At 38.0% G+C, this 217,405-nt stretch overlaps 10 protein-coding genes and 47 non-coding genes across 65 annotated transcripts; 13 read left to right on the top strand and 44 right to left on the bottom strand.

Annotated features, from left to right (window-relative positions):
* Positions 1-17,092: 17,092 nt before the first annotated feature.
* LOC139951369 (tubulin-specific chaperone cofactor E-like protein) lies at positions 17,093-135,309 on the bottom strand. Of its 2 annotated transcripts, XR_011787761.1 has the most exons (7): positions 135,094-135,309; positions 133,655-133,845; positions 132,017-132,168; positions 131,009-131,193; positions 129,803-130,288; positions 127,581-128,978; positions 17,093-17,124 (listed from the first exon to the last, which is right to left on the bottom strand). XR_011787761.1 is itself a non-coding variant. In XM_071950237.1 (6 exons), the coding sequence occupies exons 1-6, from the start codon at positions 135,099-135,101 to the stop codon at positions 128,663-128,665; spliced, it is 1,338 nt and encodes a 445-aa protein (XP_071806338.1). In that variant the 5' UTR covers positions 135,102-135,309; the 3' UTR covers positions 124,655-128,662. The 2 variants fall into 2 exon arrangements, 1 of the variants encoding a protein (XP_071806338.1); XM_071950237.1 differs by lacking the exon at positions 17,093-17,124 and having other exon boundaries at positions 124,655-128,978.
* Positions 22,190-42,079, top strand: LOC139951247 (uncharacterized). Its single transcript, XM_071950031.1, has 6 exons — positions 22,190-22,297; positions 26,454-26,507; positions 30,443-30,583; positions 40,154-40,333; positions 40,797-40,933; positions 41,933-42,079. The coding sequence occupies exons 1-6, from the start codon at positions 22,294-22,296 to the stop codon at positions 42,077-42,079; spliced, it is 663 nt and encodes a 220-aa protein (XP_071806132.1). The 5' UTR covers positions 22,190-22,293.
* Trnai-aau (transfer RNA isoleucine (anticodon AAU)) lies at positions 31,085-31,157 on the bottom strand. Its single transcript has one exon. It is a non-coding gene; the product is annotated as a tRNA-Ile (tRNA).
* Trnai-aau (transfer RNA isoleucine (anticodon AAU)) lies at positions 31,289-31,361 on the bottom strand. Its single transcript has one exon. It is a non-coding gene; the product is annotated as a tRNA-Ile (tRNA).
* On the bottom strand, positions 31,494-31,566 carry Trnai-aau (transfer RNA isoleucine (anticodon AAU)). Its single transcript has one exon. It is a non-coding gene; the product is annotated as a tRNA-Ile (tRNA).
* On the bottom strand, positions 31,699-31,771 carry Trnai-aau (transfer RNA isoleucine (anticodon AAU)). Its single transcript has one exon. It is a non-coding gene; the product is annotated as a tRNA-Ile (tRNA).
* On the bottom strand, positions 31,897-31,969 carry Trnai-aau (transfer RNA isoleucine (anticodon AAU)). Its single transcript has one exon. It is a non-coding gene; the product is annotated as a tRNA-Ile (tRNA).
* Trnai-aau (transfer RNA isoleucine (anticodon AAU)) lies at positions 32,102-32,174 on the bottom strand. The gene has a single exon. It is a non-coding gene; the product is annotated as a tRNA-Ile (tRNA).
* Positions 32,305-32,377, bottom strand: Trnai-aau (transfer RNA isoleucine (anticodon AAU)). Its single transcript has one exon. It is a non-coding gene; the product is annotated as a tRNA-Ile (tRNA).
* On the bottom strand, positions 32,508-32,580 carry Trnai-aau (transfer RNA isoleucine (anticodon AAU)). The gene has a single exon. It is a non-coding gene; the product is annotated as a tRNA-Ile (tRNA).
* Positions 32,714-32,786, bottom strand: Trnai-aau (transfer RNA isoleucine (anticodon AAU)). Its single transcript has one exon. It is a non-coding gene; the product is annotated as a tRNA-Ile (tRNA).
* On the bottom strand, positions 32,920-32,992 carry Trnai-aau (transfer RNA isoleucine (anticodon AAU)). The gene has a single exon. It is a non-coding gene; the product is annotated as a tRNA-Ile (tRNA).
* Trnai-aau (transfer RNA isoleucine (anticodon AAU)) lies at positions 33,123-33,195 on the bottom strand. The gene has a single exon. It is a non-coding gene; the product is annotated as a tRNA-Ile (tRNA).
* On the bottom strand, positions 33,329-33,401 carry Trnai-aau (transfer RNA isoleucine (anticodon AAU)). The gene has a single exon. It is a non-coding gene; the product is annotated as a tRNA-Ile (tRNA).
* Trnai-aau (transfer RNA isoleucine (anticodon AAU)) lies at positions 33,536-33,608 on the bottom strand. Its single transcript has one exon. It is a non-coding gene; the product is annotated as a tRNA-Ile (tRNA).
* Positions 33,732-33,804, bottom strand: Trnai-aau (transfer RNA isoleucine (anticodon AAU)). Its single transcript has one exon. It is a non-coding gene; the product is annotated as a tRNA-Ile (tRNA).
* On the bottom strand, positions 34,130-34,202 carry Trnai-aau (transfer RNA isoleucine (anticodon AAU)). The gene has a single exon. It is a non-coding gene; the product is annotated as a tRNA-Ile (tRNA).
* Trnai-aau (transfer RNA isoleucine (anticodon AAU)) lies at positions 34,334-34,406 on the bottom strand. Its single transcript has one exon. It is a non-coding gene; the product is annotated as a tRNA-Ile (tRNA).
* Trnai-aau (transfer RNA isoleucine (anticodon AAU)) lies at positions 34,531-34,603 on the bottom strand. Its single transcript has one exon. It is a non-coding gene; the product is annotated as a tRNA-Ile (tRNA).
* Positions 34,738-34,810, bottom strand: Trnai-aau (transfer RNA isoleucine (anticodon AAU)). Its single transcript has one exon. It is a non-coding gene; the product is annotated as a tRNA-Ile (tRNA).
* Trnai-aau (transfer RNA isoleucine (anticodon AAU)) lies at positions 34,943-35,015 on the bottom strand. Its single transcript has one exon. It is a non-coding gene; the product is annotated as a tRNA-Ile (tRNA).
* Positions 35,141-35,213, bottom strand: Trnai-aau (transfer RNA isoleucine (anticodon AAU)). The gene has a single exon. It is a non-coding gene; the product is annotated as a tRNA-Ile (tRNA).
* On the bottom strand, positions 35,346-35,418 carry Trnai-aau (transfer RNA isoleucine (anticodon AAU)). The gene has a single exon. It is a non-coding gene; the product is annotated as a tRNA-Ile (tRNA).
* On the bottom strand, positions 35,549-35,621 carry Trnai-aau (transfer RNA isoleucine (anticodon AAU)). Its single transcript has one exon. It is a non-coding gene; the product is annotated as a tRNA-Ile (tRNA).
* Positions 35,752-35,824, bottom strand: Trnai-aau (transfer RNA isoleucine (anticodon AAU)). Its single transcript has one exon. It is a non-coding gene; the product is annotated as a tRNA-Ile (tRNA).
* Trnai-aau (transfer RNA isoleucine (anticodon AAU)) lies at positions 35,958-36,030 on the bottom strand. Its single transcript has one exon. It is a non-coding gene; the product is annotated as a tRNA-Ile (tRNA).
* Positions 36,164-36,236, bottom strand: Trnai-aau (transfer RNA isoleucine (anticodon AAU)). Its single transcript has one exon. It is a non-coding gene; the product is annotated as a tRNA-Ile (tRNA).
* Positions 36,367-36,439, bottom strand: Trnai-aau (transfer RNA isoleucine (anticodon AAU)). The gene has a single exon. It is a non-coding gene; the product is annotated as a tRNA-Ile (tRNA).
* On the bottom strand, positions 36,573-36,645 carry Trnai-aau (transfer RNA isoleucine (anticodon AAU)). Its single transcript has one exon. It is a non-coding gene; the product is annotated as a tRNA-Ile (tRNA).
* Positions 36,780-36,852, bottom strand: Trnai-aau (transfer RNA isoleucine (anticodon AAU)). The gene has a single exon. It is a non-coding gene; the product is annotated as a tRNA-Ile (tRNA).
* Trnai-aau (transfer RNA isoleucine (anticodon AAU)) lies at positions 36,976-37,048 on the bottom strand. Its single transcript has one exon. It is a non-coding gene; the product is annotated as a tRNA-Ile (tRNA).
* On the bottom strand, positions 37,374-37,446 carry Trnai-aau (transfer RNA isoleucine (anticodon AAU)). Its single transcript has one exon. It is a non-coding gene; the product is annotated as a tRNA-Ile (tRNA).
* Trnai-aau (transfer RNA isoleucine (anticodon AAU)) lies at positions 37,578-37,650 on the bottom strand. Its single transcript has one exon. It is a non-coding gene; the product is annotated as a tRNA-Ile (tRNA).
* Trnai-aau (transfer RNA isoleucine (anticodon AAU)) lies at positions 37,775-37,847 on the bottom strand. The gene has a single exon. It is a non-coding gene; the product is annotated as a tRNA-Ile (tRNA).
* Trnai-aau (transfer RNA isoleucine (anticodon AAU)) lies at positions 37,982-38,054 on the bottom strand. The gene has a single exon. It is a non-coding gene; the product is annotated as a tRNA-Ile (tRNA).
* Trnai-aau (transfer RNA isoleucine (anticodon AAU)) lies at positions 38,189-38,261 on the bottom strand. The gene has a single exon. It is a non-coding gene; the product is annotated as a tRNA-Ile (tRNA).
* Positions 38,395-38,467, bottom strand: Trnai-aau (transfer RNA isoleucine (anticodon AAU)). Its single transcript has one exon. It is a non-coding gene; the product is annotated as a tRNA-Ile (tRNA).
* Positions 38,602-38,674, bottom strand: Trnai-aau (transfer RNA isoleucine (anticodon AAU)). Its single transcript has one exon. It is a non-coding gene; the product is annotated as a tRNA-Ile (tRNA).
* On the bottom strand, positions 38,808-38,880 carry Trnai-uau (transfer RNA isoleucine (anticodon UAU)). The gene has a single exon. It is a non-coding gene; the product is annotated as a tRNA-Ile (tRNA).
* Trnai-aau (transfer RNA isoleucine (anticodon AAU)) lies at positions 39,413-39,485 on the bottom strand. Its single transcript has one exon. It is a non-coding gene; the product is annotated as a tRNA-Ile (tRNA).
* Trnai-aau (transfer RNA isoleucine (anticodon AAU)) lies at positions 39,799-39,871 on the bottom strand. The gene has a single exon. It is a non-coding gene; the product is annotated as a tRNA-Ile (tRNA).
* On the top strand, positions 44,053-44,125 carry Trnai-aau (transfer RNA isoleucine (anticodon AAU)). The gene has a single exon. It is a non-coding gene; the product is annotated as a tRNA-Ile (tRNA).
* On the top strand, positions 44,219-44,291 carry Trnai-aau (transfer RNA isoleucine (anticodon AAU)). The gene has a single exon. It is a non-coding gene; the product is annotated as a tRNA-Ile (tRNA).
* Positions 44,389-44,461, top strand: Trnai-aau (transfer RNA isoleucine (anticodon AAU)). The gene has a single exon. It is a non-coding gene; the product is annotated as a tRNA-Ile (tRNA).
* Trnai-aau (transfer RNA isoleucine (anticodon AAU)) lies at positions 44,557-44,629 on the top strand. The gene has a single exon. It is a non-coding gene; the product is annotated as a tRNA-Ile (tRNA).
* Trnai-aau (transfer RNA isoleucine (anticodon AAU)) lies at positions 44,725-44,797 on the top strand. The gene has a single exon. It is a non-coding gene; the product is annotated as a tRNA-Ile (tRNA).
* Positions 44,891-44,963, top strand: Trnai-aau (transfer RNA isoleucine (anticodon AAU)). The gene has a single exon. It is a non-coding gene; the product is annotated as a tRNA-Ile (tRNA).
* On the top strand, positions 45,057-45,129 carry Trnai-aau (transfer RNA isoleucine (anticodon AAU)). Its single transcript has one exon. It is a non-coding gene; the product is annotated as a tRNA-Ile (tRNA).
* On the top strand, positions 49,077-55,409 carry LOC139951553 (uncharacterized). The gene is made up of 5 exons (XM_071950494.1): positions 49,077-49,198; positions 50,168-50,221; positions 51,145-51,348; positions 51,842-52,023; positions 53,716-55,409. The coding sequence occupies exons 1-5, from the start codon at positions 49,195-49,197 to the stop codon at positions 53,818-53,820; spliced, it is 549 nt and encodes a 182-aa protein (XP_071806595.1). The 5' UTR covers positions 49,077-49,194; the 3' UTR covers positions 53,821-55,409.
* LOC139951466 (potassium channel, subfamily K, member 16-like) lies at positions 59,031-63,550 on the bottom strand. The gene is made up of 2 exons (XM_071950375.1): positions 63,328-63,550; positions 59,031-61,300 (listed from the first exon to the last, which is right to left on the bottom strand). The coding sequence occupies exon 2, from the start codon at positions 61,290-61,292 to the stop codon at positions 60,177-60,179; it is 1,116 nt and encodes a 371-aa protein (XP_071806476.1). The 5' UTR covers positions 61,293-61,300; positions 63,328-63,550; the 3' UTR covers positions 59,031-60,176.
* Positions 70,505-82,889, top strand: LOC139951539 (uncharacterized). The gene is made up of 5 exons (XM_071950469.1): positions 70,505-70,602; positions 77,094-77,144; positions 78,494-78,700; positions 79,682-79,857; positions 81,310-82,889. The coding sequence occupies exons 1-5, from the start codon at positions 70,599-70,601 to the stop codon at positions 81,421-81,423; spliced, it is 552 nt and encodes a 183-aa protein (XP_071806570.1). The 5' UTR covers positions 70,505-70,598; the 3' UTR covers positions 81,424-82,889.
* Trnas-aga (transfer RNA serine (anticodon AGA)) lies at positions 90,913-90,985 on the top strand. Its single transcript has one exon. It is a non-coding gene; the product is annotated as a tRNA-Ser (tRNA).
* LOC139951445 (prenylated Rab acceptor protein 1-like) lies at positions 105,906-122,823 on the bottom strand. Of its 2 annotated transcripts, none has more exons than XM_071950351.1 (6): positions 122,730-122,823; positions 119,503-119,709; positions 116,816-116,913; positions 114,412-114,513; positions 111,101-111,233; positions 105,906-110,118 (listed from the first exon to the last, which is right to left on the bottom strand). In XM_071950351.1, exons 1-5 carry the CDS (start codon positions 122,786-122,788, stop codon positions 111,142-111,144), a joined length of 558 nt encoding a protein of 185 aa, XP_071806452.1. In that variant the 5' UTR covers positions 122,789-122,823; the 3' UTR covers positions 105,906-110,118; positions 111,101-111,141. The 2 variants fall into 2 exon arrangements, with proteins under 2 accessions (XP_071806452.1, XP_071806451.1); XM_071950350.1 differs by having other exon boundaries at positions 111,146-111,233.
* A 1,669-nt stretch (positions 135,310-136,978) lies between the features above and the next one.
* LOC139951612 (sodium/potassium-transporting ATPase subunit alpha-3-like) lies at positions 136,979-185,807 on the bottom strand. Its single transcript, XM_071950578.1, has 22 exons — positions 185,639-185,807; positions 160,905-161,045; positions 160,026-160,085; positions 158,910-159,113; positions 158,085-158,198; positions 157,142-157,276; positions 156,276-156,393; positions 155,164-155,432; positions 154,425-154,623; positions 151,566-151,677; positions 151,116-151,248; positions 150,155-150,341; positions 149,158-149,333; positions 148,475-148,611; positions 147,743-147,960; positions 147,097-147,198; positions 146,401-146,555; positions 145,718-145,812; positions 144,738-144,912; positions 143,338-143,468; positions 142,802-142,903; positions 136,979-141,840 (listed from the first exon to the last, which is right to left on the bottom strand). The coding sequence occupies exons 1-22, from the start codon at positions 185,666-185,668 to the stop codon at positions 141,720-141,722; spliced, it is 3,114 nt and encodes a 1,037-aa protein (XP_071806679.1). The 5' UTR covers positions 185,669-185,807; the 3' UTR covers positions 136,979-141,719.
* Positions 185,808-186,938: 1,131 nt separating this feature from the next.
* Positions 186,939-202,942, top strand: LOC139951613 (solute carrier family 22 member 15-like). 3 transcript variants are annotated; one of them, XM_071950579.1, is made up of 13 exons: positions 186,939-187,069; positions 188,412-188,612; positions 192,258-192,595; positions 193,864-194,069; positions 194,600-194,729; positions 195,148-195,239; positions 197,246-197,357; positions 197,962-198,074; positions 198,936-199,070; positions 199,637-199,716; positions 200,550-200,664; positions 201,649-201,721; positions 202,174-202,942. In XM_071950579.1, exons 3-13 carry the CDS (start codon positions 192,347-192,349, stop codon positions 202,399-202,401), a joined length of 1,533 nt encoding a protein of 510 aa, XP_071806680.1. In that variant the 5' UTR covers positions 186,939-187,069; positions 188,412-188,612; positions 192,258-192,346; the 3' UTR covers positions 202,402-202,942. The 3 variants fall into 3 exon arrangements, with proteins under 3 accessions (XP_071806680.1, XP_071806683.1, XP_071806681.1); XM_071950580.1 differs by lacking the exon at positions 186,939-187,069 and adding an exon at positions 187,394-187,420 and having other exon boundaries at positions 188,380-188,612; XM_071950582.1 differs by lacking the exon at positions 188,412-188,612.
* Positions 202,943-203,077: 135 nt separating this feature from the next.
* On the bottom strand, positions 203,078-206,683 carry LOC139951614 (uncharacterized). Of its 3 annotated transcripts, XR_011787810.1 has the most exons (4): positions 206,294-206,683; positions 205,738-206,027; positions 203,272-203,566; positions 203,078-203,222 (listed from the first exon to the last, which is right to left on the bottom strand). XR_011787810.1 is itself a non-coding variant. In XM_071950583.1 (3 exons), exons 1-3 carry the CDS (start codon positions 206,471-206,473, stop codon positions 203,527-203,529), a joined length of 510 nt encoding a protein of 169 aa, XP_071806684.1. In that variant the 5' UTR covers positions 206,474-206,683; the 3' UTR covers positions 203,078-203,526. The 3 variants fall into 3 exon arrangements, 2 of the variants coding, with proteins under 2 accessions (XP_071806684.1, XP_071806685.1); XM_071950583.1 differs by having other exon boundaries at positions 203,078-203,566; XM_071950584.1 differs by having other exon boundaries at positions 203,078-203,566; positions 205,723-206,027; positions 206,294-206,682.
* A 402-nt stretch (positions 206,684-207,085) lies between these two features.
* On the top strand, positions 207,086-217,103 carry LOC139951291 (uncharacterized). Of its 3 annotated transcripts, none has more exons than XM_071950107.1 (6): positions 207,086-207,413; positions 210,162-210,340; positions 212,429-212,572; positions 213,304-213,405; positions 214,479-214,637; positions 215,448-217,103. In XM_071950107.1, exons 2-6 carry the CDS (start codon positions 210,187-210,189, stop codon positions 215,486-215,488), a joined length of 600 nt encoding a protein of 199 aa, XP_071806208.1. In that variant the 5' UTR covers positions 207,086-207,413; positions 210,162-210,186; the 3' UTR covers positions 215,489-217,103. The 3 variants fall into 3 exon arrangements, with proteins under 3 accessions (XP_071806208.1, XP_071806210.1, XP_071806207.1); XM_071950109.1 differs by having other exon boundaries at positions 207,086-207,417; positions 214,482-214,637; XM_071950106.1 differs by having other exon boundaries at positions 207,086-207,417.
* Positions 217,104-217,405: the final 302 nt, after the last annotated feature.

Here is a 217,405-nt window from a genome sequence, read left to right as displayed (position 1 = left end):
ACTGTTATCTTTGTTTTGTCAATCAGGTCGAGGCCCTTTGATGTACTGGAGCGCTCTACGCGGCTAAGCGAAACGATCGGCTCTAGTTAGGGGGGCATTAAATATCTTTTATACTATTACTTATTTTATCTAGGCCTATAGTAACATTAACAAAACTTTATTCCCAAAACAGGTTGTCAAGATCCGAAGTTCCCTCATTACTAACTGTTATCTTTGTTTTGTCAATCAGGTCGAGGCCCTTTGATGTACGGAGCGCTCTACGCGGCTAAGCGAAACGATCGGCTCTAGTTAGGGGGGCATTTAATATCTCTTATACTATTACCTATTTTATCTTGGGCCTCTAGTAATGTAAACAAAACTTTATTCCCAAAACGGGTTGCCATGATCCAAAGTTCCCTGATACTAACTTTTTCCTTTGTTTTGTCAATCAGGACGAGGCCCTTTGATGTATGGAGTACTCTCCGGCTGCGGCAGTGAAGTTAATAGCGAGAAATCCACACGATCCTCTAAGAGATCCTACTCTGCGGTAGTAGGAAGACTGGCACTCTACCTTACAAAACCCTATGATAGCAAGGGCTTGAGAACATGGGAAAATCATGAAGGAATAAAAACTCACTCCGCGGCAGTGAATTTAATAGCGTGAAGTCCACACCATCCCCTGAGAGATCCTACTCTGCGGTAGTAGGAAGACTGGCACTCTACCTAACAAAACCCTATGATAGCAAGGGCTTGAGAACATGGGAAAATTATGAAGGAATAAAAACTCACTCTGCGGCAGTAAAGTTAATAGCGAGAAGTCCACACGATCCTCTAAGAGATCCTACTCTGCGGTAGTAGGAAGACTGGCACTCTACCTTACAAAACCCTATAATAGCAAGGGCTTGAGAACATGGGAAAATTATGAAGGAATAAAAACTCACTCCGCGGCAGTGAAGTTAATAGCGAGAAGTCCACACGATCCTCTAAGAGATCCTACTCTGCGGTAGTAGGAAGACTGGCACTCTACCTTACAAAACCCTATGATAGCAAGGGCTTGAGAACATGGGAAAATCATGAAGGAATAAAAACTCACTCCGCGGCAGTGAATTTAATAGCGTGAAGTCCACACCATCCCCTGAGAGATCCTACTCTGCGGTAGTAGGAAGACTGGCACTCTACCTAACAAAACCCTATGATAGCAAGGGCTTGAGAACATGGGAAAATTATGAAGGAATAAAAACTCACTCTGCGGCAGTAAAGTTAATAGCGAGAAGTCCACACGATCCTCTAAGAGATCCTACTCTGCGGTAGTAGGAAGACTGGCACTCTACCTTACAAAACCCTATAATAGCAAGGGCTTGAGAACATGGGAAAATTATGAAGGAATAAAAACTCACTCCGCGGCAGTGAAGTTAATAGCGAGAAGTCCACACGATCCTCTAAGAGATCCTACTCTGCGGTAGTAGGAAGACTGGCACTCTACCTTACAAAACCCTATGATAGCAAGGGCTTGAGAACATGGGAAAATCATGAAGGAATAAAAACTCACTCCGCGGCAGTGAATTTAATAGCGTGAAGTCCACACCATCCCCTGAGAGATCCTACTCTGCGGTAGTAGGAAGACTGGCACTCTACCTAACAAAACCCTATGATAGCAAGGGCTTGAGAACATGGGAAAATCATGAAGGAATAAAAACTCACTCCGCGGCAGTGAAGTTAATAGCGAGAAGTCCACACGATCCTCTAAGAGATCCTACTCTGCGGTAGTAGGAAGACTGGCACTCTACCTTACAAAACCCTATAATAGCAAGGGCTTGAGAACATGGGAAAATCGTGAAGGAATAAAAACTCACTCCGCGGCAGTGAAGTTAATAGCGAGAAGTCCACACGATCCTCTAAGAGATCCTACTCTGCGGTAGTAGGAAGACTGGCACTCTACCTTACAAAACCCTATGATAGCAAGGGCTTGAGAACATGGGAAAATCGTGAAGGAATAAAAACTCACTCCGCGGCAGTGAAGTTAATAGCGAGAAGTCCACACGATCCTCTAAGAGATCCTACTCTGCGGTAGTAGGAAGACTGGCACTCTACCTTACAAAACCCTATAATAGCAAGGGCTTGAGAATATGGGAAAATTATGAAGGAATAAAAACTCACTCCGCGGCAGTGAAGTTAATAGCGAGAAGTCCACACGATCCTCTAAGAGATCCTACTCTGCGGTAGTAGGAAGACTGGCACTCTACCTTACAAAACCCTATGATAGCAAGGGCTTGAGAACATGGGAAAATTATGAAGGAATAAAAACTCACTCCGCGGCAGTGAAGTTTATAGCGAGAAGTCCACACGATCCTCTAAGAGATCCTACTCTGCGGTAGTAGGAAGACTGGCACTCTACCTTACAAAACCCTATGATAGCAAGGGCTTGAGAACATGGGAAAATTATGAAGGAATAAAAACTCACTCTGCGGCAGTGAAGTTAATAGCGAGAAGTCCACACGATCCTCTAAGAGATCTTACTCTGCGGTAGTAGGAAGACTGGCACTCTACCTTACGAAACCCTATGATAGCAAGGGCTTGAAAACATGGGAAAATCATGAAGGAATAAAAACTCACTCTGCGGCAGTGAAGTTAATAGCGAGAAGTCCACACGATCCTCTAAGAGATCCTACTCTGCGGTAGTAGGAAGACTGGCACTCTACCTTACAAAACCCTATGATAGCAAGGGCTTGAGAACATGGGAAAATTATGAAGGAATAAAAACTCACTCCGCGGCAGTGAAGTTAATAGCGAGAAGTCCACACCATCCCCTGAGAGATCCTACTCTGCGGTAGTAGGAAGACTGGCACTTTACCTTACAAAACCCTATAATAGCAAGGGCTTGAGAACATGGGAAAATCATGAAGGAATAAAAACTCACTCTGCGGCAGTGAAGTTAATAGCGTGAAGTCCCCACGATCCTCTAAGAGATCCTACTCTGCGGTAGTAGGAAGACTGGCACTCTACCTTACAAAACCCTATGATAGCAAGGGCTTGAGAACATGGGAAAATTATGAAGGAATAAAAACTCACTCCGCGGCAGTGAATTTAATAGCGTGAAGTCCACACCATCCCCTGAGAGATCCTACTCTGCGGTAGTAGGAAGACTGGCACTCTACCTTACAAAACCCTATGATAGCAAGGGCTTGAGAACATGGGAAAATTATGAAGGAATAAAAACTCACTCCGCGGCAGTGAAGTTAATAGCGAGAAGTCCACACGATCCTCTAAGAGATCCTACTCTGCGGTAGTAGGAAGACTGGCACTCTACCTTACAAAACCCTATGATAGCAAGGGCTTGAGAACATGGGAAAATTATGAAGGAATAAAAACTCACTCCGCGGCAGTGAAGTTAATAGCGAGAAGTCCACACCATCCTCTAAGAGATCCTACTCTGCGGTAGTAGGTATAGACTGGCACTCTACCTTACAAAACCCTATGATAGCAAGGGCTTGAGAACATGGGAAAATCATGAAGGAATAAAAACTCACTCTGCGGCAGTGAAGTTAATAGCGAGAAGTCCCCACGATCCTCTAAGAGATCCTACTCTGCGGTAGTAGGAAGACTGGCACTCTACCTTACAAAACCCTATGATAGCAAGGGCTTGAGAACATGGGAAAATTATGAAGGAATAAAAACTCACTCCGCGGCAGTGAAGTTAATAGCGAGAAGTCCACACGATCCTCTAAGAGATCCTACTCTGCGGTAGTAGGTAGACTGGCACTCTACATTTGCCTGTTTTTTTTTTCTTGCTTTACAATTTCTTTCCCCGTTTATTGTTATTTCTTTTTTCTTAACTCTGTAACACTTTTCTTAACTCTGTAACACTTTTCTTAACTCTGTAACACTTTGTAAGTTTGAATGTTGTCAAACTTTTGGTTGTGGAAATATAATAAGGGATTAGCAAACTCACCCTGAGGCAGTGAAGTTAATAGCAGGAAGTCCACTCGATCCTCTAAGAGATCCCACCCTGCGGTAGTAGGTAGATTGGCACACTACCTAACAAAACCCTATGATAGCAAGGGCTTGAGAACATGGGAATTTAATAAAGGAAGGAAAACTCACTTGGTGGCAGTGAAGTTAATAGCGAGAAGCTAGTCCTGATCGATCCTGTGTGATATTGGCAAATAGTTCTCAAAGAACCAATCTTGACTAAATTCGGCTAGTCAAACATTAATTGATACCAAAACTAAACATTTTTCTGTTTAGTCATTCTTTTGATACCTCATTAGAATACCGTGAATGATGCAAACCACGTTTACTTTTATCGAGGGGGTCAAAGGGCTAGGAACGGCCAGGAATGTGTGAAGTATTGAGCAACTAACTTCTCACCCATGAAACATTCTATACGGCCAGCGTCTCAAATAGCCTCTCCTAGTCAAACTCCTACTGCCCGGCTTCCCGTGCCGATCCCTGTTTTGAACAGTGGGCAGAGGTGTGTCATGTGGAATTCTGGCGCCCTCAAAACCAGATTGCTCTCTGTTGGCAGGTGGGGCTCATCAGCCGTGTGATTCAGCCCACCTATATGAGAAGGCACTCGTTCTCAAAACCCGGGCAAAAAATGGTGTCTTAAGTTAAAGGCAAGCTCCAAAACAGCAGTTTGAAACTTCAACTTTGCACACAATATTTTCAGAAAACACACAGCTTTGGGGGCATGAGCGATATTTTGTATGTTTGAAGTTGACGTTACTTGCCAAAATAAAACATTGACCAAATCAGCAGAGTTTGTCACTAACCAGAGGGTTCTTAATGAGAAGTATTGTTTCTTTGTTACTTTCAGGTCACATTTCATCATCGAATTAACCAGAAAGGAAGAAGACAACGGGAAAAGGATTCTTTTGTATCTCTGTTTGGATATTCCTGCTGTTCATCTGCTCATGTTTGGATATTCCTGCTGTTCATCTGCGCATAGAGAAAATAGAGGTGAGACAACATTCTCATGTAACTTTAAAACATTACTGATCTTATGAAAAGCGATTGTAACTGTTAATAAAATGCATATGGTTTCCGTTAAGGAACACGTTGACTTGAATCGAACGAGTTGGTCTATAAAAAAAAGCTTTTTTAACAGTTTGTTATAAATCGCATTATGATTGGAAAGATATGATCAGAGGTAGAATCAGTGATCCACACAAATTTGCCTCAAAATTGCATGGTTATTACTTTGTGAAAATGGCCGACAGTGTTGATTGACAAGGTAAAGGAAAAACCGTGCAATTTCAAGGCATGTTTATGTTGAGTAGTGTTCCACTTTTACATCTTCTTTCTCTCCATTTGCATTTTGTAACAAACGGTTACTAACACTGACCGATCCAAGGCAACGTGTTCCTTTAATGTTCTTTCTTGTGCTAGTGTAACTTTGAATGTTTGTATTGGTCGAATTAATAATAAAAATAATGAAAAATTATGTTTGAAAGTAGAATAACAATATACACTAAAATGCCTGGAGTTTGCACAGTTTTTCCTATGTCTTCAACTAACACGCTTGTGGAGTCAAATTTGTTACTCCACAAAATGGTTGACTATGACTATGTTAGTTTGCGAAGTAAAAAGATTTGCAGATCACAGATTTGCATATAACTTACACGGTCTAATGATGATGATAGTAGAAAACATCCCTTGAAATATTTCTGTCTGAAATGTCATATTTGATGAGAAATAAATAATCTAACTTCGGTGGAGTTAATCGCTCAGTGAAAGTTTTATTCATTTTTATTTTGGCATCAATTCAAAATGCAAAATTTGTAAACAAAACGTACTTAGTTTGCTAGTTGTTTTTACTCGCTGTTTTGTAACTATACAAAGCACTTCAGATTGACACACAGTTCTCTTGGTGTAGCGGCAATTTCTTGTTCTACTATACCATGAGAGCAGATGTGAGTGGTTTGATTCCACTGGTGCTTAGTTCGGGACTTGTGAGTTACTAATTGGCATTGTGATGAAAAGAAAAGAAATTGGTATATGACGACTGAAGCGTTGGGTTTCGTGTTAGACTTATGTTCAATTTTTAAGACCTGTTTTTGTTCTTTCTAAATTAAGGATTGCTTGTATTTTCTTTTGTTTTTAACATTTTGCAGTTTCATTTAAAACACTTTTTGGCGCTCTTTGATTTCCACACCTTGAAGCTGTTGGCAAGTTATTTCAGTAACCATTTATTTATTTGTGTGGGGTGTGGGGGGGGGGGCTGGATGATACGGCAACATCTATCACTTCATTTCACTTCAGACCCTGTTGGTTGGCAAACGCCATAGAGTTGTGCACTAAGCAGACGCGTTTGCGTCACGCACCCATTACCCGTGTGCAAAACGGTGCGATGTTCCCTCATTTACCAACCAAAACGTTAGTGCGCACGCGCTATATGCAAATTGCATGGGAGCTATTTCATAGAGCTGCTTATAAGCAAAAACAATGCTTAAAGGCAGTGGACACTATTGGTAATTACTCAAAATAATTATTACCATACATGTAAAACCTTACTTGATTACGAGTAATTGGGAGAGGTTGGTAGTACCACATTGTGAGAAACAGCTCCCTCTGAAGTGATGTAGTTTTCGAGAAAGAAGTAACTTTCCACGAATTTGATTTTGAGACCTCGGACTTGAGGTCTCGAAATCAACCTTTTGAAAGCACACAACTTTGTGTGACAAGGGTGTGTTTTTCTTTCATTAATATCTCGCAATTTGGACAACCGATTAACCTCAAATTTTCACAGGTTTGTCATTTTATACATTTATGTGGAGATACACCAACTATGAAGACTAGTCTTTTGACAATTACCAATAGTGTCCCAGTAGCTTTAAGCACGATCGAAAATAGCTCGCTTATTTAACACATTATTACTGGCCAAAATTTCATGCCATGCACATTACTTGTGACTCGTTAGAGTCTTGGCCGGTAATCTGATTAATCTAATTTGACTAAGCAAGTATTTTGTTGCTAACTCAAAAATTTGTGCTTACGTAGCTCTATGAAACCGGGCCAGACTGCAGCCCTAGTACTATCAATTTCATGGCACTGCTTATCATTAGCAAAACATTGTACTTTCAGCAGCAGAGAAATTCGCTAAGTGGTTTACAGGTTAGCAAAGAATTGTTGTTAATGCACAACACGCATATTTCATCTGGGGTCGATTTCACAAAGAGTTAGGACTAGTTCTAACTTAGGACTAGTCCTAGGAGATATACAAATTGCATGGATAGTCCTAAGTTAGGACGAGTAACTGGTCCTAAATCGAGATAAGACTAGTCCTAACTCTTTGTAAAATCCACCCCAGGTTTGGTTGCCACTTCATTATGCTTTGAAGTAGACAACACATAATGTAACACCCCAACAGTTAAAGGAACACGTTGCCTTGGATCGGTCGAGTTGGTCTTTGAAAAGCGTTTGTAACCGTTTTTTATAAAATGCATATAGGTAGAAAGATGATCCACACAAACATGCCTCGAAATTGCGTGGTTTTCCTTTTACCTCGTCGACTAACACGTCGGCCATTTATGGGGGTCAAAATTTTGACTCCCATAAATGGCCGACCATGTTAGTTCGCACAGTAGAAGGAAAACCACGCAATTTCGAGGCAAACTTGTGTGGATCATTGTATTCTACTTTTAAAACATCTTTCCAACCATATGCATTTTATAAAAAACAGTTACAAACGCTTTTGTTTTGACCAACTCGTCCGATCCAAGGCAACGTGTTCCTTTAAACATGGATCTGACTTCCAAAATGTCCTAACGGTGCGGTATACCGCACTGAACAAAATTAGGTAATTACAAACAAATTCTTATATAGAGCATTTTACAATAACCGTATCAATGCACTTTACATTAGTGCCCTGGTCATAGGGCCAATAACACCCCTTTTTAATGTTTCTCAGCTCCCTTGGGAGTATACAGCCCTGAGCTGCCTGTAAGGCGCTTGTGGCTTGTTTTTTTCATACACAATATCAACCTCTACCCTCGCAGATACCCATTTACCCCTGGGTGAAGAGAAGCAATTATAGTAAACTATCTTGTTCAAGGACACAAGTGTCACGACTGGGATTCGAACCCGTAGTAACTCAAATAAAGCATAAAAACAATTACTTGTGACTGAGCAATATTGGAGAGCGGACGACTAGGATTTGAACCCGAAATAACTCAAATAAAGCATAAAAGCAATTAATTGTGACTAAGCAATATGGGAGAGCCGTTGATAATATAAAATATTGTGAGAAATGGATCCCTCTGAAGTAACATAGTTTTTTAGAAACAGTTAATTTTCACTACAATTCTTGAATCTGAGGAAGACTTCAGGCTTGAAGGCTTTATCATAAGGCATCTGAAAGCACACTGTGCAACAAAGATGTATTCTCTTTTGCCTGCAACTTAAATAACCAATTGAGCCAAAATTTGTAATATTAGTTTTACCAAATCTGTCCCGTGCTTTTAATAGACACACTTTCCCTCACATCGCCACAAGTAAAACAGTAAAACAAGGAACGACCGTAAACAGTTGAACATTCTGGAGATATGGAGAGGTGGGTTCATTATCAAATTTAAAGTGCTTTGAGCAAGACTCTTTTGTAATGTAGGTAGCTTATTGAAGTAAAAAGCGCAATACTAAAGAGCTGCCTTTTAAAGCACAATAATTTACTATGACTCGTATTGGAAAAGTATCTTGTAACGTGCCCGTTTTGTGATTCAGATTTTTACAAAACTTTAACCACCTGTTTCTGCTTACCAGCAGTGTGATATTGGGCCCAAGTTAAGGTGTTTTTTGGTGTATCACTGAGCAGAACAATTTGTAATGCTTCAAAAAGGGACAAGTTCTGATAAAGAAGAAATCCCTTGGTATTATGTCTGAGTAAATGATTGGGCATACGATCGGGCTAAATAGCGCCCTCTTGTGGATTAATCCCCGTCAGCGACTCAAGTTGTACTATTGACCAATCAAAAGACACAAAAAGCTGACGTCATAACATTATCCAATGAAACTATCGGATTTGTAGGACTGGTGCCTGGTATCCTTCATACGGATAAGAACAAGGCAACAAGAGACCAGTCTATAATTGTAGAAAATCGTGAATGTCGTGCGTGAGAAAATAAAATAATTTGCAAAGTTTTCGTCGAAGGAACAACTAACTTCACCCATTAGAACTCATTCAACGAAGAATAAGGAAAATTTCAACCAAGGATTATGTAAATTGCAGCACACTCTAAACACAGGTGAGCATTGAGGATACACATAATTGTTACAATGATTCAGTTCTGTTAATCTGTTGTTTGTGATACAGACAGCGGTGTGAGTCACACTGTACTGTGACCATGAAACACAACACAAAAACAATGACAATCATTCGTCTCGACAATCCATGCAGAGCACAGGCTCAAAAAAGAAGAATGACAATGTTTGCTTTGTTGTTTCTTTGGTTTGTTGTTATTGTTGTTGTCCCTGTTCTGTTGTTGCCCCTATTGTTGTTTTCACTGTCACAAGTGTCAGTAGTCCCTATTCTATTAGTTGTTGTAACTGTTTTGGGAGTAACTTAGAATGCAGGCCCACTTACTTAGTGTTTTGGCGACAGGTTATTTAATGCAGTTTGATGCGATGTGACGAGTTGGAAATATGGCAAAGTAACAAGCCATACATTACAACTACTTCCATTATTAGAGGGCGGTATTTCCAATGGGGAATAATATAATAGAGGCTTACCTGACTACATAGTACTAGCTACTACTAGTAGTTGTAGTACTACTTCTACTCTAGTACACTATAGTTGCGATAACGTAACCCTCCTGCCGACGGTGGAGCCGGAGGGTTACGAGTCGCTTCAATCGAAAAACGGCGAAATGGTCAAACACGTACAATTTCAACAGCTAGTCAACAGAGTTGCTCAATTTTTTCCCCTTTCGAAAATCATGACTTAAATTCTAAGAACACGACCTTAATCCTCAATATCTAATGAATAACATTCAAAACACTATTGAGAAAGTATTTTGAACTAAAGTACAAAAACTTACCAGTTCCCGGAGCGAAACAGTCACAAATTTCCCAGGTTCTATTTTGAACCTGTCGCTTCACCATTTTGTGACTTCCCGATGTTCATTGCTGTTAGACTAAACCATTCTGTAAAAGGAGTGTTATAAAGCAGCGCGGCAGTGCTTGTGCGCTGTCCGTTTACTATGCTCGCTGTTCACTCACTTAAAGCACTGCCGCACTGCAACACCCCTTTTACAGAATGGTTTAGTCAAACTCGGCTGCGACTCGTTCGGCTGGTACCTGCGGTTGGGTTCAGCGCTTGGGGCTGCGCATGGTAACCAGCAACAGGTTCAAAAATAGAACCTGGGGAATTTTTGACTGTTTCGCTCCCGGAATCTGGTACGTTTTTGTCCTTTTTTTCAAAATATTTTCTCAATTGTGTTTTTGGATGTTATTCATTAGACATTGAGGATTAAGTTCGTGTTAATAGAATTTGTGTCATTATTTTTTAAAGTGGTAAAAAATGAGCAAATCTGTTGACTAAAATATTTTGCTGTTTTTTGATTGAAGCGACTCGTAACCCCCTGGCTACGCCGTCGGCAGGAGGGTTACGTTATCGCAACTAGTACTACTAGTACTAATAAAAAAGTAGTAGTAGGTCCCCTACTAACCCCTACCTAAAGCTGAGCTACATGTGTAAGTATATTGCTAGGTTAGGCATCATACATGAAGTGTGTAGTACTATAGTAGAGGGCGCTTTTATATAGAGGTAATGGGCGGGATGAGCAGTGAGAAGAGATGGATGTGGGAGCCTGGATGCGCGGATGCGAAGTGGGCAGCCGAAGAAGGGAATTTGGGCTTTATTTCCCTTTTTAAAATAATCCTTGAATGTGGAACATTTGCATAGCGGCAATAAATGTTAAGTATTAATGGAATTCAGGCTTTCTTTCCCTTTTTAAAATAATTCTTGAATGAGGTACATTTGCAGAGTAGCAATATATATTAAGTAATTGAAATTCAAGCTTTCTTTCCCTTTTAAAAATAATCCTTGAATGGGGAACCTTTGCAGAGCAACATTAAGTATTAATGGAATTCAGGCTTTATTTCCCTTTTTAAAATAATCCTTGAATGTGGAACATTTGCATAGCGGCAATAAATATTAAGTATTAATGGAATTCAGGCTTTCTTTCCCTTTTTAAAATAATCCTTGAATGGGGAACATTTGCAGAGCAGCAATATATATTAAGTAATCGGAATTCAGGCTTTCTTTTCCTTTACAAAACAATCCTTGAATAGGGAACATTTGCATAAATGGGGAATATATATAGAGGTATTGGTGGGGAGTAGTGAGAAATGGGAGTCTGGATGACTGGATGCGAAGTTGGTAGGCCAGTCCATTGTGGCTGACTGGGCATCCATGCAGCCTTGGATGCGTTGACGTATAGTGGAATGGCCCTGGATTCCATAGTTGTACCCTGCTTTGTTTTTTCCCCGTTGTCTTGCTTGGTTGCCCAACAAAAACAAAGAGGTTTTCAACTAGTGATTTAATCCCAACGAGGCCTGGTTTTTGATAATTTTACCAAGTTGAAGTCGAGGTAAACTATCAATTCAGGCCTCTGCGGGTTTATTTTAAACCACTAGTTGAAAACCGATTCAACACACTTTGATTCCCATTCACCTTTTTGGTTAAAAAGCGTAATAAAGTAAGAAACTCTAGCAAACTCATCCGTTTCTGAGTTGAATGTACATACGTACGCTGTCCGTACGCCTGTGTTTTTTCGCTTCTGTTTGTGCGCATGCGCGTATAGTCTTGGTACATATTCGCTGGTTTTCCTTTCACTCACAGCGCGGCCAAATCACCAACAGCGCTTGCATTGCCTATAACAAGAAACGTCTTGCATCAAGACTAGCGTGGACAACCGGTTATAAACACTGTTTATTATCAACGGTTTAAACAACCCCATGTGATGCGCTCTCCACCAATAGGAATAGCGAAACTGTCTGAGGTATTTATGAATATAATATTGTTTGTATCTTTCTCAATCGTGGACTTGGTCGAATAAATAAAACATAGTAGGCCTAAGCCTAATCCCTAAATCTAACTAAGAAAGAAGAAAAAGATGTCCATACCGTAACCTTCCATGTGTTCTTTGACTTTATAAAGTACTTTATTCCGTAACTTCATAAAAAAAATAAAATTTGAAGGTCCGGCAATGTGGTTTCAAATACAAATGTGTAAGCGCAAAGGTGGATTAGACACGGCAATTGGAGGTGGCCATTTCCGGTTTCGCTTTGAATAACGCGCTTTTCTGTTCGCCAAATATTATTTTGTGAGCGTCTTTGTTGTTCTGATGTCATGCACAATGCACATGGACTGCAGACTCTGCGTGTGTGAAACGTTTTGTTGTTTTCAGTGCTCTAAAATACATATTGCTACATTCGGAGCTTGCCTTTTGCATTGCTGCATTGGTAAAAGTTGCTGTCTATTCGTCCTCCATTGTCATTGTTGTCTGAAACATTTACACGTTTTGTGAGTAAATTAAATGACTTTCGAGACAGAACTTTTCAAAATATCTCAACAATCTTGACAACTATAGCTCATTTGAGTTGCACACACGTTCTCACATTGCTTTCAAGGTTGGGTGTGAAGACTAGGTTTTTCCGGGTTCCCTCAATAATAGTGCTGGGCGAATAGTGAAATTTTGTTATTCGGATACCGCCGGCCAACTTTCCGAAATTAACCGGATATTCGAATAGTTTTATTTGCCGCTAGAGGGCGCTATTTAAAAAAAAATAAAAAATTAAAATATTTTGTTTTGCCACTAGAGGGCGCTGTTTATTTGTGAATAAGATCTTATATGGGCGGATTGATATTAGTTCAGGTTAGATTAGTTCAGGTTATATTAGAAACGGTTATTCATAAATACCTAAGACAGTTATCAATTTTAATTGGTCGACAGGGCATCGCGTGGGGGTGTTTAAACGGATGATATAACACCAGCAAAAAGTGTTTAAACATGGGCGTGACACACGAGCTAGCACCTGTGCTTATAAGACAGTTTATTCATTCATATAGGTCGAGAGCAACGGCTGTAACACCTGTGCCGCATGACGCGATAAGGAGTTTTCACCAGAGGGCCTTACCATTTCATAGCTAGAGGAATGTTGTGTTGAAAGAAATCATTGAACAATTATAATTTTTGCATGTTTGCAACTTTTGGACCAAAAAGTGTTGATGTTTTTTTGACCGAAAAGGTTTTTATGAATGGGAATCAAAATGTGTTGAATCGGTTTATATACTAGTGGTTTTAAACCCGCCAAGGCCTGGTTCTTGATAATTTACCTTGACTGCGTCTCGGTAAAATTTTCAAGAACCAGGCCTTGGCGGGTTTAAACCACTAAAGCAAGACAGTTCTCTAAAGAACAAAATCTACCTGGCAAGTACATGTATATACACACATGTTGTTACCCCAAACCATTATTCATGTTTTTTTTGTCTTTTATCTTTAGTCTGTCACTCAGAAATCCATCAAATATGGGGTGACTCCAGCTCTGGCGTTTGGCCTCGCCTGTGGAGTCCTCGCTGTAGCGACCGTTATGGTCGTCGCCGTCGTGCTTGTCCGTAGGAAGACAAGACGGGTACCAGTTAACCACGGATTCACCGAGATCGACCCTAACATGACAGTGGAGCAAAGACACATTGCCGCCATGCAAGCCAACGGTTACGAGAACCCAACATATAAGTACTTTGAAATGCAGTAAGAACTCATTTGGACATCGGCGGAGACAAAAAAATCAGCTTTTTAAATTGTAAAATCTTTTTTTTTTATTATAAATATATATTCTTATGTTGGACAGGTAAAGTTTATTTGGTAACATTTGTTTTTTTTAGATTATTGATTTGACTCAAATTGACTCAAAAGAAATTGTTTTAGCAGAGAAAAGTTACAGCTCATGTATAACTCATATCGAACGCAATTTGTGACTTTATTTTACCCACACCAATTTAGTCGATCACATTTGGAGAACGAAACAACGTCGTAACAGTGAAGTCGACACAAGTTTGTAGCGCAGTACATATTCAAAGTATATAGAAATCTAAAAAAAATGTAAAGTTGCCGCACGTGACTTTATTGGACCGAATGGACTCCAAGCACTTAGGTTAAAAGGTTAATGGGTGGTTTGAGTTTGGATTAGGACCGGGGCTTAATTTCATAGAGCTGCTTAAGCTCAACATGTTTTGCTAAGCACATAAAATTATGCTCACCAGAACAAGGTTACCAGTGCAATACAATGTCACATGGACAATTTGTGACTGGTATCCTGCTACTTTTTGCTAAGCTATACAAAATTGGTAAGTAAAATCATATGCTTGAGCAGCTCTATGGAATTTGGTAGTGTTTGGTAATTGACGGCTTGTTTCCTTTGGGAGATTTCCACTTAAGAATGAGATTGGGGAGACATTCTGCCTGAACGAGTCACTTTGAATTTTGTAATGTAAGCTGGTACTCTTAGCGTCAGTGTTGTGATATTATACAGGGTAGCGTTGTTTGTTGTTATTTATACAAGGGCGTTGGATAGCCGTTCACAGAGTACAAAAATGCCAGCCGGACTTTGGAAATGACTTTGGGGGGAATGCGATTGAAAGCTCGAGAAGAAAACGTGTCCCCTATTTAAAAAAATAAATACAGAAAATGTGTCCTGACGTTTGGACCCTACTAGCAGGGTATGTCTTGTTACACTATGAATGGTACAATTTTGCCTGGTTTTATCAGGTACCAGCGAAGCATGCATCAAAATCGACGCATAGTTAATCCATTTTAATCACTGCGCTGATAAGCATAATCCCAGATCATTGTAGTTAATCGATAGTATATCTGTGTAGTGTATTGTGAAGTTTGAAGCTGTGTGCGCTGTGTTGATATGATAACATAGAATCTCCAATAATTCCCTTGACTACATGAGGACCATAGTGTTAATAATAATGATTAAACAAAATTACCAAAATAGCGTGGTTGTTTAAAAGCTCGGCAGTAATGTAAAACTTCTCAGTGTAATTTTGAAATATTTATTCAAATGTTTTTCTTAATAAAAAATATAATATTGTATTTGTGTACTTAAAATTAACAGGACTTTGACTATTAGTTCAACCTTCCGATGACTGACGACATTACAGGAACACCGTGCAATTTCCAGGCATGTTTGTGTGGATCATTATAGGCCTAGTCTACTTTTAAATTATCTATCTAACACATGCACTTCATAACAAATGGTTTCAAACGCTTTTCAAAGACCAACTCGTCCGATCCAGGACAACGTGTTCCTTTAAAGGCAGTGGACACTATTGGTAATTACCCCAAATATTTATCATCATAAAACCTTTCTTGATTATAAGTAATGGGGAGAGATTGATATTTTAAGTGATGTAGTTTTCAAGGATTTTTGTTTAGAATTTGAGGTCTTGAAATCAAGCATCAAAACCACACAACTTCGTGTGACAAGGGTGTTTTTCTTTCGTTATTATTTCGCAACTTTGATGTCCGATTGAGCTCAAATTTTCACAGGTTTGTGATTTTATGCATTTGAGATACACCAAGTGTAAAGACTGGTCTTTGACAATCACCAATAGTGTCCATTGTCTTTAACCCTCTTGACAATGGTTGGACAGTGTTATAGAATAACTTTCATGAAATGTGACCTGCTTCAATTTTGTTTTGAAGTATAATGTGTTAAAGGAAGGGTATAAAATTGGTAATTATGACCATAAAACCTATTTGAATAAGAGCACTGGAAAGCTGTTGTTAGTACATGTATGTATATATTGTAAAACAGTACAAACATGGAGCAATCTAGTTTATTGCTCCATGGTACAAATGACCCCTTTGAAGTGATGCAGATTTAGAGGAAGTGCTTTTTTTTCATCAAAGACATTTGGATCTTTCTCGGGCATCTGAAAGCACACATTCTATGCAACAAGGGTGCTTTTTCTTTCTTTCATTATTTTCGTGGTCCACATACCACTTATGTGTATGTTTGGATGCTGTAGTTCACTGACAAAGAACGCACGAGAAGGGAAAGTTTGTGTCTTCATGTCTTCATGTCGTCAGGTTCATGGATGATAGCGCCCTCTCTTGGGGGAAATTGTGACAGATTAACAGGTAGACTGGGCCCCTGTCTTTATCCTTTATGACAGGGACCTGACATTCAGACCCATTGATTCCATTGGATACGATTATATCATTGGATGAATGCAATGACATGACATGAGCTTTCCATATGTCCAAACAGTACACTCCTTTCACGTCATGGAAGTGATCTCGTTCATAAAAAATTATTGTTAACACTTAAGGCATTCTTGAATTAAATGTAAATTATCTTCAACTTTGAAAATGCATGATTGGTCTTTCTTTATGTTTTGTACTGAAATTGGTGTGGTTTTAAATCATTACTATTATAATGATTGTCTTAACACTTAGTTATGATTTTTGCACTGGACAATAGTGGTACTTAACATAACTGTTAGCATAAAATCTTACTTGGTAACGAGCATTGTACATTGTGAGAAACGGCTTCCTGAAGTAGCGTAATTTTTTAGAAAGGGGTAATTTCTTACTTAAATAATCAAAGACTTCAGCTGAAGCTTTTTATTATGCATCTGAAAGCACTCAATGGTGTTATTTCTTCAAATTCTTCTCTTGCAAATCATGACCAATTGAGCCCAATTTTAACATTTGTTATTTTATGCGTATGTTGGGATACACCAAGTGAGAATACTGGGCCCAATTGCATAGAGCTGCTATAAAAATAAGCCCTCAAATTTGCTTAGCATGAATTTTTTTCCTTGATAAAAACAGGATTACCAACCAAATTTCCATTTGTTACAAGTTGCTTGTAACTGGTATTCAGCTGTTGTTTGCTTATCCTGAAAATCACATGAAAATTTGGTTGGTAATCTTGTTTTTGTCAAGGAAGAACTTTCATGTGAAGCAAATTTTTGTGCTAAGCAGCTCTATGAACTTGGGCCCTGGTCTTCGGACAATTACTTGTTGTTTGAAGTATATGATTGATCACACAAACATGAATTTGTCTGCCTCTTTTTTCTTAAAGGCAGTGGACACTTTTGGTAATTACTCAAAATAATTATTAGCATAAAACCTTACTTCGGTAACGAGTATAATGGGGAGAGGTTGATAATATAAAACATTGTGAGAAACGGCTCCCTCTGATGTGATTTAGTTTTCGAGAAAGAAGTAATTTTTCACGAATTTGATTTCGAGACCTCAAGTTTAGAATTTCAGGTCTCGAAATCAAGCATCAGAAAGCACACAACGCCGTGTGACACGGGTGTTTTTTCTTTCATTATTATCTCGCAAACTCTACAGCTGGTTTGCTCAAATTATCACAGGTTTGTTATTTTATGCATATGTTGAGATACACCAAGTGAGAACACTGGTCTTTGACAAATTACCAATAATGTCCACTGTCTTTAAGCTGTAACATTCAAGTCCTGCATAATTCCTTTAAGTTTTTGAGGCCAGGTCTAAATTTACGGTTAAAATGATATATTGATGTTGATAAAGGTGTCCACAGACAACACCGCTTCATTCAAACGAGGGGAGTCGAACCAGGGGGCTCTGACAATAACAGTGAGAAGTAAACAAGCCGTGGAAAATTTAATTTACGCAAATTTATTTCATCGTATTAAGGATCATCCGTGCAGTTGCATGCGTGCAACCACCCCCCACCTCCCTCAATATTCCAAGGTGAAAAACCAATTTGAATTTAATTAAGGCTTCCATGGAGCGAGCAGCAATTAGTTTTAAATGACTACCCGTTCCTTCCTTTTTCAGAAAATCCTCTTTACATCACGTAGTTTGACCGAGTTTATTGGGGCCAATAACGTGTTTAAAGGTGTTTGGTAATTGTCAAAAACCAGTCTTCTCACTTGGTGTATGCCAATATATGCACAAAATAACAAACCTGTGACAATTTGGGCTCATATGGAGAATAATGAATAAGAGAATAATGAAAGAAAAATGCCCTTGTTGCGATACTGTGTGTGCTTTCAGATGCATAATGAAAGACTGGAGCTGGAGTGAAAAAATCACCTCTTTCTCAAAAACTACGTTTCGCAATTGAATGGGTACAGCTACCGATTTTTAAATCACTTTGTGTGTTCACGTACGTGAACCATATCCGCGGAATATCGTATTTTGCACGGTACCTCATACTCATACACGTCGTACACAAACACGTATACTGTTTTGCAGACTTAAGTTTTAGTTGTATTTTTGTCCCAGATCAAAAAGAATTCCCATGGAATTATTCTCACTTATATCGTGCTTGATATAGATAGAAAACTGCAGTCATTTGCAAGCAAAACGATGAGAAAATGCAGTGTAGAAAACACGGGGTCTATATCGGTCATGTTTGTCAGAAAAACACTCATGATAAATGCGAGCGCACTCAAAGTGAAACATACCTATACAGTGTAGTTTGCTAATCAAATCCAACTGTGACGCGGCTGACGTGAATCGATTAAGTTATCATATCTGTATCTGTATCCGCACGCTTGCGAAACCTCTCTAATATCAACAGCTCCCAAATACTCATTACCAAGTCAGGTTTTATGCAAGCAATTATTTTGAGTAATTACCAATAGTTTCCAGTGCCTTTAATAGGAATATTGATTGTAACAGGTTGTGCTGTTTAGTTATACTCGCCAGTCATCCTTGCGTCCTTTTCTGAATTGAACTTTAAAGGAACACGTTGCCTTGGATCGGTCGAGTTGGTCTTTCAAAAGCATTTGTAACCGTTTGCTATAAAATGCATATGGTTAGAAAGATGTTTAAAATGTATAATACAATGATCCGCACAAGTTTGCCTCGAAATTGCGTGGTTTTCCTTTTTACTTTGCGAACTAACACGGTTGGCCATTTATGGGAGTCAAAATCTTGACTCCCATAAAATGGCCGACCGTGTTTGTCGACGAGGTAAAAGGAAAACCACACAATTTCGAGTGATACTTGTGTGGATCATTATATTTTACTTTTAAAACAACTTGACCGATCCAAGGCAACGTGTTCCTTTAACCCCCTTCGACTTTGGCAACGACGAAATGCGAGTCTTGATTCAATCAATAGTTGATCTTCATTGCAGACGTCTTGAACGAAGACTAGGTTTGAAATCTGGCCAGGTGGGGTTCGAACCAACGACATTCGAATCCCAAACTCGAGTTGTTCATACTATGTTGAGGTGGGGTTTATTTGACCCTATAGTAGTCCTCTTAAAACGCTTAATTCAATTAAATTCATTACAATTCAATTTATTTATTTATTTCATAACAGATTACAAGTAAAAAGTGAAAATTGTTTCACTGTGTGCACTAAAAAGGTTCAAATTTGATACTTATAGAAAAAAGAAGAAAAAAAACATAACATTTTAAAAACACAGAATTAATTACAAAAATTTAGTATAAGCACTAAATAGGCTAGTTCAAATTTTAAAAAGAGAGAAACGTTAACAAAATCTCACCATCACTGATTTAAATGGAAAAACAACAACTAAGTTACCTTATGAACAGTGAGTTAAAAAGATGAATAGCACTGGGTAAGAAAGATAGTCTGAACCGGTTTGTGCGAGTAGAGAGAGAACGGTACCTTCCTGATGGGAGAATGTGAATAAATGAGTGAAGTGGGTGAGTTGGGTCCTGGGTTCTTCGAAATATCATTAACTTTTAGAGAGAAACGAAATAATATTTTTAAGGAACGATATTAATTGAGGGAACGAAATATTTTCAACATATTTACCTTTTCAATATTTGTAATCCGTCCCTTGGGGTTCTGTTTATATCCTATTGCTCTTGAAAGTATTTGAAAAAATGTGATAATAAAAGGGCATGAAAAGTCCATTATAAGGCCGTAATCATTCATCATTAGTCAAAGGTATACCTATTACTCCCGAGTGAAGAGAATCAATTAGTAAAGTGTCTTGCTCAAGCACTATATGAAACTTTATTACCCCTGGTTCTGGTCCAATGTCATTCCTAATTAGACCATATCGGCTCCCCTGTCAGTATGATAACGCCTGTGCTGCCAAATATGTAGCGCATCAAGCCATAAATAAAACACCAATGTCATTCCTAATTAGACCATATCGGCTCCCCTGTCAGTATGATAATGCCTGTGCTGCCAAATATGTACCGCATCAAGCTATAAATAAAACACCAATGTCATTCCTAATTAGACCATATCGGCTCCCCTGTCAGTATGATACAGCCTGTGCTGCCAAATATGTAGCGCATGCTATAAATCAAACACCAGCATATTCTTTGCTCACCATATCCACTCATGTGTGAAGAGAAGCAATTATGGTTTGTCTTGCTCAAGGACATAAAATAATATCATGAGCATAGATTCGATGATCCCTGGATAACATCTGCGTTGGTAAAGGGTTTGAGTACCTTTTGTTTCTCAAGTTGTTGGGAATGACTTTAATCCATACTCGCGGTGAAAAAAATATGTAACTAGAAATGTAGTGTTTGTAAATTACAAACAGTAGGTGTTCAGGTTCGAATGGATGACATTATGACGTAACAACTTACGGTTTCCTTTCCTAATGAATACCTTACTATGTGTAAAAAAAAAAATTGACAAAACTCGGCGTGAACAAACGCATTTATACGAAGTATACCTCATTACGCAACTATAAAGGTCATCAATAAAACGCAAAATTGTGCCGACACAATTCTTAGTACGGTGACATAACAAAATACTACGGCGATATAACACCGTTGAAAAAAATTAGGAATTGGCACATACGAGCCATCTTAGAATCCAAATGACGCATCTTATGTACGTCCGTGCCCCCCCCCCCCCCCCTTCATTGTCCTTCATCACGCATTAGCATTCTGAAAAAAAAACCTTGGGCGGTAGCTAAATTTTACGGCAACGGAATATGCATTTTATTTTTAACAAATTGCGAAATAATTGCGTCCCTTCCAAAAATCAATATTTTCCCCGCTCGCCATTTCTCAAGCTTGCAATCATGGTGGTGGAATTAAAGGCTCTGGTTTGAAAACTAAACTGAAAAAAATAAGACCACAGTCATAAGCAAAAGGCAGGATAAAGTGCTTGAAATAACAAACCTCCTGTGTAAATTTGGGCTGAAATGGTCATCAAAGTTGCAAGAAAATAATAAAAGAAAGACCCTATAGAATGTGTGTTTTCAGATGCCTGATAAAAATGCTTCATGTCTTATGCCTTCCTCAGATTTAAATTGTGTGGTGAAAACTACTCTTTCTCTAAAAATACATAACTTCAAAAGGTGTCAGTTCTAACAATGGTTTATAATATCAACAGCTCCCCAGTACTGTTTAACAAGGTATCAATTTGTTGAGTTTACGAAGTTTAAACCCTCCCTTTAAAGATGTATTTAAATTTTCGGTAAGCCATTGGACACCTTTGGTATTTGTCAAATGGTCACAACGTTGCAAGAAAATAAAGACAAAAAAGCACACTTGTTGCACAGTGGTATGCTACATGCATGGAAAGAAGCTGCAGGATAAAGTCTTCTTCAAATTCAAATATTTTAGTGCGAAACTACCTCAAAAACTACATTACTTCAGATGGAGCTGTTTCTCACAATGTTGTATACTATCAACAGCTCTCCTTTGCTTGTACCAAGTAAGTTTGATGCTAATATTTTGAGTAATTACCAGAAGTTTTCAGTGCCTTAATCATTTGTTCGGTGGACTTAAGCTGTGGAACGTTATCTTTCTGATATAATTGTCTTCTTATACACCTGGCAGAGAAGGTCTGCGCTCCTCCTCTGATAAATCCCTTCTCTGTCAGCAAAGGCCTTCTCGATCTAGGTAAAAAGAGAGGGGCGATTTTTCAAAACTTAAATAAGCTCAGTGACTTATGGTCGGATCATTATTTGAAAACAAGCTTTTCGTAAAACTAAATCTCAACTTCAATTGAACCTCAAGGCGTCCTTGGTGCACAAACCACCGATTAGTCCCCACTTGTTTTCCTTGGTTACCAATCTGTAACTAAGGTCAACAACGCACATCGCCATGGCAACCTGCTTCTCGATTTAGAAACGAGGTAGCTCCACTGGTCGCTGATGAAGTTTCATTGTCAGACATTATCGACCTGTTACTCCAAGGTTGTTTTGGTTTTATACAAGTGGGTTGGTTTCGTACAAGGCGAGAATTGAAGTAAAGCTGACCTGTGAAAACGCTCGGCATTACGGTTCCTGGTCTCGTTACGAAAGCAAGCTTTATAAGAGTGTCCGGAAATCTTCGTGACCGCTGCCATCAAAATGGGTGAGTGGCCGCTATGTATCTTTTAGGTTTCATAATCGTAGGGCGTGGTCCCTTATTCTTTCTAGCCCATTTCACTCCACTGCGGGAGGAAAGCCTCTTCACCAATTCTCCATTTCACTCTATCCTGCGCTGTCTGTTGCTAAGCCACTCCCCCTTTAATATGTACTTGGCTCATCTTTCCATCTCTGTTTTGTCTGCCTCTTTTTCTAGTCCAGTTTCTTGAAGTCCAGTTGGCTGTTATGCCCACCTCATTGCTAGAGGTGACCTGCCCATCTCAACTTCTTATTAGATAAAATGGTCTTAATAATATTCTGCACTCTTCATAAATCTTTCTTCGGTCCTCTTTCTTCGTCACCCTGTTTATTTGTTACTCATATCATCATTCTGTCCACAGCCCTCTCCTAGTTTTTGTTTCTCAAATAGTTTCTCAAATAGTTCTCAAAGATACTGGACGCTATTGGTAATTCCTCAAAATAATTATTAGAATACAAAAGTTAGTTGGTAACGAGCAACGGAGAGCTGTTGATATTATAAAACATCGCGAGAAACGGCTCCTTCTGAAGTAACATGGTTTTGGAGAAAGAGATAATTTTTTACTAAAATATTTGAACATGAGAAAACTTTAATCATGACGAATCTTTCACAGGCATCTGAAAGCACACAATTTGAGAATACTGGTCTTTGACAATTACCAACCTGTTCAGTGTTATTTCTTATAAGTTAAATCTTACTTAGCTCTCTATGGTTGAGTTCCGTTTGTTTGCGTTACCGTCTTGATGTGAGGCACTGAACAATATTGGTAATTATTCAAAATGATTGTTAGGATAAAAGTATACTTGGTTTATCCCAACATATGCATAAAATAATAAATCTGTGAAAATTTGAGTTGACTCAATTTATAGGTTTTCTCGGTCAAATTCGGCAAATGAGCAGCCAATTTAATTTTCATGCGTTCGAATTAAAGCTATTTTGCCTCTCCGGTTTTTACTGCATTTCAAATTCAGAATTCGGTCATTCAATTTCGTTTTGAGGCATTCAAGTTCCTAGCACACTCATTCTTTTTCATGGCACACAATCATCATTCAATTTAGCAAAGCTGGTTCGACTAGAGATTTTGCTGATTTAGTCATTTTCAATTTCGTAAAGAGGCAATAAATTTCGCTCACCGAGGATTCAAATAAGTACGACTAAAGAAATACCAATACACAACAGATAAACTGTATAAGGCAAACCGTTTCGTACCTTCACTTTTAAATCGAGCGAACCTTATTTTCTTTATTTTATGTTTCCAGTAGACTTTACCTTGGGCCCCATTAGGATTGTTTTCTTCTTTATTTTTTCGGGAGACCTTCAATGGTTAACTGACCAAAACCTGACATTTGAATGTGTTTGAATGTTGTTGTTGTTGTTGTTGTCTTTTTGGTTTTTTAAAATGTTTTTCCAGTTGTTGGTTTTTGTAAATATTCACCAACCATCTGTTGGCGGGGCAGACATCTAGGCATATTATGTTCAAGAGTGCCAACAAATTAACCGCATGGCTTTAACATTCGTATAAGGAAACAACAAGTTAACCAAGCGTTTTTAAGACTGCACAAATATCAGAATTGACTGCCTCAAAATGAAATTGAATGACTAAACACACGCTTCAAAAACACTCCTGCGAATTTGAATTCAGCTTCGATGAATTGTTAAATTGAATGATTATTTTGTTAAATCGAATGACGTAAAAGTAGATTTGACTATAGTCTTAAAATGGAATCGAATGACCCTTTTTAGTAGCATTCGATTTCGTGCGAAATAGAATAGGCTGGTGGTTAAATTGGTTGCTCATTTTCCGAAATTGATCGAGAAAACCTATATTATAGGTTTTCTCGGTCAAATTCGGCAAATGAGCAGCCAATTTCATTTCCATGAGTTCGAATTAAAGCTGTTTTGCCTCTCCAGTTGTTACTGCGTTTCAAATTGAAAATTCGGCCATTCAATTTCGTTTTGAGTCGAGTCAAATTCCTTTAGCACTATGTTCAATTTAGTGTATCGTCATTCTTTTTCGAGACACACACGCCCAAAGAAGCGACTCACGAATTTGAATGCTGCTTTAACGAATTGTTAAATTGAATGGTTATTTTGTTAAATCGAATGACGCAACATTACATTTGACTAATCACAAAACGAAATCGAATGACCCTTTTCAGTAGAATTCGATTTCGCGCGAAATAGAATAGCTTGATGGTTAAATTGGCTGCTCTTTTTCCGAAATTGGCAGAGAAAACTTGTATTGAAGTTGCAAGAAAATAATGAAAGAAAAAACCTTGTTGCATAAAATTGTGTGCTTTCAGATGCTTGAGAAAGGCTTCGTCAGGTCTTTCTTAGACTCATATATTTTAGTGTAAGAAATTACCTCTTTCTCAAAAACTACGTTACTTCAGAGGGAGCCGTTTCCCACAATGTTTTATATAGGTTTTCTCGGTCGAATTCGGCAAATGAGCAGTCAGTTTCATTTTCATGCGTTCGAATTAAAGCTGTTTTGCCTTTCCGGTTATTACTGCGTTTCAAATTCAGAATTCGGCCATTCAATTTCGTTTTGATTCGAGTCAAATTCCTTTAGCACTCTGTTCAACTTAGCGTATCGTCATTCTTTTTCGTGACACACACGCCTCAAGAAGCGTCTGCGAATTTGAATGCTGCTTTGATGAATTGTTAAATTGAATGATTATTTTGTTAAATCGAATGACGCAACATTACATTTGAATAATCATAAAACGAAATCGAATGACCCTTTTCAGTTGCTTTCGATTTCGCGCGAAATAGAATAGCTTGGAGGTTAAATTGGCTGCTCATTTTCCGAAATTGACCGAGAAAACCTATACTACCACTCGTTAACAAACAAGTTTCTATGCTAACAATTAGTTTGAGTAATCACAAATAGTGTATTGTGGGTGTCTTTAAAGCATTCTCCACGCTAATAATTTCCACTGGATCGCGTTGCCTTGTGTTTAAAAAAAAAAAAAAAATTCTTTTTAGCTTTTAATGCACTCATTTTCGGAGTTCGTGTACAGGTGATTTCATGTTCTTATTCAGATTTGTTTCGGTCATTCTATTTTATTAACAGGACTTAAAGCCTACACTTTCACAATTCCTAAGTTGAATTTCTATTACCTTTATACTCTTATTATTCTTATTGTTATTTATTCTGCCATTATTTGACATATTTTTACGAACTTCAATTATTGACCAGCTCTTGCTGCTGGCTCTGGCGAAATCGAATGAGACTTGCGGCCTTATTACATTGATTGATTTTTTTGACCATTGAATGCTTTACTATAGTGAAATTAAATTACTCTTTTTGACTGTTGAATGCTGATCCAACGGAGCAATCATTTTCTAATGAAATTGAAAACGAGCTGGGTGATGACCCATTTCTGAGTTGTTAAAAAAGATACTCAGGAACAGGCAAAAACACTAGCGCAGAATCCCAGAGGCCCATTTTCAGCCCGTTTCGGGGTCAACCTAACCCAGAAATGGGTATGGCCTAATGAGACTGGGAGTAAGGTTCAATTTAGTTGAGACCTCATAACGATTGCTTGAAGACACTGGACACTATTGGTAATTGTCAAAGACCAGTCTTCTCACTTGATGTATCTCAACGTATGCATAAAATAACAAACATGTGTAAATTTAAGCTCGATTGGTCGTCGGAGTTGCGAGCTAACTATAAAAGTAGAAAAAAAACTACTTGTTAAACGAAGTGTGTGCTTTCAGATGCTTGATTTCGAGACCTTCGATTCTAAATCTGAGGTCTCGAAGTCAAATTCGTGAAAACTACTCCTTTCTCGAAAACTACGTCGCTTCAGAGGGAGCCGTTTCGCAAAAACTTGTACTATCAGCTCTCCCCATTACTCGTTACCAAGTAAGGTTTTATGGCAATGATTATTTTGAGTATAAACCAATAGTGTCCACTGCCTTTAAGGCACTGGACACATTTGGTAAAATTGTGTCAAAGACCAGTCTTCTGGCTTGGTGTATCCCAACATGCATGAAATCACAAACCTGTGGAGTTTATGACTAATATGAGTGAATTAATTACCAATATAGTGTCCACCGTACCTCTAATTGATAGTTTTAATGTTAATTCTTTATTTTATCATTTTGTTCGTAGACTTTGGAGAAAATGTGTTCTTGTTACTGGTTCTGGTCTGCTTCGCCAATATAGGTAAGTCACTTTGATTTTTGGTGAGTGTAGTTCTAGCGGTCTCCCGACGATGATTAGAGCATGCTTTATAAGTCGAAATGTTTGAGCCCATTTACTCACTCAGGCGTTAGTGAAGTTAAAAACGAGAATTCCCCTCAATCCACTTAAACAAAAGTAGTATTCTCGGCTGATTTTCTACCTTCCGCCCAGGTTGTATATTAAAAAGGCAGGACAGTTCTTTTCAGAACTGAGAAGTCTCCCGAATTACAAAAATCTACTCCGCGGTAGTAGAATATAAAGCAAGACAGTCCTCGAAAAACAAAATCTACCTTGCAAGTGGGGTATAAATGGGTACCTGTGAGGCTAGAGGTTGATATTGTGTATGAAAAAAGCCGATATTGAGTGCCAGGCCAGCTCAGGCTGTATATACTTCCCAGGGAGTTGAGAAAGATAAAAGGATGTTATTGGCCCAATCACCAGGGCCAAATTTCATAGAGCTGCTTAAAGCCATTGGACCCTTTCGGTACAGAAAAAAAAAAAGTTCACAGATTTACAAATAACTTACAGGGTTTACAGAAGGTAATGGTGAAAGACTTCTCTTGAAATATTAGTCCATGTAATGCTTTACTTTTTGAGAAAACGGTAAAACAATATAAATTCTCGTTAGCGAGAATTACGGATTTGTTATAAACACATGTCATGACACGGCGAAACGCGCGAAAACAGGAGTGGGTTTTCCCGTTATTTTCTCCCGACTCCGATGTCCGATTGAGCCTAAATTTCCACAGGATTGTTATTTTATATATAAGTTGTGATACACGAAGTGTGGGACTTGGACAATACTGTTTACCGAAAGTGTATAATGGCTTTAAGCACAAAATGTTGCTAACTATAACAAAGGTACGCTTACCAGAATAAGGTTACCATCCAAACTACCATATCACAAGTAAATTTCGTGACTGGTATCCTGCTCATATCTGCTTAGCAGAGAAATGTTAAGCATATTTTCTGCTTAAGCAGCTGTATAAAATTTGGCCCAGGGCATTAGTGTAAAGCGCATTAATACGGCTATGGTGCAATTTGATACACAAGAACTGGTTATCAGTAGTATAGGTTTTCTCGGCCAATTTCAGAAAAAGAGCAGCCAATTTAACATTTTTAAGCTATTGCATTTCGCACGAAATCGAATGCTACTGTAAAGGGTCATTCAATTTCGTTTTATGATTAGTCAAATGTATTTACGTTGCGTCATTCGATTTAACAAAATGATCATTCAATTTAACAAATCATCAAAGCAGCATTCAAATTCACAGACGCTTCTTTATAGGCGTCAGTGTCACGAAAAAGATTGACGATACGCTAAATTGAACAGAGTGCTAAAAGAATTTGACTCGACTCAAAACGAAACTGAATGTTCGAATGTGAACGAGAAAATTCGGCAAATAAGCAGTCAATTTTAGAACTCGGTCTTTCAATTTCGTTTTGAGTCGAGTCGAATTCCTTCAGCACTCTGTTCAATTTAGTGTTTCGTCATTCTTTTTCGTGAAACACGCCTCAAGAAGCGTCTGCAAATTTGAATGCTGCTTTGATGAATTGCTAAATTGAATGAATATTTTGTCAAATCGAGTGACGCAACATTACATTTGACTAATCATAAACAAAATCGAATGACCCTTTTCAGTAGCATTTGATTTCTCGCGAAATAGAATAACTTGGTGGTTAAATTGGCTGCTCATTTGCCGAAATTGACCGAGAAAACTTATATTATTATCTGATTGGATTGAGGATTAAACCGAAACTATGTCATGTGAGAGGAGGACGGGGTAACATCAAAACAGTCTTCACATGTCACTTCCCAACCTCCGTATTGAAAAGTATTGATTTTGTTCCTCAAAGACTATGGCCTATTGTTCGGCATCATCAAAAGTAAAGCTCTTTGATGACGTGCCGAACCTAACGCGTTGTTGACCCAGATTTATTTGTAATTTTGACTGAATAATCCTTACACTGCCGAGCGGTTACTATAGAAACCATTTGAGGGAGTAATTTGGGTGTTTCACGTTGGCATGAGAAACGGGGTAGTACTGCGTATGTCCATCGATCTGCAAAATCGACTCGACTGTACAATGTCATTCAGTTCAATATGTGCCAACATTTTTTGATGTAAGTTTTCGTAACTCCTTTTTAATTTTTACCCGTGAAATTTTGCGCTTAATCCTTTGTGTGAATCAGGATTTATAAACTATACACAATGATCAGCATGTTAACAAACGTCCTTAATTTGATACAGTTTTTGTGAGGAAAACAGAGGAAAACAAGTTTGTTTAGGCCTATAGTAGGGACTTCTTAAGAAGTAAGCCTTCGGACAAAAATAAATTATACTGTTTTATAATCCTAACCAATCTCTCCTAAAACCTTAAACTTAAAAAGGCATCGGACACTAGTGAATGTACTCGAAATAGTTGTTAGCAAAAAAACTAAACATTTGAGAGCTGTTGATAGTATAAAATATTGTGAGAAACGGCTCCCTCTGAAGTAACATAGTTTTTGAGAAATAAGTAATTTCTCACGCAAATTTTTGAATTGAATTCGAGACCTTGTTGAGGTTTCGAATTGAGTTCAAATGTTCACAGGTTTGTTATTTTATGCATATGTTGGGATACACCAAGTGAGGAGACTGGTAATTGACAATTACCAAAGGTGTCCAGTGCCTTTAAAGTGTGTCGACAATTTAAAATCTCAAAAGATCGCCTAAATTTTTAGAGGCGACTTATTGGAGTTTCAAACTTCCGTGGTGTGCGTTTGTGTATGCTGCGGCCAGAGATGCAGTTGGTACCCGCTATCACAATTAACATGGGTAAAAACAAACTAGTCCAGATAGACAATTCGTGGATAGAATGTACGAGCAGAAGGCGAGTACATTGTATGAACGAATCCACAATTTAGAGTTTACTCTCTGACTTAACGTTTTTCCCCAATACTTTATACTTTGTCAAATGACGTTTGGTCATTTATTGATAATTTAAGCATATTTAGCCCACAGTGCTTGCAAATACAATGTTTTGATCAGTTTACAATTGAGTTTTTACTCAGGTAATTTTTCTTAATTGGAAAATGTTTTTGGATATTGAAATACAGGTAAAATGTTTCAAGCTGTGTTTAACACATCATGGTATCTTCCAATTTGGAAAAACAGTCATTTTCAATTCGAACTACCACTTAAGTTTGTAATTATTTCTTCTTCTGTTATTCTTTATTTATTTATTTTAGGGGGGGGGGGGTAAACAGGAAATGGGATTCTTAACGATCTCAGCAAAAACATTTGTTGTATATTTGAATAGTATACAAAAATGGATATTTGAAATTTTAACATGAATGGCGGCCATCTTAAAGACACTGGGCACTATTGGTAATTGTCAAAGACTAGCCTTCACAGTTGATGTATCTCAACATATGCATAAAATAACAAACCTGTGAACATTTGAGCTCAATCTGTCGTCGAAGTTGCGAGATAATAATGAAAGAAAAAAATACTCTTGTCACACGATATTGTGTACTTTTAGATGCTTGATTTCGAGACCTCAAATTCTAAATCCGAGGTCTCGAAATCAAATTCGTGGAAAACTAATTCTTTCTCGAAAACTATCATTACTTCAGAGGGAGCCGTTTCTCCTATACTATCAACCTCTCCCCATTGCTCGTTACCAAGAAACGTTTTATGCTAATAATTATTTTGAGTAATAACCAATAGTGTTCACTGCCTTTAAAAATTACAAATGAAAAAATAAAAAGCCCCTTCTGCTTCCCTTTTAGTGTAGAAGCGTATGATTTTATTATTACATTTTCATCAATAGAGTGACGTCACAGAAATAGTATAACGCAACCTAGATGCAAGGCCTCAAATATGCACTCTTTTGTTGCAAAATCAATTTACTCGTTGTTTGCTCATCTTGCAGCTGAAGTGGCATCCCAGATTGATCTGGGTGACTTTGATCTGGGTGACATTGGCGATATCCTTGGCGATACTGACGGGATTTTCGACGGTGGAGCGGTCGACCAGATTCTTACATCTGCCCCTGGGGACGGGGGAAGCATGTGTAAGTAGCCTTAATTTAACCTTTCAAAAAAAAAATGTCAGCATTTTCTTTGCAGAGCAAGAGATCTCAGCAGCAACAACAGACCTAGTCTTTTGTCAAGGCCCTCGTGGTTGGGAGAGCCGTGATCCCAAGCGACTGGGGGGAGAGACCAAGCACGCCACCTTGACTCGCGCGATGGTGAGGTATTGCGGACGTGATAGGAGGGTACTGTTTGGTTTGGGTGTATTCACACAAATTTACCCAAACCGTTTATAGTGCTGTGGCATTGTGCCCGCCATATCTCAAAAAGGCTATGAAGCCTTGTTGAGATATGGCAGACACAATGCTACAAGTTTGTTCGGTTTTGGTGAATTTGTGTGTATAAACCCAAACCAAACAGTACCCTCCTATCACGTCCGCCATACCTTAAAAAGGCTTATTTCAGCCACCCACTGTTTACGCTACGAAGGTCATTTCAAGCATGTTTTTTGTAATGTGTTAAAATTCAAGTAATCAAAAGTATGGTCAGTGTGGGGCTCGAACCCACGACCCTCGCGTTATTAGCACGATGCTCTGCCGACTGAGCTAACCGACCAATTAATTAGAAAGCTTTCATGTTGAAATATCAATCCTGACACAAAGATAGATATGTATTTTTTTAAGATTTCCATTTCAAGCAGGGTTTTTTGTAACACTGTTAAAATTTAAGTTTTGAAATCAAAAGTATGGTCAGTGTGGGGCTCGAACCCACGACCCTCGCGTTATTAGCACGATGCTCTGCCGACTGAGCTAACCGACCAATTGATTAGAGAGCTTTGATGTTGAAATATCAATCCAAACGTAAATTTTGCTATTTTTTTAAGACAGCAGTTTGCATTTCAAGCAGGTTTTTTGTAACACTTTTAAAGTTTATGTTTTGAAATCAAAAGTATGGTCAGTGTGGGGCTCGAACCCACGACCCTCGCGTTATTAGCACGATGCTCTGCCGACTGAGCTAACCGACCAATTGATTAGAGAGCTTTGATGTTGAAATATCAATCCAAACGTACATTTTGCTATTTTTTTAAGACAGCAGTTTGCATTTCAAGCAGGTTTTTTGTAACACTTTTAAAGTTTATGTTTTGAAATCAAAAGTATGGTCAGTGTGGGGCTCGAACCCACGACCCTCGCGTTATTAGCACGATGCTCTGCCGACTGAGCTAACCGACCAATTGATTAGAGAGCTTTGATGTTAAAATATCAATTCTAACACAAAGTATGTTTTTTTTTAAAGATTCCTTTTCAAGCATGTTTTTTGTATCCCTGTACAGATTTAAGTTTTGAAATCAAAAGTATGGTCAGTGTGGGGCTCGAACCCACGACCCTCGCGTTATTAGCACGATGCTCTGCCGACTGAGCTAACTGACCAATTGATTAGAAAGCTTTCATGTTGAAATATCAATCCAAACGTAAATTTTGCTATTTTTTAAGACAGCAGTTTGCATTTCAAGCAGGTTTTTTTGTAACACTTTTAAAATTTATGTTTTGAAATCAAAAGTATGGTCAGTGTGGGGCTCGAACCCACGACCCTCGCGTTATTAGCACGATGCTCTGCCGACTGAGCTCACCGACCAATCGATTAGAAAGCTTTGATGTTGAAATATCAATCCTGACACAAAGTTAGATATGTATTTTTTAAGATTTCCATTTCAAGCAGGGTTTTTTGTAACACTTTTAAAATTTATGTTTTGAAATCAAAAGTATGGTCAGTGTGGGGCTCGAACCCACGACCCTCGCGTTATTAGCACGATGCTCTGCCGACTGAGCTAACCGACCAATTGATTAGAAAGCTTTGATGTTGAAATATCAATCCTGACACAAAGTTAGATATGTATTTTTTAAGATTTCCATTTCAACCAGGGTTTTTTGTAACACTGTTAAAATTTAAGTTTTGAAATCAAAAGTATGGTCAGTGTGGGGCTCGAACCCACGACCCTCGCGTTATTAGCACGATGCTCTGCCGACTGAGCTAACCGACCAATTGATTAGAGAGCTTTGATGTTGAAATATCAATCCAAACGTAAATTTTGCTATTTTTTTATGACAGCAGTTTGCATTTCCAGCAGGTTTTTTGTGAACACTGTTAAAATTTATGTTTTGAAATCAAAAGTATGGTCAGTGTGGGGCTCGAACCCACGACCCTCGCGTTATTAGCACGATGCTCTGCCGACTGAGCTAACCGACCAATTGATTAGAAAGCTTTCATGTTGAAATATCAATCCAAACGTAAATTTTGCTATTTTTTTAAGACAGCAGTTTGCATTTCAAGCAGGTTTTTTTGTAACACTTTTAAAATTTATGTTTTGAAATCAAAAGTATGGTCAGTGTGGGGCTCGAACCCACGACCCTCGCGTTATTAGCACGATGCTCTGCCGACTGAGCTAACCGACCAATTGATTAGAAAGCTTTGATGTTGAAATATCAATCCTGACACAAAGTTAGATATGTATTTTTTAAGATTTCCATTTCAAGCAGGGTTTTTTGTAACACTGTTAAAATTTAAGTTTTGAAATCAAAAGTATGGTCAGTGTGGGGCTCGAACCCACGACCCTCGCGTTATTAGCACGATGCTCTGCCGACTGAGCTAACCGACCAATTGATTAGAGAGCTTTGATGTTGAAATATCAATCCAAACGTAAATTTTGCTATTTTTTTAAGACAGCAGTTTGCATTTCCAGCAGGTTTTTTGTGAACACTGTAAAAATTTATGTTTTGAAATCAAAAGTATGGTCAGTGTGGGGCTCGAACCCACGACCCTCGCGTTATTAGCACGATGCTCTGCCGACTGAGCTAACCGACCAATTGATTAGAGAGCTTTGATGTTGAAATATCAATCCAAACGTAAATTTTGCTATTTTTTTAAGACAGCAAGTTGCATTTCAAGCAGGTTTTTTTTGTAGCACTTTTAAAATTTATGTTTTGAAATCAAAAGTATGGTCAGTGTGGGGCTCGAACCCACGACCCTCTCGTTATTAGCACGATGCTCTGCCGACTGAGCTAACCGACCAACTGATTAGAGAGCTTTGATGTTGAAATATCAATTCTAACACAAAGTATGTTTTTTTTAAGATTCCTTTTCAAGCATGTTTTTTGTAACCCTGTACAGATTTAAGTTTTGAAATCAAAAGTATGGTCAGTGTGGGGCTCGAACCCACGACCCTCGCTTTATTAGCACGATGCTCTGCCGACTGAGCTAACCGACCAATTGATTAGAAAGCTTTCATGTTGAAATATCAACCCTAACACAAAGTTACGTGTGGATTTTTTTTAAGATTTCCATTTCAAGCTCGTTTTTTTGTAACCCTGTTAAAATTTAAGGTTTGAAATCAAAAGTATGGTCAGTGTGGGGCTCGAACCCACGACTCTCGATGCTCTGCCGACTGAGCTAACCGATGAATTGATTAGAAAGCTTTCATGTTGAAATATCAACCCTAACACAAAGTTACGTGTGAATTTTTTTTTAAGATTTCCATTTCAAGCAGGTTTTCTTGTAACACTGTTAAAATTTAAGGTTTGAAACCAAAAGCATGGTCAGTGTTGGGCTCGAACCCACGACCCTCGCGTTATTAGCACGATGCTCTGCCGACTGAGCTAACCGACCAACTGAATAGAAAGCTTTCATGTTGAAATATCAACCCTAACACAAAGTTAAGTATGTATTTTTTTTAAGATTTCCATTTCATGCATGTTTTTTTGTAACATTGTTAAAATTTAAAGTTTAAATCAAAAGTATGGTCAGTGTGGGGCTCGAACCCACGACCCTCACGTTATTAGCACGATGCTCTGCTGACTGAGCTAACCGACCAAATGATTAGAGAGCTTTGATGTTGAAATATCAATTCTAACACAAATGATGTTTTTTTATTTAGATTCCTTTCAAACATGTTTTTTGTAACCCTGTACAGATTTAAGTTTTGAATTCAAAAGTATGGTCAGCGTGGGGCTCGAACCCACGACCCTCGCGTTATTAGCACGATGCTCTGCCGACTGAGCTAACCGACCAATTGATTAGAGAGCTTTGATGTTGAAATATCAACCCTAACACAAAGTTACGTGTGAATTTTGTTTTTAAGATTTCCATTTCAAGCAGGTTTTTTTGTAACACTGTTAAAATTTAAGGTTTGAAATCAAAAGTATGGTCAGTGTGGGGCTCGAACCCACGACCCTCGCGTTATTAGCACGATGCTCTGCCGACTGAGCTAACCGACCAACTGATTAGAAAGCTTTGATGTTGAAATATCAATCCAAACGTACATTTTGCTATTTTTTTAAGACAGCAGTTTGCATTTCAAGCAGGGTTTTTGTAACACTTTTAAAGTTTATGTTTTGAAATCAAAAGTATGGTCAGTGTGGGGCTCGAACCCACGACCCTCGCGTTATTAGCACGATGCTCTGCCGACTGAGCTAACCGACCAATTGATTAGAGAGCTTTGATGTTAAAATATCAATTCTAACACAAAGTATGTTTTTTTTTAAAGATTCCTTTTCAAGCATGTTTTTTGTATCCCTGTACAGATTTAAGTTTTGAAATCAAAAGTATGGTCAGTGTGGGGCTCGAACCCACGACCCTCGCGTTATTAGCACGATGCTCTGCCGACTGAGCTAACTGACCAATTGATTAGAAAGCTTTCATGTTGAAATATCAATCCAAACGTAAATTTTGCTATTTTTTAAGACAGCAGTTTGCATTTCAAGCAGGTTTTTTTGTAACACTTTTAAAATTTATGTTTTGAAATCAAAAGTATGGTCAGTGTGGGGCTCGAACCCACGACCCTCGCGTTATTAGCACGATGCTCTGCCGACTGAGCTCACCGACCAATCGATTAGAAAGCTTTGATGTTGAAATATCAATCCTGACACAAAGTTAGATATGTATTTTTTAAGATTTCCATTTCAAGCAGGGTTTTTTGTAACACTTTTAAAATTTATGTTTTGAAATCAAAAGTATGGTCAGTGTGGGGCTCGAACCCACGACCCTCGCGTTATTAGCACGATGCTCTGCCGACTGAGCTAACCGACCAATTGATTAGAAAGCTTTGATGTTGAAATATCAATCCTGACACAAAGTTAGATATGTATTTTTTAAGATTTCCATTTCAACCAGGGTTTTTTGTAACACTGTTAAAATTTAAGTTTTGAAATCAAAAGTATGGTCAGTGTGGGGCTCGAACCCACGACCCTCGCGTTATTAGCACGATGCTCTGCCGACTGAGCTAACCGACCAATTGATTAGAGAGCTTTGATGTTGAAATATCAATCCAAACGTAAATTTTGCTATTTTTTTATGACAGCAGTTTGCATTTCCAGCAGGTTTTTTGTGAACACTGTTAAAATTTATGTTTTGAAATCAAAAGTATGGTCAGTGTGGGGCTCGAACCCACGACCCTCGCGTTATTAGCACGATGCTCTGCCGACTGAGCTAACCGACCAATTGATTAGAAAGCTTTCATGTTGAAATATCAATCCAAACGTAAATTTTGCTATTTTTTTAAGACAGCAGTTTGCATTTCAAGCAGGTTTTTTTGTAACACTTTTAAAATTTATGTTTTGAAATCAAAAGTATGGTCAGTGTGGGGCTCGAACCCACGACCCTCGCGTTATTAGCACGATGCTCTGCCGACTGAGCTAACCGACCAATTGATTAGAAAGCTTTGATGTTGAAATATCAATCCTGACACAAAGTTAGATATGTATTTTTTAAGATTTCCATTTCAAGCAGGGTTTTTTGTAACACTGTTAAAATTTAAGTTTTGAAATCAAAAGTATGGTCAGTGTGGGGCTCGAACCCACGACCCTCGCGTTATTAGCACGATGCTCTGCCGACTGAGCTAACCGACCAATTGATTAGAGAGCTTTGATGTTGAAATATCAATCCAAACGTAAATTTTGCTATTTTTTTAAGACAGCAGTTTGCATTTCCAGCAGGTTTTTTGTGAACACTGTAAAAATTTATGTTTTGAAATCAAAAGTATGGTCAGTGTGGGGCTCGAACCCACGACCCTCGCGTTATTAGCACGATGCTCTGCCGACTGAGCTAACCGACCAATTGATTAGAGAGCTTTGATGTTGAAATATCAATCCAAACGTAAATTTTGCTATTTTTTTAAGACAGCAAGTTGCATTTCAAGCAGGTTTTTTTTGTAGCACTTTTAAAATTTATGTTTTGAAATCAAAAGTATGGTCAGTGTGGGGCTCGAACCCACGACCCTCTCGTTATTAGCACGATGCTCTGCCGACTGAGCTAACCGACCAACTGATTAGAGAGCTTTGATGTTGAAATATCAATTCTAACACAAAGTATGTTTTTTTTAAGATTCCTTTTCAAGCATGTTTTTTGTAACCCTGTACAGATTTAAGTTTTGAAATCAAAAGTATGGTCAGTGTGGGGCTCGAACCCACGACCCTCGCTTTATTAGCACGATGCTCTGCCGACTGAGCTAACCGACCAATTGATTAGAAAGCTTTCATGTTGAAATATCAACCCTAACACAAAGTTACGTGTGGATTTTTTTTAAGATTTCCATTTCAAGCTCGTTTTTTTGTAACCCTGTTAAAATTTAAGGTTTGAAATCAAAAGTATGGTCAGTGTGGGGCTCGAACCCACGACTCTCGATGCTCTGCCGACTGAGCTAACCGATGAATTGATTAGAAAGCTTTCATGTTGAAATATCAACCCTAACACAAAGTTACGTGTGAATTTTTTTTTAAGATTTCCATTTCAAGCAGGTTTTCTTGTAACACTGTTAAAATTTAAGGTTTGAAACCAAAAGCATGGTCAGTGTTGGGCTCGAACCCACGACCCTCGCGTTATTAGCACGATGCTCTGCCGACTGAGCTAACCGACCAACTGAATAGAAAGCTTTCATGTTGAAATATCAACCCTAACACAAAGTTAAGTATGTATTTTTTTTAAGATTTCCATTTCATGCATGTTTTTTTGTAACATTGTTAAAATTTAAAGTTTAAATCAAAAGTATGGTCAGTGTGGGGCTCGAACCCACGACCCTCACGTTATTAGCACGATGCTCTGCTGACTGAGCTAACCGACCAAATGATTAGAGAGCTTTGATGTTGAAATATCAATTCTAACACAAATGATGTTTTTTTATTTAGATTCCTTTCAAACATGTTTTTTGTAACCCTGTACAGATTTAAGTTTTGAATTCAAAAGTATGGTCAGCGTGGGGCTCGAACCCACGACCCTCGCGTTATTAGCACGATGCTCTGCCGACTGAGCTAACCGACCAATTGATTAGAGAGCTTTGATGTTGAAATATCAACCCTAACACAAAGTTACGTGTGAATTTTGTTTTTAAGATTTCCATTTCAAGCAGGTTTTTTTGTAACACTGTTAAAATTTAAGGTTTGAAATCAAAAGTATGGTCAGTGTGGGGCTCGAACCCACGACCCTCGCGTTATTAGCACGATGCTCTGCCGACTGAGCTAACCGACCAACTGATTAGAAAGCTTTCATGTTGAAATATCAATCCAAACGTAAATTTTGCTATTTTTTTTAAGACAGCAGTTTGCATTTCAAGCAGGTTTTTTTGTAACACTTTTAAAATTTATGTTTTGAAATCAAAAGCATGGTCAGTGTTGGGCTCGAACCCACGACCCTCGCGTTATTAGCACGATGCTCTGCCGACTGAGCTAACCGACCAACTGATTAGAAAGCTTTCATGTTGAAATATCAACCCTAACACAAAGTTAAGTATGTATTTTTTTTTAAGATTTCCATTTCATGCATGTTTTTTTTGTAACATTGTTAAAATTTAAAGTTTAAATCAAAAGTATGGTCAGCGTGGGGCTCGAACCCACGACCCTCGCGTTATTAGCACGATGCTCTGCCGACTGAGCTAACCGACCAATTGATTAGAGAGCTTTGATGTTGAAATATCAACCCTAACACAAAGTTACGTGTGAATTTTGTTTTTAAGATTTCCATTTCAAGCAGGTTTTTTTGTAACACTGTTAAAATTTAAGGTTTGAAATCAAAAGTATGGTCAGTGTGGGGCTCGAACCCACGACCCTCGCGTTATTAGCACGATGCTCTGCCGACTGAGCTAACCGACCAACTGATTAGAAAGCTTTCATGTTGAAATATCAATCCAAACGTAAATTTTGCTATTTTTTTAAGACAGCAGTTTGCATTTCAAGCAGGTTTTTTTGTAACACTTTTAAAATTTATGTTTTGAAATCAAAATCATGGTCAGTGTTGGGCTCGAACCCACGACCCTCGCGTTATAAGCACGATGCTCTGCCGACTGAGCTAACCGACCAATTGATTAGAAAGCTTTCATGTTGAAATATCAACCCTAACACAAAGTTACGTGTGTAATTTTTTTTAAGATTTCCTTAATAAGCTTGTTTTTTGGTAACCCTGTTAAAATTTAAGGTTTGAAATCAAAAGTATGGTCAGTGTGGGGCTCGAACCCACGACCCTCGATGCTCTGCCGACTGAGCTAACCGATGAATTGATTAGAAATCTTTCATGTTGAAATATGAACCCTAACACAAAGTTACGTGTGAATTTTGTTTTTAAGATTCCCATTTCAAGCAGGTTTTTTTGTAACACTGTTAAAATTTAAGGTTTGAAACCAAAAGCATAGTCAGTGTTAGGCTCGAACCCACGACCCTCGCGTTATTAGCACGATGCTCTGCCGACTGAGCTAAACGACCAACTGATTAGAAAGCTTTCGTGTTGAAATATCAACCCTAACACAAAGTTAAGTATGTATTTTTTTTTAAGATTTCCATTTCATGCATGTTTTTTTGTAACATTGTTAAAATTTAAAGTTTAAATCAAAAGTATGGTCAGTGTGGGGCTCGAACCCACGACCCTAGCGTTATTAGCACGATGCTCTGCCGACTGAGCTAACCGACCAATTGATTAGAGAGCTTTGATGTTAAAATATCAATTCTAACACAAAGTATGTTTTTTTTTTAAGATTCCTTTTCAAGCATGTTTTTTCGTAACCCTGTTAAAATTTAAGGTTTGAAATAAAAAGTGTGGTCAGTGTGGGGCTCGATACGACCCTCGATGCTCTGCCGACTGAGCTAACCGACCAATTGATTAGAAAGCTTTCATGTTGAAATATCAACCCTAACATAAAGTTAAGTATGTATTTGTTTTAAGATTATTTCAAGCAGGTTTTTTTAGTAACACTGTACAAATTTAAGCTTTGAAACCAAAAGTATGGTCAGTGTGGGGCTCGAACCCACGACCCTCGCGTTATTAGCACGATGCTCTGCCGACTGAGCTAACCGACCAATTGATAAGAAAGTTTTGATGTTGAAATATTTAATCAATCCAAACACAAAGTAATTCTTTTTAAAGCGAGGGTCGTGGGTTCGACTCCCACCGTGACCATACCTTTGCTTAATACCTTACTTTTTATCATTGCTTCTTTAGCAAACTTTGTTTTTAGACTAATACATCAAAGCTTACTCATCAAAGGATCGGTTAGCTCAGTCGGCAGAGCATCGCGCTACTTTTGTATTTGATTGTATTGTATATTGCAGGCAAATAGAGAATTATGCTTTTCTTTTTAGCGTCCGAGCTGACCTGCTTTACATGTGCAACCCAGGACACTCAAGAGCATCATTCGAACTGTTTAGCCCCAACTCCGGACACCGTGTCTGTGGTAACATGCAGTGGGGAGCAGGCTGGACATACCCCTCACTGTGGCGCTCTAAAGGCCACGGTCTCAAATGCAATTGCCGGTAACCAAGGTACGACACATCATGCACATTGGGGCGTTCGTTTAGCTACCCTGGTTCGACCCCGGCCTGCCCCCGGTACATTCGAATAGCTTTGATTCCAGGGGCTCACCCGGGTCAGCCCCCTGTGCTCTGCTTGTGGAGTGGGTCACTTAGGGGTGACCCGAGGTGCATGACGTCACAGGGAGCATGTGATCGTTCGATTAGCGCATGGCAGGGGCTCACCCGAATGAGCACCGCGGGGTGACCCAGGGAAGCTAATCGAACGCACCCGATAAATGACTTAGGGTGTGCCCCCCCCCCTTCCCATGCAAATTACACTGATTTTCTTTCTTTCTTTCTTTTTTTTTTTGGGGGGGGTCGTTTTATCACATACATCTTCGTTCATATAGAGTAGGGATTCATGCCATGGCAAAAAAAAAATGATCTACAAAAAGGTATCAAATCCTTCTTTACTTTTCTCCATTGAATGCAGAAGAGACGTCTGTGATCGAATGGTACTACCGTGGATGTGTACCCATACCCAACCATAGGGAGTACGGTGACAAATGCTTCGTAAACACAGACCTGGACACCAAAATCAGCGAGCTGATGGGCACAACTGTCAAACAGGTAAACAAACAAACAATCGGGTTAATAATCAATCATGTAAACAAACAAACAAACAATCAGGTTAACAATCAATCACGTAAACAAAAAACAAACAAACAAATGGGTAAACAAACAGTCACTTAAACACACAAACAAACAAACAATCAGGTTAACAATCAATCATGTAAACAAACAAACAAACAAACAAACAAACAAACAAACAAACAAACAAACAAACAAACAAACAAACAAACAAACGGGTAAACAATCAATCACGTAAACAAACAAACAAACAAACGAACAAACAAACAAACAGGTAAACAATCAATCATCAATAGAAAACAAACAAACAATCAAACAAACAAACAGGTAAATAATTAATCTGGGTTATACTGACCCAAATATGGGTCAGAACCCCCATGACGTGGAACTGGGTCAGTTCTTATTCGTTTTTTTTTTTGTTTTTTTTTTTCTATGGAAACGTCATTTCAGCACTCTCTCAAAAAACTTCTTGCTGTTCCATTTGTGCCGAATGTCTTAAAGGCACTGGGGCTGATTTCACAAAGATCTAGTTATCGTAAATGAAAATCAATCGTAGTTGCTAAGTAAAGTGTGATACTGAACATTTGTCTTGCAATGAATTTTATTGCTTTGAGAAATCGGCCCCCACACGTTTCGTTTGTTAGATGTCAAAGATCAGTCTTCTCACTTGGTGTATCTCAACAATGCATAAAATAACAAACCTCTAACAAATTCAGTTCAGTCGGTCGTCGAAGTTGCGAGATAATAATGAAGAAGAAGAAAACACTAAAATGTTGCACAATTTAAAATGCACAAAAAATGCTTTTAATATTTACCGAGTGAGAAATTACCTCTTTCTCAAAAACTACTTCTGAGGGAGCCGTGTTTTATACTATCAACAGCTCTCAATTTCCAAGTAGTTTTGTATGCTAACAATTAATTTGAGTAATATAGTGTGAGGTACCTGTAATCAATAAATATTTGTTTTCGTTTGTACAGCTCTTGGGTACCGCTGAAGATGCCACCGTTGAAAGTGAAGGTTGTTTCTGTACTCAGAATCTCTGTAATGGGGCTCCCTCATCGTTCAAGTTTACATCTCTGATCGCTCTGCCTCTTTCACTGGCTGTGAATGCTCTCCTTACTTAGACCGAACCGACAACAACCAATCTATGACCCTACCTTAAAGGGTGTGGGTGCAATTTGTAAAACAAAACACAATATCCACAGATTTACATTAAAATTACACAGTTTGAAGATGATGATGGTAGAAAGCTTCCCCTAAAATATTAATTGCTGGGGTACTGCAGTTTTAGGAAGTAAAACAATGTCACGAAAATAATTTTTTTTCACAGTTTTAGCAGATAAATACCAAGGGCCAGACTGATAAATACGTTTAAAATATGCTCTGTCCGATTTTTGGCCGATTTGACCCAAACATTTTGATTCAAAATTCAATAGGTATTTTGGTAGGGGTTGAGAAAGTTACAAGCTTTCATTTGAGCCATTGCTCGAAAAAATCCGCACGGGTCATATATATTTTGTTAATTCTTTATTCATTTATATATATTTTTTGTATTATTATTATCCGGGTTTTTTTCCCCCGTTCTTTTTAAGGGGGGGGGGGGGGGGGGTATTGTTTATAATGACTTTTATTTTGTTTGTTTATTTAAACTTGTAAGTATATATATTTTAAATTCAGGATTTCTTTCATGGGGTGGTTAAAGGAACACGTTGCCTTGGATCGGTCGAGTTGGTCTTTGAAAAGCGTTTGTAACCGTTTTTTATAAAATGCATATGGGTAGAAAGATGTTGTAAAAGTAGAATACAATAATCCACACAAACATGCCTCGAAATTGCGTGATTTTCCTTTTACCTTGTCGACTAACACGTCGGCCATTTATGGGGGTCAAAATTTTGACTCCCATAAATGGCCGACCATGTTAGTTCGCACAGTAGAAGGAAAACCACGCAATTTCGAGGCAAACTTGTGTGGATCATTGTATTCTACTTGTAAAACATCTTTCCAACCATATGCATTTTATAAAAAACGGTTACAAACGCTTTTGTTTTGACCAACTCGTCCGATCCAAGGCAACGTGTTCCTTTTATCTTTATTCTTCTGGTGATATTGCAAGGGATTGTTTTTATGTTTTATTATATTGTTACTTTATTTTAAAACTCCCTGTTTTTCCTCTATTTTTTTCTGTTATTTTTTTTTTTACTTATGTTTTTTTCTTCTCTCAATTTTATCAATTTTTCGTCTTTAAAACTTGTATTGCCTTATTAATTTTCCTTTTTGACCTTATATGTTTTTATTTATGTTTTAACAAATATTTTCCTCTTTCATTTATTTATTGATTTATCGTGTTTATGTAAAACAAAAACAAAACAAAACATTAGGAACAAAACAATTACATTTCTTGCACAGTTTCTTTGAAAGTAATTTATTTTTAAGGACTGCTCTACCTTTCATTTCAATCCTTTCTCCCCTTCGATCGTATGTTTTGCAGACAAATACTATTGCATTAAATATATATATTTTGTTTATATTTACCATAATTATGTATTTATTTCCTGTAGAAGAATCAGGAGCTCTACTTTACTCATACAGTTTCTTAACAAGTGTTTTCTTCATGTTTTTGTTCTTTCTTTTTTTAAACTACTCTGCCGAAGTGCCTTTAATATTTATGTAGTTTTAGAATTTGCTAATTATAGCATCTCCGATAGTACAGTTAATAATCCGGGTTCTTGGTGACCTTTGACCTGATTTTCCTGAAATATTACACTAACAACGTAAATCAGTTTAAAGGAAAGGTATACCTTTGGTAATCGGTCTGAAAATTAACGGCATTTTTTGTCAGATAGAAGCCAATATCAGCCTTTGATATTATAAAGCATTCCCCACAATTTGAATCCGAGAAGCGTTGGTGTCAGTAATGTTTCTCAGTTTGTGTATTCCAGTTCAGGTAATTTACTTTTGGGGCAAGTTGGTCCGGATTTTTGGTGATATCTCAAAAGTGTGCCCAACTTTTGAAATGAGATAGTTATGTTTTGTACACATCCACATTGATATTAAAACTATAGGCATATTTCTGATTGCTAACCGACGCTTATCAACTGGTCGCTTAGCTCAGTCGGCAGAGCATCGTGCTAATAACGCGAGGGTCGTGGGTTCGAGCCCCACACTGACCATACTTTTTGGTTAATATCTTACTTTTGTCCATTCTAATTTAGCAAACTTTTTGTTTGGACTGATTTGTCAACATCAAAGCGCTCTTATCAATTGGTCGGTTAGCTCAGTCGGCAGAGCATCGTGCTAATAACGCGAGGGTCGTGGGTTCGAGCCCCACACTGACCATACTTTTTGGTAAATACTTTACACTTTTGACCATTCTAATTTAGCAAACTTTTTGTTTGGACTGATTTTTGTCAACATCAAAGTTTTCTAATCAATTGGTCGGTTAGCTCAGTCGGCAGAGCATCGTGCTAATAACGCGAGGGTCGTGGGTTCGAGCCCCACACTGACCATACTTTTTGGTTAATACCTTACACTTTTGACCATTCTAATTTAGCAAACTTTTTGTTTGGACTGATTTTTCAACATCAAAGCTTTCTTATCAATTGGTCGGTTAGCTCAGTCGGCAGAGCATCGTGCTAATAACGCGAGGGTCGTGGGTTCGAGCCCCACACTGACCATACTTTTTGGTTAATACCTTACTTTTGACCATTCTAATTTAGCAAACTTTTTGTTTGGACTGATTTTTGTCAACATCAAAGTTTTCTAATCAATTGGTCGGTTAGCTCAGTCGGCAGAGCATCGTGCTAATAACGCGAGGGTCGTGGGTTCGAGCCCCACACTGACCATACCTTTTGGTTAATACCTTACTTTTGTCCATTCTAATTTAGCAAACTTTTTGTTTGGACTGATTTGTCAACATCAAAGCTTTCTTATCAATTGGTCGGTTAGCTCAGTCGGCAGAGCATCGTGCTAATAACGCGAGGGTCGTGGGTTCGAGCCCCACACTGACCATACTTTTTGGTTAATACCTAACTTTTGACCATTCTAATTTAGTCAAGTTTTTGTTTGGACTGATTTTTCAACATCAAAGCCTTCTTATCAATTGGTCGGTTAGCTCAGTCGGCAGAGCATCGTGCTAATAACGCGAGGGTCGTGGGTTCGAGCCCCACACTGACCATATTTTTTGGTTAATACCTTACACTTTTGACCATTCTAATTAAGCAAACATTTTGTTTGGATTGACATTTCAACATTAAAGCTCTCTTATCAATTGGTCGGTTAGCTCAGTCGGCAATTTTTTTGCATTTCGTATCTAGTTCTGTAATCGATGGTTGAATCATTGTAAAACAATCACGTAAAGGAATTGATGGTAGACACTTGTTACTCGTCACTTGATTTATCAGTAAATATCATGTTAATATAGTCAAGCCCGTAGCCAGAATTTGTTTATTTGTTTATTTTATTTACTTATTTTATATATACATAAATTTGTATTTATTACTTTTATGGTGAGACGAAAAATATGAAAGAAAATGCCATTTGGTAAACCTTTTGCGCTTTTTATTTGTAAACCATTTTTTACGGATTTTTTCTACTTGATAAAATGATATATTTTATTTTTTATTTTTGCGGACTTTTTCTCCATTACTTTTTCTGTTTACGGGTCTGTGCAGTGTACAACCTAGATATATAACATGCTTAACGGCACTGGACACGTTTGGTAATTGTCAAAGACAAATATTATCACTTGGTGTATTCAGACATATGCACTTTTGGCGCAATTTTCGGTAGTAGAAAATGCAAGAAAATAGTGAAAGAAAAAATAGCCCTTGTTGCATAAAACTGTTGTGCTTTCAGGCACCTACAAAAAGGTTCAGACCTGAACTTTTTTTTATTCAGATTCAAATATTTTAAATGGAAATTACCTGGTTCTCAAAAAACTAGCTTCAGAGGGGGTCATTTCTTACAATATTTTCAACTCATCAGTAGCTCTCCGTTGCCCGTTACCAAGTTTCCCAGTGTTTTTTACAAACTGTTTTTGGAATCAAGCACCCACCACCATTTTTTGTTTCTTTCGCAGGTTTTATTGTACAGTTCTAGGTATGAAAACAGATTTGTCTTAGTTGATCTAGAACCTGAAACTACATATTCACGAATGTGTATAATAATTTTAAAAAAAATCAATTAAATGTTGTTAGCAAGGGTTCGCAAGGATTGGAAGGCACAATGACACAAAAAAAGCAATAGTTTAATTAAGTCTGAAAGCTAACCAATAATTCATTTTAGAGCTACTTTTGTCTGTGAAATATTTCACTCTGAAATGACGTTACGTAAGAGAAAAATGTAACCTGGAAAACTTAGGAAAACTTAAGAAAAATGATTTTTGTTCTTACAAGCACAAGAAAAAATGATGCTTAATGTTTTGAGAATTATATGGTTTAAGCCCACAGGGAAAATAGTCAGGTTCCTTTTTATACAATAAACATTAGCATCAAGTTCTTTTACGGGATACGGGGTAAATTACCAAAATGGTAGCATCTTGATAAAAGTCTATAACCAAGTTAAATTGTACACATTTATCTAAATCATACCCAATAATAAACTATTTATGTAGTCTATAAGAACTGTGGGTTTTCATTTTCACCCAAAATATGGTAAATTTGAGTTGTACAGTAAAATATTAATTGCTTATATAAATTTTTCTGACTAACTTCAAATCAAATGTATTCAATTTCAGATCCTGGGCCCAATTTTATGGAGCTGCTTTAGCACAAAATTTTAAGCAACAAAATCCTTGCTTATAGTAAAATTAAACTATTGGCCAAGACTCCACTCAGTTGTTATGCTAAGTAAACAGCAGCTAAAAACCAGTCACAAGCAATGTATATGGCATGACATTTTGGCCAGTAACATTTGTAAAATAAGCAAACTATTTTCGTGCTTATGCAAATTTTTTCGCCTTAAGCAGCTCTATTAAATTTGGCCGTGCTCTTACCATTTCGTTTGAAAATTAATTATCCGCTCGATCAGCATTCAAAGGTGAAAATGAGAAACTAAATTTCCACATGGGATTTGAGGCTTTGCATGCTGGTGATGTATCAATGTAAATGTTGGTTTGCGGTAACACCACTTTGTAATTATTTGCGAGGTATAGATTATGTTCTGTCATGCTTTATGTGATCGGATTGGATTTTCGGAATTCAGGAGACTTCTTGGTTCTAAAAAGAACTATCCTGCTGTTTAACTACCACCTATGGGCCAGACTACAATCCTGGCCAAAGTTTTTAGGCCACCCATTCCTATCGTGACATAAAACCATTCTCTGTACACATCCCACTGACAAAAATCATTCTCTCCCACGTCCCCCCTCCCCCGCTCAATGTAGACTGTAACGCAGAAGACCGTCAATCAAAACCAACCATAAAATGGGGCAGGGGAGGGGGGGGGCAACAACGTATGGCCGGGATTGTAGTTCTCAAAAGAACATCGACTTTGCAAGTAGATACACACATGGTGTTACTGCAAACCAAATTCTATTTTAACAATCTAGAATTCACAAATCTAGATCCTTCAAATTCATTTCACAAACATCTTTCAAATTCGCAAAAGCCAACAGCTAGAGGCTGTTCAGCCAATTCAAATTTCATCGGTGTTGTAAACTGGCAGCTAGTAGAAATTCAACTGAAAGTGTGGGAAATTTGTCTTTGATGCCTATATTAAATGAAGATTGATACAAATCTGAATGAGAAGAATGAAATCATATGTGCACGAAAACGAAACTGAATGCCAGGCCTATATTGTAATCTTTGAGAGGGCAAGGCCATTTCCATTCTTCATAGGCTTCCATTGGAAAATCTTAAAGATGGGGAACTTTTGAAGGAGCAATACGGCCAAGACTAGGGCAATGGAGGCTGGGGCCTCTGTGGCCTTCGTGTAATTCCACGCCTGATATGCAAAAGTGGCTTAAAAGAACACCAGTTTGAATGATTTAGGGCAACTTTTGTGAATTTGATTGACGTTTAATTTCAGTTATTTTTAAGTTATTTTTGATGAATTTTGCCAGGAAAACCTATATATTATTTGCACAATGGTGTTAAAGAAATAAAAATTGCACAAAAATAGAAATTGAAATCCGTTTATAATTATTTTGTTTGTCAGTTTGATAATGTATTAATGATAGCTTACTCATGCGCAAAAGAAAATTACAAATTCTTAGTAAGTTTTGTTAAGTGTTTATTTGATGATTATGAAGTGATAAGCGGTAAGAGTTCCCGTGGTACTGAATATTCATGTGGTTATGTGGTAACATCAGATATCACAGGAAATGTTAACTTACCACAGCCAGTCGTTGACATTAACCCTTGACCCCTTTTAGACACTTTCTGCAATTGTCAAAGACTAGCCTTCTCACCTAGAGTATCCCAACATGTGCACAAAATAATAAATCTGTGAAATTATGGGCGTTTTGGTCATCGCATTTGCAAGAGTAATGAGAAGATGAAAAAACACCTTTTCTTGCACAAACTTGTGTGCTTTCACAGATTCATAATAAAAGGCATTAGGCCTTGATGAAGTCTTTTTAAAAGAAATTACATCTTTCTCAAAAACTATGTTACTTCAGAGGGAGCCACCTCTCACAATGTTTTATACTATCAACAGCTCTCCATTGGTTGTTACCAAGTAAATTGTTACGCTAACAATTAGTTTGAGTAATATCCAATAGGGTCTACTCCCTTTTATTTAGGAGCTTCATTAGACTCCCAGGACCATTCGCCCTTTATATCGGAAACAAGCAAGCAAATCATTGTAACGACATTCTTTGATAAAACAACAACAGCCTTTAATCGAAGGCTAAACATAATCAATAAACAAAATAACACCGATCACAAAAGATTATCGCTGGCGCCCATTATTGATCACAATACATTCCTACTACAACCATGCTGCGAAGTACCAGTGGAATCACACTTATCAAACTAGCACGTGTCACTCATGGTACATTTCGCTGTCCCCACACTCAGGTACATTAGTAACGTATATCTCACTCAAGGGAACCAGTCAATGTAATCGATATGAACCAATTCGATAAATTTGTGATGATATGTTTTTTTCGTGAGAGGCATTGTTCGCTTCAGACAACAACAAAAATAATTTTAAAATTGCGTATAGTTAATAGCTGTTAGTTTTAGGTTATATTGACCATCGGAAAATACACAAAATTTAGACGTTGAACGTGAGGAAAATGGGTAAGCATTTTATCAAGATTCTGTATAAACTATTATTAACTTAAACGTGTGTCCCTTGCATTTCAAATAATTTGCTGATAGAAAAACAAGCAAGGAATTTTCCCCTTAAAATTATTGTGTCTATAGCGAGATGAATCCATTTTGAAATCAATGATTCGTGGGATGTCGACGTTTCGGTTTAAGATAGTTGGTCCCAATTTCATAGAACTGCTCAACACATATTGTGCTTACTAGAATTAGGTTACCAGCCAAAACGTGCCATGCCGTGGTGTACCTTTTGAAAGGGGTATATAAGTTTTGGTTGAGCAATACTTTAAAGGCACTGGACACTATTGATAATTACTCAAAATAATGTTTAGCACAAAAACTTATTTAGTAACGACCAATGGAGAGCTGTTGGCAGTATAAAACAATGTGTGAAATGGCTCCCTCTGAAGTTATGTAGTTTTTGAGAAAGATGTAATTTCTCACCCTCAGCTGTGGTCTCGAAGTCCTCTATTCGACGACCAATTAAGTCCACATTTTCACAAGTTTGTTGTTTCCTGCATGAGTTGGGATAGACCAATTGAGAATACTGATCACTGACAATTACACAATACTATTACCATTAGTGTCCATCAGTATATTTAAGCAGCTCTTTGGCCCAGAGTTGAGTATGGGTGCAAAATGGCTTTTTTCTTAAATTGACCAGGAAATATTTCTTAATAGCACGACCAAACATGTGAGTAAAAGAAAGGTTACTGCTGTAACGCTTCTCAGATTGTGATATTTCTTCAGGGATAATCATTCCTGCTTTGGCATTATTATTCGCTCCGGGAGTTTTGGCAAAATCTCAAAACGCAACCACTTTTTGAAATGATGTTAAAATACATACAACTTCATTTTTAAAGGATTGAAACAATCGAACTGTTCACAAAACAAAAGGAATACTCCATTTAAGACATTTTTGTTTCTAAAATGTCTTCGTAGGTGGCGTTTGGGCTGTTTTGCTGACGTGCTTATGTGCGGCTTTCCTGCACGATGGTAAGTAAAGTAATTACTCTAAATCCAAAATGTTTTGTCTCAATCCTATCCCGAGATAAATATCCCAAAAGTTTGGAGTAGCTTTTTCAGAGCTCCGGTAGCTGGAGAGATACAAAACCCAATAAACCTCATGTAAGTGACGTCACACGCTCAAAAACATTCCCCCCCCCCTAGTACTGGACCCTTTTTCATAGGGCTGCTTAGCGGTAAGGAAATTTTCGTGCTCACCGTAATACCAAAAATGTTGTAAACTTTGTTCACATGATGTTAAGCATGGGGTATAAGGCAGTCTTGCGCGTTTCACGATGGATTTGTACTGTTACGTCTTTAGTTTTGGCGCAGTAAGCGCCGGAAGGTTATTTAGCTTGTCTTTTCGTGTGCTTACGGTTAGCAGCATTACATTAAAAAGTGTACAGTAAGCACAAAATGGCGGTTTCGCAGCACAATGACTTCATGAATGAAAAATAGCTATAGGTCATGCGCAGTGCGTTCACGCGTTTACTTTTCCATGGTTCGACATAAATATGGAGGCCAATAACGGATCTATATATAGACCTTTCTATTGCAATGTCACAGCTCGAGTTTTTCCAGAGGTTGGAAAACTATACAAAGCCATAAAAGCAAAACTAAAACAGATATTCATAGTTTGTTAAAATGTTACACACGATCACAAATTAGTATTGACTTTAAGGGAAACAAAGCCACCAACCACGGGAGGTATTTTATTTGATTGAAAGTTTGCAGAAAACGAATTTGGTTAAAAGAACACGATCGAAGGTTTTTACTAACACTCGGCCGTTTATGCCAATCAGCGCGGTTTGTTAGTCAACACCGGAAAGGTTTATAGTTTTGCTTGCTGAATTTTATCACTCAGTTTCGCATGTTGTCTAGTTTTTTTCCTCATGTTTTCCTTTTCTTCCCAGCTTCTGCCATTCATTGTTACAGTTGCATACATCTGGCGTTTTCCCCGGCCCCACCCCCTGATGTACCAAACTTCTACAAGAACCAATATTGCAGAGATTTCAGCAAAAAGACCCAAGTGTACGCTGGAGATCATTGCCCTAACGATGACAAAGAATACGTGTGTGGGAAAGTCAACGGGACATACACATTTGATGTTCCAGGCAGTAAGTAGCCTATATACCCTTATCATGGTGCAGCCATCTTCAATTTTTCCCATTGATATCTATGTAACCATACCGAGGCTGGAAGAACAAAATAGTCTGGTTCCTGTTTGCAAAATGATTATTAGCATACATTATTGTTTTTCGATACGAGGAACATGACCAAGATGGAGGCAGCATGGTAAAGGTCTATTCAATTCAATTCAATTCAATTCTCACATTTTTTCAAACTTCTAGAAAACAGTACAAAGCCATAACAATAATTTATAAAGAAGTAACCAATAAACAAGGTTATTTTACAAGGCAGAGAATAACAAATGAATGAGGTTTGGAGGCATCATGTAGAAGCCGAGAGACGTGTGTTGAGATGCCAGTACTGACCTCCCTAGTGTTTTAAAAATGGATACATTTCCTTACGCGCCAATTCATAAATTAAAGAAGAATGTTTTAAACCTCCTCTTCATAAAGTTTTGTCTCCTTCCGATTTTCCCCAAAGGTGGCACAACCAACGTTCAGGCGATTCTCCGTCGCTGTCTCGTCAAGCCTGCGGGTTATGATGAATCCATAACTAAGAAGGTTTGCTTCAGAGATGACGCACAGGACAAGGCGTCCCATGACATCAGTCTGATAGGCGGGGAATCTGAGGGATTCGGAACTATGACCAGGTTCAGCGGCGAGGTTGGTTTAATTTGATGTTCATATAATTGGAAACTTTGGAACGCTAGGTGGCAGCAGACTTACAAGATAAATTTAAATTGTTTGCAACCTTGTTTGAAAGTTTCCTCAGGCTTGCGAGCTACAGTAAAAAATCACGCATGCGGCATCCTTGGTTTCATTACCAGAAATATATAACATATATGATGTTAACATTTTGTAAATTTATTTTATTGAATATTTTTTTGAAACAAAATTTGAATCCTGATATCATCGGACATATAAAAAAAAACGGGGTCGTACACTCCCTAAATGACTTTTTGCGCGAGTCGAAAGGTCCTATTCAATGCCTGTTTAAAGACACTGGAAACTATTGGTAATTGTCAAAGACCAGTATTCTCACTTGGTATCTCGACGTATGCATAAAATAACAAATCTCTGAAAAATGTTGACTTTAACTGCTCATCGCCCAAGTTGTGTGCTTTCAGATGCCTTGAATTCGAATATTCAGCTGAGGTCTCTTATTCAATTCAATTTTTTTTAGTGAGAAATTACCGCTTTCTCAAAAACTACGTTATTTCAGAGGGAGCCGCTACTCAATGTTGTATACTACCAACAGCTCTCCATTGCTCATTACCAAGCAAGTTTTTATGCTAAATTGAGTAATTACCAATGGTGTCCATACCTTTAAAGTATTGCACACTTTTGGTACTAATTCAAATATTTTGTGAGAAATCACCTTTTTCTCAAAAACTCATAGGGAGTCATTTGAAATTAAGTTTTTATGCTTATGTTTGTTTTCAGTAGTTAATATCAAAAGTGCCCAGTGCCTTAAGCGTCAGACCTGAACAATAATAAACCAACAACGGAATAGCGCGTCCGTAAAATTGGCGCGCAGTGAACTTCCGGCAAATCGATTGCTGGAAGCGAAGCAATTACGGTGCATTGTTAATAATCAAAACACAAATAACTTGAAGGAAAAATATTGAGCTAAGACCCAAGGTTTTTGTAATAAAGGTGTTTGTTGTGTGCGTAGTACGTGGTGGTTGGAGTGTTTACAGTTGTTAATAACGAACATGTTAGACATAACGTAGAGATGTGATGCATTGTGTTTAAAAATAAACCAATTCCTTAATGCCTTTCCGGCATGTATTGGGTTTTTTACAGAACCAGCGATATCATTTGATACACATGGTGTCTTATGTAAAAATTTACTATAATTTGACTGCGAAATGAATGCGAGATCCGTCCGTACCAGGCCAATCTCTGGTGTTGTTTAACGACTTCAAAATGTGACGTCTGTGCGGCACCTAAATGTAGCCTGACCTAAATGTAGCCTGATCTAAATGTAGCCCCAAACCTGTACCAAAATGTCGCCAGGACCTAACAGGCTAGCGTTGCTTTTGGACTTTGATTTGCGCACCGATCATGCGCGTCAGGGCATGGGGTCAATATAATATAGCTCTGGTCTTAAATTACTCAATGTCCCTGGAACTCTTCCATACCAAACAGCACTCCCTAAACAAACACAAAATCTTATAAATTATCATTTGAATTTGGGTAATTAGCTATAAATGGTACCACATAATGGCCAATTAAGTCATTCCTCCAAAGTGTAACGATTCATTGATATCATAGAATTTTTTCATTTTCAAGAGTTTCAAGCTTTTACGTAAAGATAATTTATAAACTTGTTTCCTTGTTCGTTTTACTTAGGTTTGTTACTGCAGTGACAACAATTGCAACGCAGCCACTAAGCTTGGGCATAGTGTGGTTTTCACAGTCATACTGGCGACAGTACTAGCCACTCTGATGAACTGATCGGTTGGTGGCGCCCTTTACGTTTAACCGCTCGGAGCAAGTTCGATTAAGGGACAAAATTTGACTATAGACCTTTATCACGCTGTCACAATCTTGGACATGTTCCCTGTTTCCATAACAATATTGAATGCTAACATTCATTGGACAAACATGGCACCAGTTGGAATGGAGTAAAATTAAGATGACCACACCGTGACAAAAGTCTATTGTCGACCATTGGGCGATTTTGACTGGTACCCAGGATGTATTTCATGCGTAGGTTAACATGGGACAATGTTCCTTAGGTTACCATGGAACATTGACTAGTGGTTGAAAAAATTGGCGCATGATCGAATTTGCTCTCGGGTGCGCTTTCGTAGCTGTAACCAATAACTGTTTCTGTCAATGGCCAATATCAAATAATGGCAAATATATTAAGGTTTGCGGTGGCACCATGTTATCATTGGTGTTTACCGCAGACCTTTCTTTATCGTTTTTCCATAATCCAAATTTTAAAACCCTATTAACCAGTGGCAAACCAAAACAGTTATGGTTACGACCGCGAAAACGCAAACCTGGTCTGTATTTTTATAATAAACACTTTATAGTAGGTTGCGTGTGTTCATTTTGAATTCAGTAGACGCCATTTTGAATCTCACAGAATAGCACATTGGTTTGCCATGCAATTTTTGTAAGCCATTATTTTGATGCGACGACTAGTTAAACATTGTGGGCATAAACAAGCTTGAGGAACAAAGACAAAAGTTGTTGGTCAATGTTGTATCTGGTCTGTGTGATACGTGTGAGATTCAAAATGGCCGCCGCTTTTTTGTGACGTCACTAACCTCGGGAAGAGAAGTGCTGACAAAAATACAATGCTGGTATACGTAGTGCACTTACAACGCGATCATGTTTTACATGGTCATCCTTAACTCCATGCACTTAAGATGAGCAATACTATTTTTCTTTATTTATCTTCAAAGTAAAGAGTATCAAACATTTAAAAAAACACTTTTAAAACGTGGTGTCTCGTCATTCTCGTTCAACTTTGGGAGGAAAGCCGTTTAAGTGTCGAGCTATATTTTGCATTGGCCGCCATCTTGGAAACGTGCACGTTTGTACGCGTTAGGCATCATTTCAGCCAATGATAGCTCTTCATTGACAGTTATATCTTTCATCAATGTGGTCGTTTTTTTTGTAGATGCATGTTTATCAAAACGGTTTTGCGCACAGTGGGCCATTTTCATCGAGCTGTTACTACGCTTGCCAGAATAAGATACCACCCAAGAAAGATGTTCCAAAAGAGGGCGCTGTCAGAAGAAGCTTAACTCAGATGGTGGACAGAAAAGGTGTTAGGCAAATTTCTGTTTAAGTTGGTCTGTGAAACTCGGCCCTGATATTTTTTAAGTAAGATCGGGAAGCCTTGTTAGAGTTCGTTGCTGGTCCAGAGCTTTTTTCTGTTAATTACTAAATGCTAAATAGTTATAAATAGTATCTGCATATTTATTAGGTTTTATGAATATTAATTATTAGTAAGTTGTAACTAAAATAACTTCAAGGGGAACATCTGCGTATCAATAAATTCCGTTAATTAAAAAAGTGAAAAATTATCAACTTTGTCAGTCAGTTTGCACCGCTTTATTTAACTGCTTATCTTGCTCTGATTCAGTGTTCATCATCGGAAGACATCTGGACATGGGGGGTTAAAGTTTGTATGCCATCTTGATTTTGGCCATCTGACCATCTTGATTTTACTCCATTCCAACTAATTATAACCAAACTGAGGCTAAGCGAAATAATAGTCAGGTACCATGTTTGCGCAATGAATGTTAGCATTCGTTACCTTTATTGGAAACAGGGAACATGACCAAGATGGTAACCGCGTGATAAAGGTCTATAGAGGGCCATGGCACACCTACGACAACTCAGAGGAGGGCGTACGATATTTTGGCGCTCAAGATTTCAATGCATTTCGGTTATAGACCAACTCGACCGATCCAAGGCAACGTGTTCCTTTAAATTCAAAACCTCTGCTACAACAGAAAATTGTGCCGAACACTTTTTTTACTGAGTATGTTCCGCTGCTTTGTTGTTCACTTGGTAATACTCAAAATATTTGTTAGCATAAAAACGTACTTGGTAACGAGAGATGTAGAGCTGTTTATAGTATAACACATTATGAGAAAGGCTCCATCAGAAGTAACGTATATAGTTTATAAGAAAGAGATGATTTCTCACTCAAAAAAACAATTCTTGCATGAAGCCTTTTAGGGCATCTGAAAGAACACAGCTAGTGTGCAACAAGGGCGTTTCTTCGCTTGTTATTCTCTTGCAACTCCGATGACCAATTGAGCTCAAATCGTCACAGGTTTGTTATTTTATGCATTTGTTATGATACACCAAGTGGACAGTGCCTTTAACTCACTCATTTGATAACATCCCCATGGTGACAAATTGTTCTTTCATTTCTCCCTGGAGACCTGTGTTTAACCCTTTATTATATCCTCGGTCTCCATAATGTAGTGGATATTAAAACCCTTTATCATCCGCTGCCCTTTGTTGTGTATACATGTACCTGTTTCATATTATAATATTCAATATGCGTGTGCCGGCAAATAATTGCTTACTATGAGGTCATTATAGTCCAGTTCTACGTTTAGTTTGCCCGTCGTTTTTAGCGCAGTTGATACCATGTAGATCCATGGTTGATGGCATGCACAGTATAGCAATTTGACAGCAAGTCATTGTCACTCACGGAGCCATAGTTATTTCTGACCATTTTCTGAAAACAGTCTATTTCACTTACAATACTTTCGTGCTAACTAAAGTGACCCACGCCCGATTTCATAAAAAATGTAAGCATACGTACTGTGCTAACAGAGAGTCCATTTGCAGCACTTTTATTGAATAAAGCTGTTTACCGTAAGCAAGGGGGTACATGCTGGCCCACCGCGGTAAGCACACGAGTGACATAACAAAGCAAACCCGTGGCTAACGCGCATGCACACCTAGACGTCTTCTGCTTACTTGAAAAAGCACAGTGAAATATACTTACACACATTTTGTTTCTGCTACAGTATAAGCACAAAACTCTGCTTCCGGGTAAACAGCTTTATGAAATTGGGCCGAGGGCCGAACTTAAAAGCCTGTAAGGCACACAAACTTGCTAACAGTCAACTTGGGCTTAGCAAAAAATAAGTTACCAGTCATAATAACGTACATTTACCATTGGTGTGACTGGTACCCCACTCATTTCTCGCTTATAGCAAAGGACCTCGCAGAGCAGAATTTTTCTTTATTAATAGCTTTATGAAATAATTGGGCCCTTGCCTCTAGAGTTGAAACCTTAAAGCCAGTGGACACTATTGGTAATTGTCAAATACCAGTCTTCTTACTTGCTGTATGCATAAAATAACAAACCTCTGAAAATTTGAGCTCGATTGGTCGTCGGAGTTGCGAGATAACTAAGAAAGAAAAAACACCCTTGTCACACGAAGTTGTGTACTTTCAGATGCTTGATTTCGAGACCTCAAATTCTAAATCTGAGGTCTCGAAATCAAATTCGTGGAAAATTACTTCTTTCTCGAAAACTACTCCACTTCAGGGGGAGCCGTTCCTCACAATGTTTTATACTATCAACCTCTCCCCATTTCTCTTTACCAAGTAAGGTTTTATGCTAACAACTATTTTGAGTAATTACCAATAGTGTCCACTGCCTTTAATTCAGTTTCCCATTGAGGGATGCGATAGCATTTTATTCAACTAAATGTTTTATACGGAATTGGTGTAGCTGATAAATTAGTCACATACAGTGTTCATAACTTGTGTGATCAACCCATAGAGATATGGATCAATTATAACACCTGAAATAACAAACCTGTGTAAATGTGGGCTTAAAGGAACCTTGGATCGGGCGAGTTGGTCTATCAAAACGTTTGAAACCGTTTGTTATGAAATGCATAATTATATGGTTAGAAAGATGTTTTCAAAGTAGAATGTAATGATCCACAAAAATATGCCTCGAAATTGCGCGATTTTCCTTTTACTTTGCGACCTAACAAGGGCAGCCTTTCTGTGGAGTCACAATTTGACTTCATCAATGGCGTGCAGTGTTAGATGACGACGTACAAGACAAGGAAAACCACGCAATTTTGAGACATAGTTGTGTGGATCATTTTATTTTACTTTTACATCTTTCTAACCATATGCATTTCATAACAACTGGGTTCAAATGCTGTTTATAGATCCGCACTCCGTATTCTAGTTCTTTCTTTTGTTGATAAACATACCGTGCTTGTTGGCACAGCAGTTGAAAGTAAACAAAAATTATTAATATTGCTAAACAGATGTTGTGACCAAATCTGATACTTATGCAAACCTTCAATTAAAAAATATATCCCACAATTATTGATTGCTTTGTTCTAACAATTTCAGTTCAATACTATTTTTCAATATTTGTGTTATTTTGCTACAAACTATTGCTAGCTGTTTTTGTTTATCAGTTATGGCTTCTTTCAAACCTTGGTTGGCAAACAAATCGAGCTGTGACGTTGCAATCAAAAGATGGATGACTATTAAATGGGGCTGGAAACACCTGTCGGATCACGTGACGACAAACGACTGTTTAATGACATCGATTTTGCACTTTGAGTTCAAGGTAATAATTGCAACCGAATTTTTAATCGATTCTGTTTTGAGTTTAATGTAATATTTCTTCTCAAAACAACTTAAAGGTACTGGAAACTTTTGGTAATTACTCAAAATATATTAGCATAACATTTACTTGGTAATAAGCAATTGAGAGCTGTTGATAGTATACAAACATTGTGAGAGACGGCTACCTCAGGTAATGCTGTGTTTGAGAAAGAGGTAATTTCTCAGTCAAATAATAAAATACTTCAGGTCTGAAGCATTTTTCAGGCAGCTGAAAGCACTTTGTGCAACAAGGGATGTTTTGCTTCATTATTTTAGTTCAACTTCGACGACCAATAACTGAATCCAAATTTTCACAGGCTTAATAATGCATGTGTCGGGATACACCAAGTCAGAATACTAGCCTTTTTGACAATTTCCAAAGGTGTCCAATTCCTTTAAATATCAGCGACCATCAATGTTAATTGGCTGTTAAATTCCACGTACAGTCCTCAATATACGGTTTCGCAATTCAACGATGTACCAGCACAAAATTTTTTTAAAAATTAAAACTGTTTTAATTATTCAAGTGACATCAAGCAACATTCATTGCCATCATTGCATTGAAACGAAGTTTATCCGTGAAAAAATGCCGGTGTAGTTAGTTCTGAAGAAAATGCTAGACCATAACATACAAATTAACATTTAAAATGCGCTATTCCATCAAGGTTACTCACATTAAAGCAATTATAAAATGCAGAAGTAACAGACTCCCTATTGACAAGAAGATTGTTCGAAATCATAGGCCTAGCTTTTTAGTGACAGTACTGTTTTTAGTGATTGTAATGTGACAGTAAAGTGGAACTAGGTCGAGGAGTAGTTTTTTAAGCATTTATAAACTATAGAAGAGCAGTCCTCAAGTGAATTAGTCTTAAATTCAAGTCGGTAATAGTCACGGTGTGGTCACGGGGACGGTACACTCACGGTACACTCATCCTCGATCCCAGTATGTGTGTGTGAGAATGGTGAGAGTCAGTGGCAATTATTAGAGCTGCCACGCGCTACCTACGACCGTTGCATGTGTATAATTGCACTGTGACTGTTGCATGAAGCAGAAAGTATGTTAGTAACAAAGGCGGCGCCTAACGACTTGTCATCAAGTTCAAAAATGAATTGGCTAATCGGAAGCCAATAAAGTTCCCTAGATAATTGTGTTAATATTTAATAATGAATGCAGATGTTTACAATAAAACTAATGTGTGGTTGCATTTTCAAGATGTCGCCAAAAATCCGGAGCGATGTCCTAATACGAATAACACAATCTGAGAAGCGTTACTAACTTTTCTCAAATTCAAATTTTGGGTCATATTTCTTAGAGGGGAATCATTCAAATAATGCTTTCTACTTCCGAAAGCTGTTGTTAGGCTTCTATTACCAACAGCTTGTATTTTAAGAGAGAGCACCAAACGTAAACCTGCCCTTGAAGCATCAGTTTTATAAAATTTGACCTGGTACCAGTTCAAATATTATTTATTAGGCTGTGCGACTACGGCCCATTTCGAAACCTCGGCTTTGGATTCGGCTTCAGACTCCGTCCTCTCGTCTGAAACCCTGGGCGCGTATACACAAAGCACGCGCCACTGTCAAAACAACCGCGGGGCCAAGCTACCCTGAGCCGAATCCAAAGCCAAATCCAGTCGTTTCGAAAATGGCCTATACGGCTAAAGATACGGTTACAGCTATGGCTAGATCGCTGTGTCATCATGTGATGAAGTATTGGACATCTTTGGCAACACATTTGAAGCTGAAGCCATATCCACTGTTTCAGATTCAACCTGACTACATTCTCTAATATCGTGTTTTTCTACTTCTGAGGTTATTTCTTTGATTCGATCAACGGGATTTGTGTTGCTCAGAACAGGCCCCGGTGTATGATAACGTATTGGTCCAACAATACCTCCCTGAACTTTGACCTGTACTACGTCATCTCCTAAGTTATGATGGTTCAAATTATACGTGTTCTCCCTAACCGGACACTTCTTTAAAGATGACTCAATCTTAGCTGCAGCCTTCTGCTGACTTGTCCCAATTGTGCTGATTACAACAGCGAAAAACGAGAGACCAAATATGTACCAAAAGACAACAGCGATATCATAAAGTATTTCTAACTCCTCGCGCGGGTCATTTTCGGTATCATCGGCAGTAGCAACATAGTCACCAAATCCTATGGTTGTCAGTGTGATGAAGCAATAGTAATGAGCTATCCGGTACGGCCAATCCTCTAATAAGGTAAACAGTACAGCAGGGATAAGGACCAACACGGAGTAACTGATAGACGCCACAATAAGCCACATCATGCAGCGTCTGAATTTTCTCTGTGTCACAGAGCAGTAGTCATGCAAAAGATGATCAAGCCTGTCGGTTAACCTACGGAAGCTTTCCCGGTAGAATTCACCTACAACGGAGAGCAGCCACCCGAGAAACGGGATCCCAACCAAAGCGTACATAATACAGAAGTTCTGACCGGCTTGTGTTCTTGGTGACAGCCTCCCGTAACCAATAGTAGTCACCACTGTCCCGGAGAAAAAGAAGGAGCTACTGAAGTCCCAATGACTCTTGCTTGTCAGATTATGTCTTGGATCTAAACCAGCGTGAACCGCTCTTATGATTTGCTCGATCATATCTTCTAGTCTCTCATCGGAAAGGCAGTCTAATTCCGACAGTGTATTCTCCTTATAACCTCTTATGTCAGTACGTGTACTTGATTCTTCTGGCCCCTCCAGAGCAGAGAAGACAAAACCGCCAATAGCCAGGTACACGATAAACGAAAGAATCAGGAGAAGTAGGCGCTTCCAGTCCATGTTGCTTTCTGAAAGGATACAAAATGACTACGGATCAGCATGGTAAATCAATGTGTCCGTTAGCAAGACACTTAACCATTGTTCCGTCCTTCAGATGGGACGTAAAGCCGTTGATCCCGTGTGGTGCGTAATGCACGTAAAATAACCCAGGTCACTTATTGCAAATAGAAGGTGTTCACCCTGGTGTTACTGGTTTGATTGGCAGTATATTGAGCACAGCATGGTGCTATGGATTGGGTATCACAGTTCAAACGTAGTCCAACAAACCTTGCAGGAAAATACTTTATGTTAAAGCGCCTTGGGCGCCACCGAGTGATGAATATGCGCGCTGTATTAGAAGTCACTATTAATATTATTATCAGTACAAATATCTGGAAAAAGAAATTAAAATGAACGACAACGCAAAAATGGAGTGTCAACCGGGAACCTTGACCCCCATTACTTAGGATCCATCTAAATTTACATACCCTGAAAAAAACATCTGAATGTAATTCCGTTGAATTGAGAACCATGCCAAATACATCCAAAATACAACATGGGATTTTGTTGCATTGTGCAGGTATGTTGTTTGTGTTACGACTGAGCAAGGGCGTTTGCCCTGCTAAAAATATGCAGTATGCACGTAAGTGTAATGGTGATTTGGCTCCTCCATTCTAAATTCTGCCAAATGCTACAAAGTCGACTGTCAATTGCACCACCAATAATATAGTTACTTGACTGCTTAATGCAACAGATACAACAACCACTATTTCAATTTGGTGCATATTATGTTGGAAGGTTTGGGGTTTTTTTACGGCAAATGGGCTCCTTTGGACAATACAGGGGAATAAGTGACAAAAACATACCTATAATGGCAGTTGGAGAAAAGTATATGATGTGCTACCAACAATTACTTATAGAGTAGAAACATGGACAACAACAAAACTGATTCAACATAAACTCTGCACAACACGAAGAGCAATGGAGAGGCAAATGCTACTTATTTTAATAAGATACAGGATTGCACAGAAATACGAAAGAAAACTGGATTAAGAGATATCATCAGAACAATAAAACAAGCTAAATGGAGATGGGCTGGACACACTGCCCGAAGAAATGACAACAGATTGACAACAAGATAATGGATTAGCAACCAAGGACAGGGAAATGAAAGGAGGTAGACAGAAAAGAACACGTAGAGATGACTTTCAGGATTTATGAAGGAACAACATGGACCAAAGCTGAAAGAAAGACCTTAACATTGTTTCCACTAACACATTTCCACAAATTACAGAACTACAATGTAATGCATACAAATAACAGACAGAATGAGATAACATCAGCAGGAAAGCGAGTGGAGGCAAGGCCCAAAATAAACCAGGTAGCTTTTAGCGGCTTGCCTTAAAATAACTAAACACATACACTAAAGGTACATGCTAAGAACAATACAAAGATGAAACAAACAAAAAGACAGACAGAAGAACAAACTACAGGAGAAAATGACAACATAAAGACACTCGACACATTAATTGGTAAATGTCAAAGACAAGTACTCTCACGTGGTGTATCCCAACATTATTTTTAGTATGTATAAAATAACAACCTTTGAACTGGTAATCGAGTTTGCAAAAGAATAATGAGAGAGAAAAACATGTTGCATTTACGTGCTTTCAAATGCATAATAAAATGCTTCAACTGAAGTCTTCTTTAGAAGTGAGAATTTACCTTTTTCTCAAAAACTACGTTACCTCAGAGGGAGCCGTTTCTCACAATGTTTTATACTATCAACAGCTTTGCATTGCCCGTAGTAAGTCCTTATGCTCACAATTTTTAGTATTGACCATAAGTGTCCAGGGGTGGATTTCACAAAGAGTTAGGACTAGTCTTATCTCGAGTTAGGACCAGTTACTCGTCCTAATTTAGGACTATCTATGCTATTTGTGTATCTTCTAGGACTAGTCCTAAGTTAGGACTAGTCCTAACTTTTTGTGAAATCGACCCTCTTAAACTGGATGAGCACAGTCTAAATGCTGCTGTTGATGAACGTATACCTTACCTTGCACACAAGCTCGGAATCGGGTAGTTTCCCGTGTAGTACTCACCAACAGTCTGCTCACCAACCCCAAGCATAAGTCAGCGACCTTCACATGTACACCTCAATGATCTCATAATGTAAACGTTATGACACAGTCCTAATAACAGAGTTTGACTGCACGTTCATGAAGCTCCTTGTTGGAACATTGGCGCTCATAAAAATGAAGTTCCCAATGAATATCTCTCCAGCGACTCAGCAATCAAGACGACCTATATATATCCATGACCAGGGGTAAATATCGACAATGGACACTGTAGTGCAGCATCAATGAACGATAAATCGAGCGTGTGCAGTTGTGCACAACTCAAGCTAGTTAAAGGTGCTGTGTTGTCATGGTCAAAGCAGGGGTACGTTCCCGCGTTCGCCAACAAATTCGAGTGGAACGAGTTACGTGCCACCACCGTTAGCGAACGTTGGCAACCTTAGGCGGCGAAACGTACTTCGGAGGTATTCGTGGATGGTTTTAAAATGGTGGACAACAACACGATAAGCAGACGATATTATTTTCTTGTCACGAAGATAGTGTATTTTTCGGTGGTTGGCGACACGGTGAGGTGGAGCTGAAAAAACAACTTAATTAGTTGATGAGGACCTCAGCAAAAAGTACCAAAATTACAAAAAAAATATGTTGCGGTGTCGCGATCTTCAATGCAGAGCGCTGCCATATTAGACATCACGAGTTGCGCAACCAAACGTTCTGTCACGTCTTCCTGTTTACGGAAGATTTGATAAAAGATGTAGGTCTATTGTGTAAATCAAAAATTTCAAATAATGATTTTCATTTATCTTGACATTGAAGTTAAAGCCATTTTACACTTTCGGAACAGAAACAAATATAAAGTTCACAGATTTACAATTTACTTATAGGGTTTGCAGAAGGTAATGGTGAAAGACTTCTCTTGAAATAATTATTATTCCATGAAATGCTTTACTTTATGAGAAAACATTAAAACAATAATAAATTACACATGTCATGACACGGCGAAACGTGCGGAAACAAGGTATGGGTTTCCCCGTTGTTTTCTCCCGACTCAATGACCGATTGAGCCTAAATTTTCACAGGTTTGTTATTTGTTATATGTTGTGATACACGAAGTTGGGCCTTGGACAATACTGTTTACCGAAAGAGTCTAATGGCTTTTTTTTTAAAAGGCTTATGTTATCTTTTTACATTGGTTTAAAAATTGGTTTAAATGTAGATGCACAGCCAGCCTCGCTGGGCAGCTCACCGTATCAATTACCTCTTGTCACTGGGAGTGGAAACTCTGAAAATCAACGCCAAAAGACCCCTTGCATGTGACGTCACACGCTCAAAAAGCGCCCTCATTTGGGGTCAAGAAGCGCCCTCACTGGGGTCAAACAAAATTATGCTAATCAGAATAAGGTTACCACCCAAAGTACCTTGTCATATGTACATAAGCCGGTATCCCGCTTACTTGTGCTTACCAGAAAGGTGGTAAAGGATAACTCTCTGCTTAATAAGCAGCTCTATGAAACTGATCATATGACGACACAGCCCCTTTAAAGGAACTCTATGTCTGTACTTCAAGGTGATTCATTAAACCTGGCAGTCATCAACAGGTCATGGATGACTAGGTATAACACTACAGGCTTGAAATTATATGTTATAATATCCCCTGCTTTTTCTATCTGCTTTCATTTCTATCGATTTTCACTTGACTTATTGTGTTACACCAGTTTACCCGTTTGTGTGTGCTGTTACAGAGTACCTCGAATATTAAGACTCTGCCGATGTCGAAACGTCAATAAACGTTTGAATTTATACCAGTGGTCCATTTCGTTCGTAAACAGAGCCAAACTGCATGGCTCTGTCTGCTTTAATACTGCCGAATACTGCGATTACGGTCACCATTCTCCGCTTGCAGGCAAGCGCTGCATTTCTGCACTAGCTGTCAATGCCTAGTAACATGAAGTACGCACGTACACAAGCCAAAATTCCCTGCTTACTCGTGAAGTATGCTTGACGTAAGCGTGGAACTCCTTGCTTCCATAAGCGCCGATTCTTTGCTCAAGATAAGCAGAGCCATAAACTTGGGCCCCGTATATCTGTTTAAGTTGGTTGTGCTGTTACAATAGCCTTCATCAGAAAGGAAGGCCAATTCAAGCTAATTTTGGTCCGTTTTAGTATTTTATTTCTCTTTCTTACGCACAATTTAAAACAGTTTTGGGTGGACTTCTTTTCTTCTTCTTTTCTTGATTTTGAGGATTTTTTGTCGGAGTAATAAAAAGGGGTTCTTCAAAATGGCGGACCGTATTAGTTCACGAAGTAAAATGACTTTGATACTGTCCACTGAGCCTTGATCTTAAATGTCACAGAGACAGAACAAAGTCAAATGGCCATTCAACTTATTGCATTGCCCAAACACAAACAGTTCAAAAACCTGGCATCATTCCTGAAGCTTTTACATCAGCGGCGATGGCCCCACATTAGAACACGAAAAACTTTGTTGATCCGCTCGCCCTTGGTTGACTTCCAGATATTTTTTTTTTTATTATTAGAGCAGGAGGACTCAGTCAATCCATGGAGGAATCTAATTTTGTTTCCTCCATGGTCGATCCAAGTTGTCGCGTTGCCGCATGTTTGAGTCAGGCTCTATGTCTGACTCGCCACACAACTCTATCATGCATACAGCTGATTAGCTCCTCCTTGTTGACTACTCCTGCATCCTCGATCAGGGTCTTGAGCATGGTCTTGGTGGGTCTTCCGGGGCCACGCCTGCCGTGAGTGGGCTCCCACACAATGACTTTATTGGCTGGTAGCTCTGGGTGCCGAAGGCAGTCTCCACCACTAAAATTGGTGTAACTACAACATTTACCTTGTACAATAAGTGTGACCTTGTATATACTTTGGGTATTCTGGCAGGTAACATACTACACTGATAATATGGGAAAATTGACATTTTGTGTGATAATTTCCACATAAATCCAAGAGTTATGAAAGTAAAAGCTTGATGCCCCTTTTCAACATATCAAAAGTTGATATGAATTGAACAGTGCAATCTCCATGAAATATAAGATTTGATGTCTTCTTTCATTGAGCTGTGTTCAAATCGTGTCTGCAGGAAGTCCGGACTCTGTGGCTCTTTTGTAAACATGTGATGTCACAGGTCACATCGTCAATAGAGGAACCTACAAGTGCCATCCTGGGAATGTCCATCAGGTAGGTTAAAAACAAAAAAATACAAAGCGTCCCTTTAACTTTACCGGCGGTGTCACGTACATAATAATTGTTGCCATTATAATAATGTAATCGATTGCATGCCATTATTCGAGTAATTGCAGTGAATTGTTGAGTGCTCGTGTAACTCTACGGGTTTGAGCGTGTTGTTCAATGCACATGGTGTCCTTGTAAATGATTGCACTATCTGTAAACGAGCTGTAGTCTTGATTCAAAACGTAAATCACATCACGATCTTTTACTTCACCCTATTTGAGCGTTAATACCAACAAATTGTTAGAAAATAGACTTGCCAAACCAAAAGATGGTATAAATGCAACAGTACTAATCGCCTGATATTTTTCAATTGTTTTAAACTGTTTTGTTACCTTCTGTAGATCAAGTTTTATGCCATGATATGAATCCCTACTCACTGCTTTTGAAGCTGTATTTTTTTAATAAGAAGAAACTATAAATAAACAGTAAACGTGCGGGTACAACCAAATCACATGGTTGTACCCGCAAGTTTACTATATATTTATAGTTTCTTCTTATTTCTCCACACCATGCAAAGCTAGCTTCAAACAATACTTATGTGTGTTTTTGAATAAAAGGTCAACATTAGGTCAACAGAGCAGTGTTTTTACATGCTAAATTAATTTTCGTCTCACTGAAATTATTATTTATAAATATATCAATTCAGAATAAGAGCTAATCAAACTCTGGCATATCTCTCCCAATAAAACCTGTGAACATTTCATTTAGAAGGTTGGTAGCGTTTTTGAGATATCGTCAACAATCTTGAGCGGTTCAGTCCACGCAGGAAAAATAATCCGTAATCCACAATCTTAGAAACGTTCTCAGGTTCAATTTTATGGATGAAAACTGATACATGTTTTCCCATAACCACATACTTCAAAGGGCAATGAGTCTCAACATGTTTTACACTTTCGAAAGCTGCCTACTTCTATTCAAAAAAGTTTTTCGTTGCCACTAGTTTTTTAGGGTGATTACAAAACGTACACCTTCCCTTTAACTTTGGTGCAGCAGCCATAAGCCATATCAGTAGCCGTAGCCGATTTACACGCGGTCTTATTACACACAAGTATATATTCCACGCTGACAGATGCGAGAAATCTGTTTTAATACACTGATCTAATGTCGATTTGCGCAAATCGAAAATATAAAATGAATATTCATTTCACACTCGGACAATAATGAACCATGCCCTGCACGCGACGTCGTTTTGAATTCATTGGTAATCTTTTGTTGTGTGTTGTGGCCATAGAGCATTCGACTCAAGCTCTGGTGTTTCAGATCACCTGTGTACGTACGGTTGGAGTCCCGGTCGTGACACTTGTGTCATTGAGCAAGATATGTTGCCCATTTTCCTTGTTTTTCAAAGACCAGTCTTCTCACTTGGTGTATGCCATCATACGTACAAAATAACAAACCTGTGAGAATTTTGGCTCAACCTGTCATCAACCTTGCAAGAGAATAATGATAAAAGAAAACACTCATGTTCCCCAAAATGTGTGTGCTTTTATTTGCCTATAAAAAAGGCTTCAAGTGGGAAGTCTTTTACTATTTGAGTCGGAAATTATTACATCTTTCTAAAAAACTACAGGGAGCCATTTCTCACAATGTTTTATACTATCAACAGCGCTCCATTGATCTTTACCAATACAACTAAGTTTTAATGCTGGCAAATATTTTGAGTAATTACCAATAGTGTCGACTGCCTTTATTAAAATGGGGGGAGGGTTAAGGGAAGGTACACATTTGGTAAATACTCAAAACAAATATTAACTTAAAAACTGACTTGGTAACGAGCATTGGAGAACTGTTGATAGTATAAAACATTGTGGGAAACGACTCCCTCTGAAGTAACGTAGTTTTTGAGAAAGAAGTAATTTTTCACTAAAATAATAAAAGACTTCCTATCTGAAAGCACACAAATTCATCAAACAGGAGTGTTTTTCTTACATCGTTTTCTCCCAACTCCGATGACCAATTGAGCCCAACTTTTCACAGGTTTGTTATTTTATGCATATGATGGGATACACCAAGTGAGAAGACTGGTCGTTGACAATTACCAAAGGTGTACCTTCCCTTTATTGTGTTGCACAGGGAGATAACAATTAATGAGGTAATAAATTCAACACCTGTCATAAAAGGCGAGCACTGACACGGACTGATAAGCACACACAAAGAAAATTTAAAATTCAGGTTATTTTTCACTGAATTGAGACGGTATGCAAATTTGGATGGACACGGGTCGCAATTTCTTGGTCGCAACTGTCGTTGTGCTTGTCATTTGTTTTTTTGGGGGGTTTTTTTCTTTCTAAATGGATTAGAAAAAGGGAGTCCTTAAAAAAACATTCGATAAATGTTATCGTAATATTATAAATATATAAATAATGAATAGGGTAGATGGCCTTAGCTTTCGATCCAATCCGGACCTTCTTCAGAGGCATAAAACAAGTACAAACAAATACATATCCATTTATAGAAAAAGAGAGGGGGAAAGGGATTAAGGGAAGGATCCAGAAAGAAGCGGGAAAATAACAGCCAATCAAAGTTTCTATTTCAGAGACAATATTGGTGGCTATGAACCAATAGGAGTGAAGTGGCGAGGACAAAGGATGTTTAGAATGAAAGGATGGGTTACTGGACCATAAAAGTGGTAAATGTATTGTTCGACAACAATGCAGGGAGACATGAAAGGGTAGGATTAGAGAGCAAGTTGCACCATGATGCAACTAACAATGGTCAATTAATAAGAATAGCAAGATCAAAGGTATGATGATTTGAAAAATAGGTATGAGGGACCTGTGGAAAAAAGGGGGGGGGGGTTACTTACATCAGATAGTTACAGTGATGAATTTATAAAAACAACTTTAAACAAGATTAATTTATACTTTATGTACAGAATATACCACATATAAGTTCTTAGGCCGAAGTGAAGTGGAGGGTAATGAGAAGTTATTTAACACCAGTGTTTATGTTAAGTCCAAAGGGTTTGACTGTCTTGAGTTGGTGAATCCAGTGTGATTCTCTACTCTTGCGGTGTGTGTCATCACCATTGCAAGCTTCAATCACCAGAAGTTCAACATCACTGACACTATGATTGGGGCTGTTGAAGTGGATAGAGACTGGGTACGGTTTCTTAGTCTTTATGGAAGAGACATGATTCGCAAAGCGAAGACTAAGTTTGGTCTTAGTCTCTCCCACATATTGTAGCCCACATCTCTTACATGATATGACATAGACTACATTAGATGTGCTACATTCAGAGTCGGTCTTGATGTTGTATGAAGAGCCAGTGGTATGACTCTTCACCTTAAATGAGGGCTTAATGTGCAGACACGTTCTGCATTTGGAACGGGTACATTTATGACAGCCCAGTATATCTGTCGGGGGTTGTGTTTGTGTTTATAAATATATAAATAATATGTGAAATTCCATAGATAAAGGGCAGACCAACCCTTTAGCAAACAATGTAATCAAACCAATCATAATTTTGTTTAAATCATTATACTTAAAGTGCACTGGACACCTTTGTAAATTATAAGAGACCAGTGTTCTCACATAGTGTATCCTTTCATATGCATAAAATAACAAAACTGTGAACATATTGGCTCAATTGGTCATCAAAGTTGCCAGAGAATAATGAGGGAAGGAAGTCTTCTAATATTTGAGTGAGAAATTACCTCTTTCTCAAAAACTACGTTACTTCAGAGGGAGCCGTTTCTCACAAGGTTTTATTCTATCAACAGCTCTGCATGCTTAATACCAAGTATAATATGTTGTGCTAGTAATTGTTTTGAGTAATTACCAATAATGTCCAGTGCATTTAAACAACTCCTTTAATACTATCTGATCGTGGCACAAACAAATCGATTAAATTGGAATCAATAATTTCTCTAAATCCCTCGGCAGCCATCTTTTTGTTTGCCAAATCTATCAATCATACGTTTTTAAATTAACAGAATAAACAGATTTTAGTAGCAACGAAAACGTTCGTTGGACAAGCGGAAACTTCAAATCAAACATGGGTAAGTAGTTATGGCCAATTAGTTCCTTTATGGTGAGTGATGTACGGTCGGTCAGTTCTTGCTAAGTAGTAGTGTTTTTCAATCAAAATTGATGAGTACGAAACACAATTTCAAAGGACTTCAATTTTTAACGATTTCCCCACTGCGCAATAAATGAATATAATGAGTATTGCGTGGGGAGAGTGTTTTAAATGTAAAGTATTTATTGGGGTTTTGGAACTTTTTCATTGTTTTAATCCGTGGTAAATGAAGACATTATTATCAAACTAACCTTTAAAGATTTAGTAGTTGTGGGGTTTTGGGGTTTTTGTTGTCAATCGGAATAGATGTTGAGTGCAAATCACAATTTCAAAGGACTTCAACATTGATGATTTCACCACTGCGCAATAAATGACGCGTGGGGGAGAGTAGGCCTACGTTAAATTTAAAGTATACCTTTGTTTTTTGGAACTGTTCGATTATTTTCATCCTTTGTAAATGAAGCTAATCTACACAAATTCAGTTTCAAAAAGTAGAGTTTTTGAGACATCGCAATATAAAGGATGTAATGTCCATCACGCATGAAGAATAATCCGTAATTGGACACACAATTTGAGAAACGTTTCCAGATTTGAAATTGTGTTAAATCCCTCTCTCCCTCTCTAAATCGTTTCCAAGTTTTGTACAGCACATTAACAACAGCATTGCTTATTACCAAACAAAATGGTATGGTCATTACATTTTGGAGTAATTGTCAATGATTCTAACCCTATAATAATTATAGCTCATTACAGGTAGCCGATACATTTTGCATTCTCTTCTGGCGGTTTATGTTTGTTATGTTGCCTTTGCTTATTGTCTATGGCTATTACAGCGCCTTATTTGAACAATATCCTTAGAATGGTTTTTTTTTTTCAGTTTTTAATATCATTGATCGTATCTGTACTCTTTGATATTACTATATAAATGATTCTGTATTATCTTAATGTGAGTGTACTGGGGAAAAAATTGCTTCATTGAATTTAAACTATTTCTGTAACTTCCCTCAATTCATAAAAGTTTGTTTACATTATTTTTGGTATCTAAACTTAAAAAAAAACACTTGTCATAGATTATGTACAGCCTAATAACTGGAATTTTGACAGCTGCGATCAAACCAGTTATAATTATAGAGAAATACTCTAATACCCTGAAAGCTTTTCCCCTCATTTATTTGGTGAGCAAATAAAGTCTGTTTCGAGTCTGGCAGCAAGTAAGTGGTTTTCTGATGTCACACAGGGCGTCACAGCACTGGATTCTCACTTGGTGTATACCAACATTTCCATAAAAAACAAACCTGTGAATATTTGTACTCAATTGGTCAACGAAGTTGCAAGAGAGTAAGAAAAAACACCCTTGTTGCACAATGTGTGTTCATAATAAAAGGCTTCAGGCCTGAATTCTTTTAATATTTGAGTGAGAAATTACCTCTTTCTAAAAAGCTACGTAACTTCAGAGGGAGCCGTTTCTCACAATGTTTATACTATCAACAGCTCTCCGTTGCTCGTTACCAAGTAAGTTTTTATGCTAACAATTATTTTGAGTAACAACCAATAGTGTGCACAGTGCCTTTAAAGTCTGTTTATTTGAGATATACAACATGAGTTGTTTTTTTAAGGAAACGGATGTCAATCGAGCCTAAAGGTCTACTTTCATTTCACTTCTAAATTTGTGTGCTTTAAAGGTGGATTGTGCAAAATATTTGTTGTAGCTTCATAGATACAATATTTCAAAACTTATAATATTTTGTACCTCTTAATGGCACTTGCCACTGTTGGTTAACTCAAAATAATGTATAGCATGACAACTTACTTGGTAGCGAGCAATGATGAGCTGGATTTATTTTATTTTAAGAAAAAGGCAATTTTCACTCAAATATCCAGGCCTGATGAAGCCTTTTATTATACATCTAAAGAGTCAGTTCAGGTAAATAGTTGACATAGTTGCTCACGGTCAAAAAATGAATTTTTTTTATACTTTGTTGGTGGAAGGGCCTTGGGGTGCAAGTAAACAAAATTGCATTTTCAATTCTATATATAGCCCGTTGCCATGGTTACGGCTCATTTTGTTTTTTGGCCATTTTAGGCCGATTTTGGGGTCTGAAAAACTGGTTTTTAGCTCATATTTACAACTCCACCCAACCAAAATGCAACATTATTTCAAAAAACCTTTTATATCACTACAAAGTATCATCCTTGGCCTTCCTTGAGAAAAAAAATTATTGCTTTAAATAACACCCTTGTGCTATTTTTGCATCATGCATTACAGTATGTTTTTAGAACTTGCAAAATCGACATTTTTACCCTATTTTTTGACCCCAAAATGTCAACTTGCCAGGGGTCTCAGAAAATTTTCCTTTCGGCTGTGATTAGGGCCAACAGTGGTCTTTCCATATCTGGTGTCAAAAACTTGGGCAATTGTATCCTGTTGTGACAGTACTGCCTCAAAACTAGACTTTTTTCCCCAAAACATGAAAAATGCCTTTTTAAGGGTCTTTTCACATAATATCGAAATACGTGTCCACGGTAAAAAAAAGGAATATTTTTCTTATACTTTGTGGATGGTAGGTTGGTAGGGACTTGGGGTCCAAATAAATAACATTTACATTTCAAATCATAATATAACACGTTGCCATGGTAACAGTACATTAACACATGTGTTTAGGCCACTTTAGGCCGATCTTGGGGTATGAAAAACTGTTTTTTTAGTTAATATTTACAAATCCACCCCACCAAAAAACAAAAATATTTCATAAAACCTTTTACATCACTACAAAGTATCATCCTTGGCTTTACTTGAGACAAAAAAATATTGCTAACAATTTCACCCTTGTGCTATTTTTAGAACGTGCATTAGAGTATGTTTTTAGAACTTGCAAAATCAACATTTTTACCAGATTTGTTGCCCTCAAAATTTCATTTTTTTCAGGGGTCTCAGAATATTTTCCTTTCGGTTTTGATCAGGGCCAAAATTTGTCTTTTTTATTTCTGGTAAGAAAAACTTGGCAAGTGTATCCTGATGTTAACAGTACTGTCTCAAAAATAGACTTTTTTCCTCAAACAGAAAAAATGCATTTTGAATTATTTTTTCTTCATACTGAATTTCTAACATTAAAAAGTAATAATTCTATCAATCTTGCAGCTTTTCCTTAGCACTAGTGGATTACCCAACATTTATCAGGAACTGTTGATGACCTTAATTTTAGAATTTGCCCGGCCCAGCCCCAATCATATTTCTTGACATTGCATAAAACAATGTTTTGTGAATAGCGCCTCTTCTTTTGAAAGTGTTCCCATTCGGTTGTTATTGGTGTTTTCATTTCTTCTGGGTAGAAACACTGTGTTTATTGTATCCTGTTGTGACTGATCATGCCTTAAGTATAGTAATTTTTTCAAAAACAATGCATGCTTGTTAAAAATCTGGCACTGTTTCCATGCCCTTTGAGTACTGAATACAAAGTTTTTATTTAAACATAATGGTATCCAACCAAACCATAACCAATGCTTTGCCACTGAAAGTTCTTGATTTGGCTATACTTTACCTATTATACAGGTATGATTCCCATTGCAAGTAGAGTGCGATGAGCATTCTTTACAAGTTGTCTTTAATACAGGGCCTACTCTCCTTGGTCCCTGCCTGCTACCAAATGTAAAACTTTTCTTAGAGACAGAGATCATAAACAATGTAGTTTCTGTGCTTGCGGCAGATGGTTTGGAGCATCCAATCATGTCCAACACAAACGTGGAAAATTAAAAAGCCCGCTTAAAAGTGTTGGAAAAGTTTGCCAAGATCTTATTAAAAACAATGATACTAACGATTTGCAAGATGAGCGTAAGAGATTATTTAAAAGGAACACGTTGCCTGGGATCGGTTAAGTTGGTCTTTGAAATGCGTTTGTAACGGTTTGTTTTAAAATGCATGGTTTTTGAGTGATACTTGTGTGGATCATTATATTCTACTTTTAAAATATCTTTCTAATCATAATGCATTTTTTAATAAACATTTACAAACGCTTTTCAAATACCAACTCGACCGATCCAAGGCAACGTGTTCCTTTAATGAAACAACATTGAAAGAAGTTGTAAAAACTTGCACCTGCTGAACATAAATAAGTAAGATGCATTTGCAGTAACAAAAGTCTATTCAGGCTAGTTTGATTATTATTTCCATTCACTATCTTACTAATTCATAATTATTATATATGTCTCTGAGAACGATCAACAAAAAACATTGTCAAACATTACCTGCTGAATTGTTTATCACGTTAAATAAACCAACTCTTTCATTGTTTGCAACAGTACAATTGAAAGGAACCCCACCATAGATGGGGGAACTGCTTACAGAAGGCCAAAGCAGGTGAATGGCCATTTATACTTTGGATACAGTGCTTGCTCACTTTTAGAGCCTCTTTGTTCTGATTGGGATGAAAATGTTTAGTTTGGTAGCGGGCAGGGGACCAAGAAGACTATTATAAGGCCATGTAAAGACAAGAACAGTAAAGATTGCTCATCGCACTACTTCTCTTCTTGCAATGTGTACCATACCTGTACAACTAGGTAAAGTAGTTATGACAAAATAAGATCTCAGTGGCTTAAAGAGCATGGAAACAGTGCCATATATTTTTAACAAGCATGCTCGTTTTTTTGTTTTTTATCAATTCAAACTAAGGGATAACTTCAAAATGCATTTTTATTGTTTTTGGAAAAATTACCATTTTTGAGGCAGAAGTGTCACAACAGGATACAATAAACCAAAGTGTTTCTCCCCAGTAGTCATGCAAACCATAATAATAGCCCAATCAAAACAAAAAGGGAAATATTCTGAGAACCAATAAAACATTAAAGACAGTACAAACTTTCTTGATGTGCAAGGGGAATTAAAAAATGTGATTTTCAAAAAAGAGGCGCTGTTCACAAAACTGTTATTTTATTTTATGCAATGTCAAGAAATATGATTGGGCCAGAGCCGGGGTGGGGCAAATTATAAGATTTAGGTCATCAACAAGTCCTGATCAATGTTTGGTAATGCACTAAACCTACAAAGTGCTTATAAAAAGCTGCCAGATTGATGGAATTATTGCTTACTTCTTCATGTTATAAATTCAAAATGAAGCAAATATTTCAAAATGCATTTCTCTATGTTTTCGGGGAAAAGGGTCTATTTTTGAGACAGTTCTGTTACATCAGGATACAATTGCCCGAGTTTTTCTTACCAGAAATAAAATGACAAATTATGGCCCTGATCAAAACCGAAAGGAAAATATTCTGAGACCCCTGAAAAATGGAATTTTGAGGGCAAAAAATATGGTAAAAATGTTGATTTTGCAAGCTCTAAAAACATACTCTAATGCACGTTCTTAAAATAGAACAAGGGTGAAATTTATAGCAATATTTTTTTTGTCTCAAGTAAAGCCAAGGATGATACTTTGTAGTGATGTAAAAGGTTTTATGAAATATTTTTGTTTTTTGGTGGGGTGGAGTTGTAAATATTAGCTTAAAAAAACAGTTTTTCATACCCCCAAATCGGCCCAAAGTGGCCTAAACACAAATGAACAGTTACCATGGCAACGTGTTATATTATGATTTGAAATGTTAATGTTGTTTATTTGCACCCCAAGTCCCTACCATCCACAAAGTATAAGAAAAATATTCCTTTTCTTTTACCATGGACACGTATGTCGATATTATGTGAAAAGACCCTTAAAAAGGCATTTTTCATGTTTTGGGGAAAAAAGTCTAGTTTTGAGGCAGTACTGGCCCAACAGGATACAATTGCCCAAGTTTTTGACACCAGATATGGAAAGACCAATGTTGGCCCTAATCACAGACGAAAGGAAAATTTTCTGAGACCCCTGGCAAGTTGACATTTTGGGGTCAAAAAATAGGGTAAAAATGTCGATTTTGCAAGTTCTAAAAACATACTGTAATGCATGATGCAAAAATAGCACAAGGGTGATATTTAAAGCAATAATTTTTTTTCTCAAGGAAGGCCAAGGATGATACTTTGTAGTGATATAAAAGGTTTTTTGAAATAATATTGCGTTTTGGTGGGGTGGAGTTGTAAATATGAGCTAAAAACCAGTTTTTCAGACCCCAAAATCGGCCTAAAATGGCCAAAAAACAAAATGAGCCGTAACCATGGCAACGGGCTATATATAGAATTGAAAATGCAATTTTGTTTACTTGCACCCCAAGGCCCTTCCACCAACAAAGTATAAAAAAAATTCATTTTTTGACCGTGAGCAACTATGTCAACTATTTACCTGAACTGACTCTCTAAAGTATTTCATACTCGAGTGAAAAATTACCTCGTTTCTTGCCGTTTCTGACAAATGTTTTTTGTTTTTGTTTTACTACCAACAGCTCTCCATTGCTCGTTACCAAGTAAGTTTTTATGCTAACAATTGGTTTTAGTGCTATCTATAGTGTACACAGTGCCTTTAAGTTTCGTTTTGTATTATTTGTATCAAACAGGTGTCGTTCGTGTGGCGTTGCCGTTGTGTCTGTTTTTAGCACTGCTTCGCGGTAAGTTACATTTTCAAAGATAAAACAAAATTACTGAATGGGTTGAAAGGAGCACGGTGCTTTTTTTTAACCTAGCTAAAATGTCGGTGGACGGTTGGAAGTTACTTACCCTTTAAACAGTTAGTTTGATTAATTGATTGATTTTTTAAGTTCCAAATATCACAATAAATAATCATAAAACATACAAGAAAAAAGTTAGCAAAGGGTGATAAGAGGAGGGCACCAGGGGAAAGCCTAGGCTTGTACAGAGCCCCTTTAACATTATAAATTAGTTGGTTTTAGTTTAAAGCAATAACAATGTTGATTGATGAAATGAAAGGTATATTGCATACCAGCAAAAATAGCACAAAACAATGTTAGTTTGTAATTAAAAAGTTTTTAACAATTTGTTTACTAAGCAGCCATAAATACATATTGAGAGTTCTACATAATGCACTCAACATTTTTCTTTCTGTGTGAACTATTTTCATGTACATTGTGGCCATATTCGACGCAACAGCTGATTTCGGATGTTACAGCCAAAATTAAGGACAAATGTTTACTTATTAAAAGTTTTGGATGGTTTTCACTAGATTCTACTGACTCACACAACAGATTAAACCGAAATTGTCTCAGGTTTGGTATTTAATGTATGTGATTGATGATACAAAACATGAACACTGTTTTCGATATTCTGTCAGTTCCACCGATCATGCTTAAAACACGGTTCCTTCTGGACAGGCTTCGTTCCTTCTGGACAGGCTACCGTTGCGGCAGACTTACCAAGTAGATCCACTGACTCGGTAATGTGCGTATGCCTATATCTACTTGGACAATGGAAACTTACCTGGTAAGTCTGCTGCCAGCTAGCGTTCAAAAGTCTCCCATATGAAGGAGAGCCCGTACCGATTATTGCGTTACCAAAATTCGCTTCACATTCGCATTTGTATATAATTGAATATAGATATCAATGATGGATTGCACATGGCGTCATTGACCACCATCTTTGATGAAACGTTCACGCGTGCAAGGCTATCAGTTGGAAGATTCAGCTGCACCTTAAGCGAGTTAACACGTGAACGTGAACGTCAGGAAATGGTGCCGTTTCTAGGTGATGTCACCACTTTGGGCTTATTGCATGCTCACGTATGACGTCTGCACGTACGTATACCTGACATGAAAAATGGTTTACGTATGCTTAAAACGTGAAATTTTTAACAACACAGTTTTCTGCTTTTACGTTCACGTATTTGTTCGCGTAACGTGCAGCTAATCTGATAGCCTTTCACGCGTGCACAAATCATCAAAGATGGCGGCCATGCCAATGACGTCATGCGCAATCCATCTATACCTTTCTGCACATTGGTCAGGTTCCTTCGCAACAAACGCTACCAAGTGTTTTGCATGTGTCCATGCCGACTTCCCGTCTGGTGTCCCGAACATCTACAATAACGAGTACTGTAAGGATTACACCCTCCTCAGAACAGTGACCTATGCCGGGGAAGACTGTCCAAATGACGGCAGGGATTACGTCTGTGCTAAGGTCGATGGGTATTACACGTTCGATGTTCCTTCTGGTAAGTAACTACGTGAATAAGTAACTATAGGTCCCAATTCCTGTTTACCCGCCTCTGACATGTGCTAAGGACGATGGATATTGGACTTTCTATGTTCCTTCTGGTAAGTAACTACGTGAATAAGTAACTAGGTCCCAAATTCGGTTTACTTTACTGAAATGTGCTTAGATCGATGGATATTACACATTCGATGTTCTTTCTAGTAAGTATTTAACACGTGAATAAGTAACCAGTTTTCTAATAATTTTATTGCCAGAAAACCCCAGATAACTATTCCAGGGAAAACACACGCAGTCAGGGGGTGTACTGAAAACTTTGCCCCAATTTCATAGCACTGCTTAACAGTAAGCACGTTTTCGTGCTTACTGAGCAGAACAATTTGCTAAGGAAAACGTATTTCCATGTTACCAAAAAATGTAGGCGGCTAACTTGGTCTTTCACCATGGATTTGCGTTACATGTCATATGTGTCGTCATTCGTTTTCGTGCAGTCAGCACTGGAAGGATGCCTTTTCGTGTGCTTATATTACGTTTAGCAGCGCTATGAAATGGAAATCGCTCAGTAAGCACAAAACCGGCCGTAAAGCAACTCTTATAAATCGGGCTTATGTTCCTAGAGTTGGAAGGCAAGGAAATGTGCACAAACTTCTTCTTATAGCGCCCTCTTTATTCTCCTCCTCAAGCCCATGTTTATTCTCCCCCCCCCCCCCCCCTCTCAAAGGCACTATTGGTAGTTGCCAAACACCCTCGTCACACGAAGTTGTATGCTTTCAGATGGTTGATTTCGAGACCTCACCAAGTAAAGTTTTACGCTAATAATTATTTTGAGTAATTACCAATAGTGTCCACTGCCTTTATGAGTGTATACAGGCGATTCCGTTTTTAACAAGGTACATTTCCATGAATTCTGTCTTGATTGATCCCATTATTCACCTAATCTGCTATCATTTCCACCCCTATCCATACGAATCGACTCGTCCAGTTGGAATCAGCGTTGTGGATTCTATCATACGCCGTTGCGTGGTCCGTCCAGGAAGCTTTGAGAGTACAAACCAGGGAATTTGTGTCAACACACAAGCATTGGATGAATCCACGAACGATATCAACCTGATCGGAGCCTCCAGTGATGTTGGCGATATCACGAAATTCACTGGCCAGGTACGTGTTTAAAACCCATAGTGCGTTTCACTTCCTGTGTCCTATCTCATAAAACCTTGCTATAATCACATAAAAAGTCATGCTTAATAAAAACAAAGTACTCAGTCAAAATTCCATAACATTTACAATTTCAAAATTCATAAAACCTTGATAAGCACTGAACAATCTTGCTTAAAAGAAACTGGTTCACAGCTAAAATTCCATAACATTTACATTGTTGCAACGGTGCATCACTAATGTTTGCTAAGCTGTATTTTCTGCTTAGTAGCTTTATGAGGTTGAACCCAATTAGTAACTGTCTAATTAAGCGCATTACGCTGCGTATGAATTTAATTAAAGTCTCAAGTTCCACTGACTTCTTATTAAGAGAATACACTTGAGAAACATCATTTGTAGAGGCCAGGGCAAGGTCGTTTACCCGCTGGATTTTCTACAACATAGACTAGTCCACTGTCTAAAGGGAATTTCCACATTGACTTGTATGCAATGACGAATGGTCAGGTACAATCTTTAGACTACTGGGAGGCTTTGGGATTAATATCAGTTAGTTTATCCCTCGTTATATGACTAGTATATCGAATTAAGCACTGCCAATGTGAGACGTTTTGGACGCTTGGTGGCAGCAGACTAACCAGGTAAAATCCATTGTTCTTAGTAATGTGCGCGTGCTCAGAAATACGTAAACAATGGAAATGTACCTAGTAAGTCTGCTGCCACCTAGTGTTCCAAAGTCTCTCATTGTTAGATTGTTATCACGTCCCAAAATTGACTATTGCGCACTTCAGGGCCAAATTTAATAAAGCCTGTAAGCACAAAATTGTGCTAACCACATAATAGTATTGCTAAGCAGTACCAGGTTACCAGCCAAAAAATAATCTACACTTTCTTCAAAAGAGTGACGTCACAGAAATAGTTTAAACTAAGTTAACATTGTTGTGACTGGTGTCATACCCAATCTATGCTTAGCCAAGAAGTTTGTCAAGCAGTATTTTCTGGTCCAGATGTGAACAACAAACGTTAACTTATTTGCTTACATTGTAAATCTACCATGGCCAATTTGTACTCGGACGCCCCCCCCCCCAAAAAAAAAGGGGGGTGCAGAAGAAAAATAATATATTCACACATTTTTCATCTTGGCAGCTTTGCAAGGTTTCCCCTTCCTTCGCTATCCCATGTGTTGTGTAACGCATGTAAAAGAACCCAATGCACTTATCGAAAAGAGAAGGGGTTCACCCCGATGTTCCTGGCTGTGGCTGCTGAATGCGCCGTAGCACCTTGTAAACCGGTATAAGGTGCTTCATAATTGGGTCTCAAAACTCATCACTGCAATAACCTATCTTTCTGAAAGTTTGTATATACTCACAGCGTCTTTAGTAGCTTGTTTGGGAGAAACGTGCGCTACATAGAACTTCGATTTTATTATCATAGCACACTATTTTTTTTTCTTGCTAGATTTGTTACTGCAACGGTGACAACTGTAATTCAGCCACTACCATTGGACACCAGGCGTTTCTTGTTGCCTTTCTGATCGCAGTGCTTGCTACACTGGCCATCCGACACTTCTAAATGAGGATGGAAGCTGCTTGGACAAAGTTCTTTTGAGAAATTAGAAGCAGAGGATAATACTTAGTTGTAAAGTGTAAAGTTTCATGGGATTTTGGGCATTGCATGGTGAGGTATCTATGTATATTATTTGGTTTGCGGTAACACGTGTATATTATGTACTTGCAGGGTAAATTATGCTCTTTTGAGAATTTGCTGCTAAGGTAAAAAATTAACCAGAGTAGTGTGGAGATAGTTGTGACAATTTGCGAACACAAGACAGTTTGGGTCCAAACAAACCGAATGTATACGCACAAAGGGTACCGGACCAGACTGCACATTTGGTTTGTGCTGGATAGAAAAGGGCGTCCAGTAATCACGTGACCGTTCCACCAGTGCCGAATTTCATAAAGCCTGTAAGCGCAAAAAACTTGCTAAGCACAGAAAAGTATTACTGGTTACCAGCCAACACTGTTGTTACTGGCCCCCACTAAAATTTTACTAAGCAAATACATTTGTCAAGCATTGTTCTGCTTAAACAGCTTTATGAAATTGGACCCCTGTCGAATTTCTCTCAATACATAGCTCTGCACAATACCATCCAACAGAAAAAAAAACTAATCAAATGGGGGACTTTTTAGACGCTAGGTGGCAGCAGACTAACCAGGTAAATCCATTGATCCCGGTAATATTCGCATGCTCAGAACTAGGGCCCTTTTCGAAACCATGGCGGCTATTACTTTGGTTTCGGCTTCAGGCTCCGTTCTCTCGTCTGAAGCCTTGAGCACACACGAAAAGCACGCACACTTGAGCCAAATCTTGCAAACACTGGAGATTAAACTCTGGTAAGTCTACTGCCACCTATCACTCCAAAGTCTCCTAAAAACAACATCGGTGTTTGTAATTTCTTTGGAGATTTTTATTGCACGTGTTATTTCGGTTGCCACAGTAGAATAGTCAACTTTCATGTCCCGTCTCAAATGATTTTATTGAATCTAAACACACAACTTCCCCGGCAAAGCAGGCCTTCTGGTAAAAGCTATTACAAGCGAGCATACTAATCAACAAATTGAAAACCAATGTAATACAAGTTTTAGCTTCAAGTATTAAGACAATTTAAAATAACCTGGGTCTATTATTTTTTTATTAGATATCTACTATAGGCAGTTGAGTACAGTTCGTATACCTCGGTAGCCTACTTAACGCATATCATAGGATAAAAGGATATTAAAATTTGTGTATAGTTTTTCCACACTCCAGCAAGCTTTGAGCGATGGCTTATAAAGTCCTCAACCAAGACGTCACAAATCCCAGCAAAATCCAAGACGGCGCCCAAAGATAGTTGTAGAAAACTCTCTTCATTAAAACAACAAACTTCTGTTCTATGATGCTAAAATAAAAATTTGGTAAAAGATTGTGCACAAAAAGGCAATGTAGCTAATTATTGTGTCAAGTTTTCAACACTATAGTGGTTTTTAACTATTAAAACACCAGACGGGTTCAACAAAAAATGTTTCTTGTCTTAACCTCGTATGTGGTTTATTGCTCGAACCCGCCTGTATCCGGCAGCATCCTGGTTTCAAAAAGTTTATTACGACTACGATTTCCAGGGGTTGGTGGGGGTGGTACGGTATTGCTTGTACAACCCACCTAACGTATTGATCTTTGAAACCTGTGACGTCATAATGTTCACAAAAGAGCCACAGAGCCTGGACTTCCTGTAAGCGCGTTTTCTACACAGCCGATGAAAGAGCACATCAAACAATTATTATATTAATTTATTAAAGGAACATTACAGAATTGGTTAAAGAAAAACTCGTCTAAGATCACAGACTTTTAATACATAAACTTACACGGTTTAATGATGATGATAGTAGAAAACATCCTTTGAAATATTTCTGTCTGAAATGTCATATTTGATGTGAAAAAAAAGTAAAACAAATTTCCTATTTGGATTTTAAAGGAACACGTTGCCTTGGATCGGACGAGTTGGACTATAAAAAGCGTTTGTAACAGTTTGTTATAAAATGCATATGGTTGGAAAGATGTTTTAAAAGTAGAATACATTGATCCACACAAGTTTGCTTCAAAATTGCGTGGTTTTCCTTTTACTGTGCGAACTAACATGGTCGGCCATTTATGGGAGTCAGAAATTTTACTCCCATAAATGGCCGACCGTGTTAGTCGACAAGGTAAAAGAAAAAACCGTGCAATTTTGAGGCATGTTTGTGTGGATCATTGTGTTCTACTTTTACAACATCTTTCTATCCATATGCATTTTATAAAAAAACGGTTTCAAACGCTTTTCAAAAACCAACTCGACCGATCAAAGGCAACGTGTTTCTTTAGCACTCAGTGAGCGTTTTATTCATTATTTTGAATCATTGTTATGCTAAACGTGTAATCGGTTTTTCACTATTTTCTCATGATCAAGATGGTCGATCGATCTCAAACTTCTACAGGTTTGTCAGTTTTTGTCTATGGTGGAAAACAGTGCTTACACCGCAGCAACTGTTTTGTTAGCACACAAAAAAAAAAACATTTCTGCAATGTTCCTTTAAGGTTGCATTGTCTGATTTTAATAAACTTAAGAAAGAGGGCCACATTAATTACTCCATCATTAAATACGAACCTCTTTACCTTCCAAACAAATGACATTAAACAATGTAAGCCTACACAGGATTGGTAGGGTTAGAAATAGTTGTTTTATTTTACTCTGAAAGCTCAGGGTCCTTCTAAACATTATATGAAGTTTATACTAGAACCATGCTTTCTTTGAAATAATGATTCATTTTGAAGAAAACTATAACCGAGAAAATTATGAAAGCCTTTAAAAAAAGGCCATAGATGTTTTTGGTTGTTGCCCTAATAGATTTTGAGCACTGCATTGCAAAACTAAAGCACATTGTGCCCCCTGTTACATAGGCGGGATGCGCAGGCAGGACTGGAGAACATGGACGTCTCTAAATAGAATACATACGAAAGTGTGACGATGCAAGACAAACATGAACAAATGGGGGGTACCGACGATGATGACACCAAATGCGATTGTGCCACATCCCCCCCCAATCTATGCCACACCTTCTGTGATGCCCAGCCCTTAAGGAGCAGTACTGCCTTTTGAAGACCTGGACAGCAATTCTGGCCAAACATTTTAAAGAGTAGATGATGGACTCGAAAGAAGACGAACCTTCAACTCATTTAGCCATTTTATTAGCCAACTATGTTATTACCAAAGACATTACCTGAATAGGTATTGTATTTCTGTGGTTTGCACCGGCAAAAGGGTCATACCGCCCTCTGTTGACTGTTTAAGATGACAGCCCCATGGTTGTGTTCCTAGCCTGAACACCTGACGTCATACTTCGAGGGTCGGGAATAACGCCAGAGACCGGCATCCAAAAACGGCGTGTAGATTCACCTTTGACCTCAGTCATTTCACTAAGAAATACGCAGTCAAATTCTTTTGCGGACGTGACAGCAGTGTACTGTTTGTGCAGCTAGCTCATGTCACTGCACGTTTATCAAAATATGATCAATATATCCAATGGAATCACTGGATCTGGAGGCGGGGACCTAGACAAGGGCCCAGTCTAATGTGTCCATTGCCGAAAATCCTTCAATAGAAAAGGGTACAGGAGAGGATTTGACGCATGTTTGTGAAATGTAACACATGAAGATCCATTGATTGTGCTAGGGTAGAAAATTAAGTACAAGAAGTGGTTTTCATAGGGGACAGGTTTTCAAAAATTAATATTTTGCCAATTCCTGAAATATTTTGGTGAAAAAAGAAAATCGCGATTTCTCTCACAGCGGCAACCGTTTCTCCGATTCTTTCATCGCTCCTGTCTTCTCTCTCTCATACAGTCTCCATGTATCTACCTGTTATCTATGCTCGAAGGAATGGAAGGAAAGTTAGAGAAGTTGGACAGAATAAATGATACACATCTGTTCAGTGTATGTATATAATTTGCAGTAACCCTTCCTCTAAAGGCCCTGTCACGCCTTGACGTTTTAGTCAGCGTATATGTCGACGTATGCAAATTTCTCTAAAACGTTGGCACACGCTGAACTATCGATGGATTTTTCAATTGTGGGCGTACACAAAGCGTATTCATAACGAGTTGGACGTATGCATATCGTATTAGTAACTTACATAGCACGTTTCCATAACGAATGCTTAGCGTGTTGCCGGCGTTCACTACGTATGTCGACTTATAATTGACTTACAAGGAACGTAGCCTATGTGAACGTTCGTATAACTTACCTACAACTTACGCGGAACTTATGAGCCACACGCTGGCATACGTCGAGAATTTTTGTGCATGACAACGACGTATATTGGCGTGTTTCAGCGTGCCCTTAACTTACACAAAACTTACCCATAACGTATTCGACGTACGCCAGCGTATTCGCCAAAATTTTCATACGTCGGCATACGCTGACTAAAACGTCAAGGTGTGAAAGGTAAGACAATTATATCAGTGGAATTGAAGCTAATAGGCTGGATAAACTGGTGGCAAGGTGCGGAAAATTAGGGATAATTTTAAAACATCTTCAACTCCCCCTGCGTCACTTTGTAACAAGCGGTGCTGACGCTCCGATTCCCCAAAATGTCATACTCGTACTAAACATTTTACGTACGACAACACCATATAGATACTCGTTAAGACTGTCTTAAAGGCCCTTGACACTATCACTATTGGTCATTACTCAAATGATTGTAGGGTTCTGGGTAACGAGCATTGGAGAGCTGTTGATAGTAAAAAAAACATTGTGAGAAAAAGACTCCCTCTGAAGTAACATAGGTTTTGAGAAAGGGGTACTTTCTCACTCAAATAACAAAAGACCTCAGCTGAAGCCTTTTATTATGCATCTGAAAGCATATAATACATAATGCAACAAGGATGTTTTGTTTTCTTTCTTTTTTCATTATTCTCTTGCAAATTCGATGACCAATTGAGCCAAATTTTTTTACATGTTTGTTATTTTATGCATATGTTGGGATACACCAAGTGAGAATACTGGTCTTTGACAATTACCAATAGTGTCCAGTGTCTTTAACTCTAACTCTCATAGCAACACAATCAGTTATAACTTAGACCTACTAAAGAAAACAATAAACACGCCCAAAAACAAACAAAAAATTGTTGAATTAAAAAAATGAATAGGCCTATTTCTAACATCAGGGCAGTTTTTTATAACGTCATGTTTCCGTAAGAGTTACCATAGATACCAGTACGCAAAGGGCGGTAGCTGGAAAAACCACTCTTTGGCGGGGTTGCAGCAAACAAACCTCATTCTCGGCTGATGATGCCTTGATGGCAGTTGGTTCTGAGTTACAATGATGTCCTACTTCGCTAGCAACCCAATTGTGCCATTTGTTTTGGCAGGAATCCTGCAACTGTTTCTTTCGGTCGTAGGGGACTCGTGTGGAGCGTTGACCATAGCCGAGGCTGATGATGACTACATGTCACTCCGGAGGAAAGCTTTCTCCAATTTCAGATCAACTTGCCGAAAAGCTGTCCCCAAGCAGGGTGAGTTGAAACTTATTTATTTTCTCAACAAATTAAAGTCGCGCCAAACCAAATAAATTAGGAGCGTCTCTAGATTCACCCAAATAAGCTTTGTGTTTAGATAGGTGAACTTAACATAACACATTTTGCTTGGCTAATGACAATATTAAAACCAAGGCATCAAGAGGTGTTTCCATGTACTTTACACTCTATTTACATCAAGTTATGTTTTTTTCTGAATTGAAATAGTTGGGTTTTTTTGCGTTGCTAAACCCTTCCTTAAAGTTAAGCCTGCACCCGATAATTTCCCGGGAAATTCACTGGAACTTTTGGTCGATCTTTTCACACTACAAAAAAACTCGCGGAAATTTCCCAAGAAATAATTAACCCTGCTCAGGGGTTGGGGTTAAGGGAGGTAATCCTGAGGTAAAACGTTTTTCCCGGGGGAAAAGCAGCTCGTGAGAACAAAAGCGGGTTTAACTTACCCAAACTTTTGAGTTCACTGTGTTGAGACGCCAGCATGGGCTGACATGATTAGCGTGCATATTCCCGGGAAATAGCACTCCCGGGAGTTACCAAATTGGGAAAGTGAGAACGGTTGCTGTGGGGTTGGCGTTGGGGTTAAAAACTCCAGGGATTTTCCGTGAGTTTATTTCCCGGAAAATGGCTCTGTAGTGTGAAAAGAAGCTTTCCTTCACCCAGGGGTATAAATAATTGGTACCTACTCTAAAAAGAAAAAAATCTCGGATCAGAATCGACCGGATTTGGGTCCCAGGGGGCCAGACCCATTTCTGGGTCAGACCCAGAATCCGTGTCAAATCCCGAATTTTAACCCAATTTCTGGTAACAATAACACGGATTCCGGGTCACATTAGATGGTGATACTGATATTGTGTATGAAAAAGCCTTTGGAGCGGCACGGTAACTCGCCGGCTGAGAAAGATTAAAGGGACCAAGGTAAACCGCATTAAAACGGGTACTTTGCAATGCGTTAGAACGAGTTTGTTGTTAGTATTGTTATCCCGGCCAATTTCAGCAAAAACAAATCATTCAATTTCATTAACATGCATTCAAATTCATGTATTTTCTCCTGATCCCCTCAAACTAGGGTTTCTTTTTAGCTCTTGAGGCATTCAATTTCATCTAAGGCATTCAAGACTACACTTTTACCATTATTAAGTTGAAGTTTTACTGCCAATTTGCAATTGATACTGTCAAATTAAGACTCACCGAAGCGGACATGAGTTTTCTGCTAGTTTGCGTTTTCCTTTTCATTTATGTGCAACGAATTTCAACTTCTTTGCATTCGAATTAAAGATGAGTTTTGGCTTTATGAGTAAAATGGGATTTGTACCTCCTTCACTGGCACATAAATGCTCCTTTGTGACAGGAGTTTCCATGTATTTTACACCGTTATTTACATCATGTGTTTTTGCTTAATTGAAATAGTTGTTCCTTTTGCGTTGTTACCCTTCCTTAAGTTTAAGTCTGCACCCGATAACTTTGAAATGCAAAACCAATTATTTTGCTTTAGCCTCGATATGTTTTTTCCCTGGTTATGTTGTCTTTGTTTTTCTGTTAAAATCAGGACCATTTCAAATTATAAACAAATGTTTTAAAGGTAATTACAAACTTACAATAAGGGGTCGTTATACAATTTAAAAATAACTCAATGTTATTCTTGAATGTTTCAACCAGTCTCGCCCTATATATTTACGTTATTCATTGCTTCGGACCAACCTCGGGCAGCCATCTTTTTAGCAAAAAATGCTTGGGCATTTAATTGGAGATAGTGACAAATAAATTTCATTTAAAACACCTGCCTCTGAAAGGCAGCTATACGAATCAGAAAGCACACATAACTTGAATGCATTTGAATGCAAACTTTCGAAAAATGTTTGCTCATAAATGAAATTGAATGATTGGCCAGGTATTGCTGCTGACTTTTGCGAAATTGAATGACTCTTGCGGCCAAATGATTGAATGATCTGATTTGATCAGTGAATGCTAAACTAGTGAAATTGAATTACTCTTTTTGACTGTTGAATGCTGACTCAACAGAGTATTCGTTTTCAAACTAAATTGAATGAGCCAGGAGTTAAAATGAATGGATTTTTTGATGAAATTGGCCGGAAAAACCCTTTATGTAATACATTTCTTAACATAAAGGCCGCTGGTTATGAAACCAAATAACATCAACAAGTGAGTTTTAATTGTTGGTTTTATTTCAGGCATTGCCAGGTTTCTCCTGTAGACGAGTAGCCTAGAGTCTACTGTTCGAAACAGCGACACCGAACTCCCACAAAAGATAATTAGTACATGTTGTTCCCGCAAGTTTACTTTAGGTTTTTTCGGCAAATGAGCAGCGAATTTTAATCCCCAAGCTGTTCTATTTCGCGCAAAATCGAATGCCACTGAAAAGGGTCATTTGATTCGTTAACGATTAGTAAAATGTAATGTTGCGTCATTCGATTTAACAAAAAAAAATCATTTAATTTAACACTTCATCAAAGCAGCATTCAAATTCGCAGATGCTTCTTGAGGCATGTGTGTCACGTAAAAGAATGACGATGCGCTAAATTGAACAGAGTGCTAAAGGAATTTGACTCGACTAAAAACGAAATTGAATGACCGAATTCTGAATTTGAAACGCAGTAACAACTGAAGAGGCAAAACATCTTGTATTCGAACGCATGAAAATGAAATTGGTTGCTCATTTATTTGCCGAAAATTGACCAAGAAAACCTATATCATTTATAGTTTATTCTTTTATTGCAGACATTGATGAGTGTGAAACAGGTACTCATACTTGTGAAGCGATTGAAAACGAGATATGCGTCAATACTCCAGGTAGCTTTGACTGTGTCTGTAAGGCTGGATATCAACGTGTTCGCCAATCTTGTGAAGGTAAGGTTAACCTTGTAGCGATGGCTGTCGACTTTCTGTAGAAATCATTCATTTGAAATAGTCATCCTGTATTCCTAGGCAAATTGCCCCATTAGCTGGTATTAGCTAAAAAATACAAGAGTCTGATCCTATATGTATATCAAAGCTTGGGTCTTGAAGTTACCGAAAAACACATAACTTAACATCATTTAACTAATTAATTATAATGACATGAACATTTAATTAGCTAATCTTGAGACCACCATCTCAAAAAGTATACGTTTAAGTAATTTTCTTTGGGATAACTGTATATTTGGTTTTTTTGAACCGTTCGATTGTTTTTAATGATTAAAGCCATTGGACACTTTCAGTAACCAGTATTGTTTAAGGCCCACACTTCGTGTATCACAACTTCTATATAAAATAACAAACCTGTAAAAATTTAGGCTCAATCGGTCATCGGAGTCGGGAGAAAATAACGGGAAAACCCGCCCTTGTTTCCGCACGTTTCGCCGTGTCATGACATGTGTTTAAAATAAATCCGTAATTCTCGATATCGAGAATTGATATTGTTTAAATGTTTTCTCAAAAAGTAAAGCATTTCATGGAATAATATTTCAAGAGAAGTCTTTAAGCGTTTTCTTCTGTCAACCCTGTAAGTTAATTGTAAATCTGTGAACTTATAATTTGTTATCTGTACCGAAAGTGTCCAATGGCTTTAAAACATTTGAGCGGTTCTAAAAACTAAAGGTGTATAAGTCGTCAGCATTTTCACGAAGAGCCAAAAACATGAAAAATCGGTAGCAAAGTAATTTTGCCTTTTTGGTGGTTTCGATTTAGTTGATTGGTATCTAACAATTTAATAAAACGTCTCAACATCGTCTAGTGTCTTAATCATGTTGCTGAAAGTTGATGAAAGACAAAAACCTGGAATTGCTTTTCAAGAAGAGCCAAAAACCTTTTGGTCACTTTGTGTAGCAATTGTGCGTTTTTTTACATGTAGCTAAACAAACAAATATTTATCCCCGATGTAAATTTAACATCTAGTAAATCGTTTGCAGTACCCGCTGCTAAAACATAGGATTCGAACTGCCTCTATAGCCACCGGGCAACCTCGGTAGTCTAGTTGGTAAGACACTGCTCTAGAATTGCAAAGGTCGTGGGTTCGAATCCCACCCGAGTTAAATGCCTGTGATTTTTTTCACAGGACTCGGGAAAGTACTGAGTATACAGTGCTTCATACATCGGTGTATATGGGTATAAAACCAAAAATTAATATTCTTTATCCCGATGCAAATTTAACCTCTATTAAAACAAATATTTCATAACAAATAAAATAGGTTTTCTTTGTCACTTTCGGCAAACGAGCAGCCAATTTAACCACAAGCTATTCCATTTCGCGTGACATCGAATGCTGCTGTAAAGGGTCATGCAGTCGATTTCGTTTTATGATTAGTCAAATGTAATGTTGCGTCTTTCGGTTATAGAGAGAAATAAAAACAATTTAATGCAATCAAAGAAGAAAGTAACATCATAGGGCCCTATGTAAAGTCTACTGGAAACATAAGCAAAGAAAATACGGTTCGCTTGAATTAAAGTGAAGGTACGAAACAGTTTCCCGAGTAGTTTATCTGTTTATTCATGTTTCTTTATAGTCGTACTTAGTCATTACGAAATTAAAAAGAACTAAATGAGCAAAATCTACAGTCGAACCAGCTTTGCTAAATTGAATGATGATTGTGTGTCATGAAAAAGAATGACGACTAAAGAAAAATGAACAAACAGATAAACTGTACTAGGCAACTGTTTCGTACATTCACTTTTAATTCCAGCGAACCAGATTTTCTTTGCTTATGTTTCCAGTGGACTTACATGGGCCATATATACGGTGTTATTTGCTTTCTTCTTCTTCTTTTTCTTTTTTTTGGGGGGGAGGAGGGGGCTGGTCTTTATTGGTTATCTGACCTTTTATTTGGGGATCTTTATTGGTCAACTGATCAAAACCTAATTTTGTATTGTGTTTGAATCGGGGTGTTTATTTACGTTTATTTAATTAATTTTTGTATTGTTTATGTTTCTCCCTCAACCTTTCAACCAAACGTTTTTTAGATTGCACAAATTCCAGTAATGACTGCCCAAAAATTAATTTCAATGGCTAAAGCACACGCCCGTGCGAATTTGATGCTGATTTGATGAATTATTAAATTTAATGGTTATTTTGTTAAACCGAATGACGCAACGTTACATTTGACTAATCATAAAATGAAATCGCATGACACTTTTAAGCAGCAATTATGTCCCCTTCTATTTTTCTTAAATGTACTGGACTCAGAAGTTCACAAACAACTAAGAAGAACACAAACAATTCGGAAATAAAAAAAAACTAACAAATAAACGAAAACCCAGAAAAATACAAAAACTCAGAGAAAAAGAAATCTTATCTTATAGAGAAGTTAACGAAAACTCATAAATAAACGAAAACTTAAGAGTTAAACAAACAACTCAGGAATACACGAACAACAAAGGAATAAGCGAATTATTCAGATTTAACCATTCTTGGAAATAAACCAACAACCAACAAAACAATTAAGGCTTTTTACGTGACTCCAAATGCTCATGCTGATTATGCAACTAGGAAAAAAAATAATGATCTCAAAACCTTTACAATGTTTTGTTCATCTTCATCAAAATTAATCGCCATACAATAACCGGTTTCCAAGAGGCACTTATTGGTGCATAAAAACAGTTTTTAGTGACAACAGTTTAAAAAAGGTAAATTAATACTCATGGCGCCACGGGGTGGCTGCCAACACCCCTATTATTTAAAATAAAAATAAAACATTATTAAAAATAAAAATGAAAAACTGATGGCCCTAACACTAAGTTATTGAAAACTATTGTCTTAACAAAATTATCACATACTACAAATTAAATAGACAGTTCAAATTATTCCAAATAACCTTTGGCATAAAAACTTACTTGGTAATGCTGTTGATAGTATAACATTGTGAGAAACGGCTCCCTCTGAAGTAACATAGTTTTTGAGAAAGGATAATTTCTCCTTCAACTTAAGCCTTTTTTAATGCAATTGAAAGCACACAAGGGTGTTTTTTATTTTATTTTTAATCGCTTTGCAACTTCGATGACCAATTGCGCTCAAATTTGCACAGGTTTGTTTATAAATTTGATGCATATGTTGGGATCCACCAAAAGTGAGAAAACTGGTCTTTGACAATTACCAAACGTGTCAGTTACGTTTAAGAAAAAGAGAAGGGGACATTATTGAGGGAAAGCCACGCATTTAGGGACTGATCGAACCGGATCCACAGGGGGAGGTGAAAAGCAGGGACAGATACCACTAAGTAAGCAGATATTACATAAATAGCTTCAAGTTTGAAATAAACTTTATTTAGAAATAAACCAACCAACATGCAACACAATAGTTAGATTCTTTTCCTGGCATCAAATGCTCATGCTGATTAATTGCTTATCCAATATAAACCACGAGGGAAACTGACTGGGTAAATTTTGAAAAGTTTTTGGGGTTGAACAAAGAGCGCCGGCACGTTAATCCGGAGGTCGTTGGTTCGAATGCCACTCTAGTCAATTCTTTGTTCAACCCCCAAAATCGTTTTAAAATTTACCCAGTCAGTTTCCCTTGTGGTTTATATTGGCAGTTAACGGTTGTATGGCTTCTGACTGACACCCCCGAACAAAGATATTGGCAAAATAGGGACACCGCCAACATAGGGCTAGATAGCTCAGTTGGTGGAGCGCCGGCACGTTAATCCGGAGGTCGTTGGTTCGAATCCCACTCTAGTCAATTCTTTGTTCAACCCCAAAAAATAATTGCTTATTCATTAGTTTTTTACATTATCATGATGATGAAAGCAAATGACATTCAAGTTTAGTAGGTACATTGTCAATATTATTACACGAGCCAACTATAATGAAGGAAAATTTACAATGGTCTCAAAGCCTTTACAAATAATTTTGTTAATCATATACAAAATTAATCACCATAAAATTACCGGGTGTTGTTAACAATAGGCACTTATTGTTCGCACTCGTAACCAAAATGTCAGCAAACATTGTGGAAATTTTCACCTTCAAAGTCAGCTTGTGTAAAGGTTAAATGACAATGGATCTACTTAGCTTAAATTGCTTCCTATCATTTGATTTAACAAAATAATCATTCAATTTACAGTTTAGTCGAAGCTGCATGCAAATTCGCATGAGTTTTTTGAGGCGTGTGTTTAGTCATTCAATTTCATTTTGGGGCAGTCAATTCTGGAATTTGTGCAATCTAAAAACGCTTGGTTAACTTTATAATAATGTATAATTTCGAAGTATTATATAGCGCACGTATCTACCAAACAAGATACTCAAGGCGCTGAGTATATACAAACGTTCAGAAAGATATGTTATTGCAGGGATGAATTCTGAGACCCCACTCAGCAAGACACTTTACCGTTGGTCCCATGTGTTGTGTAACGCATGTAAAAGAACCCAATGCACTTATCGAAAAGAGAAGGGGGTTCGCCCCGGTGTTCCTGACTGTGGCTGCTGTATGCGCCGCAGCACCTTGTAAACCCTTATAAGGTGCTTAAAGAGACACGTTGCCTTGGATCGGGCGAGTTGGTCTTTAAAAAGCGTTTCTAACCGTTTGTTATAAAATGCAAATGGTTAGAAAGATGTTTTAAAAGTAGAATATCTACCTCGAAATTGCGTGGTTTTCCTTTTACTTTGCGAACTAACACGGTCGGCCATTTATGGGAGTCAAAAATTTGACTCCCATAAATGGCCGACTGTGTTAGTAAAAGAAAAACCACGCAATATCAAATGATACTTGTGTGGATCATTATATTCTACTTTTAAAATATCTTTCTAATCATATGCATTTTATAACGATTAAAAACGCCTTTCAAACACCAACTCGACCGATCCAAGGAAACGTGTTCCTTTATGGACACAAGTGTCACGACTGGGGATTCGAACCCACACTCTGCTGATCAGAAACACCAGAGTTTGAATTCGGTGGTCTTAACCGCTCGGCCACGACACTTCCACACTTGTTACGTTTCCTTACGAATGCTATTAAAGGCATGCGGTTGATTTGTTGGCACTTGAACATATTATGACAAGATGACTGGCACGCCAAAAGATTGATGGTTGACGAATATTTACACACAATACAATATCAGGTCTTGGTCAGTTAACCATTAAAGGTCCCCCGAAAAAAAATAAAGAAGAAGAAACATACCTTATGGGGCCCCAGGTAAAGTCTGCTGGAAACATAAAATAAAGATAATTTTTATTTCGCTTGAATTAAAATTGAAGGTACGAAACAGTTTGAATCCTCATTTAGCAAAATTGATTGCCTCTTTACGAAATTGAAAATGATTTAATCAGCAAAATCTCTAGTCGAACCAGCTTTGCTAAATTTGATTGTGTGTCATGAAAAAGAATGACGATAACATGCTATTGAACAGGGTGTGCTAGGAACTTGAAAGCCTCAAAACGAAATTGAATGGCCGATTTCTGAATTTAAAACGCAGTAACAACTGGAGAGGTAAAACAGCTATAAATCGAACGCATGAAAATGAAATTGGCTGCTCATTTGCCGAATTTGATAGAGAAAACCTATACAACAATCTATCCGAGCCTGTGGCTTTCTGTGCTTCAACTTTGAAGGAGAATTGATAAAGATAGGCGTTAAAGTTGGTACTTTTTGGCTTGGGAGTGGGAGGAATGCCTCATGGCAATTGGCAGCGAGTCGGTTTTGAAAAAAAAAAAAACGTTTTCGGAGTGGTTTTTAATTGTCTTTAATTAGCAACGTTTTCAAAAAAATTTGTGTATTTTTGAATATTTATCATTTAGCATTGGTTACTATGGGAGTTTATTTAGTGTGGTGCACCCATAGAGAACAGAATCTCCATGAGAACAGAATCTCCATGAGAACATAATCTCCTGCCACATCTACCCTCTTTGAACCAGTTCCGTGTTCCTTTTTTTCTTGCAGCTTGTCATTTCTCTACTGTGCCTCATCCCACACCATACAGCTACATGTTTATTCTGGAGCCCCAGATATCGCCTTTTATGGTGAACTTCAGTGTGAAAACTGAAGATCTCGCCATGGTAGGACTGTCGGAGAACAGGACGGATCAGACAGTCATTATTGAGATACGTAAGTCCCGAACATTGCATTATCGTTTGACTGACACACTAAGCCTGGGCGACCAGTGAAATTTACAACTCGACTAGTCAGGCCTCAAATAGTCACGACTTTAGCCTTGTTCGCACTGGATTAATATTTTTGGGTAACTTAACCATGACGCTTGGTAACATTCCGACGGGTTAACTTTCCCACCGTCCGCACTTGGATTAATTTGACTCGGGTAAACTTACCGAGACCGAGGGCAAACTAACCGAGCTGGCCCCCTGCGTAACATTGAATAGTTCGATAATCACGAAAATCTTATTCTTCCATGACAAAACATGTCAGCTTCTTCGGGTCACGGACGGATGGAAGATTTAACCGAGTCGTCGCGTCCGCATTGGACTTTCTGGCTCGGTTAAACTGACCTGGTCAATCTTCCTGGGCCCCTTTGGCTCTGTTTAACTACCCATTCGGGTCGGGTAAGCCTGGGAGGAAAACTTCCTGGGCTGTTCGCATTGGACTTAAAATGGGTAAGTTACCCATTGGCTCGGTTAGTTTACCCAAATTAAGTCCAATGCTTAAGACAGGGGCAAAATAGCACCCTAAAAGGATCGAGGGATTGTGTCACTAATGTTTGATTGTGTTTCGTAAGTAAGGGGCCACTCAAAGTTGTCGATGTTTTTTAAATTTCGACTTTTTTTCTTCAAATTTATGTTGTCGTGAATAGTTGTGAGCAAAACACAAAACAGTCGTAAGCTACCAAACAGGTAGTCACGACTATTTTGTAGTAGTTTAGGCGGCACGATTAACCGAGTAGTTGAAAAACGGTAGTCGCGACTCGACTAAGCATTCAAAAGTTGCAACTTCGACACTAGTCACACTAGTTGCCCGGGCTTACTAAATAAAGCAGAGTATTATGTATGTTTAATCTTGTACTTGCATCATGTCTTCGTCAATTTTTCTGTTTCCTTAAAAATATTAATGGGAATGCCATTTAAACTTGTTCACAGTGTGTTTCGTTATAATTTTATTGTTTCTTTGATATGTTTTCCACATCTGCAATTTCTGTAACTATCGATCCAAACTAAGGCCCCAACATCAGGGCTAAAAAAAACTAGCTACACTTCTGCCGTTGATGGCGTGCGTCAAAATGGCTATACTTTGACATCGCGTTTGGGTTGTTATTGAAATTTGCAACACTAGAAAACGGCTGCACAAAACGGCGCACTTTCAAACGACGTTTCAAATGACGTTGTTGCAGGAGATTCTGTCTTTAGGTTTCGATAGTTCGCGTCAGTGACTGCGTAACAAATAGCGAAAAGCTTTTATAATATTATGATTCTCCTGTTTTTATTTTGTTGTTCTTCTTCTTTTGTTCAGTTTTTGGCTACTATCCAACCAGAAGTAGGATATTCGTCAGACGCTGTATGCCACACCTCTGCGGGGGTCACGGCGGGTGGATGGCTGAATACACAGACCCTTCAGCGGTAACTAGCAGCACTGAATATCGCCCTTTCTGGATTCACTACGCTGAGGGCGTCGTAACTGTCGGCAAAGGAGGTCAACAGGAGAGTCTCGTGGAATTGAACGCTGGTGCCTATTATGGCAGAGTACCAACTCAATTACACATCGGTATATCTACATGGGAGAACGCGTACGGCGAGTGGTATTTCTGCCAGAACAAATAAATTACTTTCACATTTCGTGATGCAGGGTTAGCAGGGAATTTACAACCCCCAAAAAAATTAAACAAAACTACTGTTAGTCTGTTGTCAAGGCCTTCGTTGATTGGAGAGCCACGGCGATCCCAAGCGACTGGAACGGAAGAGCACGAATGTTACGCCACTCGATCGCCACTCGACTCCCGCTTGTGGTCTCCGTTCCAGTCGCTCCGATGTTTATGCCACGAAGACCTTGACTAAAGGCTAAACCACTATAGGATTCCTATACAAAACTTAGACCTGGCAGTCGAAAATGTATTTTAATCATGTACAACGGATTTACGCGTATGTCCTGAAAACATTGCTTTGTGATTTTCACCTTTTTTTATATAAAAAAAACTCGACGACTAATGAAGCTGAAACTTCTTGAGGTAAATAATAATCTTCACACAGTGAGTGGGGATCATGTCACGGACAAAAGACTTGATCTACAAAAAGGTATCAATTGAAACCCTGTAATGTACTTCTCGTGCAATGACATCTAATGATGTTAAAGGGACACGTTGCATTGGATTTGTCAATTTCGGGCTATAACAAGCGCTTGTTATGAAATTAATTGAATTTAGTTGGAAATATATTTTAAAAGTTAGAATTAAGTGATCCACACAAATATGCCTCGAATTGTGTGGTTTTAAACGGGTGACATTTTGTGGAGTCACAGATTTTTATTCTAACAAAGTCTAACGGTGTCATAGTTCACGAAACAAACGGAAAACCACAACATTTCGAGGCGGGTTTTGGGGTGGATCATTATATTTTACTTAGAAAACATCAACAATATTAATTTCATAACAAACACTTTTTTATAGACCAGAGCACCCAACCCAAGGCAACGTGTCCCCTTAACGGAAGAAAATGCATCTCAAGTTAATACAATAGCAGCTTACAGGCAGGGTACACTTTTGATAATTGCTCCACAAGTTAATGACCATAACAATTTACTTAGTGAAAAAAGAGCACACAAAAGCTGTTGCTATTATACAAACATTAGAAACAGACCCTTTGTTGTAATGTAATTTTAGAGAGAGAGGTAATTGTTCAAATTTGAATCTGAGAAAGGTTTCTGGCACGAAACCTTTCTCTGGTATCTGAAAGCTCTCATTATCTTATGCGTCAAGGTGTGTTCTCTTCTTTCATTAATCTCTCACAACTTCGATGACCAATGAGCAACAAAAATTCACAGGTTTGTTATTTTAAACATGTTGGGATACACACAGTAAGGATACTGGTCTTTGACAACTACAAAGGTATACCCTGCCTTTACGACGTATGACGTTGCGTATTATTTGTATATTAATGCCTTTTTTAGCTGATGATATTTTTGATTGATGTCAGTTCTTTACTGGAAGGAATTAATTTGTGCATTTGTTAGCGTTAATTCAAATTAGGTTGAATGTGTTCTTTTTTAATTGCAATTTTACATTTTTTATTTTTATTTTTCAATTTTACAGCTTAAAATGTTCAATGTAGTCAAAAAATTGCTATCGCAACAGGATTTCAACAAAGCAAACATTTTTGTTCCACCAATTTCTCCTCCAAATTGCGCAGAAGAAAAACATGCTCTAGATTTGACGAATCCATTTAATTTGTGTAGGCTAACATTTAACAAATTGATTAATTCCACTCTTATGTTAGCAATATATCGCATAATATATTAATCTATTCCCTCCTCTTTTCGGCCTGGTTTGTGCACCCCATTGTTACTTTGTTCTAGTTATTTCTCCCTTTGTGTTCCCCACACATCTTGGGGTCAAACCCGCCTATTTCCCCTACCTACAAGTTCGCGTATACCCTTTGTTATACCTTTTCATTGTTCAACCTTGCCGTTCTGCACGTTTTTCCCCTTGACTGCTTCTGTTTCACCAGTAATCCTGTTTCTGTGTTTTAATATCTTGAAGACTTTAATAAAGAGTGGAAATGTCAGGTCATCAACGATTTTGCATTAAAGGGACTGGACACTATCTGTAATTACTTTTTGTTTTTGTTTTTTACTGTTTAATTACATAACAAAACTTACTTGGTAAAGAGCAATGGAGAGCTGCTGATAGTACAAAACATTGTGAGAAACGGCTCCTCTGAAGCAACGTAGTTTTGGGGGAAAGGGGCAATTTCTCACTCAAATAATAAAATTTGAGCATTGTCTAAATGATTACATAAACAAATGTAAAAGCATTTTTACGTCAAATTTACAAACAAAACTTTACTCACTCTGTTGAGGGCGGCCTTCCATGCTCTGAAATTATAAAGATTAACAAATATTAACAACATAATCATTGGCACATTGTTTTAAGAATATTGCTGGAAATGTTAAGAAATGTGGTGAGCTAAACATCATAATATCTGTTGTCTGACACTGAAACTAAGTGCAGCGTGAAACTCCAAAGGTAGTTATGAAGTTACCTTTCAAATACCACACATTAGGATTTTTCAACCAAGGTCTCGAAATCAAGCATCTGAAAGCACAAATTCTATTTCGAGACCTCAGAATTAGATTTTGAGGTCTCGAAATCAAGCATCTGAAAGCACACATCTTTGTGTGACAAGGGTGTTTTTTTCTTTTATTATTATCTCGCAACTTCGACCACCAATTGAGCTCAAACTTTTACAGGTTTATTATGGGTGCGTTCGTTTAGCTTCCCTGGGTCGACCCCGGTGTGTGGCGGGTTAACGTCACACACCGGGGTCGACCCGGGGAAGCTAAACGAACGCAACGTCACACACCGGGGTCGACCCGGGGAAGCTAAACGAACGCAACGTCACACACCGGGGTCGACCCGGGGAAGCTAAACGAATGCACCCTGTATTATGCATACGTTGAGGTACAAAGTGAGGAGACTGGTTTTTTGACAATAACCAATAGTGTCCAGTGTCTTTAACAAACAATAAACAGGCCTAAAATTACGTTTTCCCGGCCAATATCAGCAAAAGGTCATTGCATTTCATTTACATCAGCGACGCAAACAAGATTGCACTTTGACAATTTGTAAGGTGAATTTCGACTATCTATTTAGTATGACACTTGATGAAATTGAATGGTTGATGACCAGTTCTTGTTGCTGGCTTTATCGAAATTGAATAAGTCTTGCAGCCTAATGTAATTGAGTGATCTAAGTTGACCAGTGAATGCTGAACTGATGAAATTGAATTACTCCTTTTGACTGTTGAATGCTGATTCAACGGTGCATTAATTCTCAAACGAAATTGAATGTCATTGTGTGTTAGAATGAATTAGGCTTTTTGACAATAACCAATAGTGTCCAGTGTCTTTAACAAACAATAAACAGGCCTAAAATTACGTTTTCCCGGCCAATATCAGCAAAAGGTCATTGCATTTCATTTACATCAGCGACGCAATCAAGACTGCACTTTGACAATTTGTAAGGTGAATTTCTACTATCTATTTAGTATGACACTTGATGAAATTGAATGGTTGATGACCAGTTCTTGTTGCTGGCTTTATCGAAATTGAATAAGTCTTGCAGCCTAATGTAATTGAGTGATCTAAGTTGACCAGTGAATGCTGAACTGATGAAATTGAATTACTCCTTTTGACTGTTGAATGCTCATTCAACGGTGCATTAATTCTCAAACGAAATTGAATGTCATTGTGTGTTAGAATGAATTAGGCTTTTTGACAATAACCAATAGTGTCCAGTGTCTTTAACAAACAATAAACAGGCCTAAAATTACGTTTTCCCGGCCAATATCAGCAAAAGGTCATTGCATTTCATTTACATCAGCGACGCAATCAAGACTGCACTTTGACAATTTGTAAGGTGAATTTCTACTATCTATTTAGTATGACACTTGATGAAATTGAATGGTTGATGACCAGTTCTTGTTGCTGGCTTTATCGAAATTGAATAAGTCTTGCAGCCTAATGTAATTGAGTGATCTAAGTTGACCAGTGAATGCTGAACTGATGAAATTGAATTACTCCTTTTGACTGTTGAATGCTCATTCAACGGTGCATTAATTCTCAAACGAAATTGAATGTCATTGTGTGTTAGAATGAATTAGGCTTTTTGACAATAACCAATAGTGTCCAGTGTCTTTAACAAACAATACAACAGGCCTAAAATTACGTTTTCCCGGCCAATATCAGCAAAAGGTCATTGCATTTCATTTACATCAGCGACGCAATCAAGACTGCACTTTGACAATTTGTAAGGTGAATTTCTACTATCTATTGAGTATGACCTTTGATGAAATTGAATGGTTGATGACCAGTTCTTGTTGCTGGCTTTATCGAAATTGAATAAGTCTTGCAGCCTAATTTAATTGAGTGATCTAAGTTGACCAGTGAATGCTGAACTGATGAAATTGAAATACTCCTTTTGACTGTTGAATGCTGATTCAACGGTGCATTAATTTTCAAACGAAATTGAATGTCATTGTGTGTTAGAAATGAATTAGGCTTTTTGAGGTATTGTGGAAACTATAACAGTGCACTGTTTGGCTTGGGTGTATGCCAAAAAAGAAACCCAAACCAGTGCCTTTGTCTTTATACCATACCTTTAAATGGCCGATGGATTTTTGTTAAATGGGCGGGAAAACCTCTTATAATATAGGTTTTCTCGGTAAATTTCGGAAAATGAGCAGCCAATTTAACCACCAAGCTATTCTATTTCGCGCAAAACCGAATGCTACTCAAAAGGGTCATTCGATTTCGTTTTGGGATTAGTCAAATGTAATGTTGCGTCATTCGAATTAACAAAATAATCATTCGATTTAACAACTCATCAAAGCAGCATCCAAATTCGTAGACGCTTCTTGAGGCGTGTGTGTCACGAAAAAGAATGACGCTACGCTAAATTGAACAGAGTGCTAAAGGAATTTGACTCGACCCAAAACGAAATTGAATGGCCGAATTCTGAATTTGAAACGCAGTAACAACTGGAGAGGCAAAACAGCTTAAATTCGAACGCATGCAAAAGAAATTAATTGCTCATTTGCCGAATTTGACCGAGAAAACCTATACATAGTAAACAAAAATGTACAACCGTAAAATATTTTGAAACGGCATGACCAAATAAAACGCAAAACCTAACAAATCAAGTGTCGAGGTTTGTTTTCTGTAGATGTCATTTACATGTTTGACTACTGTCGACTCTTGTTTTTCTTCAAGAATCTTGAAAAGACATTATGTACATGACGTCATCTAAATAGAGTGCCCTCAGCTAGAGGTCAAAAGAAGCGGGTTTCTTATTGGCCCATCCTTCGCGTTGCGCGTAAGTAGCTGCGCGTTCCGATTGGTTCATCACCGTTTTACCTCCAAGATGGCGAAATGATGACGTCATTGCATAATTTAGGGTGACTTCGATTAGATAATGATAATTTTCACCTCAAAAAGCAAAATGTCTCTTGAAACCCTCCAAAACAAAGTATCAAAAAAGTAGAAAAGGGGAATTGTACGGAAAATATGCATAATTTGCATAAACTAATTGTTGCCGTTTTCGCGCTCTATTTCCACTAGTGTACGTGTGCACACGCCCTGATAGTTGTAGAATTGATATCATTGTCACATCAAGTTTTCATACAAATGTCTCTTGAAACCAGATAACCCTCACAAATAAAGTATCAAAAAATATTCAAAGCATCAAAGGTGCCAATAAATTTTAACTACATTTGTTAAATCAAAGTTTAATGTGAAAATTATATTATTGTCCGTACTTTTAGGGCGTATGCATACAAACAAAAGTGATTAAAGGCGCAAAAAGTCAAAAAAATGTTAATGCTAATTACGCATATTTCCCCTGATAATTTTTTTCTACTTTTTTTGATAGGCCTATGTTTTTTAGGAGGGTTTGAAAAGACTGCAATTTCGTCTATAGGTCAAACCACAGATTGGCTAGACTAAATTCTATCATCCTTATTGAGCCCATATCCAATCATTCATGGGGAGACCGATCTTTCTCACATGCTGCACCCCCACCCCTTTAAGGGGACAGGTACACAACAACAAAAATGTGAACAATTATTGGAAACATCATTTCGTTCCCTCAAAATAATATTATAAGCAATGGAATGTTATTCCCACCAAGTATCATTTCACCACTCAAAATGACTTCGTTCCCCGAAACACTGATTCGTTTCCTCGAGAAACTGTTTTGTAGGGAACAGTAACTATAGTTCAAGGAAATAAAATACCTTCCTTTTTGTGTGTCTGAAATTATTTATTCTTAGTCGGCCATTTTTTTTTTTTTTTTTTTTGTCGGTCACTTTGGTACGACAGGACAGGTACAAACAACATTTTACATGCAGGCCTATGCCATGAATATCGTTCCCCTTTCGATATATCGATTCAGAAACAATAATTATTAAGACGGCGTTCGCACTTTAAAAGTTTGTAAATGTTTTTGTTTTTTTTGTCTGCCGTGATTTTGACGGGAAAAAACCCTTAAAGACACTGCTGTCGATTTCACAAAGAGTGAGGACTCGTCTTATCTCGAGTTAGGACGAGCATGGAGGAAGGAAGAGAAGGAGCTCGAACGAAGGGACTTCAAAAGTCGAACCTGCGGTACCGCGGTCGTTAAACAACACCTCGTAATCACCCACATACCTTATACAAACAATGGGCGACCTGGCGTATGTGAGTTTGCGCGTGCGCACTTGGTTCTTCACTCAACCATGGTGTCGTATGTCGTATGTATATAATACAGAAAAACAACTTTTTTGAGACCTGATAAAATTTGTGTACACTTGTGCTCACCAAATCGAAAAACACAATTGAATACCAACCACCCTCGTGTCATAATACCTCAATTTTGAACCACCGCTAGTGACTGGAATGTCACAAAAAATGAAAAAATATGCCATGATGTTTCAGTGAAACACCACAAACGGTAAATGAAAACGTGTATAATATTCACAATTCTGGTCTCCAATGATTAAACTTTACACGAAGGCAACGGTGCAGAGCGGCGGTACAGCACATTCTGTACAAAGAGATCTAATCCTGCTCGTTAATCGGCCGTCCAGCTGGAGGTGTCCTATCTTTTTCCACTGGTCAGACAGGGGCATTGTCAGGGTATTCTTTTGTTACTCTGCGGTTTTGCGGGTCGTTCGAGCTCCTTTTCTTCCTTCCTCCATGGGACGAGTAACTCGCCCTTTCGTCCTTAGGATTAATCTGAAGGTCTGCATGCTACAGTGCAGGGTTGGGACTCGTCCTAAGTCCTAAGATTAATCCTAACTTAGGAAGAGTTTTGTGAAATCGACGGCTGGACACTATTTCAAAAAACTCTTCCTAACTTAAGACTAATCTTAGGACTAATCTTAGTACTTAGGACGAGTCCCAGCCTTGCACTGACTGTAGCATGCAGACCTTAAAGGAACACATTGCCTTGGATCGGACGAGTTGGTAAAAACAAAAGCGTTTGTAACCATTTTTTTTTAAATGCATATGGTTGGAAAGATGTTTTAAAAGTAGAATACAATGATCCACACAAGTTTGCCTCGAAATTGCGTGGTTTTCCTTCTACTGTGCGAACTAACATGGTCGGCCATTTATGGGAGTCAAAATTTTGACCCCCATAAATGGCCGACGTGTTAGTCGACAAGGTAAAAGGAAAACCACGCAATTTCGAGGCATGTTTGTGTGGATCATTGTATTCTACTTTTACAACATCTTTCTACCCATATGCATTTTATAAAAAACGGTTACAAACGCTTTTCAAAGACCAACTCGATCGATCCAAGGCAACGTGTTCCTTTAAGATTAATCCTAAGATTTACTCGTCCTAACTCGAGATAAGACGAGTCCTACCTCTGTGTAAAATCGACCCCTCTTCTCACTTGATGTATCTCAACATGCGCACAAAATAACAAACCAGTGAAAATTTGAGCTCATTGGTTGTCGAAGTTGCGATATAATAATGAAGAAAAAAACACCCTTGTCAAACGAAGTCGTGTGCTTTGATTTCGAGACCTCAAAAGAGGTCTCGAAATCAAATTCGTGGAAAATTACTTCTTTCTGGAAAACTACCATTACTTCAGAGGGAGCCTTTTTTATACTATCAACAGCTCTTCGTTACCTGGTACCAAGAACATTTCTATGCTCACAATTATTTTTGATTAATAAAAATTATTACCAATAGTGTCCATTGCCTTTAAACAATGAACTGTTCGATTTCTACAACAGATTCCCTCAAACAATACTGACATAAATCGCCGGGGTCCTACAACTCCCAGAAAAGAAAAACGAAGTCAAAGAAATCACAGAAATCAAATCCAAACGTAGACCATTTTGTTTTTAATAAATCCAGTTATGCTCTAAATAAAGTATATTTTCAGTTCTATATTAACATATAAATGTGGTAGCACAAGGATGGAAAAGGGAGCAAATTTAACCATTTAGCCACTGGACCGCCCAGCCACCTAAAGCGATACACTGTATTATGCGGTAGGAGGAAACCTCGCTATAGCTTTTGTTTGTAGAAAATAAGAAACATCAAAATAAAACTATAGGTAGTCAATAGTATGCCTACGCATTGGTGAATCCATCTAGTTGTTTTTAGATCATTATTCATTTTTCTCTTCACAGTTGACTTGACGAAGCTAATGATGATGAAATAATTTAGCACTTACCCAACAAAACGCTTATTAATAAACACAAAGGAAACTGTATTTATCATTCATGGTGATATTGTCGAAAACTTATGCCTTCGCAAATCAGCATTGAGCCAGATAAAAGCCTTGAAAAGCTATTGTATCCATTTTATCATTATACAAAAATAATCGCCATAAATATTAACGTAGGGGTTTTTATTGTTCCCCAATGAGGACTTGTACAAATATTACCGAAAGGGTCAAAAATTGTGCGTTTCACTATAAATAATAAGCCTTGGCTATCTTTAAAAAATTTGAACTACGATTTCAGTAAAGTTACTGCAAGAATCTTGAAAAGAAAAACAAAATTATTTCGGCAAACTCGGGCGGTGCAGGGACTAGAGGGTTAAAAGAAACCTTAATTCGAAATGCTAACAAGTTACACTCGTTTTGCATGAGTCGCAGCTCAAAATGATACACTGACGTCTTTTGTAATCAAGTGGTTTCCGCGGATGAGAATTCAACAAGTCGAACAAGGATGGGAAGGTGGGGTCAAAGCAATACAAAATATAAATGGGGAGCCACTGAGAGAAAACATTATGTGATAATCAAAGACATATATATAATTATATTATTAAGTTATACTAACTGACTAAATAACACTCTGTGAGTGAGCCCATGGTGCACCCCACCAAATAGGAGAAAACAGAGCGTCAAGCTCATTAATATTTTGTATGCCCTGAAAATATTCTATATTAGACAGATTTGAGAGCCCCCAGAAAGTGTTTCAGTGTAAAAATTTGCCCAATTGTGAGCTGGGGGTTGTTGACTTCCAACTTGAGGTATTTTGGATGACATAGGCCCTGAAATAAATGGTCCTATTTGCTGAGAGGTGTAGGGTAATTTTTCAAAATTGATGCTCGGACGTTTTGAAAATTAGACCAGTGAAGGGGTGTTTTTACGTGGAGGGAGAATAACTCGACGGGCCCAGAGACTCCCCACATAAAATTGATCTGAGAATAAAAGTTCCAGAGTCAATCGATAATTTTCCCTTTCAAGTTAAAAGGTGTGAGACCTTTAAGTATTTTTCGTGTATTTTTGAATATGTAGCATTTTGCACTGTGTGCTATGGGAGATTATTTGGTGGGGTGCACCCCCATGATTTATTACAACACGAATTCAGGAGCAATATTTGTTTAAAGCGAGCACCTAGCCTTTATTCAAGGCGCATGCGGCGGCACTCGGATGTCACACGCACGAAAACAAAAAGAGCAGCTAGTCTTTTTTTCATGCCTGACATTTCGTGTGACATCTGGGGGTGCCGCGTGCGCCTTGACTAAAGGCTAACCAGCACCTGGGATCGATTTCACAGAGTTAGGGTAGAAAATATTAAATACGTAAGGCTAGTCCTAAGTTAAAGGAACGTTACAGTTACAGAATTGGTAAGAAAACAAAATCGTGAAGATCACAGATTTACATCAAACCTACACGGTCTAATGGTGATGATAGTAGAAAACACCCCTTGAAATATTTCTGCCTGAAATGTCATATTTGATGAGAAATAAATAATTTAAACTTTGCGTTTGGAGTTTATCGCTCAGTTACTTTATTATTCATTTTTTTTTTTTGCATCCATGTCATGCAAAATGTATGATCGGTTTTTTACTATTTTCTCGTGCCCCAGACGCCCGATCGATCTCAAACTTCTACAGGTTTGTCAGTTTATGTATAGGTTACGGTGGATTACATAAAGTGCTTACACTGCCAGCAGCTGTTTTGTTAGAAAAACTAATTCTGTAATGTTCCTTTAAGACAGTCTTAACTCGTTGTGGAATCTACCCCTGGATCAACATTCGTAGACTTGCCCAATCCCTTTACCGCAGACTAATAAAAAAACTAGAAAAGTAATAAAAAACATGAAAGTCTATACAAACGTCCAGAAAATCCGCTGACAAAACACAATAGGCCGCCTATACACCAACATCAAATTTGATCACAGGCTGGTAGCAAGCTGTGTTTATAGATAACTATGGATTGAACAAACTTCGCTCAGTCAACAAACCTTTATTTACTGCAACAATAATTCAATAAATAAACCATTTTAGAGAAAACATTTGGGTTCATTATCCACTAAGGTGTCTGTTCAATTTCACGCACACAACTCTTTGACAATACCGAGTAAACAATGTTCTAATAATCGTTAAGCTAAACACTAATTACATCATGGGATTAAATGGATCCCATATTTATTACAAAAATAACAAGTTGTTGATGTTCTTTTTTTAATTTCCTCAACAACATTTATAAATACAAGAAAAAATATAGAGTTCTTAAAACTAATATTACCTACAGTTCGCTTGCCACTTTCAACAAAATATAAATTTAATTAAACCAACCCAAGGGCACAATAGAAATATATTTTAGCTTTCAAGTCCGCTGCCAAAAATGTACCAAATATCAAACTTGAAGCTTTGAGAAAAACACAAATATAGAAACAAAGTTACTAGTGTTGAAGTTCAAACTTAAGGTCAGCAGGCAGTAGATTTAGCATGGTGTATGTACCATATGAGACTAGACTTGTGGACAAGTCGTTATGTTTGCTGTGATGAGATAGTAGAGTTCTGGCGGTGCTCTTGCGAGATCATGGCTCTCGTGAGAAATGCTGGTTGCCAATTTCTACTCGCCATTTAATGGGACCGTAGTCATTTGAGAAGTAGTCTCGCGGGGCCATCAGTCTTGCGAGAATACCGCGGGAATCACGGGGAGGTTCGGAATGGAATCGAACGCTATCACCGCGACAGACAACGACTTGTCCACTAGTCTATTATGAGCACTCTTACTGCTGGAACCATTGGGTTTGTTTTGTTTTTTCTTTGTCAAGGAGTGCCCAACAAGATTGTCGAAAATGCAGTCAGTTCGAGAGCCACTTATATTTGAGTTCAATCATCACATTTGGTTTTATAATCCATCCCTTTATGAAACAGTGGTCAGTTTCACACTGCTGCTAAGCATACTTGTCTAAAAAGTTCTCATAACCTTCCGGGGAGGGGAGCAGGTCAAACTTGCTGCTTTTTATTAACCACTGCTCCTTATTTTTCATATGCACGACTATGTAAAATGGGCGCGGTAGGGAAAAATACCTCAACCTTGTTTTCCATTATAACTGCTTCAAAAGCACACACAGGCCTGAACATTCACGGAGGCAACGAAGGGGATTGCCTCCATGTCCCCTGGTCATTGCCTTGGTGCTCTTGAAATGCTGTTTTAAGTAGAACTTTACAATTTCCTCATAGGGTGCTCTTTACCAAGGAGAAAATGCCTTGGTGCCCTTGCCCTTTCAACAACGAAGCATACAGGCCTGTACACAATACATAATGCTTTTAGAGAGACAATACATAAACAAGGCCATGTAAGAAAGAAACACTGGAAACATACCAATCTTTCAGTCTGAAACAGCAAGTCACTTCGGAGTTCCCAATACTTCTTGTTGTTCAAAACGGAACATGTTTAACCATTAGGAAAAAATCACACTGGAAAGCACCTTCACCATTACTTTATTTGTGTATGGCCTTTAAAAAAAAACCCAGAAAACTAACATCTTTGATGATCTATTTAGAGTTTGGGGTTGCTAGGTAGCAGAATGACAATCGGGTTTTATGTTTTGTAGTTCTAGTCAATCGCACTCTTCTGTAAATAATGGATTTACTGGAGATGTCTGCTGCCACCTAGTGTCCCCAAAGTCTACCATTATACCCGTAGATTCAAAAACCACACACCAATGTTAAGCCAATCACAATGAGTGTTCTATCAACTGCTGGGAGAGGATGCGGTGGTAAAGCAAACATGGTTGGTGACATCATGCAAGGGAAGCTTCTATTGGCCGAAGGATCTGTTTGATTGAAATGATCAACATGCAAAGGAACTGATTAGTTGTACAATCCAAATTAAATTTTATTTTCTTGGACAATGAAAGGCGTCAAATTCCTACCCAGGATTAGCCTTCAGTCAAGGCACATCCTGAACCACCACCACCACCACCCCCCCCCCCCCCCCCCCGATGTCACGCATGACCCCAAATGTCATACACGTGCAAAGACCAGCGCGAGCGGTGATGCCCCGAAGTGCCTTTACCAAGTCGTTTTATGCCCTTATGTTTTCCTTTTCTTTTTGCTACCGATTTTGGTAGGAGAAATGTACTGCATAATGCTTTAGCTTGATGAGCTGTTGGCCAATAAAAACGACACAATTGCCATAGATATAGATTAATACCTAGATCGGACGCGCGCATACATACACACTGTTAGCTGCAAACAAAAATAACTGGTTCTTCATGGGCGTGCTAAAAAGTCATGTGCCGAGGGCAACGCACAGAAAATGCATACAAGTATAAACATTTCTTGATCATGTTTAACCGATTAGAAACAGGTTGGTAAAGGAGCTTCGTTGCTTTGCCGGCCGCGCTGGTCTTTTTTCGCGCGTGACATCTGGGGGTGCCTTGACTAAAGGCTCATCTGGGGGTGCCTTGACTAAAGGCTAACCCAAGATTTACCCTGGGTCTGTTTTTGATGGCTCTGAACCCTATCCCAAAATTGAGCCATAAGTTTATCAGAACTTTGAATTGAATGCACCAAAATTAGAGCGTTGAGATATTGACTTTTAAGATGAAACATTATCACTTTACTTCTCCATCAATATTGACCAGGAAAGAGGACATCTCAAGCCCATCATTTACTGCAACAGTAACTTTATAAGGAATGAGGTTTCCCACAATTTTGTATCAAATTCTGCCAAAAGTTAAGAAAATGAGTGAATTGTTTTGATTTAGCTTTGAACAGCTCAGCAATGGTGACATGTTTGAAAACTTGACTAACATTTTGTGATTGCGGAGAAGGCCCTTAGATTGTCTTTTCTCTTACACTTCTTCCATTATGATTTCATCTGGGTCTCCTTCTGGTAGTGGATCAAACATCACAGCATGTAACATTATGAAGAAGAACGATGCACCTGTTGGGAGAAAGCAGTCAATCAATCAATCAGTCAATCAATCAATCAATCAATCACTCAATCAATCACTCAATCAATCAATCAGTATATGTTACCAGCCTCCTTGTTTTCCAAGCAGAAATTCTGAAATCTTGGATCACATCGAAAGCCACCACGAGCGTACCACCTGCCTCTGTTAATTATGTAGTAAATCTGCCTATTAACAGTTTGATTTTATGTAGCCATGGTAACAAAGAACTTCTTTCTGGGCGGCTCCTGTCATGTGGTGTCACACTAATCAGACAACTACTTGACAAAGACGGAAAGTGGACCTCAGCTCAAGACATACAAACACAAGATCGGATGGGACTACGCCCGCTCTCTTCAAGAACACTTGAAACAGAATTGTCTCACATAAGACAAACCTTGAGAGATCTATTCCCCAAACTCTTCAACATACAGGGTGCTACAAGAACTCCAGACCAAGGAATTGAGTCCTACCTCCATTCAAACTGTCCAACAACAGATATCCAAATTAACGACATCAAGAGTGAATCCAACTTTCCTTCCAAACACCTTTACACAGTCTTCAACAAGGAACTCAATACTCTGCCGGACAACCCCTGAACCCCTTGGCACAGAGACATTCTGCAAATGAACACAACAATACCGTGGAAAAATGTTTACAAATCACCCATCTCCAAGAAAGAGGGTGACGTACAGTACCGGTTATTGCATAAGATCCTACCACCACAGGAAGTTCTTCATTACATCAACCAAACTCTACCAAAAACGTGAGGCTGGTGTCATCATCATGTAGGAGCTCGAGCCTGCCCAGTGATTTTAGTCCAGATGTTCCGATCCAGCATGCAGGAGCGTAGTTCCTCAGCGCTGACCAAGCTGGTGTCACGTTTCAGGGTGTCTTCAAAGGAGAGACATCTTCTCCCACGCCTTGTGTGGGCTCCCAGAGGATGATTGGGCAAGCGGCAAGCTCTGAGTGGCAGACACAGTGCCCAGCAAGCTTGAGGCGGCGTTCAAGGATCTTTTCTGTAACCTTTGGCCAGCCGGCATGCAGGTGTTGTAAGCAATCACCTTAGTCTTTTTTTGTGTTCAGCTGTAGGCCAACTTTCAGGCAGTCCTCCTCAACCGACAGTAACAGGTTCTGGGCCTGTTCAATCGTGTTTGAAACCAGTGCGATATCATCCGCAAAATCCAGGTCAGTGACTGTCACAGGAGGCACACGTCGGCTCTTGCGGGGAACTAAGGTGAAACCCAGCTCTTCTTCTCTACCGCCAATTGCCTTTCTCAGGGCATGGTCAAGGACAATGATGAAGAGGAAGGGGGCCAAGGTGTGAAAGAAATCAGTGACACCATCAGGTGAAGTGACCTTTGCCCTGGTGAGGCTGGTGTGGATTGTCAGAAAAAGGAACTCTGCTACATCTCTTCTCCCATCAATTCAACCAGCACTGAACCTCCTACATCGATGCATCAGACAACTTCACGAACTGACACTAACTTTTGAAACATACTAGTGCCTCATCGCCCACAGCAGGGGCCGACCGAGAGAAAACGTTGATTTAGCTAACTGTTTGATGGTCAGCTTCAAAGCACGTGTATCCTGTTATGTCGGGTATTAATTTCTTGGGACCTGTCAAGAACACAGGAGGGGTCGTGAAACTTGGGTTGTGTTCAAGTCATCATTGAACATAAAGCCCTCTATCCCAGCTCTCTCATTTGATTCATTCGAGCACACTGATGTATGTACAACTACTGCTGACCATCTTCGGATTGTCGTGATATATCGCCTTCCCTCTTCATCTATCACACAATTCTTTGATGAATTTGAGGACTTTATCACCGGCTTGGCATTCTTCTCAGGAAGACTTATTATCACTGGCGACTTCAATATCCATGTTGAAAATGTCAACTCTTCAAATGTGCAACGCCTACAAGAGCTCTTGACAGTGACCAATTTCACCCAAATTGTCATTGGCACGACACATATAAAGAGCACACCCTTGACCTGGTTATTGTCCGTGAAGATGACGTCCAAAACTGGATCAATCTCAAAGAAGACATCTGGAATTGATCTGGCGTGGAAGAGGTCTAGAAAAAGACCGACAATGCTACATTATACATAAACTGTCGCTCTACTGTTAACAACCTAATCACTAAGGCCAAATGCAGCTACTATCAAGATATTCTGAGCTCTTCCAACCAGAAGATAATCTTCAGAACTGTGAATAAGCTTCTTGGTGGAAGTGAAATTGCTCTCCAATCTACCTCTCCAGATTCTAGATGACTCTGCAATCGCTTCTCAAATTACTCTGTTGACAAAGTTGAAACCATTCGCAATGATTTGGAAGATCAAGCTCTACATCTACCACATGAGAAAACAACACCAATACCATATTGCAATTGCTCAACCCAGTTAGCAGAACTTTGACTATCAAATCCAATCATTAAAGATAGTCCATCAAAGTTTATACTATCTTTTTTGCAACAGCTCCCATTGGTTTTGTATACATTTTCCAATTGTGGACCTTTCCCGAACCGTGGACCCTATTGTCCTCTTTTGTTTTAGGTTCCGGGTTCGAAAGTGTATGTTGACTCACACACTAACAGACATATAAAGCAAACATAACAATATTATGCCCCTTCGGTTTCACTGGTGGAGCATGAGATTAAAGATTTGATGAAAAGTTTAAATCTTAAAGTACACTCATAAAAAGTTCCCATCAGTACCATACCAATCCAGTAGACGAGTGAAACATTACGCCCTCCGTGTCTCAGACTCAAGTCAAAGTCCCAGAAATACTAAAAGGCCAAAATTAATTAAGACTTGATTGCTCAAATAGAAATAAACTTGATGTAATAACATTGCAAATCAATTTAATGTAATTTTTTAGCCTTTTAATGGTGTTTATTGAAAACTTGAGGATGGTAATTAATTTACCCATCCAAACCATATGATGTTGATTGAATTGCGCCTTTTAAATTTTAATTGTTATGTTATAGTTTTTAAGCGCTATATTTAAATTTTCTCTATTTTTAAATCTATTATGTATATTTGCTCTTGGTTTTTACTCCTTGATGTTTCAATGTAGTTTTATATTGTAACTTATGCGCAATTCAGCCTCTTGGCAGCAAAGTTTGATTTTTAATAAACCAATAATAATAATAATACATGTACACCTACCTATTACCCAGAATACAGCTGATGTGGCCCCAGAAATAAAAAACAGCGGAAGTGACAGCAGAGCTAAAACTCCATATTGTTGGAACAATGTAAACTCATAGCCTGTGTTTAAACAAGAAAAAATGGTACAATTACAACAGTGTATACTCCAATCAGAATACTATTGAATTATTGGCTAACCCATTATAATACTCGTAACTGCTTATTCATTAATACCACAGACAGCTTCGCTATTCATATTGGTGGAGAGCACGTCACGTGTGTGTGTATAAACCTTTGTTTATGACCGGTAAAAAGTGTTAATCTTGGGCGTGACACGCGGGCTTGCACCTGTTCCTATAAGACAGTTTCTTCATTCCTATTGGTCGAGAGCAACGGCTGAAACAGTTGTGCCACATTAAGCGATACGCGCGACGCGCACAGCATTCCCTTATAAGGAGTTGTTTACACGAGGGCGGCGGAGGGCCTTACCATTTCATAGCTGGAGGGGTGTTGTGTTGAAAGAAATCATTGAACAATTATAATTTTTGCTTTTATTTTACTTTTTGACCAAAAGGGTTGATGTTTTTTGACCGAAAAGGTGTTTATGAATGGGAATCAAAGTGTGTTGAATCGGTTTTCAACTAGTGGTTTAAACCCGCCGAGGCCTGGTTCTTGATAATTTACCTCGATTTCATCTCGGTAAAATTATCAAGAACCATGCCTCGTTGGGATTAAACCACTAGTTGAAAACCTCTTCACCACATACTGATTCCCTAAAGGGACACGTTGCCTTGGATCCGGCGAGGTTGGTCTATGAAAAAGTGTTGGAACCGTTTGTTATGAAATGCATATGGTTAGAAAGTTGTTTTAAAAGACCCCACAAATATGCCATAAAGTTGCACGGTTTTCCTTTTACTCTGCGAACTAACTCGGTGGGCCATTTTCTGGTCAAAATTTGGACTCCACAAAATGGCGTGCTGTGTTGGATCAGGATGTATCGGGAGAACTGTGGAATTTCGAGGCATATTTGTGTTGATCATTGTAATCTACTTAGAAACACATTTTTTAACTGTCTCCATTTCTTATTTTCTCATACATGAGAACCAAATCCCGTACATGTATAAAGAGGGCCTATGTTGTCTTTCTTTAAAATTGTCCAGTCAGGGTTTCATTGGGACAATGGTATTTGTATTACTTTGGATGCTCAACATGCTCAAAATTACCTGAACTGGTCAAACAGGCACACTAATCCTAACATGGTTCAACAACAACCAGGACCCAGTTTTATAGAGCTGCTTATTCACAAAAATTAGCAAGCAGAACAAAATTATGCTTACCACAATAATACCAACCAAGCTACCATTGCAGGAGTTAAATTTTTGACTGGTATCCTGCTAAAGTAGAAAATTGTTTTCAATAAGCCTATTTTCTGCTTAAAGGAACACGTTGCCTTGGATCGGTCGAGTTGGTCTTTGAAAATCGTTCTGTAACCGTTTGTTGTAAAATGTATATGGGTAGAAAGATGTTGTAAAAGTAGAATACAATAATCTACACAAATATGCCTCGAAATTGCGTGGTTTTCTTTTTACCTCGTCGACTAACACGGTCGGCCATTTATGGGAGTCAAAATTTTGACTCCCATAAATGGCCGACCATGATAGTTCGCGACGTAAAAGGAAAACCGTGCAGTTTCGAGTGATACTTGTGTGGATCATTATATTCTACTTTTAAAACATCTTTCTAACCATGTGCATTTCATAACAAACGGTTTCAAACGCTTTTTATAGACCAACTCGTCCGATCCAAGGCAACGTGTTCCTTTAAACAGCTCTATGGGCCCTGGGTTGGATTTCACAAAGAGCTAGATTGGTTTTAACTGCAAATCAAGTAAAGTGTAATGTCACAGTACCAATCACTATGGTAACACTGACAACTTGTCTTGCGATGAATTTTATTGCTTTGTGAAATGAGCCCCTGGGGTGGATTTCACAACTTAGATGTACCCATAAGACTAGTCTTATCTCCAGGACTGGCCTTAAGTTTTGAATACCCCCTAGGTATAGTCCTAAGTAAGGACTAGTCTTAACGCTTTGTGAAATCCACCTCAGGAGTATTTCAGAGAATCTGGGCAAAATTTTAAGGCTCTGCTTACCGCCGAATTCTGCGCTTACGATCACGATTCCCCGCTTACATGCAAGCGCCAAATTTCTGCGCTAGCCTTGTAAGCGTAGAATGCCTAGGAATGCGGAGTAGGCACACGCAGAAGCCAAAATTCATCGCTACCCCGTGAAATACGCTTGCCGTAAGCACAGATTTCCCTTCTCCGTAAGCCGTGATTCCGTGCTTACGGTAAGCAGAACCATGAAATTGGACCCAGGTGAGTCTCTAGCCAAAGGGGTTCAATTTCCTTTAGTGTAGTTACCCATAACAGCAAGCTTCTTGCTCTCATTCTTCACTCTTATCCAGTAGCAGGCACCAAAGAGAACCACCAAGGCAAAGATCAACAGCGGCGATGTTATTCTACAAAATCAAAATCAAATGGTCAACTTGTTGTCGTCAAGGGTGTTTGAACACAAAGTTTAAATCCTAAAAAATTGATTTATAAATTGAGACGATATTCTCTAAGGCTGGCGATACAGCCAGGGTGTTAAGAGTTAAAACGTTTACAGATGCTCTACAGCACCTCTAGAGTTTGGTTAAGCAAGAGCTACATCTTTCTATCCTTTGCAGGGCTCGAAAATTACACTAGACCACAGTTCCGAGGCGTGTCGTGGCCGGGCGGTTAAGAGCACTGGATTCAAGCTCTAGTGTTTGATCAGCAGGGTGTGGGTTCCGATCCCGGTCATGACACTTGCTACATAAAATTGGGGAGGTAGTGCTTTCTGCTCCACCGGCTAGGCTTCAGATTGATAATACCCAAGCCTACATCCGTATGGACTGTAAAAGGGGTAACCCTGTTTCAGCACTAGGAGTAGGTGGCAACAACCTCTGCAAAAAAATAATTGTAGCCTACACCTTGAAGCAGCCTACAGGCCTTGTGTGTCTGGCGACTTGCATAAAAATTGCTTTCAGTGTCGGCCAGTAAACTTATGATCGGACAAGTCCAACAGTCTTGTGTTTTTCAGTTGAATAACTTACACGTACATGTACATCACCATAAAATATGTTGATCGGAAAACAAATTAAATACCGTGTAGCTAAATGGAATGGTTTAAAAATAATTTGGAGTTGTGGTCTCTTGAACATAGTGGAAACAAATACAAGATTATGAATTATCAAAACCATGTTTGGTAAAGTTGCAGTACCAGCCTCATCCTACATGAATAAATCTGTCTGAAATAAAATCTCAAAGTTGACAAAATAGAATATGAACATAAAACAAATACTGCTTTTTCAATTGCCATACTCAATATAACCATTCTACCTCCATCAAATAACCTTGCTATTAACTCGTTGGAGACCATAGCGGCCACATGCCGCTTAAACCAAAAGGCCCATAGTGGGCGCAAACAGCCACAAGATTTGACCTTTCCCCATTCACAGCAACAGGTCAAAGTAAAGGTCATGTCCTGATATGAATTTTTTCAATGGAGTTTGTTAACAAAGTATCACCTTTTTCTAAACTCCAAACCTACTTTTTTCTGTTGAAATGTTTTAATAACAAAATTTGATTAAAAATAAGTAAACAGTATTTTAGCAATGTCCACGCGTTTTGTGATGATTAGGGTACGTTCAGACGTGGGGTTAAACTAGTCCTTAATCCAAAAGTGCTAAACTAACCCTGCGTGGGAACACAATATTCTGGTCCGCGAGGGTTAATTTGACCCACTGAGCTGGGCTAAACTAAACCAAAAAAATTGGTGGACTAGCCTAACTTAGCCCAGGTTTTACGACCAACCGCCCGCTGCGAGGCCCAGTAAACCATCGTTGGAACGCAACTGACCTGCTACTTCCGGTCTATTTTAGCCCAAATGACCGCGGCAACAAAGGTGACGTCATTCCACGTGTATGGATGGATCGGCAGCGAGTGTTGGGTGGTGTCTGCATGAATCCATGGAGCTATACTATAATATCTCCTTGCGTCTCTCCGCTGCCTTCCCTTTATGTTACCATTTAAAGTGTTGGGGCTCCGGTGTTCCCCTTCGCCGAAAATGTTTGAAATGGACCTCGCAAGAAAACAAGTTCTCATTTTTAGTAGCACTATTTAGTTTTTAAATTCACTTCTTCTGTGCGCAACGCTACTTTATGATAACGAACGGGTTTTGCTTTGAAGACAGTGGCATCTAATCACAGCTAAGCTACACACACGGGATCGACAATTAAGACCAAAGTTTGGGTCCGAAAACTAGGTTGTATCTGGTTCCTGCCCTCAACAACAGTTATACGAGTACCAGACTAATGTTGAATTGAAAAACAATTTTTAACGTAACATGAGAATGTGTGTAGGCTACGACTTCTCAATGACTAAGTTGTGATATATTTACAAAAGTTCACACTCGAAATTAATTTGAAGCTTTCAACAACAACGTGTAAAATGTTTCGTTCATCGAGGGCACTGCGGAACGGAAACTTCAGCGGGCACATTGCGTTTGTGCTGGGGCCAAGCAAGGATATGAAGTGATTTTGCCGTCTTTAAAGATGGAATACATTATGACCATGAGGTTTGTAGAGACGATAGCGGATCGAAACCCTGTGGAAAACGCATGGACAATGTAACAAACCGGAACCAGCAATGGTAAGGTTCGCCGATGCATGACCCAATAATCAACATCTTGGGCTAGTTTAGTCCGCTTGACCAGAATAAACTCACTGTGTGAACGCAAGCCAATTTTGGACTAAGTCATGTTTATCTTTTGGACACCCGCGGTGCTCGGATTAAGGACTAGTTTAATCCCAAGTCTGAACATACCCATAAAAACAGAAGTTAATTGTCTCCATGGAGTTAATGGGGTTAGGCTAATCTAATATGCACAAAACCTCTAACAAAACCTAGACCAACTAATTGGATGCATTTCACAGGTTGGATATTAGGTGTGAAAACTATAGGGGGGGGGTTAATTTGTACTTCCCAAAAACAATGATGGACTTCCCTTAAAGAAAGATACTTACAGGCAATAAACGAGTAGACCAACAAATACAAAGAGATAGTTGCTCTGATACGTCTCAACATTGGAAATGACACGCGTTGTGACCTCTTTCATTCCCTTTGGTTTACTGAACTGCTTGGTCTTCAGGAATTCCGTCCATGGCCGCACTGAAGCTCGCTTCTTTTGGATCCATTCTCGTGCTCCAGCATTGGACAGAGTGATTGACATTCTTAGGGGAAGGAATGAGAATCAACTGTTAGTTAGAAACTAATGATCAGATTGTAAGGTTGTTTTTTGTGTGAAAAATATTTCTACAAATGTCACAATTAAATAGTTTCTCTCCACACTCTTGCTGGTTGTCAACCAGATGGTTTTGATGAAACATCCACAGATACAAATGTGTATGGCAAATTATTTTACTTTGAAAAAATGCAAATCATTGTCACGGTGACTGCTCTATGTTCCGACACCCCTATGTTCCGACACTAGTGCTGGGCGAATAGTGAAATTTTGTTATTCGGATACCGCTGGCCAACTATCCGAAATTAACCGGATATTCGAATAGTTTTTTTGCTGTTTGTTTGTGAATGAGATCTTATGGGCGGATTGATATTAGTTCTAGACAGTGTCACTCGGTTCATTCATAAAAATGACCGGATCTAATTTAAAGATGGCGATTTGCTTTTTCTTTTGATCGTGATTCACTCTACGTGAAGGAAAACTTTTGTAATCTTTGAACAAATTACGTCAGAAATGTCATTGTTTAAACTCTTCACGGAGGTGAGCATAGTTTAATACTTAATTTATGCTGTTTTATGCTGTCTTAATAGAAGTTTCATAAGGATTCAGACAAATCATTCATATCAGTTGTCGCCCGACATCCGCGGATATTCGGATATTAAAGAATATCCGGTTACTCGGTTGTAATTACAGAACTATCCGGTTTATAAATAGCTATTCGCGCCCTATGCGGATATCCGGTTAAGAAAAAAAAGGCATTCGCGGTTACGGATAGGAAAACCTATTCGCCATTAACCGGATATTCGAATAATTCGCCCAGGCCTATCCGACACCCCTATGTTCCGACACCCCTATGTTCCGACAACTCAACCTATATTCCGACACCCCTATGTTCTGACACCCCTATATTCCGACACCCCTATGTTCCGACACCCTTCTATTCCAACGACCCAAACACCCCTATGTTCCAACACCCCTATGTTCCGACAACCTGTACCAATATTTTGTGTTAGCCATTTTTTTAAAAAGAAAAACGGTGTGACTTGAAGAAACTACACATGTTCGCAATTTAGTTCATGAACAAAGGAGTTTAATTTGTATAACAAGATTCTGCTATTACAAATATTCGGTTTCTTTAGAAGAGGACTGAGTAATGGAGGGGGTGGTAGGACTGAATTATTTATTGTTATTAATTGTTAACAAATTATTATGATTATTATTATTAATTTTTAATTGTGGTGGGGGGGGGGTAAAGGAAACCTATTACACATCGGCGCAATAAACGCAGGAGAGGGTTGGAATTTTTATTAATTGAAGGCTCATGAAATGTTATCAACACGGACACACACCTAACAATAGCAAAGTACTGAATATTTTATTGCCAGCTACCTCGGGGAGCCATACTCATGTGTATAACCACCACAAAAAAAATTAAATGCATGCGTGATTCCATCACTTTTTAAAATAGTACAAATTCATTTTATGAATGTTCAAACCTAATCCCAGTCGAAAATTACTGGGAAACCTCGCGTAATACAAGTTGTGTTTTTGTTATTGATCAACTGAGTAATAATGTGCGGGAACAACTTGTCGGAACATAGGGGTGTCGGAATATAGGGGTGTCATAACATAGGGGTGTCGGAATATAGGTTCAGTTGTCGGAACATAGGGGTGTCGGAACAAAGGGGTGTCGGAATATAGGCCGAGTTGTCGGAACATAGGGGTGTCGGAATATAGGCCGAGTTGTTGGAACATAGGGGTGTCGGAACATAGGGGTGTCAGAATATAGGTGTGTAACCATTGTCACATAGTGGTATTTCATAATAAAAAAACATTATCATCCAGCAAATTTCAACGAGACAAGACTATTTCATGTACCAGGGGACGCAGTAGAAGACATACTCACTAGGGAGTACTTCTAGAACTATGAGGTTCATTCTGCTATCGATCGTCTCTATGTGGCGATGATAGCGGTTCTAGCCTAGGAGTAGATTTGTAGCTTTGATTATGAATGATGATTAATCGTAACCCTAGTCGACATTGGCTGGGAGGATGGCGAGTGATAATATGTCAAGCCTGTCATTAATATGGTTCGTTATAAACTGACACTATCTGGTGGTGAGTTACTCCTGGAACTATGAATGAGGATGAGGTTCGTTCCGTCGCTATCATCTCCATCCACATACAGGAGACGATCAGAACGAACCTCATAGTTCTAGGAATGAGTTGGGTAGTGGTGATAATGGATAACTTTCCGTATGGCATGGCGCCACCACTTTTTCACTTTTTTAATTTTTTACAAAAAGGGAAATCTCATTGAGGTAAATTAGAAACTATATTATTTCATATCCAATGAAAAAGTGGTGGCGCCATGCGGGAAACTTTTCCATGATTGATAATGGTTCAAAGGTCGCGATCAGGAAACACGATACTTCAATTTGCACTCTCCCTTTCATCTCCATCTCCATTGGTTCAGTCAACAAAATATCCTGCCGGATACATCTGTGTGGAAATAGACTACTACATGTATTTTTCACGGATAACTTTCAGTATGGCGCCACCACATTTTCACTCATTTTTAGAAAAAGGGATATCTCATTGAGGTAAATTAGATACTATATTATTTCATATCGAATGAAAAAGTGGTGGCGCCATACAGAAACTTTTCCCAGTACAACTAATACTATACCCTACTACATACAATACAAGAGGAATGTACTACACCATATAGATAGATAGATAGATAGTAGATAGCCCCTTTTCTGCGGCCATTGCCACGTACCAATGGGGCTATACTCCCGAGTCCATGGGCTCTACCTCCATGACGGGTTCAACTTTTTGAAAGTCTTCGTCGTCCATCAACAATGGTCAGTGACAAATTTCATGCGAGACATATTTGAAGTAAAAAAACATTTTAAAACAAACTAAACTTCCTCCTTTTATAGAAATTCCCACTGATTAAGCCACTCATATCATTTTGTAATTTTAAGTCTTAAATTATTTGATTACCCTGTTTTTTCGTCAGATATTGGTACCACAATATCGCCTGTCACTTCTTCCTCCGCCATCGGTGCAGTGTTTTCAACAAATACACCTAACCTCTCTAAAGGCTAAGTGAACCATGAATGCAGCTGGAAAAGTGGAGCCAGACTAAAGTAATACGTGGAAGTTTTTAAACTGTACGGCTGTTACATGTGCCATTCAATTAATTGTTGTTGCCCACTTGTGAGAATGAGTCATGCATCGGATGGAGGTAGAACCTCGGATGTAGTTCTTCCTCCATGAATGAGCTCATGTAATGAAAAAAATAATCAAGGTCAATAAAGACTCAGTATCATTTTTAAATGTGCTTTTACCCTCTAATGCACACTTCCCACACAATGTATCACACAACTTTGACCAAGCATAAAATAACTCATTGGAAAGTTCTTGCATGGTTCTTCCAACCAATAAAAGAAATGAGCGGGATCCGAATTGTAACTTTCTTCAAACCGTGCACAAAATCATGGAGGGGGGGCGGGAGGGGTGTGGGTTGCACGCCCACTTCCTACCAAGCTGTATACTGTATATGGAACAAAATTGATCTCCCTATAACTGATACAAATTAATTCTATATCATTTATTTTTATTGTGATGATAAGTTAGATATTAATTTTTCAACTTATCGATCCAATTTGGCCCCAATCTCAAGGTTCATGCCGTAAACGGCGTGCCACAAAATGACAATTTTATGTTTCGGTTCAAAATTTAATTATGTTTTTCTTACAATTAATATGTTTAATCCTAGTTGAACTCAGATTCATTGATCGAAACCACAAGATCAACTGGCAGTTTTTGTTGCAACTGGTCTTATATCAGTGTTCATAAAGCGCTTTAATAAAAGTTAAAGATGCTATATCAGATTTTTTGACCCAAACATTAAAAATTGATTTTTTGAGTGAATGGTATTTCAAAGAGTATCACCCGCTCTAACGAAAAAAGTTAAACTTTTACTTTTAATGGTCAGGAACCATGACAAAAATTTAAAACGTTTCTTACAAAACACATAAGAATTGTTCACGTGATATATTGTCGGGATCCCGACAAAGACTAATTTTGAGCACTTTATTTCACTGCTACTAATAGTTGGCGAACTTTTTCGAGCAATGGCTCAAATGAAAGCTTGTAACTTTCTCGACTCCCATCAAAATACGTACTGAATTTTATCAAAATTTTGGGGTCAAATCGGTCAAAAATCTGACATAGCATCTTTAATGACATTCCCACCCCCGTTGATCTTAATCAAAATGTAAATATCTAGTGTGTAATGAATTTCATTTTTGTGGTAGTGCCTATGTTTATAACTGCAAACTGGATTTTTAGGAGAATGTCACTTTTCACACAAACATTAAAAAAAAAAAAAAAGTTTTTCCTGAATAATTGAAATTAATATGTCCCCATTCGAAAAAATAGTGGATGCAATTTCAAAATACCCTTCCTCAACTTCATAATCTTGAATCAATACTAAAAAAAAATTACTAGAATATTACGGGTTTAAAATTGAGATTCTTCATTTTTGTTTGTCCATCCAGTGGGCTAACCTTTTAAAACCTGAAACACTTTCAAAGGATTTTACACAAATCTTGAATGAACGCTCTTCGAAGTCAGTTCAATAAGTAATCAAAGTAATTTCTTTTAAACTGTCTTGGTAATTTATTCATTAGCAGACGAAAAGATCTTACAACAATAATTTGTACAGTTATTAATTGTGTTTTAAAGGAACACGTTGCCTTGGATCGGACGAGTTGGTCAAAACAAAAGCGTTTGTAACCGTTTTTTATAAAATGCATATGGTTGGAAAGATGTTTTAAAAGTAGAATACAATGATCCACACAAGTTTGCCTCGAAATTGCGTGGTTTTCCCTCTATACTGTACGAACTAACATGGTCGGCCATTTATGGGAGTCAAAATTTTGACCCCCATAAATGGCCGACGTGTTAGTCGACGAGGTAAAAGGAAAACCACGCAATTTCGAGGCATGTTTGTGTGGATCATTGTGTTCTACTTTTACAACATCTTTCTACCCATATGCATTTTATAAAAAACGGTTACAAACGCTTTTCAAAGACCAACTCGACCGATCCAAGGCAACGTGTTCCTTTAAGTTCTACCGTCTTGGATGTTTACCTACTGAAACCCTTAAACTTGAAATATAAAAGTCAATACAATTTAAAACCTGATACCCCATCAATATTGTACTATATTTCGGATAAAGTAATCCTTGAATTGTGAACCATTTGATTGTTTTAACCATTTTCGTGTAGAAATATACAACAATAATAGGCAGTAAAACTATAAGCTTTTGAATCCCTCCAACACATAGTAATTCTTTCCAAGTAAGTTTTTATAGTCTCTGGAATTAAAACAAAAGATATACCCTCATTTTAACACAACATGTTATTTGTTAAACATTTCCGATTGGGTTTATTTTGAAATAAGAGAATGTGTGATAATGGGTCGAACATAATTGTTTACGAAGTATAATAAATGAGTTTATGTGTCAAAATACAACATTAAATTAAAATCTATTATACATTAAATATTAGGATATATACTATTGCGACATATTACTTAGGCAAGTACATTAAACTATATTTCATCGTTTTTACTCTAAACCTTATTTTATCTTTGTTTTTCACCACAAGTCGGGATTATAAACTCAAACAATCTCAGCACATCAGTTGAAAATCCTGAGAATTTCATTTTTTTTAAATGCAAAATATACTGCATCAAATGTGGGCCTAATCAAATACACTAACTAAATAGCAAGGGAAATATACACACAATCCCGACGTGATTAAATGAATTTGAAAGAATTTACTACATACATCATTCATGAAACCTTAACCTCTTTATAAACCATTAATTTTGTAATTCTGCAATTTTCCTATATAAACGTTTTTCATACAAATTTACCATAAGCAATGAACTGAGGATTTGTTTTCATTCTTGGCATAGAAAGCACATACCAAAGGGTATTTTTGTAAACCAAATGGCTTGGTAGGCCTACAGTAAAACCTTTCCATTTGTGGTAAACTTTTGGAAGACATTTTTTTTTCACAAAACAAAGACTTTAAGACCATAATTATGTTTAATTGTTGGAAGGTATAATGGGAACAGATTTGTCTTCAACTCTTTTTTGTCATTTTGTCTTGTTAATTCTCTGTACACTTTAGGTACAAAGTATTCCTTATATTTGCTGATAAGTGAGGCTTGGAATATTGATCACATGTGTCATGTGGGTTCAATAAATATTAAGTATTCTGTAAAATAATGTTTTAATCAGGTCAAAGGTTACCAACTGATTCACAAAATAGTTCATGTAGCGTGGAGACAACATTGCACCTTGACACTACTATTAAAATTAATAATTCGTTTTTCCCGATGCAAATTTAACATCTATAGTTTACCTATACAATGTTATTGAGAAAGCTGCTTCAAAATAAGTTTTTGAAACATTTAAAACATAACAAATAAATGCATAACACTGTCTTTCTACTTTTTTCTGATTTTACACATAATGTAGAAATTGCCAAATTTACACCGATCAAACTGCAAAGTCAAATGTCCACCCTCATCCAACATGCATAATTTGGGTGCAAAAACGAAGCTATTATGTTTTGGTCATGGACGCTAGGCTGCCAAGACATGGAATTAACAATGAGGGCTTGTATTTTGCAATTCACTTTAGCACTGTCTTTCAGCAATAATTTCTTGACAACAATTAAAACACATTATTTTGATACATTTTTCTCAGTTACAGTAATAATCTCCCATATGTTTACTGTAATTTATAAAATAAATTAATACAATGTAGTACATAGAACTACGAAAGGGAGAAGACTGGTCTTTGGCAATTACCAAAGGTGTCCATTGTCTTTAACAAAAATTTAAACACATCATTTTGACACATTTTTCCAAGTAAAAAACCAAAATGAATATCCTTTATCCCCCAAATTTAACATTTATTAAAACATTTTTTTCAAGTTACAACAAAAAAATACACACACTGTAAATAATAAAATAAATTAACAAAATGTAGTACAGCAGCAAACAAAACATTGGATATTTTAGTTGTTGGTTTTTCATTTCTAATTCTTATTTTGGTTATGTGTCAATGAAAATGTTGATGTTTTAAATCTACTCATTATTTCACTATCTTATACAGTTTAAAGGCAGTGGACACTATTGGTAATTACTCAAAATAATTATTAGCTTAACCCTCTAGTCCCTGCACCGCCCGAGTTTGCCGAAATAATTTTGTTTTTCTTTTCAAGATTCTTGCAGTAACTTTACTGAAATCGTAGTTCAAATTTTTTAAAGATAGCCAAGGCTTATTATTTATAGTTAAACGCACAATTTTTGACCCTTTCGGTAATATTTGGGGAACAATAAAAACCCCTACGTTAACATTTATGGCGATTATTTTTGTATAATGATAAAATGGATACAATAGCTTTTCAAGGCTTTTATCTGGCTCAATGCTGATTATTTGCGAAGGCATAAGTTTTCGACAATATCACCATGAATGATAAATACAGTTTCCTTTGTGTTTACTAATAAGCGTTTTGTTGGGTAAGTGCTAAATTATTTCATCATCATTAGCTTCGTCAAGTAAACTGTGAAGAGACAAATTAATAATGATCTAAAAACAACTAGATGGATTCACCAATGCGTAGGCATACTATTGACTACCTATAGTTTTATTTTGATGTTTCTTATTTTCTACAAACAAAAGCTATAGCGAGGTTTCCTCCTACCGCATAATACAGTGTATCGCTTTAGGTGGCTGGGCGGTCCAGTGGCTAAATGGATAAAACCTTACTTGGTAACGAGTAATGGAGAGAGGTTGATAGTATACAAATAATAAATGTTTATGAGTGCAATGGTGAGAATATGTTCTCGAGTTGAAAGATGGAATGTTCTATTCAACGAGGTGGAGCCGAGTTGAATGGAACATTCCATCTTTCAACGAATGAACATATTGCACTATTGCACAAATTAAAACATTCATTATTTGTTTTATATTACATCCAAGTAGATCTTGGTTATTTTGATTGGAGGATACAACTTTCAAAATAAACAAAGCGTAGGTCTACACCTACTAATTGTGAAATTACACCCGTTTCTTTTGGGTCGGCCTGTTTGACAATGTGCGTTCTGAATAGCTATTTTGAGACACACAGTTGCCAAATGCTAGTATGTGCCTTGCAGTACACTGCTGCGTTACCAAAGACACGCGCACGCAGTGATTTTTTTTTGCTCAGCGTGCAATATTACTTTTCAGATGGAACGAAAAATGCACGCTGAGTGACGTAGCGTGCAATAGTACTTTTATTGGCTAACACGTGACGGACAATCCTCCAATCAAATGGCAAGGATGTGATTGGTGTTATATAATATAAAACATTGAGAGAACGGCTCCCTCTGACGAAACATATTTTTTGAGAAAGAAGTAATTTTCCATGAATTTGATTTCTGATTTCGAGACCTCAGATTTAGAATATGAGGTTTCGAAAACAAGCATCTGAAAGCACACAACTTCATGTGACAAGGGTGTTTTTTTTCTTCATTATTTTCTTGCAACTTCTTACGTATTCTATGCATATGTTGAGATACACCAAGTGAGAAGACTTGGTCTTTACCAAAGGTGTCCAGTGCCTTTAAACAAGTGACCTGTCACTCAGGCATTGAATAAGTAATTGAGTAATCAGACTTGATCAAGGTGACTGTACTACCTAATTATGGGGCAGCTCTAAATAAACCATACTTGTTTTGCAACCTTAAACACTTTTAGTTAATTAAAATTATCTATCTTGACACCATTGCTTTCTGTGAGATTGAATATATTAAATATAAAATATGTATCATAATTTTAGAATTTTGTACAAGCAGACCATTTTTAGGGCTTACTAATCACAATAAACTCATGGTCGTCTCTGATTTTATAAGTGTATAGCATCTTAGATGGAAACTGCATCCTGTCAGGGCCATAGCAAATTTCTGGGTCACTAAGGAATACATTAAATTTTGACGAAGGAAGCCCAACAAAATCCTGCAAGCTTTGTTTGAACTGGCTGCAAGTCTGCTTCAGATTGATCTCAAATTTCTGGACTTTGTCCTCAAAGCGGACATTGCAAGTGACTTTTGTCTTGGGTCGAAGGTCGACCTCAGCTAGGGCTGAAAGTGTTCCATAGACAGCCACCAGATCATGGTACCTGTAGAGAAGAATAAGATTTTGTTAACACAGGACAAAAAAACAGAATGTTTCTGATTGTGAAATAACAACTCATGAAGATCAAAGCCAAGTTTCACAAAATTCATCACAAATTACGGAGCATCAAGCCCAGTTCACTACCTGCAAATGCTTTGTGCGAATAGAATTTCACTGCATCACAGGGAAAGGGAGCCCGTACAGATTGTTGCGTCACAAAAATTTGATTCACATTTGCATTTGCAGGAAGCATTAACCAGGCTTCACGGGTTGCAATGAATGGCTAAGACATGCTGCATCTGTATTTAGCTCCACCTATCAATCATTGTACAGGTCTTAAAGAGTTATGCGCCAATAAAGATATCTAGGTCTGAAGGAGAAGGAGCTGAGATGTCCATAGCTCTGCAGGATGGGGGGAAGGTGGATGGGCTGATGAGAGTGACCTCAAAGTGTTCTTTCCATCTGTCGAGAGTCTCTGTGCCTAACATTCAAGGAGTACTGTTGGGTTTGTTGATGGTGACGCTGTGACTGGATTTTATGCACAATTCTGAGATAGCTTGATATGCATTCTTCAGATTGTGGTGGGGAAGTCATTATCAATACTCCATCCCTTTGCTTTAGCTTGGAACAACTGAAGGAGATGCCTTCTAAGTGTTTCAGTATATTCATCCATAAGATCCAAGACAAACTAGAAACTGCTTCAGTATAAAAAACATAACCATTCTTAATGATGATGTTTCACAAACTTGTGTGAATTAATTTACTCTTCCATAGGACAAAAAGGCGAACTTTGGCTTAAAATTGTTATCTTACAATAGTAATGTGTACCTTTGAGGTTTGACTTGTTGATTCATGTAGAATCTAATGAGAGCCCTTTCTGCAGCTTCACGCTCTGGATCTTTAATCCGACTCCCATTCAATCGTGTGACTCTAACTAGGCGAGCCAACGTCAACTGACGTCTCTCTGTGTCATTGAAACTCTCCAACAGTGGAATCTGAGTCAGTCGAATCTCGGTCAGAGAAGGGAATGAGTTGAGAGCATCAATCTCCTCCCATGTACCGATCCCTGTCTCACTAACACAAAGACTTTGCAGACAGGAGAAGTGCTCCCCGATGCAGTCCGACAGCCCAGTCAGGTTGTTCTCTGATAGAAACAAGGATTCCAAGTTTGGAAACATTTTCCCAAGTTTGGAAACCTCTTGCCATTTTGTGATTTGATTGCGGTTGAACTGTAAGAGTTTGACTGAAGTGTAGCTTCTGTTAGGTAGAGAGACCCTGCCATGGTCATTAAGGCTTAAGTGAAGCTGTTCCAACCTGTTTGTAAAACACAATAAGAAAATACATTTCAAATTGGGGCTTTGATTACAAGGTACACAAACTAAGGAGGTTGAAAATGTTTACAATATAAAACTGGTAAACTTGCAAGACACGAGGGCACTCCCATGGTGTATAAACAAAATGTATATAGCAGAGCATAGACCATAAATACTTGGTACGTGCGCCTTAGGCATGGAATGAGGTGCATGCTGGTCTAGCTAGCAATCAAACATGCACCTCATTCAACAGTTGGCGTTTGCACATGCGAAAAGGTCTATCGAACTATACTAACCAGCATGAACCTCATTAATAATAATAATAATCTTTTTTTATAAAGCGTTTCATAAATCCAAAGGTTGTCTCAAAGCACTTCTAACTTTCCTTGTCATTATGTAGACCAGCATGCACCTCATTCCTTGTCATTATCTAGGCCAGCATGCACCTCATTATTCCATGGCAATAAATTATTTGCAAAGGATGGAAATGGGCAAACTTTCTGCCAGATGTTCTTTCAGGATTTTTTTAAATATTTTTTTCTATGCAAGTCGCCAGAAACACAAGGCCTGAAGGTCACTTCAAGGTGTGGGCTACAATTAATTTTTTTTCCAGAGGCCGTTGCCACCTACTCCTTGGCTGAAACAGGGTTACCCAAAACAAATTGCTTTACTTTACTCTATCTTGTGGTCACAATTGTCTGTTCCTTTTACAACTACTCACGTTGGTGTGCTGTCGAGTACAGTATGAAGTGTTTGCCAAGGTATCTTAGTGTTGTTCAGGACAAGACTTGTGATGGTCACCAATGAAGTAATGGGAGTCAGCTCAGGGGGAAGATCTCTGCTTAGAGGATTGGAACTGAGGTTGAGAAATTTCAGTTGTGGGATCTGAGTAGTGATTGACAGCACCTGAAAAAATACAACAATAAGTTGAAAATCTAGTACCTGCCTCTCATCAATGCCCACATAGATGGGCACGTTTACAACAGCTTGTTTACATTTTGAAATGTAATTTTTCATTGTAAGCGATCAACACCTTTAAAGACTGATCAGTGAATCAATTTAACTTGTTAGTGAGTGTGAAGCTACTCTATAGACCTTTATCATGGTGCGGCCATTTTGATTTTTTTCCCATTCAAATGAATGTAAGGCCGTGTCCGAATGGGCGACTTCGGCTACAGCTACGGCTAGGGCGCGCGCGTCTGCTATTCTTCAACACTGACAGATGCGCTGATCTAGCCGTAGCTGTAGCCGAAGTCGCCAATTCGGACACGGCCTTACCAAACCAAAGCTGGAAAAAGGAGAAATAGTCTGGTTCCTTTTTTGTACAATGAATATTAGCATCCATTGCCGTACTGGGATACATGGAACATGACCAAAATGGTGGAGGCATGATAAAAGTCTACAGCCACACCAACTCAAACAAACTGGCTCGAAAGATTAGCAGTAGACCAATCCCATTTCTATGATATTTTAAGTTAAAAAGAGGCCTTAGAACAATTTGTCGAAAAGAGAAGGGGTTCACCCTGGTGTTCCTGGCTGTGGCTGCTGTATGCACCGTAGCACCTTGTAAACCCTTATAAGGTGCTACATAATTGGGTCTCAGAATTCATCACGGCAAAAACCTATCTTTCTGAAAGTTTTTGCATACTCAGCGCCTTGAGTACCTTGTTTGGTAGATACGTGCGCTTTATAAGACTTCGATATTATTTATAACCCAGTGAGACTTTACCTCATTCCATTCACTTAGATTGTTCTCAGCGAGATCTAACTCCTTGACATCTTTACACAGAGTCTCTACTTCACCAATGGCCCCTGCTCCCACAATGCAACTGTAATTGAGTGAAAGGCATTGTGGGAGTCGCACTTTGCCCGAGCTTGAGTCTGTGGTTAAGGAAAGTTAGACAATAAAAAGAAGTAGTTGTGAATCAATCAAAACATATCACAGTTTGAATAAAGCTTTATGAGCAGTTTAAAGGAGCAGTTCAATCTATTTCAATAAACTTGTGCAGGCCTTAGATTTTATATTAATAGACGATGTGACCTGTGACATCACATGTTTACAAAAGAGCCATCAAGCTTGGACTTCCTGCAGGCACGATTTGTACACAGCCTAATGGAAGGAAACATTAAATCTTGTATTTTATGGAGATTGCACTGTCTAAGTCTTATCAACTTTTGATATGATGAAAGGGGCCACATCTCAAAACTTGTCCAGCTTTTACTTCCATAACTCTTGGGTTTGTGTGGAAATTATGACACAATGTAAACTTTCCCATATGATCAGTGCAGTATCTTGCCTGCCAGACTAGCCATAGAATGTACAAGGTCACACTTGGTTTGATGGTTGGTTTGAATGATCTTCCTATCAAGGGAACTCGGCAAACTCCCACAAAGGGATAAAAAACGCCAAGCTGAGAAAAATAATGATATTTGAAACAAACTTATTCCATGGAGCATTTCAAAAATATTTACACCAATATTTGGAACTTGGAACCAAAGTTATAAAATTCTATGTCCGGGATGCCCTTTAAAGCCATTGGACCCTTTCGGTTCAGAAAAAAAAAAAAGTTCAAAGATTTACAAATAACTTACAGTGTTTACAGAAGGCAATGGTGAAAGACTTCTCTTGAAATATTATTCCATGAAATGCTTTACTTTTTGAGAAAACAGCAAAACAATATAAATTCTCGTTAACGAGAATTACAGATTTATTTTAAACACATGTCATGACACGGCGAAACGCGCGGAAACAAGGGTGGGGTTTTCTGTTGTTTTCTCCCGACTCCGATGACCGATTGAGCCTAAATTTGCACAGGTTTGTTATTTGATATAGAAGTTGTGGTACACAAAGTGTGGGCCTTGGACAACACTGTTTACCGAAAGGGTACAATGGCTTTAAAGGGACACATTGCCTTGGATCGGGCAAGTTGGTCTTTGAAAAGTGTTTAAAACCATTTCTTATGAAATGCATAATGGTTAGAAAGATGTTTTAAAAGTAGAATATAATGATCCACACAAATATTCCTCAAAATTGCACAGTTTTCCTCCTACTTCGCGAACTAACACCGTTGGATTTTCCAAAAATGGCAAGCCATGTTAGTTCACATTGCAAAGGAAAACCGTGCAATTTTGAGGCATTTTTGTGTGGATCATTATATTCTTCTTTCAAAACGTCTTTCCAACCATATAACAGACGGTTTTCAAACGCTTTTTATAGACCAACTCCCCCGATCCAAACAACGTGTTCCTTGAAAGCCACCAAAGTAACACACCAAAGCTATAATCAATGAGACTGCCTTGCCTGTTCACAAAGGCAGACTCCTTGGATGAGAATAGTTTGTTTGTTTCAATGTCTTCAAATACAAACCTTTCATTGAGGGTAAATTGGAAACAACCGAAACTCCTCCCAGGATCATCCCAGAAAGAGGCTCATCGCTAAAATACTTCTCTCTAATCGCATCTGGGAGGGACTTTCCTTCAGCAGCCTCTAGAGGGAGCTCTCTCCTCATGATCTCTAAGTCAGTCATAATGTTGGATAAAGTGAACGAGTCACACTGTCTGGATGGAGGAGGAAAAAACAGTGAAACATGAAACCAAAACAAATTGAGCGCTAGTTTTTTTAACGTGAAATGTGTTTCATCATTCATTCAGTTGATGCGGAGCATCGGATGATGGCCCTCCAAACACGTTGGTCTTCCTTGCTGTACGCAGCTCTTCCCGACGCAGTCCAGAGTCCCAACACAAGGTGTCCAAATACATGTAGGTGGTTTGTGGTCTGCCTCGGGGACAGTGACCTTGAGTAGGGGCCCAAAGCACAAGCTTGCTCACTGCCAGCTCAGCATGTCTGAGACAGTGACCTGCAAATCTCAGCCTTCTTGTCCCAATCTTGGTGCTAACTCTCGGCAGTCCACCGTAGAGTTCCAGGTTTGTGACATGCCTCTCCCAGTGAAATGTGTTTAAACAGGTTAAAATTATTCCTTTGCTACAATTCTGTTTTCCCAAGTGCATACTGCATACAGGTCTGAAAGGTTACCACAATTTGTACTGATGTAGAGTCAGCATAACGCATGTTGGATGAGTACTAGTATTATAAGCACTTTGAGACAGGTACCATGCCAGCACAATACTCCAACTCCGCTCCCAATTATGAATTCCAAAACCCAAGTTAAAGTGGATCTATCTCAGAGTACTATAGTTGCGATAACGTAACCCTCCTCCCGGTAACATAACCCTCCTCCCGACGGCGGGAGGATAACATAACCCTCCTCTCGACAGCGGGAGGATAACGTAACCGTCCTCCCGACGGCGGTTACGTTATCGCAACTACGAGTACTAGTACTTCAAAATGAAATATACTGCAAATAATGAGGTATGGATACGAAACATTTTGGTTGATTAGATAGGCCCATCATTATCATACTATTACCAAAGGTAGCCCGGCATACATGTTAAAGAAAGCTTCACTCTTTCTTGCACCGATGCATTGATATGAAGAATTTACACGAGGCACTATGCCTTTTTGTCTTTTGCCTTTTGTTTTGTGTTTTTTTTTAGAAATGATTTACTCATATTGATTGTCATAAGATTATTCTTAGTACTTTACATGTAAGTCATATTACAAGATAACTGTTAGTTTGGATGTCACTACCTAATAATAGACACAACCTCACCAGATCACATACAAAGTCTACAGTTCAAGTAGACTCTATCTGCAGATCTACAAATTATTTTGATAGGCCTACATCAGAACATTAAACATTACACTAAGTAATAGGAGTACAAATAAATAGCAATTTGTTCACTTACAATTCCATATTTTGTTAGTCCCGTACTTTTATTAGATCCAGGTCCCTCCCTTCCGTCCTCAATGTTCAGTTCCTGTTTTGAAGCTTCCACAATCAGTCACTGTTTGGGTTTTAAAGAGCCGGACGACAGCTAGCACCCAGCCTTGCAATATAAATCACATCACAAAACTGCAAGAGCGCAAACAATGACTTCCCATCTCATTTCACACAACACACACAGAGCCACCCCAGTTTGTTTTCAGCTGGATATACACAAAGCACAAAGGTCATTTATTTTGCATATTTAATCAATCTGCGCAACCGCAGTATAATCCCAATGACGTAGCATTGTTGTGAACGACGTCATATGAAAGGCCACGTGGATGTTTGTTTATTTATCTAGCATGACCAGTGTGATTGGTGTACTATTGTTCTAAAGTTAGAACAAATGGACAAACGCGATTGACTCAATCTTTGCAGTGATTATATGAATTGACTTTCAACCTTTACGTATGTCCACTACTTTTTATTATAAACAAATGCAAATCATCTAGTGAAATTTCCTCCAACATCGATCGATCGAAGTCTGCCGGCCCGCCCTTGACAAATGACGTGTTATAAACGCCGTTCGATCAATTTAAGGGAACAATGGGATTGGTATAAATAGCCTTGAATTTTTGCTATGCTTCAACAATCAAGTATTTTTCAGAGCTAGTCCGTAGTTCGGAAAACTGATGGCATTGCAAAATCATTGGTGCGGAATTTCTAGTCAGAGCTCAGGCTATCAAAAATAATTCAATACACGACTCAGATACACTCTTTTATCAACACATGATGCGCTGTTTTGTGTTAAGGATTTTTTTTTCTGACCCATTGTCGATGTGTTCCCTTAAAACTTCTGCGCTAGCGAATCCATGAAGCTGACCTGCTTGCCCGGCCTCTACGAATCGAACAGCGTTTCATCTGAATACAATGTAGGTTGAAGGTCATATTATGACCTCTAGTCTAGCTGAACTCCATCTAGCTAAATATAAACCATTATACATGGTAGCTTCATTTCACAACAATGACGATTGACCTGAGACAGAATTTTGAGGTTTGCGTTCAGGATTAATAGCTTTCAATTTTGCTTATGTGAATCGTCGATGAAGGGAATTAAACAGTCCGTCCTATATACTCTGTGAACAGCTATAGACCAAATGCACAACGGACAAAAATCTTTATTACTGCCTCATAGTAATAAGAAGAGAAAATAAAATTAGCTGTTGCAATAATAAGTAGCTACAAATACTCAATAGCAAAACTTGCGGGTACAACCCATAGAGCTACATGTATATAGCTCTATGGTACAACCACGTATAATACATGTATAATTATTTATGGTTGTACCCGCAATTTTTCCATTTAGTCGTAAATAGTTTACTATTGGTATTTATACAAAGCTTCAAACACCATTTTACTGCTGGAACAATCCGATTTAGCCAAAGCAGTCAATTTGAAACACCCGCAACCTTTTGTTCGAATAAATTGAAAGCTGTTCAAAACAGCTGTGCCAAAGCAGTCAATTTTAATCACCCGCGTCCTTTTTGTTCGAGTAAATTGAAAGCTGTTCAAAATAGTTTCAAGTTTGACATATTTATAGTGACCCTTTTGGCTGCAGTCTCTCTGAGATGATGTCTAACCCTGCGCTCTCGGGGACAGCTTGCCCCTCTGTCGGGTGGACGCTCTGTCTGTCGACATGGTTGGGAAATAGTGGTGGTGGAGCCTTACAAAAGCAAGAATACTGTGGGCGGGGTGAGTGCAAATAGCTCCGAAGGCTAGATGGTTGGGTCATAATTAATTGCAATTCGATGTAAACCAACTTTAAAGAGCACATTGAATGAAACACAAACACAAGACATGAAACATTAAGGTGGAAACTGGTATTTTATTTGTTAAACTCACAAAGGACAATTTTATTATTGTATGAAGCTGCAGCTTCCATATACTGAATCCCTTCAAAGACAATGGAACCTCCCATGTATTAAAGATTCATATTCACAATACAGGGAGGCTACACTGCCTTAGAGGGGTCAATTAAAATTAAGACCTACCACAAAACCATGGAACAGATTATCTGCACATTGTGGGTTCGTTATGTAATACAATATTAACAACCTGTAGGTGAATATCAAATGGGATATACCACAACACAGAAGGGGTTTCCAGTAATTTTGTGCACATGCTGAATACATTTGACGCAACCCCTCTATGGGACTAAAGGAATAACCAAATGGTGCTGTTTGAACCATAGGGGATGCAAACATGCGCAAAGATAGTAAAATCATTCATACTCACACACTTAATCGACAATGTGTCCAGCAGGTTTGCCACCCCCCTTCCCCCAAACTAACAAGCAACCATCAAAATGTGCTGCTAATTAAAAGATCTTTAACAGTCAAACTACAAGTTAAAAATACCAGAGCTACAAGAGGAACTACTCCAAATTGTTTGAGACTGAAAACAAAATCACTTTATCAAACTATTACCAAAAAACACAAAATATACTCGGTGATTAGCCAAAATACAATAATACACTTATTGGTATAGTAACATTGTGGTCCATTACCATTCCTTAGAAAAGGACAGATTTGCAATGACCCAAAGATTGCGCAAGTCAACTTCTACTTAACTGGTAACCATTGTGTAACTTTGGTAACCGGTCAAAGTTTGCCCAATGTTTTGCACAACTTCAGATTCTCTATTTTGGTCTGTAAATCAATCCCTCAACCAAATAATTCATAGAGAATGTAAGGGACCACACAATCAGTAGACCCTAAAAGTGAAATCAGACACATAATTTTAAACTCAATATAAAAACTAAAATAAGTCAAGCTTAAATTTAAACATACAATCATTTACTAATTTGTTTTAAATAAACGGAAGTTTGATACTATACTTAGTAAACACCATTCTTTACATATGGGAAACATGGTTAACTTCAGCACTGCTTCAAACAATACCCCCCTGTATTGCTTAAGATAGTGTCCTACTAATTTATACGTCAACTGCATAGATTAAGAAAATATTACATGCAACTAACTTTAAACAGATTTAGATTTTCAACCTTTTTTGTTTTATGTGCATTTCTCAACAGCAGTTTGCAGTTGTTTCCCATGAACAAAGTTTCCAAAAAATGCAAAATGTGTGGATTACTTCTTTTTATATTTAGATACTTATTAAGTTCACCTGAGGTTGTCATGATGTAAGGTCGACTATAATTGGACACTACAGAACAAATCACTTAATAGCAACCAATGGGAGAGAAGGAAAAGAAATGCAAGGCAATACATGTAAAGTTATATTCTAATGTACGTGATGCAGAGTCCACTTTGTATAAACACCGTCAAACACCAATCTTCTACTTTTTAGAGTTACAAACGCACATCTTGTATGGCTGGTAACCAAGTCCCTTGCTATGACTTGGTGAATCTTTACGTGCAATTACCTACAGAAAGAGTAGTATGTCCGAATGCAACATGGTACATGGTCCTAACGGTTAATAGATATTCTAGAGCAAGGACAGTCGCGACCTGCAAAATTGTGGAATAGCATTTACACTAATTTACATAAATAATGCAAGGTAATGTAGCTGCCATGACCAAACCAATTGAATCAAAGTTTTAATCGGAGTAAATGTACTTCCCTGTCTTTATCTTCATACTTGATATTAAAGGTTGATGACCAGAATAACAACCAACAGTGCAAAATATCACACTTTCTCTCTCTCTCTCTCTTGTTACTAAACAGTTGTAGTCCATGTTAAGTCTCCAAATGTTGCTATGATTATTAACGTCAAGTATCCAAAAGAAAACATTCCTACCGTTTAAAATCCAAACTGTCTTAAACTCACAAAAAGAAAACACAATTAATTACAAAGAAAGCAAGGAAAGTTAATAGTAATACTGAGCATACCTGTCATCCATCAATGTTTTGTGAGTTTTACGTTTTGCCATGGCTATAGGTTCCATATCCATAATTAAAGTGACTAGAATACTCCACACTTCCAGCCTCAGTCTAGCAGTATGTAGTTGAATGAAGGAAAACAAAATGGCTGCCCTAATGCAGTGTTCATATGTTCAGATAATCCTGTTGTTAGAAAATATATGGATTTATGTAGCGAGTCTGGTGCCCAACCTCATCCAGTTCAGTTCAAATACATGTTATGTACATTAGTTGACAATCCCTAATATGCCGCTAGAGAAAATACTTTACATTTGTTGGTTTATAGCCGTAATGCTTTGGTAAATAGTGTGTGTAAGACTGCCGGTGATTGGCTGCCTAAATACATCGATTTTGTTATGATAAAAACAAGTCCTCGAACTGTCTGTCTTAATATACACTGACAAATGTCGCACAATACTCTCTATGGTTTGCTATGTTAACAACTGTAAAAGCTAACCAAAAACTCTCCCTACTGACTAACTGCAATGTACATTAATTTATGTAATGTCTATATGAATATATAACATCTGATAACCTTATGTAATTATTATTTTTTATCAAAACTTACAATAACGAACAAGCATATTGCAATACAATATCAACAATCACTCAAATGGTTAGAATTAAAATAAAAAAAGGAACTGAAAAGAAAGGAGGAAAAAACAAGGAAATAAAACAAAACATTTTCTGATGACAAAATGTTTAAAAACGAAGTACAACACAAGAAAACATAAATCCTGAAAGAGTTGACAAGCAGTCAAGATTCAAAGCATTTACATATCTATTAATCTATGCAAACTACCAGCGAAGTGAAGTGGAACGCATAGGGTTGGCCATCAGGGTTACCAGTGCAGGAAGCAAACGAAAATGCACCAATGCACCAAGTCATAATTTGTTGGAGACAAAAATACTTCATTCTTCTCTAGACTTGGATTGGGTTTTATAATATTTTTGCAACTACACTCAGCATGAAGATTAAAATAAGAGCATCAAACCAAAAAAAGCGAGAAAAGGTGTTTTCTGCCAATCAGTTTCATGAACTCAGAATAACAACTTCATTTTTCTTTAATCAGAGGCAGTGACAACCACGTTATGAACGGTGACTTGCGCAAAATGTTCTTCGGTTTGCAAGTCTGTGTTTTAGCAGCTTTATGAAATAGGGCAACAGGCAGATGCAATAAAAGACTTGGCAGTTTTGTAGGAGCGTGAATTGAAGTTTTGTACAACTACTACTTCTTGTATAACACACCTACTTAGCTTGCTCTACATGCAGCAGACAATAACAAGATATGCAAACAACTTGGTTACATCAACAGAATATTTCAAGATTTGCATACATTAATAGTTTGTTTGAATTGATTATTGTACATTAAAACAAGATGTCATTGTTGGTCCAAGCTCTACACTGATCCAAATCTATATTTGCGACATCAGAGAAGCGCTTATTGTCATGTCCCTTTTCCCTCTTAGATTGTGGCAGATCCCATCTTAATGAAAACATTTTTTCTTTTTGAAATTTTAAGACAGAGCTAAAGTTAGTCCAACAAGTAAATATGTCAAATTGGTTGGCAATGTTGACACTGTGAAGTAATACTGTTACTTGCATAGACCTCTGGAGAATTCAAATGCTTTTGATAAGACTTTATTGTAAGTGTATAATTATACATGGCATTGTTTCAATGTACAATAATCATGGATGTATCTTGGGATGTGTTCCCCCCACCCTTTTTTTTTTATTTGATTTGATTTGCACATATCTTAACTAGGAATGTTATATCAAAAAATGTTGGCTTATCTTTAATAGCAAATTAACTAGATACCCCCATATTACTAAAGTGCCTGGTTAAACACATGAACATGAATATAACTTGATGTGTAGATATAGGATATTATAAAATCTTTTGTTTTTGTGTTTTTTTTTTTTTATATATATTTTTTAACTACAGCTTATATCAAATGTTGTCCTCGCGTCCCCTTTCACCCTTTCTGGCCCCGCCCTTTCCTGCCTCACCAAGCATAATCTAATCTGACTGTTGGATCAACACTACAAGTGATCCCTAATCATTGGTCTTGGGATTTTATGAGAATACATTTAAATGGTGTTTTACTTTTGTGTTCCAATACGTTTCTCCACAGATAATTTATACACACTTTGCATTCAGTCCTAAATTAAAAACTAGGCTTTTGACAGCCCCAAAAATGTATCAATACTTCTAAAAATTATCAACTGCTTTACACAGCAGCCACACTCCTTTTTTAAATTTTCCTACAAATTCATTTATTAGAGAATTCCTAAGTAAGTCCCTCCTTTGCAGTAATGTTCATACCGACCTCTCTTAAGACAGCCTAGCCTCGACTAGGTTGAGCAAACTTAACGGTAACCCCTTCCAAATACATGGACTTTAGATGACATTGTTTGATATCTACATTGACATGTTTCCCGACTTCATAAGATCATGTTCCTTTGATCATGCTATAAAGAGCCTCAAGTAACCATCTTTATTTCACTAGTCCATCACTTAACCTTTAGGGGAACACGCAAATGTAGGTTCAACAGGCAAAGGGACCTTTTAAGTAAATTGATTGATTTGAAACTGGGTGTCAACAACCTCTTACCCCAGTCCCAACTCACTTACGCCCAACTAGGCGTCTTTTGGTGATACATTAATAGTATGTTTCCTTCTCGACCCAGCCTCCTGGGTTACGACGGAGGATGAACCGACGACACTCATCATACACAAAGATAAGAATACTGAAAGGGAAGGCGACAAACCACCATCCAATCCTAGAACCAAAACAAAAATAAGGAGAAAAAAGTGAGGAATTGCACAAATCAAAACATGATGTCAACAGTGAGACCTGGGGTGAGAGTCTGAAACTTGGGTCCAGATCTTCAGAGGTCATGTGATAACCTCTGGAGTTATTCAAAGACACTGGACACTATTGGTAAATTGTCAAAGACCAGTCTTCTCACTTAGTGTTTTCTCAATATATGCATAAAGTAACAAATCTGTGAATATTTGAGCTCAATTGGTCATCGAAGTTGTGAGAGCATAATGGAAGAAAAGACACCCTTGTCACACAAAGTTGTGTGCTTTCAGATGCTTGATTTCGAGGCCTCAAAATCTAATTCTGAGGTCTCAAAATCAAATTCAAACATTTTAGTGAGAAATTACTTTTTTCTCACAACTACATTACTTCAGAGGGAGCCGTTTCTCACAATGTTTAATGCCATCAACAGCTCTCCATTGCTTGTTACCAAGTAAGTTTTTATGCTAACAATTATTTTGAGTGATTACCAATAGTGTCCAGTGCATTCAACATCAGAATTGATCCCAGATGCAAATTAAACATCTCTTCAATCGTTGCAGGAGACGTGCTAAAATATAAAGGCTTCAAACTGCCTCTAGCTACCGGGCAATCTTGGTGGTCTAGTTGCTCTAAAATTGCAAAGGTCATGAGTTTGAATCCCACTCAAATAATATGCCTGTGGACTTTTTATATAAAACCTCAGGAAAGTAGTGAGTATACAGTGCTATTACACATCGGTGTAAGGGTTCAACCAAAATTAATACTCTTGAGTAATAGAAAACAAGTAAACAGCATCCTCAGAGCTAGAGAGGTAGACAAATTGTTATCTTAAGAAAAATACAACATTTTGTTTGACCAGGCAGACCATAAGTCAGAGTTCAGATATAAGTCTGAAATTTCTCATCCCCATCAGAAATTTGATTTGAACCTCTCACCTGAGTGGGTACATGCGGAGGCCGTTCTCCAGACCTGGTGTGTAGGAAAGGAATGCAGCAAGAGCCGTCTCGAATACCAGACCAAAGTTGAGCACCCAGTTACTGTTGGCAAACAAATTTACTATGTTAAAACAACATTTCAATATTTCAGCTAGTGAAAAACAAAATGTAAAACAGTAGAAATACATTTCATTTTGGCATTCTTATACAAACATTTCAAATGATTATATGCTGAAGTTAATATTTCATTGGGTAAAAAAAAACATTTAACAGTACATCATTGTATGATAGGCAATACGCCATCAGGGCTCAGTTTCATGGCTTTGCTTACTGCAGAATTCTGCGCTTAAGGCACCGTAAAGTACATAATCACGTGAGCCTCGAGTGCTGAACTCTGCCACAAACAGAACCATGTCATTGGACCCATTTGTTTTTCGAGGAAATAAACTGGTCCTGTTTGTGTAATGTTTATCAGTACTTTGAAGACAGGGAACCATATGTGAAGATGGGAGTAGACTAAGAGAAAGCAGACTTACTTCATTCCCTGGTGGATGAGGGAGTTACGTCTAGTCTTACAGATGATGATATCTGCCCACTGCACAATGACGATACTCACAAAGAAGGCAGTGTGGCATGTGTATTCAAGCACCTTGCGCTGCCGGTAACTCTGTAAGGACAAATCAAAGATTGCTTAATTAAGGGTGTCCGGCAGGCACTCGTCCGATGCACGATGTGTAAGCACACATAGAGAATGTAGGCACACGTAGGCTATGTGTGATAAACTGTTTGGCCAGGCACAGACCATCTTATCCTTAATCAGTATGTGATGGGAAACTCCAGGTTTAAAGTCCGAGTTAAAAGTAACTTGATGCAGTCCAGCAGCCGCAATGAGTCTTATGAGGCCCCCAGCATGAAATCCAATGCAAACTACTTGCAAACCCATCGCAAGCTAACTGTGACTGGGGTATTACACATTGCTGAAGCCAACCTCAGGGCCCAATTTCATAGAGTTGCTTAAGCACAAAATTTTGCTTAAGCGAAAAAATCCTTGCTTAGTAAAATCAGATTACCGGCCAAGACTCCACTTAATTGTTATGCTAAGTAAGCAACAGCTAAATACCAGTCATAAGCAATGTATATGGCATGAAATTTTGGCCAGTAACATGTGTAAAACAAGCGAGCTATTTTTGTGCTTTAAGCAGCTCTATGAAATTGGCCCCTGGTTGTGATACTAGTCATACCAACTATTATCTTCAAGTACACGCTAATCGTCCAATCAGATTGGCAGAATGGAGTGGTGATAAAAACCTATGTTGCACTGCTAATATCACTACCATGCGTCTTGTGTGTTCTATGTCACGCGCCAAGTTTGCTCGAAGATAAATACGTTATCATATCGTTGGATATGGGACGCAGAAGCGCTATATTTTTCCGTATTCCACTCGCGCTTGTTTGATAACTTATATTATTGTCATTGTGTGTGTGTGAGATAGGTGTGCATGTTTGCTTAGTGTAGCTTTCTTGTGCAAGAAACAGCATTATGGAATGATGCAGGGATGATATAGTCACTGTTGTAGCCACAGTGGGCGGTGCTGGGTGGGCCTGCCCAACTAACAAATTTCGCCCAGCACTCTGAGCAAAACACACTGTGCTGCCCAGCACACATTTTCCATTGATTGCACTTCAGCAATGATGGCCCCATATCTAACTTGTCTAGACATGGATATTTGTGTTGAACCACTCAGCCTTGGTGGACTAAATTGGATTTAGAGCCCACCACTAGAATTGGTTTAGGTACAACCTGGACATAGTGCTCTGTCCAATGCAGGATGAACAAGTTTCTAACCTAGAGCTCAACCCATTAGAATTATTTGTCAATATTCTGAACGAAGATCAAAGTATTAAAGATAGAGGCAATAGTATTAATTCCACTCACCCATTCCTGTCCATAGGAGTCCTCAACGTTATTGACACCCCTGTTATCCCAGGCTCGACGGAGGTTGAATAGAGTATGTGGCAGGAAGCCATTCTCAGCCATAATGACAAAGTAGGTAAAGAAGCCAGCTGAGGCCTGGATCATACCGATCTGACCATAGGACATACTGATCAATCTGTGGACATAAGCAGAGAAACGAGCTAGTCAAAACGTTCCTAGTATAAATATTGATCACCAGTCTGACCATAGGACATACTGATCAATCTTTGCACAGAGTCAGAGAAACGAGCTAGTCACAACGCTCATAGGCCCTTTCCGAAACGACTGGATTTGGCTTTGGATTCGGCTCAGGCTAGCTTGGCCCCGTGGTTGTTTTGACAGTGGCGCGTGCTTTGTGTATACGCGCCCAGGGTTTCAGAGGAGAGGATGGAGCATAAAGCCGAATCGAAAGCCGTGGTTTCAAAAGGCCATAGTATAAATATTGTCAATGGAATCTCCATCTTTCAACTTACATGGTTTATGTTAAAAACTTTCCAAAAAATTACTTGATTCAAATTCTACCTCAGATCTTTAGGTTCAAGGTCCTACCATCTATTGGTGTATATTTCTGTATCATGTTCATTTTACAGGATCCGTAAGGCCAACAGGCTTTAGAGTTTATTTTTGAGGATCTACGATCATACCAAGTAATAGGGGCACCAATATAGTTAATAAGTTGTGTTGTAATATCTTTGTGTTCTTAATGTTTTATTTGAATTCATGCCTAATTATTTGTTAAGGATTCCATAAAATCCACCACAAAGAAAATTCTCATGTTTTTAACATGATTAATTTAAAAAGAGTTAAATCTTAAATCTAAATTTATAAAGGTTTTAAGAACAAGTAATTTAATCAGATTTTTAACAACTTGATTTTCTTTATTGGAATTATTTCTTAAAATTAAAAGCATGGGAGATGAAGTGAATGTGGTTTGTACATACCGATCATTGACAAGTTTATCGTTGATTGGGTCACGTGGCTGTCGCTTCATGATGTCACTTTCAGCTTCTTCATAGGCGAGGGAAATAGCGGGTACCTGTGTTTAGGGTCAAAGGTTAAAGGTCAGAGTCCAGCTGAATACATCGCTTGTAAATCACTTACTAAGCATAGACACTTGTCATGGTTTTATAATTTAACGATTTTCATTCAACAATTAACGCAAGAGTAATTACATCATATGCAATTAGGAACACTTTTAGCTTCCCAAATTCAGTGTTTTAGTTGCTGTTTACTGTTCACATCAAGAGAGGGCGCTGTAGCGTGTAAACATAAATCAAGTATCAAGCAGGATATTCGGTCCTTGGAAAGAAGGACAATAATTTTTTAGCACAAGGGCTTTACTTGGTCATATGGTGTATGGTTTAATATATTTTTTCAGGCTATTTCTGAAATCTGAAATCAGAATATAGTAAGAAGAATATCATACCTGAAGGTTATTGCCGAGATCGTGAACTGTTTCCCACAAATTATGCGCGCGCGATGTCTTGACACGCATTTAGTTCAAAGCGTCCCAAATCTCATGCACTAGCCTATCTTAGTTAACCCCACGTGATCGCATTTCAGCCAACTAGAACACAGAGCCAGCAACATGTGTGTTATAAATACATGTATGTTTTGTACATACCAGATCAGTCCCCAGATCAATGCAGAGAATGGTAACAGTGCCAAGTGGAAGAGGAACCTGAGCCAAGATGAAGAACAGGAAGGGAGAGATCTCAGGGATGTTGCTGGTCAATGTGTACGCAATAGACTTCTTCAAGTTGTCAAAAATCAAACGACCTGAAGAGAAACGAACAACATGATTGTTACAAATCAAATGCTAGTAAGTACAGATTAACAGTTGCAGCTTCAATATATTACACTAGACCAACTTTTTGCAATCAGTCCTTTCTTACAGTATTTGATTTGATTTGCAGTATGGTTCTGATTTGTACAAATACAGTCCCACTGGAGGCAGAAAAGCAGTGCTTGCTTCCAGTCTACTTTGCCCAAATTGTTCAAACATCACGCAAGCAAGCAGGTTGAAAACAAAATTCACTTTATGGCGTTTAAGCTGGTACCCTTTCTAGTAAAATATAAACCTGATGGCATTTTGGCTGGTACCATGTTCTGCTTGGCATGATTTTTTTCTGTGCTTTGATAATCTTTGAGCATACAGACTTTATGAATGTGGACCACAATCCAAACATTTAAAGTGTCCAGGTCAAGTTACAAAAAACACTTGACATGAGAAATCGTCTCGTAGAACACACCAGATGCAGTCAACATATTACGAGATTCTCTTGGTATGCAAAAATGAATTAAGAGTTAAGCAACTAACCTTCTTCAACACCAGTAACGATTGATGCAAAGTTATCATCCAGCAGAATCATATCAGCGGCTTGTTTACTGACATCAGATCCAGCAATACCCATGGCAACACCTACATAGCAAATAAAACACAACAATTAGAAATACTGCAAAGTTTGTAAACAACTCATCACATACAGACATTCATGAATCCAACCAAGTGACTTTCTTATTCTTTATTGTTTTGCTTTAAAATACTTCAATAAATTGCAAGCATAAAACCTTACTTGGTAACGAGTAATGGAGAGCTGTTGATAGTATAAAATATTGTGAGAAACAGCTCCCTCTGAAGTAACATAGTTTTTAAGAAAGAAGTAGTTTTCCACGAATTTGATTTTGAGACCTCATAATTAGATTTTGAGGTCTCGAAATCAAGCATCTGCAAGCACACAACTTCGTGTGTTTTTTCTTTCACTATTATCTAAGATTATATCAATCTTAGCTCTTTGTGAAATCGGCCCCAGTCACAAATGATGTGGAATGGTATTCTAGCTGGTTATCTCATACTGGTATCTCATACTGGTATGTTTTTCTGAGCATAGCTACTTGTTTTGCTTTAAGTTAAAATTGTGCCCTACGTTGTAACAATGGGTAATTCTTTTCAAAGATTGTCTTACCAATATCAGCTTTCTTGAGAGCAGGGGAATCATTCACACCATCACCAGTTACAGCTACAATAGCACCACCACGCTGACAGCCTTCTACAATAATCAATTTCTGCTGTGGGGAGGTACGGGCAAACACAATCTCAGTGTGGTTGTTCAGGATGTCATCTAGGTCCTCATTACTGATGTCACGAAGCTCAGAGCCATGGACAACAATGGCCTTGGCATCTCTATCAGGGAAAACAATCAACTGGAAATTAAAATCTATTTACATTTTGATAATAGAAAGGAAGACAATGACATATTTGAATGATGTCTTGCTCAATATAGTGCTCGGTCACGCTTGTAGGGAGTCGTGCTACAATTTGATTTCTTCAGACTCAGTCCAGTGGTGATATGTCACATGGTTTGGGTGAAGCTTTTATGTAGACATTAAGAGATGGCTAACACTGGACAAATTCAAATAATATGTGCGGTACAAGTATTTAATGTTCTGTATTTGTGGAGTACAGATTGCTGTTTTAGTGTTGATGTATAGGACCTATTCACAACGCAAAGCGCACATACACATGAATCTCCTGTCAGCCATTTTGGGTGGCAAAAACACGCACAAAAGGATGGTACACGTGTTTACGTACCCCAAAACAATGCGCGTCTACCATGTCTGCCTTTTAGGGGAGTCCATTCCTTTTGTGCACGTTGAATAGGGTGTTATTGGCAACTGTAAATCAAGAAAAGGCTTACCTTTTGTTGACCTGAGCCACATCGATGTTAAGACGCTCAGCAATGTCCTCAACTGTCTCGTTACCCTCGGAGATGATGCCGACACCCTTAGCAATAGCCTTAGCTGTGATTGGATGATCACCAGTAACCATGATAACCTGCAAGACCAGATGCAAGTTACAAGTAAATAAGGGAACCGTTTCAAGAGGAATAAGAATAAAACCAAAGCAAAATGCTTTGTTATTTTTTTTTCCCTTTGGACTGACAAAGCAAAAAATGATAAACAAGAAACAGTTTGAAAGCCAAGACCAAACTCATACTGGTAACAGGTATGCTCCATTAGTAACCTGCAGTGGTAGAATAATGTCATTTTATATGAAGTCGTGTTTCAGTCTGCAATAAGTACTAGTTGAAGCTTGCCTGCTTTTTAGCCCAAAGAGATGCATAAAATCTGTGCTAATGCAAGTATGTTTGACATACTTTAGATGGTACACATGCATTTTGTAATAACTGAATGACGTCATACAGCGAGCCTTTTTGTTCATCATGTCGGTTTTAAGCCGTTGTCCAGTCTGTTCTTGGTTGTTCCTTGTTATAAAAATCTTTTACACTTTTCTCTCCATTTAGTAATACTGTACTGGTCTACACAGATCTAATGTCAACCTACAATTAAGCGAAGTTGTTTTGAGTGCATTTGTACATACCTTGATTCCTGCACTTCTACATTTTCCTACAGCGTCTGGTACAGCTGCACGTGGGGGATCAATCATAGACATGAGACCTACAAAGCAAAGTCCCTCCAGAGGGAAGTTGGTCTCCTCAGCATCAAACACAAAGCCACGAGGGAATTCCTTCTCTGGGAGCATATACTGGCAGAATCCTGGTCAATATCAACATCATCAAATTCATTAACACACTGCTCTACAATAGACCCTTCCCATGAAATATGTAAATTGCACATAGCGCGTGCGCACTAACATTTTGGTTGGTAAAATGAGGGAATATCGCACTGTTTTGTACACGGCTAATGGGCGCGTGACGCAGACGTGATTGCGCGTCTGCTTAGTGCACAACTCTATGGCGTTTGCCAACCAATAGGGTATGTACGCATGAGTGAATGTAATTAGCATGTTTCATGGGATGGGTCCATTGCAAAGGTCCCACACAAGTAATATACCTGTGATTTTGTTTTCACAGAACTTGGGAAAGTACGTAGTATATAGTGCTAACACCAATCGGTGTAAGGGTAAAAACCAGTACCACACAATTGAAACCCTGTAATCACAGTCCTTTAATGGTTTTTGTATTTCATGTCTGATTTCATGTCTAACTATAGTCAGTCACTGGAACAAATGTTTTTAGCCATGTAGTTTTTAAGCCATCACTTTGCAGAGAAAAAAATATATCACTGTGCACCACTTTACTAATATTTTGAAGGGGTGAAACAAAGAACGCATCAAGGATAGTAAAGCCAACGTGAAATTCCATGAGTCACAGAAGTAATTGTGAACGTATCTTGAAGCAGTTTGTTGTTTTTGGGGTTGTTTATTTTGACAAATGTTGCAATGAAAGGGTTTAGACTGCAATTTTTACCAGAGGTTAGAGACTTACCCCTTTTACATGAGGACTCTTTTTATTGGAAAATGTATACATCACAAAATTAAATCTGTAATTTGCCTTCCTCTGTAACATCAAGCTTACCAAGTACACGTTCACCAAGCCCACCAAGCTCAAGATATGCATTATTAAAAGCAATCTTCATGTCATCACCAAGAGGCTGTTCCTTGCCATCCAATAAGATGGAAGTACAACGATCTAAGATGCGCTCAGGAGCTCCCTTCATGACAAGGAGGTAGCGTTCATCTCCTTCGCACTCATGCACAGATACCTGCATTAATAGTAAACAAAATATACTTGGTAAGCATACTCAGATAATCTTTGTACATTTAGAAATATTAATTTTGGTTTTTACCCATACATCGATGTGTGTTGGCACTGTATACTTAATCCTTTCCCTGAGTCCTGTGAAAAATTATCACAGCAAATTACTTGGGTGGGATTCAAACCCACGACCCTTGCAATTCTAGAGCAGTGTCTTACCAACTAGACTACCGAGATTGCCCGGTAGCTAGAGGCAGTTCGAATCCTATGTTGTTGTTGTTTTTTAAAAGGACTCGGGGAAAGTACTGAGTATTACACATCGGTGTATGGGTAAAAACCAAAATTAGTATTCTTTATCCCCGATGCAAATTTAACATTTATTATATACCTTTTAGAAATATTTTTTATCAGCAGACTGAACCTTTAGGTTATGGGCAAAATTACATTTTCCTCCTCCGTCTAGCCTTCTCCATATCTTTTTATATCTCTTTTGTGTGGAATTTTATCTGATTGCTGTAAGCATATGAGCACTCGGTATTTGTTGTTTCATTCCACACATTGTTATTAATTGACAAATTAACAGGCAAAAAGGTTTTGGGCAATTTTTTTTTTGTGATTTTTTTCCCCACCCATGACACCAACACATTAAAGTCATTGTCAGTAAAGAGTACCATCTTCTGGCTAAAAATAACATCAAAATATGGGTCTTTTTTTTTTCTTTTTTTTTTGGGTCTCTTTTCATTTCAGACATTTTAGTGGCAGGTGTAAAAGGGTAAAATACCTGATATTTGTTGGTAGAGTTGAATGGGATCTCAGCCATCTTCTTGTTTTTCTGACGGAATTGTTGCACACTTCCCATGGAAAGCTCCACACACTTAACCAAAGCAGACTCTGATGCATCACCAGTGGTTTCCCTGTAAACAGTCAAACATACAACTCATGTCATAGTCGAGTTTAACACCAATCAAAATATCATCAGCATTTAATGAATGCAATAACTCATGGAATGTGTGGAAGTGTTGAGGGGGAAAACAAAATGTTTTCTTCACAGTTTATGTTGAAATGGATTAAGAAAACTGAGAGGGAAATCTAGATTCAAAAATCGAATGGTATTAGTCCTTTACTATTCCAAATTTAAGAAAATAACAAATCATTTGATAGGCCTTTCTTGAAGCTGAAAATCACAAGCGCAGCTTTCAAAGGTTTTATTAATAAATATTGAACTCGTTACCTTTTGAGGATTGGTACTTCATCTTGACCAGCCTTGAACTCTGACCTGTTGCACAGGCAAGCAATACGGGAGAGTGCGTTCCAGCCGGGAGAAGTTTTGTCCAAAGATTCTCCTGTGGACAAAAATTTTAAAAGAATTTCTTCGGGAAAAACGGGCTGTTAGTGCAGACTTTGTTAGTAAGTGCTGAAAGTTTTGGACCTGGCTGCATTTATTTTCCAGGTCCAATATCTTAATATCCGTCTGTCTTGCCATTTTAAGGTAGTACATGTTCTCTTTGAAAGAGGTTTAATAGACACAGAAGACAATCACTCTAATTTCAAATCTTATCATGAATACAATAATCTATTTTTATAGTTTTTTTTATTGTGTTTTTACTCTAGGATTTTACTCTTGGTTGTTTGGATGTATTTTATTGTAGCTTGAACGCAAATCAAACTTTTGGCTGCAAGTTTTGATTTTTAATAAACCAATAACATTAACAATATTAACCTTATATCTCAATGCTAAGCAAGAAAGAATGCCGTGGCTACAAGACAACACTGTATATACAGGTCACCACAGCAATACATATATGTGATGTCATACAGCTCACCACGGCAATGCGTACATGTGATGTCATTATACAACTCACCACGACAGTGCATGTAAGTGATTTCATAATACAGATCACCTTGACATTACGTATGTTACGATGTCATAACACAGCTCACCACGGCAATAAACGAGTTTGATGTCATACATGTAATACAGCTCACCACAGCAGTGCATGTATGTGATGTCATAATACAGATTACCACGACAGTGCATGTATGTGATGTCATAATACAGATCACCACGACAGTGCATGACGTGTATGCAAAGTCGCAATACAGCTCACACGGCAGTGCATGTATGTGATGTCATAATACAGATTACCACGACTATACATGAATGTGATGTCATAATACAGCTCACCACAGCAGTGCATGTATGTGAAGTCACAATACAGCTCACCACGGCAGTGCACTAATGTGATGTCATGTACATAGACCTTTTCGCAAATACTGGGGCGCGCGCGTAAAGCTTGGAATTAGGTGCATTGTGGTCTAGCTGATTACAAATTTGATTCATATATATCCCACAATGCACCTCATTCAACAGTCTGCGCTTGCGCATTGGTATTTGCGATAAGGTCTATGTAATACAGCTCACCACGGCCGGCAGTACATGTATGTACATTCGCACAACAGATTACATGACACTCTTGCAGACTCATTGTTTTTCAGAGGAGAACATGTGAATTGATGGGAAAACTTGAATGGTCACTTTTGGTAGTCATCAAATATGGTGCTTTGTTTTTCAATCCACATAAGCAACTTAGTATTTGGAGGTGTTAAGGAGGCCACTGCTATATGTAATGTTGCAAAGGATTAACAATCATGTCATGTCAGGTACATGTAATCGTATTGCTTTGCTGAATTGATGGTACTCCATCATAAAAACATTTATCAGCAACCATCCACAGTTTGTTCATGTTCATTCATCACCAATAATCTCCAAGATCTTTGATGGATCTTAAGATGCATGTACAACCTTAAAGGCAGAGACAGAAAGAACTGATTTCCACTACAGGGAAGGTTGCCAATGTATCTTTGGTTGGGCTGCTCAGTCACAAACACTCGAAGTGCAGTTATGGCCAACAACAAGGTTTCATGTGTCAGGAACAATCACATCCGGCTGTTTATCCCCGATGCTTGTGTATCAGCTAAAAAAACAAGTTATTCACTTACATGCTAGCAATAGAACGATCCCTTAGGCTCTACCCAATTCTGAGCAAGAACATGTGAACCACTCCAAAGCCATTCTGCACACCACTATGCAGCACGTGCCAAGCAAACGCACGCATGTCCGACTTTAATTTGTGGTACTTTTGGTGGCGCAATGGGTTGTGATTGGTCAATCTGCAATGGGCAGTGCTTAATGGATCGGTCTATTGCCTTTAAAGCTTGTAAACTCAGAAGCATTATAACAAGCTTGAGTTAAAAAAAATGCAGCAAAGGTTCCTTCACCAGATAGAGCTATTGTAAAGTGTCTTTATTACTTAATCTTACTGCTTTATTTTTCTATCTTTTTGCATCTGTTTATTAGTCTTGCTTTTGTATTTAATCTTTTTGTCTTTGAGCCTCGAGTTATGAACTTGCGCTTTTTCTACCTGAAATATGTCATGGTTACAATCACAACTGTACAACAAAAAACTCAAATATGTTTTTCAGGTTTAAATGTTCTTTGTTTGTGTTTGAGTTAAAACAAAATTCTGATATCACATTTTGAAGAGACTGCAATCTTCCATACTTTACAACCAATAGAAAATTAAGTAGCTAACAACAATGACAAACAAACATGCATGTGCAGAAAAAAACATAAGTTAAAAATAAATTCATGATTAATGTAGGAAACTTAAATAAAAGAATTGGGAAAAGCATCCAATAGAGAGCAATTCTAGACATTTTCCAGAAATGTAAGTTGTAAAAAGAGCAAAAATTTCAGCTTATGCTGGTTGCTAGGATGAGCATGCAGGTCTATGAAGAGGGCATCTGTGTAGGCTGACACAAGTAAGACCGAGGTTAACGCTAGCCTCTCTAGGGCCATGCTGAATTGGCGGCTACAGCTACAACTGTTGCTAAGGGTGTTGCTAAGGATGTCCTATACCTCAATGTATGATGACACAGACATCTAGCCATAGCCGTAGCTGTAGCCGCCAATTCAGACATGTCCTTAGTCTGACACTGCAGTAAGACCAAGCCCCCAGCCCCAACATCCTTATATAACTCAGCCTAACCAAACAGGGTTTGGCAGCCCTCCCCGATGCCTAATCTATACCTGATTGATCCTCAGTAGTGTCTGCTTCCACAATAGAGTTGTCAAACCACATGTGAGCGACGGTCATTCTGTTCTGGGTCAGGGTACCAGTCTTATCGGAGCAGATGGTGGAGGTGCTGCCAAGGGTTTCCACAGCTTCCAAGTTCTTGACCAAGCAGTTCTTACTAGCCATACGTTTGGCAGTCAGGGTTAGGCATACCTAAAAAGACAAGATATAAACTTCATTTTCTACGATATGAGGACTGTTTAATGATCAACATGTGATGGAATTTAGCTCTATACAAACAAGCCACTATTACAACATTTCACAGAAACTTTCAAATTGGTTCTAAATTCTTGACAATGAATGTTGAGCATAGAGCTATATATATTGACTAGAGCGCTAACTATCTGTTTACACGCGCACAAATGTTTTGATGCCATGTGAGTGCATCAATGTAATTGTACAAATCATTACAAAAGCTTGAACATTACAAAAGCTTGAAATTTTTTACAGCAATTGTATGGCTATTTGCTTGATAGTGTGTTTTTGCAGCAAATGTGACACATTCTGTTGATGAAATACAAACTGCAAGTGTCACGTGCGTCAACATTTTGCGGCCATGTGTTCTCTTTAAACTAAGATCGTTCTATAGTCACCCACCACATCAAACATGTCTGCGCCCAGGGAGACTTCTAAACGCGGAGGAAGTTAGTGCTCTAGTCAATATATATAGCTCTATGATGTTGATTGACTTACAGTGACGGTAGCCAGGAGGCCTTCAGGGACGTTAGCCACAATGATACCAATGAGGAAGATAACAGCCTCAATGAAGACATATCCCAGCAGGAAGGAGAGAAAGAAGAAGGTTACGCCCAGGAATACAGCCACAGAGGTGATGATATGAATGAAATGCTCCAGCTCACGAGCAATAGGAGTCTTTCCAGTGTCCAATCCAGAAGCCAGGTTAGCAATGCGACCCATCACAGTGTTATCACCACATTGGATCACCACACCACGTGCTGTACCTGTTGGTCATAAACAAATAGTTATCATATATTAATTTCAGTTCATGGAAATATTTTTTTTTTTAACAGTGGGATGGGTGGTTTTTAACTGTGGGGTGGGTTTCAGGGGGCCTTCTTTGTGGCAGGACGGCTTTGTAGAGGTGCTGGTCACCTGTTCCTCCTCGCCCCTCACTGGCCAAGTATTTTTTTTAAGCTATTTTGCTTCTTTGTTTCTTTATGTATCAATTTGTATATTTATATTTTTATGCCAGTGTAAAGTCTAACAAAACTAAACTAAACTATAAGTTTTCACAAAGGCCAAGTTGGATATGGGATGCAGACATGCTATTTTTTCCCGTATTCCACGAGCGCCTGTGTGATAACACTTTATCTTCAAGCATTTACCCCTGCTTTTTGCAGGTGTGCGTTTTGCGTACAGCTTAAAACAGCGTAATACGCTGCGTTAGAACTGCGCGAAAGAACAGAGTTTGATATGGCCGAGCAATATAGGTTTATATCACCATTCCATTCTGGAGGATGAATTCATACTTGAAGAAAAAAATGACTATCACCCTTGCAATTTTGGATCATTGCATGACACAATGCTTATTTTCTTCCTAGAATGCATAATGCTTTAATGCAACTCTGAACATTTGTTTTCCTAGAACATGACTCTGCTCAATTTTTCCTTTAAGATGTTCCTTTCTTCCCAAATGAAACAATTAAGTCAACTGTGCCGGCCTGAATAAGGTGCAGGGTTGAGTACTGAGGTTCAAGGTGCTTACTTTATGTCATTCTATCCTACCATCTATTCCATAAACCACTCCCATTCAGCCATACAGCATGGGTCATGTTTAGACTTACCTTCCACAGCATTGGTTGAGAAGAAAGCAATATTTCTGGTCTCTAAAGGATTTTCATGAGTAAATTCTGGTGAGCGACTCTGAGGTTCGGATTCTCCAGTTAGGGAAGAGTTATCAACCTAGGCAAAGAAAACATACATTGATAAAAAAGTTAAGCTTCTTTGCAATAAGTTGTTGCCCTTATAATAATATTGTACCATTAACTGAATAATGTTTGAAGTATAGTAAAACAGAGTATAGTAAAACAAGCTAGTTCCCTCGCATCAGGAACTAGCTTGTCAACTTCCAATCTAAACCATGTTATATTTGTACAGAAAGCCACCAGGTGAGGAGTGTCGTGACCACCCACTGAAGCAGTAGACCAAGGTTCTGTAATATATAGAATGTGGGTTGCAATCCTGGACTAGTCGGTCGCAACACTTGTGTCATAATTGCCTCTTTATCATAATTGCTCCTCTTCACCCAGGAGTAAGCTTACCCAGGAGTAAAAATTGGTACCAGCGAGAGCTGGGAAGTAGCCTGCGATGAAAATAACCAGATATCAACACAGGCCCGATATGCCATATTGGCTCAGGACAGATGTGGGGATAATGGGTACGTAGGTAGGTCAAATCCAGTTTACGGTGACTAAGGTATACATTTTGACTATGCAAAACTTTTGTTACATATAAATGCTAATTTAGATAAGACCTTGTTGCACCAATATGAGGAACTACCCTTACCAAAACGGAGGATTTGAACTGCCTCTAGTTGGTAAGACACTGCTCTAGAATTGCAAGGATCATGGGTTCAAATCCCACCCAAGTAATATGCCTGTGCTAACACACATCGGTGTATGGATAAAAACCAAAATGAATATACCCTTACCTTGAAACTTCTTGCTTCTAGGACCCTGATATCTGCTGGTATCCTGTCTCCACCACGGACCTCAACTATGTCACCAACTACAACTTCAACCGCGTTCAATGATGACCAGGCACCATCACGGAATACTAGAGCCTCCTGAATAGTGTACAAGATATACCAAAGCATTGCACAGTCAGAAAAAGAAATAAGCCTCTATGCTGAACTACTTGGAAGATCTGTAGTATGGACACTTCAAAAGTACGTCAAACACAAACACATTCATGGGTCAAACTTTCAAGAAATTACAATTTGCATGAATACGTATACACATCATTTTAACCCTCCTACTATTAGCATGTTTCTTAGGTTAACCAACCCATACTTCACAATGCCACAAAAGAAGCATTTTGAGGCATATAAATGCTGACAATGTTTAGAGTAAAGCCATAGCTCAAAGTGTTTTCAATGAAGGTGGTAAAATCATTAGCTGTGGTTGGAGTATGCACCTATGGTAAGGTTACAGAACTAGTGGTGTGCTTGGTCAAATTGTCTTCTTGGGAAAAAGCTGAATTCTGTTATCATTAAGATATGATATCCATGTAAAAGGCAATCCTTCACAGGTTCAATCTATGAGGTTGGCATTCAGTGAGCTGCAAGTGAGCTCCAAGTGAGATACAAAGATTCTCACAAAACCTCAACCCAGATACACTTCATCTTCCAAAGATTTTTTTAACAGCTGCACCAAACCTTTGGAACAATCTTCCTTAGCAAATATGTCATCCTATTTCAAACATTCTTTTTCCAAACTTATTTTGCTTACTAGGCTATTTATTTCATTCAAACTGCTTTGTTTTGTAAAGCTTTGCTTGCTTATAATTATTGTTTTAAAGCATTGTGGTACTTTTTATGTGTAAGAACGCTATATAATTGCTTAGATTGTTATTATGATGACTGAGTTTCTGACCTGTGGCACCATGTGCTTGAAGCTCTCCATGATCTTTGAACTCTTGGCTTCTTGGTAATAAGAGAAGCAGCCTGTGATGATGACAACAGCAGCTAATACAATACCTAGATACAACTGCAAACAAATCAAATAACTTTGTTAAATTGGGGGAAGTAAACATCATTTATAAGGGCAGCCACAAATTGCATAGAACTTATTTACAAGCATTGAACAACTTTCCCAGTTGGGTTCTTTAATATGCTGTACTGAAGTGACATTAATGTTCAAAGGTGCCATCATTTACATCTTGCAATCAGGGAGGTTTGTACAACAATCTGGCAGATATTCAGAACTACATTCAACATTACAAGGAAAGAGCTCCAATGATCAGGGAGATATTAAACAATTTTATCAGAACAATGAAAGATTGGATGATTTTCAGGAAACTGTCTGATACTTTATGATTATTCTTGTGATCTCTTCTTGGAAGATGTGTTTGCTCCGAGAAGTTTGCTCTGGTGGTCCTCAGAAGGGACCTGTTAGACCCATCTTTCATTAAATTGTTCCAAGATTCAACTAAGTGGAGTTATGTGTGTTCACGAAACTTTACGCAACTGCGCAAGTCCACTCCACTTTCGCAACGATGGCGCAAGTTGCGATTGGGACCAGCGAGGGCCGAGTTCACACTCCAATAAGAACCTAGAGGTTGTATGCCCCCAGGAAGTAGATTGACATTTGATGAATGGTTTAAGTTTGACTGATAACAGGGACAATAATGTTGCAAAGCATCTTGATTTAATTCCTAGACTATATGCACAATATGAGAAGCTTTGGTGTACTACTTACGTTATCCATGTTAGGTTCATCTATGCTGGCAGCCTCAATTCCAAATGCAAAGAAGCACAGGATAGAGCCGATCCACAGTAGAGTAGCAAATCCACCAAACATCTGCTTACAGAATTTGATCCATTCTGGGGTGGTCTTGGGAGGCGTGAGGGAGTTGGGCCCATCTCGTTCAAGAATCTCCGCTGCACGAGCTTTTGTTAGACCCTGTGTTTTGTACCCAACAAAAACATTGAAACTTTCATCCTGGGCTACTTACGACATAATCTTTAGCATTTCTTTCAATAAAGTTAATTGACATGTGTAGGTTTAATTATGGGTAGGTTTAATTATTTGCCTGTTGTCTATTGTTGTTTAATGTTTTAAATGTCTTTAGAGACTTATTGTAAATAATTGTAGGTTTTTAATATGGCATGGGATATTGGAATTGAAGGCCTTCGGGCTACAGTTTTTTGGTAAACTTTTTGAAATCCAGGCATATGTCCCTGACTTCTGTTTTGTTTATGTTTGTATTTTGTTTGTGTTTTATGCCGAATAAATAATATTAATAATAATAACAATGACATGTAGAAATGTCCAACCAGTGGTCTTTTTGTATCCACCAAAGGAAAAGTTTCCGTATGGCGCCACCACTTTTGCATTCGAAATAAAATAATATAGTATCTAATTTACCTGATTGATATATCCCTTTTTGTAAAAATGAGTGAAAAAGTGGTGGCGCCATACGGAAAGTTATCCCCCACCAAACATCAGTTAAGACTGTGCCTTCATTCATGTTGCTGCTTACCAATTGATCCCAAGCAACAACATTGATACTTACAGTGAAAGTTCAGCAGTAAGCACATGGCATTACAAGGGTTATAATATTGACCCAGTTAGCATAGAATGATTTATACAAACTGTATACCAACCACCAAAAAAGGAACCTACAGTAAAGGCCTGTACAAATAAGATATATGTATGGTATTTTCCTTATTGGAAATTGCATGTCTTTCAACATAGTTTGAAGGCAAAAGTGATCTAAACAAATATATACATTTCCTGACTTGAAGGCAATGTCAAGACAAATCACAAGCCTGTTTGCATAAAACAGGCTGAAGGTAGAATGTAGTTACTTACAGTGTCAATATGAGTGCCAAGCCTGGCATACAGTTCATCCACACTAATTTTATGATCGTCCTGAAGAAGGAAAAATCAGAGAAATTGAGCGTAAGTTGAAGTTTATCCAATGACTCTATAACTGCAAGCAACAAAGGAAAGTTTTACTCTAACGCAAGTAAAACATGATCACAGAGATTTTTTAATTTGCTCATCAGAACATGAAAAGATTGGTAGGATTTGAAACTTTGCATGGTGAAAGTACGATATAGTAAGGTTTGCGGTAACACCATGTAATGATAATCTCTAAATGAAGTAATGTGGTACTGAAAACCACATTTCGATCAATATGCTCTGACCGTCTTCTGCAGAAACTGCACTCGTATTGGTTTATTTTCAGGAAAATTTCTACAGTATCAAGGAGAGTTGGTAATTGACTTAAGGCAGGCAGTCTCAGTACATTTATGTGAGTGTTGAGTAACATTAACACTGATAGGATTCTGATATTCAAAGAGAGCTTTGAGCTAGAATACATGCACGATAAGCTTTAAGGGATATACCGCTTTGTTGGGACATTTGGGCTACAAAATAGACTGAATACGACTCCAAAAGTCTTCCGGGAATGGTGGAGAACAGTCCCTAAAAGAAACAATTTTTTCAAAAAACGAAAGTCACATTAACTATAAGAACCAAAAAGTGGTTCCGATAAATCACATGATCTTCCAGCCCTATAAAAGTAAATCTTCTGAACCAAATTTTTATCTTTTTGTTTACAACTATTCATGAGTATCTGACAAAGTATCAAAAATATATTCATGTAAACCAGTTTTATCTATGATTCTACATCACTAAATAACATAAAATTAAGCCCCCTACTCTACCCATCCCAACACTTCTTACCAACTCCAACTCCTTCTTCAGCTCACTAAGATCCTTCTTCTTATTCTTCTTGGCCTTCTTTTTGCTGGAGGTGCCATCCGCCTTCCTGCCATCACCAGGAACTTCGGTTTGCACCGCAACACGGTAGCTCTCTCCTTTATTCTGTAGCAAAACACACAAAATAACAAGAAAAAAATTATTATTTGTTTTAAAATAATTAGCATGTGGTGGCTGAGTGGTCTGGTGTACCAGCTGACTCCAAGTTAGTTATGTGCCTAAGTCGTCAGGGTGTGGGTTCGAAACTCAGCCTTTGGCATTTTAAGCAAGACACTATACATGTAACCATAAATGCTTATCTTCACCCAGGAGTAAATGGGAAGCTGTGTGGGCTTACAGACAGACAGCATACGCACTAAGAAGCTGAAATGGATTAAGGAATGTGCCCAATGACCACAGTATTGTTAAATTTTATGCAATGAGCATCAACATTGGCAGATCAATTGTGCAATAAATGTATCCATTAGTGTTCTCGATGGGTGTGAAGTTATTTACGGTATTTGTAAAGCACCTTAAAATAGTTGAGAATGCTGTTAAGTCAAAATTAGAAAGTTGGGCTCTGATTCTGTATGACCAGTTTGATTTTCCACAGGATGTCATCAATTAACAAATATACTTGTCTAGGGGAGAACTTATAAAAAAATTCCATTTATTTATTCGTTCATTTATAATTTTGTATCATTCCACTTTACAAATTAACATACAACATTAGTTATGGCTGCTAACCCGTAAGGACAACCAATACAGTGATTTCACACAGTTGTTTCAAACGAATATAAATTGTCCATTGCCACATAATACATTAACTGTATGCCACAAAAGACAGTGCTATCTTTGGTACATTATATTGCACAATACAGTGTCTTTATCAGTGACTATATATTTACACTGCTTCTGTTACGCAAGCTCCTACTTTACCTAATGCATTCACACAAAAATACATTGAAGATCCATTTGTGTAATACTGTACACCACTTAATGTGTACTTTGTATGACAACCATATACTATGGAACACTACACTGATTACTTAATGGAGATCCAGGCATAATGTTCCATGCAGTAGATTTTCATTTGGGAATATTAGTGTTTATTATGCAGAGACTACACAATGTAAATGTATTATTATTACAAGACTGCTGGTTTGGTTTAAATTCCCTATGCACAGTATCTATAGTAATGTATAATAAGCATGTACTGTACATACGTACACAACATGCAGCATACTTTGCTCGTGGGTGGGTTTTGGGCGTCAAATTTCCCTCATCAATCTGTCATTTTAATAAACTAATTCAGCTCTCAATGTTTAACATTTCTGTAAACATTAAACAGAGTTCATTACGCAAACCTATAACGCGTGTTTTCCCAATGAATGTCCGGCACTTTATTCGCAATATGATTAAACTGGTGTGTTGTTAAGTTTCCTAAGAACAGCGATAATATAAAAACATCAAATAGCTGTTGTGTTGTTTACTGAAAAATAACTCTTACAAATAATAATCTACCAAGCACCCTTTCATAAATTTCCCTCTACATTTAATGTATATGTCTTGTCCAAGGACGAGAGCGTGACCTTCATTTCTATGATTTGATTTTTTTTTTTTTTTTGCCTTTCCTTTCACACCTTGACGTACCTAACACTACTTCTGCTAACTCATTTAGTGACAAGCAGGAATGTGTAAGTAAAGGAAGAACCTGCTTCATGTACATTGGAAAACAATGTCAGCAAAAAGCTAATATCTTTGTGGTTCTTTACATGTAGCTTTTTCATTTCCTCTAGGTCATATTTCCACTCAGTCTTGACTCAGCAAATTGGATTACATTACTTGGAGGCAAACAATGGTTTTGTGTTTTATAAACAGGCAAAAAACTGACTGGGGAACCTAAACTAATCATCATAATTTTTTTTTTTACACACCAAGCAAGCAAACTGAGAAAAAGATATCAAATTTAGTGCTCAAATTTCAGAATTAACGGCAACAAATTATGTATGTTTGTCACAGCTGCTGTGCACTATTCAATCAGGCTTATTATTGATTGTGGCAAATGCTATTTCAAGCAACAGTGATCATCCATGTTTTTTACATTATTACTAGTTCATCAAAATTCATATTTCAAACATAGATGATTCTCAGGTGGAGTGATAATGATACTGTTCGATGTATGACCTTTCATAGGTTTGAGATTGGAATCCAAATGTGAATTTAATAAGTCAAATATTTTGTACGTTCAAGGTTGAAATCAATTTTTCCATTTTCCTTCCATTGACATGTTCAACCTGAAACTAAAGAACAGGGGAGGCTTATCTGATAGCAATAACTAGACATGACAGGCTTTAGTCAATGATTGACCTTACTCCCTCTCATGGGGTCAACTCTTCTACAAGGTACCCACATACAGTAATCCTACCACACCTGGTATAGGATCTGATTTTCCATTCATCTTCCACTATACAGGGTTAGAGTTAGAATACACAGTAGTTACTTCAACTTTCACCCAGTGAATAGCAGACAGACAGACAGACAGACAGGGGATGAGGGATAACATGAATGTTGATGGAAATGGCGACCACCTGCTCAGTTTTACATACCCATTTTACCCCCTTCAAGGTGACACTGTATATTATTAAAGGCAGTGGACACTATTAGTAATTGTCAAAGACCAGTCTTCTCGCTTGGTGTATCTCAACATATAATGCATAAAATAATGTTGCGAGATAATAATGAAAGAAAAAATAACCTTGTGTCACAAAGTTGTGTGCTTTCAGATGCTTGGTTTCGAGACCTCAAATTTCAAGTCTGAGGTATCAAAATCAAATTCGTGGAAAATTACTTCTTTCTCAAAAACTATGTCACTTCAGAGGGAGCCGTTTCTCACAAAGTTTTATACTATCAACAGCTCCCCATTACTTGTTACCAAATAAGGTTTTATGCTAATAATTATTTTGAGTAATTACCAATAGTGTCCACTGCCTTTTAAGGGTGGAGAGTGGTGAGATGGGGGAATTTAGGGACCTGATATTGCATTCTTCTTCCACTACAAAGGGTTATGTTTACCCACAGAGAAAGGAGTGGTCCTTTCTCTACCCAGAGCCATGCACTTTTGCAGAGGGTGACTGGGTGTGATGGATGACGGCATTTAATTCAAGTCATTATGGCTCAAATGACTGCAGTCATGGTAACAAATGGTGTGACAATAATGTTGGCCATACATAATGTTACAACCATACTGTATGTTTACATGTTATATCAACTAGCTGTATAGAGTTCATTTGATTGCAGCATGGGATAGGGGTGTTTTCCCACCTGTTATTTTGTTAGTGAGGGATAGCAAACCCTAGGTAGTAACCTACCATAAGTAGTGCACAGGGTGAAGGGGACAGATATGGGTAAGAAAACCGTTAATGGAAAATTACAAGAAGTTTTCCAGTCATGTTCTACATGGGTTTTTTGTTCAGCTTTCACCCAGTTGTAACCTTACCCAGGGAGGGCAGTGGGTGAATGCCAAGATAGATTCCTCATGGACCCCTGTGTTGCTATTATTTGGCTGTAAATATCGTAGATGAAGAACACCCACTTGGTTTAGCATGTCATATTTCACTCAGCACTGAAACAATGTAGTGTGTAAGCCTACATGTACGGTGATGCCTAAATTTCCACTCAGGACCACACCTCACAACACCATTTGCTAAGTAGTAGTGTAATGTACTCTGTACATTGTCATCGAGATTAGCCAGGGCAGCTTACCAAATACAACTCAATTTCAATAAACACCAATGCAATTATTGCATTGTGTAGAACCCTCCTGCTGTTTGCTTCAGTGCATCATGCCAACAATGTAGGCCTAAAGCTTACATTCAGTTGCAACCATGTCTGAAATTTAAAACAAAATGTCTGCAAATGTACATTATTACATGTACATTATGTACACTGCTGTACATGTCCAGAATTCACATAACTGTGCAGTACGATTTGACATACTGTACGACAACACTGTACATGTACATGTACTGCTTGCAGTGGAAAATGGAATGCATATGCGTAGGCCTGTACATGTACAATTTATTGCAGGCCCCTACAATAAAATGTAATCATCTGCCAATAGCACACTTATTACAATTGAAACACATCATACATGTAAAAACAACTAAGTGTGATATGTTTCCATGGTGAATCAGATTTTTATTAAACCTTTCAATACATGTAGGTTATTAATAACCATTGTGGTCTATTGCAACTACATGTCCTATGCTACGGTACCATGTACATGAACATGTATATTTACATGTAGTAATGTACATTCAGTTGCAATATGCATTGGGCATTGCGTAGCCTACAAATATGTACAATTGTTTTGCATGATCTATTCCTGGTTTTCATTTTACCATCATACCTGGGTGATCAGTTTCACCCAAACCTTGCTTCTCAACCAAAACTTGCTCCTTAAGAAAGTAATTAAATAATAGAATCGCATTACACAAAACTGAAAATAAATATAATTTAGTTTTGTATCCTGATGTGTACAGTACGCGACTGGAGTAGACTAATCCTTTTATTGTTTGTAATATTTTTATTTTATTTTTTTGAGACATTTGGTGTGGTGCAGTTTTACACAACATAAATGAAATTTCCAAACAGCTCTGTGAGTGTAGTACATGCGTGTCTTGTACATGTACATGTGGCTCTTAAGGTAGAGTAGATCTCACTGAATCTAATTTTATGGATGGAGTAGATCTGTTGCTATGGTAATATTTCTATAGAAACCATCATCGTTAGGGAATATGATTAAGCTGGTGTGAGTGCCTAAACATAAATGACTCTTAATGTATTTGTTGAGTGTAACATGGATCCCCTTCAAGACAAGAAATCTTAATTAAGGTGTTTTTAATTAAGAGTGAAGTCGTCTTTTTACTTTGGAGATGAACACACTCTTGTTCTGTTGTTGTACAACTTTGCCCTGAGCGTTCAATGCTTTCAATAGGGCCTAATGTGTCAGTGATACCATTTGGTATAATCTATCCAAAATGCTCTAAATAAAACAGCTCTATTGTAAATTAAAATAATTTCCTTTAATTAAGACATACCTTTAGACAGTCTCAGGGCAAAAGAATATCAGCAAAATAGTCAGAATATCAGGAGAAATTATAAAAAACCACATGCCTAAAGGTTTTTACATGTATTACATTTATTATCCTAACACACAAGACATTTCTATCATTCTTTTATTTAACTATTTTTACAAATGCAAAACTTTATTTTTCTCTCTCTTTCTTTCAAGACATTTCTTCTATCAGTATAATGCAATTTTAATTGCTTTTTTTAAAAGGGTACAGTACTTTGCTGAAGATGATTTTTCTGACATTCTTTTTCAAATATTGTATTATAAAACGGTGAAGACATAAATCCTTTTGAGATGTGATGTACGTGTGTCAGCTCATTAGCAAGCTATGACGTCCTTCAACTCAGCTTGAGATCAAGACACTTCAGCATGACAAGGAGATGCAACTTGATAACTTCCCCACATGACACCTTCTATTACATACAATCTAGACAGTTGCAATGCCATCAGTACTGAGGTTAGATAAATAAACACACAGTATAATCATAGACATGAGGTTTGTTACTGTTGGGGCCAGAGTAAGAAACTGGGTTGACCATCTTACAAACCATGTAGCTAGACAATTTATTATAAATGCAAGTGGACAATTTGTGTACTTTGTAATATTATAAAGACTCTGGAGGATGATAAAGGACGATAAACCTTCATGTCAGTGTATTGCACTTTCTGTAGCCGACTTTTCTTGTACATTGTATGCCAATGTAGCCTACTTTCCTTGTACATTGTATGCCAATGTAGCCTACTTTCCTTGTACATTGTATGCCAATGTAGCCTACTTTCCTTGTCTCAATGAGCCGGGTACATGTAAAGGTGCACATAACCCCCATACTGTATGTTTTGTTGTCCTAAAACATGCCATACAAATTTGATGAATTTTTTTGCATGGTTGGTTTGTTTATTGAAAACCAAGTGAATCCTTGTTAAAACTAATGATGTATTTTGTCATGATAGAGAGCAAGAATCTCCTTTTAGGATGTTCTGGTGCATTGTAAACATCCACTCACTCACCCACACACTATGGGCAAAGCATCCAATCCTATCAGCATACAGCGAGTTAACGCTGCATTTTCAATGCGCATTGCACGCATACCATCACTTCCGATGGTTAGAGGCGGGGAGGGGGAGGACAACAAAGTATGGAGTACAGCATGAGTATGTATCTCCAGATACCCAACTGCCTAGAGAGTGAGATATCATTTTCTAGGCAGAGAAGACATTTATTGGTAACTGGATCGAGTAGTTTGTAATATTGTATTTCAGGAAGATATTCCATTCAGTACTTTGAAATCTAGAATTCTCCAAGGGTCAATATCCAATCAATGAGGAAATCAATTCAAGGCCCTACAATGTTAATTAAATTTTTACATTTTGGTGGGAAATTATTTAAAATTCATTCAAAAGTGATGAGAAATCACACGCATTAGCGTAACATGATTCAATGCTTGCTATTGCTGTCTAAAACTATTTTCCAGAATTGATTACATCAAGAACAGTTTTTTACTTCATCTTGCTAGTTTTTAATGTACAAGCACAATGTGCATTAGTTGAGAAAATTTAGAATTGCTGATGTTTTCATCCTAAAGCTGCTTTAGTTTTGGTACTACACAGGGTCCAACTTCATAGCGCTGCTTAACAGCACAATTTCCATTTCATATTGCTGCTAACCGTAATGACACCAAAAGGAATGCTTACCTCCTGGTGCTTACATGTACTGTGTGAAAATTAATGACATTATAATACCAATCCATGGTGAAAGCACAATCATTTGCTTATCATTAAGCGGCGTTAAATTGGGCCCTGATCATCTTGTAAAAACGTGACCATCAGAAAGAGTTTAAAATAGAATGTTTAGGTTTAGACCTGATAGTGTCAATCTTTTTTTGCAATCATGAACAGTGTAAGTGTACGACAATTCCTCCATGGTGTGGTGTACATGTACACTCAACATACAGTCCATTGAACATAATAACAAAAATAACAATTGTGGCTTCTTATATAGCACAAATGTCCGTCACTCAGTGACGCTCCTGGCACTGTTGTATGTTACATCAGTTGTATGTTACTGAGAATCAGCTTTGAAAACTTAACAGAGATCAGCCCTCATGTAAAACACTGAAATGAAATTACCCTTTTGCTCAAGTTTGTGAAATGACATTTCACCAGACATTTGTGTACACACCCTTGACATTTGTGTACACACCCTTACATTAGCATGTAAATTACATGTAGTGAATAGCATCGGAGATAAGTAATTTACAAAATGAACCATTAGGGCCTATCTCAATCTGTACTTAATAATAATAATAATAATGCATTTATAATGCGCCATCTATCTAGTGTACAAGACCCTATTCCGAGGCGCAGAACAAAAAACAATACATACAACAAAAAAGAAACGTAGAACATAATACAAAATTATACAATGAATAGTCTACTGTCAAGACATGTAATGAGCTAAGTGTAAGAGGATTTAAATAAATGAGTCTTAAGCATGTTTTTAAACAATGGAAGTGAACTACAGCGCCTGATGTTGTTAGGTAGAGCGTTCCAAAATTTGGGAGCACAAGTGGAAAAGGCACGATCGCCATATGATGAGGAAGTCCTAGGAATAGTTAAAAGGGACTTAGCAGAAGAACGAAGAGTATGCAGTACTGTATAGAGGCCTACTGACAGCGCAATGCACTATGGAAGTACAATACACTTGTAAGTCACAGAGTTGCCTCAAGCAAACCTCATATTGAATCTCAGATGCCCATTAACTAATCTGGTTGCCTAAAAAACTATCCATGAGTCAGTGTCATATTCAGGAACATTAAAACCAAAGGATTTCCACTGGGCAACCATTACCATTTTAGCAGGTTGCCCAAGTGATTTCTTAGTAGCCCAGGGCAACTGAGATACCCTTCATTTTGCAATCCTGGTTGTATGCTTTCTTTCTTTGATTTTTGATAAGATCTGTACATGTTTAGTTGTCATACTGTGCTTCAAAGCTATCAATTGACAACATATGTTTGAACATGTGTGTACATGTGCTCAGTATGTTCCTTTCACATTCAGTTAACACTTGCTTAATGGCATCATCCTGCATCAATATAACAAATCTTGTGTATAATACTGTACTAACAGTATGTGTACAGGTATTCCTTAAAATGTATATTGTAAGGTACAAGAAAGAAAACACACAAGACTGACAATGGCATGAACTGCAACATACATGTAGGCATCTTGTCTAGCGGATTAAACTTGAATCAAAATTATGAGTATTTTTCATTCTATCTTCATTAATAACGAAGCTGCTTATCTTCAATTAAAAGCTGGAGTAAGGCTGGAGTTATATTCTAAATAGCAGAATGTTTACAGGTAAAACATCCTACATGTAAGTACTGGGTATTACACCAACACCCCATCCAAACAGACATGGTCAATCCAGGGCCTTAACAAAATTAAAATTTCAAAGCAGGAGCAGTGCAGGAAGGCAGACGATCGCACTTCAGCTGTGGGCACAAATTAATTAATCGGCCAAAGCAACATCAGCTCAGACAGGTCTATAGAAGGGCCTTCTGCTGATCAAGCTAAGAGGATGTGGGAAATTTGGTAATCAATGTCCGCTCCTACGGGAAGGAGGTCCTTGTTAGGCTAATTTTTTGTTTTTCCGAACAAAGAAAGGTTGCCCAATAACACTGCTCAGCTCTTCTTGAAAATAAGCCTAAATCATTCCAAACCCTCCAACTGAAACGTTCTCTGCCAGAAGAGCACCCCTTTTTATTACACGTCTGAAACCTGAAGTGTAACCGCCCTCCATTAGCTTCAGTAGTATGCACTAATACCTAATCCATAATATATTAAAATTAGTGTTGACACTTTTGTACATACGCACATGTAAGCAATGGATGACTGAATAGTTAATGTGGCCTGTCACTAACCACTTGATCACATTAGCAATAATTTCATTTGCGCTAATGCTCGCTGTATAGATACATGGACATTTTTCAAGGATTGAGTATGCACTCGCTGTATAGATACATGGACATTTTTCAAGGATTGAGTATGCAATTGATAGTGCAAATTTACACTTCAAAGAGCCTCAACTACAAACCCCTAAAAAACAAAAGGTTAAAACAACTTACTTTAAACTTTGTTTTGAATCAGCATAAATTGCTTCAACAAAATTGTAGTTCAATGTCTTAACACTTTAATTCACAATTGAGCGAAAACATTATTCATGCAACTTTTTTAGTACGCCTGCTTTACAATCTGAAGTGTATACATGTTGTTTTTTCCCTGTTATTGATCCTTTAAGGCAATTGGACACTTATGGTAAACAGTATTGTCCAAGGCCCACATTTCGTGTATCACAACTTCTATATAAAATAACAAACCTGTGAAAATTTAGGCTCAATCGGTCGTCGGAGTCGGGAAAAAATACAGGAAAACCCACCCTTGTTTCCGCACATTTCACCATGCATGACATTTGTTTTAAATAAATCCGTAATTCTCGATATCGAGAATTGATATTGTTTTAATGTTTTCTCAAAAAGTAAAGTAATTCACGGAATAATATTTCAAGAGAAGTCTTTCACCATTACCTTCTGTAAACCCTGTAAGTTATTTGTAAATCTGTGAACTTGGCTTTAAGCCGGATGTACAACTTCTATGTGCAATGTTGATAATACTTTGAGACTAAGTTTTCTTGAAGTACGATTATTTTTTATCCATATGAAATTTAGCCCTTATGTACCCATTGTGATTATAGTTTGTGTATTTTGTATTTACACACATGCTCAATCAAACGCCTAAGTGAACATGATCATCAATGTTCATGTACCATTCATGTACATAATCAGTACCCGTACCTGGGGTGTACACACACAATTCTAAAAGGTTAATGGCACAGTGAAGTGTTTTATCAGTAAACTCTACTACTCTAGCAATAGTGGAGTGACTGAGACTAGGGCAACCTCAGAGCCAACACAAGCCAGCTATTTTAGGAACACTCATACATGTACATGTATACACCACATAAATAAGAAGAAATTCTACAGACTAATTTTAAAATTTTGACCAATTTGACTCATGGTCAAGTATTGTATGATATTGCCTGTGTGTTTTTGATGATAGAATTCCTGGACGGCATTGCTAAAAGGTAGTCATTATTTGGTTTTTGTCAGCATTTTGCTGATTTATAGGCAAAATTGTCAAGAATGATGCAATGAAAGTCACTTGCGAACATTTCAGTTGCCATGGCTGTATTTTAATATCCCCAAAATGCAATAAAGACTACGAAAATTGCTCTATCGACAGAATAGTTTGCATAAATATCTAAGAATCCTTTGTCATAGATCATTTTCAATTTGTGCAGGAAAGACAGTAATAACTGAATATAATTAGTCATGTACTGGAAGTCTTTAATATTAATGTTTTCACACAACAAGAGGAACATCTGCTGATCCTACACAGTTTCTAAGAATAGAACCTCCACCCTATCATATTAAATGACTCAATATCCATCATGTAGGGTTTTTTGCTTTAATGTGTAACAAAATAGAGGTTATATTTGAAACAGATACAGTGCACAGATATTGATATCATGCTTGCACTTCCTTAGTCTTGTTTGCTATACAACAGCAGTAATGAACATAAATAACAAAACCTGACTACTCCGAACCTAATTTAAAACTTCAATATACACTTCTTCTTTTGTTCATTTGTGTTTATTGAAAACTGATGGCTGGAAACAAAGTATGCTTCCAGAAACCAATGATGTAAATGTCTTAATATGTATCCCTGAAAAGGTTGATTTTTTGGTTTTTTTTATTTCATGGTATTGTATGCCAGTTTAATAAAAACATTAAAACACAGCCTTAATCTCAGACTGCCACACAAACAACAGTATACATGTTGTGCAATATGCACATGTCATTTGAATAGGGTGCCCTCGACTAGAAGTCAAAAGAAGCTTGCACATTGGCCCATCCTTTGCGTCTTGCACGAGTGTATAATGTACTAAGTGGCTTTATCCATTGTTTTACCTCCAAGATGGCAACATGGTGACGTCAATGCATCCATTAAACCAAGCAGCATCAACTAATTAAAAACACATTACCATGGCAACAACTACATCTCGTGTGAGGTCAGAGGATGTGTTCAGCAAGAATACTCTTATGAAATGCCCTAAACCTCAATCTTAGCTCAAGGACTTTTGCCATGTGTAGTTAAAAAAATGTTGCCATTTCATGACTTTAAATCCAAACATTTATTCTGAATGTCTGAGAATGTTTGGCGCGCTTAAATGTATTTGTATGTATTTTGAAAGAAAAATACATTTGTGTATGCTTTCCTTTCAATTAAATTATATACTTTAACATACTAATTCATTGTGCATAATACTGTTCTGTTGTTCATGTAAGCAAAACAGTTTCTTAACTTAATAAATTGTCATTGTATTACATGTATCATTTTGTACAGAACAAATCTATGATAAAAGCATATTGCAAAATATGATAATAAAACTTCAAGTTATTTGTCATTAAAAATGGATTTAATTGACATCTTAAGCGCCAATCCATTTGTAATGAACTTGCTAACAATCATTCTCAGTACACACACAACCCGCATTCACCCTCCCCACATCAAATAACAAGCCACAAATACAGGCATATTAATATCAAAAACTGGGCGAGCAACCCAGCAGATTAAACATGATCAGAGGATTCCTAAATGCCACGACCCCGAGTGCACATATTACAAGGTATAGGCTGAATAAAGCGTGCGGCTGGCTAGTCTTGCATGCACACTGAAGGTTTGTTGTTTTTCTCACCAAGATCTTTTTTAAAGAGCGGTGTGAACTGAGCTGTCATGTCAGGTCTTTTTTTAAAGCGCGCAGCGTAAGTGCTTGAAAGGGTTATTTATAATGGTGTACTTGTACCAAAATGTCAACATAGTTGACTTGTACTTGTTTCTCAAACCTGAAGATTTGAATTTTAGGGTATTATAGGCCTAATGAATTAAAGAATAGGTTAATTTACATGTCAAAACGTACAATTTCAGATACATCAACGTTCAAATACATCAATGTTGTATTTAAGACAAAAGCCTTAAATACATCTGCTACATGTATTATCGTTTGTACGTACGGGGCAAATTGTAAAGTTTTAATATAAGGGAATCAATGTGTGGTGAAGAGGTTTGTAACTAGTGGTTTAAAACCGCCGAGGCCTGATTCTTGATGTTGGAATAAAATGTTTTTGTACTGACATGACAAAAATTCACTTGTCTAGATAAAAATTAATTTCAGTATTTAGGGTAACAACATCCAACCTTTAGATGTTTTAAGTTTATTTTAAAGTATTCAAACTTTAACCAGAAAACTGATTTATACATCATTGACCATTGTGGTTTACTTTAGACAGTTTTAAATTGAAATCAAGCAACTAATTATACCAATCTTGGTTATTTCTGCAATGCAATTCTGACAATGCCATTCGTTACGCAGTATATCTGAACAGGTAGGGCCTGTACGTGTAAACCTAGATATGCATGAGCGCAGCTTATTATCCAAAACTAATTTATTTAGCTAAGTGATTGGATAATGGATAATCAAAGCAGACTGGACTTCAATTTGCCAGTGTAGATAATGGATTCACTGGCGATACAGTAATGGTTGCCTTTATCAGTAAATGCAGTTGATGGTGTTCCAAAGTCGAATGTTTCCAGGGCTGATTGGGGGATCCTGATCTAGAGTGTGCATAAAGTAAACTGGATTTAGCCCTGTATGCAAACCAGGAACGCAAGATAACTGTACACATGCACCTTTGGTTAGTTTGCTTTATAGTGACCTAGTTTGCTTTATAGTGACCTAGTTTGCTTTATAGTGACCTACAGGTCAATGGGTACAGGTGTACACCACACCATGCCTACCTCCATGACCAAAAAGTGTGCATTTGTTTCAACATCTCAACAGTTTTGAGAATTCACAATCATGTGCTGAATTCCATTAGACTGAATTAGGCAAGACTTGATTCTGTACACTACATGTAAATTGTTAACTAGGGACATCATGTGTATGAGAATATATATGAGATCCCAACTACATGTATTTCCCATTTACATGTATTTCCAATTGGACAAACAAAGAGGAGTACTGTTTTCGTTGAGTCATAAAATGTGAATGAACTACTGTACTAGCACTACCATCAAGCTGATCATATACAATGTAAATTAAATATTTGTATATTTTACTACTTGATTGACTCTCCATAAACCCAGAAGCAGTATTCTGTAATAAAAACCAGCATCATTTGAAGTTAATCTTGAATGGTTCCTAGGAATGACTCCATGTAGCCTACACCTGAAAATACAATGCTTCATTTTCAAAAGGGCAAGGGCACCAAAGCATTTCCTTCTTGGTAAAGGGCACCCTATGAGGGAATGGGCATTTCAAGGGCACCAAGGCAATGACCAGGAGGCATGGAGGCAATAGCCTTTTTTTGCCTCTGTGCACAAGGGACTAAAAAGGCGCAGGTTCAATCCAAGAAACCATGCGTGCAAGTTTATTGATTTTGCAATAGCTTTGATAATATTCATGTAGCTTTGTGGTAATGTTGCTCTCTGAAGCTGCATACATGTACAAAAGTGTTCATAAAAAAATGTAAATAAATTAAATTGGGCAGCGAGACAAAAGTAATTTGTTTGTCACAAATATAAATTCCCAAACTGTTCGTGATTGTTAAAAGCAAAAATTTATAAAATAATCTGGGACCTTTAGAAATTACAGTGACATTTGAAAGGTGTTTTATATAGGCCTAGATGTTGAAACGACAGGATGTATTGTGGCAGTTATATTTTATCCCATTAAGATTGAAGCAGTAAAACTGAGAAAACTGAGATATTGCTGAAGTTGAAAGGAAATAACATTGGAAAACAGGTCACAAAACAAAAACCAAACAGACACTTATTGCGAACAATTGTGAATTATTTTTGTTCTAAATATTTACAGTTTATGTACATGTACCGAATAAAATCATAAGTACTTGTAACAGATTGAATATTCATATTCAAGAACATTTCCAATTAATTCCCTTAATTGCTATCCTTTTTTTTATATTAAATGCACTAAAATATTTGACGAATATCAAAACTGACTTGCTGCACTAATGCACTTTCAATGTTGTACTTGTACAGACTACAAACTACAATTAATTAAGGCATCCAGGGTTCTGCCCAGGATTTATTTAGTGGCGGACAAATATTTTTTGTATCATAAAAATAGACTCAACCAAAGAAGTATTTAAAATTTATGGCTTAGAATAACATTTTTGTACTGGTAAATATTAAATTTTACATTTTGTTGAAAAACCTTTATTTGGAAATTGCAAGTTAACATTACAATTTGAAAATGTGTGGTTGTGGGGAAAAAAGAGAGATAATTCTGCCCGTGGTGGTCGGTGACTCCTGAGTACCAAGTGGGTTTTCCAGCACCTACCAGTGGGCAGAACCATTGACATTATTTATTCATTTAGAAATTGGAAGTCAAGCTTACATTGTATGGCTATCACTTAAGAGACAGGGTAAAAGTCAATTTACGTAAACTGCTATGACGCCGCCGAGAGAAAGCTGCTCTAATTGACGTGTGTACAACAAAAGCGAAATTTGATCTTTCTTGATATCTCTGAAAATCATGTACCTGATAAAAATATCCAAAATTGTTTTCAATTAATTCCATCTCACATGTTTCAGGATATTGCAGAAAATGTCCCAACATGCAGTTTAAGTTGAGTAGAGGTTTGCCAAGTTAGACAAACATCTATGATGTATTTACAGCCACAGTAAAATATGAACATAAAACAAACATAGCATTTAATTAATCTTGTTTAATAATACCCTTGTGGCTACATGTACATGTACACGTGTGCATACTGCTTACTGTACATACATTGAGATTGTTATCTACTGGGTGACTGGGGAGTGTGAAAGTGTATGGTCCAGTAATCCCAATTGCTTGTGAATTTGTTGTGGCGAACAGGAACCATTTTAATACCTGCCCGCAGGCCTATCATGGTATAGTTCATTAAACATGGGTGAATATTTTTCCTTTCCTTTATCAACACTTCAAACTAAAACTTGAAACTAATGTGGAGTGTTACCAAACATTCCAATGTTTTACTTGGTTTTTTTTTGTGAGGCTTCTTTATAAAGGAACAAACAAAAACTTTTAAGTTTCCAAACTTGAAGTCCAAGATTCTCATTTCCTGCATGCCATGATGGAGCCATAGACTGATGGGAAACCTATTCATGAACCTTGACCTAGTGACCCCAAGCTCTATCAATTGTACCTTTCAGTGCATTATTAAATCACATGCTGAGTGGTGATGTCACGACCTTGCCTCATTCATAAAATGCCACTATAAATCAATGCAATTTAGACAAAAACATAAATCATGGTTGACGAGCGTAACAGGTGGCAAATTATAAAGTCATTCAAATTAGTGATTTAGTGTATTGGACATGTTGGAAAAATACAACATGTATTACATTTGAATATGTAGGCCTACATGTATCTATACCAATAGGCTTTAAAGAGAAATTGTACTTCTATTTCTTCTGCATGCATAAATTTGTTCTCTTATTTTTAATTAGCCCCTCAGAGCCTAAATCCTCCTGCTCCACCCCATATTGTTTGGACTTGTATAAGATTGGCACACCTGACCCAGTGATGAGCTGAACACTGTGTTGGGCCTACTGGCCAGTCCTTCTCAATCCATCACTTTGGCAATTAGATAGGGCCTACATTGTCCTTGGGATGGGACGAAAAGCCATTGGTCCAATGTGTTGTGTAATGCATTTTAAAGAACCCAGTGAACTTATCAAAAAGAGAAGGGGTTCGCCCAGGTGTTCCTGGCTGTGGCTGCTGTAGGCCTATGCGCCGTAGCACCTTGTAAACCCCTATAAGGTGCCACATAATTGGGTCTCAGAATTAATCACTGCAATAACTTATCTTTCTGAAAGTTTGTATAAAATACTCAGAGCCTTGAATACCTTGTTTGGTAGATACGTGCGCTATATAAGACATTGATCTTATTTTTATTATTATCAATTTTACATATTCGGACTGTAAGGGTTAACCCACCATCAAACTAACTTGTGAACATCACATCATAAATGTGTTTGAATCATAGATTTTTTGCAAGTTAGGTGATTTCTGAAGGTATTGAATTGATATGAACTTTATATCCAAGTTGTAAAAACAGGGCAATTAAATGGGTAATCGGTGACCTTTTATATTGATATACCTCATCCTTTATTCTCTTTCTAGTTGCCTTTGACTTCATAGCTAGAAATATCCTCTGTGTACCCAGTGGCCAGAGTCTACAAGTAATCCAACAACCAAACAAGTACTGCGTACTCATGTATTTTGTCCCTAAAGAAACGCACATGTTTTTATAGTCTCCACTGTATTCTGCATATTCTCAGTTGAAACACAGGTGTGCAACTGAAATGTAAATTGCTTAAGCAGGTGTTTTTATTTATTTATTTTTTAATTTCCTCTTAGGACAAGTCTGTGATATTTTGTACAACAAAGGGACAGTAAGGTGAGATAGTTTAAACAGATCAATCAGTTTCCTGTTCTACCACAACAGAAAATACACCTTAAACTATAAAGGGATGCCACGTTAAATTGTCATAAAAATATTTGAGTGTGAAAACTTAAATAAAACAACACATCATGAATAAAGATATTATATTGTTGTTCAAATTGGTTTGTCTTTTATTTAGCTCTCTCCAACAAATTGGTAACAAATTAGAACATGACAGTTTTGATTTCCCCTTTTAAAGATCTTGATACAGAAACTTCACCTCTTGAAGTGATGGTTCAATAACCTCTACAAACTTGGTGAAATGTTTGAGATGGTTATCAACTTACTGCACTACACTTACATCAATTTCATCAAGGGTAATATTTTCCTATAAAACCAATCAAGTAAAAGGAATCCCAATAGTTCTTACATGTATAGTGTCGAGACCATATACCGAGCAAGCATATAGTTGGTGTTAGTTCATCCAATGAATCCAAATTGCTGGTCCCAACTGGGAGTTCACTACTCGCACACCATGGGGTACCGTTTCTGTAATTGTCCCAACTACAAGCTGAAAATTGTTAATCTGTTGTATGTAATGTATGGCCATTATGAATGCGTTAACGTGTGCATTCCCCCTGTGCACACTCCTTGATATGTGAAGACAATTTCAGAGACGTGTGGAACCTCAATGTCATTTAATTTCTACGATTAATTCACCGGTCTGTGAACAATTGTATATTATGCTCTGCGTTATCTGAATACATTTTTGGCAAGGTGTACGACTATGCATGATCCTACATGAAACATAGTATAACATGTTGGACAATTTCCAAAACACAGAAAAAGAAACACAATTTGAGCAATTTATTGCCAGCCAAAATTATTCATGTATTCATTACTTCTGAATTGACAATTGTAGTTATCCCCCCCCCCCTAAATACAAGTATTTTTCGCATTTGTTGAACTTGTTTTAATTTACACTATGTAAAAATATTCTTGAACAAAAGCTAGTCAGTATTAGATTAGTATTACATGTATGAACAGTGTCATACAATTAAAATGGCATCCACTTTGAGTGTGTGTGATGTATTCTCAATATATTATTTAAAGTAATAGGGCCTCTATGGTAGGCCTACACATCCATATGTAACTTTATCACAGCCTCAGAAGGTAAGCAGTCACAATACACACACAGTACCTAAGACATGTAAGATGGCGGCATACACACACGCATTGAGCCAGTGGTACTTTATTCAGTATACATGTACATGTACATGTAGTTAAGCCGTCTATTTATAGAGCAGCCCTATTAAACTACACTGGTCATGGAGCAGTCTTGCCCATAGCATCGTTATATGCACATCTCCACACACAGTTGTCTTCTTGTCCAGGAACCAATTTAAAAACAGCATACTGCTGTAGAGGCTGCAAGGCGAGCGCAATCAATTATGGGCGGTGCATAGTAGTGTAGTGCACACAAAGAGATATAGCAGCATTGAGATTGAAGGAGACAGGCAAAGAAATGAAAAATGCTCCTTGTCATCACCCTCACCTTTCTGTGCATAATTTCAAACCCTTTTCAAAGCAATTTGGTTCTCATGTGGTTTAAGACTTCAATTTATACACTGCACATTTCTTTTAATATATTGAGCAGTTCATGTATGATACATGTCAGGTATGTGAGTAACTATCCATAACGAAAGAGGAAAAGAGAAAACCGGCAAGAAAAGGTAATATTCCTTTACTTTTGTACACAGAGAGTGAAGAAAAAAAAGAGAAAAACAAAACCCCAAAAGAGGAAATCAGCTTAAAAGAGAAAATCTCAAAAGTCTGACATGCACATTACATTGACCCAAGAACCTTTTCAACAAAATAAATTATGTAAAGGGCTGTATACATGTACATAAATATTATCAAAATTCGTATTGTTAAAAGGCTGGATAATTTTCCGTCCAGCTTTGGAATTAATCTTTAAGTTGAACAATGATAAAGGTCGACACTGTACAATAACCTCAAAGCCAAATGCTAAGTGTCGACCATTTTACAATTGGATTTGAAATGTTCCCTGGCTACCAGTCTGCATGAGCCAATAGCAATAGATTCTGCTTGTCCACATGACGCTGCAAACCAATAGGGGGCTAGTGAAGAGCCTCCATGCACATTGGGGGGAAGTCACCTAATTGGTGACCTTACGACCTCTACCAAATTAGTAGTAGGGGATAGTACTTCACCACTAAGGCACCCTCCCTCTCTACCTCAAGGGACGCACTCACTTTGAGTTTACCCAATCTTAATTCAAGGGAAGGATCTAGGGAGGAAGTGAGTCAAGTCAAAAGGAACACTGCCCTGGATCCTTCAAGATCAGTCGACATTGGACTTTGTGGAGAGGTTAACACTGCGCTAGTTAGCAATGTTCATTTGTATCTTAGGCTGTGTTCGATTTGGAGGCTACAGCTATGGCTAGATTTCCACTTCATCATGTGTTGGTACGTCCTTAGCAACACCCCTAGCAACAGCTGTAGCTGCCAATTCAGGTACAGCCTTAGTGTGAAATGTCAAAGAATATGGACTTGGCCAACAAATCAAATTTTATCAAGTATTTTTAGCACTGAAAAAAGATACTGCTCAACAGAACCAAAATTGTAAATCCAACGATTTAGAATCCAAAAAGGTTTATTTGACCTCCAAAAGATATGAGTAACAGAAACTTTAAGTTTGGAAGCCTTGGTTGGAGTACCTTGTCTCCCAACCCTGAGTCATCTCCCTATAACTCTGAGGGGATCTAGTACTAAGAATAAACCATCTGTGAAATTGCAAGTGTCTCAAGGCTTAATCCCACACACTGATTTGACCTACATTGGACAAGTACTCTCCCTTTGAAATGATGACATTGGGAACATTTAACTGAAAATGGGTATTGCAGATCGCAAAGAGCAACGGAGTGACACGTGTTGTGCATGTTGCAAAAGCTAACGCCAAAGCTAAAAACAGACATGCTGAAGAAAAAAAGTCTAGCCACAATTAGCTAGTTGTGACTATTACATTCAAGATGACCACTCTTCCCTTTTCCGTGCCCGGTGATTGTATATTATTCCCACTGGACCCGCATTGAATTGCAGACCTGATATCCGACAGACTTTAAAAAACTGTTAATTCAAAAGGGCCAGCCTATTTATTTATGCCTCTGTTTGCATAAATATTTCTACTTGAATGAACTCTGGAATTACACATCTCCACCCCCTAAAAGTCTACTTAATTTAACCCGGCATATATTACATGCGTGTGAATACTAAGCTTGCAGCCACCTGATATAAAGTGATCTTTAGAGTCCCAGGGACAATGAAAGGATAGGACAAGGGTTGTGCACAAACATAAAAGTTACTCGGTTGTGCATAAAATCTAATTCTAAAGCACCACAGAGTCCATGCTTATTGAATAAGAAACTGGAGCAGCGTATTGTGTATTGTAAAAGCCTGGGACTTGTAACCCTACATGTGCATAGTCATTGTGCATTACATGAGCCTACAGTTCTAAACCACAATGGGCGTATCTCTTCCATTGGTTAACACTATAGTATACCTACAAATTGCAGAGGGTGCCCCCCTACATCTTATCATACTTTACTAGTACTCCCCCCCTGTAATATCCTCAAAAGAATTCTTGAAATTCTTGAGCACAATGAAGACACAATAAGTGTGAGGGGGTTAACCATGCCACATATTGAGCACTAATGAGAATCAGACCTGAATAAGGTAGACCTTAGCCCTGAACATAGGAAGCTTGGCAGTCATTTAAATCTATGTATAATTATACTCTGGGCGGTCAGCAAGTTACACTCTGGTACATGGTTCACTAAAACACGGGTCCATGCACAACTTAAAGCTTTTTCCCCACGCCCACTTCATGCCATTCTCTTTTTAGGCCCAAAAATGGTGGAACAATTCTTCTCGATAAAGACAAACGAAACTGTTTTGAATTAATGGGAAAATGTACAGATGTTTTGCCACACCTTTGATTGTACAATTTACCGAACACATTTCTGAGTCTGAACAACGTCGGCATACATGTTATCTTGCACTATTTGGAAAAGGGCACAGTGGAAAGACAGTTAGTAATCCTTGAAGCAACCTAATGAGCAGTATAGTCAGACACCTTGTGTGCAAACTTCCTTGAAACTGGCTTCTAATCGCAAGTTGTCACAGCTTAGGGACATGATCTTAGTTCAATTGTCAACATACCAAAAAAGGGGTCTTAGAATATTGTTGGATCTGCATGTACTGTGCACGTGTCTCAGTGGGAAGGGCTCTGCTGAACCTTCCATGAACCACGGCAAGGGGTGAGACTATGATACAGCTAAAGCATGACCTCACAGTCATCCCCTGATTGAGCCCAAATCATTAGTTTCCTTCTTCAGAGGGGAGACCCTGATTCATCATTACAATTTTAAAGGGAAGCCCAAGAAAGGCTAAGTATGTCCATGCTACAACAATTAATAGGATTGAAGAACACGGGGAAGGAACTGACTTTCTAGCTGCTCATTTTAATGGTTTTTTTTTGACGTTTTAAATACAACCAACTAAAACTTCCAAAAAATAACGCCCAACAGTGTTCTCCCATAACAGTGGTCTGCTGGCCAAAAAACACTTAAGAACACCCAAAGACAAGGACCAGTCATAATTTTAGTCCAGTGTTAAACATCATCCCTATTTCATTAGAATTGTGCACCAGTGGAAGAATTGGCGGAAATAGTGAAATGACATAGTGAAATGACATAGTGAAATGACAAGTTAACTTGTCCTGCTGCCTAGTCATTAATAAATTAAAGGGCTAACCCTCTTTCTTACGACAAACAATTTTTCTTTTTCCGTTCGTCTCTGACAAACAGATGAAGACAGAGGAAATGTGTCATCTGAGCACGAGGTCTATGTCGAATCAGCTGAGCCTTAAAACTCCAGAATAGTTTCTTCTAGGTAACAGGAAAGCTGTTATAACTTTACTAACACAAAGACGGGCTTAACTTAACAAGAGTACTTTTTTCTTTTTTATGCCTGATCAGGATCTAGGGGGATTAACAGTTACATAAATCGGTAATAAATGTTTCAACAATTCCAGCTCTATGATCAATAGGCCCTAAGACTTCATGATCATGAGCAACTGTACTTTGTAAGTGTAATTCTGTAAAAACAAAGCCCTTAAAATAAGATAAAATATAATATCAATATTCCACAAAGTGAAGGAGAGGGAAACTGATGCTTTTGAGTCCTTCAAATTTAAGACCTTAAAAATCGAGACATTCAAGAAACAGTTTTCACTTTAAGACAATTGTAATTTCACGAGTGAACTTTGTAAGATGGCATAATATCATGCTTTCCAACAGTACTCTAACCAAAGGCTGTGGCCCATTGACTCCCACTATAGTGAACTTTGTCCACATTGAACACCTTGCTGCCCCCATCAAATTTGTATTAAGTCAACAGATAAAGCAATCAGAAGCGATATGGCCTGGTAGAACACTCGTCAAGTTAATATTGAGATAAGATAGAGGTGTGATATCATTCAATGAATTCAACAGATGATGCGATAGTGTCTGAATAAAGTGGACAAGATTCTTACATGTGAACACACCTAGCGTGGTGCCACTTCAGTAGAGTTTAGTGTCGCGTTGTCTTAGAGTAAAGGACTAATGTCAAATGATAAGAAAGGGCCAACTACAAAGGTTGCACATGCACAACATAAACTCATGGCACAGTAGCATTCATTCTCACGATGTGATCAGAATGATTATCTTCTATGACCATACTTTAAAGGGGAGGTAGTGGTACTGGTGGATAATAATTTACATGATCAAATAAAAACCGAAAACAAATCATGCTGTCTTGCAAGATGTTGATTTGCGCATATCATTGTAATCTATACATCTGAATATGGATACGCAAGATTACAATATGCATGGACCCTACATGTAAAGCAGTTATTAATTGATACGTTTCCATCAATTGTTACAAAAAAGGAGGGTTTGTACATATAAAATGACCACATATTTGTATAAAGGTGAATTAACCTATCCATAGTAATTGAGCAAAAGGCATTTCCTAAAACCATTCTAAAAGTATCTCATCTCATGTACAGCCTGAAAATGTCCAATGTGAGCTTGAACAGTTTGAAATTGAACAGTTACTGTACTTGACAATTCAAAGAAAATCATTCATTTTAAAGAATTTAGCACTTTATATGGAATATTTGGTCTGCTATGAAATAGAAGCTTAACCCAGATTTTCATTGGAATTTCATATTTCAGAGGCCAAGGTCATTTTCACTTTGCAAAGGGTTCTTCTATTGAAAACTCGTCAAGACCTAAAAACTCTATGGGATTATTTGAAGGGACACACAGACCAAGACAAGGGCAATTGAGGTCATTGCCTCTGTATAATTTGTTAACCCCCTTTCTGACTTAAATAATTTTACTGTCTTTAAATGACAATTAGTTGATATGTACAAATTTGGCATAGAGACAATGCTCTCTCTCTTCTTAGAAATAATCAAGCATTATTAGAAAACTGGAACAAGACCTGTTCACAAGTAAAAGTGATATTTTCCACCAAAAACTAACACAACATGAAATACAGATATTGAAAGGTAAACTTGTTAAATGCATCTAAACTTATTTCTAGTTACACCGAGCTGCACTACAGCAAAGCAATTCAACCCCTCAGTCAAATCCAATTCATTGATGTGATCAACTCTAAAATATATACTTAATTTAAGTTACTATTTGCTTTGTTGCATGCAAACATTTGCCTACAAGGTTCGACTGAATGCAAAGAGGTTTTAATGTCAACACTGAACATCATGCCAAGGGTCAAGTACTGACTCTGCTTTATCTAGGGTACAATTTACTTTGGGATTGAAAGGGTCAAAAGACCAAGGCTTCTTTAAAAATACTAGTAGGCGTACTTTCTTAGCAACAAGGTGAACAATTTCCTACGTATAGTGTAGCAAAAATGCTACAAAAAATGTACTAGTCGCTACTCAATATTAGCATGCACAAAACAAGTTAGTCCAAATATAATTGTTGGACAAAATTCAACCTGCAACAATCCTAAATATCGAAAAGAATAATGAATCAGAAATTTATTAACCAGTAATAATTTCCCTGAATTTAAAACTAAAATAGAGATGAGGTTTTGTTATTTCTCCACGCCTACCCCACAACCACCCTGCCCCCAAAGAAAGACTGTTGAATTGAACCATCTGTATCTAATTACTAAACAAAATACGATTAGTTTTTAGATTTATTGACTTTGTCTTTGACTAAAATTAACAATCTGGTTAAGCCCTCCATAGTGCAGGGCCCATCTCTTACCCTAAGCTTAACGTGTACACTGCTTAGTAAAAACTGCCATTCTCTTGGAATAGTGAAACAAAACTCAACTTATCAAAAGAGTTACTAAAACTGAGCACTTCATGAAAACATCTTTTGAAAAGGCAGCCTGTTGAAAATCACAACCGACTCTGACTCTGAGCATGCCATCATTATTATATCATTATTTATTTATGCATCTACTTGTACTTGTAGTTGTAATTGTTACCCTGCCCCCTGGCTTGACCTTGGTTTTCAATGTATTATTGTAATGAATATAAAAAACACGCTTCACTTAAATGTGTAGTAGAGGGTAAAAAGTATTAAGCTTGCAAAAGCCACCACAAAAGTAAACTACACAACCACTCCATGACACGGCCATTCCAATTTCACCCCAAATACAACCGGTACCAGACTAATTACGTTAAAGCTCTATGGTGAAACGGTATGCACTCAACCAATTTCAGGATCGATATGAACCCGAACTGAAGCAACGACCGGCAAACATAATTTACACCATTAAAATCAATCATACATTCAACAAAATATATATGTACTTCAAGGGTATAGCATTCTCTTTAAGAAAATGGGTAAAAAAACAGAGCAAAATGTTTATTTTTTTGAGAAATTCGTGAAAATTCCTTACCTCGCCGTCCTTTTCGTACTTTACCGACATCTTGAAGCCGCGAAAGAGCAGGCGTGTAGAAATCACGTGACCAAATGGATGGGCGATACTACTTCATAGAGAGGGGAGGGGAAGGTCGTTTGATGCTTCCCGTACGATGGCACACCGATTATGGCAGGAGGGATGTAACCTTACCGGTATATGAACATGGAGGTAGGATTAGCATAAAACCAAAAAAATAACTACCATCAAAGGTAAATGAGATTATCCCCTGTTATTCGAAACATCAACTTACCTCAGTAAATCCCATTAATTACAGCCACTGACTGAGTATAATTATTGGCACTTCGAAAAAATATCTTCGGAAAACTCAAAACTCTGCCTTCAGTTGCGGCATGGGGTGGAGGAGGATGGAGAGGAAGGAGAGCATGGGGATCAATTATAAAACCTAAAATAAAATCCGGAACAGCAGGTTGTGTGTCATCACTCTCTTCCAACCGGCAATGCCTTAATTTTAGTACAATATTTCGCCTTGTTTTTAAACACATAACAAACTAATTTTTAGGCCCTTTGATGATGGGGGTGTGTGGTTTAACCATGGAGGTCTACCTCCATGGTTTAACCCTGATGCACTTACTACAAATCAAAAAGATGTGGATGAACTTAAGTAGACTACAGCTACGACGATCCTCGTACCAACTTTTGTTAGACTTGGGGTCGTGGTTGTGTGCTATATTTTACTCCCGATAAATACTTTAAATTGTTCAAAATAGTGTGTAGTTAAAACGACAGGATCTGCCTGCTTAGTTAAAACTGTTCCCCATCTCACTCAATTAAACATGTTTAAAATAACAGCTAGTTTGATTTTCAATATTAAACCACAACAATATAGTTATAAAATCACAACTTACCAACACAAGTGTTCCTTTGAATAATTCAAGATTTAAAGTTGCCGTTAGATATTTTGTCACACACCAAGCTGTATGAGCGCAGTCGAACTTTTGACTGAACAAAAAGGTATTTCCTTATATTAAATCAATCTGAACCATAATGAACTGCAGCATAGTTTGTGTGTTTAACTTCGTTGGAAAAAAAGGAAATGGTACGGCCCAATGATAAAAATATCAAAACGCATCCTTGAGAACTTTCCGGTCTTTCCGTCCCTCAGCGATCCTTGTATACCTCCCCTATTCATAGAATAGTGATACGGTCCACTCAGGTCTTGACGTCATGGAAATCTTTACTGCTGGCTGCACAACATGGGTCAGATCAATTCATTATAAATGCAGGTTGTGAGGGAGGGCGTATGCGGAGGCGTTGAATTTGGTCATGGACCAAAGCTTTGCGGGGATGAATATTCAAAAGATAGACGCATGTTATTAGCGATCTAAACCAAACTTTGGAAATTTTGAAGTAGAAAATAAGAGAAAGAATATCCACCGTTCATTGCAGGTTTGTTTTTGATCATTGCAATAGTTCATTAATTTATTTTATTTCGGATCTCGAAGAATTGGTCAGATTACTTGGGGCAAGTTTAGCAAAGAGGGCAACAGAGTCCCGCCCCTCATCTGCAACATTCAAAAGAACTATGTGCGTGTGTGGAATAATTGAAAAGGTTGGCGCTCGACGTAAACTGTGGATTGTTACCGCTTACCAAAATAATCAATAGTGTTTGGCCTTGCTCCCTGATGGTACAAGCATTGAGTAAATTGCCCCAATGGGGGTCGAGAGCTATGACCAGGGAGTGGACAGTCACAGGGTGATTGTTGCACAGGTTGACAAATTATTGGGCAGCACTTGAACGTGATTATATTACGAGTCCAATTTAGAAAAGTTTCCGTGTGGCGCCACCACTTTTTCATTCGATATGAAATATTATAGTATCTAATTTACCTCAATGAGATATCCCTTTTTGTAAAAATGAGTGAAAAGGTGGTGGCGCCATACGGAAAGTTATCCAAATAGAAGGGGGAAGAAAGTCCCCATACTGGCGGCACCTTAGCCCGCAGCTAGTTTCGACCACATGCATTCACTAACGATGTTAATCATCTGTGTTGGGGCATATCAAAAAATTATCAAATTTTGTCCCCGAGACCTATATCAGCTTTAGGGTTTTTTTCAGCCGACGAATGCGAAAGAGCACTTAGTTTGGCAACCAGTAGTTAGAATGCAATATTTTTCGAATTACAGCGTTGGGTTTAGAACAGCAATTCATTGCCTGTTAGTGGGCTGCGGGTTCTAATCCCACCAATCCCGCCATCATGAATTGCACTGCACTGCATGCTTATCACACATCGGTGTTGTTGGACACAATTACAATTATTTTTGCCCCAGAAGAACACACATAAGGGTTTTTCTTCAGCCGGTGAATGCGAATAGTTTGGCAACCAGGTTAGTTGTGAAAACCAGGTGGCGAAAAAGGAGAAAATTCAAAATCGTTCAATCTACCTTTTATTCTAAGTTGAATGATAGCAAAAAGTCAAAGTGGTCTGCCACTTTTCGTCCGACAATAAAGAGGACAAATAATCTGCAAGTTTCTGGTAGCAGAAAAGCAAAAACATGGAAAATGCATTTTCCCAAAACGTTCAATCTCATTATCAGGTAGCGAAAAAGTTGACAATTTCGGAAACTGGACTTTTAGCTATGATAAAGCAGATGGCAAATTGTCGTCCTTCTTTGACGAACGAGCCATACGAGCGCATGTGACGTTTTGAAATACCGCCACCCATTGGTGAAAATTAATAACAGACCAATTGTATCAGACACCAAGACTTCTCATGTGAGTTATCAATAGAGAGCCGTGAGAGCCAGACTTTAACACGTACACACACGTTGTTGAATGGGAACAACATACTGGAGATTCAACATACTGTACTGCACTACAAAAATCAGCACCGACGACAACGACACTCACACTGTGACTGTGAGTGTGTCAGCTAGGTTAAGCTACTTCAGTACTTGTACTTTGGACAAGTCAAAAACGGAGTTTGGAGAGGTAATAAACAGTGGCCATCAATCATTTAGATGTAGAGTAGATGTGTAGATTCAGACACCTTAGAAATAGATTCGCTTGTTCCAATGGATAACTAAACTAGGAGTCCGGTAGGACCTCCCTAGACCCAGTAACTGGGGCGCTGTACTCCTTTTCAACAATTTTTGACTTTATCTGTCGTACTAGCGCCCCAGGGAATGGCACAGAATTTTAACGAATACCCAGTTTTTCGCGACACCCAGCCACAAAAAATGCCTCAAAATGACAAAAAGACCAAACAAACTAGCTCAAAAATCGCCTACTCTATTCTTGATACGTCTAGGATGTAACATCAGGCATTTAATTGTACTCACGATCATTTTTAAAACTCCAAATCGATGATTTTTAACTCCGCATCGTGGGCGATTGACAAGTCTGCGATTTTCGGATGTGTATGGTAACGAAACAAGGCGTCGCGTTGTGGGTGGATGTCCATCAACGGCTGTTTAATGCTACACTTGTTACAGGCGTTGCAGCGAATGCTATACATTGTACACGGGGATGGGTACAGGCGCTGCAGCTAGCGAGTGCCCACGTGCGTTCAATCATGGTCAACGTAACTTACACGGTGCCGGGTTGTTGGAAAATTATCAGAAAGGGGGTGAAAGGTTCTCAGAAAGGGAATATTGTCTGAAAGAGGGGATTTTTCTGGTCTGAAGTCTGCTGGATGAAGCTGGATGGTTCTGGATGAAGTCTGCTGGTCTGGATTTTTCTGGTCATCGCCCCCCCAAAAAAAAAAAAAAAAAAAGAAAAAACGAAAAAAAGGGGAAAAAAGATGATAAATAAATAAAAAAAAATTGTACAGTGACACTGGCAGCACTAAACATTATAAGAAGCAATTTAACCATGCACAAAAATCGTAGGCCTAGATGAAGTACAGCGGTTTTTATTTATTTATCATATTTTTCCCCCTTTTTTTTTTTTTTTTTCTTTTTTTTTGGGGGGCGATGACCAGAAAAATCCCCTCTTTCAGACAATATTCCCTTTCTGAGAACCTTTCACCCCCTTTCTGATAATTTTCCAACAACCCGGCACCGTGTAAGTTACGTTGACCATGATTGAACGCACGTGGGCACTCGCTAGCTGCAGCGCCTGTACCCATCCCCGTGTACAATGTATAGCATTCGCTGCAACGCCTGTAACAAGTGTAGCATTAAACAGCCGTTGATGGACATCCACCCACAACGCGACGCCATGTTTCGTTACCATACACATCCGAAAATCGCAGACTTGTCAATCGCTCCACGATGCGGAGTTAAAAATCATCGATTTGGAGTTTAAAAAATGATCGTGAGTACAATTAAATGCCTGATGTTACATCCTAGACGTATCGAGAATAGAGTAGGCGATTTTTGAGCTAGTTTGTTTGGTCTTTTTGTCATTTTGAGGCATTTTTTGTGGCTGGGTGTCGCGAAAAACTGGGTATTCGTTAAAATTCTGTGCCATTCCCTGGGGCGCTAGTACGACAGATAAAGTCAAAAATTGTTGAAAAGGAGTACAGCGCCCCAGTTACTGGGTCTAGGGAGGACCATGCCTGCCTCCTAGCCCACCTTGTTGAGCTGTAAATGGCTCCGCTTTTAACATCGGTCTCATCACTGTCAGTGACAGTGTCACCATTACAGCCCACCTTCAACACATGTCTTAAACGCTAAGTTTTCAAAGGTCGCAAAATGCGAGGTAGTTTGATTGCAAATTTCTCCCACTTAAAAAAGTCCAATACTACTCCAAGTCAACCCAACGTAACTCATTTTATTCCTACCATTTGTGGAATTACTATGACACATAACAGGGCTTACTAAATAATGACTTTGTTCAGATGTGATGATTTGAAAATTGGTCAAAAAAAACGTGTACACAAATTACATTTACCGTGACATACTCTTGGGCGCCGCCATGATTTAATGATTCTCCTCCTGTTGATTGTAGGCGCCCGGCAAATCTGGCAAGTCATGAATATCTATAAGGTGACGTCATGATCGCTAGGCTTATGTGCGTGTACAGTAAAAACTGAATATGTATAAGGTGACGTAGCACTGCGCTGCATCTGGAAACTACCACAGCGCAACGCCACCTCATACATATTCATATTTACTTTGTACACCACGCAAATTGATAAATCAGCGTAGCCATACCGCATCACGTGACATGACCTCTTGGATATTCATGACTTGCAAGATTTGCCTGGTGCCCTGACTTCTCACGTCCAACAAGAGGAGAATCATTAAAACATGGCGGCGCCCAAGAGTATGTCACGGTTAATGTAATTTGTGTACACGGTTTTTTTTTACCAATTTTCAAATCATCACATCTGGACAAAGTCATTATTTAGTAAGCCCTGTTATGTGTCATAGTAATTCCACAAATGTAAGGAATAAAATGAGGTATGTTGGAGTAGTATTGGACTTTTTTAAGTGGGAGAAATTTGCAATCAAACTACCTCGCCTTTGAAAACTTAGCGTTTAAGACATGTATCGAAGGTGGGCTGTAATGGTGACAGTGATGAGACCGATGTTAAAAGCGGAGCCATTAACAGCTCAACAAGGTGGGCTAGCCTACCTCCATGCTAGGACTAGCGAAAAATGAAGGGTAATCACCCAACGCGGTTGGGCTATACATATCTGAATTTGAATTATAATAATACTATTATTATAATTCAAATTCAGATATGTAGCCCAACCGCGTTGGGTGATTTAGTCAGCAAACAGGCAAAGCATCAGATCATCACATAATTCCAATTGAATGGAAATATTATACTTTTATTACACCAACTTTTTGTAAAGAAAAAGACGACGAAAAAGAATTTTTAACTTATAAGAGTTTAGACGTTGGTTGCGGAGAGGGTAATATTATAAAAGTATAATATTTCCATTCAATTGGAATTATGTGATGATCTTATGCTTTGCCTGTTTGCTGACTATTATAATTCAAATTCAGATATATAGCCCCACCGCGTTGGGCAGACTGTCTGTTATGATTGATGGCTCTATTTTTAGGGTCTTATCATTGTTGTAATGGGCCTGATGGTGACTTACTTTGCAATGCAATGATCCATCCCTCCTCCTGCCGCCATTCGGGAGGATAGAGGATTACAACAATCATTGCAACTATTAATGGGGACTAATATGATGAAGACTAATGTAATAATTGTAAGAGAGCCCAACATGGTGGACTAATCTACATTCATGCAATTTAAATTCCTTTTTTTAGAAGTTCTTCTTTATATGGTTTAGATTTGTTTAGAACTTGAACAATATTAAACAAAGTTCTACTTCCCACCATCCATGTGGAGAAGTTCCTCATTCATGTTTCGACCTCACTTGATTGATAATAACATTAACATTAACAATACTCGGCAGAGTTCATGCCAGAACTTAAGTTACCCCAAAAAAAATTCAGGATAATTTTGTAAAGAAAAGTGCAAGGATATCATATACCCACCGCACACAAATCTCAGCCAATGATTCTGACCCGGGGTCTTCATTTACCTCACCTCCATGAGGCGCTGTTTCGTTCATATTTGCTCTGCATTTTCGGCAATATACCCCAAAACAAAGTATACTTTGTCTTTACGTTTTGTGTTCTAATTCTAGCGCCCTGTTTCAAATTTAGGTTGTTGGATTACGAATGTCTTCAACTTTGGATGTGGAGCTGGTGTCAGTGTGAATAGAGAATAGCCAGAAGTCCAGAAGAACGCAAAGATGGAATTCGACCATGTCCTGAAAACGGTTGGGGAGTTTGGCCGATTGCAGAAATCTAATTTTCTCTTCTTGTCTTCACTGAACACCGTGATGGCAACCCACATGCTCGCCATTGCCTTTGTCGGAAAAGAGCCTGCATATATCTCATGTAAAGACAACCCTATTGCCAAGCACCATCCATGCAGTCCAGATGCCAGACCATGTAATGAGTATGCTTACTCTCATGAGTTCACATCTATTGTAACAGAGGTGAGGGGTCATGGGGTCAAACAGGGGATGGGACCTTGATGGTACACAGTGTAGTTGAGCCCTTGTAGGACATGCTTTGAGATATGGTGGGCATACCATAAAGGCCCGGTCACACAGGCCCCGATAACGAGATAATCAAAATGCACGCCCTCGATTGGTTGAATGAGCGTGGGCATTTTCTGCATGGTGCACTTCAATTAATAGAATGCGTTCTCTTTGCGTTGTTATTGTTGTCGTTTCGTTATCGCGGCAGTATGACTTGGCCTTAACACTGTGTAAGGTTTGGGTAAATCTATCTGTATAAACTCACACAGTGCATTCATACAGTGTCCACCATACCTCAAAAAGGCTAAATGGACGTACTTGGACCAGACCCAGGTCAGGCTGGGGTAGCCATCTGTAGACACACACACAATGTAGTAGAGCCCTTACAGTAGACTTTCATACTGTGACTCACACCCAATTTACGATACAACCTTGGAAGCAGCAGCCAGGGGATTCGTTGTACGCCCAAAGGCTTACAGAATCATAAAATCTCACTACAAAATGTAAAACAACTTGAGCTACTGTCGTAAGGATATGTGCATGAGGCAATGTTTACAGGTATATGGACCACTAACTGGCTTGATGATCAAATTGACAGAGATGCTTACGTGCTAAGCAGTTGCTATGTGTGGGTATCGTACTAGGTAAAAAGCCATTTGCGTGATTGTCTGGAACAATGACGTGCTTGATCACAAGTTACCACTTAAATTTGAATTCCTCAGACTAGAGACAGTTGCTAGATACGTAAGAGACGATGAACACCCATGCACAATTCTGAAAGATGGCTCAATGGTACCATGCTCTGCTCAACTGGAGGTTGCTATACAAAAGCTTGCTCAGAATAATTTCACATAGCAACTGTCTAGTCTGAGGAATTCAAATGTAAGCGGTACATTGTGACTAAGCAAGTGTCTGTACCAGACATTATTCAAATCTAACTCGCAAAGGGCTTATTGCTATGTTTGGTTCAAGTATAGATGGATTGCAATACGCGTCATTGACCGCCATCTTTGATGTATTAACAAGGGACAAGTGCACGCATGTACGCCTTGCGCATGCACTTTTCCCTTGTTTATACATCAAAGATGGCGTTCGATGATGCATATTGCAATCCATCTATTGTCGGATTGGTTTTACTAAGAAAGTATTTAACCTTACCCAATCTCATTATTATAAATCTGGTGGCTTTCAGTCATTCACTTTTTGCTTTTCCATTGGAACAGTGGGATCTGGTTTGCAGCAACAAGTACAAAGTTGGACTTGTCCAGTCTGTCTTTATGTTTGGTGTTCTCATTGGAGTGATGATATTTGGTATGATGGCTGACATATATGGGCGCAGAAAGATGTCTCTGGTAGGACTGATTTTGATGTCTATGTTTGGCATGCTGAGTGCTTTAACCCAAACTTACATGCAGTTTACAATTGCAAGGTGAGTGTTAACCTTTATTCATATACCTCAGACAGTTTTGTTATTCCTATTGGTGGAGATTGCATCACACAGGGTGTTTTTAAAACGATTGATAATGACCAGCTGGAGCTGTTTATAACCTGTTGTTTTCAGATACGTTTGTGTGGGTTAACCCACAACCTCGTTCCCATGGGTGATCGATCTCAACATGCCATTAGCCCATGGATGCGAGGATGCATTAGTACGCGCACGAATGCATATATCCAAAAACCGTCTCATAAAAATGCACCACACGTACAGAGCTGAAGGACGTTGGATAACAGATAAGTTTTGACAGAGTTTCCTTTATTACGCCTTAAAACCATAATGGCATTTATGAATTAGAACAAAAGAGGAGTGACTCGTTCTTAAACGGCTGTTTAAAACCTTGTTGTTACCCTTTTATTTGGTAGTCAAGAAGCGTGCTTGAAAAATGGCTTTAAGATGCCTGCTATTACCAATTAGTATGATAAAGTTTTATAAAAATTGTATTTTCTTTTGCTTTGTTTCAGGTTTCTGTTTGGCCTTGCTACAGGGGGAGTCATTCTGACTACATTTGTGCTTGCCACAGAGAACCTTGGAAATACACACAGAGGGCCAGCTGGTACCTTTATGCAGGGTCTGTTCTGTATTGGAATAATGGTGAGCATGTAACTAACCAAGAGCCAACAATGCTGACCTCCATCTTGGTCATGTTCCTCATATCGAATAAGAATAATGCGTGCTAATAATCATCATGTAATTAGGAACCAGACTTATTTGTTCTTACAGCCTTGGTTTGGTAACATTGATATCAATGGGCAAAATTCAAGATGGCTGCAACGTGATAAAGGTCTATTATGGCTTTTAAAAATGTTTGCCAAATGGGTACATTGTGGTAGAAATGCTTAGTGCTAATCTTTTATACTGTAAGCAAAACATCTATGGACATGGGTATTTTTTGTTGCATTTTTTATTGTGAGGTAACATTTTCATAATTTAGATCAGATGTATTCCGATTGCACGTTCATTTTGAGTTGTACTGCATACTTGTAAATTGGTTTTGTTTTTCCCCGTACAGCTCTTTGCTGTGGTTGCTTACTTTGTCCGAAGTTGGCGAGTTCTTCTGTTTGTCACAACAGCTCCTTTAACTTGCTACCTCTCTATCAACTGGTATGTACTGAAAGTGGTAACCCTTCTTCTTTCAAGTCCCTCATCTACATCTGCAAATGTAGATATTAGAGAGTGCATCACACATGCACTCACTGGTAACAATCACAGACTAAAACACTTTAAAGCGTGCACCCAAAACACATAAGAGCCTTACAACATCTCAACAAGTCAACCAAAGCGGCCTACAATCGAGAGATAAACTTGATGATGAGGCACTAAGCACTCAAAGGGGGCTGATCTATAGACCCATTGCACATTGCACAAAGAATGAATAAGTTTGATAGTTTACAACAATATAAGCAATGCCAATCATTATTATCATTTTTTTATTTTTTTTATTATGATTATTCAATGGTTTATTAAAAATCTATTCAACTCGCTGCCAGCAGCAGAATTACATGAACAGTTACATAGTTAAAAATTTGGAATGATGGGAAACCATGGTTATGGGAGGGCGCTACATCAGAACTTTAGACTTGACCTTCAGTTAACTGAACAATTTAGCTAGAGTGCAAAGCCATCAGTTACAGAGGGTGTGTCTGTAGGACCCCGTTTACACTAGATCCCGAAAGCCGGATCGAATCCGGCAAGGTGGATTAACGGCTAGTGTAAACGCAAAAATGCCGGGCCAGACCCGGGTCCGTATCCAGCAATTTCAAAATACCTTTCGAGGAGGGTTGAATCCGGCAATTGGTGGATTAAGGTCCGGCAATGTGGATTCAAATACAAGTGTAAACACAAAGGTTGGATTAGACACAGCAATTCGAGGTGGCCATTTCCGGTTTCGTTGGGAGTGGCGCACTTTTCTCTTCGCCGAATATTATTTGTGAGCGTCTTCGTTATTGTGATGGATGGCATGCACAGTGCACATGGACTGTGCGTGTGTCAAACGTTTTGTTGTTTTCAGCGTCCCTAAATACATACATTCTATTCTACCTCCATTGTCATTGTTCTTTGAAACATTTACACGTTTTAGAGGTGTAAATCAAATGATTTTCGAGAGTGAACTTTTTCGAAATATCCCAACAATCTTGACAACTTTATCCCGTTTGAGAAGTTGTACACACGTTCTCATAATTGCGTTCGAACAAATGATTTGCAACGTTACCATATAACGAGATCGAGCACATGTACAAATGTTTGGGTACGAAAACTAGGTTTTGTCGGGTTCCCTGAACGACATTATAATAACATGTCTGATCAATTGCTACATTGAATTGGTGCCAGACTGATTTACTCGACGCTCCGGCCGAGTACAAAAATCTTCACGTAATACTTTTCAATTATTACAGATCGCTCAGTCATTTATCTTTGTTGATGTACTTATACCTTGAAGAAAATATGGCGCGCTAAAATCGTGACCCTTGAGCTCTTTCCGAGGAGCGGTGACGTCACTGCCAATAAACATCCTGTTCAAAAGTGTGATCGGAGCTGGATTAAGCACTGGTGTAAACGCGACACTGGATCGTGATCTGCGGTCGTAAAAAAATGCAGAATGTCAATCCACCTTTCTGGATCTAGTGTAAATGCGGTCTTACTGTATGCAGACCTTAACACTTTCCCTAGAAATTGCTATCTCTCAGCTTTCTAACTTGTAAATCTGTTCATCAATAAAAACCCAATTGATCTTGTGTGGAATTAACCCCGAGTACTTTCAAAACTTTGGTATATTTAATAGTAGGGTTATTATTTCATTTTATCACAGCAGGCAAAACAAAGATCACCTTGTGACAAGGCCCTTAGACTGCCACACTATTTGTACAACGTCAAGAAAATCACCAAAGGAATGGTACAAAGTCATGTCAACTCGCTTTAGTTATGTGCATTATATACAATGAAGTCCCATATACTGTTATGAGCTAGGTCTGGGAGGGCACATCTTTTTTTATGACAGTTTTTTAAAACTTTTGCCCTTCCCTGGCTGGCCTGGCTTGTTTTATTATTTTGTCAAAGAATTAAAATAAATAAATAAAATATTGATAAATGTTTCTAACAATGTCCTCTAGGCTTGTACCAGAGTCTCCACGATGGTTAGCTTCCCAAGGAAGAATATCTGAAGCCGAGGATATACTGTATTACATCGGGCACTACAACGGCAAGAAAATCACCAAAGCAATGGTACTAAGTACAGAAAAAAAAAAGTTCACAGATTTACAAATAAATTACAGGGTTTATATAAGGTAATGGTGAAAGACTTTTGAAATATTGTTTTATGAAATGCTTTACTTTTTGAGAAAACATTTAAACAATATCAATTCTCGATAGCGAGAATTCCGGATTTATTTGAAACACATGTCATGACACGGCGAAACGCGCGAAAACAAGAGTGGGTTTTCCCGTTATTTTCTCCCGACTCCGATGACCGATTGAGCCTAAATTTTCATTCATTAAGTGTGGGACTTGGACAATACGTTTTACCGAAAGTGTATAATGGCTTTAAGGTGGAAGGTTTGTACCGAACTTCCTTGCAACTGAAAGATTCAGAAAGTTAATTAATCACTTTTCTTTTAAAGAAAAAACAAAAACATGCTGCATGTTTCTCAGTGATTTGTATTCATAATTTAGTAAATAAAAATAGTAAAATGGTACTCATAAGCATACAATACTTTAATGTCTATTTTGATATGCCCATTATATCAAAATGCCTCATACTTGTACCGCCCATGTTTAGCAGGCCTTGCTCAACCTCTCAACTGTCAATGAAATCGTTGTTTTGTCTCAGGTCCAGCTTAGGGCATCACCGAGTGTCACTACAAGCAACAAGCAACACGGTTTGATTGACTGTTTCAGAACTCCACGTTTACGCTGGCGTATGTTAGTCATGATCTTTAATTGGTAAGGCACTAAACAGCAACAAAACACTAAACGTAAACACTAGCCCAGCCTACAATCAGGGGTTTAGTATAACACTAGCCCAGCCTACTGTCGATGATTCCAATCCTTTACTCTGTCTTTCATAAGCACATAACACTAGCCCAGCCTACTGTCGATGATTCCAATCCTTTACTCTGTCTTTCATAAGCACATAACACTAGCCCAGCCTACTGTCGATGATTTCAATCCTTTACTCTGTCTTTCATAAGCACATAACACTAGCCCAGCCTACTGTCGATGATTCCAATCCTTTACTCTGTCTTTCATAAGCACATAACACTAGCCCAGCCTACTGTCGATGATTCCAATCCTTTACTCTGTCTTTCATAAGCACATAACACTAGCCCAGCCTACTGTCGATGATTCCAATCCTTTACTCTGTCTTTCATAAGCACATAACACTAGCCCAGCCCACTGTCGATGATCCCAATTCTTTACTCTGTCTTTCATAAGCACACAAATTTGCTTAGCACTGAAAGATCTTGCTTAACAGAAATTGGTTACTGGGCAAACTACCAAGTTATGTACATTGCCCACAACAGGTTCTTTGCAATTATCATAATAATAATAATAATTTAATACATTTTGTGTGCCCCATTCTCCATCCGAGGAGGTTTCGAAGGCGCAATTTACACCACTAATTTACAACAGCAATATTTGTTAAGCGATAATATTTCACTAAACGGCTTTTCAAATTGGGTTATGTTCTTGTATATGTAAATGGGGGACCATGTTGTTATGCAACTTTATGTGAACATTTGATGACATCATGCTGAGATCTGCAGTAATTTGTTTTCCCCTGTCTTGTTTTCAATCCTGTAGGTTTACATGCAGTATGGTTTATTATGGGTTAACCATGAACGCCAGCAATCAAGGAAGTAATATGTACACCAGCTTTGCCTTATCTGGACTTGCAGAAATACCAGCATACTTAGTGTGTTTCTATCTACTTAACAGGTTAGAGGCTTACATATCTGATAGACACAGACAGCTTTGTGTTGCAGTCACTTTGTGGACATTCCTTTGATCTTACCCAATTTCATGGCTCTGCTTACCGCCAAATTCTGCGCTTACGATCAAGATTTCCCTGCTTATGTGCAAGCGCCAAATTTCTGCGCTAGCCTTGTAAGCATAGAATGCCTAGTAACGTGGAGTACACACTTGCAGAAGCAAAAATTTGCAGCTAACCTGTGAAATACGCTTGCCGAAAGGACATAATTCACTGCTTCCGTAAGCGCCAATTCTGTGCTTACGGTAAGCAGAGGCATGAAATTGGGTCCTGTACACTTAAGAAAATCCTATATTTCAACACTATTAATAACACTGTGTGGACGCGTGTAAGTCCACATAGTGTTTCATATGTGGACTTCTTTCGTTCTCAGGTTCACACTTTGTATGTAGCGTTTAAACATGTACATGCTTCACTATAATGTACATTTACAACTCACAGGTTGTATGGCTTCCAAATTCCATGATGTGATGAAGCTGAATGTAACCATTTGTTTGTTCTTTATATTCAATAGGCTGGGGAGGCGAAAACTTCTGGTTTGGTCCATTCTAACTGCAGGAATCACATGCTTAGCTCTAGTCACTGTTCCAATACGTGAGTAGCATACAGCAAGGGGACATTTTACTAACATTTTCAAATTAACTTGAAGGAGAAAATATAAAAAGCTGTTTAAAACTGCTTACCAACCAACAGGACCGATGGTATAAATGCAAAAACGTCGGGCCATTAATTTGTTTTGCAGTAGTTTTAAGGACCGACACAATATGAGCATGAGCATGAAATAAGCCCAAAGTGGTGGCGTCACCTAGAAACAACACAATTTTTTGACTTTCCGTTCACGTGTTTGCTCGCGTAACTTGCAGCTACACCTCCCTTATGTATCGAGCGTGGTCGGTGAAGAAGAGGCAAGTTTGAATCCTGTAATGGGAGACTTCTAGGGACTCTAGGTGGCAGCAGACTTACCAGTTTAATCCATTGTTCTTGGAAATGTGAGCATGCTCAGAATGACGGAAACAATAGAAATGTATATGAAAAGATTTGCGGTAACACCATGTAATGACTATCTCTAATGAGTTGGGGTGGTTCTGAAAAGAACCATCGGTTTCAACTCGACCTTTCGATCAGTATGCTCTGATCGTCTTCTGGAGAAAGCGATCAGAGCATACTGATCGAAACATCGAGTTGAAACCAACGGTTCTTTTCAGAACCACCCCAACTCATTGGAGATAGTCATTACATGGTGTTACCGCAAACCTTTTCATATAGTATTTCCACCATGCAAAGTTTCAAATTCTACTTAATAGAAATGTACTTGGTAAGTCTGCTGCCACCTAAAGTTCAAAAGTCTCCCACTAGCAGTGGTGTATGGTTCAACCAAAATAATAATGTTTATCCAACATAAAATTATAGCATTATTTATTACTCAGATGTGGAGACAGAAACTCTACGTACCAGTCTTGCATTCCTTGGTAAGATGGGAGTCGCAGCAGCCTTTAATATTATTTATATCTACACATCAGAACTTCTACCAACAGTGCTCAGGTATGCAATCAATTTGATACAACTCGTTGTGTGACACCCGGTTCGGAAACAGATTAGGAGCGACTCTAGGTTGACCTAAACACATTTTGGTTTTAGACAGGCGAACTTTACAAAACATTTACATTGGCTCGGCTTATGTTAAGATCGACGTCTGAAACCCAAGGCGCTCCAGAGTGGTTCTGCACAACTGCAACAGTCGATCTTTCAACTTCTAGCGCTTTCAGCAGACGTTGAACTTTTCATGCACTTAATTCAATATTTTGGTTTGGCGCGACTCTGGAACGCCTGTCTGAAATGGGTTTAAGCTTGTGCAAGCTTGGGCAGCTTACCGTAACCAACAGGTAATGATGCTCTTAATACATTTCCAACTCATTAGAAACCAGGGCTACGAAGAGCAACTTATGTTCACAGGGCAACTTGTATACTACTCGAACCACCAGAAAATCAGGAGACAGAGCATTTTCAGTTTGAGGCCCTAATATGTGGAATTCCATTCCACATTCTATCAAAAAGTTTAAGCTCCGTTACCTTGTTCAAAGGTGACTGAAAACATACTTTTTTAATCAGAAACTCTTGCCTGGCTTGGCCTGCATGTTCTCGTCATAGAGAGACCAGCTTTTGCTGGACTTTCTTGGCCTCGATGCTGCAGGCTTTGCCTGGTCGTGGTTTCCCTCTTGGTTTCTGATTTCATTTCTATTGTTGTTTGTTTCTTGTCATTTCTTTGAGTGCTTTGCAGCCTTAGGAAAAGGCGCTGCAATCAGTTTGATACAACTTGTTGTGTTAGCTTAATGCATACTTGGACAGAGTACCATTAAAACAAAAGTAATGCTGTTTTTATTGCTAGAGTGATGCAACAATGCAATGTGATGACCGTGTCTGGCACCAAGTCTTCTTTATTTATGAAATATGTTTTTGCTCTTATAAGAAAAAACATTTCTTTTGCCATTCATCATCTTGAAATATTTGTTTTTATCTTGTTTTCAGGAATAGCGGTATGGGCATCTGTTCTATGGCAGCTCGAATGGGGGGAGTAGTAGCACCCTCTATTGTACCACTGGTAAGAAAATTAAGGTTTGCCAAAGAAACTCGTGCAAGAAATTGTTGAATGTTTCAAGCATACAAATGAATATGCAGTTTTGTGGTTGTGCAAATGGGGACTTTTTGGACGTTAGGTGGCAGCAGACTTACATGTACTAGGTAAAAGCTATTATTCTCGGTAATGTGCGCATGCTCAGAACTACATAAACAATGGAAATTTGCCTGGTACGTGGGGGTTGGGCTTGAAAGGGTTTTTCAAAGAAGAAAAGGCTCTAAATGCAAAACTTTAACCTTTTTATCAATATGGTGTTTTCTTTGTGAAATCTTTTTCATTTCTTGTGGTTGATGCACCTTTTGAAACAGGCTTCTTCCCCTGCTTGGGTGTGTACACAATGGACGTATCCACATTACATTTCCTTAGAGAGTTCTAATTTGTGTGTCATTTGGTGTATTATTATTATTTGGCTTCAGGGTGATACAACTGCTTATCTGATCTTTGGTGGAACAGCATTTATCAGTGGAGTCTTAGATCTGTGGATGCCAGAGACTCTTGACAAACCACTCCCTGAATCCATCCGAGATGTTGAGGATGGAGACTTAAGATGGGCAGAGGATGACATTGTGGTTGTTGAGAACCCTAAGATTGTCCAAATCATGGAGGAGAAGATTGAGCTGTATAAGAAAGATGAAATGGACTAGGGAGAAAGATCAAATAGCTGTAAAGTCTCTTCATTGTAACTTTATTATGTTAGGAAACCTAAGTGTCGCTGTTGCTTGGATCCAAAGCTCTGGATTTGGGCATCAAAATGTTCTGTGCACATCTTTAGCTTTGAGAATGTGTGTGGGTGTGAGTAGTCAATAGGTATACACATTCAACAATAGAGTCCATGGTTCGGGAAAAGTCAACAGTTGGAAAAACATGTACAAAACCTTTGGGAAAAAAGTTTAAAAGAGTATAACAAAAATGATTACAAGTCCACGGTTCAGGAAAGGTCCAAAGTTGGAAAACGTGTACAAAACCAATGGGAGCTAATTGCAAAAAAAGTTTGAGTACAATCAAAAGAGGAACAGTAGGAGGTCCATGGTTGCAGGCGTATGGGCGTATGGGTGCATGTGTACAAAGTGACCTTTTGGGAGTACCCGTGTAGGATCTTTTACACAATGAGACAATGGACTACACAAGGGAATTCTTTGTTCAACCCGGACCCCACAAGGGAAGTCTTAAGAAAGGGAATAATATACAATAAAGGACCCCCTTAAACTGGACCCATAAGGTTGTGTGTGCACACACATTATTTGAGCGTGTCTCAAATTTGAGTTATGTCTTTCATTTGGTTTGTGTGCACAACCAATTCAACTCATACACCTTCAAATATCATAAAGATATGTATATTTATTTACTCTTTGTTTATTTTATAATAGTCTTAAATGCTAACATTGTTTTATATTTTTAGCAATCATGTGTAACATTCCCATTTAATTGGTTCATGGCTTCTTTTTCATTTGAATTTGACTGTACTCTAAATAGGGGATCATGTTGGCTCAGTGGTTTATTTCCCTGCCTTTCACCTATGCTTTCACCTCTGTGAACCCGGTTCAAATTCCACTTCAGAGATAGGACCAGTCCTAAGTTAGGATGAGTTACTGGTCCTAACTTAGGACCAGTCCTATCTCTTAGCACTGCCTAGGACTAGTCCTAAGTTAGGACAACCTTTGTGAAATCCACCCCAGGGCCTTGCATGTGAATGGAGTTTTCAGTCCCCAGCTGATCTTGTGGGTTGGTTATCCCCATTTTGGCTTCTCCTCGCATCTTAAACTGAGCATTTATTCTTGTTTCCGACTCGTCCTGTTATTACTAAGTGTGCTGGTGGGAATGAAAACAAATACAAGATATATATCAAATAAATAACATGTAAATGTGTAAATATGTATACATTTTAATGGAAACGAATCATGTACATTGAAATTATGTCCAGAATTTCAAACTAAGTTGTAGAGCATCTCAAAAAATGAAGGGAATTAAATTAATGTGAATTTATCTCAAAGTTAACAATTAAATTAATATAAATGTTATTCTTTTTTTCCTTTTTATTTATATTTATATGCTGACAGTCCAATTAATTAGAGGATTTTTGAAGGTCAGTAATTGCCAACTTTTTAACTGTAAACTTTGTTTGGTGGGATGGGATGGGTAATTTAATAATAATAAATCTTATAAAGCGCTGGTATCTAGAAAACTATTCACTGCGCTAAAATATGACCAAGGGAAAAATAATGATAGGCTTGACTGAAGAGGTATGCAAAACAATTACATAAATTATGGGATCTAATTATAAGATCTTCCACATTTTATTGTGGGCACTTTACAAACGAAACAATTTTCCTTCACAGTTTAGTTAAGCTGAAGTTAGTGAAAAGTCTGCTGGTGCAGATTGTTTTTTTCTTTTATTCTTCTTTTTTCTTAATTATATAAACAGTAATCGAACTAATGCAAAGAAATCAGGTTACATAACTCGTTTTGTTTGTTTGTTTTCCATTTATTAGCTGAGAAAAGTTTTACTGCTGGATTTGTCCTTTAGGGAAATCTGTCGCGTCGGAGATTCTGTCCCCCATAACGGGAAGTTAACTTAGGTGGATTCAACAGAGGGCGCTATCTCCGTGACATAATCTCCTGGAACACAAGCACTTTTGTTAAAAGCAAATTCGATTCCAAAATTAACACTGCTCAGGGTGAAGTATGAAAGGCGAAAAAACCTACATAAATTGTGTGTTTTAATGTTTTGTCATCTTTCCATTCCTTTCAATGTATATACAACAAAAGTTTTGTTCGGAAGAATAAACCTAATTTTGTAAAAGAATGACTTGTAAACATAAATGTGAAAACACCATTAAGTGATTTTGTTTTCTGTTAACTAAGTGGCCCTATATAGACCATGTGAACTTTGTTTACAATAATTGTGACCCATTGTTAATCTTTAGATAGTCTGGCAGGGAAGATACTGCACTGATAATATGGGATCAAGGTGACATTTTGTGGCATAATTTCCACAAAAATCCAAAAGTTATGAAAGTAAAAGCTGGACAAGTTTTGAGATCATATCAAAAAATGATAAGAATTGGACAGTGTAATCTCCATAATAATATTTTAGGTTTAATGAAAGTCAGAAAGTGTAAGACCGTCGCGCCAGGGCAGTAAAGGCCTATTCAATTGCACTGTCCAAAATCTCAGGGTTGGAACCGGGTCGGAATCGGAGATTTTGTTTACCCCGATCCACACTGTAAAAATTTCAACCCGCCTCCGATCCGAGTAGCATGGTCTTGCCAGATAAAAATCAACCCAGGCAAGGACCAGGTTCGAAAATCTCAACCCGGATCTGATCCGTGTCGAAAAGAAGCGAGGCTGAACTGGAGAGGACCCGGGTAGCTTTCAACGCAGTTCGAAATGGAGGTAGTGTGAAAAGGCATATAAAGCTGATATTATCTGGAAGTTTTGTTGGCGGCAATATAAGCAGATTTGATTATGTGGCGTGGAGTACATGGTTATAAATGATTTGGACAACAGACGGACGTAGTATGTGGAATTATAATTAGCCTTGCTCTGGGCTTTCATAATATTAATAAACTAATCAACTGTTGGGTGTGGTTACCCATTCTCTTTGACGTCCACTCTGCCGTAATAGTTTATAATCTCGTGGGTAAGAATTCAACCCGAGTTGAGTGTGGATTTATCCCGGCAGGACGCAGTGGGATTTGTGGTGTATTTGACCGTTCAAAATGACAAAATGAGCAACTATTTCCTTTCCCCTTTTAAGATATTTTTCTTTAGGGACTATGTATGCATCCTGTCGTGTACATGAGGTGACATGCAGCCGTCATACCATTAATTTCGTATAATTACCCATCCTTGTCGAAAATTGGGTTGTCTAGTTGTTCACTTTCTTTAGAACTATTTTATGTTTTTCTTTCGGATTTATCAAGCTAAATCTGTTACATTGATTGTGTGCTGTTATTTCCACATACATAACAGTTATTTACAGTTGGCCGGACTTCATGATGAGTCTGGCTGTGACAGCTGGGTCTCTGTAGTGCTCATGGGCGAGAGAGAGGAATCTATCGGCAGGCCATCCCCCCTTCGACCCGCCGACTCCTCCTGGTGGACCAAACACTACGGAGTTCTGCATGTGAAGAGTCTTAATTGTCTGTAAATCGCTGAGTCTTTCCCGGTACACCTTGGCGCTGGATGCCCCACGGTCTCGATGGTAGTCCCTGCGGTTTGTAGTGGTGGCTATAGAGGCAGCAGGGAATTGCTCTTTAGATAACAAAATCTGCCAAAATAAAAAGTACCCTTTTTTTGCTTTTGAGAGGAATTTTTGTTCTTTTCTAAAATTGACGAATTTATTATGGTGCATTGACCATTCAATTTCTCACGTTTGTGTCGCAGCCTCCCTATATTAGACCTAGGCCTAGTGTATTATTGCCCATAAGTAGTTTGTATGAGTTTCACTTTGAAACAGCATAATCTGTTAAACTTCGTTAATAGAAAATAATATAAAAAAAACACCAAAAAAATCGGTGCCAAATCGAGTCTCACCCTAGCACATTGAGGTGGTTTTGCAAGAACCTGTTTGACAGAGTCAGCGCCCTCTGTTGTCCGTCTTTTAGACTCGATGTAATCCTTGTAGTAAGATGAAACCAAAGGTGTTTTGTCGTCACCCAGGGTAAAGTTGGTGCCGTACTGTCGACCTTGGTGCTTGGATTTGACAACCTCCATAACCCCACGAAAAATTGCAAACTAAGCCTCAGTCAAAATGTTACTTTTCTTCGCCAGCGTTGGTTTTTTGTAGTGTTTGAGGTAGCCTACGTCCATTCCCCGCACGTTCAGTCTTTGATGCTAAACTACTAACTTGATAACACACAAACTTTATCTTTTGAAAGATTAAAATGCGATGCTTTATTTATTGTTAATTTTTAACAAACACTTGTCGTCACTCTGTGAAATAAAGTTTCATTGGTGGAAAGTTTTATGACGTCACAATGGGACGTCATCCATACGCTTGTCGTCACTCTGTGACAAATTGTCGTTGGTGCAAAGTTTAATGACGTCACAATGGGACGGCATCCAATGCTTGTCGTCATTCTGTGAACGCGGCTTTTATTCTTAGTGAAGTCAACCCAGAGTCATAGAGTTATATATAAGAACGACCCAGAGTAGAGACGTCCGTTACAGAAAATTAAAAAAAGAACCCCCACATCAAAAATACATTACTGCCATGGCCAATGCGCCAATAAAAATAACGGACGTTGGCCATGGCGCACCGATGCGGCGTCCTAGATCTCCCACACGCGCATCACATCATTACACACATTGTGTACCGCAGACGTAGAGACACGGATGACGTCGCTCGTTGCATTTTGTGTAGGTTGGTTTTTGGGTGATGCGCGTTCATGCTATGCGCGCAGCATGCTGCAGCACATCACAAAATAGTACAGTTTGAGTCGAGCAGAGGGGGCTAGGGAGTTTGAGTTAGTTGATTTGTAAAAATTTACATCATCGTTATGCGATCGATGAGATGCTGAGAGTGATGTGAGAAGTTGGCTTCCGATGTTTTGTATCCATCATCCGTCATCTTGAAGACTTTTACTCTAGACGGAGATTCGTTGACTGTGGTGTCGATCAACAATTCGGTTGGTATAAACAGCAGGCTACGTAGGTAGGTAAGTATTTGATGTAGAAATATTTCTAATCTAACGCTATCAAAAAGTAACACTTTACAGTCTTTACACGCATTTTCATACTGCCGATTCACAGCAAGCAAAAACTAAAAGGGTGTGTGTGTGTGGAGAGTGTCCAAGTTTTATGGACCCAGCAACCCTTTCAAAAATGTTTTGTATACGGTGTCATAATTTTAAGAGGCGTTGTTTGTTCTTGTTTAAATAGGCAGTCTGTAAGAGCAAAGAAAGAGCAACAATTTTCAACAACTGTAAAATTAAGAATAGATTTTTGCTGTCAAAATGCCCATCTCCACAGAATGATGTATCCTGGTGTCAACTGTCATATGTTTTCAGTAGGACAACAGGAAAATAATTGTTCACAATCATGACAATCAAAAACTAAATGATAAAAAAAAAAAAATCATCTATCCAACCTTTTTACAATGACACTTGCACTTCATCGTGTGTTGAAATCTTAAAAGTTTTGGTTTTACGTTGCAAGAGATAGTCCGCCATTTACACTCTAAATGACAGACTATCTCTCGGAGTCCCGCAACGTAAATTACGCAATGTTTTAATTATGCATGCACGAAATTTGAGCGACGTCATATGTTTTCATTACTTTCATTGGTTGGTGTTTTATTGAATATTCAGAAGCTAGTATGGAGTGTATAGGCCCCCTAATAAATCAAAAATCTTTTTCAATTACTATTATTATTAAACAAATTTAATTACATTTTTTCCTAGTACTAGATTAGATTAACAGAAAAGGCCAGATATATCTCAAGGCATGACAGTAAAACACCCCACCCCCTTGAAGCACAAACACTTCATAACAATCTGTTTTCCCCTATTTCAGACCAGCAATGTTTGTTTTCAGGAGATATCTGTTAAATAGGTATTATTTACTACATTATTTTTATCATTTATCAGAGTTTATTACAGTCTGCAGTTAACAAAATTTTTTTTCTTTCTTATTTCACTTAAAATATTTTAATTTGTTGCCCATATTGGCACGCCATAGACCGAAATAGCAACCACATCACTTGATATCTAGTGACTGAAGGAGAATGAAATTCAATCTAGCATGCAGATGATAATTTTGTTTTGAACTTTCAGGATGGAATGTTGTTTCTTTGATTCATATGATGATTGTTGGCGTAATAATGCACTTAGTGATTATACAAAATATTAATCATTTGATAAATATTTGAGCACAACCTACGACAAGAAACTTTATTCTCAGCATGATTAAGCCTGACGAAAATACAGACAGTGAGTAAACTGCAAAGCTTCTGTCACCGGTGGGGTTCGAAAACACATGAGGGTCGATAACAATAATTCTAGTGTTCCTTTGCATTATTGGTAATAACCAAAACACCAATATAAACCTTATGCTAGCAAATTTCAAACTTATGAGCATAACTTAAAACTGATAAAGAATGTGTTTACTACATCTGGGACCATATCCCCACAGGCAGCAGTTAATTGTTCCATTGTACTGTGTAGTAGTTAGGTATGTAAGTACTTGGATTACCCCTACACAAATTAAGATAATCCCCTTAATCTCTCGTCAATTATCCTTTGTCACTAGATCACTTTATTGGTAATAGTGCTACAAGTGGTTCTGGAGCATCACTGGGCTATTTATGTGACATAATGCTTTCAGGGCATAACCAGGTCCAGGTGGGTGGGGGGGGGGGGGGGGGGGTGCTGGCGCCAGCTAAAAATCCTTGAACCCCTCTTGCCCAGCCAAATGAGATCGGTAAAAAAATACACAAACTTTAGTTTGACACATCCAACAGCCCCCCCCCTCTTCTAAATAGTTTTGTCCCAGCTCGCCCTCATTGAGAGCAATGTGGAAATCATGACCTAGACATTTTGGAGGGAAATCAAGGGCTTGTAGCTCATAACTTTTACTGGATCAGATGTTGTTGACATGAACAAAAATAAGATGGGGGGGGGCAGTGGGCACACAATATTTGTTGTACTATGGAAGAAATACGAATAAACAGATAAACTGTATAAGGCAAACCGTTTCGTTCCTTCACTTTTAAATCGAGCGAACCTTATTTTCTTTATTTTATGTTTCCAGTAGACTTTACCTTGGGCCCAATAAGGGTCGTTTTCTTCTTTATTTTTTTCGGGGGACCTTCAATGGTTAACTGACCAAGACCTGACATTTGAATGTGTACGAATGTTTTTTTTTAAATAATACAAAAAAATGTTTTTCCAGTTGTTGGTTTTTGTAAATAATCACCAACCATCTGTTGGCGGGCCAGACATCTTGGCATATTATGTTCAAGAGTGCCAACAAATTAACCGCATGCCTTTAACATTCGTATACGGAAACAACAAGTTAACCAAGCGTTTTTAAGACTGCACAAAATATCAGAATTGACTGCCTCAAAATAAAATTGAATGACTAAACAGACGCCTCAAAAACACTCATGCGAATTTGAATGCAGCTTCGATGAATTGTTAAATTGAATGATTATTTTGTTAAATCGAATGATGTAAAAGTAGATTTGACTAGTCTTAAAATGAAATCGAATGACCCTTTTTTAGTAGCATTCGATTTCGTGCAAAACAGAATAGGCTGGTGGTTAAATTGGCTGCTCATTTTCCGAAATTGACAGAGAAAACCTATAATAACATATTTTGCTATAAAACTACATGTATTCAGGTGATAACCATAGATTTAAATAATGTCTTTCAAATATGTCCTACATTTTTATTTTTTGAAGTTTGCAATAAGCTATAAGAACCACCATGTCAATGCGGTACGGCTCAGTTGAGCTTAGTGTGCCTCCTGGATTCCAGAATATCTTATGGCTATTGTCTCAGGAGGTTCTACGAGTCAATCCAGAGAAACCATTGGAGTTCATTGCTGGATTCATGGATGATCTTCTAGCCATCAGGGAAGGTAAGATGGCTCTGTCAAGAATTATGAAATGATTTACATTCAAGTAAGCAGCCATTTGTGGGGGTGTCATGGTCGAGCAGATAAGAGGACCGAATTCAAGCTCTGGTGTTTCTGATCACCAGAGTGTGGGTTCGAATCCCGGCCATGTCATTGAGCAAAACACTCAACCATTATGCTTCTCTCCACCCAGGGGTAAATGGGTACCTCCAGGGCAGAGGTGGTTCTTGTGATTGATTAGCTTAGTGCGCTACATATTTGGCGGCACAGGGAGCTGAGATGGTGTAAGGAATGATTTAAGACCCAGTGACCATGAGGTCATTGGTTCAATTATCCTGCTCTAGTAATTTTTTCTTGTTTATTCCCAAACATGCTTTTGGAGAATGAAAGAAAAAGCAAAAGCCATCATGCCCATAGCTAACCTGTGAATATTTCAACATTATCTGGAGATTTATCTTCTGCGGTTGTTTTCCATAAGGTTTGTCATAATGATAGCAACGAGCCATGAGTTCTGAGCCTAGCTGAAGCTGCTTGCTTCTATAGCATTAAGAAACCCCTAGATAGTCTCTGCCTATTGTGTGTAATTGCATTATTTGACAAAGAAAACCACCTAACAGTCTTGATGTAAAGCTTTCAATTCCCAAAAGCATTCTTATTTGATTACAGTTTGAGTTGCTTCTATGTACATAAACGATTTTTTCAAACACTACAAGAGCTACTCAAAATGATCTAATAACTCTATTGTTTATTTATGAATGAAATAAGCTGCAAGGCCAAGATTTCTTGAAAATTATTTTATGGTGAAATTGTTCAATAACAGAAAGTGATTTTAAGAGAAGTTCCAATGTGAGTTAGTAATTTGAAGCTTTGAATAATTTGTTATTTTCGCAAGAAATTTAGTTGTTGCGTTTTATGAGACGCATGTAACATTTTATTGTTACATTCCCTGTGATGGTGAACAACTATTCCAATAAATACTGTCTTAGGAGAGAAAATTTATTTTGTAGACACCCCCTGCCACCCCCACCACTACCAAATAAACCCCTAAAAAAAATAACAAAAAACCCCAACCAAACACTGCAATTGAAGTAAGCCTAAGAGTCGAGTCACACTGCAGCGAGAATGTTAACGTCATGACGCAAAGAGAACGCATTCTATTGGTCAAATTGCTCCACACAGAATACGCACATGTTCATTCAACCAATAGAATGCCTTCTCTTTGCGTTGTTATCGTTATCATTCTCGTTATCGCTGCAGTGGGACCGGGCCTATAACATGATATATATAAGGATGCACCAAATCATTGATATATATAAACCATTTCTCACTAAAAATATGACCATTGAATGAAACTAGGATTATTAATTTTGGGGTAACCCTTACACAGTAACTAGGATTGTTCTTTGAAAACAGTTATTTTATTTTTGCCGCAATCCCCCGTCAAAATAGCTGTTGACACAGGTGTGTCTACTAAACAATGTAGGCTTGCATCCAGTTTCCATGCCAACATAAGATGTATATTTAATGATCAGTAACTTTCAAATGCAACACCCGATGAATATTTGATGTCTGCAAACAGATAGTGCTGCTACAGCGCTTATTGTAATTGATTTGAATTTATTATAATAAATTAAATAATGATTAATTTAAACCTAAAAGCTCTGTCATTGCGAAGATCTTACAGTACCAATGTTGAAAGTGAAAACTATTTTACAGCACATTAATTTATATGACTATATGTTAATTAAGTGCAAAACTATTTGTATTTTGATTGCAGATTTATGTTAAGCACTTTACTCTAAAATTTAGTGGAGTGATTCAATTATTGATTTCATTTGCTTTGTTTTGTTTTCAAAATGCACTTATTTTTTGTCTATTTAAGAAACGTAGTTCCAGTGTACTTTATCATAATTGATACCAGATCTTCCAGAGAGTTGATATTTTGCGAATCAGAATTTGAAAGCGTTTTTATAGGTTGTTTTACATGGTGTGTTTGGTGGAAAGTAGATGATATGATTCAATTTACACTTTTAACAAATCTTTATTTTAAAAAATAAGTAAAAGAGTTGATAACTATTTTGATATTTACAGCATCTGGTTATGATCCAGTGACTCAAGGTGATATGATGGCTAGGGTACAGGAACAATACTGGCGAGTCCAACAAGAGAGACAAAACAGCAAGTATGGCAGTGAAGCAGTAGCTGTGAAGACACCCTACCACTCTCAACCCAATGGTAATCTCTAACAATTAATCCTACCATCACTACATGTATTTAAAGATGAGCACCTCATACCCTCTTCCAACACTCCCTTGGATCTTCCCCCTGAACGTTGCTTGTCGTGACTGAGTGGTCAAGCGCACTGGATTCAAGCTCTAATGTTTCAGATTAGGAAAGTGTGGGTTCAAGTCTTGTCTTTATAATGGTACATGTGTCATGGCCCAGGGGTCAAGCGTACCGAACTCAAGCTCCGGTGTTTCTGATCAGCAGAGTGTGGGTTCAAGTCTTGTCTTTATAATGGTACATGTGTCATGGCCGAGGGGTCAAGTGTACGGGGTTCAAGTCTTAACTTGACACTTGTGTACTTCTAAAAAGCAAGACACTTACATTGTAACTATGTTTATCATGAGTGATCTTTCAGATTGAAATTAATCCTTTTTTTTATATTAACAATTCCATACTTTTGTCTTTATGTTGTATGATAGAGCTTAATTCTTGTGGTTAATTTGAGTTTGGTTATTCTGACATATGGGCCCAATTTCATAGAGCTGCTTTAAAAGCACAAAAAGATGCTTAGCACAACAAAATTATGCTTACCGGAATAAGGTTACCCGCCAAATGTACCATTTGTGATTGGTATCCCGCTCATTTCTTCTTAGCAGAGAGTTGTTCAGCAATATTTTCTGCTTAAGCATCTCTATGAAATGTGGCCTAGATTATAATATTTTGATTTGGTCTCTGAACAGGTGAAGCTGGTGACAATAATAAGGAGCTTGCCTCAGATAACGCAGATGTTCTGGTAACACTTGCCATGCATCAAGATCAGGGAGAAGGAACTGGTACTTCAGGTAGTGAAAGATTATATTAAAGGCACTGGACACTATTGGTAATTACTCAAAATAATTGTTAGCATAAAAACATACTTGGTAATAAGCAATTGAGAGCTGTTGATATAGTATAGCACATTGTAAGAAACGGCTTCCTCGGAAGCAACATAGTTTTTTTTAAAAGAAGTAATTTTCTACTAAAATATTTGAATTTGATTTTGGGACCTCAGAATTAGATTTTGAGGTCCCGAATTCAAGCATCTGAAAGCACACAACTTCATGTGACAAGGGTGTTTTTTCTTCCATTATTATCTCGCAACTTCGACGACCAATTGAGTTAAAATTTTCACAGTTTTGTTATTTTGTGCATATAATGTTGAGATACACCAAGTGAGAAGACTGGTCTTTGACAATTACCAATAGTGTTCAGTGTCTTCAAGTGACAGATTATATTATTAAGTGGCTGATTTGGGGTTTGGTTACCTGGGCTAGTAGTAATGGTATTAAATCCTGTGTGAAAAAAAGTAGTCAAAATAAATTGTTTGGTTCAGGGTGTTCTTAAGAGTAATTGCTTGCCTTCAAAACTTGTTCCGAGACCATCATTTTTGAGGAGCTGAATATTATCAATTGTTCATGCACAATAAATTCCATTTGATACTAAAACCTAATGTAACTGTAATGACTGTACGACAAAATACATTTATCACAGAACTTCCTAAAGTTTAAAGAGTGCCAACCATGGCTAACATTCTTACTTAATCGGGAAATTGCATGTCACAGAAAATTTAATGTTTTTGAGCTGGGGTTATTTTGGCCATCATGTGCAATGTTTGCTAGAGTGGAATAGACCCATGGCCTGGTTGTAACAGTCTTGCTTTTAAAGGTCTTGGAATCAAAGACCAGGCTTTGAGTTTGTTGAACAAGATGCTACAGCCACGCCCAGCAATGATAACCAAATCATGGATCAAGAACTAGACCAAGCAGCGGCCCTGGTCGTTGACAATATACTTTGCAAAATGTTAGGTTCCAATCCCTAGGGCCAATCATACATTATGACTAATGCTCATTGTGCATGTATGGGTCATTAAATTTAGCAGATAACCAAGATGAAGTTGCTATGCAACAGGAAACGGGTTCCAAACAACTGGATTCAGAACCTTCTGAGGAAGAAGACAATGAGGGTGACACCATTCAGAAGGAGGGGACAGAATTAGGCGAGCCGGGGCAGGACGCTGACAAAGTTGAAGATAATGGTACATATTTCATTCAAAACTAAAATCTTACGTTAAGTAAAAAACTTTCTGCATCTTCACTGTTAACCAGGAAGCTAGTTGCTATGGATTATAGAAAAGTAATGAAACACAAATTGTTATCACAAATCAATCAATCAATCAAAGGTCGTTTGTAGAGCGCCAAAATCAAGAGTTTGTTCTAAGGCGCTGAGGCAATGGGCCTGCTGGAACAGGTGAGCTTTAAAGAGTGTCTTGAATGAGGTGTTTGAGCTGGCATTTCTGATCTGTGTACGAAGATTATTCCACATTTTCGGGCCATATACAGAGAATGATCTCTCTGCAAAAGTTGAATAGAGAGTTCTTGGCACAACAAAAAGGGAGCATGAGGTAGACAAATGAAGATGTCTTTGTTGAGATCTCAATTCGAGCAAGATCAACGGAGGTTTGTTTGCACATAATGTGTGCGTATTCACAACAAATTGACTCTCTTGGGGCAATGCCTGTTGAATGTTTAAATGTCACAAAAAGTAACAAAAAGTAAGAAATAATGTAAACTTTTTATATGAACTGTTTACAAGGTAGCCGGAAAAAACAAAATGGCCGAAGCTGCGATCAAATCTGTGATCTTTCAAATAGAGCTGTACCAAAATGGATAAATTAACCATCACTTTATAATTGGGTGGTTCATGTGATGCCAGATAAAACCCCTATAAATGTAAGCCTTACTGCCAATTGGCCACTCAATCATGCTCCTGGGTAGTGGCAGAACCCGGGATCACACTGCCTTTTTAACATTTTTGAAACATGATTGTTTCTCTCTACTATAAACAGGTAATGAAGACTCAGACCAGAACGCAGAAGATGAGGGCTAGCATATCGTCAATTTCATGGTTTCAGAAAACCCAAGTTGAGTCTAATCATTGAGTCAGTGCAAATAATAATAATGTTTCTCCCAAAGTATAGCATTGATATAATCACTAGTTTGTAGTTTACAAACATTGTATCAGCTAATAATCCTGGATGTTCACACAAAACCTGAGATAGGAATGACCACATACAAGATGCAATATGCTATTCAAAACAAGCTGCATTGTTTTTGCGCTGACATTACAATTTTTACCCCATTCGTACAAAATGAGAGTATTTTGAGTCAGGTAGAGGGCACTCTCATGCGTGATAATCTATTCTAATCCGAGTTTTAAGTATTTCCGACCTTGTTAAATAAAGGTTTTTTAAGAATAACCTTAAAATATTTAAAGGTTCAAATATATCCTATCTGAGCTCCAAGGTCAAAGTTTAACACATCCAAAAGTCATGACAACTTAATAAACTCTTAAATTCTTTACTGATATTTAATGTGTGGCCATGTGTGAATTCGCATTAGAATTACAGCTCTTTGCTATTTTTGTGAAATTAGGATATATTTAACGATTTTATACATTTTTAAAGTTTGCTTTATGAAACGGTAAAATTTGTTTTTGAAGAATTGTTGTATAGGCCTTTGTGTATAAAAGTATTTTATTTGCAGTTGAAATTTATCCTAATTTATTTCCAAAGTTTGCCTAGTGTAGACTTAGCACCAAACACCATGAGAAGTTGAATAGAATGGTTATTTATCTTTTATGTAGTCTTGGTGCAAGTTGTTCTTGTTTATTCCTCTACAGCTAGTGTCCAACTGAACATGTCCAAAACACCATTTGAAGATCTCCCAAATCACTATTACTCTTTTGTGAGATGTGGTGGACACTTTATGTACAAGTTCACTGTTTGGTTTGGGTATATACAGACAAATTTACCCAAACTATTAAAGTAATTTCATGGTAAATTTTTCACCCTTTTTCAAAATGGCTAAATGGGCTTTATTGGACTTGGTTTGAATCTGCACAAAATTCCTTAATAAAAACAAAATAAAAATGTTATTTTCCCCCTTAAAATCTGTTAACCGAATTTAATGAATTTTTATTGAAAACTTGAGGAATAGTATGAATGTATTAATTTTGGTTTTTACCCATACACCGATCTGTGTTAGCACTGTATACTCGGAACATTCTGGAGTCCCGTGAACAAATTTCACAGGCATATTACTCGGGTGGTATTCAAACCTACGATCCTTGCAATTCTAGAGCAGTGTCTTACCAACTAGACTACCGAGGTTGCCTGGTAGCTAGAGGCAGTTTGAATCCTAGAATGAATGTACTCGTCCAGAGACCAATGATGTGTAGTGCCATGGTTCATGTAGAGTAGTTGCAGCTGTTTGTCCCTGCACTGCTGAAGCCAATCCTTACCAGTATGCAGACTGTGGTGCCAGTCTTGATTGTAAATATTATAATAATTTTGATTGTTGTAGATTTTGGCACCATACATTTGAAGATTTTACAAACTGGTTTAGACAGGATGTGGTATATATTACGTGTTATTTGATGCCAAAAAGTCTTGCCCACTGTAAGTTGAAAATTAAGAGTTGAATTAAACAACACAAATTCAAACTTTGGGTATTAAATTCTCTTCTTTTTGTTGTCACTGTTTTGCATGTTATCACTTTTATTGTATGCTCATGTTTATAGGATTTACAACAAAATATCCACCGTTTCAAATTCTTTACAAACAAATAAAATCGTTAAGTGATATATTCACAGGATCAGGCTGCTTCACTGTGAAACCACATAACAGTGAAACAAAACAGCAACCATGGATGAATAGAATGATTTGGGGCAAGTATTCAAAATAATTTTAGATTATCTGAAAGTATGGGAGAATTTCAGATGAAAAAGCTCCCATAACTGGATACA

Source organism: Asterias amurensis, chromosome 19 (genome assembly GCF_032118995.1).
Source record: "Asterias amurensis chromosome 19, ASM3211899v1".
In the NCBI taxonomy this organism is placed as follows: domain Eukaryota; kingdom Metazoa; phylum Echinodermata; class Asteroidea; order Forcipulatida; family Asteriidae; genus Asterias; species Asterias amurensis.
The sequence above is the reverse complement of the archived record's forward strand: the minus strand, read 5'-3'. Positions and strand labels throughout refer to the sequence as shown.

Bases quoted from the DNA above. Each gene is read 5' to 3' on its own strand.
- LOC139951612 (XM_071950578.1), bottom strand. From the start codon at position 185,668: ATGTCGGTAAAGTACGAAAAGGACGGCGAG. The intron at 156,394-157,141 runs GTAAGGGTATAT...TTCTTTGCCTAG, and splicing joins TAGAAGCAAGAAGTTTCAAG to GTTGATAACTCTTCCCTAAC. The intron at 151,678-154,424 runs GTATAGATTAGG...TTTTGTCCACAG, and splicing joins CACTACTGAGGATCAATCAG to GAGAATCTTTGGACAAAACT.
- LOC139951539 (XM_071950469.1), top strand. The intron at 77,145-78,493 runs GTAAGTTACATT...CACATTGGTCAG, and splicing joins GTTTTTAGCACTGCTTCGCG to GTTCCTTCGCAACAAACGCT. The intron at 78,701-79,681 runs GTAAGTAACTAC...CGACTCGTCCAG, and splicing joins CACGTTCGATGTTCCTTCTG to TTGGAATCAGCGTTGTGGAT.
- LOC139951553 (XM_071950494.1), top strand. The intron at 50,222-51,144 runs GTAAGTAAAGTA...TTTTCTTCCCAG, and splicing joins TGCGGCTTTCCTGCACGATG to CTTCTGCCATTCATTGTTAC. The intron at 52,024-53,715 runs GTTGGTTTAATT...CGTTTTACTTAG, and splicing joins TGACCAGGTTCAGCGGCGAG to GTTTGTTACTGCAGTGACAA.
- LOC139951614 (XM_071950583.1), bottom strand. From the start codon at position 206,473: ATGGAGGTTGTCAAATCCAAGCACCAAGGTCGACAGTACGGCACCAAC. The intron at 206,028-206,293 runs GTGAGACTCGAT...TTATTTTGGCAG, and splicing joins AACCACCTCAATGTGCTAGG to ATTTTGTTATCTAAAGAGCA. The intron at 203,567-205,737 runs GTAAATAACTGT...CATTCCCACCAG, and splicing joins ATCATGAAGTCCGGCCAACT to CACACTTAGTAATAACAGGA.
- LOC139951445 (XM_071950350.1), bottom strand. From the start codon at position 122,788: ATGGCGGAGGAAGAAGTGACAGGCGATATTGTGGTACCAATATCTGAC. The intron at 119,710-122,729 runs GTAATCAAATAA...CCTTCCCCTAAG, and splicing joins ATATCTGACGAAAAAACAGG to AATGTCAATCACTCTGTCCA. The intron at 116,914-119,502 runs GTAAGTATCTTT...TTGATTTTGTAG, and splicing joins GGTCTACTCGTTTATTGCCT to AATAACATCGCCGCTGTTGA.
- LOC139951291 (XM_071950107.1), top strand. From the start codon at position 210,187: ATGTCAATGCGGTACGGCTCAGTTGAGCTTAGTGTGCCTCCTGGATTC. The intron at 210,341-212,428 runs GTAAGATGGCTC...TGATATTTACAG, and splicing joins TCTTCTAGCCATCAGGGAAG to CATCTGGTTATGATCCAGTG. The intron at 214,638-215,447 runs GTACATATTTCA...TACTATAAACAG, and splicing joins TGACAAAGTTGAAGATAATG to GTAATGAAGACTCAGACCAG.
- LOC139951247 (XM_071950031.1), top strand. The intron at 26,508-30,442 runs GTAAGTCACTTT...CTCATCTTGCAG, and splicing joins GGTCTGCTTCGCCAATATAG to CTGAAGTGGCATCCCAGATT. The intron at 30,584-40,153 runs GTAAGTAGCCTT...TTTTCTTTTTAG, and splicing joins TGGGGACGGGGGAAGCATGT to CGTCCGAGCTGACCTGCTTT.
- LOC139951369 (XM_071950237.1), bottom strand. The intron at 132,169-133,654 runs GTTTGTATTTGA...CCTTAACCACAG, and splicing joins CAATTTACCCTCAATGAAAG to ACTCAAGCTCGGGCAAAGTG. The intron at 130,289-131,008 runs GTGAGTAGTTGT...TTTTACAAACAG, and splicing joins GTACTCGACAGCACACCAAC to GTTGGAACAGCTTCACTTAA.
- LOC139951466 (XM_071950375.1), bottom strand. From the start codon at position 61,292: ATGGACTGGAAGCGCCTACTTCTCCTGATTCTTTCGTTTATCGTGTAC.
- LOC139951613 (XM_071950582.1), top strand. From the start codon at position 192,347: ATGGAATTCGACCATGTCCTGAAAACGGTTGGGGAGTTTGGCCGATTG. The intron at 194,730-195,147 runs GTGAGCATGTAA...TTCCCCGTACAG, and splicing joins TGTTCTGTATTGGAATAATG to CTCTTTGCTGTGGTTGCTTA. The intron at 199,071-199,636 runs GTTAGAGGCTTA...TATATTCAATAG, and splicing joins TGTTTCTATCTACTTAACAG to GCTGGGGAGGCGAAAACTTC.